This window comes from Pseudophryne corroboree, chromosome 5 (genome assembly GCF_028390025.1).
Source record: "Pseudophryne corroboree isolate aPseCor3 chromosome 5, aPseCor3.hap2, whole genome shotgun sequence".
NCBI classification, from domain to species: domain Eukaryota; kingdom Metazoa; phylum Chordata; class Amphibia; order Anura; family Myobatrachidae; genus Pseudophryne; species Pseudophryne corroboree.
Window position 1 is genome coordinate 459184120 of NC_086448.1, and position 288358 is coordinate 459472477.

A 288358-nucleotide genomic window follows, 5' to 3' on the forward strand; every position below is an offset into this window, starting at 1 on the left:
AAGAGTGTAATTACATATACGGGCACATGAAGGAGTCTAAAGGCATATAAAAATGTGCTTAAGTGAGGGGGGATGAGACATTGCCTCATGACCCACATAACCCCCCCCCCCCCCCCCTTACTCCTATCCACTCCAAAACAACAACTCTGGAAACCAATACAGGATCTCACATGTTATTATTAGCTTCAACTACTTAACTTAAAACTGTGCTCTCCATCTTCTTTACAGTCCTGGTGACAGCTCCCTTCCAGCTCCTCTACACTGACATACCTCACACTCTGGTTCATCCTCTCCTACTGTACATCATCCTGCTCCTTCCCTACTTTATGGGTGCAGTGTGCTCCCCCCCCCCCTTCCCCCCCAGACCTCTGGCACACACTGCACCCATTATAGAAACGCCTGTGATGGGTGAGGCCAATCCAATATAGTGAGAAGAAAATGTGACAAGCAGCAGTGTATGTAAAAGTGGGGCTATTTCTACCTATCACCGACCTTCAACAATAACTATGGCTCTACATTGTATTATTAATATTTGACACACTCACCTTGCTGTTATTACTAATGGGCCCTACACACTTGCCAACTACACTGAAAGATATGAACAATCTCGTGTGTAGGCACCAACGAATGATGCATGGCCCTGCGCTCGTTCATCGTTGGTGCCGACTCATTTAAACATGCAAGTCAATATGGACAATCCCGCCCATATTAGCATGCAGTGCTATGGGGCCGGGTGACGGGGGGAGTGAAGAAACTGACAGAGCAGTGGAGGGGGGGGGGTGCGGTATATTGACTGTAATATCTGGCACTGTGGGACATATGTATAACTGGCACTGTGGGACATACTGTATGTATATCTGCCACTGTGGGGTATATGTACAGTATATCTGGCACTGGGGGCATATGTATTTCTGGCTTTGGGGGAATATGTATATCTGGCACTGTGTGGCATATGTGTATCTGGCACTGGGGGCATATGTGTATCTGGCACTGTGGGGCATATATGCATCTGGCACTGGGGGCATATGTATATCTGGCACTGTGGGGCATATATATATATATATATATATCTGGCACTGGGGCCATATGTATATCTGGCACTGTGGGGCATATGTGTATCTTGCACTATCGGGCATATGTGTATCTGGCACTGGGGCATATGTGTATCTGGCACTGTGGGGAATATGTGTATCTGTATATGTGTATCTGGCACTGGGGGCATATTTGTATGTGGCACTGTGGGGTCATATCTGGCACTGTAGGAGCATAGCTGGCACTGTGGGGGCATATCTGGCACTGTAGGAGCATATTTGGCACTGCGGGGACATATGTGTATCTGGCACTGTGGGCCGTATCTGGCACTGTGAGGGCATATGTGTATCTGGCACTACTGGGGTCAGTTGTGTATCTGGCCCTCCATAAGTGTATCATGTCCCGATTTTCATTGGCCACGCCCCATGTGGCCACACTGATTTTTGTCGGTGTGCACACAGCACCACTAAGAACTTTTTTCTACTTACACCACATCTCCCCCCCCCCCCACCCCCCGCTCAGCACAGCGCGATGTGTGCTTAGCGTGGGGGGGGGGGGACATGATGGGGGGGGCACTCATTTCACCCAGCGGTGAATGAGCGACCTTCTAGATTGTGTCTGCATGCTGGCCAATCTAGCACTGGTGATAGCGATGTGTTCTTAATTTCTAAGCAATCTCGTCAGATTGCTTAGAAATTAATTGACCGTCGCTCTGTGTGTACCCCCCTTAAGGCGCCTAACTGTGCTTTTGGCTCACTAATGCTTGTTACAGGAATTACTGACATTTTGTAACTGCTTCCTTTGCTTTGGATCAACCATGTTTATCTCAGATCGACCCTGGAGGCAGGACCGGATTAAGGGCCACATGGGCCTGGAACTGAAAATATTCAAGGATTTATTGTGATAAACTGGGGAGTTGTGATCATTGCTCTGTGGATGTGGTGAGATCCAGGTGGGCGTGTACATCCCATACACTATCAGCTCCAATGTCTCCCTAAATATGTAAAAATATTTAAAAAAAATAGCATAATTTTGTAAAAACAATAGAAATGCAATCTAAATAGTTATGATTCTTAGTCGACCGTGTAGCCAGCTGTTGGCTAGTGATCAAACTGCCATGATGTTGGGCCTATTTTTATGTGGAGGCCTGGAGCTGTAGCTCCATCCGCCCCATTGTTAATCTGGCCCTGCCTGGAGGGAACTAGAGAAGACAGTCCTGCACCATTTTTCTAATCCCAGGATTCGGTATTGAAAATATCTCAATCCCGGGATTAAAGAGCATGCTCTAAAAAAAGAAGCTGGCCAGCAGAGAGGTCCAAGAAAAAGTGTCAGTTTATCCCTCACACAGCTCCTCCCCCCCCCAACCCCAACACAGTTTATCCCTCATACAGCTCATCCCCAACAGAGCTCCCTCCTCTCACATATTTTATCCCTCACACAGCTGTTCCCCATCACATTTTATCCCTCATACAGCTCATCCACAATGAAGCTTATCCCTCACGCAGCTCTTTCCCGACACAGTTTATATCTCACGTAGCTCTTCCCACTCACATAGCTTATACCTCACGCAGCTCATCACTCACACATTATTTTTATCCCAGACACAGCTCTCCCCCTGACATATCCCCCACACAGCTAATCTCTAATACAGTCCTCCCCCCAACACAATTTTTCCCTGACACAGCTCACCCCCACTGACACATTTTATTCTTGACACAGCTCTCCCCCCTAACACATCCCCCACACAGCTCCCCCCTTTCAGCACATTTGGGGGCATATTCATCATCACTTAATTTCTACAAAAGTAGGTGAAAATTAAAATTTTCACCTACTTTTGTAAAAATTAACTTTTGGAGCCATTCATCATGAAGGTAACGCAGGAGATATCACAGATATCTCCTGCATACCTTTCACTTTCGATCTGGCCCGAGGTCCCCATACTAGTGTACCTCATTCATCCGAAAATACAACATTTTCAGAAGGCGAATGCTCCCTCACCCCTGTTATTTACATATTGGAAGCAGTTTCAGCTTGCGAAGAGGGATCCTTCGGGATTCCTCCGCCCCTGCTCAACTTCTTCTGCTGGACGCTGGGGGCATTGTTCGCCTTGGTTCACGTAGGCGCACTAGTGCAGACCATGACAAATTTTTTCACAGCTATCGTGGAGACAGCTCCCCTTTCTCAGCACATATTATCATACACACAGCTCCTCCCTCTCAGCACATATCCTACACATAGCTCCCCCCTCTCAACACATATTATCCTACACACAGCTCCCCCCTCTCAGCACATATTATCCTACACACAGCTCCTCCCTCTCAGCACATATCCTACACATAGCTCCCTCCTCTCAACACATATTATCCTACACACAGCTTCCCCCTCTCAGCACATATTATCCTACACACAGCTCCTCCCTCTCAGCACATATCCTACACACAGCTCCCCCCTCAGCACATATTATCCTACACACAGCTCCCCCCCTCAGCACGTATTATCCTACACACAGCTCCTCCCTCTAAGCACATATCTTACACACAGCTCCCCCCTCTAAGCACATATTATCCTACACACAGATCCCCCTCAGCACATATTATCCTACACACAGATCCCCCTCAGCACATATTATTCTACACGCAGCTCCTCCCTCTCAGCACATTTTATCCTACACACAGCGCCCCCCCTCAGCACATATTATCCTACACACAGCTCCCCCCCTCAGCACATATTATCCTACACACAGCTCCCCCCTCTCAGCACATATTATCCTACACACAGCTCCTCCCTCTCAGCACATATCCTACACATAGCTCCCCCCTCTCAACACATATTATCCTACACACAGCTTCCCCCTCTCAGCACATATTATCCTACACACAGCTCCTCCCTCTCAGCACATATCCTACACACAGCTCCGCCCCTCAGCACATATTATCCTACACACAGCTCCCCCCCTCAGCACGTATTATCCTACACACAGCTCCTCCCTCTAAGCACATATCTTACGCACAGCTCCCCCCCTCTAAGCACATATTATCCTACACACAGCTCCCCCTCAGCACATATTATCCTACACACAGCTCCCCCTCAGCACATATTATCCTACACGCAGGTCCTCCCTCTCAGCACATATTATCCTACACACAGCTCCCCCTCTCAGCACATATTATCTACACACAGCTCCCCCCTCTCAGCACATATTATCCTACACACAGCTCCTCCCTCACAGCACATATTATCCTACACACAGGTCGCCCTCCAGGACATATTATCCTACACACAGCTCCCCCTCCAGCACATATCCTGCACAGAGCTCCCGCCTCCCATCACATATTATCCTACACACAGCTCCCCACTCTCAGCTCCCCCCTCTCAGCACATATTATCCTACACACAGCTCCCCCCTCAACACATATTATCCTATACACAGCTCCCCCTGCAGCACATATTATCCTACACACAGATCCCCCTCCTAGCACATATTATCCTACACACAGCGCCCCCCGCTCAGCACATATTATCCTACACACAGCTCCTCCTCCAGTACATATCCTGCACACAGCTCCCCCCCCTCAGCACATATTATCCTACACACAGCTCCTCCCTCTCAGCACATATTATCCTACACACAGCTCAGCTCCTCCCTCTCAGCACATATTATCCTACACACAGCTCCCCTCTCTCAGCACATATTATCCTACACACAGCTCCCCCTCCAGCACATATCCTGCACACAGCTCCCGCCTCCCATCACATATTATCCTACACACAGCTCCCCCTCCAGCACATATCCTGCACACAGCTCCCGCCTCCCATCACATATTATCCTACACACAGCTCCCCCTCCAGCACATATCCTGCACACAGCTCCCGCCTCCCATCACATATTATCCTACACACAGCTCCCCCTCCAGCACATATCCTGCACACAGCTCCCGCCTCCCATCACATATTATCCTACACACAGCTCCCCACTCTCAGCACATATAATCCTACACACAGCTCCCCCCTCTCAGCACATATTATCCTACACGCAGCTCCCCCTCAGCACATATTATCCTACACACAGCCCCCCCTCCAGCACTTATTATCCTACAAACAGATCCCCCTCCCAGCACATATTATCCTACACACAGCGCCCCCCTCTCAGTACATATAATCCTACACACAGCTCCCCCCTCTCAGCACATATAATCCTACATACAACTCCCCATTCAGCACATGTAATCCCACACATAGCTCCCCCTCCAGCACATGTAATCCCACACACAGCTCCCCCTCCTGGCACATATAATCCCACACACAGCTCCCCCTCCTGGCACATATAATCCCACACACAGCTCCCCCTCCCACAGCACATACAATCCCATAAACACCTACCCGCCCCCTCTCCCCCCCACCTCAGCATATTTTATCCCACACAAATCAAACAGCTTCCCCCATGCAGCTCCCTCTGTCCTACCTCTTTCTTTTTAACTGTGTCTGCATGGGTGTTGGTGTCTTGTCTCATTGCACCAACAACTCCTTCCCGTTGCTCGGCTAGAGAGGCGGATGTGAGGTGATGGCACTGCGCAGTCTTTTTCCTGCTGCCAGCGCGAGGGGGACAAGCGGAGGCGGGCCGGCAGGCTAAAATAGACAGTGTGCATCGCTGCCTACCCACCTCATCTATTAACGAGGGAGGCACAGCGCACTGTGACGGCAGGTATGATAGCCGAATCAATCAGGAAGCACTGCCTGGCCATGTACAGAGTCCTGTGGCTGGGCAATAGGTGGGCTGGAGGTGGCGGAACTCTTTCCGCCTCCCAATACAACTGATGGAACGCAGTTCCGCCCCACTTTAATCCCTGGTGTGCACCCACCCTAAATCTGGGTCCGCAACCCTTCTCCCGGCCAAGGTCATGGAGATCATACCCAGAAATTTGTCGGTGTGCTAGACTCGGCAATATCCCGGGTCTGATGTCTGAAAGGGGTATAATTAATGTGTGCAACCTGTCCCCTTCTATGCTTAATTAATGTGTAATTTATGTCACATGCCCTCCCCTTACATATTTAATTATATTGTGCCACCTGCCCAAATTTATATATTTTTCTCTGACGTCCTAGTGGATGCTGGGTACTCCGTAAGGGACCATGGGAATAGACGGGCTCCGCAGGAGACTGGGCACTCTTTAAAGAAAGATTAGGTACTACATCTGGTGTGCACTGGCTCCTCCCTCTATGCCCCTCCTCCAGACCTCAGTTAGAATCTGTGCCCGGATAGAGCTGGATGCACTTTGTGGGCTCTCCTGAGTTCACAAAAAAGAAAGTATTTGTTAGGTTTTTTATTTTCAGTGAGATCTGCTGGCAACAGACTCACTGCTACGTGGGACTTAGGGGAGAGAAGCAAACCTACCTGCTTGCACATAGCTTGTGCTTCTAAGGCTACTGGACACCATTAGCTCCAGAGGGATCGAACACAGGGCCCAACCTCGATCGTCCGTTCCCGGAGCCGCGCCGCCGTCCCCCTTGCAGAGCCAGAAGACGGAAGATTCCTGAGAAAATCGGCGGCTGAAGACTCCGGTCTTCAATAAGGTAGCGCACAGCACTGCAGCTGTGCGCCATTGCTCCCATAGCACACCACACGCTCCGGTCACTGGTGGGTGCAGGGCGCTGGGGGGGGGGGGGGGGGGCGCCCTGGGCTGCAATTAGTATACCTTACTTGGCAAACTGCACATAATACAGTACTAAACTGTATATGTGCCTAATCCCCCGCCATATATGTTATTAAAAAAGCGGGAGAAGCCCGCCGCTGAACGGGCGGGGCTATCTTCCTCAGCACAGCCAGCGCCATTTTCTCCTCACAGCTCCGCTGGAAGGAAGCTCCCCAGGCTCTCCCCTGCAGTATACACTACGGAAAGGGTAAAAAAGAGAGGGGGGGCACATAAATTTAGGCGCAAACGTGTGATTATAAGCAGCTATTGGGGGAAATTCACTTTGTAATAGTGTAAATCCCTCTGTTATATAGCGCTCTGGTGTGTGCTGGCATACTCTCTCTCTGTCTCCCCAAAGGACTTTGTGGGGTCCTGTCCTCAGTCAGAGCATTCCCTGTGTGTGTGTGCGGTGTGTCGGTACGGCTGTGTCGACATGTTTGATGAGGACGCTTACGTGGAGGCGGAGCAGGTGCCGATAAGTGTGATGTCGCCCCCTGCGGGGCCGACACCAGAGTGGATGGATATGTGGAAGGTATTAACCGACAGTGTCAACTCCTTACATAAGAGGTTCGATGACGTAACAGCCTTGGGACAGCCGGCATCTCAGCCCGCGCCTGCCCAAGCGTCTCAGAGGCCATCAGGGGCTCAAAAACGCCCGCTACCTCAGATGGCAGACACAGATGTCGACACGGAGTCTGACTTCAGTGTCGACGAGGATGAGACAAATGTACAATCCACAAGGGCCATCCGATGCATGATTACGGCAATGAAAAATGTGTTGCACATTTCTGACATTAACACGGTTACCACAAAAAAGGGTATTATGTTTGGGGAGAAAAAGCAGCCAGTGACTTTTCCCCCATCTGACGAGTTAAATGAATTGTGTGAGGAAGCGTGGTGTTCCCCAGATAAAAAACTAGTGATTTCTAAGCGGTTACTACTGGCGTACCCTTTCCCGCCAACGGATAGGTTACGCTGGGAGACATCCCCTAGGGTGGACAAGGCGCTCACACGCTTATCAAAAAAGGTGGCACTGCCGTCTCAGGATACGGCCGCCTTAAAGGAGCCTGCAGATAGAAAGCAGGAGGCTATCCTGAAGTCTGTGTATACACACTCAGGTACTATACTGCGACCTGCTATTGATTCAGCATGGATGTGTAGTGCTGCAGCAGCATGGTCGGATTCCCTGTCAGATAACATTGATTCCCTTGACAGGGATACTATTTTGCTAACTATAGAGCATATTAAAGACGTAGTCTTATATATGAGGGATGCACAGAGGGACATTTGCCGGCTGGCATCTAGAATTAATGCAATGTCCATTTCTGCCAGGAGAGTATTATGGACTCGGCAGTGGACAGGTGATGCTGATTCTAAAAGGCACATGGAGGTTTTGCCTTATAAGGGTGAGGAATTGTTTGGGGACGGTCTCTCGGACCTCGTGTCAACAGCAACAGCTGGGAAGTCGACCTTTTTACCTCAGGTTCCCTCACAGCCTAAGAAAGCACCATATTATCAAGTGCAGTCCTTTCGGCCCCAGAAAGGCAAGCGGGTCAGAGGCGCGTCCTTTCTGCCCAGAGGCAGGGGTAGAGGGAAAAAGCTGCACCAGACAGCCAGTTCCCAGGAACAAAAATCCTCCCCTGCTTCCACTAAGTCCACCGCATGATGCTGGGGCTCCACAGGCGGAGCCAGGTGCGGTGGGGGCCCGTCTCCGGAACTTCAGCGACCAGTGGGTTCGCTCACAGGTGGATCTCTGGGTTCTACAAGTGGTATCTCAGGGATACAAGCTGGAGTTCGAGGCGACTCCCCCTCACCGTTACCTCAAATCAGCCTTGCCAGCTACTCCCAAGGAAAGGGAGGTAGTACTGGCGGCAATTCACAAGCTGTACCTCTAGCAGGTGATAATCAAATTACCCCTCCTTCAACAGGGACGGGGTTACTATTCCACAATGTTTGTGGTACCAAAACCGGATGGTTCGGTAAGACCCATTCTAAATTTGAAATCCTTGAACACTTATATAAGGAAGTTCAAGTTCAAAATGGAATCGCTCAGGGCGGTTATTGCAAGCCTGGAAGAGGGGGATTTTATGGTATCACTGGACATCAAGGAGGCTTACCTACATGTCCCCATTTACCCACCTCACCAGGAGTACCTCCGATTTGTGGTACAGGACTGCCATTACCAATTCCAGACGTTGCTGTTTGGTCTGTCCACGGCACCAAGGGTATTTACCAAGGTAAGAAACAAATAATTCCAGCGCGTCAAAACCACCTAATTTATACAATATGGATCATATGGATTGAATTTATGCTGCTCTCAACCGGACAGTACTGACCTATCCACATAAAAACGTATTACGGAAGATAACAATTAATTATCAGAGAGCGCATATAGCTATTTAGCTCAAATTTATTATATATATAAAATAACACACATATATACTAATTAATACAAATAAATATAAATATAAACTCATATACACATATAAATAAAAAATCAATAAATAAAAATCAATAAAAATGCCCCCTGCTGCAGCGGATACCTGGACGTTATTCTTATGTCCAGATTTGTAGTTGGTACAATTTTATTAATAGTTAAAGAGTCCTGAACGGTGTACCGTCTAATATAGGAACACTTTGTTGCCTGTTGTTTTTAACAGCTGTAGACGTTTTGTACTTGTTAATAGGTCTCCTTATATATCTAATAGCACCAGCTTCCCACTCCGTTAATTAATGTAGCTGAACGGCCAAGAATTTCAAGTGCTTATACTCCGGTATCTGTGTCAAATAGACCTTTTCATTCATTCCCACTGTGCTGATGGGCCATGATTGCAAATGTCCACTTTATACTCACAGCCAGGAGTATATCCTTTAGGTATCCGTGGACGGCCCCCGTTGCAGATCTCAGTCACAGTTGCAGGGAAACACCTTTGGCGAGGTGTACCGGAGAGTCACCACAGTCGACCAGCATGCAGACGGAAACGGCACCAAGGGATATTGCTTGCTCGTAAGCCGCTGATAACAGGAGGGACACTGATCTGAAGTAAGCCCCGGTCCTTACGCGTTTCTCCGCCAATATAAAAGTGCGGTTTCGTCAGAGGATAACATGGGGCTGTCCAACCTACTATTTAAGTATCAGGGGACCAATCATGATCCAATTCTTTGATTGTCACACCTGAATTACTCTCACATGTGCAAAATCAAAATTCAATCTCATAATGACCCATAAATTATCCTAATCTAATCATACAATAACAAAAGGTGGATTAAGTATATAGCAATATATTCATAACCTAAAAATTACTTTTATTGTATAAACAATAAAATATTTCTATCTAAATGATCAGAGAACAGAGGTGATGGCATACATGCACTATCTACATATATCAGTATCAAATCTACAAAAATTCCGTTCTACTTATATGACATCCACTTTAGCCCAGTGGTTTAATGTCCCGCATTAGCATTCACAGGGTCCCGAGTTCAACTCCAACCCATCCCCACATATAATATTGATTTTAAACATTATGTTTTTTATATATTTTTCATTATTTATATTTTGTATTAATATTTTTAGTTGTCTCCTTCATTATTATTTATGTGTATATATTTATTAGTTACGTGCTCCCATACTTTATGATGAGTGCATAATTCTGATTCTGTGTAATAATAGAAAGTACATTAAATGCATCCTGCAAACTCTTCAAAGGGTTTTATTGCAAACTGTAGTTCCAAATATACTATACTTTTCAAAGTACAAATGGGAACCAACAACTCACAAGATTGGAAATTCCATAATCCATGAAAATATTATTATTATCACTGTTTATCGTGTATATATAAATACATAAAAAACAGGAAAAAACAGAAAAGGAGGGAAAGGATAGTGATGGAGAGGTGGAAAAAACAAGAAAAAGGTCCTATGGGCACTTGAATATCATCTAATATTATTAATCTCCATATTCTCATTCAAACCTTCGGGCACCAAAGTGCCCAAGTTGAAAATCCAAAATGCCTCCCTTGTGCACAATTTATTGAACCTGTCGCCTCCCCTGGAGGTGGGGGCCACAGACTCAATACCTTGCACCTTCAGTGACTCTACATTGCCATCATGTTGATAGGTTACATGTCTTGACACACTGTAGTGTATTATGAAGAAGCATTGAGAGCATTATTCAAGTGCCCATAGGACCTTTTTCTTGTTTTTTCCACCTCTCCATCACTATCCTTTCCCTCCTTTTCTGTTTTTTCCTGTTTTTTATGTATTTATATATACACGATAAACAGTGATAATAATAATATTTTCATGGATTATGGAATTTCCAATCTTGTGAGTTGTTGGTTCCCATTTGTACTTTGAAAAGTATAGTATATTTGGAACTACAGTTTGCAATAAAACCCTTTGAAGAGTTTGCAGGATGCATTTAATGTACTTTCTATTATTACACAGAATCAGAATTATGCACTCATCATAAAGTATGGGAGCACGTAACTAATAAATATATACACATAAATAATAATGAAGGAGACAACTAAAAATATTAATACAAAATATAAATAATGAAAAATATATAAAAAACATAATGTTTAAAATCAATATTATATGTGGGGATGGGTTGGAGTTGAACTCGGGACCCTGTGAATGCTAATGCGGGACATTAAACCACTGGGCTAAAGTGGATGTCATATAAGTAGAACGGAATTTTTGTAGATTTGATACTGATATATGTAGATAGTGCATGTATGCCATCACCTCTGTTCTCTGATCATTTAGATAGAAATATTTTATTGTTTATACAATAAAAGTAATTTTTAGGTTATGAATATATTGCTATATACTTAATCCACCTTTTGTTATTGTATGATTAGATTAGGATAATTTATGGGTCATTATGAGATTGAATTTTGATTTTGCACATGTGAGAGTAATTCAGGTGTGACAATCAAAGAATTGGATCATGATTGGTCCCCTGATACTTAAATAGTAGGTTGGACAGCCCCATGTTATCCTCTGACGAAACCGCACTTTTATATTGGCGGAGAAACGCGTAAGGACCGGGGCTTACTTCAGATCAGTGTCCCTCCTGTTATCAGCGGCTTACGAGCAAGCAATATCCCTTGGTGCCGTTTCCGTCTGCATGCTGGTCGACTGTGGTGACTCTCCGGTACACCTCGCCAAAGGTGTTTCCCTGCAACTGTGACTGAGATCTGCAACGGGGGCCGTCCACGGATACCTAAAGGATATACTCCTGGCTGTGAGTATAAAGTGGACATTTGCAATCATGGCCCATCAGCACAGTGGGAATGAATGAAAAGGTCTATTTGACACAGATACCGGAGTATAAGCACTTGAAATTCTTGGCCGTTCAGCTACATTAATTAACGGAGTGGGAAGCTGGTGCTATTAGATATATAAGGAGACCTATTAACAAGTACAAAACGTCTACAGCTGTTAAAAACAACAGGCAACAAAGTGTTCCTATATTAGACGGTACACCGTTCAGGACTCTTTAACTATTAATAAAATTGTACCAACTACAAATCTGGACATAAGAATAACGTCCAGGTATCCGCTGCAGCAGGGGGCATTTTTATTGATTTTTATTTATTGATTTTTTATTTATATGTGTATATGAGTTTATATTTATATTTATTTGTATTAATTAGTATATATGTGTGTTATTTTATATATATAATAAATTTGAGCTAAATAGCTATATGCGCTCTCTGATAATTAATTGTTATCTTCCGTAATATATTTACCAAGGTAATGGCCAAAATGATGATACTCCTTCGAAAGAAGGGAGTTATAATTATCCCGTACTTGGACGATCTCCTTATCAAGGCGAGGTCCATGGAACAGTTGTTGGTCGGAGTAGCACTATCTCAGAAAGTGCTACAACAGCACGGCTGGATTCTGAATATCCCAAAGTCGCAGCTGGTTCCTACGACACGTCTACTGTTCTTGGGTATGATTCTGGACACAGAACAGAAGAAGGTGTTTCTCCCGGAGGAGAAGGCCAAGGAGTTGTCATCTCTGGTCAGAGACCTCCTAAAACCAAAACAGGTATCGGTGCATCACTGCACGCGAGTCCTGGGAAAGATGGTAGCTTCTTACGAAGCACTTCCCTTCAGCAGGTTCCATGCAAGCTTCTTTCAGTGGGATCTGTTGGACAAATGGTCCGGATCGCATCTTCAGATGCATCGGTTGCTCACCCTGTCCCCGAGGGCCAGGGTGTCTCTGCTGTGGTGGCTGCAGAGTGCTCATCTTCTCAAGGGCCGCAGATTCGGCATTCAGGACTGGGTCCTGGTGACCACGGATGCAAGCCTCCGAGGTTGGGGGGCAGTCACTCAGGGAAGAAACTTCCAAGGACAATGGTCGAGTCAGGAGACTTCCCTACACATAAATATTCTGGAACTAAGGGCCATTTACAATGCCCTAAGTCAAGCAAAACCCCTGCTTCAAAACCAGCCGGTGCTGATTCAGTCAGACAACATCACGGCGGTCGCCCATGTAAACCGACAGGGCGGCACAAGAAGCAGGATGGCAATGGCAGAAGCCACAAGGATTCTCCGATAGGCGGAGAATCACGTGATAGCACTGTCAGCAGTGTTCATTCCGGGAGTGGACAACTGGGAAGCAGACTTCCTCAGCAGGCACGACCTCCACCCGGGAGAGTGGGGACTTCATCCAGAAGTCTTCCAGCTGATTGTAAATCGTTGGGAAAGGCCACAGGTGGACATGATGGTGTCCCGCCTCAACAAAAAGCTAAAAAGATATTGCGCCAGGTCAAGGGACCCTCAGGCGATAGCTGTGGATGCTCTAGTGACACCGTGGGTGTACCAGTCGGTTTATGTGTTCCCTCCTCTTCCTCTCATACCAAAGGTACTGAGGATAATAAGAAAGAGAGGAGTAAGAACTATACTCATCGTTCCGGATTGGCCAAGAAGAACTTGGTACCCGGAACTACAAGAAATGATCTCAGAGGACCCTTGGCCTCTGCCGCTTCGACAGGACCTGCTACAGCAGGGGCCCTGTCTGTTCCAAGACTTACCGCGGCTGCGTTTGACGGCATGGCGGTTGAACGCCGGATCCTGATGGAAAAGGGCATTCTGGTTGAAGTCATTCCTACGCTGATAAAAGCTAGGAAGGATGTGACAGCAAAACATTATCACCGCATATGGCGAAAATATGTTGCTTGAGGAGGAAACAGAGGAATTTCAGCTGGGTCGATTTCTGCACTTCCTACAGTCAGGAGTGACTATGGGCCTAAAATTGGGATCCATAAAAGTCCAGATTTCGGCCCTGTCTATTTTCTTTCAAAAAGAACTGGCTTCACTGCCTGAAGTTCAGACGTTTGTTAATGGAGTCCTGCATATTCAGCCCCCTTTTGTGCCTCCAGTGGCACCTTGGGATCTCAACGTAGTGTTGGATTTCCTAAAATCACATTGGTTTGAGCCACTTCAGACCGTGGAGTTGAAGTATCTCACGTGGAAAGTGGTCATGCTTTTGGCCTTGGCTTCAGCTAGGCGTGTGTCAGAATTGGCGGCTTTGTCATGTAAAAGCCCTTATCTGATCTTCCATATGGACAGGGTAGAATTGAGGACTCGTCCCCAATTTCTCCCTAAGGTGGTATCAGCGTTTCATTTGAACCAACCTATTGTGGTGCCTGCGGCTACTCGGGACTTGGAGGATTCCAAGTTGCTGGACGTAGTCCGGGCCCTGAAAATCTATGTTTCCAGGACGGCTAGAGTCAGAAAAACTGACTCGCTGTTTATCCTGCATGCACCAAACAAGCTGGGTGCTCCTGCTTCTAAGCAGACTATTGCTCGCTGGATCTGTAGCACGATTCAGCTTGCACATTCTGCGGCCGGACTGCCGCATCCTAAATCAGTAAAAGCCCATTCCACGAGGAAGGTGGGCTCTTCTTGGGCGGCTGCCCGAGGGTTCTCAGCTTTACAACTTTGCCGAGCTGCTACTTGGTCGGGTTCAAACACTTTTGCAAAATTCTACAAGTTTGATACCCTGGCTGAGGAGGACCTTGAGTTTGCTCATTCGGTGCTGCAGAGTCATCCGCACTCTCCCGCCCGTTTGGGAGCTTTGGTATAATCCCCATGGTCCTTACGGAGTACCCAGCATCCACTAGGACGTCAGAGAAAATAAGAATTTATTCACCGGTAATTCTATTTCTCGTAGTCCGTAGTGGATGCTGGGAGCCCGTCCCAAGTGCGGACTCTCTGCAATACATGTATATAGTTATGGCTTAACTAAAGGGTTATTGTTATGAGCCATCTGTTGAATGAGGCTCAGTTATTGTTCATACTGTTAACTGGGTATAGTTATCACAAGTTGTACGGTGTGATTGGTGTGGCTGGTATGAGTCTTACCCTGGATTCCAAATCCTTTCCTAGTAATGTCAGCTCTTCCGGGCACAGTTTCCCTAACTGAGGTCTGGAGGAGGGGCATAGAGGGAGGGGCACAGTTTCCCTAACTGAGGTCTGGAGGAGGGGCATAGAGGGAGGAGCCAGTGCACACCAGATGTAGTACCTAATCTTTCTTTAAAGAGTGCCCAGTCTCCTGCGGAGCCCGTCTATTCCCATGGTCCTTACGGAGTACCCAGCATCCACTATGGACTATGAGAAATAGAATTACTGGTGAGTAAATTCTTATTATTTAAATTGTACTCCCTCTCTCCTCTTACATATTTATTACACTTGAGTCGCTTGTCCACTCATATATTTATCTTGTGCTTCCAGTACTCCCTTATATATTTAACTTACGCCTCTATCCCCCTTAGATAATATTGTTCTGCCACCTACACACCCTTAATTTATGCCGCTATATTATCTTAAATAATAATTTAGATTAATATGTTCTTTTATTCATTTACGCCACATGCCTCCTTACATATTTAATTATGTTGCCACCTGCCCCAATTATATACTTTTATTTATGTTGTACCCACATCCCACTTTTATATTTAAGTTGTGACTCTTGAACCCCTTTATATTGAACTTTTGGCCCTTTTCCTCCTTATATGTTTATGTAACGTATGCCAACTAACCCCTCCTTATATTTTTATATAACTTGAGCTTCCTGTCCCCCCCTTTTATAATATAATTATTTAACTTATGCTCCCTGTCCTCTTACATAATACAGTATATGTATTGACGTTATGACACCACCGCACCATCTACCTTGCTCTTCTACTGTACTGTTACATTTATGATGTGCTGCTCCACAGCAGACAGGGTAAATGGTGAAAAGGTTTTTGTGTTGCCAGTGCCACATTGGATGCCTGGGGTGGAGCTTTGGGTTGGGATGGGGGAGAAGCCTTGGGCAGATACAGGCAGGGGCAGCCAGTTTCTGACAGCCCCGGGGTCGTTTGGACTTTGACCAGCCGGTTCGGGTGGAGGTGACTGGGCAGCTGGGAGGTAAGTGAGCTGCTGGGGATGACAGGATTTTTTATCCCTGTCAACACTGGTTGCACTGGAAGGGATACTGTGGGCCTATTTTCAATGCGGGGCCTGGAGCTGCAGCTCCATCCTCCCCATTGTTAATATGACCCTGCTCATCATGCCAGCCTTTTCATGATCACCCTGAAAAAATTGCAACTGAAGCATTTGTATTTCTAGACAAGAAAAAACACAAGGGTTTTTCCCACGCACCCTATGGGCTATTAGTGACAAGACCTGTACACTAAATTGTAATAGAAAATGTGGAGACCTTGGTTACATATATATTGCAAAATATATGCTAAGCCTCCAGGCCACTTCAAGGCATCTCTATTACTGTAGGTCCCTAATACTAAGTATAAGTACAGGGTGCGGACTCCACAAAGCTGGCTCATGCCCAACCACCCCAGGGCAGCACACCATTGATATACTAAAGTATTAACCCACCCACAAGAGCAGTTGAGAAAGACATCGCCTACCTTTTCAAATCAACCTATGACCTCTCCTGTACTGTAAAAGTGCATCCCTGTGTCCAATGGACAAAGGGATTACAGTATCCATTGTATTGCTTTTGGAAGACTTGTATAAATAAAGCCTGCTGCAGGCCGGCCAGACACAAGACTCACAACGTTATCTATTTGATTACGGAGGACTGGACCAGGAAGCGCACTCGAATATTCTCACGTATGTACATTGACTGTAGCCATTATTCTGTTATATATTGTCTTGTAGTGTATAATTTGTATTGTAAACCCCCTTTAAGAAATAATCCACTGTGGTGTCGGAACCCAGCGGTAAAATCACAATTGGTGTCGTGTGCTCATTGCCCTGCTAAGGTTTAAAGTGTATTATTATTATTGCATTGCATTGCATGATCACCCTGAAAAAATTGCAACTGAAGCATTTGTATTTCTAGACAAGAAAAAACACAAGGGTTTTTCCCACGCACCCCCCTTAAGAAATAATCCACTGTGGTGTCGGAACCCAGCGCGGCATTGGTACGCAAAGTCCGTACACTGTACGGGACTCTGTACGCTAATAGCGTAAAAGGTGCGTAGAGTGTGAATTAAGTATAGCGGCCGCAGCGGCTAAAGGTTTAAAGTGTATTTACGGTGTGTTTAAGGTATAGCTTTTATTCCTGTAAAGATAATCAGCATTATCAATTGAGGGCATTGTCCGATTTTCGACATTTTTACTGCTTAACAGGTCAAAAGCAGACATAATCTATCAGCATAAGGGTGGACAGAAGGTATCCTATGTATCCTTTTCTTGGTCGGTGGATACACTGAAAACCCTACTTAATTGCTGATTAGATGGTGTCTGCTCTGTATGGTTTGTAGGGATGCTGGTAAGAACTTGTAAGGTAAGCAGAAAAAAAAAGCTATTTAAAATCTGTGAATTTATTTTTGGCGCCAAATGCGTACACAACAAAAGCGTACACCAATACTCTGTGCATACTCTCCCACATTGTTGCCATAACACTCAGATTACTAGATTCATAATATAAATATTAAGGAAGTAAGTGTAAAACACAAACGCAGTCTGGCCTAGTTATAAAGGTTTATACAGAAAAGAAACTGTGTGGCGTGTTAAGTGAGCAATTATAGTTAATATTGCTCACATTTATAGAAATTGTATGATTTGTGCTATTGCGGACGTACGGTTTTGTACACGTGTCTCGGACAAAGTACGGAACTGCACATGCGGCGTAAGCACGGTCGCGTGTTTACGCAAATTGCATAAGAATACGGTCGCTAAGTACAAATTACACAATAGTTCGTTTAGTTTAAAGGTGAGAAACAATGGAAAGAAAAGGATTGTCTCTTTGTTGGCGCACTATAAGAGGAGAATGAGTATTTAAAATTTAACTTTTAATTCCATATGGATAAAATACCTAACAATGTGAAAAATCATGAGACAAAATTACAAACATTACACAAAAATAATAAAATAATAACAGATCCTACTATGTGTCTTCATTGTGTCCATATAATTTATAATGTTTGACTGTGTGCAACTATAGTCAGAGCCTGGCCACACGTAAATAACTGCTCATGTAAACCCTCATTCATTCAGGTATCTTTATTGATTACAATTTAGAAGGAGGGGTATAATACTGTAATCAGCAGTCCTTGCTCATTAAGGTTTAAGGCTTTATTCCATGTTCATATTTGTGCATGTGTGAAAGGAACCAAGTTATGTCAACTCTACATACAGTGATACTCAGTGGTTATTGCTCAAAATCCCGCAATTATGGCTCATGTATGGCTTTATCGTATAATTATTAAGTTGCTGTCTTATAGCGTTACAGTGAATCGTGATTATTGTGATACAATCCTAGGGCTGCTTCTCTGTTTATTGGTTACACTCAGTGACCTGACCAGAGTATTCATGTATCAAAGATGTATTACCACCATAAAGATAAATATAAGTGTCAGCTATCTGCTGTGTCTATTTATAACACAGAATTCCCACAGTCTAAGTACTATACTGGCTAAATTTCAGGGGGATTCATTTGTATCTCCCACTTGTGGCTGTTCTATTGGTGTCTCAAAAGATAGCACCAGTAGTTAATTTTATAGCCTTGCCACATTCATTACAACAGTTATCACTTAGACTGCAGGTTTCCATACACTTTGTTAAGTCGTCACCAGTAGACCATCATGTCTATTTATTATATATATTATCCTGCTATAATATGATCCTGAAGCTGCTCCTCTGTATATCGGTTACACTCTGTAGCCTGATCAGAGATACGCTTCCTACCTTAAGGATAAGTGTCAGCTGTCCGCTGTATATATATAACACAAAATTTCACACAGCCTGAATATTCTACTAACTCGATTTATCTAGGTGGTTCAATGGTATCTTTCTCTTATGTTTGTACTATTGCTCTCTCATAAAATAGCAGTAATAAATAATTTTCATAGCATCACTCCATTCATTGTAACAGTTGTCACTTGAACTGCAGGTCTCTATTCGATTTATTGAGATGTCCCTGATTATCCTGCTATAATACAATCCTAAAGCTGTCCCTCTGTCTATTGGTTACACTCAGTGACCTGATCAGAGGTGTGCTTCCACCATAAAGATAAATATCAGTTGTCCGCTGTGTATACTTATGGCACAAAATTTCCCACAGTCTGAATGTTCTGCTAACCAAATTTATCGGGTTGGTTAAATTGTATCTTTCCCTTGTGGTTGTTCTATTGCTCTCTCACAGAATAGCAACAGTATCTTTCATATTATTGCTACATACATTGTAACAGTTGCCACTTAAACTGCAGGTCTCTATTCACTTTATTGAGATGTCCCTGGTAAACTGCCGTATTTATTTATTATGTATGGTATCCTGCAAAAAATATACACAGCCGCGTTTGAAGATAATATCCGACAATTGGGCCACACTAGCTCTCACTGTTGAGTAGGTATAAATGATCTGCTATGTGCATTAATTACACACCTTCCCCATAGTATATGACATAATATGCTTGCGTGCTATGCTGGTCTAATTTGACCACATGCGTTCTTGCTAATCAGCTCAGGATTGAGATTCTACCTCTAGGGTAATGTAGCTATTCGGTTAATGACTCAGTATATCTGTGTGTATATTATTTATTTCCCAGTTTTATTGCTCATATAATATACACCTTATAGCTCACCTCACCTCTATCCCAGAGGATCTGACTGCTATTGAGTGAGCGTGAGCTGTTCACTGTATTTGCTGATCATACAGAGTTCCCTCAGTCATTAAAAAACTATATCTGCCTGATGGACTGATTGAATTGGATCAGGTTTGTTCTATCTGATAAGCTTCAGGTCCTGTTCTATCTTATACTGAGCACAGTGGCCCCCCTATTAAACGGACATAAACCTGTAAACACCTATCAGTGATCTTTCATCCCATCCATGAGCTTGATTATATCGTATACACACTGCACCTAATGGCTAAGAATTCTTATGGTAAATTTAGCTCTATGCACACATTTTTTTAAAACATTCATTAAACTATTATTGACACATAGCAAGTGAGCTGGCGTCCTGGCGCCGCTCTGAAACGCCCACGTGCACGTTTCACTTTCGCTTCGTCAGGGCTAACCCGATCGCCCTGCTCGGAGACGTTAAAAAGGCTAAACGGACCAACCGCAATGCAGTTCGGCTGTCATGTGACTTGCTGTTTAGAGACACTGAGACGTTAAGTGAGCAATTATAGTTAATATTGCTCACATTTATAGAAATTGTATGATTTGTGCTATTGCGGACGTACGGTTTTGTACACGTGTCTCGGACAAAGTACGGAACTGCACACGCGGCGTAAGCACGGTCGCGTGTTAACGCAAATTGCATAAGAATACGGTCGCTAAGTACAAATTACACAATAGTTCGTTTAGTTTAAAGGTGAGACAGTAGCCACGCTACAACAACACAAGATTGCCCAGCTTCCAAAGTTTAGTATAAAACCCTTATTTACTGTATTGCCTCTGGGAGTAAAGCTGCTTGTCTGAATGAATGATAATTTTCTGTACAGAAAAACCAAAGTGTAATTGAGTGAGCGAACGCAGGAGTGAGTGGAAATTTGAACCACGGAATTTGGAATCTCGGTGTGTGGTACATCAAGTGAGTGGAGACTTGGTGGCGTGAGGCGGCTGACTCACGTTAATATAAGGTTTAATACGTAAGTCGTGAGGAGACTTACACAGTAGCGCGGTAGGGAATTGTGAAGTGTTGTGACCCATATAGTTTTTTTTTATACGCTCCGGCTGAGGTTTCGCAGCCTGAAAATCGATTCCAGTGGTAGTACGGCAGATAAGTAACAAGTACCTATACGCTGTGCGATTGGACCGCGCGTTTGTGGGTGCGATATATAGCGCAACGTGATATCCTTTTTACGAGCTTTTGCGTAAAATCGCGGTATCATCAGCGCTGTATAGAACATACGCAAGCGTGATTTGTGTATAATAAAGTGCATAGGGAGTTTTCGCTGGTCTCTCTCAGGAAAATCTCCAACGGCCGATACTTTACTGGAAAGGGTAAGTTATTCCTAAAAACTTCCAGTAAATATAGGTCACATAGGGCCCTAAGTTGGGTACATTGCCTTCGCTATCGACAGTGTATGGTAGTACTGGCCAACGTGGGCGGTGAGCGGGTGAAGAGCGCTCGGAGAACTTTCACCGTTACCTTATATTGAGTATTTTGGTGTTTGTGGGAAAAGGCCCACAATTATGGGAGCCAGTTGCTCAAGTAAGGGACGTTTAACCAGGGTTCAGGTTGTAGAGCCGCGGCCCATGGGGTCAGCGGAGTTTAAAGGAAAAAGTATTGAAGACTTTTTGTCTGAATGGGAACGTGTGACTGACATGGATAGGGAACCATTCCCTAAGGTGGGCAGCTTTGAACCAGAGGTACTGCAGAATGTAAGCAGTAAAATATGTCTTCAAAAATCCAGAAAACAAAGGATTACACATAATGATTATTTAAAATTATGGCAACAGGAGGGGGATATGCAAAGAGAACAAATTCGCAAAACAGGTTCAAAACCTAGCGGGAATGAGAACACAAACACACCAGTGTCGACACAGGTCGAAGGGGAAGAGATGGCTATAGTCAATGATATATCCGTAAACGATAGTAGTATGCAAAGACAATGTATTAACCCTACTTTGTGCAAGATGTATCCTGTTTTGAAGTCTTTTCCAGGTTATAGGTCACAGGAAAATGAAGGATCCAGCCAAATCGCAGCTCTCCTCCAAGCAGTCACTTTGCAGGACAATCAGGATGGGGTCTGTCCAACCAGGTAGTGCAGTAACAATATTCCCCAATGAAAGAACTGGTGAGGTCACAGCTACCGGTAAGTGTGAGACAGCTCATTGCACAGAGACAACAACACCTCACAGTAAACAAATCAGGAACGGAATGGTAGAATTACACCCTGTCTTGGGAACAGTAACTCCCAATGGGGGAACCGATAGTCAGGGAGTAGTCCTCACCAGGAATAATGCAATGTATTGCCCGTGGCCCAGAAATGAGCTGCGATCAATCATTTCAGAATTTCCCGACCCTCGGAAGGATTTAGCTAGATGTAAGAAATTTATCAGAGATCTGGGTAATACGTATGAACCGACAAGCAAACACTGGTGGATACTTTTGAAAGCATTGCCTATCCCCTAATATTGACACCCAAAAATGTATCACTGATTGTAGATTAGAGTCGGATAGTCTTATGACTGACAAACACAATCAGGAGAACTTAGAGCAAATTAACAGGCAACTAGAGTTGTATTTCCCCACAACTGTTAAGTGGAGAAGAATTTTCTCCATAAAGCAGAGGGAAAATGAAATGACATCTGAATATTTCCATCGGGCCCTGCAAATAATGGATAGATACATGGGGGTATCGGATACAGGGAACGATACGAATTACAGGGAGATGGCTGTCTCTGTGCTAATGGACGGACTCGATAAGACAGTAAGGGACAGAGTACAAACATCTTTGCCTAATTGGAGAGGAGTCACAGTAGCTTGCCTTAGAGAGTGCGCAATTGTACACCACAAGAATATTGTTAGGCGTAGAAAACAACAGGAGGAGAGGCTGAGGATTGAAAGTATACAGGCTCTTACACCAAAGTCTCATCAGCCTAAACCCCAAACCCCTTCTGTTTGGAAAAGACCGAGAACATGCTACATTTGTAGGAAGGAAGGGCATTTTGCCAGAGATTGTAGGTATAGTAGAACACATAGCCAATATAGACCCCTAGACAGAGAAAACAAACCACGTTATTAAACACATAGACGGGATCAAGGGACATATAGTAAGGAATCATGATACAGTATAGAAAAACACAGATTCGGTTAATGGGAAGAACAGAATAAATGCAACTTTACCCTTTTGACAGAACTTACTGGGGTTAGGAGGAGGCCTCTAAACTTCTGCTTCTCTCTCTAGCAGAAGTGACCTCTAAGTAACTTAACAGGAGTTTTGTTAGAGATGGTATACATATAGAGTGCTCCCACCCAGGAAGCACAAAATATGTTAGATATCCACGAAGACTAATGTTGCATTTCACTGTTTTAGATGCATGTCCATCACAGGTAGAGGAAATTATCTCAAAGATACCGGGTTCCCTATGAACTTAGAATGGACAAGACACTGGATTGATGGCTGGGATAGTCCCAGTAGAGATATAACACACATATAATTTTTTTTAGGGGAACAGACCGATTAGGGAATCATTCCCCGTAGTGCCCAATCCAGATGTCAAACTTTGTAAAATCTTCTTTGCCTCTACAAACTTATCTGTTACTAAACTCTGTGATTTGTCTTCAAAGTTTCCTCTTCATCTCTTAAGTTCACCGACAGGATTACAGTTCAAACGTCACTTGCCTACTCTGTCTTTTCAGAGTTCTGCCCAAACCCAGTATATCTCACCAGCATAGGGACACCAGTATCAGTGTGCCTGGCCATGCACAAAGGGTGTAGAATGGGAATACTGGTGAAGGGAGACTGTGCATAGATACCGATATACATGATGGTGTGACAGCCTGATGGTGAACGCAAATCTGACAAATTTTCTTTTTATTATTTCCCCTCTCTTTTCACTTTCCAAAGATGGTTCACTTCACACAACTGATAATACACAACAGTTAAACACATTGAAATGCAAGACTTATGTTCCCTACAGAAAGGTCGCTGACCCAGAGAGAACCCGTGACAAAGAGCAGAGTATAGAGAACATCGTATCACTGGAGTGTCTGTTCCGGGAAGGTTGAGAGGCAGTACTGTTGAGACGGCACCTGAGTGCGGAGAACAACAAGACCAGAGGCGGTTGTCGCACCAGTTTTTTATTTTCTCCATCCCCCTCTACCCTCCTTCTCTCCTTCTCTTTCTCCCCCTTCTTGTTTCCCTTCTCTTCCCTTAACAAGATGGACTTACCCCAAGAGACTGCGTTCCGGGTTTTCCTGTTAATCCTGTTGTTGACCAGGACAGTCTGTTTCTGTGAGGGTCCCAGAGAGGTCGACAAAGGATCTGGAATGGGTTCTGATGGCGAGGATGGATTTGTAGAATCTCAAGAGCAACACATTACTCGAGCAAAGGCGAGTATCAGAAAGCGCTCTGGTAGTCAGGGAGTTCGGAGGCACTGTGAAGGGTTATTGGCTGAGGAAAATTGCATTTGTAGGAATTGTGAGAACATAGTCGAGGATGGGTGCATCCAGAGATGTCAGTCCAGCCTTAATATCAACATGGACCGTCATCCATTGAGTGATTACCACTCACTAGTGGGTAAGGTCTTAAACCAGACAGAATGCTGGGTGTGCTCACAAGTACCTCAAGGTCAGAGCAAGTCAGGATTAGTACCGTACCCTTTAGCAATAGATGAGGTACTCGAATTACGGGGTGGGAGACCGGTGGACAAGAAATTCAATATTTCTAGGCCCCCTAGTTTGAAGCTCCACCAGTATCATGTAGATAGATCCTTATTATGTTTCAATATTTCCAATTACCGAAAACCGGGAAATTGGGAAGTGATGTGGAATAACCAGACAATGACCTTTTCGCACAGAGCTGATAGGATACCCATAGACTCTGAACTTGTACGCCAAATAGCCAACAGTGGAAGGTATTTTCGGTATAGGTATACTCGAGGAAGCAAGACCATGTGGGTTGGAGAAGTATCACCAGGGTACTGTGCTCATATCATCCAGCCTGATACTTGTACTGAGCAGATGGGAGAACTAGGGATTGGGTTTTTCACTTGGAAAGTTTGTAATATGGTAATGTCATATTCTGTCCCCTATGTTCTCCCCGATGATGCCTATTTCATATGTGGGAGGAAGGCGTATAAGTGGCTTGCCCCGAACTCAGAGGGATTGTGTTATGTTGGAAGAGTGTTGCCAGAGGTCATGACCATAACCCATGATAAGATGAAAGATGTTCACCGCAGTGCTCAGGCTCCTTATACTCATACTCACTATGAACACATCGTCAAGAGACACCTCATAGAGAGGACAGAGTACGTAGCCTCTGATTTGATCCACGAATCCACCGGGATTCAATTCCTTCTTGCATTAGACATCACCCGTACGTCCAGAGGAATTATAAATTATAGGTATATCTATGCGCTAGCGAACTTGATAGATAATATCACTGAGATATATGACAACACCTTCAGGTATACGGGAAGGGAGTTACAAGCTTACAAGACGGAACTGATCCAGTACAGGATGGTCCTTAATTATATCACAGCCGTGACGGGTGGGTACTGTGTCACTTTGGCAACTCAGTATGGTGTGAAGTGCGGTACGTATATTACAAACAGCGCTGACGACCCCACGGAGATCATCGATCAAAAGATGGACGATATCTTGCAGTTGAAGTGGGAGTTCCGGAGGAGACGCAACCTTACCCTAACCGCTGTGGGTAATGAGCTGACCGGCTGGGTCTCATGGTTGAACCCACGAAATTGGTTCTCAGGATTAGGAGAATGGGCTCAAAATGTTATTATGAGTGTAGGAATGTTTCTCCTTTGTATCCTGGGAGTCGTCATAATTATTGGCTTGATATTTAGGTGTGTTCGAATTCTGAAGCGGCGCAAGCACGGCACAAATTTGATGAGTTTAAGGAGCGAGGGCATTGTTATAGCAGCAGATTTAATTTACGACCCATCCATAGAGACAGTGTTATGATAAGGATTGCAAATTAATTCCATGGCCTGTTTCTTTCACCCGTTTTTCCTTTGTCTCCCCCTCTGCCAAAATACACCCATCCGGAAAAGACATCAGCCCTACCCAAGAATGTTTATGAAAATGTTATGTGAATGTATTTTAGATATGTGTCTTATCTTCATCTCTACAACCTTCAGTTAATGACACACATAGTCGACAGGTGATATCCACATATATTAGCACTCACATATGTTCCCCCTCCATGTATCATCAACTAAATGTGCACCCCATTTGTTGGAACAAGAAGCCGAAAAGAGCTCGGTAGTGTTTGTCAGCCCACTTACAGACCCTTAATACGGGATAAGAAGGATTTAATGTATACTTCGCAATACCTCAAAGCTTATCTAAAACATATACGGCACGATGATACATGCCCCTCAGACATGGATTCATATATACATGCTTTTTACTATCCCACTAGGTCATACATTTCCCACCTACAACTCTCCCTCTGACCATCCAATCGTCTGTAGATATTGTATTGATATTTTTCTGTTTAGTGATTAGATAGTGGCAGTTATTGGTGACTGCCAAAGGGTGGACTGTCAAAGTTGAAAAATATTACAGAACACACATCACGTACAAACTGCACACACATGCCCACTGCGCGTGCACTGTTTCTGCAGTGCGTGCACATGTACGCACTTTGCGTATGGTCGCTCCCACGGTCCTGCGCATCGACGCGTGGTATGGGTATTTACGGCAGAGTTTGTGTACGCATGGAGGGCCATCAGAACACATTACATATTTAATCCAAATAGTGCACAATGTACACATAGTCTCCTTGCACCACATCAGAAAGTTATAGCTGTTTAAATGGTTGCAGAACAAAGGGATTCACCTTTACAGGATAAGAGGGGACAGACTAAGGTTATAAGGTGGTATTTGGTATCCAGCTGTAGGGTATTTTAAGGGTAACATTCTTTTGTTGGTCTGCGGAAGATCGCATGTTCCTGCGGATAGTTATGTGCAGAAGCAGAATATAGATATAAACTGTATTTACTGTATATTATGTATGCGGCGGGAATCCAGAGACCACCCACAAGAGCAGTTGAGAAAGACATCGCCTACCTTTTCAAATCAACCTATGACCTCTCCTGTACTGTAAAAGTGCATCCCTGTGTCCAATGGACAAAGGGATTACAGTATCCATTGTATTGCTTTTGGAAGACTTGTATAAATAAAGCCTGCTGCAGGCCGGCCAGACACAAGACTCACAACGTTATCTATTTGATTACGGAGGACTGGACCAGGAAGTGCACGCGAATATTCTCACGTATGTACATTGACTGTAGCCATTATTCTGTTATATATTGTCTTGTATTGTAGTGTATAATTTGTATTGTAAACCCCCTTTAAGAAATAATCCACTGTGGTGTCGGAACCCATCGGTAAAATCACAATTGGTGTCGTGTGCTCATTGCCCTGCTAAGGTTTAAAGTGTATTATTATTATTGCATTGCATTGTTGTAGAAGGTTTAAAGTGTATCTCTGGGTGTGTACGCGCTGTGAGTACTTTGTACCGTCAGCGTGGCGTGGGTACGCAAAGTCCGTACACTGTACGGGACTCTGTATGCTAATAGCGTAAAAGGTGCGTAGAGTGTGAATTAAGTATAGCGGCCGCAGCGGCTAAAGGTTTAAAGTGTATTTACGGTGTGTTTAAGGTATAGCTTTTATTCCTGTAAAGATAATCAGCATTATCAATGGTGTAGTTCAACTTATTTTCCTCTTCTGCTTTTTCTACTTCAAAGTGGGTATGCGGTCAATTTCCCTACAATCAAAATCCTGTCAGTCAAAATGCCGACAACCATTGACCGATGGTCAAAATCCCGACAAGGTAAAAATACCCGTCCTGATCAAAATACCAACATTTAAAATACAGACAAGTTCAAAATTCCGACATTTAAAATGTCGACAGGTCAAAAAGTCAACATGAGTTTTTCATGATTTTTTTTCATTGAAACCGACTTGTTCATACTTTACCATCCCAGTGGACCTGGAGGGGGAATATAATAGTGTGCCGTGCACAGCAAGGCACCATGCCCGAATCATGGCGAATGCAGCGAGCCATGCAAGGGGACGCGGTACACTTATACGGTGTCCATGTCAACCAATGTTGACATACACACACTCAAACAATCAAAAAAACAAAAACGCTTGTCAACTTTTTGACCTGTCTACATTTTAAATGTCAGTATTTTGACCTTGTCGGTATTTTAAATGTCGTATTTTGACCGTCAGTCAATTGCTGTCGGTATTTTGACCGTCGGGATTTTGATTGTAGGTATTTCATACTAAACCCTTCAAAGTGACCTTTTTCCATAGTCTTGCTCTAATACTTTCTTGTTTGCAAGCAGCACATCACTTTCACACTTTTTAATACCTTTTTAATCCCTGTTAATGCATCAGCCTCCTCAAGGCTTTCAGACGTAACTGCCAATTTAAATTCTGTCTCTATAAGAGCCTAAGGGGTCTATTTACTTAGCCTTGGCTGGACATAAAGTCAACGGAGATAAAGTACCAGCCAATCTGCTCCTAACTGACGTGTCACAGGGTGGGACTGAAAAATGGCAGTTAGGAATTGATTGGCTGGTACTTTATCTCCGTTGACTTTATCTCCGTCCAAGGATTAGTAAATAGACCCCTTTGTCATACCTCCCAACATGACCCTCTCCAGGAGGGACAAAATGCTCTGCTCCTGGACTTTTCACTTAATGTATGATTGCCGGCACCTGTGTTGAACAGGTTAATGAATAACAAAGGTGTCGGCATTCATAAACTAAGAGGAAAGTCCAGGAGCAAAGCATTCTGTCCCTCCTGAAAATCGCTCAGAAAGTTAGTGCATATCGCTCTGTGTGTACACAGCCAGCGATAGCGATGTGCGTCCCTGCCAGGTCGCTATCGCTGCTAAAAATAGACCAGGGCTGGCCAAACCGGTCCTCGAGATCTACCAACAGTTCACATTTTCCAGACCACCTAGCTGGTGCACAGGTGTAGTCATTACTAATTAAGATGTGATGCATTCATTCCTAACTGACAATTCTACAGATCTCCAGGAGGCCTGGAAAACATGCACTGTTGGTAGATCTCGAGGACCGGTTTGGCCAGCCCTGAAATAGACTGTGCAGGCAAGTAAATTTTGGCTAGGTCGCTGGAAAAGAAAAAACATCCCCTTGCTTAAATGCGTTAGCCAAAATCACCCACAGCCAAAATCGCTTGCACACACAGCAAAATCGCTGGAAAAGTTAGTCAAAATCTCCTATTGGCAGTTCAAGGAAAAACGTTCAATCAAAATCTCTCATAGTTAAAATCTCTCCGTGTGTATGCACAGGGGCGGATCCAGAAGAAAATTATAGGGGGGGCACCATGGAAGGGGCAAGTACATTTGCGTGCGGCTTCGGTGCATGTGAGGTGGCGCTTCTTATACAATGCCCACAGTTGTAGCGCTCATTATGCAATGTCCACTGTACTGGTAGTGCCCCTTATAGAGACCACATAGTAGTGGTGCCCCTTATGCAATGCCCGTATTGCCCCCAGTAGTAATGTTGCCTGCAGTAATGCCCCCAGTCATTTAGCGCCCTAGTAGTTATGCCCCCAGTGGTAATGCCCCTGCAGTTATGACCCCAGTAGTTTACCACCGCCCCCTTTAGTTTAGCCTCCCAGTGGTAATGCCCCCAATAGTTTGCCTGCTTGTAGTTTAGCCACCAGTAGTAATGCCCCCCTGTAGTTTGCCGCATTGTAGTTTAGCCCCGGTAGTTATGCCCCCCTTGTAGTTTATCCCCCTGTAGTTTAGCCCCAGTAGTTTGGCCCCTGTAGTTATCCCCCAGTAGTTTGGCCCCTGTAGTTATGCCGCCAGTAGTTTGGCCCCCCTGTAGTTTAGCCCCCAAGTAGTAATGCCCCTGTAGTTAAGCCGCCAGTAGTAATGCCCCTGTAGTTACACCGCCAGTAGTAATGCCCTCCTGTAGTATGCCCCCAGTAGTTAGCCCCTTTGTAGTTTGCCCCCAGTAGATGCCCCCCCAGTAATAATGTCCCCCAGTAGTTTGCCCCCAGTAGATGCCCCCCAGTAATAATGTCCTCCACTAGTTTGCCCCTAGTAGTAATGCCCCCTAGGAGTTTGCCCCCAACAGATGACCCCCAGTAATGTCTTCCAGTAGTTTACCCCCAGTATTAATGCCCCCTAAGAGTTTGCCCCCAACAGATGACCCCCAGTAATATCTTCCAGTAATTTACCCTCAGTAGTAATGCCCCCTAGGAGTTTGCACCCAATAGATGACCCCCCAGTAGTAATGCCCCCAGTAGATGCCCCCCAGTAATAATGCCCCCAGTAGATGGCCCAAGTAAAAATGTCCCCTAGTAGTAATGCCCCCAACAGATGACCCCCCAGTAGTAATGTCCCCAGTAGATGCCCCCCAGTAATAATGCCCCCAGTAGTAATGCCCCCTAGGAGTTTGCCCCCAATAGATGACCCCCAGTAGTAATGCCCCCAGTAATAATGCCCCCAGTAGATGGCCCCCAATAAAAATGTCCCCCAGTAGCTGCCCCCAGTAGTAATGCCCCCAATAGATGACCCCCCAGTAGTAATGCCCCCAGTAGATGCTCCCCAGTAATAATGCCCCCAGTAGTTTGCCCCCAGTAGTAATGCCCCCTAGGAGTTTGCCCCCAATAGATGACCCCCCAGTAGTAATGCCCCCAGTAGATGCCCCCCCAGTAATAATGCCCCCAGTAAAAATGTCCCCCAGTAGCTGCCCCCAGTAGTAATGCCCCAATAGATGACCCCCCAGTAGTAATGCCCCCCAGTAATAATGCCCCCAGTAGTAATGCCCCCCCAGTAGTAATGCCCCTTGTTGATGCCCCCCAGTAGTAATGTCCCCCCATAGTTTGCCCCCAGTAGATGCCCCCGCTGCACTAAGGAAGAAAAAACCATCATACTTACCGAGCCCCGTTCCCGCTACCAGACCGCTGCAGTCCTCCTCTTGGCGTCCGCTCCTCAGCACTATGAGAGAGATGTCATGACTGACGTCTCTCCCATAGCGCACGCCGCACAGTGACAGCGCCGGAAGCCGGAGCTCAGTACTGAGCTCCTGCCTCTGGCTGCCGCTGTGCAGGGAGAAGGGCGCCCTCTGGTAACACAATCTCAGCGGGCGCCCGTCATCTCTCTGTGCGGCGCCGGCGCCGGGAGGGGACGAGGGACGGAGGCCACAAATGACAGGGGGGCACGGGCCCGAGTGCCCCCCCCCCCGGATCCGCCACTGTGTATGCACCTTATGTCACTTATTTGTGCATCATAATATGACAGTATTTCATGCATAACTATATTCCTCTTGTCAAATTCTTCCATGCTGACATAGGGCCTAATTCATGTTTGTACGCGATGGCTGATTATCATGCAATGGAGCATTTATTGGCAGACTGCACATTTGCTGCTGTCGCAATGTGCATGTGCAAAGGTGCCACTGTGATCTTGCTCGCAATGAGGATTTCATTGCAAAGTGGTTAACAGGAAGTGATCATTTGGAGGTGTTAATGGAGAGTTTGCAGGGAGTGGTTGGGATATCATGGCCATTTTTGGGGCGTGTATATGGTGATGGCTGAGAGCTCATACATAAAAAACATGGCATCTGAGTGTTCAGTTTGCGTAGTGTGTACATTTGTGTACAAACATAAATTAGGCAAATAATCTTCACAATATTCTCTTGGCAGACCCTGCACCTTACCAAATTGACACACAATTCCAAGTTGATCGCAGCAGGATTTTTTTTAGCAATTGGGCAAAACCATGTGCACTGCAGGGGAGGCAGATATAACATGTGCAGAGAGAGTTAGATTTGGGTGGGGTGTGTTCAATCTGCAATCTAATTTGCAGTGTAAAAATAAAGCAGCCAGTATTTACCCTGCACAGAAAATAAAATAACCCACCCAAATCTAACTCTTTCTGCACATGTTATATCTGCCTGCCCTGCAGTGCACATGGTTTTGCCCAATTGCTATCAAAAATCCTGCGCGATCAACTTGTAATTACCCCCACACTGTTAGTTTTACTGTGGTTTGTCATTTTAAATGTCTCCTTCTTTGTAACATTTATTTGCAATATCTCACTTCATACTTGCCTACCCTCCGAGAATGGCTGGGAGGCCACCAAAAATCGGGTGGCCCTCCCGGCCCCACGAAAAGATGGGCAAGTCTCCCACTTTGCCTGGCAGACCCCCGCACCCCCCCTCTCAGCCACCCACAGCAAAAGTGGGTGTTCTGAGGGGGATACGATGTGATTTGCGCTAAATCGCACCATCATAGCTCCACCTTGCGCTATTCAGTGCCTGTTTTCTCTGCATTGCGGGGCCATGATAATGCGATTGTGATGCCACCCACTGGACTGTTCACTTCCCCCACCAGCCATGCCCCCGGACAGGCCACATTGCCGCCGGCAACACCCCCATTAGCCTACCCCGCTGACACCTCCCAGAGGAGGGTGCAGCAAGGTAGGCACCTATGTGTTACTTTCAAAAGAGTTATCACAGAGGGACAACTTTATATTTTTCATGGGCTTATATAGAAATGACCTCTCCCAAGCCGATCAATTAATGGGGAATTACCTGGAAAGAATTAGCTTACATATGGGAAAATGGGGTGCAAGAGAAGATGTGACCACAGGAATTTTGAATAAACAATAGGATTTTAATACCTACCGGTAAATCCTTTTCTCTTAGTCCGTAGAGGATGCTGGGGACTCCAAAAGGACCATGGGGTATAGACGGGATCCGCAGGAGACATGGGCACTTTAAGACTTTAATGGGCGTGAACTGACTCCTCCCTTTATGCCCCTCCTCCAGACCTCAGTTATAGGAACTGTGCCCAGAGGAGACGGACATTTCGAGGAAAAGGATTTTGTTAAACTAAGGGTGAGATACATACCAGCTCACACCACAACACACCGTACAACATGGCATTTGACTAAAACCAGTTAACAGCGTGAACCAAAGAGATCAGCAACAGGCTGACCCTTACCAAAACACAACCTTCGTATTACAGATCCAGCATGCAATAGTCTGCTTAGAAGTAGGAGCGCCAACCTTGTTGGCCGCATACAGGATAAACAGCGCCTCTGTTTTCCGAACACGAGCCGTTCTGGCTACATAAATTTTCAAAGCTCTGACCACATCCAGAGACTTGGAATCCGCCAAGGCTTCAGTAGCCACAGGCACCACAATAGGTTGGTTCATGTGAAATGACGAAACCACCTTAGGCAGAAATTGTTGACGAGTTCTCAATTCCGCTCTATCCTCATGGAAAATCAGATAGGGGCTTTTGTGAGACAAAGCCGCCAACTCGGACACCCACCTTGCGGACGCCAAGGCCAACAGCATGACCACTTTACAAGTGAGAAATTTCAACTCAACCTTTTGTAAAGGTTCAAACCAATGTGACTTAAGGAAACGCAACACCACGTTAAGGTCCCATGGTGCCACTGGGGGCACAAAGGGAGGTTGGATGTGCAGAACACCCTTCACAAAAGTCTGAACTTCTGGAAGTGAGGCCAATTCCCTTTGAAAGAAAATTGATAAGGCCGAAACCTGCACTTTAATGGAGCCTAACTTCAGGCCAGCATCCACACCTGCTTGCAAAAAGTGGAGAAAACGCCCCAGCAGAAATTCTTCCGTAGGAGCCTTCTTGGATTCACACCAAGATACATATTTTCTACAAATACGGTGATAATGCTTCGCCGTTACCTCCCTTCTAGCTTTAAGTAGAGTGGGGATGACTTCCCCGGAAATACCCTTTCTGGCTAGGATTTGGCGTTCAACCGCCATGCCGTCAAACGCAACCGCGGTAAGTCCTGGAACACGCACGGCCCCTGCTGTAACAGGTCCTCTCTTAGAGGAAGAGGCCAGGGATCTCCTGTGAGCAATTCCTGAAGATCCGGATACCAGGCCCTCCGTGGCCAATCTGGAACAACGAGTATCGCCTGAACCCTTGTTCTTCTTATGATCCTTATCACCTTTGGGATGAGTGGAAGTGGAGGGAATACATAGAACGACTGAAACACCCACGGTGTCACCAGTGCGTCCACTGCTATTGCCTGAGGGTCCCTCGACCTGGAACAATATGTCTGAAGCTTCTTGTTGAGGTGAGACGCCATCATGTCTATTTGAGGAAGTCCCCAATGACTTGTCACCTCTGCAAAGACCTCTTGATGAAGACCCCACTCTCCTGGATGGAGATCGTGTCTGCTGAGGAAGTCTGCTTCCCAGTTGTCCACTCCTGGCATGAAGACCGCTGACAGAGCGCTTGCATGTTTTTCCGCCCAGCGAAGAATCTTGGCGGCCTCCGCCATTGCCGCTCTGCTCCTTGTTCCGCCCTGGCAGTTTACGTGCGCCACGGCTGTAATGTTGTCCGACTGAATCAGGATGGGCAGGTCGCGAAGAAGATGTTCCGCTTGCCGAAGGCCGTTGTAGATGGCCCTTAACTCCAGCATGTTTATGTACAGACAGGCTTCCTGGCTTGACCATCTTCCCTGGAAATTCTGTCCCTGTGTGACCGCTCCCTAACCTCGGAGACTCGCGTCCGGGGTCACCAGAACCCAATCCTGGATCCCGAACCTGCGACCCTCTAGAAGGTGAGAACTCTGGAGCCACCACAGGAGAGAAACCCTGGACCTGGGGGACAGGCTTATCTTCCGGTGCATGTGCAGATGGGACCCGGACCACTTGTCCAGCAGGTCCCACTGAAAAGTTCTTGCATGGAATCTGCCAAACGGAATGGCCTCGTAGGCCGCCACCATTTTCCCCAGCACTCGAGTGCAGTGATGAATCGACACTCTTGGCGGTTTCAGAAGTTCCTTGACCATGTTGTGGAGTTCCTGAGCCTTTTCCAATTGGAGAAAGATCCCCTGCCGTTCCGTGTCCAGAATCATGCCCAAAAATGACAGCCGTGTTGTCGGAATCAACTGTGACTTTGGTAAATTCAGGAGCCAACCATGTTGTTGCAGCACCTTCAGGGAGAGAGCAACGCTTTTTAGTATCTGCTCCCTTGACCTCGCCTTTATCAGGAGATCGTCCAAGTATGGGATAATTGTGACCCCTTGCTTGCGCAGGAGTACCATCATTTCCGCCAAAACTTTGGTGAAAATCCTCGGGGCCGTGGAAAGACCAAACGGCAACGTCTGAAATTGGTAGTGACAATCCTGAACAGCGAACCTCAGGAACGCTTGATGAGGAGGATATATGGGGACATGTAGGTATGCATCCTTTATGTCGACTGACACCATAAAATCCCCCCCTCCAGACTGGAGATCACAGCTCGGAGAGATTCCATCTTGAATTTGAATATTTTTAAATACAAGTTGAGGGATTTTAAGTTCAGAATCGGTCTGACCGAGCCATCCGGCTTCGGGACCACGAACAGGGTTGAATAGAAACCTGTCCCCTGTTGTAACGGAGGAACCGTGACAATGACTTGCTGTTGACACAGCTTTTGTATTGCCGCACACACTACCTCTCTTTCTGGGTGAGAACTGGCAAGGCCGATTTGAAAAATCGGTGTGGAGACACATCTTGGAACTCCAGTTTGTACCCCTGTGTCACAATTTCCAGCACCCAAGGATCCAGGCCCGAGCGAATCCAGACCTGAGCGAAGAGCTGAAGACGTGCCCCCACCGGTGCGGACTCCCGCAAAGGAGCCCCAGCGTCATGCGGTGGATTTGGCAGAAGGCGGGGAGGACTTCTGCTCCTGGGACCTTGCCACAGCCGACGATCTCTTTCCTCTTCCCTTACCTCTGGCTGCGAGGAAGGAAGATCCACGTCCTTTCCTGAATTTATGAGACCGAAAGGACTGCATCTGGTATTGAGGCGTTTTCTTTTGCTGCGGAGGGACAAAAGGCAAAAAGGAAGACTTACCTGCGGTAGCTGTAGAAACCAGGTCCGCGAGGCCTTCACCAAACAACACTTCACCTTTGAAGGGCAGAGCTTCCATAGCCTTTTTAGAGTCAGCATCACCATTCCACTCATGAGTCCACAATGCCCTCCTAGCCAAAACTGCCATGGCACTGGCCCTTGATCCCAAGAGGCCACTATCTCTCGCCGCTTCCCTTAGATATATTGCTGCGTCCCTGATATGACCCAGCGTCAAAAGCACGTTATCCCTATCCAGGGTGTCTATGTCAGATGACAAGTTATCTGCCCACCGTTCAATAGCGCTACTCACCCATGCCGATGCCATGGTCGGCCTGAGCAGCGTACCCGTAGTAACATAAATAGATTTTAAGGTAGTTTCCTGCTTACGATCCGCAGGATCCTTAAGGACCGCCGTGTCAGGGGACGGTAGCGCCACCTTCTTGGACAAACGTGCCAGAGCTTTGTCCACCGTGGGTGAGGATTCCCACCGTAACCTATCCTGCGAGGGAAAAGGATACGCCATAGCAATCCTCCTGGGAATCTGCAGTCTCTTGTCAGGGGATTCCCAAGCTTTTTCAAAAAGAGCGTTCAGTTCATGAGAGGGAGGAAACATTACCTCAGGTTTCTTTCCCTTAAACATACAGACCCTTGTGTCAGGGACAGAGGGGTCTTCTGTGATATGTAACACCTCTTTCATTGCCACAATCATGTACTGAATACTTTTGGCCACCTTAGGATGTAACTTGGCATCATCATAATCGACACTGGAGTCGGAATCCGTGTCGGTATCAGTGTCTGCTATCTGGGTAAATGAACGTTTCTGTGACCCTGAGGGGGCCTGAGATTGTGACAAAACATCACTTATGGATTGTCTCCATGCCAGGTTCTGAGACTCAGATTTGTCTAACCTCTTATGCAATAAAGCCACACTTGCATTTAAAACACTCCACATATCTACCCAATCAGCAGTCGGCGGTGCCGACGGAGTCACTCCCACACTCTGTTCAGCCTCCACACCAGCCTCCTCCTCCTGGGAGAAGCCTTCAACCTCAGACATGCCGACACACGCATACCGACACCCCCAAACACACTGGGCTATAGGGGACAGACCCACAGTAAGGTCCTTCAGAGAGACAGAAAGGGAGTTTGCCAGCTCACACCCAGCGCCTCACCGGTCTGAAGGAATTAAACAACGCCCCAGACCTGTAAGCGCTTATATATCAATAATCAACACCAAAATTTTGTGCCCCCCCTTCTTTTTGTGCACCCTGTTACTTGTGTACAGCAGTGAAGGGCCAGGAGCAGCGCCTCTGCAGCAAGCTGTGGAGAAAATGGCGCTGGTTAGAGCTGAAGGAGGAAGCCCCGCCCCCTATCCGGCACGCTTCGTTCCTGCTTTTATTTATACTGGCGGGGGTCTGTATACATTGCCTATGCAATGTACCCCTTCTTGCCAGTGCCAAAAAGAGGATTTCTTGCTGCCCAGGGCGCCCTCCCTGCGCCCTGCACCCATATAGAGCCGCTTGTGTGTGGGAGCAAAGGCGCGCAGCGAGAGCGCTGCGCGGTACCTCAGGAAGATCTGAAGTCTTCTGCCGCCTTTGACCAGCAGTGCTCCCTGAAAATAATAAACCTAACAAAAGTCTTTTTTAGAGAAACTCTGTAGAGCTCCCCTAAAGTGCACCCAGTCTCCTCTGGGCACAGAATCTAACTGAGTTCTGGAGGAGGGACATAGAGGGAGGAGCCAGTTCACGCCCATTAAAGTGCCCATGTTTCCTGCGGATCCCGTCTATACCCCATGGTCCTTTTGGAGTCCCCAGCATCCTCTAGGACGAAGGAGAAAACAGGCTTCAATACACAACACTGAACTGTTGACATTGTGTTGGCATTGTTGACATTGACCCTTCAGATGCAGATCCAATTGGGACTACTAATTTCCCAGAGACACAGATGTTTCAACAAACATCCAGAATGTACCAGTAATAATGTGTAAAGGTAAGATAAAATTTTGCTAAATATGCAAATTCTATCTGCACTTTAGATGTTTAACCACCTATACCAGTGGTTCCAAAACTTTTTTGAATCATGGCATCCCACAGCATCAGATTTGTTTATACGGCACCCCTAGGCCAAAAGTTTCTTATTGAGAAATTGAAATGAATAATTAACCATATTGTGTTTTTATGTCATCCTTATGGCAGTATCCTATTAGCAGTGGTACTTCACTGCTGCTAATAGCATCGCTGGGGGCTATCCTATTAGCCCCGATTGGCAGCTTCCATTTCTCCCGATACCGGCACTTATCATGGATTATGCTTTGGATGTCTCACTCAGACACCCGAAGCATAATCCGCGATAAGTGGCTGCGGAGTCACGATTACACATGGGATCAGTTCCGAATCCCATGTGTTTCGTGCGATCACGGGTCCAATTTCGGCTGGTCATATCAGCCTCTAATTGGATATTGCGATTATGGCCATCAGTCTTATATCGCAATATTTGCCCATTTTGAATGGTGAAGTGGCATTGGGGTTAATAGGCTATCGCCCTTTGGTTCAATTGCGTGGTAGGAAGCAAGATTTGCTTCAGTTGGTCCACAAAAGTAACAGCCACCAGCACTGGTTTTGTATATTACATTGACCATAACTAATTTAAATTGGTCCTGGACCACCAATCCAAGACACCCCTGCAAGTGCGCTGAGGCACCCCAGGGTGCCTAGGCACACAGGCACACAGTTTGAGAACCACTGGCCTATACAATAAGAACATGATATATATATATATATATATATATATATATATATATATATATATATATTAATATATATATATATGTGGAAGAACGAGGCGGTATATATATATATATACACACTGCTCAAAAAAATAAAGGGAACACTTAAACAACACATCCTAGATCTGAATGAATGAAATATTCTTATTAAATACTTTGTTCTTTACATAGTTGAATGTGCTGACAACAAAATCACACAAAAATTATCAATGGAAATCAAATTTATTAACCCATGGAGGGTCTGGATTTGGAGTCACACGCAAAATTAAAGTGGAAAAACACACTACAGGCTAATCCAACTTTGATGTAATGTCCTTAAAACAAGTCAAAATGAGGCTCAGTAGTGTGTGTGGCCTCCACGTGCCTGTATGACCTCCCTACAATGCCTGGATATGCTCCTGATGAGGTGGCAGATGGTCTCCTGAGGGATCTCCTCCCAAACCTGGACTAAAGCATCCGCCAACTCCTGGACAGTCTGTGGTGCAACGTGGTGTTGGTGGATAGAGCGAGACATGATGTCCCAGATGTGCTCAATTGGATTCATGTCTGGGGAACGGGCGGGCCAGTCCATAGCATCAGTGCCTTTGTCTTGCAGGAACTGCTGACACACTCCAGCCACATGAGGTCTAGCATTGTCACGTCTGTCTGTCACATGTGCTCAGTGAGAACCTGCTTTCATCTGTGAAGAGCACAGGGCTCCAGTGGTGAATTTGCCAATCTTGGTGTTCTCTGTCAAATGCCAAACCTCCTGCACGGTGTTGGGCTGTAAGCACAACCCCCACCTGTGGACGTCGGGCCCTCATACCACCCTCATGGAGTCTGTTTCTGATCGTTTGAGTAGACACATGAACATTTGTGGCTTGCTGGAGGTCATTTTGCAGGGCTCTGGCAGTGCTCCTCCTGTTCCTCCTTGCACAAAGGCGGAGGTAGCGGTCCTGCTGCTGGTTTGTTGCCCTCCTACGGCCTCCTCCACGTCTCCTGATGTACTGACCTGTCTCCTGGTAGCGCCTCCATGCTCTGGACACTACGCTGACAGACACAGCAAACCTTCTTGCCACAGGATGCTTCTCCGAACCCCTGGACGCTCTGTGCTAGCTCCACCCCCATGAATAACTCATCTGCACATGAACGATCGTGACAAGGAAGGCTGCCGTTTGCCAGGGGAGAAAGCTGAATAAAGAGGGAACGTATTTCTGGTGCTGGCAGGAAAGAGGGGGCGTGATGTGTGCATGTGTTTATTGACAAGGGGAGAGTGCTGTGAGATGACTAATATGGGGGTGGGGGGAGGGGAGAGGGCAGAGGAGGGTGCTGTCACAGCACTGTACAATCTATCATACCATCCACAATGGACCCCTACCCGGATCCACTGATCACATGTGCAGCACATATGATCAGTTGATGCGATGTACGACCCGCGGGGCCGCGCATCGCATCGTAGGGTCCATAAAAAGTATACAATATGCACAAGATACGTCATTTGATGCATCAAAACCGTGCATTCGTATACGATAAGTGTATGGCCAGCTTTAGATTTGGGTGGGGTGTGTTCAAACAGAAACCTAAATTGCAGTATAGAAATTAAACAGGCAGTATTTACCCTGCACAGAAACAATACAACCCACCCAAATCTAAATCTGTCTGCAGAGGTTATATCTGCCCCACCTACAACATGGATTTTGCCCAATTGCTAACTATTTTGGTTTGCTAACAAACCTGGATAACCCCGTAGTTTGCTGCTGCCTATTTCTCTGTGATGTAGTTTACATACACAATAACCAGATAACTGTAATAGCCAGCTACAGAGATGCCTGGGCAGACCATACAATCCTTGATGCCCGGGTAGTGATTGGGCATCTCTTGACCAGCAGCGCTGCACCTTCATGGCAGAGGACTGTGCTGCTCCTTATACTGTAATGGAACATGTACCCACATAGGACATAACCAAGGGGTGTTGCAGAACGAAAACCGGCCCCTGCTCCTGTGATTGGCTGTAGAGCAAAATGAAATAAGGGAATGAGCGCGTGATGGGATGGGAAATACTTTAAAACTAGGAAGTTACTGTACTAGTCGCTGCGGCTGCCCTCTGGTACTGCTGCCCTATGGTACTGCTGCCTTCGCACTTACGTGTGTACTGTATTGGAGAGCCGACGGTGTCCTGTACATCAGCATTACACTTGTTATATCCTGACACCGGGCACCGGGCTGTCTGCTAACCACAGCATCTCTGTCTATACGGCAGCAGCGGACAGTCACAGCGGGGCACATGGCGCTGTCAGGCCAAGGGGATAATAACCACAAGGAGGAAATGCCCTATCGCCGCCATCACGTCGTGCCAGGCTCTCCAGCCCAGCCTTCTGCAGCAGGTAATATAATCATCAGCAGGACATCATCTGTAGTATTTCTTACACCTCACACGGGGCACACATTATTATGTCGATACTATGCATGGTTGTTAAAGGTAAACACCCAGATTAATACATCATCCCCTCCCTACCACCCAATTTTATTTACTCATCTGACAGATGATTGTGGTTCTTGCAAGTTACCAGTAACATTACCAGTAACATTACTCAGTAATGTTACTGTTGTTGCAGCACTTTGTGGGTTCTGAATTCAAGACAATATAGTAAAATACACACATAACACAGACAGGGGTGTGGATCATTAGATCGACAGTGTGTAGGTCGACAATATTTATGTCGACCACAATGTCGACAGTCACTAGGTCGACAGGGTCAGAAGGTCGACATGCTCTAGGTCGACAGGTCAAAAGGTCGACATCAGGTTGTTGTTTTTTTGGTGTCGTTTTCTTCGTAGAGTGACCAGGAAGCCGAATTAGTGCACTGTGTCCCCTCGCATTCGGGTAAGGTGACTCGCTCCGCTACCCCTTCGCTCGGCACAGATTACCGTTCCAATCGTAGTCCACATGGATCGTTAAGTATGAAAAAGTTAAAAAAAGATTAAAAAAAAACAAAAAAAAACTCATGTTGACCTTTTGACCTGTTGACCTAGAACATGTCGACCTTCTGATCCTGTCGACCTTCTGACCCTGTCGACCTAGTGAATGTCGACCTATAGTGGTCGACCTAAACATTGTCGACCTAGACACTGTCGATCTTCAGACCGGATCCCCACAGACAGTAATGATTACTGGGTTATGTGTGTATTGAACTGTATTGTCTTGAATTCAGCACCCACAAATGTCAAAATTGTTTAGTCAATATGTAAACATAGAATATACCATAAATAGTATGTATTTTATAGTTAAATACTTCAGTGTAGTATACCCTATACAGAAACCAAGTAGGAGCAACCAGTTATCCAAAATTGTGTCCTTGTGCTTGAGGTCCGTCTAGCAGGTACTACTGAGAGGAATGCATGCACTACGATATAGTAACATCCATCCATATATAGCGGGAGATTTATCTATGCTTGGAGAGAGATACAGTAATGTGGAGAGAGATACAAAGTATGAAATGAATTGGTGCCGGTCATTTTTCAAACAGCCTGTATAATGACAGTTATGCCAGGTACACACTAGGCGATTCATCAGACTATATAATGTCCCGATGCAGATAGGAACAATATACCGGCCACATCGCTTAGTGTGTTCCTGCTATCGTGCGCTGCCACAGGTCGTTCCCTGGTTCGTCCTATTGGGTGTGCTGCATGCCCAATGGAACAACCAAGGGAATGACGGCCAGCATTTTAAATGTATTTCTCTATCGTCCTAAGTGGATGCTGGGGTTCCTGAAAGGACCATGGGGAATAGCGGCTCCGCAGGAGACAGGGCACAAAAAAGTAAAGCTTTTACCAGATCAGGTGGTGTGCACTGGCTCCTCCCCCTATGACCCTCCTCCAGACTCCAGTTAGATTTTGTGCCCGAACGAGAAGGGTGCAATCTAGGTGGCTCTCCTAAAGAGCTGCTTAGAGAAAGTTTAGCTTAGGTTTTTTACTTTACAGTGAGTCCTGCTGGCAACAGGATCACTGCAACGAGGGACTTAGGGGAGAAGTAGTGAACTCACCTGCGTGCAGAGTGGATTTGCTGCTTGGCTACTGGACACTAGCTCCAGAGGGACGATCACAGGTACAGCCTGGATGGTCACCGGAGCCGCGCCGCCGGCCCCCTTGCAGACGCTGAAGAGAGAAGAGGTCCAAAATCGGCGGCTGAAGACTCCTGAGTCTTCATAAAGGTAGCGCACAGCACTGCAGCTGTGCGCCATTTTCCTCTCAGCACACTTCACACAACAGTCACTGAGGGTGCAGAGCGCTGGGGGGGGCGCTCTGAGAGGCAAATAAAAACCTTATTAGAGGCAAAAAATACCTCACATATAGCCCACAGAGGCTATATGGAGATATTTAACCCCTGCCTAACTTCAAAAATAGCGGGAGACGAGCCCGCCGAAAAAGGGGCGGGGCCTATCTCCTCAGCACACAGCGCCATTTTCTCTCACAGAAAAGCTGGAGAGAAGGCTCCCAGGCTCTCCCCTGCACTGCACTACAGAAACAGGGTTAAAACAGAGAGGGGGGGCAATGATTTTGGCGATATTGTATATATATAAAAGATGCTATAAGGGAGAAACACTTATATAAGGTTGTCCCTATATAATTATAGCGTTTTTGGTGTGTGCTGGCAGACTCTCCCTCTGTCTCCCCAAAGGGCTAGTGGGTCCTGTCCTCTGTCAGAGCATTCCCGGTGTGTGTGCTGTGTGTCGGTACGTGTGTGTCGACATGTATGAGGACGATGTTGGTGAGGAGGCGGAGAAATTGCCTGTAATGGTGATGTCACTCTCTAGGGAGTCGACACCGGAATGGATGGCTTATTTAGAGAATTACGTGAGAATGTCAACACGCTGCAAGGTCGGTTGACGACATGAGACGGCCGACAATCTATTAGGACCGGTCCAGGCGTCTCAGAAACACCGTCAGGGGTTTTAAAAACGCCCATTTACCTCAGTCGGTCGACACAGACACAGACACGGACACTGAATACAGTGTCGACGGTGAATAAACAAACGTATTTCTCATTAGGGCCACACGTTAAGGGCAATGAAGGAGGTGTTACGTGTTTCTGATACTACAAGTACCACAAGAAAGGGTATTATGTGGGAGTGAAAAAACTACCTGTAGTTTTTCCTGAATCAGATAAAATAAAATGAAGTGTGTGATGATGCGTAGGGTTACCCCGATAGCAAATATTGGCGTTATACCCTTTCCCGCCAGAAATTAGGGTACGTTGGGAAACACCCCTTAGGGTGATAAGGCGCTCACACGCTTATCAAGTGGCGTTACCGTCTCCAGATACGGCCGCCCTCAAGGAGCCAGCTGATAGGAAGCTGGAAAAATATCCTAAAAAGTATATACACACATACGGTGGTTATACTGCGACCAGCGATCGCCATCAGCCTGGAGATGCAGTGCTGGGTTGGCTTGGTCGGATTCCCTGACTGAAAATATTTTATTCATGTAGAGCATTTAATAGGATGCATTCTATATATATGTATGTGAGATGCACAGAGGGATATTTGCTCTCTGGCATCAAGATAAGTGCGTTGTCCATATCTCCCAGAAGATGTCAGGGACACGACAGTGGTCAGGTGATACAGATCCCATACGGCAGATGGAAGTATTGCTGTATAAAGGGAAGGAGTTATTTGGGGGTCGGTCCATCGGACCTGGGGACCACAGCAACAGCTGGGAAATCCAACCTTTTTTACCCCAAGTTACATCTCAGCTAAAAAAGACACCGTCTTTTCAGCCTCAATCTTTCCTTTCCCATGAGGGCATGCAGGCAAAAGGCCAGTCATATCTGCCCAGACATAGAGGTAAGGGAAGTAGACTGCAGCAGGCAGCCCTTTCCCAGGAAAAGAAGCCCTCCACCGCGTCTGCCAAGTCCTCAGCATGACGCTGGGGCCGTGCAAGCGGACTCAAGGTGGGGGGGTAGTCTCAAGAGTCTCAGGGCGCAGTGGGATCACTCGCAAGTTGACCCCTAGATCGTACGAGTATTATCCCAGGGGTAAAGATTGGAGAGTCGAGACATCTTCTCCTCGCAGGTTCCTGAAGTCTGCCTTACCAACGGCTCCCTCCGACAGGGAGGCAGCATTGGAAACAATTCACAAGCTGTATATCCAGCAGGTGATAATCAAAGTACCCCTCCTACGACAAGGAAAAGGGTATTATTTTTCCACACTATATTGTGGTACTGAAGCCAGACGGCTTGGTGACACATAGTCTAAATCTAAAATGTTTTGAACACTTACATAAAAGGTTCAAATCGAGATAAAGTCACTCAGAGCAGTGATAGCGAACCGGAAAAAAGGGGACTATATGGTGTCCCTGGACATCAAGGATTACCTCCATGTCCAAATTTGGTCCTTCTCATCAAGGGTACCTCTGGTTCGTGGTACAGAACTGTCAATATCAGTTTCAGACGATGCCGTTTGAATTATCCACGGCACCCCGGGCCTTTTTACCAAGGTAATGGCCGAAAAGATGTTTCTTCAAAGAAAAAAGGCATCTAAATTATCCCTTACTTGCACGACCTAAAAAGGGCAAGTTCCAGAGAACAGTTGGAGGTCGGAAGAGCACTATCTAAAGTAGTTCTTCGACGGCACGACTGGATTCTAAATATTCCAAGAATCGCAGCTGTTTTCCGACGATACGTCTGCTGTTCCTAGGGATGATTCTGGACACGGTTCAGAAAAAGGTTTTTCTTCCCGAGGAAAAAGCCAAGGAGTTATCCGACCTGTCAGGAACCTCCTAAAACCAGGAAAGGTGTCTGTACATCAATGCACAAGAGTCCTGGGAAAAATGGTGGCTTTTTACGAAGCAATTCCATTCGGCAGATTCCATGCAAGAATTTTCCAAAGGGATCTGTTGGACAAATGGTCAGGGTCGCATCCTCAGATGCACCTGCGAATAACCCTGTCGCCAAGGACAAGGGTATATCTTCTGTGGTGGTTGCAAAAGGCTCATCTATTGGAGGGCCGCAGATTCGGCATACAGGATTTGATCCTGGTGACCACGGACGCCAGCCTGAGAGGTTGGGGAGCAGTCACACAAGGAAGAAACTTCCAGGGGGTATGGACGAACCTGGAAAAGTCTCTTCACATAAACATTCTGGTACTAAGAGCAATCTAAAATGCTCTAAGCCAGGCGGAACCACTCCTGCAAGGAAAACCGGTGTTGATTCAGTCGGACAACATCACGGCGGTCGCCCATGTAAACAGACAGGGCGGCACAAGAAGCAGGAGTGCAATGGCAGAAGCTGCCAACATTCTTCGCTGGGCGGAGAATCACGTAATAGCACTGTCAGCAGTGTTCTTCCCGGGCGTGGACAACTGGGAAGCAGACTTCCTCAGCAGACACGATATTCACCCGGGAGAGGGGGGTCTTCATCCAGAAGTCTTCCACATGCTAATAAACTGTTGGGAAAGACCAATGGTAGACATGATGGCGTCTCGCCTCAACAAGAAACTGGACAAGTATTGCGCCAGGTCAAGAGATCCACAGGCAATAGCTGTGGACGCACTGGTAACACCTTGGGTGTACAAATCAGTATATGTGTTTCCTCCTCTGCCTCTCATACCAAAGGTATTGAAGATTATACGGTGAGGAGGAGTAAGAACAATACTAGTGGCTCCGGATTGGCCAAGAAGGACTTGGTACCCGGAACTTCAAGAGTTGGTCACGGACGACCCGTGCCCTCTACTTCTGAGAAGGGACCTGCTACAACAGGGTCCCTGTCTCTTTCAAGACTTACCGCGGCTGCGTTTGACGGCATGGCGGTTGAACGCCAGATCCTAAAAGGGAAAGGCATTCCAGAAGAAGTCATTCCTACCTTGATTAAGGCAAGGAAGGAAGTCACCGCGAAACATTATCACCGCATTTGGCGAAAATATGTCGCGTGGTGCGAGGATCGGAGTGTTCCGACGGAGGAATTTCAACTGGGTCGTTTCCTACATTTCCTACAATCAGGATTGTCTATGGGTCTCAAATTGAGATCTATTAAGGTTCAAATTTCGGCCCTGTCAATATTCTTCCAAAAAGAATTGGCCTCAGTTCCTGAGGTACAGACTTTTGTTAAAGGAGTACTGCATATACAGCCTCCTGTGGTGCCTCCGGTGGCACCGTGGGATCTAAATGTAGTTTTAGATTTCCTCAAATCCCATTGGTTTGAACCATTGAAAAAGGTGGATTTTAAATATCTCACATGGAAAGTGACTATGTTACTGGCCCTGGCTTCCGCCAGGAGAGTATCTGAATTGGCGGCTTTATCTTATAAAAGCCCTTATCTAATCTTCCATTCGGATAGGGCAGAACTGAGGACTCGTCCGCATTTTCTCCCTAAGGTGGTATCAGCGTTTCACCTGAACCAACCTATTGTGGTGCCTGCGGCCACTGGCGACTTGGAGGACTCCAAGTTGTTGGACGTTGTCAGAGCCTTAAAAATATACATTTCAAGGACGGCTGAAGTCAGAAAATCTGACTCGCTGTTGATACTATATGCACCCAACAAGTTGGGTGCCCCTGCTTCTAAGCAGACGATTGCTCGTTGGATTTGTAACACAATTCAACTTGCTCATTCTGTGGCAGGCCTGCCACAGCCTAAATCTGTTAAGGCCCATTCCACAAGGAAGGTGGGCTCATCTTGGGCGGCTGCCCGAGGGGTCTCGGCATTACAATTCTGCCGAGCAGCTACGTGGTCGGGGGAAAACACGTTTGTAAAATTCTACAAATTTGATACCCTGGCAAAAGAGGACTTGGAATTCTCTCATTCGGTGCTGCAGAGTCATCCGCACTCTCCCGCCCGTTTGGGAGCTTTGGTATAATCCCCATGGTCCTTTCAGGAACCCCAGCATCCACTTAGGACGATAGAGAAAATAAGAATTTACTTACCGATAATTCTATTTCTCGGAGTCCGTAGTGGATGCTGGGCGCCCATCCCAAGTGCGGATTATCTGCAATACTGTACATAGTTATTGTTAACAAATTCGGGTTATATTGTTAAGGAGCCATCTTTAAGAGGCTCTTTCTGTTATCATACTGTTAACTGGGTTTAGATCACAAGTTGTACGGTGTGATTGGTGTGGCTGGTATGAGTCTTACCCGGGATTCAAATTGCCTCCCTTATTGTGTACGCTCGTCCGGGCACAGTACCTAACTGGAGTCTGGAGGAGGGTCATAGGGGGAGGAGCCAGTGCACACCACCTGATCTGGTAAAAGCTTTACTTTTTTGTGCCCTGTCTCCTGCGGAGCCGCTATTCCCCATGGTCCTTTCAGGAACCCCAGCATCCACTACGGACTCCGAGAAATAGAATTATCGGTAAGTAAATTCTTATTTTTGCCAAATGTATTGTGGCGTCTCATCATGCTGTTGCTGGGTACTTAAGGGGGGTACACACTGAGAGATCCGTGCTTAATTTCTAAGTTAAGCACGGAACACTCCGTGTGTATGCCCATAGCGATAGCGATGCGCTGCCCTGCGCGTTGCTATCGCCAGTTCTAGATTGTGCCTGCATGCACCGCTGTGTGAACTGAGCGCCCTCCCCGTGTCCCCCCACTCGCTCAGCACACATCGCGCTGAGTGCTGAGTGGGGCAGAGATGTGTGCTGAGTGGTCTGTGATAGATCGCTTAGCACACCTCTAGGTGTGTACCCCCCTTTACAGTGTGTACCCAGCAATAGAAGTATATTGGTTTGTACTTTATCTCTTTCCACTTTATAGCTTTCCAAGTTTGCTAAATCTCCTACAAATTATCTTAATCCTGCATATTAATGTAATGTATTAATGTAATTTCTATGCTGAAGAGAGTTGCTGTCCTCTTTGCTCACAGGGCTATGTAGCCAGATAGTGATGACTTATACGTTTATAATTATAGTATTACAATTTCTCACTTACTTTATATGGGCCATACATCAGTTCTACGATTCCCCAATGCAATACATGTCAAAATCCCGATTTGACAATGCGGACCAATTTTGGACGGAAGCAGTGTGTCGTGAAATCCAACATGTTGTATTTCCACCTGATTACCCAAGCCAGCCGTCGACAGAAAGAGGAATTGTGTCAGTCAGTTGCAGATGTATGGGCCCCATACTCTTGGGGCACACCAGCTAAATCTGCATACATTGAATAATCCAAAAGAATACTGTTTAGGACCATTTTCCCCTCAATTCACACTGCATGCACATAACTACTTAGCATTAAAATACAAATGGACTTATATTAAAGAACAATTTCTAGCATTCATTAATACACTGTATACAAAGTTGATATAGTTTCGATAAACTTGGGGGTATATATTGCAGCCTTCATTTTAATCTTATTGGCAAACATTACAGATAACTTTTTACCCAGAAAACTTCTGATATTAGAGAGAAATACAATACAGTCATTTGTAATTCGTTATATAGCAAATCTAGTTTTGAGTATTTCAAGTTCTCTAAAGCAACTGTAAAGTTTACATTTACATTTAATATTAAGATTAGTGATCTAGAGCGTTTTACATTTTACATTATTATTTGACACCAAAGTGAAGTAGCTGGCAAATTTTATAACCTGAACCAATTACTGTAACGGTCACGTGGATCTCCCACTTTTTATTTTATTTAAAAAAGCACAGGAGTCCTAGAACAGTTGTATTAACAGAAGTCGATTGATACTGTACACGTGGGTGTCCCATCTGTAGGAGTTACAGAGTGTGTGCAAACACAAGTGGCAGCAATCACCATGAGTGCAGGCTGGTACTTATTGTAATGCTGCACTCATCTATAAAATGTTGCCTAGCTGCACGCCGTAATCCACAGTGTACACATATGAATGACCCTGTCTTGCCTGGCAAAGCTGCAGCTGTTCCTTTTTAAAATCCAGCTGTATCTTGGCCGACTGTACTCTCTCTGTTCTAGCATAATAAAGTTTTTATTTTCACAATACTGTATTTTCTCTGACGTCCTAGTGGATGCTGGGGCTCCGTAAGGACCATGGGGATATAGCGGCTCCGCAGGAGACAGGGCACAAAATAAAAGCTTAAGGATCAGGTGGTGTGCACTGGCTCCTCCCCCTATGACCCTCCTCCAAGCCTCAGTTAGATTTTTGTGCCCGGCCGAGAAGGGTGCAATCTAGGTGGCTCTCCTGAGCTGCTTAGAATAAAAGTTTAGTTAGTTTTTTTTATTTTCAGTGAGTCCTGCTGGCAACAGGCTCACTGCATCGTGGGACTAAGGGGAGAAGAAACGGACTCACCTGAGTGCAGAGTGGATCGGGTTTCTTAGGCTACTGGACACTAGCTCCAGAGGGACGATCACAGGTTCAGCCTGGATGGGTCACCGGAGCCGCGCCGCCGTCCCCCTTACAGAGCCAGAAGAGACGAAGATGTCCGGTGAAATCGGCGGCAGAAGACATCCTGTCTTCAGACTAAGGTAGCGCACAGCACCGCAGCTGTGCGCCATTGCTCTCAGCACACTTCACACTCCGGTCACTGAGGGTGCAGGGCGCTGGGGGGGGAGCGCCCTGAGACGCAATATAACAGAAAACCTTAGGTGGCAAAACAGAATACATCACATATAGCTCCTGGGCTATATGGATGTATTTTAATCCCCTGCCATTTTACACAAAAAAGCGGGAGATAAGGACGTCGTGAAGGGGCGGAGCCTATCTCCTCAGCACACAAGCGCCATTTTCCCTCACAGCTCCGCTGGAAGGACGGCTCCCTGACTCTCCCCTGCAGTCCTGCTTCAGAATCAGGGTAAAAAAGAGAAGGGGGGGCATTGTTGGCAGCAAATAACAATAATTAACAGCAGCTATAAGGGAATAACACTTATATAAGGTTATCCCTGTATATATATATAGCGCTGGGTGTGTGCTGGCAGACTCTCCCTCTGTCTCTCCAAAGGGCTAAGTGGGGTCCTGTCCTCTATCAGAGCATTCCCGGTGTGTGTGTGCTGTGTGTCGGTACGCGTGTGTCGACATGTATGAGGAGGAAAATTATGTGGAGGCGGAGCAGTTGCCTGCGTTGGTGATGTCACCCCCTAGGGAGTCGACACCTGACTGGATGATTGTATTTAAACAATTAAGTGATAATGTCAGCAATTTGCAAAAAACTGTGGACGACATGAGACAGCCGGCAAATCAGTTAGTGCCTGTCCAGGCGTCTCAGACACCGTCAGGGGCGCTAAAACGCCCGTTACCTCAGTGGGTCGACACAGACCCTGACACAGATACTGAGTCTAGTGTCGACGGTGACGAGACAAACGTAATGTCCAGTAGGGCCACACGTTACATGATCACGGCAATGAAAGAGGCATTGAACCTTTCTGACACTACAAGTACCACAAAGAAGGGTATTATGTGGGGTGAGAAAAAACTACCAATATTTTTTCCTGAGTCAGAGGAAATAAATGAGGTGTGTGAAAAAGCGTGGGTTTCTCCCGATAAAAAACAGCTAATTTCTAAAAAATTATTAGCATTATATCCTTTCCCGCCAGAGGTTAGGGCGCGTTGGGAAACACCCCCTAGGGTAGATAAGGCGCTCACACGTTTATCTAAACAAGTAGCGTTACCGTCTCCTGATACGGCTACCCTCAAAGAACCAGCTGATAGAAGGCTGGAAAATATCCTAAAAAGTATATACACACATACTGGTGTTATACTGCGACCAGCAATCGCCTCAGCCTGGATGTGCAGTGCTGGAGTCGCATGGTCGGATTCCCTGACTGAGAATATTGATACCCTGGATAGGGACAATATTTTGTTAACTATAGAACATTTAAAGGATGCATTATTATATATGCGTGATGCACAGAGGGATATTTGCACCCTGGCATCAAGAGTAAGTGCTATGTCCATCTCTGCCAGAAGAGCGTTGTGGACGCGACAGTGGTCAGGGGATGCGGATTCCAAACGGCACATGGAAGTATTGCCGTATAAAGGGGAGGAGTTATTTGGGGCTGGTCTATCGGACCTGGTGGCCACGGCAACGGCTGGAAAATCCACCTTTTTACCCCAGGTCACTCCACATCAGCAAAAAAAGACACCGTCTTTTCAATCTCAGTCCTTTCGTTCCCATAAGTACAAGCGAGCAAAAGGCCACTCCTTTCTGCCCCGGGGCAGAGGAAGAGGAAAAAGACTGCACCATGCAGCCGCTTCCCAAGAGCAGAAGCCCTCCCCTGCTTCTGCCAAGTCTTCAGCATGACGCTGGGGCTTTACAAGCAGACTCAGATATGGTGGGGGCCCGTCTCAAAAATTTCAACGCGCAGTGGGCTCACTCGCAAGTGGATCCCTGGATTCTACAGGTAGTATCGCAGGGGTACAAACTGGAATTCGAGGCGTTTCCCCCTCATCGTTTCCTGAAGTCTGCTTTACCAAAGTCTCCCTCCGACAGGGAGGCAGTTCTAGAAGCCATTCACAAGCTGTATTCCCAGCAGGTGATAATCAAGGTACCCCTCCTGCAACAAGGAAAGGGGTATTATTCCACGCTGTTTGTGGTACCGAAGCCGGACGGCTCGGTGAGACCAATTTTAAATCTGAAATCCTTGAACACTTACATAAAAAGGTTCAAATTCAAGATGGAGTCACTCAGAGCAGTGATAGCGAACCTGGAAGAAGGGGACTATATGGTGTCTCTGGACATCAAAGATGCTTATCTCCACGTCCCGATATACCCTTCTCACCAAGGGTACCTCAGGTTTGTAGTACTAAACTGTCATTATCAGTTTCAGACGCTGCCGTTTGGATTGTCCACGGCACCTCGGGTCTTTACCAAGGTAATGGCCGAAATGATGATTCTTCTACGAAGAAAAGGCATTTCAATTATCCCTTACTTGGACGATCTCCTGATAAGGGCAAGATCCAGGGAACAGTTAGAAGTCGGAGTAGCACTATCTCAGGTAGTGTTACGTCAGCACGGGTGGATTCTAAATATTCCAAAATCGCAGCTGATTCCAACGACACGTCTACTGTTCCTAGGAATGATTCTGGACACAGTCCAGAAGAAGGTGTTTCTCCCGGAGGAGAAGGCCAGGGAGTTATCCGAGCTAGTCAGGAACCTCCTAAAACCAGGACAGGTCTCAGTGCATCAGTGCACGAGGGTCCTGGGGAAAATGGTGGCTTCTTACGAAGCGATTCCATTCGGAAGATTCCATGCAAGAACATTTCAGTGGGATCTACTGGACAAATGGTCCGGATCGCATCTGCAGATGCATCAGCGGATAACCCTGTCGCCAAGGACAAGGGTGTCTCTCCTGTGGTGGCTGCAGAGTGCTCATCTACTAGAGGGCCGCAGATTTGGCATTCAGGATTGGATCCTGGTAACCACGGATGCCAGCCTGAGAGGCTGGGGAGCAGTCACACAGGGAAGGAATTTCCAGGGCCTGTGGTCAAGCTTGGAAACGTCTCTTCATATAAACATTCTGGAACTAAGGGCCATTTACAATGCCCTAAGTCAAGCAAAACCTCTGCTTCAGGGTCAGGCGGTGTTGATCCAATCGGACAACATCACGTCAGTCGCCCACGTAAACAGACAGGGCGGCACGAGAAGCAGGAGGGCAATGGCAGAAGCTGCAAGGATTCTTCGCTGGGCGGAAAATCATGTGATAGCACTGTCAGCAGTATTCATTCCGGGAGTGGACAACTGGGAAGCAGACTTCCTCAGCAGACACGACCTTCACCCGGGAGAGTGGGGACTTCACCCAGAAGTCTTCCACCTGATTGTAAACCGTTGGGAAAAACCAAAGGTGGACATGATGGCGTCACGTCTAAACAAAAAACTGGACAGATATTGCGCCAGGTCAAGGGACCCTCAGGCAATAGCAGTGGACGCTCTGGTAACGCCGTGGGTGTACCAGTCAGTGTATGTGTTCCCTCCTCTGCCTCTCATACCAAAAGTACTGAGAATCATAAGAAGGAGAGGAGTAAGAACTATACTCGTGGTTCCGGATTGGCCAAGACGGACTTGGTACCCGGAACTTCAAGAGATGCTCACGGACGAACCGTGGCCTCTACCTCTAAGAAAGGACCTGCTACTGCAGGGGCCTTGTCTGTTCCAAGACTTACCACGGCTGCGTTTGACGGCATGGCGGTTGAACGCCGGATCCTGAGGGAAAAAGGCATTCCAGAAGAAGTCATCCCTACTCTGGTCAAAGCCAGGAAGGACGTAACCGCAAAACATTATCACCGCATTTGGCGTAAATATGTTGCGTGGTGTGAGGCCAAGAAGGCCCCTACAGAGGAATTTCAACTGGGTCGTTTCCTTCATTTCCTGCAAACAGGACTGTCTATGGGCCTAAAATTAGGGTCCATTAAGGTTCAAATTTCGGCCCTGTCGATTTTCTTCCAGAAAGAACTGGCTTCAGTACCTGAAGTTCAGACATTTGTAAAAGGGGTGCTGCACATACAGCCTCCTTTTGTGCCTCCAGTGGCACCTTGGGATCTCAATGTGGTGTTGAGTTTTCTAAAGTCACATTGGTTTGAACCACTTTCCACTGTGGACTTAAAATATCTCACATGGAAGGTGTCGATGCTGTTAGCCTTGGCTTCAGCCAGGCGTGTGTCAGAATTGGCGGCTTTATCATATAAAAGCCCTTACTTGATATTTCATTCTGACAGGGCGGAATTGAGGACTCGTCCTCAATTTCTACCTAAGGTGGTTTCTGCATTTCACATGAACCAACCTATTGTGGTACCTGCGGCTACCAGGGACTTAGAGGACTCTAAGTTGCTTGACGTTGTCAGGGCCTTGAAAATATATGTTTCCAGGACGGCTGGAGTCAGAAAATCTGACTCGCTGTTTATCCTGTATGCACCCAACAAGCTGGGTGCTCCTGCTTCTAAGCAGACGATTGCTCGTTGGATTTGTAGTACAATTCAGCTTGCACATTCTGTGGCAGGATTGCCACAGCCAAAATCAGTAAAAGCCCATTCCACAAGGAAGGTGGGCTCATCTTGGGCGGCTGCCCGAGGGGTCTCGGCTTTACAACTTTGCCGAGCAGCTACTTGGTCAGGGGCAAACACGTTTGCTAAATTCTACAAATTTGATACCCTGGCTGAGGAGGACCTGGAGTTCTCTCATTCGGTGCTGCAGAGTCATCCGCACTCTCCCGCCCGTTTGGGAGCTTTGGTATAATCCCCATGGTCCTTACGGAGTCCCAGCATCCACTAGGACGTTAGAGAAAATAAGATTTTACTTACCGATAAATCTATTTCTCGTAGTCCGTAGTGGATGCTGGGCGCCCATCCCTAGTGCGGATTGTCTGCAATACTTGTATATAGTTATTGTTACAAAAATTCGGGTTATTATTGTTGTGAGCCATCTTTTCAGAGGCTCCTTTGCGTTTATCATACTGTTAACTGGGTTCAGATCACAAGTTGTACGGTGTGATTGGTGTGGCTGGTATGAGTCTTACCCGGGATTCAATATCCTTCCTTATTATGTACGCTCGTCCGGGCACAGTATCCTAACTGAGGCTTGTAGGAGGGTCATAGGGGGAGGAGCCAGTGCACACCACCTGATCCTTAAGCTTTTATTTTGTGCCCTGTCTCCTGCGGAGCCGCTATATCCCCATGGTCCTTACGGAGTCCCAGCATCCACTATGGACTACGAGAAATAGATTTATCGGTAAGTAAAATCTTATTTTCTCACTCTATCAGATTGATTAGGTCAGTGCTCAGAGATGGCTGTTACTGGTCAGCAATGCTATTGAAGTTAAAAGTATGCTGCTGCAAATATTTATATTATTGAAGAATGTCAAAATAAATGTATCTTTTTTATCTTGTCATATATGGTCTTGATGTGTAAAAAATAATGGAATCATGGAAAATTATTATTTTAAAATGCAATTATGCCTTACTTTATAACCAAAATTTATATCAGATTGAGATGTGAATATGTCTATGGGATCCAGCTGCTGATAGTCTTCTAGACATGTACAGTATGTACTTCTTCCAAAACATGATTTACAGTACAACATGTGACCTAAAGCAGCAATCTTGGCTGGAATTCAGATGGTAGATTTCATAACTGCAGATATTTATTTTAAAATAAACTTTTTCTTCTTAAAGGATATGAATGAAGCAGGGATTTGTTTTATGCATGTATTAGGATGTGATTAAAAACTACTCGCTGTCCCCCCCACACACACACTGTCCCTGATACATTTGTCCCCTAACACATTTACCATTTACACACATAGGGGTATAGTCACTAAAGTGCGGGTTTTCAGAAGTGGAAATGTTGCCCATGGCAACCAATCAAATTCTAGCTATTATCTTCTAGAAAGTGCCAGATAAATATTGATTGCTATTGGCAACATCTCAACTTCTGAAAACCTCCGCTTTAGTAAATATTACCCTTACTATACTTATTGCATACATAAGTATACCACTAGAAGTCGTGAAATAAATTTAGCGCTTCATTTTAGGGGTGACACTACAGTAGGTGACTGTAATAAATGCCAGAAAAATAGGTGTAATTTAATTTATTTATTTATTACCTATTTCTCTAACGTCCTAAGTGGATGCTGGGGACTCCGTAAGGACCATGGGGATTAGCGGCTCCGCAGGAGACTGGGCACAACTAAAGAAAGCTTTAGGACTACCTGGTGTGCACTGGCTCCTCCCACTAAGACCCTCCTCCAGACCTCAGTTAGATTCTTGTGCCCGGCCGAGCTGGATGCACACTAGGGGCTCTCCTGAGCACCTAGAAAGAAAGTATATTTAGGTTTTTTATTTTCAGTGAGATCTGCTGGCAACAGACTCACTGCAGCGAGGGACTAAGGGGAGAAGAAGCGAACCTACCTAACAGGTGGTAGTTTGGGCTTCTTAGGCTACTGGACACCATTAGCTCCAGAGGGATCGACCGCAGGACCCGACCTTGGTGTTCGTTCCCGGAGCCGCGCCGCCGTCCCCCTTACAGAGCAAGAAGCACGAAGAAGGTCCGGAAAATCGGCGGCAGAAGACTTCTGTCTTTACCAAGGTAGCGCACAGCACTGCAGCTGTGCGCCATTGCTCCTCATGTACACCTCACACTTCGGTCACTGATGGGTGCAGGGCGCTGGGGGGGGGCGCCCTGAGGGCAATAAATAACACCTTGGCTGGCAAAATATACATCATATATAGTCCCAGAGGCTATATAGATGTAAAATTACCCCTGCCAGTATCACAGAAAAAGCGTGAGAAAGTCAGCCGAAAAGGGGGCGGGGCTTCTCCCTCAGCACACTGGCGCCATTTTCTCTTCACAGTGCAGCTGGAAGACAGCTCCCCAGGCTCTCCCCTGTAGTTTTCAGGCTCAAATGGTTAAAAAGAGAGGGGGGGCACTAAATTTAGGCGCAATATATGTATACAAGCAGCTATTTGGGGAAAAATCACTCAGTTATAGTGTTAATCCCTGCATTATATAGCGCTCTGGTGTGTGCTGGCATACTCTCTCTCGGTCTCCCCAAAGGACTTTGTGGGGTCCTGTCCTCAGTCAGAGCATTCCCTGTGTGTGTGCGGTGTGTCCGTACGGCTGTGTCGACATGTTGGATGAGGAAGGTTACGTGGAGGCGGAGCAGAGGCCGATAAATGGGATGTCGCCCCCTGTGGGGCCGACACCAAAGTGGATGGATAGGTGGAAGGTATTAACCGACAGTGTCAACTCCTTACATAAAAGGCTGGATGACGTAACAGCTGTGGGACAGCCGGCTTCTCAGCCCGCGTCTGCCCAGGCGTCTCAAAGGCCATCAGGGGCTCAAACAACGCCCGTTACCTCAGATGGCAGACACAGATGTCGACACGGAGTCTGACTCCAGTGTCGACGAGGTTGAGACATATACACAATCCACTAGGAACATCCGTTACATGATCTCGGCAATGAAAAATGTGTTACGCATTTTCTGACATGAACCCAAGTACCACATAAAAGGGGTTTTATTTTTGGGGAGAAAAAACAGCCACTGTTTTGTGCCCCCATCAGATGAATGAATGCAGTGTGTAAAGAAGCGTGGTTTCCCCCGATAAGAAACTGGTAATTTCTAAAAAGTTACTGATGACGTACCCTTTCCCGCCAGAGGATAGGTCACGTTGGGAGATATCCCTTAGGGTGGATAAGGCGCTCACACGTTTGTCAAAAGGTGGCACTGCCGTCTTAGGATACGGCCACCTTGAGGAACCTGCTGATAAAAAGCAGGAGGCGATCCTGAAGTCTGTATTTACACACTCAGGTTATATACTGAAACCTGCAATTGCCTCAGCATAAATAGTGCTGCTGCAGCGTGGTCTGACACCCTGTCAGATAATATTAATATGCTAAGACAGGGATTATATTTTGCTAACATTGAGCATATTTAAGACGTTGTCTTATATATAAAGGATGCACAGAGGGATATTTGCCGGCTGGCATCCAGAATTAATGCAATGTCCATTCTGCCAGGAGGGTAGTAGAAACCCGGCAGTGGACAGGTGATGCTGCATTTAAAAGGCACATGGAGATTCTGCCTTATAAGGGTGAGGAATTGTATGGGGATGGTCTCTGGGACCTCGCATCCACAGCAACAGCTGGGAAGAAAAATTTTTACCTCAGGTTTCCTCACAAAAGCCTAAAGAAAGCACCGTATTTTCAGGTACAGTCCTTTCGGCTTCAGAAAAGCAAGCGGGTCAAAGGCGCTTCCTTTCTGCACAGAGACAAGGGAAGAAGGAAAAAGCTGCACCAGTCAGCCAGTTCCAGGATCAAATATCTTCCCTCGCTTCCTCTGAGTCCACCGCATGACGCTGGGGCTCCACAGGTGGAGACAGGTGCGGTGGGGGCGCGTCTCGGGAACTGCAGGGATCAGTGGGCTTGCCCACAGGTGGATCCCTAGGTTCTGCAAGTAGTATCACAGGGATACAGGCTGGAGTTCGAGACGACTCCCCCTCGCCGTTGCCTCACATCAGCCTTGCCTGCTGCCCTCGGAGAAAGGTAGTACTGGCGGCAATTCACAAGCTGTACTTCCAGCAGGTGAAATCAAGGTACCCCTCCTTCAACAAGGCCGGGGTTACTATTCCAAAATGTTGTGGTACCAAAACCAGACGGTTCGGTGAGACCCATTCTAAAATTGAAATCCTTGAACACTTATATACGAAGGTTCAAGTTCAAAATGGAATCGCTCAGGGCAATTATTGCAAGCCTGGAAAATTTCAGGGTATCACTGGACATCAAGGATACTTACCTGCATGTCCCTATTTACCCTCGTCACCAGGTGTACCTCAAAATTGTGGTACAGGATTGTCATTACCAATTCCAGAAGTTGCCGTTGGTCTGTCCCCGGCACCGAGGGTATTTACCAAGGTAATGGCCGAAGTACTTATCCCGTACTTGGACGATCTCCTTATAAAGGCGAGGTCCAGGGAGCAGTTGTTCGTCGGAGTAGCACTATCTCGGGAAGTGCTACAACAGCACGGCTGGATTCTGAATATTCCAAAGTCACAGCTGGTTCCTACGACGCGTCTGCTGTTCCTGGGTATGGTTCTGGACACAGAACAGGATAAAAAGGGTTTCTCCCGGAGGAGAAGTCCAAGGAGTTGGCGTCTCTAGACGGAGACCTCCTAATACAAATACAGGTATCGGTGCATCTATGCACGCGAGCCTTGGGAAAGATGGTAGCTTCTTACAAAGAATTTCCATTCGCCAAGTCCCATGCAAGGATCTTCCAGTGGGATCTGTTGGACAAGTGGTCCGGGTCGCATTCTCAGATGCATCGGCGGATAACCCTGTCTCCAAGGGCCAGGGTGTCGCTGTGGTGGTGACTGCAGAGTGCTCATCTTCTAGGGGGCCGCAGATTCGGCATACAGGACTGGGTCCTGGTGACCACGGATGCCAGCCTTCAAGGCTGGGGGGCAGTCACACAGGGAAGAAACTTCCAAGGCCTATGGAAAAGTCAGGAGACTTCCCTACACATAAATGTTCTGGAACTATGGGCCATTTACAATGCCCTAAGTCAGGCTAGACCCCTGCTTCAACACGGGCCGGTGCTGATCCAGTCAGACAACATCACGGCGGTCGCTCATGTAAACCGACAGGGCGGCACAAGAAGCAGGATGGCGATGGCAGAAGCCACAAGGATTCTCCGATGGGCGGAAAATCATGTGTTAGCACTGTCAGCAGTGTTCATTCCCGGAGTGGACAACTGAGAAGCAGACTTTCTCAGCAGATACGACCTCCACCCGAGAGAGTGGGGACTTCATCCAGAAGTCTTCCAAATGATTGTACACCGTGGGGAAAGGCCACAGGTGGACAGGATGGCATCCCGCCTCAACAAAAAGCTACAAAGATATTGCGCCAGGTCAAGGGACCCTCAGGCGATAGCTGTGGACGCTCTGGTAACACCGTGGGTGTACCAGTCGGTGTATGTGTTCCCTTCTCTGCCTCTCATACCCAGGGTAATGAGAATAATAAGAAGGAGAGGAGTAAGAACTATACTCATTGTTCCGGGTGGCCAAGAAGAGCTTGGTACCCAGAACTCCAAGAAATGATCTCAGAGGACCCATGGCCTCTGCCGCTCAGACAGGACCTGCTGCAGCAGGGGGCCTGTCTGTTCCAAGACGTACCGCGGCTGCGTTTGACGGCATGGCGGTTGAACGCCGGATCCTGAAGGAAAAGGGCATTCCGGAGGAAGTTATCCCTACGCTATTTAAAGCTAGGAAAGAAGTGAACGCAAACCATTATCACCGCATATGGCGGAAATATGTTGCGTGCTGTGAGGCCAGTAAGGCCCCAAAGGAGGAATTTCAGCTAGGTCGCTTTCTGCACTTCCTACAAGTCAGAGGTGACTATGGGCCTAAAATTGGGTTCCATTAAGGTCCAGATGTCGTCTCTATCGATTTTCTTCCAAAATAGAACTGGCTTCACTGCCTGAAGTTCAGACTTTTGTTAAGGGAGTGCTGCATAGTCAACCCCCGTTTGTGCCTCCAGTGGCACCGTGGGATCTCAACGTAGTGTTGGATTTCCTGAAGTCGCATTGAGTTGAGCCACTTAAATCCGTGGAGCTACAATACCTCACGTGGAAAGTGGTCATGCTGTGGGCCATGGCTTCGGCCAGGCGTGTATCAGAATTGGCGGCTTTGTCATACAAATGCCCTTATCTGTATTTTATATGGATAAGGCGGAATTGAGGACTCGTTCCCAATTCCTTCCTAAGGTGGTATCAGTTTTTCATGTGAACCAACCTATTGTGGTGCCTGCGGCTACTTGGGACTTGGAGGATTCCAAGTTTTCTGGACGTAGTCAGGGCCCTGAAAAGTATATGTTTCCAGGACGGCTGGAGTCAGGAAAACTGACTCGTTATTTATCCTGTATGCACCCAACAAGCTGGGTGCTCCTGCTTCTAAGCAGACTATTGCTCGCTGGATCTGTAGCACGATTCAACTTGCACATTCTGCGGCGGGAATGCTGCACCCTAAATCTGTGAAATCCCATTCCACGAGGAAAGTGGGCTCTTCTTGGGCGGCTGCCCGAGGGGTCTCGGCTTTACAAATTTGCCGAGCTGTTACTTGGTCGGGTTAAAACACTCTTGCAAGAGTATACAAGTTTGATACCCTGGCTGAGGAGGACCTAGAGTTTGCTCATTCGGTGCTGCAGAGTCATCCGCACTCTCCCGCCCGTTTGGAAGCTTTGGTATAATCCCCATGGTTCTTACGGAGTCCCCAGCATCCACTTAGGACGTTAGAGAAAATAAGATTTTACTCACCGGTAAATCTATTTCTCGTAGTCCGTAGTGGATGTTGGGCGCCCATCCCAAGTGCGGATTGTCTGCAATACTTGTATATAGTTATTGCCTAACTAAAGGGTTATTGTTGAGCCATCTGTTGAGAGGCCCAGTTGTTATCATACTGTTAACTGGGTATAGTATCACGAGTTATACGGTGTGGTTGGTGTGGCTGGTATGAGTCTTACCCGGGATTCAAAATCCTTCCTTATTGTGTCAGCTCTTCCGGGCACAGTATCCTAACTGAGGTCTGGAGGAGGGTCTTAGTGGGAGGAGCCAGTGCACACCAGGTAGTCCTAAAGCTTTCTTTAGTTGTGCCCAGTCTCCTGCGGAGCCGCTAATCCCCATGGTCCTTACGGAGTCCCCAGCATCCACTACGGACTACGAGAAATAGATTTACCGGTGAGTAAAATCTTATTTTTTTCTATATGATGTCCAAACTGAATTCAATCTATTCCAGTGTTGATGGCAAAAAGTTAACAATCCTTCTCGTTAATTGGGCCTGATTCATGTTTGTAAATAAGGCAAAAGAAAGCATGTACAATAACTTTGTGTCTGGAACAGATCATGTTGCCATGCAAGAGGAGCAAAAAACATTTATATATTTTCTGTGCACAGTAAATACTGTCTGCTTTTGCATGTAGCCCACAAATGTTAGACAGCTTTATTTTTACACTGCAATTTAGATTTCATTTTGGACACACCCCACCCAAATCTAATGCTCTCTGCATGTTACATTTGCCCCACCAGCAGTGCAACATGGTTTTGTCCCAATGCTTGCTTTTTTGCTTTACCTACAAACATGAATCAGACCCTTTAACTCTACACATCCTTTAATTTTCTTTCTTTCTTACTTTCTCATAATTTATTTTACAATACACCGATAAGTTGTTTTTACAACAAAGCTGTTCAGCTCAACACGGGATATACTGTATTTATTATTATTTGCAGCCAGCCCCCCAAAATAAAGATTTCTTATTGACGAATTTGTGGCAATAACAAATCTTTAATTGGCCAGATGTAATATTTATGAGTCACCGGGACATGTTCTCCAATAGGAGTCTGTCTCGGCAATCAGTGAGAAATAAAGTGATCGCATTGCCCTCAATTCCCTAACACAAATAAAATAGTGTGTGTAGGAAATCCGGTAGCGCAGCACCACCACCCGTAGAAACCTATCCCTTTTTCTTACATCTGGGGAATACTTAATATTTACATTTATAGCTCCAAAAAGATATTATTTCATAAATATGCCCCCAGGTGTTCTAATGCCATATTATCCAAGTTATGCTTTGTTTTAATACAAAGAAATCACTTAATGGCTAACTGTACAATTCTTATACAGTACTAAAATTAGCCTGTAATTTACCTAATGAAAAGACCAACCTTACTACATTTTTTTACTTTTTTTTTTTTTTAGGTAAACTGGGCCTCATGTATTATTCAATGTACAGCTGGTGTTTTCCGATGTAAAATATGTATTTCCATATTGCAAATGTACACCAATGATCCATATAAAGTTTAAGTTGCATTTACACTAACAGGAAAAAAAGGTCACAGCACATGGCCCTGCATAATAAATCAGTCTCAACTGTCCCATATGATCTTGTCCACACAGATAAGCTGGGTACCCACTGGGCGATATATCATCCGTTTGAGAGAATGGATAATATATATTGCTTGTGGGTCTGTAGGTGTGAACATCCGATACGTCTGTGAACTACATCGTTCAGACATGTATGTCAGCCCTGCAGCACAGTCGATGCCCAATATATCTGCAGATATATCAGTGCATATGGCTGTATGTACGGGTGGTCTGCCCAGCTATGACGTCAGGACCATTTTTTGTGCCAGTCGGTAAGTGTATATGCTTACCTGAATCAGCTGCTCGGTCGGCAGATATCTCAGTTGTGTACCTAGCTTTAGACCAATGCATGAAGACGTGCAGTCCAACAATCTGTGTTGCACAATGTATGTTGCAGAATGTGTATTTGATAATACATATGTATGCTACTATCAGTCATTTTATTTCTCATACGTCTTAGAGGATGCTGGGGTCACATCAAGAACCATGGGGTATAGACGGGATCCGCAGGAGACATGGGCACTTAAAGACTTTGAATGGGTGTGAACTGGCTCCTCCCTCTATGCCCCTCCTCCAGACTCCAGTTTAGAATTGTGCCCAGGGAGACTGGAAGCACTCTGAGTAGCTCTACTGAGTTTTTCTGAAAAGACTATTGTTAGGTTTTTTATTTTCAGGGAGAACTGCTGGCAACAGTCTCCCTGCTTCGTGGGACTTAGGGGAGAGAACTCACGCCTACTTCTGTGAGTTTCAAGGCTCTGCTTCTTTGGCTACAGGACACCATTAGCTCCTGAGGGTTTGATCACTAGGTACGCCTAGGGGCTCATTCCCAGAGCCGGCCGTCACCCCCCTTGCAGAGCCAGAAGTCAGAATACAGGTGAGTAGTAGAAGAAAAAGACTTCAGTGACGGCTCAAGAGGTACCGCACAGCGATCGCACGCTGCACGCCATGCTCCCACACACAACAGCACTTCAGGGTGCAGGGTGCTGGGGGGGCGCCCTGGGCAGCATATAAACCTCAAAAATAAGACTGGCAAGAGGGAACATAGGTGCCTAGGCACTGTCCTAACCCCTGCCAGTATAAAGATTTAATTGAAAAAAGCGGGACTGAAGCGTGCCATTGAGGGGGCGGGGCTTAGTCCTCTCAGCTCACACAGCTCAGCGCCATTTTCTATGCAGACACGCTGGTCCTTCCTCACACTTCTGAATAAATATCAGGGTGCAAAAAAGGGGGGGGGCACAGAAATATTGGTGCAATATATATATATATATATATATATATATATATTTCTCTATCGTCCTAGTGGATGCTGGGGTTCCTGAAAGGACCATGGGGAATAGCGGCTCCGCAGGAGACAGGGCACAAAAGTAAAGCTTTCCGATCAGGTGGTGTGCACTGGCTCCTCCCCCTATGACCCTCCTCCAAGCCAGTTAGATTTTTGTGCCCGGCCGAGAAGGGTGCAATCTAGGTGGCTCTCCTAAAGAGCTGCTTAGAAAAGTTTAGCTTAGGTTTTTTATTTTACAGTGAGTCCTGCTGGCAACAGGATCACTGCAACGAGGGACTTAGGGGAGAAGAAGTGAACTCACCTGCGTGCAGGATGGATTGGCTTCTTGGCTACTGGACATCAGCTCCAGAGGGACGATCACAGGTACAGCCTGGATGGTCACCGGAGCCTTGCCGCCGGCCCCCTTGCAGATGCTGAAGTAAGAAGAGGTCCAGAATCGGCGGCAGAAGACTCCTCAGTCTTCTAAAGGTAGCGCACAGCACTGCAGCTGTGCGCCATTTTCCTCTCAGCACACTTCACACGGCAGTCACTGAGGGTGCAGGGCGCTGGGAGGGGGGCGCCCTGGGAGGCAAATGAATACCTATTTTGGCTAAAAATACCTCACATATAGCCTCCGGAGGCTATATGGAGATATTTAACCCCTGCCAGAATCCGTTAAGAGCGGGAGACGAGGCCGCCGAAAAAGGGGCGGGGCCTATCTCCTCAGCACACAGCGCCATTTTCCCTCACAGAAAGGCTGGAGGGAAGGCTCCCAGGCTCTCCCCTGCACTGCACTACAGAAACAGGGTTAAAACAGAGAGGGGGGGCACTAATTTGGCGTTAGAAATATATAAAAAAGATGCTATAAGGGAAAACACTTATATAAGGTTGTCCCTATATAATTATAGCGTTTTTGGTGTGTGCTGGTAAACTCTCCCTCTGTCTCTCCAAAGGGCTAGTGGGTCCTGTCCTCTATCAGAGCATTCCCTGTGTGTGTGCTGTGTGTCGGTACGTGTGTGTCGACATGTATGAGGACGATGTTGGTGAGGAGGCAGAGCAATTGCCTGTAATGGTGATGTCACTCTCTAGGGAGTCGACACCGGAATGGATGGCTTATTTAGGGAATTACGTGATAATGTCAACACGCTGCAAGGTCGGTTGACGTCATGAGACGGCCGACAAACAATTAGTACCGGTCCAGACGTCTCAAAAACACCGTCAGGGGTTTTAAAACGCCCGTTTACTTTAGTCGGTCGACACAGACACAGACAGGGACACTGAATCCAGTGTCGACGGTGAATAAACAAACGTATTCCTTATTAGGGCCACACGTTAAAGGCAATGAAGGAGGTGTTACATATTTCTGATACTACAAGTACCACAAAAGAGGGTATTATGTGGGATGTGAAAAAACTACCGTAGTTTTTCCTGAATCAGATAAATTAAATAAAGTGTGTGATGATGCGTGGGTTCCCCCCGATAGAAAATTATGGGCGGTATACCCTTTCCCGCCAGAAGTTAGGGCGCGTTGGGAAACACCCCTTAGGGTGGATAAGGCGCTCACACGCTTATCAAAACAAGTGGCGGTACCGTCTATAGATAGGGCCGTCCTCAAGGACCAGCTGACAGGAGGCTGGAAAATATCATAAAAAGTATATACACACATACTGGTGTTATACTGCGACCAGCGATCGCCTCAGCCTGGACGTGCAGAGCTGGGGTGGCTTGGTCGGATTCCCTGACTAAAAATATTGATACCCTTGACAGGGACAGTATTTTATTGACTATAGAGCATTTAAAGGATGCATTTCTATATATGCGAGATGCACAGAGGGATATTTGCACTCTGGCATCAAGAGTAAATGCGATGTCCATATCTGCCAGAAGATGTTATGGACACGACAGTGGTCAGGTGATGCAGATTCCAAACGGCACAAAGGTGTATTGCCGTATAAAGGAAGAGGAGTTATTTGGGGTCGGTCCATCGGACCTGGTGGCCACGGCAACTGCTGGAAAATCCGCCGTTTTTACCCTAAGTCACATCTCTGCAGAAAAAGACACCGTCTTTTCAGCCTCAGTCCTTTCGTCCCTATAAGATCATATCTGCCCAGGGATAGAGGAAAGGGAAGAAGACTGCAGCAGGCAGCCCATTCCCAGGAACAGAAGCGTTCCACCGCTTCTGACAAGTTCTCAGCATGGCGCTGAGACCGTACAGGACCCCTGGATCCTACAAGTAGTATCCCAGGGGTACAGATTGGAATGTCGAGACGTTTCCCCTTCGCAGGCTCCTGAAGTCTGCTTTACCAAGGTCTCCCTCCGACAAGGAGGCAGTATGGGAAAAAATTCACAAGCTGTATTCCCAGCAGGTGATAATTAAATTACCCCTCCTACTACAAGAAAAGGGGTATTATTCCACACTATATTGTGGTACTGAAGCCAGAAGGCTTGGTGAGACTTATTCTAAAAAATTTTTTGAACACTTACAAAGGTTCAAATCAAGATGGAGTCACTCAGAGCAGTGATAACGAACCAGGAAGAAGGGGACTATATAGTGTCCCGGGACATCAGGGATGCTTACCTCTATGTCCCAAATTTGCCCTTCTCACTAAGGGTACCTCAGGTTCGTGGTGCAGAACTGTCACTATCAGTTTCAGACGCTGCCGTTTGGATTGTCCACGGCACCCCGGGTCTTTACCAAGGTAATGGCCGAAATGATGATTCTTCTTCGAAGAAAAGGCGTCTTAATTATCCCTTACTTGGACGATCTCCTGATAAGGGCATAGTCCAGGGAACAGTTGGAGGTCGGAGTAGCACTATCTCGGATACTGCTACAACAGCACGGGTGGATTCTAAATATTCCAAAATCGCAGCTGATCCCGACGACACGTCTGCTGTGCCTAGGGATGATTCTGGACACAGTCCAGAAAAAGGTGTTTCTCCCGGAAGAGAAAGCCAGGGAGTTATCCGAGCTAGTCAGGAACCTCCTAAAAACAGTGCATCATTGCACAAGGGTCCTGGTAAAAATGGTGGCTTCCTACGAAGCAATTCCATTCGGCAGATTTCACGCAAGAACTTTTCAGTGGGATCTGCTGGACAAATGGTCCGGATCGCATCTTCAGATGCATCAGCGGATAACCCTATATCCAAGGACAAGGGTGTCTCTCCTGTGGTGGTTATAGAGTGCTCATCTTCTAGAGGGCCGCAGATTCGGCATTCAGGATTGGATGCTGGTGACCACGGAGCCCAGCCCGAGAGGCTGGGGAGCAGTCACACAAGGAAAAAATTTCCAGGGAGTGTGATCAAGTCTGGAGACTTTTCTCCACATAAATATACTGGAGCTAAGGGTAAATTTATAATGCTCTAAGCTTAGCAAGACCTCTGCTTCAAGGTCAGCCGGTATTGATCCAGTGGGAAAAACATCACGGCAGTCGCCCACGTAAACAGACAGGGCGACACAAGAAGCAGGAGGGCAATGGCAAAAACTGCAAGGACTTTTCGCTGGGCGGAAAATCATGTGATAGCACTGTCAGCAGTGTTTCATCCCGGGAATGGAAACTGGGAAGCAGACTTCCTCAGCAGGCACGACCTCCACCCGGGAGAGTGGAAACTTCATCGGGAAGTTTTTTCCACATGATTGTAAACCGTTGGGAAATACCAAAGGTGGACATGATGGCGTCCCGTCTGAACAAAAAAACGGGACAGGTATTGCGCCAGGTCAAGAGACCCTCAGGCAATAGCTGTGGACGTTCTGGTAACACCGTGGGTGTACCAGTCGGTGTATGTGTTCCCTCCTCTGCTTCTCATACCTAAGGTGCTGAGAATTATAAGACGTAGAGGAGTAAGAACTATACTCATGGCTCCGGATTGGCCAAGAAGGACTTGGTACCCGGAACTTCAAGAGATGCTTACAGAGGTCTTATGGCCTCTGCCGCTAAGAAGGGACTTGCTTCAGCAAGTACCATGTCTGTTCCAAGACTTACCGCAGCTGCGTTTGTCGGCATGGCGGTGGAAAGCCGGATCCTAAGGGAAAAAGGCATTCCGGAAGAGGTCATTCCTACCCTGGTCAAAGCCAGAAAGGAGGTGACCGCACAACATTATCACCACATGTGGCGAAAATATGTTGCGTGGTGTGAGGCCAGGAAGGCCCCACAAAGAAATTTCAACTCGGTCGTTTCCTGCATTTCCTGCAAACAGGAGTGTCTATGGGCCTCAAATTGGGGTCCATTAAGGTTCAAATTTCGGCCCTGTCGATTTTCTTCCAGAAAGAATTGGCTTCAGTTCCTGAAGTCCAGAAGTTTGTCAAGGGAGTATTGCATATACAACCCCCTTTTGTGCCTCCAGTGGCACTGTGGGATCTCAACGTAGTTCTGGGATTCCTCAAATCACATTGGTTTAAAACCAGTCAAATCTGTGGATTTGAAGCATCTCACATGAAAAGTGACCATGCTCTTGGCCCTGGCCTGGACCAGGCGAGTGTCAAATTGGTGGTTTTTTCTCAAAAAAGCCCATATCTGTTTGTCCATTCGGACAGGGCAGAGCTGCGGACTCGTCCCCAGTTCTCTCCCTAAGGTGGTGTCAGTGTTTCACCTGAACCAGCTTATTGTGGTGCCTTGCACCTACTAGGGACTTGGAGGACTCCAAGTTGCTAGATGTTGTCAGGGCCCTGAAAATATGTTCCAGGACGGCTGGAGTCAGGAAAACTGACTTGCTGTTATCCTGTATGCACCCAACAAACTGGGTGCTCTTGCTTCTAAGCAGACTATTGCTAGTTGGATGTGTAATACAATTCAGCTTGCACATTCTGTGGCAGGCCTGCCACAGCCAAAATATGTAAATGCCCATTCCACAAGGAAGGTGGGCTCATCTTGGGCGGCTGCCCGAGGGGTCTCGGCTTTACAACTTTGCCGAGCAGCTACTTGGTCAGGGGCAAACACGTTTTCTAAATTCTACAAATTTGATACCCTGGCTAAGGAGGACCTGGAGTTCTCTCATTCGGTGCTGCAGAGTCATCCGCACTCTCCCGCCCGTTTGGGAGCTTTGGTATAATCCCCATGGTCCTTTCAGGAACCCCAGCATCCACTAGGACGATAGAGAAAATAAGAATTTACTTACCGATAATTCTATTTCTCGGAGTCCGTAGTGGATGCTGGGCGCCCATCCCAAGTGCGGATTATCTGCAATACTTGTACATAGTTACAAAAATCGGGTTATTATTGTTGTGAGCCATCTTTTCAGAGGCTCCGCTGTTATCATACTGTTAACTGGGTTTAGATCACAAGTTGTACGGTGTGATTGGTGTGGCTGGTATGAGTCTTACCCGGGATTCAAAATTCCTCCCTTATTGTGTACGCTCGTCCGGGCACAGTACCTAACTGGCTTGGAGGAGGGTCATAGGGGGAGGAGCCAGTGCACACCACCTGATCGGAAAGCTTTACTTTTGTGCCCTGTCTCCTGCGGAGCCGCTATTCCCCATGGTCCTTTCAGGAACCCCAGCATCCACTACGGACTCCGAGAAATAGAATTATCGGTAAGTAAATTCTTATTTTCTCTAACGTCCTAGTGGATGCTGGGGACTCCGTAAGGACCATGGGGAATAGACGGGCTCCGCAGGAGACTGGGCACTCTAAGAAAGATTTAGTACTACTGGTGTGCACTGGCTCCTCCCTCTATGCCCCTCCTCCAGACCTCAGTTAGAATCTGTGCCCGGAAGGAGCTGGGTGCATTTTAGTGAGCTCTCCTGAGCTTGCTATTAAGAAAGTATTTTAGTTAGGTTTTTTATTTTCAGAGAGCTTCTGCTGGCAACAGACTCTCTGCTACGTGGGACTGAGGGGAGAGAAGCAAACCTACTAACTGCGGCTAGGTTGCGCTTCTTAGGCTACTGGACACCATTAGCTCCAGAGGGATCGAACACAGGAACTTAACCTTGGTCGTCCGTTCCTCCTCGCAGAGCCAGAAGACAGAAGCCGGCGGGTTGAAGCAAGAAGACGTCAAAATCGGCGGCAGAAGACTCCTGTCTTCATATGAGGTAGCGCACAGCACTGCAGCTGTGCGCCATTGCTCCCACACTAACCCACACACTCCGGTCACTGTAGGGTGCAGTGCGTAGGGGGGGCGCCCTGGGCAGCAATTGAGTACCTCCTGGCAAAAAGCAGCATATATACAGCTGGGCACTGTTATATGCATGAGCCCCCGCCATTATTTTTACACAAAATCGCGGGACAGAAGCCCGCCGCTGAGGGGGCGGGGCTTCTTCCTCAGCACTCACCAGCGCCATTTTCTCTCCACAGCTCCGCTGAGAGGAAGCTCCCCAGGCTCTCCCCTGCAGACTCACGGTAGAAAGAGGGTAAAAAGAGAGGGGGGCCACATAAATTTAGCGCATTAATCATATATACAGCAGCTACTGGGTAAACACTAAGTTACTGTGTAATTCCTGGGTAATATAGCGCTGGGGTGTGTGCTGGCATACTCTCTCTCTGTCTCTCCAAAAGGCCTTGTGGAGTCCTGTCCTCATATAGAGCATCCCCTGTGTGTGTGGTGTGTCGGTACGCTTGTGTCGACATGTTTGACGAGGAGGGCTATGTGGAGGCAGAGCAGGTGCAGATGAATGACGTGTCTCCGCCGACGGCGCCGACACCTGATTGGATGGATATGTGGAAGGTGTTAAATGATAATGTAAACTCCTTGCATAAAAGGTTGGATAAAGCTGATGCCTTGGGACAGTCGGGGTCTCAGCCCATGCCTGATCCTACAGCGCAGAGGCCGTCAGGGTCTCAGAAGCGCCCACTATCCCAAATTGTTGACACAGATATCGACACGGATTCTGACTCCAGTGTCGATGGCGATGATGCAAAATTGCAGCCTAAAATGGCTAAAGCCATCCGCTACATGATTATAGCAATGAAGGATGTATTGCACATATCAGAGGTAAACCCTGTCCCTGACAAGAGGGTTTATATGTTTGGGGAGAAAAAGCAAGAGGTGACTTTTCCCCCTTCACATGAGTTAAATGAGTTATGTGAAAAAGCGTGGGATTCCCCTGATAGGAAAGTGCTGATTTCCAAAAGGTTACTTATGGCGTACCCTTTCCCGCCAACGGACAGGATGCGCTGGGAATCCTCCCCTAGGGTAGACAAAGCTCTGACACGCTTATCTAAGAAGGTGGCCCTGCCGTCACAGGATACGGCCTCCCTAAAGGATCCTGCGGATAGGAAGCAGGAAAGTATCCTGAAGTCTGTTTATACACATTCAGGTACTCTACTGAGGCCGGCAATTGCGTCGGCCTGGATGTGTAGTGCTGTAGCAGCATGGACAGATAATCTGTCCGAGGAACTGGATACCTTGGACAAGGATATTATTTTACTGACCCTGGGGCATATAAAAGACGCTGTCCTATATATGAGGGATGCCCAGAGGGACATTTGCCTACTGGGCTCTAGAATAAATGCAATGTCAGTTTCTGCCAGAAGGGTCCTGTGGACTCGGCAATGGACAGTTGATGCCGACTCCAAAAAGCACATGGAGGTTTTACCTTACAAGGGTGAGGAATTGTTTGGGGACGGTCTCTCGGACCTGGTTTCCACAGCTACGGCTGGGAAGTCAAATTTTTGCCATATATTACCTCACAGCCTAAGAAAGCACCGTATTACCAAATGCAGTCCTTTCAATCACAAAAAAGCAAGAAAGTCAGAGGTGCATCCTTTCTTGCCAGAGGCAGGGGTAGAGGAAAGAAGCTGCACCATGCAGCTAGTTCCCAGGAACAGAAGTCCTCCCCGGCTTCCGCTAAATCCACCGCATGACGCTGGGGCTCCACAGGTGGAGCCAGGAGCGGTGGGGGCGCGTCTCCGAAATTTCAGCCGCCAGTGGGTTCGCTCACAGGTGGATCCCTGGGCTATACAGATTGTGTCTCAGGGATACAAGCTGGAATTCGAAGTGATGCCCCCTCACCGTTACCTCAAATCGGCCCTGCCAGCTTCCCCCATGGAAAGGGAGGTAGTGTTAGCGGCAATTCACAAGTTATATCTCCAGCAGGTGGTGGTAAAGGTTCCCCTCCTTCGACAGGGAAGGGGATATTATTCCACAATGTTTGTGGTACCGAAACCGGACGGATCGGTCAGACCCATATTGAATTTAAAGTCCCTGAACATTTATCTGAAAAGATTCAAGTTCAAAATGGAATCGCTCAGAGCGGTCATTGCAAGTCTGGAAGAGGGGGATTTTATGGTGTCTCTGGACATCAAGGATGCTTACTTGCATGTCCCCATTTATCCACCTCATCAGGAGTACCTCAGATTTGTGGTACAGGACTGTCATTACCAATTCCAGACGTTGCCGTTTGGGCTCTCCACGGCACCGAGAATATTTACCAAGGTAATGGCGGAAATGATGGTGCTCCTTCGAAAGCAAGGAGTCACAATTATCCCATACTTGGACGATCTCATAAAGGCGAGGTCCAGAGAGCAGTTGCTGATCAGCGTAGCACACTCTCAGGAAGTGTTGCAACAGCACGGCTGGATTCTGAATATCCCAAAGTCGCAGCTGATTCCTACTTTTCTGGGCATGATTCTGGACACAGACCAGAAGAAGGTGTTTCTCCCGGCGGAGAAGGCTCAGGAGCTCGTGACTCTAGTCAGAGACCTCTTAAAACCGAAACAGGTGTCGGTGCATCACTGCACGCGAGTCCTGGGAAAGATGGTGGCATCATACGAAGCCATTCCCTTCGGCAGGTTCCATGCGAGGATCTTTCAGTGGGATCTGTTGGACAAGTGGTCCGGATCGCATCTTCAGATGCATCGACTGATCACCCTATCCCCCAGGGCCAGGGTGTCTCTTCTGTGGTGGCTGCACAGTGCTCACCTTCTCGAGGGCCGCAGGTTCGGCATACAGGACTGGGTCCTGGTGACCACGGATGCGAGCCTCCGAGGATGGGGGGCAGTCACTCAGGGAAGAAACTTCCAAGGGTTGTGGTCAAGCCAGGAGGCTTGTCTGCACATAAATATCCTGGAACTAAGGGCCATATACAACGCCCTGAGTCAAGCGGAGCCTCTGCTTCGCAACCAACCGGTGCTGATTCAGTCAGACAACATCACCGCAGTGGCTCATGTAAACCGCCAGGGCGGCACAAGAAGCAGGGTGGCGATGGCGGAAGCCACCAGGATTCTTCGTTGGGCGGAGAATTACGTGCAAGCTCTGTATGCAGTGTTCATTCCGGGAGTGGACAACTGGGAAGCAGACTTCCTCAGCAGGCACGACCTCCACCCGGGAGAGTGGGGACTTCATCAAGAAGTCTTCACGCAGATTACAAATCGATGGGAACTGCCACAGGTGGACATGATGGCATCCCGCCTCAACAAAAAGCTAAAAAGGTATTGCGCCAGGTCAAGGGACTCTCAGGCGATAGCTGTGGACGCACTAGTGACACCGTGGGTGTTCCAGTCGGTCTATGTATTTCCTCCTCTCCTCTCATACCCAAGGTGCTGAGAATAGTAAGAAAAAGAGTAGTGAGAACAATACTCATTGTTCCGGATTGGCCAAGAAGGACTTGGTACCCGGAACTGCAAGAAATGCTCACAGAGGACCCATGGCCTCTGCCTCTCAGACAGGACCTGTTGCAACAGGGGCCCTGTCTGTTCCAAGACTTACCGCGGCTGCATTTGACGGCAATGCGGTTGAACGCCGGATCCTAGCAGAAAAAGGCATTCCGGATGAGGTTATTCCTACGCTAATAAAGGCTAGGAAGGACGTGACAGCAAAACACTATCACCGTATATGGTGAAAATATGTTGCTTGGTGTGAGGCCAGGAAGGCCCCTACAGAGGAATTCCAGCTGGGCCGGTTCCTGCACTTCCTGCAGTCTGGAGTAACTATGGGCTTGAAGTTGGGGTCCATAAAGGTCAAGATTTCAGCCCTATCCATTTTCTTTCAAAAAGAACTGGCTTCTCTTCCTGAGGTTCAGACGTTTGTTAAGGGAGTGCTGCATATTCAGCCCCCTTTTGTGCCACCAGTGGCACCTTGGGATCTCAACGTGGTGTTGGGTTTCCTGAAATCCCACTGGTTTGAGCCACTTAAGACCGTGGAGCTAAAGTATACGTGGAAGGTGGTCATGCTATTGGCCTTAGCTTTGGCTAGGCGTGTGTCAGAATTGGCGGCTTTGTCATGTAAAAGCCCCTATCTGGTTTTCCATGTGGACAGGGCAGAATTACGGACTCGCCCACAATTTCTGCCGAAGGTGGTGTCATCTTTTCATTTGAACCAACCTATTGTGGTGCCTACGGCTACTCGTGACTTGGAGGATTCCAAGTTGCTTGATGTAGTCAGGGCTTTGAAGATTTATGTGGCCAGAACGGCTGGAGTCAGGAAAACTGACTCGCTGTTTATCCTGTATGCATCCAACAAGCTGGGTGCTCCTGCTTCAAAGCAAACTATTGCTCGCTGGATCTGTAACACGATTCAGCAGGCTCATTCTGCGGCGGGATTGCCGCATCCAAAATCGATAAAAGCCCATTCCACAAGGAAAGTGTGCTCTTCTTGGGCGGCTGCCTGAGGGGTCTCGGCATTACAGTTTTGCCGAGCAGCTACTTGGTCGGGTTCAAACACCTTTGCAAAATTCTACAAGTTTGATACCCTGGCTGAGGAGGACCTTGTGTTTGCCCATTCGGTGCTGCAGAGTCATCCGCACTCTCCCGCCCGTTTGGGAGCTTTGGTATAATCCCAATGGTCCTTACGGAGTCCTCAGCATCCACTAGGACATTAGAGAAAATAAGATTTTACTCACCGGTAATTCTATTTCTCGTAGTCCGTAGTGGATGCTGGGAGCCCGTCCCTAGTGCGGACTTTCTGCAATACGTGTATATAGTTATTGCTTAATAAAGGGTTATGTTATGTTGGCATCTGTGGTTGATACTTTGTTGTTGTTCATACTGTTAACTGGGTATGTTATCACAAGTTATACAGGGTGATTGATGTGGCTGGTATGAGTCTTACCCTGGATTCCAAAATCCTTTCCTTGTAATGTCAGCTCTTCCGGGCACAGTTTCCTTAACTGAGGTCTGGAGGAGGGCCATAGAGGGAGGAGCCAGTGCAGACCAGTAGTGCTAAATCTTTCTTAGAGTGCCCAGTCTCCTGCGGAGCCCGTCTATTCCCCATGGTCCTTACGGAGTCCCCAGCATCCACTACGGACTACGAGAAATAGATTTACCGGTGAGTAAAATCTTATTGTTAATATAAAAGCGCTGCAGGTCTGGGGCATTCCTTAGTGTTTTAGAACCGGTGATTAGGCGCTGGGTTGTGGGCTGACAATCTTCCTCTGTGTCTCTCTGACAGACTTTACTGTGGGTCTGTCCCCTATATGCCCGGTGTGTCTTTGGGTTTTGGTACACGTGTGTCGGCATGTCTGAAGCTGAGTACTCCTCCCACAAACGGCTGTGGGAGTGACCATGCGGCACCGCCGGCGCCTGGTGGTACTTGGTACATGTGTGTCGACACGTCGGTGGCTGAATGTTTTCCCCAAGAGAAAACGATATTAGGGACACAGACGTGTCTGGGTGGCCATGTAGGCACCACCAATATCTGACTGGGTAAAAATTTGCATATCAGAAAGGGTATATGTATATATATATATATATATATATATATAGTAAGGTCGCATAACTCTGTGTCCCAAACACAGATGTAGAAATATCTATGGAGGATGTCATGTTCATAGCTATATTTCCCTCAGACCGCTCGGGGTCGCAAAAATTTTATTTTACCCAGTTACTACTCCCTGATGTTGACACGGATACTGTTTCCTATGTCGACCATAATGTTTCCTGATTAGATCCGCAAAAAAACAAACAAACCAGCATTCAGTACATGAGTAGTGCACTGAGGACTCTGGCTGTTCCTGACAGAGGGGTCTATGTGTGGATATGTGTATATATATATATATATATATATATATAATTGTGTATCTGTATATATATAGATAAAGTTATAATGAAAGCTGAGGTAACGTTCCTCCTTCTCATGTGCTGAGAGCTCTGTGTGAGAAAGTCTGGGTCAGCCCTGACAAGATGGTTTCAAATCCTCATGAGGATTCTGATTGTTTATTTCTTTTCCAGACGCGGACAGAATAAAGTGTGAGTCGCCCCCTGTTCTGCACGGGGCCCTGTCACAAATCCAGCGGATCGTATGCAGGAAGCTACCTTATATTCTAGTTATGTGTCCACGACTACGTTAGTTAGTCCTGCCATTACATGCGCATGGGGGAGTAATAGTATTCAAATATGGTCGGGTACCTTGTCATCCGATGTAGATACCCTGGGGAATATTCCTTATGTTGGGTCATATCAAGGACACTGCAACATACTTTCATGCGACTGCAAGGGATATAGGACTCTTGGGTTCACGGGCCAATTCCATGGCGGTCTCGGCTAGGAGGGCGTTGTGGATTCACCAATGCAATGCTGATGCTGACTCCGAGAAGAAGGGGAGTCTCTTCCATATGAAAGTGAAGCCTGGTTGGGTGACTGCCTAGTTAATTTGATCTCGGCAGCTGCCGCTGGTAAGTCCGCCTTCTTGCCCTATGTTCCCTCACTAGGGATGATGACACACCATTGTCGATGCAGTCATTTCGGCCCAATAGATACAGATTCCTCTTTCTTTGCAGGTAGAGGAAGGAGACATGGGAAGAGGTCCGCAACCTCTTCAAGATCACAGAGAAGTGATCATCCTCTGTTTTCTGCCACATCCACCGCATGACGCTGGGACTTTCTTGCGGGGGCCCACACTGGTGGGGCCACGTCTAAAACTCTTCAGTCAGTCCTGGAACGGACCTGGACCCAGGGGCTTTTACGAATAGTATCCCAAGGGTTCATACTGGAGTTTCCAGACGTTTCTCCTCACCAGTTTTTCAAATTACCGGGGAGGTAGTATGCGACACAATACAAGGGTTGTATCAGGATCAGGTCATTGGCCTGGTTTCCCCTGTCACAACAGGGATAAGGCTTTTATTCAAGCCTCTTCGTGGTCCCGAAGCCAGATGGCTCGGTCAGATCAATCCTAAATCTGAAATCCCTCAATTTCTACTTAAAGAAATTCAAATCCAAGATGGAATCTCTCAGGGCAGTGATTACCAATTTGGAAAAAGGAGTTTTTTTCATGGTCTCAGTAGACATAACGGAGGCCTAATTACATTTTCCTCCTCATTAGGCTTACCTGAGATTTGCAATTCAAGGTTGTCATTACCAATTTCAGATGTTGCATGTTGGTCTGTCCACGGCTCCGTCGTTAGTAAGGAGTCACAATTATCCCGTACTGGGACAGTCTCCTGATAACGGCGAGGTCAAGGAACCAGTTGGTGCAAAACATTGCACTCTTCCTGACAGTTCTTCAACAACATGGTTGGCTCCTGAACTTGCCGGAATCACTGTTGGTCCCAACAACGCGGTTGTCGGTTTTGGGAATAATACTAGACACAGAACTACAGGGAGTTTTTTCTTCCAGGGGAAAAGGCTCTGGAGATCCAGAGTCTGGTCAAACAAATTCCGAGACCAGCAAGAGTGTCAATTCATCAATACATTCGGTTGCTGGAAAAGATGGTTGCGGCCTACGAGGCCACTTAGTATGGCAGGTTCCATGCCAGGGTGTTCCAGTGGGACCTGTTGGACAAGTGGTCCGGTTCCCACCTACACATACACCGGAGGATAATCCTGTCTTCCAAGACCAGAATCTCACTCCTGTGGTGGCTGCGCAGTTCTCACCTCCTAGAGGGGCGCAGGTTCGAGATCCAGGACTGGATCCTAACAACCTCGGATGCAAGCCTCCGAGGCGGAGGGGCAGTCACACAGGGGGGGATACTTCCAAGGAAGATGGTCAAGTTAGGAAACTTGTCACCACATAAACGGTCTAGAGTTAAGGGCCGTTTACAATGGTGTTCTACAAACGAAGAGCAGAACAGCAATGGCAGAAACCACAAGGATTTTCCGCTGGGCGGAAAAACATACAAGCGCTCCGTCGGCGATGTTCGTTCCAAGAGTGGACAACTGAGAAGAAGACTTCCTCAGCAGGCACGATCTCCATCCAGGAGAGGGGAGACCTCCTCCAAGTAGTCTTCGAAGAGGTGACGTGTCGTTGGGATTTCCTCAAGTAGGAATGATGGCATCTCGTCTCAACAAAAAGCTTCAGAGTTCCAGGTCAAGGGACCCTAAAACAGGAACAGTGAATACACTGGTGACACCGTGGGTGTTTTCAGTCGGTATATGTATTCTCTACGTTTTCTCTCGTTCCAAAAGTTCTGGGATCATAAAAAGGAAATTCGAGTGAGCCTCATGGTCCCAGACTGGCCAAGGAGAGCTTGGTATCCAGATCTCAGGAATTACTCATAGGAGATCCCTGGCTTTTTCATTTGCGAGAGGACCTGTTACGACAGGGGCCGTGCGTATATTAGGACTTACCGCAGCTACGTTTGACGACATGGCGGTTAACCGCCAAATCCTAGTTCGTAAGGGTATTCCCACGGAATTAGTTCTCCACACTTATTCGTGCTAGAAAAGGGGTAACGTATAAACATTACTGCCGTATTTGGAGAAAGTGTGAATCCAAGAAGACTCCTACGGCAGAGTTTTCAGCTAGGACATTTTCTCCATTTTCTGCAAGCAGGTGTGGATGCGGGCCTAAACTTGGGCTCAATTAAAATCGGCCTTAGCGGGTTTCTTTCAGAATAAATTGGACTCCCTTCCAGAAGTTCAGACTGTCGTGAAGGGCGTGTTGCACATCCAACCTCCATTTGTGCCCCAGTGGCACCATGGGATCTTAATGGGGTGTTGCAGTTCCTTCAATCACTTTGGTTTGAACCTTTAAGTAAGGAGGAGTGAATTTTCTCACTTGGAAATTGGTCGTCAGGTTGGCCTTGGCATACGCAAGGCGAGTGTCTGAGTTAGGTCTCACAAGAGACCTTATTTGATCTTCCATGAATATAGAGCAAAGTTGGAAACTCGTCAACAATTTCTACCGAAGGTGGTTTCTTCTTTCCACATGTACCAACCTTTTGTGGTGCCTGTGAATACTGACGCATTCGCTGAGTCAAAGTCTCTGCATGTGGTCAGGTTTTGAAAATTTATGGTACCAGGACGGCTCCGTTTAGGAACACAGGCTCTGTTTGTCCTGTTTGCTCCCAACAAGATTGGGTGTCCTGTTTCCAAGCAGACTGTTGCGTGCTGGATCTGTGGTACGATTCGGCATGCTCATCTCACGGCAAGATTGCCGTTACCGGAATAGGTGAAGGCCCATTCTACTAGAAAGGTGGGCTCGTCCGGGGCGGTTGACCGGGGAGTCTCGGCATTGCAACTTTGCAGAGCAGCTTTTAGCAAACAATTTGGCTACGTAATACAGTTTGATACCTTGGCCGAGGTTGACCTCACGTTTGGTCATTCGGTACTGCAGAGTCGTCCGCACTCTCCCGCCCATTCTAGAGCTTTGATATAACCCCATGGTTCTTGATGTGACCCCAGCATCCTCTAGGACGTATGATATAATAGGATTTTAATACCTACCGGTAAATCCTTTTCTCTTAGTCCGTAGAGGATGCTGGGCGCCCGTCCCAGTGCGTACTATATCTGCAGTGATTATTTGTGGTTACACACATGTTGTGTTACGTTTCTTGTCAGCCAGGTGCTGCAATTGTTCGTGCCGTTGGCTTGTATTCTGTGGAATGCCACGTTCTGCGGCATGCTTGAGGTGTGAGCTGGTAAGATGCTCACCGTGGTTTAACAATAAATCCTTTCCTCGAAATGTCCGTCTCCCTGGGCACAGTTCCTATAACTGGAGTCTGGAGGAGGGGCATAGAGGGAGGAGCCAGTTCACACCCATTTAAAGTCTTAAAGTGCCCATGTCTCCTGCAGATCCCGTCTATACCCCATGGTTCTTGATGTGACCCCAGCATCCTCTACGGACTAAGAGAAAAGGATTTACCGGTAGGTATTAAAATACTATTATTACATTGTGTTTTTCATTGATAAATGTTGAAAGAGCTACACAAATTATACATTTTTAATGTTTATTGAATTGTTCTGTTTAATAAATATGTTTAGTGCTTACCAAAATTATCCATATCACGTTTTCTCATACAGCTACTACAAGATCAGCTGCATGATTGGTGTGGAGATATATCTTTAAAGCCGTGTACACACGACGCAATTCACTGTAAGCCAGACACTGACTATTCGACCGGCCCCGCCTATGTAGTCAATGTTGGGCTGCCTGCGCAGTCTGTTTTTTCTTGCGATGCCGATCCCGCGGGACCGCGCATTGGCATCGCAAGCTGTGTACACACAGTGCAATATTCAGACTTCTCAGGTCACAACGATTACCCGACTTCTTCTGCCACACGGTTATTCAAAGGTTCGCACCTTTTGACTAACCTCTTTAGGGCGGGGTATGTTCATCAAAAGGTTTCTTTAAATATTCTCCTCGTATGCATTTATTTCACAGGATCGAGATACATCACACCCCCGTCCCTCAAAAAGGGCACTCACCTTCCAAACACGCCCTATGTTCCTTGAAACGTTTCTTTGCTGCTGGTGGGACCACAGGTTTCCACTGGTAGACACCAGTATTTATGCAGATATGTGGAAAATAAAAGCAGTGGATATCCAAAAAGTACACAAATTTATTGTATAATATATAGATTATCCATACAGCGTTAAAAAAGATCAAATATAAAACAAAACAGAAAAAATTCTAAAAACAATAAAAAGTCCCCTAGGTCTGCTGGGAGTAACTTACAACTCCAAGTACCTCAAGGTCCCAAACACTACCGCTCTGTGCAAAAAGGTTTTAAATGCATCCAAGTGTTGGTCCTCTTTGGCAGTAGGAGGTAAATGGAGGAGCCCTTGCAACCTGGGATATCCTAGGTTGCAAGGGCTCCTCCATTTACCTCCTACTGCCAAAGAGGACCAACACTTGGATGCATTTAAAACCTTTTTGCACAGAGCGGTAGTGTTTGGGACCTTGAGGTACTTGGAGTTGTAAGTTACTCCCAGCAGACCTAGGGGACTTTTTATTGTTTTTAGAATTTTTTCTGTTTTGTTTTATATTTGATCTTTTTTAACGCTGTATGGATAATCTATATATTATACAATAAATTTGTGTACTTTTTGGATATCCACTGCTTTTATTTTCCACATATCTGCATAAATACTGGTGTCTACCAGTGGAAACCTGTGGTCCCACCAGCAGCAAAGAAACGTTTCAAGGAACATAGGGCGTGTTTGGAAGGTGAGTGCCCTTTTTGAGGGACGGGGGTGTGATGTATCTCGATCCTGTGAAATAAATGCATACGAGGAGAATATTTAAAGAAACCTTTTGATGAACATACCCCGCCCTAAAGAGGTTAGTCAAAAGGTGCGAACCTTTGAATAACCGTGTGGCAGAAGAAGTCGGGTAATCGTTGTGACCTGAGAAGTCTGAATATAACCATTAAGATTGGGAGAAATTAATGGTTATTGATTGGTGACTTGTAGCGCTTGTGAACCACCCCACTTTCTGTGTTGTATATTGTTTCAAGGAGTAGTGCTCTTGGGGGTTGGTACTGAGCTGCAACAAGGGCGCAAGTTATTATTTTCTGTTTGTTGACACAGTGCAATATGCACTATACTTTACCTATATAGTCAAAATCGTAAGGAAAGCTAAGTTCATATCGTACCATGGTGGTCATTCCGAGTTGTTCGCTCGCTGCTATTTTTGGCAGAATTGCTAATAGGCTAAAATCCGGCAGTTCTGCGCATGCGTATGCACAGCAGGGCGCACGCGCTAAGCAATTTTACACAAAACTATGCTATTTCACTCACGGGCGAACTAAGCTTTTCATTCGCACTGCTGATCGGTGTTCAGTATGGTATGCCGGCGGTTGGGCTCCCGGCGACCAGCATACCGGCGCCGGGAGCCCGACCGCCGACAGTGTGGCGAGCGCAAATGAGCCCCTTGCGGGCTCGCTGCACTCGACAAGCTACGGGCGCGGTGGCGCGCTATGCGCGCCACGCTATTTTATTCTCCCTCCAGGGGGGTCGTGGACCCCCACGAGGGAGAATAAGTGTCGGTATGCCGGCTGTCGGGATTCCGGCGCCGGTATACTGTGTGCTGGGATCCCGTCAGTCGGCATACTGAAGACCACCCTGCTGATCGTAGTGTGATTGACATGAAGTGGGTGTTTCTGGGCGGAAACTGGCCGTTTTCAGGGAGTGTGCTAAAAAACGCAGGCGTACCAGGTAAAAACGCAGGAGTGGCTGGAGAAACGGAGGAGTGGCTGGCCGGACACTGGGCGTGTTTGTGACGTCAAACCAGGAACTAAACGGACTGAGGTGATCGCAATCTAGGAGTAGGTCTGGAGCTACTCAGAAACTGCAAGGAAATACTTAATAGCAGAATTGCTAATCTTTCGTTAGCAATTCTGCTATGCTAAGATACACTCCCAGAGGGCGGCGGCTTTGCGTTTGCATTTCTGCTGAAAGTAGCTAGCGAGCGAACAACTCGGAATGAGGGCCCATGTGTACACACCTTTAAACTGGTAATCTTTTTTCTTTTTGTGCTTTTGTCAAGGTAGCCTACATATATCTCTTTAAATTGTACTTATATTGATTTGGTTTATGTCTACTTGTACTTTAACCTCATGTATCATCATATATAGCACCGAGTGGTAAGTTTTTTTTCCGTAGGCTTCTAACACTCACAACTCTTTACATTTAGAGTGGTGGTAAAGGGAGTGAAGTGCAGAAAGCATAAGTCAGATACAACAAGGACTGAGTGAGGTAGACACATGACTACTGATGATGAGTAGCATTAGTTTCCCACTGCTGATTGTGTATTAACTCCTCTCACTTTAATGTATTATTGTAGCAGCTATACTAGATGAAATTATCTTATTGTGTATTTGCATATACTTCTATTTGTGCCATATTAGGAAGGTTAACCACTTACCTGCTTGGTCACATAAGATTTGACCATGCTAGACACGGTTGCATCTGATATGACTATTGGGGATATGCAATTAGCTCAGTTTTATTCACCTAGGCGACAAGCCGGAGCTTTTCACTATTTTTAGGGTGAATGGGGATTCGCCCTATGCAGTAGCAGGCAGGGGTGGAAAACATGTGGACTGGCGAATCCACTTGTTTTCCCGTAGAAAACGTGGGCCATTATAGCCGATTTTGAGGCATTTTTTGCCACTGCCTTTTGACTTAAAAAAAAGTTGAAAAGGCACTGGCGAAAATGCCTTCAAAATGGACAAAAAACGGCCCTAATTGAATACTAAGTGGGGCTAATTCATTAGCTCCGAAATGATTGGAGCTAATTGCATACCCCTGTCAGTCAGAGAAGCTACCGGCACCTGCTGGGAGCTGATCATCCAGCAGTCACCAGGCTCAGTCTACATGTCTGGCCACTCGGTTGCCATGGCCACCTCTCCTCATCCTCCTCCTGCTAGAAGTAGCTTTCTATAGTTAAAAATAAAAAGAACTGTGTTTACCCATTTTAAATATATATATATATATATATATATATATATATCTCTTGCGACCTAGAGGATGCTGGGGACTCCGTAAGGACCATGGGGTATAGGCGGGCTCCGCAGGAGCCATGGGCACTATAAAGAACTTTAGAATGGGTGTGCACTGGCTCCTCCCTCTATGCCCCTCCTCCAGACCTCAGTTAGATCCTGTGCCCAGAGGAGACTGGGTGCATTACAGGGGAGCTCTCCTGAGTTTCTCAGAAAAATAATTTTGTTAGGTTTTTTATTTTCAGGGAGCACTGCTGGCAACAGGTTCCCTGCATCGTGGGGCTGAGGAGAGAGAAGCAGACCTACTTAAATGATAGTCTCTGCTTCTTAGGCTACTGGACACCATTAGCTCCAGAGGGAGTCGGAACGCAGGTCTCACCCTCGCCGTTCGTCCCGGAGCCGCACCTCCGTCCTCCTCGCAGAGCCGGAAGATAGAAGCCGGGTGAGTATAAGAAGAAAGAAGACTTCAAAGGCGGCAGAAGACTTCAGATCTTCTATGAGGTTACGCGCAGCGGTAACGCTGCGCGCCATTGCTCCCACACACTACACACACTGCAGGCACTGATGGGTGCAGGGCGCAGCGGGGGCGCCTTGGGCAGCAATAAACCTCTAGGACTGGCTCATATGAATATATAGGCTGCGGAGGCAGTATATTTTATAATCCCCCGCCAGTATAAATAAATTTGAGCAGGACCGAAGCCCGCCGCTGAGGGGGCGGAGCTTGATCTCACAGCACTAACCAGCGCCATTTTCTCCACAGCACACTGCAGAAGCTGGCTCCCCGGACTCTCCCCTGCTGAACACGGTGACAGAGGGCAAAAAAGAGGGGGGGGGGCACTTGTAAGGCGCAGTGAGTGTATAGATTTATCTAAATGATTATATAAAAGCGCTGTTTATCTGGGAATTTTGTTTCCAGTGTTATTAGCGCTGGGTGTGTGCTGGCATACTCTCTCTCGGTCTCTCCAAAGGGCCTTATTGGGGGAACTGTCTCCATATATATATATATATATATATATATATATATATACACACAATCCCTGTGTGTGTGTGGGGTGTCGGTACGCCTGTGTCGGCATGTCTGAGGCGGAAGGCTCTTCTAGTGAGGAGGTGGAGCAGATGATTGGTGTCTCCGTCGGCAACGCCGACACCTGATTGGTTGGACATGTGGAATGTTTTAAATGCAAATGTGACCTTGTTACATAAGAGATTGGACAAAGCAGAGTCCAGGGATAATACGGGGAGTCAATCAATGGCTTTGGCGGTGTCACAGGGCCCTTCAGGGTCTCAAAAACGTCCCCTATCCCAAATAGCAGACACTGATACCGACACGGATTCTGACTCCAGTGTCGACTACGATGATGCAAGGCTACACCCAAGGGTGGCCAAAAGTATTCATTATATGATTATTGCAATAAAAGATGTTTTGCATATCACAGATGACCCCTCTGTCCCTGACACGAGGGTATACATGTTTAAGGAAAAGAAACCTGAGGTAACATTTCCCCCATCTCATGAGCTGAACGCGTTATTTGAAAAAGCTTGGGAAACTCCAGACAAAAAACTGCAGATTCCCAAAAGAGTTCTTATGACGTATCCTTTCCCGGCACAGGACAGGGTACGGTGGGAATCTTCCCCCAGGGTGGACAAAGCTTTGACGCGCTTATCCAAAAAGGTGGCGCTACCGTCCCCAGACACGGCAGCTCTCAAAGATCCTGCTGATCGCAGACAGGAAACTACTTTAAAATCGATTTATACACATACTGGTGCTTTACTCAGACCGGCTATAGCATCGGCTTGGGTCTGTAGTGCGGTAACAGCTTGGACAGATACCTTGTCAGCTGATATTGATACCCTAGATAGGGATACCAGGGCAGTCATCTCCAGCCTGCTCAGGGCAGTCATCTCCAGCCTGGAAGGGGGGGGATTTTATGGTGTCATTAGACATAAAGGATGCATACCTTCACGTCCCCATATATTCTCCTCATCAGGCATACCTGAGATTCGCTGTACAGGACTGTCATTACCAGTTTCAGACGTTGCCGTTTGGGCTTTCCACGGCCCCGAGGGTGTTCACCAAGGTAATGGCGGAAATGATGGTGCTCCTACGCAGGCAAGGAGTCACAATTATCCCGTACTTGGGCGATCTCCTGATAAAAGCGAGATCAAAGGAACAGTTGCAGAAAAGCGTGTCGCTCTCCCTGGGAGTGCTACAGCAACATGGATGGATTCTAAATCTACCAAAGTCGCAGTTGGTTCCAACGACTCGGCTGTCTTTCTTAGGCATGATTCTGGACACAGAACGAAAGAGGGTTTTTCTCCCGAGGGAAAAAGCCCAGGAACTCCAGAACATGGTAAGAGACCTGTTAAAACCGAAAAGAGTGTCAGTCCATCAATGCACTCGAGTACTGGGGAAAATGGTGGCGACCTACGAGGCCATCCCCTTCAGCAGGTTTCACGCGAGGACGTTTCAGTGGTCCGGGTCCCACCTTCAAATACATCAGAAAATAACTCTGTCCCCCAGGGCCAGGGTGTCTCTTCTGTGGTGGCTCCAGAGTGCTCACCTTCTAGAGGGTCGCAGGTTCGGCATTCAGGACTGGGTTCTGGTGACCACGGACGCGAGCCTCCGAGGATGGGGAGCAGTCACACAAGGAAGGAATTTGTAGGGACTGTGGTCAAGCCAGGAGACTTGTCTACACATCAACATACTGGAATTGAGGGCCATATACAACGGCCTACGACAAGCGGAGAATATTCTTCGCGACCTACCGGTTCTGATTCAATCAGACAACATCACAGCCGTGGCTCATGTAAACCGCCAAGGCAGGACAAGGTGCAGAGTGGCGATGGCGGATGCCACCAGGATTCTGCGCTGGGCAGAAAATCACGTAAGCGCTCTGTCAGTGGTATTCATTCCGGGAGTGGACAACTGGGAAGCAGACTACCTCAGCAGACACGATCTCCATCCAGGAGGGTGGGGACTTTTTTTGCAGAGATAACAAGTCTTTGGGGACTTCCTCAAATAGACATGATGGCGCCACGCCTCAACAAGAAGCTTCGGAGGTATTGTGCCAGGTCAAGGGACCCTCAGGCAGTAGCGGTGGACGCTCTCGTGACACCGTGGGTGTTTCAGTCGGTCTATGTGTTCCCTCCTCTTCCTCTCATCTCAAAGATACTGAGAATCATAAGGCGAAAAAGAGTGCAGACAATACTCATTGTTCCAGATTGGCCTCAAAGGGCCTGGTATTCCGATCTTCAGGAGCTGCTCACAGAAGATCCATGGCCTCTTCCTCTCAGGGAGGACCTGTTACAGCAGGGGCCCTGCGTGTTCCAAGACTTACCGCGGTTACGTTTGACGGCATGGCGGTTGAACACCAAATTCTAGCTGGGAAGGGTATTCCGGAAGAAGTCATCCCTACTCTGATAAAGGCTAGGTAGGAGGTGACGGCGAAACATTATCACCGTATCTGGAGGAAGTATGTTTCTTGGTGTGAAGCCAAGAATGCTCCTACGGAAGACTTCCACTTGGGCCGGTTTCTCCACTTTCTACAGACTGGAGTGGATATGGGCCTAAAGTTAGGCTCCATTAAGGTACAGATTTCGGCCCTTTCTATATTCTTCCAGAGAGAATTGGCTTCTCTCCCAGAAGTCCAGACTTTTGTAAAGGGAGTGCTGCACATCCAGCCTCCTTTTGTGCCCCCAGTGGCACCATGGGACCTTAACGTGGTGTTACGGTTCCTAAAATCTCACTGGTTTGAGCCTCTTCAAACTGTTGAGTTAAAATTTCTCACTTGGAAGGTGGGCATGTTGTTGGCCTTGGCATCTGCAAGGCGGGTGTTCGAATTGGCGGCCTTGTCTCATAAGAGCCCCTATCTCATTTTCCATGTGGATAGAGCAGAGTTGAGGACTCGTCCTCAATTTTTGCCTAAGGTGGTGTCATCGTTTCATATGAACCAACCTATTGTGGTGCCTGTGGCTACGGGAGATTTGGAGGATTCCAAATCCCTTGATGTAGTTAGGGCCTTAAAAATTTACGTAGCCAGGACGGCTCGAATTAGGAAAACAGAAGCTCTGTTTGTCCTGTATGCAGCCAACAAGGTTGGCGCTCCTGCTTCTAAGCAGACTATTGCTCGCTGGATCTGTAACACGATTCAGCAGGCTCATTCTACGGCTGGATTGCCGGTACCAAATTCGGTAAAGGCCCATTCCACTAGGAAGGTGGGCTCTTCTTGGGCGGCTGCCTGAGGCGTCTCGGCATTACAGCTTTGCCGAGCAGCTACTTGGTCGGGTTCAAACACTTTTGCAAAATTCTACAAGTTTGATACCCTGGCTGAGGAGGACCTCATGTTTGCTCAATCGGTGCTGTAGAGTCATCCGCACTCTCCCGCCCGGTTTGGAGCTTTGGTATAATCCCCATGGTCCTTACGGAGTCCCCAGCATCCTCTGGGACGTAAGAGAAAATAAGATTTTAAACCTACAGGTAAATCTTTTTCTCCTAGTCCGTAGAGGATGCTGGGCGCCCGTCCCAGTGCGGACATATTTCTGCATGACTTGTATATAGTTCTTGCTTACATAAGGGTTATGTTACAGTTAAGATCAGTCGTTGATTGATACTGTTTGTTCATACTGTTAACTGGTTGCGTATATTACAGGTGTGGATGGTGTGGCCTGGTATGAATCTTGCCCTTAGATTACCAAAATCCTTTCCTCGTACTGTCCGTCTCCTCTGGGCACAGTTTCTCTAACTGAGGTCTGGAGGAGGGGCATAGAGGGAGGAGCCAGTGCATACCCATTCTAAAGTTCTTTATAGTGCCCATGTCTCCTGCGGAGCCCGTCTATTCCCCATGGTCCTTACGGAGTCCCCAGCATCCACTACGGACTACGAGAAATAGATTTACCGGTAAGTAAAATCTTATTATATATATGAAGTGGTAGAAGTATGGCGCCACAGGTATATGTGGGCAGGCCGAGTGCAGGGTTTAAAAATACCCGGAGGTGTAGACACTCCTTTAGGGGTAAAAGGCGTCAGCTAACCCCAGAAGAAGTGGCAGGGATAAGCTGCCTATTAATTAAAAATGTAAAAGAGGGGTAGGGATAATAGCGACTAACAATGTCTACACATAAGGATATAGATATGAAGAATGAAAGGATACGTGTTTATATAAAAGGGTGGGATATTTATTAAAAAACAGATAATTATAAAAAAAAAATATTTTTAAATATGAATAAATGAGGGGGGTTTGATATAAAAGAATGGGTTTAAACAATTAGGAAAAATAGTATGGCTGACTAGCATATAAAATCACAGCTGGAAACATAAAAACATAAAAGTGCTTGAGATAAGAGAAAGGTGCTTATCTTAAAATGGAAAGTCACTTGAGGTACACCCAACGCGTTTCGTCCATCTGACTTCATCAAGGGGTAAAGGGCTACTGAGCAATGATTCTTTTTATAGCAAAGGTAATTAGCAGACAAACTATGACATCACTTCCTCCTAGGACTGCATGATATTAAAGTTACATAGGAAACTGTAAAATTCAGATAAAGACAAGTGTCAGGGGTGGATGATGCAATAATAGTTTCCCAGGGCTGAGTCTAGTGTAAAAACGAGTATAGGAACCTGTAATATAAGTCCGGGGGCGCCTTAGGCGTCATTTCCGCCCCGCTTCCTGTGTCCGTGCTTTCATACTGCGCATGTGCACGGTGCCCCACTTCCGGAATTAGCGTCTATGTTCGGGCGCGATGTTGCCCCACTTCCGGCTTGTTCTTTCTGTTAGGCATGCCACACTTCCTGTTGCAGCGGGGCGCGGCTTGGAGCTTCCACTGATAGGATGATCTGCATTGTCAATCATCCCGGCGGCCATCTTTCCGAAGCCATGGAATTCTGGACACATTTCCATAGTAGCATATTCAGCTTTCACGGTAATAATATACAAAAATAGATATAAAATGAGGATTAATGCCTTGTAAGGATTAAGTTGGTTTATATGTATACAATTGAAGCAAAGGAATTTATTAAGGGAGAAGAGTTCAGATTACAAGGAGTATAAACAGATACTTATATATGAATATCGTGTCACATGACACTGGCTGCTGTGTTAGAAATAACTATTTATCTGAGGGGCGCAAGCTCAGTATATATAAATTAATTTTGTATCTCATAAAAAATACACAAATCGTGATATACAGTAGCACCATAAAATAAATGGGCTGTATGACATCTTTAGAGTAGTTGGTGGTAACTTCTGGGGAAAATGGTGCCTCTTGAATATTAGTGAAGAATACGTATCAGGTGCTCATATTGTAGTGTTACATTTTAATACCAGTGAGAGATATGGCCTATACATACCGTGTATGCATGCATTACTTGAGAGGTGAGGGATAAGTGTTTATGGGTGATAGACAGCAGTGATAATTATCTGTTTTTTAATAAATATCCCACCCTTTTATATAAACATGTATCCTTTCATTCTTAATATTTATATCCTTATGTGTAGACATTGTTAGTCGCTAATACCCCTACCCCTCTTTTACATATATATATAATATATATATATATATATAAAATATAAAGACGACAGAAAAGCCAGCAACATCCGATGTATAGCTTTTATATAGCTTTCATTATGACAAAGAGATTATTTCCATAAAGTGAATCGTGCAATGGCAAAAACAGGAGAACAGTAATTGACAGACTGTTTGCAAAGGGCATAATGGCATATTGTTACTTATCCATCAGTCAGAGTGTGCATGGGTCCTCCTGTAGAATATGCTTGCATCCGGCTCGACAGCCTTTTTGGTGTGCAACCCACACTTTAATCATGAGCTAGTGACACACTGTGGATGGCCTATATAAATACCCAGAACTAAATTAACAAGCAGACTCACCTGAAGTGCAATCAATAAAGCAGCTGCGGCAGCCACCGCCATGACCGAAGCTCTCCACAGCCGTTGCTTAGAGACGTGGCTGTCGGCCAATCGCTGCACAGGCTCCACACCATGTGACCCGATGTAAACTCCGGCATCCATGGTAACCTGAATAAATAGGAACTGGAATGACATCAGCATATCCCGGACATGACGATTCGTAACCAAGGCAACTGGGCTTAATAATATTAGTGGTTGCTGCTCACACATGGTAGTGACACAGCTTCGCCATGATATCCCGCATAAACATGGATTCAGTAAAAAGCGGGGCATGAAACAATAAACACTATTTCTCTGACGTCCTAGTGGATGCTGGGTACTCCGTAAGGACCATGGGGAATAGACGGGCTCCGCAGGAGACTGGGCACTCTTTAAAGAAAGATTAGGTACTACATCTGGTGTGCACTGGCTCCTCCCTCTATGCCCCTCCTCCAGACCTCAGTTAGAATCTGTGCCCGGCCAGAGCTGGATGCACTTAGTGCGCTCTCCTGAGTTCACTATAAAGAAAGTATTTGTTAGGTTTTTTATTTTCAGTGAGATCTGCTGGCAACAGACTCACTGCTACGTGGGACTTAGGGGAGAGAAGCAAACCTACCTGCTTGCAGCTAGCTTGTGCTTCTAAGGCTACTGGACACCATTAGCTCCAGAGGGATCGAACACAGGGCCCGACCTCGATCGTCCGTTCCCGGAGCCGCGCCGCCGTCCCCCTTGCAGAGCCAGAAGACGGAAGATACCAGAGAAAATCGGCGGCTGAAGACTCCGGTCTTCAATAAGGTAGCGCACAGCACTGCAGCTGTGCGCCATTGCTCCCACAGCACACCACACGCTCCGGTCACTGGTGGGTGCAGGGCGCTGGGGGGGGGGGGGGCGCCCTGGGCTGCAATTAGTATACCTTAATGGCAAACTGCACATAATACAGTTCTATACTGTATATGTGCCTAATCCCCCGCCATAATTTTCATTAAAAAAGCGGGAGAAGCCCGCCGCTGAAGTGGCGGGGCTATCTTCCTCAGCACAGCCAGCGCCATTTTCTCTGACGTCCTAGTGGATGCTGGGACTCCGTAAGGACCATGGGGAATAGCGGCTCCGCAGGAGACAGGGCACAAGAATAAAAGCTTTAGGATCAGGTGGTGTGCACTGGCTCCTCCCCCTATGACCCTCCTCCAAGCCTCAGTTAGATTTTTGTGCCCGAACGAGAAGGGTGCAGGCTAGGTGGCTCTCCTGAGCTGCTTAGAATAAAAGTGTATTTTAGGTGGGCTCACTCGCAAGTGGACCCCTGGATTCTACAGGTAGTATCGCAGGGGTACAAACTGGAATTCGGGGCGTTTCCCCCTCGCCGGTTCCTGAAGTCTGCTCTACCAAAGTCTCCCTCCGACAGGGAGGCAGTTTTGGAAGCCATTCACAAGCTGTATTCCCAGCAGGTGATAATCAAGGTACCCCTCCTACAACAGGGAAAGGGGTATTATTCCACGCTGTTTGTGGTACCGAAGCCGGACGGCTCGGTGAGACCAATTTTAAATCTGAAATCCTTGAACACTTACATAAAGAGGTTCAAATTCAAGATGGAATCACTCAGAGCGGTGATAGCAAACCTGGAAGAAGGGGACCATATGGTGTCTCTGGACATCAAGGATGCTTATCTCCACGTCCCAATCTACCCGTCTCACCAAGGGTACCTCAGGTTTGTAGTACAAAACTGTCATTATCAGTTTCAGACGCTGCCGTTTGGGTTGTCCACGGCACCTCGGGTCTTTACCAAGGTAATGGCCGAAATGATGATTCTTCTTCGAAGAAAAGGCATCTTAATTATCCCTTACTTGGACGATCTCCTGATAAGGGCAAGGTCCAGGGAACAGTTAGAAGTCGGAGTAGCACTATCTCAGGTAGTGTTACGTCAGCACGGGTGGATCCTAAATATTCCAAAATCGCAGCTGATTCCTACGACACGTCTACTGTTCCTAGGAATGATTCTGGACACAGTCCAGAAAAAGGTGTTTCTCCCGGAGGAGAAGGCCAGGGAGTTATCCGAGCTAGTCAGGAACCTCCTAAAACCAGGCCAGGTGTCAGTGCATCAGTGCACGAGGGTCCTGGGAAAAATGGTGGCTTCTTACGAAGCGATTCCATTCGGAAGATTCCATGCAAGAACTTTTCAGTGGGATCTGCTGGACAAATGGTCCGGATCGCATCTTCAGATGCATCAGCGGATAACCCTGTCGCCAAGGACAAGGGTGTCTCTTCTGTGGTGGCTGCAGAGTGCTCATCTACTAGAGGGCCGCAGATTTGGCATTCAGGATTGGATCCTGGTGACCACGGATGCAAGCCTGAGAGGCTGGGGAGCAGTCACACAGGGAAGAAATTTCCAGGGCTTGTGGTCAAGCATGGAAGCATCTCTTCATATAAACATTCTGGAACTAAGGGCCATTTACAATGCCCTAAGTCAAGCGAAACCCCTGCTTCAGGGTCAGGCGGTATTGATCCAATCGGACAATATCACGTCAGTCGCCCACGTAAACAGACAGGGCGGCACGAGAAGCAGGAGGGCAATGGCAGAAGCTGCAAGGATTCTTCGCTGGGCGGAAAATCATGTGATAGCACTGTCAGCAGTGTTCATTCCGGGAGTGGACAACTGGGAAGCAGACTTCCTCAGCAGACACGACCTCCACCCGGGAGAGTGGGGACTTCACCCAGAAGTCTTCCACCTGATAGTAAACCGTTGGGAAGAACCAAAGGTGGACATGATGGCGTCCCGTCTAAACAAAAAACTAGACAGATATTGCGCCAGGTCAAGGGACCCTCAGGCAATAGCGGTGGACGCCCTGGTAACGCCGTGGGTGTACCAGTCAGTGTATGTGTTCCCTCCTCTGCCTCTCATACCAAAGGTATTGAGAATCATAAGAAGGAGAGGAGTAAGAACTATACTCGTGGCTCCGGATTGGCCAAGAAGGACTTGGTACCCGGAACTTCAAGAGATGCTCACGGACGAACCGTGGCCTCTACCTCTGAGAAAGGACCTGCTCCAGCAGGGGCCTTGTCTGTTCCAAGTCTTACCGCGGCTGCATTTGACGGCATGGCAATTGAACGCCGGATCCTGAGGGAAAAAGGCATTCCAGATGAAGTCATCCCTACCCTGGTCAAGGCCAGGAAGGACGTAACCGCAAAACATTATCACCGCATTTGGCGAAAATATGTTGCGTGGTGTGAGGCCAAGAAGGCCCCTACAGAGGAATTTCAACTGGGTCGTTTCCTCCTTTTCCTGCAAACAGGACTATCTATGGGCCTAAAATTAGGGTCCATTAAGGTTCAAATTTCGGCCCTGTCGATTTTCTTCCAGAAAGAACTGGCTTCAATGCCTGAAGTTCAGACATTTGTAAAAGGGGTACTGCATATACAGCCTCCTTTTGTGCCTCCAGTGGCACCTTGGGATCTCAATGTTGTGTTGAGTTTTCTAAAGTCACATTGGTTTGAACCACTCACCACTGTGGACTTCAAATATCTCACATGGAAGGTGACGATGCTGTTAGCCCTGGCTTCAGCCAGGCGTGTGTCAGAATTGGCGGCTTTATCATATAAAAGTCCTTACTTAATTTTTCATTCTGACAGGGCAGAATTGAGGACTCGTCCTCAATTTCTACCTAAGGTGGTTTCTGCATTTCACATGAACCAACCTATTGTGGTACCTGCGGCTACTAGGGACTTGGAGGACTCCAAGTTGCTTGACGTTGTCAGGGCCCTGAAAATATATGTTTCCAGGACGGCTGGAGTCAGAAAATCTGACTCGCTGTTTATCCTGTATGCACCCAACAAGCTGGGTGCTCCTGCTTCTAAGCAGACGATTGCTCGTTGGATTTGTAGTACAATTCAGCTTGCACATTCTGTGGCAGGCCTGCCACAGCCAAAATCGGTAAAAGCCCATTCCACAAGGAAAGTGGGCTCATCTTGGGCGGCTGCCCGAGGGGTCTCGGCTTTACAACTTTGCCGAGCAGCTACTTGGTCAGGGGCAAACACGTTTGCAAAATTCTACAAATTTGATACCCTGGCTGAGGAGGACCTGGAGTTCTCTCATTCGGTGCTGCAGAGTCATCCGCACTCTCCCGCCCGTTTGGGAGCTTTGGTATAATCCCCATGGTCCTTACGGAGTCCCAGCATCCACTAGGACGTCAGAGAAAATAAGATTTTACTTACCGATAAATCTATTTCTCGTAGTCCGTAGTGGATGCTGGGCGCCCATCCCAAGTGCGGATTGTCTGCAATACTTGTATATAGTTATTGTTACAAAAATTCGGGTTATTATTGTTGTGAGCCATCTTTTCAGAGGCTCCTTTTCGTTTTATCATACTGTTAACTGGGTTCAGATCACAAGTTGTACGGTGTGATTGGTGTGGCTGGTATGAGTCTTACCCGGGATTCAATATCCTTCCTTATTATGTACGCTCGTCCGGGCACAGTATCCTAACTGAGGCTTGGAGGAGGGTCATAGGGGGAGGAGCCAGTGCACACCACCTGATCCTAAAGCTTTTATTCTTGTGCCCTGTCTCCTGCGGAGCCGCTATTCCCCATGGTCCTTACGGAGTCCCAGCATCCACTACGGACTACGAGAAATAGATTTATCGGTAAGTAAAATCTTATTTTCTCTTCACAGCTCCGCTGGAAGGACGCTCCCCAGGCTCTCCCCTGCAGTATACACTACAGAAAGGGTAAAAAAGAGAGGGGGGGCACATAAATTTAGGCGCAAATTGTGATATAAGCAGCTATTGGGGGAAAATTCACTTTGTGTATTGTGTATATCCCTCTGTTATATAGCGCTCTGGTGTGTGCTGGCATACTCTCTCTCTGTCTCTCCAAAGGACTTTGTGGGGTCCTGTCCTCAGTCAGAGCATTCCCTGTGTGTGTGTGTCGGTACGGCTGTGTCGACATGTTTGATGAGGACGCTTACGTGGAGGCGGAGCAGGTGCCGATAAGTGTGATGTCGCCCCCTGCGGGGCCGACACCTGAGTGGATGGATATGTGGAAGGTATTAACCGACAGTGTCAACTCCTTGCATAAAAGGTTAGATGACGCAGCTTTGGGACAGCTGGCAGCTCAGCCCGCGCCTGCCCAGGCATCTTAGAGGCCATCAGGGGCTCAAAAACGCCCGCTACTTCAGATGGCAGACACAGATGTCGACACGGAGTCTGACTCCAGTGTCGACGAGGATGAGACAAATGTACAATCCACTAGGGCCATCCGATGCATGATTACGGCAATGAAAAATGTGTTGCACATTTCTGACATTAACCCGGTTACCACAAAAAAGGGTATTATGTTTGGGGAGAAAAAGCAGCCAGTAACTTTTCCCCCATCTGATGAGTTAAATGAATTGTGTGAAGAAGCGTGGGGTTCCCCAGATAAGAAACTAGTAATTTCTAAGCGGTTACTAATGGCGTACCCTTTCCCGCCAACGGATAGGTTACGCTGAAAGACATCCCCTAAGGTGGACAAGGCGCTCACACGCTTATCAAAAAAGGTGGCACTGCCTTCTCAGGATACGGCCGCCTTAAAGGAGCCTGCAGATAGAAAGCAGGAGGCTATCCTGAAGTCTGTGTATACACACTCAGGTACTATACTGAGACCTGCTATTGCTTCAGCATGGATGTGTAGTGCTGCAGCAGCGTGGTCTGATTCCCTGTCTGATAACATTGATTCCCTGGACAGGGACACTATTTTGCTAACCATAGAGCATATTAAAGACGTAGTCTTATATATGAGAGATGCACAGAGGGACATTTGCCGGCTGGCATCTAGAATTAATGCAATGTCCATTTCTGCCAGGAGAGTATTATGGACTCGGCAATGGACAGGTGATGCTGATTCTAAAAGGCACATGGAAGTTTTGCCTTATAAGGGTGAGGAATTGTTTGGGGACGGTCTCTCAGACCTCGTATCCACAGCAACAGCTGGGAAGTCGACTTTTTTACCTCAGGTTCCCTCACAGCCTAAGAAAGCACCGTATTATCAAGTACAGTCCTTTCGGCCTCAGAAAGGAAAGCGGGTTAGAGGCGCGTCCTTTCTGCCCAGAGGCAGGGGTAGAGGGAAAAAGCTGCACCAGACAGCCAGTTCCCAGGAACAAAAATCCTCCCCGCTTCCACTAAGTCCACCGCATGACGCTGGGGCACCACATGTGGAGCCAGGTGCGGTGAGGGGCGCGTCTCCGGAACTTCAGCGACCAGTGGGTTCGCTCACAGGTGGATCTCTGGGTTCTGCAAGTGGTATCTCAGGGATACAAGCTGGAGTTCGAGACGTCTCCCCCTCGCCGTTACCTCAAATCAGCCTTGCCAGCTACTCCCCAGGACAAGGAGGTAGTACTGGCGGCAATTCACAAGCTGTACCTCCAGCAGGTGATAATCGAAGTTCCCCTCCTTCAACAGGGACGGGGTTACTATTCCACAATGTTTGTGGTACCGAAACCAGACTTTTCTGGTGAGACCCATTCTAAATTTAAAATCCTTGAACACTTATATAAGAAAGTTCAAGTTCAAAATGGAATCGCTCAGGGCGGTTATTGCAAGCCTGGAAGAGGGGGATTATATGGTATCACTGGACATCAAGGATGCTTACCTACATGTCCCCATTTACCCACCTCACCAGGAGTACCTCAGGTTTGTGGTACAGGACTGCCATTACCAATTCCAGACGTTGCCGTTTGGTCTGTCCACGGCACCGAGGGTATTTACCAAGGTAATGGCCGAAATGATGATACTCCTTCGAAAGAAGGGAGTTATAATTATCCCGTACTTGGACGATCTCCTTATAAAGGCAAGGTCCAAGGAGCAGTTGTTGGTCGGAGTAGCACTATCTCAGGAAGTGCTACAACAGCACGGCTGGATTCTGAATATCCCAAAGTCGCAGCTGGTTCCTACGACGCGTCTGCTGTTCTTGGGCATGATTCTGGACACAGAACAGAAGAAGGTGTTTCTCCCGGAGGAGAAGGCCAAGGAGTTGTCATCTCTGGTCAGAGACCTCCTGAAACCAAACAGGTGCGCGTGCATCACTGCACGCGAGTCCTGGGAAAGATGGTAGCTTCTTACGAAGCGATTCCCTTTGGCAGGTTCCATGCAAGGATCTTTCAGTGGGATCTGTTAGACAAGTGGTCCGGATCGCATCTTCAGATGCATCGGCTGATCACCCTGTCCCCGAGGGCCAGGGTGTCTCTGCTGTGGTGGCTGCAGAGTGCTCATCTTCTCGAGGGCCGCAGATTCGGCATACAGGACTGGGTCCTGGTGACCACGGATGCAAGCCCTCCGAGGTTGGGGGGCAGTCACTCAGGGAAGAAACTTCCAAGGACAATGGTCGAGTCAGGAGGCTTCCCTACACATAAATATTCTGGAACTAAGGGCCATTTACAATGCCGTAAGTCAAGCAAAACCCCTGCTTCAAAACCAGCCGGTGCTGATTCAGTCAGACAACACCACGGCGGTCGCCCATGTAAACCGACAGGGCGGCACAAGAAGCAGGATGGCGATGGCAGAAGCCACAAGGATTCTCCTATGGGCGGAAAATCATGTGATAGCACTGTCAGCAGTGTTCATTCCGGGAGTGGACAACTGGGAAGCAGACTTCCTCAGCAGGCACGACCTCCACCCGGGAGAGTGGGGACTTCATCCAGAAGTCTTCCAGCTGTTTGTAAATCGTTGGGAAAGGCCACAGGTGGACATGATGGCGTCCCGCCTCAACAAAAAGCTAAAAAGATATTGTGCCAGGTCAAGGGACCCTCAGGCGATAGCTGTGGACGCTCTAGTGACACCGTGGGTGTACCAGTCGGTTTATGTGTTCCCTCCTCTTCCTCTCATACCAAAGGTACTGAGGATAATAAGAAAGAGGAGTAAGAACTATACTCCTCGTTCCGGATTGGCCAAGAAGGACTACAAGAAATTATCTCAGAGGACCCTTGGCCTCTGCCGCTCCGACAGGACCTGCTACAGCAGGGGCCCTGTCTGTTCCAAGACTTACCGCTGCTGCGTTTGACGGCATGGCGGTTGAACGCCGGATCCTGATGGAAAAGGGCATTCCGGTTGAAGTCATTCCTACGCTGATAAAAGCTAGGAAGGATGTGACAGCAAAACATTATCACCGCATATGGCGAATATATGTTGCTTGGTGTGAGGCTATGAAGGCCCCAACAGAAGAATTTCAGCTGGGTCGATTTCTGCACTTCCTACAGTCAGGAGTGACTATGGGCCTAAAATTGGGATCCATTAAATTCCAGATTTCGGCCCTATTTTCTTTAAAAAAGAACTGGCTTCACTGCCTGAAGTTCAGACGTTTGTTATGGGAGTGCTGCATATTCAGCCCCCTTTTGTGCCTCCAGTGGCACCTTGGGATCTCAACGTTGTGTTGGATTTCCTAAAATCACATTGGTTTGAGCCACTTCAGACCGTGGAGTTGAAATATCTCACGTGGAAAGTGGTCATGCTTTTGGCCTTGGCTTCGGCTAGGCGTGTGTCAGAATTGGCGGCTTTGTCATGTAAAAGCCCCTATCTGATCTTCCATATGGACAGGGCAGAATTGAGGACTCGTCCCCAATTTCTCCCTAAGGTGGTGTCAGCGTTTCATTTGAACCAACCTATTGTGGTGCCTGCGGCTACTCGGGACTTGGAGGCTTCCAAGTTGCTGGATGTAGTCCGGGCCCTGAAAATCTATGTTTCCAGGACGGCTAGAGTCAGAAAAACTGACTCGCTGTTTATCCTGCATGCACCCAACAAGCTGGGTGCTCCTGCTTCTAAGCAGACTATTGCTCGCTGGATCTGTAGCACGATTCAACTTGCACATTCTGCGGCTGGACTGCTGCATCCTAAATCAGTCAAAGCCCATTCCACGAGGAAGGTGGGCTCTTCTTGGGCGGCTGCCCGAGGGGTCTCGGCTTTACAACTTTGCCGAGCTGCTACCTGGTCGGGATCAAACACGTTTGCAAAATTCTACAAGTTTGATACCCTGGCTGAGGAGGACCTTAAGTTTGCTCATTCGGTGCTGCAGAGTCATCCGCACTCTCCCGCCCATTTGGGAGCTTTGGTATAATCCCCATGGTCCTTACGGAGTACCCAGCATCCACTAGGACGTCAGAGAATAAGATTTTACTCACCGGTAAATCTATTTCTCGTAGTCCGTAGTGGATGCTGGGAGCCCGTCCCAAGTGCGGACTTCTGCAATACTTGTATATAGTTATTGCTTAACTATAGGGTTTTTTGTTCTGAGCCATCTGTTTGATGAGGCTCAGTTTTTGTTCATACTGTTAACTGGGTATAGTTATCACGAGTTGTACGGCGTGATTGGTGTGGCTGGTATGAGTCTTACCCTGGATTCCAAATCCTTTCCTAGTAATGTCAGCTCTTCCGGGCACAATTTCCCTAACTGAGGTCTGGAGGAGGGGCATATAGGGAGGTGCCAGTGCACACCAGATGTAGTACCTAATCTTTCTTTAAAGAGTGCCCAGTCTCCTGCGGAGCCCGTCTATTCCCCATGGTCCTTACGGAGTACCCAGCATCCACTACGGACTACGAGAAATAGATTTACCGGTGAGTAAAATCTTATTTTATATAAAGAATAGGCATGGTATAAGTGAGTCTGATTGAAATAGTCCTGGCCATTCAATTTGACCACCAAATGTAAACAAACATATATACATACAAACAAAAAATAGAAACATGAGAAAAACGCATAATTACTGGCACAGGTCAAAATTAATGTTTTTAGAAACTGGATCAATGTATAAAGTTATAATTAATATTTATATTAAATACACCACCACTAGGTTAACTAACTCTCCCAAATAAAGCAATTGAGTGACTGTCCTTCATTCAGACCATTAGGGGTCACCGTATTTGAGCTGATAGATCCAGAAGCATTCTCTCTGTAATAACAATTTGTTTCGATCACCACCACGTCTCAGCAGTGGAATATGGTCAACAGGCATGCAACGAAAATCAGAAAGTTTATGATTACACACCGCATGGTGGCTCACCACTTGGGGTGTGTTAGAGTCCAATTTCACCATGGCTTTTTTGATAGAAGAGCAATGCATCACAGTGCGTTCTTTCAATAGTCTAATTGTTTTGCATACGTACAAGGCTTTTTTGATAGAAGAGCAATGCATCACAGTGCGTTCTTTCAATAGTCTAATTGTTTTGCATACGTACAACTTGTTGCAGGGACAAGCAATAATATAAACGACAAAGCGGCTGTCACAATCCAGATGATAACGAGTAGTATGCATTATGCCCTTTACAGGATCTGTAAATAATTCACCCAGAAGGAGAAATTGGCAGTCCACACACCTATGACACTTAAAGTCACCGTTCTTGGTACATAGCCAAGTATTCTTCTTCATCGGTCCTATGTCAGATTTTGCCACTATATCTTTAACATTTTGGCTTCGTTTGTAGCAAAAAAGCGGGATATTCTGACACAACTGACCAATAGTCTCATCAGATTGTAATATATGTCAATGCTTCAAAATAGTGCTACAAATATGGTTTAAAGCAATAGAGTACATAGACGTGAACACCAGTCGGTCTGTCTCAGTATTCTTTTTGTTGCCCATTAGGGACTCCTCGCGAGTCAGGTTCATACATTGAGCGATAGCTTCAGCAATCACCTGTTCTGCATAGCCTTTTGCAATAAACCACTCCCCCATTTCCTTAAGTACAACTGGGAGTTCATCAATTTCTGAGGAAATGCGTACCCCTCTCAAAACTTGTGACAAAGGTAAACCTCGCTTAAAGGGCAGGGGATGGAAACTATCTGCCACAAGTAACGTGTTCTTATCGGAAGGTTTCCGAAAAATAAGTGTAGAGAGAACATCCCCATCCTTGGAGACACTCACATCCAGAAAATTGTCTGTAGTTTCACTAAAAGAGAGAGTGAACTCTATTCCAGGTCACTCTCGTGTCTCTGGGTCATCTGAGCGGGCTGCTTCTTCCTCCCTATCCAATAATCTCTCTGATATTTTATCTTAAGAGAGGGGGGTCATGCTGTCCTGTCAGTCCCTATATTAGGTGTTCCTGACATGGATTTTGCATTGCTAAATGATACCACTTCCCTTGTGGTTACTGGGTAACAAATCCTACAAATCCCTGATAAGAGGATTCCCCTACTGTGGTTAAGCAAACTGATATGTTCACACGTCAGAGGGTAATTAAAACTCTGTTACCACAATCTGACCATAAAGTGTACATCAGACAAGACTCCTGGTCTAATCCAGGGAAGACATTCCCCCTGTCTACAACGGGCATTAGCTCAATATCCTCCCCCTGCAGAGTTATATAACGAGTAGGTAATTCACTGCTAGTGAACTCATGTGTCACCCATCGGGTGTCGTCCACTCTCCCTCTCACCACTGTCCTCTCACTGTAGGAACCGACAGGTAAGCGTGTGGAGGGATGCCTGAAGTCTATTACTCCCTTATGAATATTGTACGTAGACCACGATTACGTCCTCTTGGGGCTTCAAAATAGATTGATAACTGGATCAAGAATTAGAGAAAGAGCTGCCCGAGGATATATCTGACAATGCCAGACATTCCCTGTCTCACAATACCACCGCCACCTTTTTCTTTACCAGGAGGCGTACCCTGAGGCGGGTGTGTTGGCTGCCAAGGCGTCGAATATGTCTGTTCTGGCTCGCCGTATTCTGTGGTTGAGGTCGTGGATGGTGGACCTGGACTCCAAAAGTCCTTGGAGGTATTCCTCTTTTACTGGGGACATCTTATTTGGGGAAGACCTAATTAAAAATGGGGTCTGAATCGGTGGCTACAATGACTGACTTTCTCCCAAATGCTACTCCTTCTGGACAGAAGGCAAAAGGTACCACTTTTCTCTGCTTTCGGTCTTAAGGGAAAGCGAAGGTCAGGCATACCCGAGATTATCTCGTGTTCCCAACATCCACTAAGCCCAAGGCCTAACGTTCCTGGGCTGCTCGTCAGCCTGCTTCTCATGACAAGCCTGCTGCATGACGGGACAGGTCTCCCCCTGGGGGATCCCTGGGTGGGGGGCCGACTTCTACGATTCTTCCAGGTCTGGTTAATGACCACTTCCGACATATGGGTGCGAGAAGTTGTTTCTCACGAGGTCGCAGTCTCTTCCCAGAGACGTCCCTCTCGCTAGTTCTGCACATCGGTTATCCCTTCGGCTCCGTTAAAAGGCGCAAGCTCTGCTGATGGTTGTGCGTTCCCTCCTGGATACAGGAGTGGTAGTACCGGTACCTCTGTCCCAGAGATGCAGAGAATACTACTCAACCCTGTTTCTAGTCCCGAAACTTGATGGGTCTTTCCGGCTTATTCTCAACCTCAAATCAACGAACAAGTTTGTGAGAGTGTCCAATTGTACTGGCCATGGACCCGGAGACTTTATGGTATCCCTGGTTATACAAGATGCTTACCTGCATATGCCTATTGCCATATCACATCAGTATGTCTGCGGTTTGCCATTGGCAGCCTTCACTATCAATTCCAGGCTCTGCCATTTGGACTGGACACGGCCCCTCAGGACTTCACCAAGGTTATGGCCGCGATGACGGCTCATCTCTGTCGCCAGGGAGTCCGGTTCCTGCCATATCTGCACGATTTGCTGATTATGGCAAACTCCCAAGATGTCCTCCTCATCATCTACAACTGACGGTAAACTTCCTGCAAGCCCACAGCTGGCTAATCAACTGGAAGAAGTCCTCGCTGGTCCCTGATCGGAGCATGGTGCACCTGGGGGCACTACCGGACATACACAGTCAACGACTGTTTCTGTCTCTAGAGAAGGTCCTGAAACTTCAGGACAGGATTAGATACTTCCTTTCTCGCCCAAGAGTGTCGGTACACTCGGTAATGCAAGTACTAGGCCTCATGGTGTCAGCTTTCGACATGATAGAGTATGCTCAATTCCATTCCCGCCCTCTACAGAGGTTAATCCTTTCCAAGTGGGATGACCTGCCTCATTGGATCAGGTCTCACATGATCTCCTTGACTCCGGAGGTTCGCCTGTCGCTGACCTGGTGGCTACAGGACCAACAGTTGAACAGGGGCCATCCCTCCTGGACCCCCAACTGGGTCCTACTGTCTACGGATGCCAGTCTGAAGGGTTGGGGGCGCGGTGTTGGGGCAACACTCTTTCCAAGGTCGGTGGACCATGGAGGAATCACTCCTCCCGATAAACATTCTGGAATTGCAGGCAGTGTTCAATACTTTGGCCAATATTTACTAAGAATTCGAGTTTGTCCGATTTGTGTTTTTTTTTCTAAGTCCCAATTCGGGAATTCACTAAGCACCAATCTCGGCAGTGTTTGGACTATTCGTAATGGTTTGATTAGCAAAGTTCCGAAATACGAATGAATAGACCATTGGTCAAACGCGGCTGTTATTTCATACAATACGGGAATTCACTATTCATTCGTATTTGGGTGTTAGTCTCTGAGTGCTCAATTGCGGTCGTATGTTTTTGCGAATCGGTAAAAAAAGCGGCAAAAAAATAGACCTGCTTTTTTCAGCCGTGTTTACATGTGTTGACAGTTACAAATCATTCTAACCTGAATTAGGATGCCTATAAAAGGGACACAAACTTCTCTCATGCCAAATAATTTATTTGCTTATGTTTGCTGGCCAAAAATTGTAGATTTGTAAGGCAATACACATTTAACAACATATATCCATTATTACACACATTTGTGTTCAACTTTCAAATATTTCAAATGTTGTTGTTTCTGCATCATGTTTTTAAATCTGATTACTTATTTTTAACACACACAAACATGGCACAACAATAATGTCAGTAATTTTCGGACTGAATTATCAAAATATTACTCCCAACATATTAGGACACTTTTAGCCAACTCAATTGTGTTTTTCTTGTCAATTCGTCTAGAGAAGAAATGTAAAACAGTTACAATTCACATTGTAAATTGTATTGGTCATGGATGAATCTGCCTGGCTGCCAATTAGTCTGTCTGCTGGCTCAAAGAATGATTAGAATCTAGAAAGAGTAATGATTAGAAAAAAATCAAGTGGTCTGCTTTCTGCCTGCTTAAGACAATCTGCCTGGCTGCCAATTAGTCTGTCTGCTGGCTCAAAGAATGATTAGAATCTAGAAAGAGTAATGATTAGAAAAAAATCAAGTGGTCTGCTTTCTGCATGCTAACATCTATGTGCAGCTCAAACAACAGTTTCCTGCTAACAAAAAATACAAAGATGATAAAGAAGAAATGTGTGCACAAAATTCCTTTTTTTGTTTGTACCAGTTATAATTAATGATGTTGTACAAATTGTCAAGGAGCTAAGTGTTATATATATTCTGTTAATCATACACTTGGTAAGTGTTTTATTTCTCTTCTCTTTAAAGAAATGGGTGTTTTTTTTTATATGTTTATTTGGGTGGTTGCTTGTCCTGGCCTTTGCCTTTACCACTGTCATGTTGGCGTGCTCTGGTGGAGCGCCTTGGTGGTGATGACACTGGCGTTACATTTGGAGTAGTCGTACCAGAACTGCTGCTTGCTTGCTGTTGCTGCAGGGATCTGAGTGTTTCATTGAGGTTACTGAGGGTGGCATTGAGTTCACGTGTTGCAGCATTTTGATTGTCTACAGTTCTGGACATGGATTCATTGATCATTTGATTGCTTTCTAAAATGTTTATATAGCTTTGCTGTTGTCTGTGCTGTTCTTCCATTATGCGCTGTAAGTTGCCCATGACATGTGTAATGTCTGCACGTATGATTTCCATGGTATTTGCAATTCTTGTGTTTGTTTCATTTTGTCTACTCAGATTTCTGCTGATTCGTCTGAGGTGAGATGGTAGGCTTGCAAACATTTGGGTCTGCCTACGCAGGCAATCTTCATTAGTGGCCTGCTGTCTAGCCCAAATGGTCCAGAACACTTGATCAGGGCTTTGTGTTACTGGTGTTGTTGGGCTGTGTTGGGTTGGTGGTGTGCTTTGCTGTGGGGGAGTACTCACAGGTGCTGGGGGGCTGATTCCTTCGCTTACTGGATGCATTTCTAACATGATTGTGTCATCCATGTCACTGTGTTGCTGTTGTTGCGGAGGGATGCTGGTACCAGGACTAGAAGCTGAAATTAAAAACATTTATCCGTTACTTATCCATATGTTTAATACATTGGTACAAAGCACTAAACATGGAACACATGTAATGGACTGGTGCTTTCAGATATCCGGCTTAGCAACATCATCACTCATTACTTAAATACATACATATGCCTGTTTGTGTCAAATGTGTCTGGTTACTTCATTCTGAAAGCAAACACATGAGTTGTATGGTACATCAGACAAACTCCTGCCTAAAAACACATTGTAATCCATAATGTGTTGCCTTATAGTGTCTCCAACCAAAACATAGTAATGTTTTTGTATGCAGTTGGCAATGTTAGGACAAGCACACATGTGTAAATGATTCTAACAACCTTACTATTTGCAAAGCTTACACATGAGTTTCTGTTGCAGCATCTTCCACACAATGTGCTACTGTATGGCTGAAGTGGACATACATATCTTTACTGGATGTTGTGTAGGCCATTTTGTTTGGTTTCCATTTCATGTTTTACTGACTTGGGTAAGTATAGCACATTTTGATGGGTATTGACTTAATGAGTTTAAGTAAATGGTTTTTTAAAGATCTGACATTTTTAATTGTTATCACAGTTTGTTACTCACAATCAAGATGAGGGGAGTGTGGTTGTCGTCTTGGAGGTGTGTCCAAAATTTGTAGTGGGGGCTCCGAACAAACAGTAGATAATCTTCGTGGCGGGGTAGCCTGCTGTGGTTGGCCCTAGACATCATACCTTGCTTTCTTTGCTGGCAGATGTTTTTTGTGGTGTGTTCCAGAAGTGCGCCTTCTGCTGCTTAAGACTTCTTTGGATGGACCTAGTATTGAAAGTGACATTTTGTTATGGCCATTCATTTACAAACCTAACCTATACTACAATGGACACTTTACCTGCTTCCGCAGCGTCATCATCCTCAGATGTGATGGGAGTGACTGTAGGACGACCAGTACTGCTTTTTTTCAACACTGTAAATAAAAAAAATATAAAAAAAAGTATTCATGCTATTGTTAATACATCCACCCATTATGCTTATAAACATTACATCTTTAAAAAATGGATGTTTTATTATGAATCTAAAAATAAGGACATTAAACACAAAAATCACAACAACAAACCCAAAACATTGTCTAATAGCCATATGCACTATGGAAAGTGCAACACAGGGAATCATATACAGGACACAGACATAGGACACAATTCCAAAAACATACACTAACAAGCCAAAACACACACAGCTTCATTTTCAAATAAAATGAAAAAAAAAAAAATACAGATGCGATATAGAAATAGGTCTGTGATGTGGCACTCCAAACACCTTAACACAATATGAGGCCAACAAAAAATAAAAAAAATAAAACAAAACAAAAACAGTAAGGTAACTAAGTCTGCAGTTGTTGTGTCAGTGTACAAATACAGACTAAAAATGAACCAGCAAATAGTGGCCTTGACTTAAACAATATTACATTGAGTACTAATGAAATTACACATGTAACTGCCTTCAAAGACACTTTATTATTATTATTATTATTATTATTATCATTTATTTATATGGCGCCACAAGGGTTCCGCAGCGCCCAATTACAGAGTACATATGCACATAATCAAAACAGTGACTTACAGTTGAAATCAATTTTGGACAAGTACAGGGTAACTATGCATAACACCAGTAAATGACAGAGATAAGTTCCAGGTGGCCCAAAAACTGTGATTTGGGCAGTTGAGAATTATTAAAGAAGAAAAGGGTGAGCACGTGAGGGAAGAGGGCCCTACTCGTGAGAGCTTACATTCTAGGGGTAGGGGTAGACAGACAGGGGTGACACAGATGGGGTACATAGAGAGCATGGAACAGGGGGTTAGGATGAGATTTGGCTGGGTTTGGTAAAGAAATGGGTCTTGAGAGACCGTTTGAAGTTTTGTAGAGAGGTGGAGAGTCTGAGGGGGAGAGGTAAAGAATTCCAAAGGAAGGGAGCAGCACGTGAAAAATCTTGGAGATAGGAGTGGGAGGAAGTAATCAGGAGACAGGAGAGGCGGCGTGCATTAGCAGAGCGAAGAGGACGGGTGGGAGAGTAAAGGGAGATAAGGTCAGAGATGTAAATGGGAGAGGATTGGGTGAGAGCTTTGTAAGTGAGAGTGAGAAGTTTGAATTGGATTCTGAAGGGGAAGGGAAGCCAGTGAAGGGCTAGTAGGCACTACTCCAGCCTCTAACATATCAACCGCTGATTTGGAAACATTGCACATGGATAACAGAATAAAAAAACATAGTCCAACTTTAAAAATGTACAATGTGCAAAAGTAAAACATTATTGCTGGACAATTCAATGACACACCAAGTCCAAACTACACATGGAAAATGTACTGTCCAAAAACCACATGACATACAAGCAAGTAAGACGTTACATTGACTTTTGTATGAAACATGACCCAAAACAATGTATTTGATGACGCACACTTGGAGTTGGGAGTAATATGCAACGTCACATGACACACATTTAAAACATACAGTAAGCCAGAAGTAATGTCATAGAATGTTAAGGCAAATACACATGCTCACCATCCTTCCTGGGGCGATCGGAATCCCGGACATGGGTTGCAGACACTACTTCTGGAGGGATTATAGTCCGCATGGGCTCCTCATAGTCCAGATATGTGGCAATAAAGGGCGGACCACCACCGGTTTTGCGAGCCGACTTCGCCTCCTTGGCCATTTTGGACTTGACACGTCGCTTTATGTCATAGTACCGTTTGCGGCACGTGTCCTCCGTCCGCTTCACCACCCCCTCACTATTTACAGCAGCAACTACTTTCGCCCACAACACCGTCTTCCGTGTTGGCACCTTGGCGGACTCAGGCCCAAATAGCTGCCACTGATACTTCATCAGCTCCCGCACCAATGCCACATTTTCTGCATAACTAAACTTGACATTCCGCCCAGTCTTAGTAGTGGTGCGTGGCTGCGGAGCTGTCTGACTGTCACTATCACTGTCACTTGAGGCTGCTGCAGCAACCTCACCAACCTCCTCCACCTCACCAACCTCACTAACACTCACCTCCTCCACCTGACCGACCTCCTCCCCCTCACTAACACCCTCCACCTCACTCACCTCAGCCACCTCAGAGTCACACATAATTGTGTGACTAAACAATTAACACAGAAAAAAAAAGATAAAACAAAACACTCCTCCGCTACCACTACACTAATCACACACACACACACACACACACACACACACACACACACACACACACACACACACACACACACTGACAAAGGACTATAAATAAAAAAAAACAGGACAAAAATTGAGACAAAACCAAAAAATACAAGACAACAAGAATGACAAAACTACTTTCAAACACAATACAACACTCAGAACTCGCAAAAAATACTCCTCCAAACAAACACTACTCACCAAACTCCACTGCACAACCTCTCTCCTCACCACTAACTAAACCCACGAGGTGCGGACGGTTTGGGGCGTATTTATATGGTTGCGCACAGACACTCCTACCATCTGAAACACAACCAATCACGAACGGGGATGAAAACCGAAACTAAAAGTGAAAATGCGGCCGCGGGAAAAAAAAAAAACCCTGCCGCGTTTAACTTAGAAAAACCCCCAGCAAAAACAACACAAACACGTACGCAAACGACAATGACGGCCGTAAATGTGCCAAAAAAACCCGACTGGCATCGACATCGGAAAACACGAAAACAATAAACTCGAATGCTTAGTAACTTGGCGTATATAGTTTCAAAAAGTTGCATAAAAATGCACCCGATACAAGACGAGTTTAAACACTACACAAACCGACACAAACACGAATATTAGTAAATTTTGGCCTTTGTCTTTCACCCTGCCTCTGATACAGATCAGGCCTGTTCAAGTACGGCCAGACCACGCCATCACGGTGGTGTACATAAACCATCAGGGCGACACTCGAAGCCACATGGCAATGATGGAAGTGTCAAAAATCCTTCATTGGGCGGAATGCCTTCTGCAGGCAATATTGGCAGTGTTCATTCCATGAGTCCTCGACTGGGAAGGTGATTTCCTCAGTCTACGTGCACGCCGGAGTGTGGATTCTTCATCAGGAAGTCTTTCAACTCCTAGTGAACAAGTGGGGCCTACCAGATGAAGACCTGATGGCGTCTCAACACTATCACAAAGTTCCGATCTTCGGATCAAGAACAAGGGATCCTCAAGCAGAGTTCGTGGACGCTATGGCAGTTCCATGGAACTTATGGCTGCCCTACGTGTGCCCTCCAGTGTCACTCCTGCCCAGGGTACTACGGAAGTTCAAACAAGAAGGAGGAATACTACTTCTAGTCGCTCCAGCATGGCCCAGACGGCATTGGTTCTCAGACCTGCAGGATCTATCGATGGAGCATCCTCTTCTACTTCCTCGTTCAGGGCCCTTGTGTCTTTGCAGACCTGGACAGACTGGCTTTAACGGAGTGGCTCTTGAAGCTTTACTCCTGAGGGCCAAAGGATTCTCCGAGGTCGTCATCCAAACAATGCTGAAGACCCGCAAAGCGGCATCTGCTCGGATATATTATAGGATCTAGAATTCTTACTTCACCTGGTGTGCTGTTAAGAATTATGATGCTTACAAATTCAGTACTTCCAGACTTCTGGCTTTTTTGCAACAAGGCCTGGATTTAGGAGCTCGTCTGGCCTCCCTCAAGGTTCACATATCTGCCTTGTCGGTGTGGTTTCAGAGAAAAATTGCGTCTGTACCTGACATTCATACATTCACTCAGGGCGTACTGCGGATTCAACCTCCCTATGTCCCTCCTGTGGCTCCATGAGATTTGTCTGTTATCCTGAATGCCCTGCAAGAGTCTCCATTTGAACCTCTTGAGTCCGTGGACCTTAAATGACTCACAGCCAAGGTCCTGTTTCTGCTGGCTATTGCCTCTGCTAGAAGGGTGTCAGACTTTGGCGCTTTGTCCTGTTGTCCACCCTTTTTGATATTTCATCGTGACCGAGCAGTTCTTAGAACTCGCCCTGGTTATTTACCTAAGGTGGTGTCATCTTTTCACCTTAATCAAGAGATTGTGGTTCCAGCCTTCATTTCTTCTGAATTGTCCTCCAAAGAGCGGTCTTTGGATGTGGTACAGGCTGTCCGTATATATGTGGGGAGGACTGCCTCTATCAGGAGGTCAGATACCCTCTTTGTACAGTTTGGTTTCCACAAACGTGGCTGGCCTGCGAATAAGCATACCTTGGCCAGATGGATTAGAATGGCGATTGCACAAACTTATGCACAGGCTGGACTCCCAGCTCCTGCTGCTACTAAAAAGCCCATTCTACTCGATATGTTGGACCCTCTTGGGCGTCCCGTTGTGGCGTGTCTGCAGAACAATTGTGCAAGGTGGCTACATGGTCCTCAGTGAACACGTTTATTAGGTTCTATGCCTTTGATACTTCCGCCTCCCAGGATGCTTCCTTTAGACGCCGGGTTCTCATACCTGCTAAGGTGCTTCCCCTCCCTTAAGAAACTGCTTTAGGACATCCCCGATGTATTCTAGGTGGAACACAGTGTACCCCGCTGCAGAAAAAGAGATTTATGGTAGACTTACCATGGTTAAATCTCTTTCTGCGAGGTACACTGGGTTCCACAGGGCGCCCACCCTGACGCACTTAGCTTTTTGGGGTTTGTATGGCATTAGCCGCTAGTCCCGTCTCCTGTCGTGAGAACGTGGTTCTATGTGACTAACATCTCCCTTCTCTTTTACTTGCTTCTGCATTGGACTGGTTAACAAAACTGAGCTCGCAGTGCCTGGAGGCGGGGTTATAGAGGAGGTCCCGCAATGCATTCTGGGACAGTCTAAAGCTTTAGCCTGTTGGTGCCTCTGGATCAAGATCCATCTCTACACCCTGATGTATTTCCTGTGGAACCAAGTGTACCTCGCAGAAAGATATTTAACCATGGTAAGTCTACCATAAATCTCCTTATTTGAAAAATAAATTAGTATGGAGATTTATGTTAATAGCTATAAATTCTATGTGCTGATGATCCTATGTGCTACAGTGACTTCCCCTGGGGTATATGATGCTTGTGGACGGAAATCCAACATAAATGTGTGTACTGACAAGTGACTTGTTACACTGTTCAGAGCAGAAATACATACCTCCCAACTGTCCCGATTTTCGCGGGACAGTCCCGTTTTTTGGGGACTATCCCGCTGTCCCACCCGCGGGCCGCAGTGTCCCGCGCGTGGGGGGGGGGGGGGCAGTTGGAAGGCTCTATGTCTCGCTGCCCTGCTTAGCAGCGTCTATTCACTCGAGTCAGAGGGAGAGGGGGCATGCCAGCGGCTCATAGAGCGCTGGGCATGCCCCCTTAGTGACGAAAACGGGGCGTGACTCACGATCGTGGGTCCTCCGTGAAGCCACGCCCCTTTTCTTAGGTCACACCCCTTTTCGGGAGCGCGCGCGGCTTTGAAGCACGTGTGTCTTTCTTTAGAAAACTGAGAAGTTGAGAGGTATGCAAATAACATAATCCCACATATATACTGTACAGTACATGCCAGTAACACTTATTTGTTCTTTTTTAGTGAAGTCTTTTCTTATTTTACAGTATTTACTGAAGCAAATTTTTATTCTAAAAACAAGGCCTAAAACATATTCACAAATTGTGATATTACAGATTATCATGATATACCATATTTTAGTACAGGTGCTAAAACATATAATTGCTATATTTTAGTACAGGTGTCCAAGCTACAGTATCAACTAACATTTTGGTATTTTTGAATGTTGTTTTCCATGAAAGCATTGATCGTGTAAGGAAATACCCAAGATACAGTTTCACTTAATTTGCATGATGCAGAAAAGGAAATACAAGACATGCACATGCTCTTTTTCATTATGGTGTTTAATCTGATGTATGAGATGGACAATATCTGTTAATGAATAGAGTTTAAAATGTTGAAAATAATGTGGGGGGTATTCAATTATCCGCGAATTCGCTGCAATTTTTTGCACGAACATTTCTCTGACGTCCTAGTGGATGCTGGGGACTTCGTAAGGACCATGGGGAATAGCGGCTCCGCAGGAGACTGGGCACAGCTAAGAAAGATTTAGGACTACCTGGTGTGCACTGGCTCCTCCCACTATGACCCTCCTCCAGACTTCAGTAAGGATCCTGTGCCCGGCTGAGCTGGATGCACACTAGGGGCTCTCCTGAGCTCCTAGAGAGAAAGTATATTTTAGGTTTTTTATTTTACAGTGAGATCTGCTGGCAACAGACTCACTGCAGCGAGGGACTAAGGGGAGAAGAAGCGAACCTACCTAACTGGTGGTAGCTTGGGCTTCTTAGGCTACTGGACACCATTTGCTCCAGAGGGATCGACCGCATGGAACCGGCCATTGGTGTTCGGTCCCGGAGCCGCGCAGCCGGCCCCCTTACAGAGCCAGAAGCAAGAAGAATCCGGAAAATCGGCGGCAGAAGACATCAGTCTTCACCAAGGTAGCGCACAGCACTGCAGCTGTGCGCCATTGCTCCTCATACACACTTCACACTCCGGTCACTGAGGGTGCAGGGCGCTGGGGGGGGGGGGGGGCGCCCTGAGAAGCAATGAATACACCTTGGCTGGCAAATATATCACAATATATAGCCCCAGAGGCTATATATGTGATAAATACCCCTGCCAGAATCCATAAAAAAGCGGGAGAAAAGTCCGCAGAAAAAGGGGCGGAGCTATCTCCCTCAGCACACTGGCGCCATTTCTCCCTCACAGCTCCGCTGGAAGGAAGCTCCCTGGCTCTCCCCTGCAGTCTACACTACAGAAAAGGGTAAAAAAGAGAGGGGGGACACTAAATTTAGGCGCAATATACATATAGCAGCTATAAGGGGATATAATTTAGTTAATCCCTGATTTATATAGCGCTCTGGTGTGTGCTGGCATACTCTCTCTCTGTCTCCCCAAAGGGCTTTGTGGGATCCTGTCTTCTGTCAGAGCATTCCCTGTGTGTGCGGTGTGTCGGTACGGCTGTGTCAACATGTTTGATGAGGAGACTTATGTGGAGGAGGAGCAGGTGCCTATAAATGTGTTGTCACCCCCTGCGGGGCAGACACCGGAGTGGATGGACTTGTGGAAGGAATTACGCGAAAGTGTCGACTCCTTACATAAAAAATTTGACGACATGCCAAATGCGGGGCAGCCGGCTTCTCAGCCCGTGCCTGCCCAGACGTCTCAAAAGTCATCAGGGGCTCTAAAACGCCCGCTACCTCAGATGGCAGACACAGATGTCGACACGGATACTGATACCAGTGTCGACGACGAAGAGACTAATGTAATGTCCAATAGGGCCACTCGTTATATGATTGAGGCAATGAAAAATGTTTTACACATTTCTGAGGTGACCCCAGGTACCACAAAAAAGGGTATTATGTTTGGGGAGAAAAAACTACCAGTAGTTTTTCCCCCTTCTGAAGAATTGAATGAAGTGTGTGAACTAGCGTGGGCTTCCCCCGATAAAAAAATTGGTAATTTCAAAAAAATTACTAATGGCGTACCCTTTCCCGCCAGAGGATAGGTCACGTTGGGAAACACCCCCTAGGGTGGATAAAGCACTTACGCGCTTATCAAAAAAGGTGGCACTGCCGTCCCAGGATACGGCCGCCCTAAAGGAACCTGCTGACAGAAAGCAGGAGGCTCTCCAGAAAGCTATATATACACACACTGGTATTATACTGAGACCAGCTATTGCCTCAGCATGGAAGTGCAGTGCTGCAGCTGCATGGTCAGACTCCCTGTCAGAAAACATTGACACCCTAGACAGGGACACTATATTGCTAAACGTAGAGCATATTAAAGACGCTGTCTTTTACATAAGAGATGCACAGAGGGATATTTGCCGGCTGGCATCAAAAATAAGTGCACTGTCCATTTGTGCCAAGAGAGGGTTATGGACCCGGCAGTGGACAGGTGATGCAGATTCTAAAAGGCACATGGAAGTTTTGCCTTATAAGGGTGAGGAGTTGTTCGGGGATGGTCTTTCAGACTTTGTGTCCACAGCAACAGCTGGGAAGTCAGCATTTTTGCCACATGTCCCCTCACAACCAAAGAGAGCACCGTATTATCAGGTGCAGTCCTTTCGCCCCCAAAAGAGCAGACGGGGTAGAGGCACATCCTTTCTGCCCAGAGGCAGAGGTAGGGGAAAAAAGCTGCAGCATACAGCCACTTCCCAGGAACAAAAGTCCTCCCCCGCTTCTTCTGCTAAGTCCGCCGCATGACGCTGGGGCTCAGCAGGCGGAGCCAGGTACGGTGGGGGGCCGTCTCAAAAACTTCAGCAATCAGTGGGCTCGCTCACAGGTAGATCCCTGGATCCTTCAAGTGGTATCTCAGGGGTACAGGCTGGAATTCGAGACATCCACCCCCCCGCCGTTTCCTCAAATCTGCCTTACCAACGACTCCTTCAGAAAGGGAGGCTGTGTTAGAGGCAATTCACAAGCTGTATTCCCAGCAGGTGATAGTCAAGGTGCCCCTACTTCAACAAGGACGGGGTTACTATTCCACAATGTTTGTGGTATCGAAACCGGACGGTTTGGTGAGACCCATTTTAAATTTGAAATCCTTGAACACATATTTAAGAAAATTCAAGTTTAAGATGGAATCGCTCAGGGCGGTTATTGCAAGCCTGGAAGAGGGAGATTACATGGTATCTCTGGACATCAAGGATGCTTACCTGCATGTCCCCATTTACCATCCTCACCAGGAGTACCTCAGATTTGTGGTACAGGATTGTCATTACCAATTCCAGACGTTGCCGTTCGGCCTGTCCACGGCACCGAGGGTATTTACCAAGGTAATGGCCGAAATGATGATACTCCTTCGGAAAAAGGGAGTTTTAATTATCCCATACTTGGACGATCTCCTGATAAGGGCGAGGTCCAGAGAGCAGTTGTTGGTCGGCGTAGCATTATCTCAGGAGGTGCTACACCAGCACGGTTGGATTCTGAATATTCCAAAGTCTCAGCTGGTTCCGGCGACACGTCTACTGTTCCTGGGGATGATTCTTGACACAGTCTAGAAAAAAGTGTTTCTCCCAGAGGAGAAAGCCAAGGAGCTGTCGTCTCTAGTGAGAGGCCTCCTGAAACCAAAACAGGTGTCGGTGCATCATTGCACGCGAGTCCTGGGAAAGATGGTAGCTTCCTACGAAGCGATTCCATTCGGCAGGTTCCATGCCAGAACCTTTCAGTGGGACCTGTTGGACCAATGGTCCGGATCGCATCTTCAAATGCATCGGTTGATAACCCTGTCTCCAAGGACCAGGGTGTCTCTGCTGTGGTGGCTGCAGAGTGCTCATCTCAGAGAGGGCCGCAGATTCGGCATACAGGACTGGGTCCTGGTGACCACGGATGCCAGCCTTCGGGGCTGGGGTGCAGTCACACGGGGAAGAAACTTCCAAGGACTTTGGTCAAGTCAGGAGACTTCCCTACACATAAATGTTCTGGAACTGAGGGCCATTTACAATGCCCTAAGTCAAGCAAAGCCCCTGCTTCAAAACCAGCCGGTTCTGATCCAGTCAGACAACATCACGGCAGTCGCCCATGTAAATCGACAGGGCGGCACAAGAAGCAGGACGGCGATGGCAGAAGCCACAAGGATTCTCCGATGGGCGGAAAATCACGTGTTAGCACTGTTAGCAGTGTTCATTCCGGGAGTGGACAACTGGGAAGCAGACTTCCTCAGCAGGCACGACCTCCACCCGGGAGAGTGGGGACTTCATCCAGAAGTCTTCCAACTGATTGTAAACAGTTGGGAAAAGCCACAGGTGAACATGATGGCGTTCCGCTTAAACAAAAAGCTAGAAAAATATTGCGCCAGGTCAAGAGACCCTCAGGCGATAGCTGTGGACGCTCTAGTGACACCGTGGGTGTACCGATCGGTTTATGTGTTCCCTCCTCTTCCTCTCATACCCAAGGTACTGAGGATAATAAAGAAAAGAGGAGTAAGAACTATTCTCATTGTTCCAGATTGGCCAAGAAGGTCTTGGTACCCGGAACTTCAAGAATTAATCTCAGAGGACCCATGGCCTCTGCCGCTCAGACAGGACCTGCTGCTGCAGGGGCCCTGTCTGTTCCAAGACTTACCGCGGCTGCGTTTGACGGCATGGCGGTTGAACACCGGATCCTAAAAGAAAAGGGTATTCCGGAGGAAGTCATTCCTACGCTTATTAAAGCTAGAAAAGATGTAACCGTACAACATTATCACCGCATATGGCGAAAATATGTTGCGTGGTGTGAGGCCAGGAAGGCCCCAACGGAGGAATTCCAGCTAGGTCGATTTCTGCACTTCCTACAGTCAGGGGTGACTATGGGCCTAAAACTGGGTTCCATTAAGGTCCAGATTTCGGCTCTGTCGATTTTCTTCCAAAAAGAACTGGCTTCACTGCCTGAAGTTCAGACATTTGTCAAGGGAGTGCTGCATATTCAACCTCCTTTTGTGCCTCCAGTGGCACCGTGGGACCTCAACGTGGTGTTGGGTTTCCTAAAGTCACATTGGTTTGAGCCACTCAAAACCGTGGATTTAAAATATCTCACGTGGAAAGTGGTCATGCTTTTGGCCTTGGCTTCGGCAAGGCGTGTGTCAGAATTGGCGGCTTTGTCATGTAAAAGCCCCTATTTGATTTTCCATATGGAAAGGGCAGAATTGAGGACTCGTCCCCAGTTTCTTCCTAAGGTGGTATCAGCTTTTCACTTGAACCAACCTATCGTGGTGCCTGCGGCTACTAGGGACTTGGAGGACTCCAAGTTACTGGACGTAGTCAGGGCCTTGAAAATGTATGTTTCCAAGACGGCTGGAGTCAGGAAGACTGACTCGCTATTTATCCTGTATGCACCATACAAGATGGGTGCTCCTGCTTCAAAGCAGACTATTGCTCGCTGGATTTGTAGCACAATTCAGCTTGCGCATTCTGTGGCTGGCCTGCCGCAGCCTAAATCTGTAAAAGCCCATTCCACGAGGAAAGTGGGCTCTTCTTGGGCGGCTGCCCGAGGGGTCTCGGCTTTACAACTTTGCCGAGCTGCTACTTGGTCAGGGGCAAACACGTTTGCAAAATTCTACAAATTTGATACCCTGGCTGAGGAGGACCTTGAGTTCTCTCATTCGGTGCTGCAGAGTCATCCGCACTCTCCCGCCCGTTTGGGAGCTTTGGTATAATCCCCATGGTCCTTTCGGAGTCCCCAGCATCCACTAGGACGTCAGAGAAAATAAGATTTTACTCACCGGTAAATCTATTTCTCGTAGTCCGTAGTGGATGCTGGGCGCCCATCCCAAGTGCGGACTGTCTGCAATACTTGTATATAGTTATTGTTAACTACAAGGGTTATTGTTGAGCCATCTTTTGAGAGGCTCTGTTGTGTTCATACTGTTAACTGGGTATATTATCACGAGTTATACGGTGTGATTGGTGTGGCTGGTATGAGTCTTACCCGGGATTCAAAATCCTTCCTTATTGTGTCAGCTCTTCCGGGCACAGTATCCTTACTGAAGTCTGGAGGAGGGTCATAGTGGGAGGAGCCAGTGCACACCAGGTAGTCCTAAATCTTTCTTAGCTGTGCCCAGTCTCCTGCGGAGCCGCTATTCCCCATGGTCCTTACGGAGTCCCCAGCATCCACTACGGACTACGAGAAATAGATTTACCGGTGAGTAAAATCTTATTTTTGCGCGGCAATCGGACAAAAATTGCAGCAAAATCTTTTTTTGCGGGTATGCACACTCCCGTTTTTCGACCTATTCAATTCCAAATGGGTTTCACATGAAAATTGTTGCAGTGAAAAGTGTAGTTGAAAATGGGGAAATCAGCCTGTACCCCAAAAAATGCTAAACTAACATAGGAAAACAGAAGCGAAGTGTATTACAGATCACATTAGAGAGTTTTTGGGGACTTAAATTGTGTGAAATGGCTGTTATATGCATTTTTTTTAAAATGGAGAAAAAAATTATAGAAAGCAAGTTTTTTTGTGCAAAATAAATGCTCTCATTAAATTTTGGGTACATGAAAATGGGTATAAGCATATTCTCTGGCTGGGTCCACAGGTTATCAACAGGATAACACTGGGATATGCCGAAGCGACAGCGGAAATGGCACCAAACGGTCACAAGCTTTCTGGCCTCCCTGGATGTATCAGCGCTTCACCATATAATCCCGCTCACTGACTCAGTCAAATCAGGTTTTTGTTTGGTGCGGCAGGAGCCGGACCATGGTCACAGGGCTGCTGTTAAAGCAGCCTGAAGCTTTTATTGTTTTATTTTTATAGTCTTACTATGTTTTTTTTTTCTCTGAGTGACTTTTCTTAACAGCGTCTTAAACCTATATTAGAAAGAGTCACTCCAACAACTCTCCACCGGGTCGCAACAACGCTTAACTTCGTGGTATAGTGCTGTCTCGACGGGCGTCTGTGTCGGATGATTCTAGCAGGTCCAGCAGACGTAACCAGGCTGTGGCCGGAGCATGGGGAGAAGGTAAGGCATCGGTGCCGCTTACTAGGGGTTCCGGACACAGCTACACTGTATTGGAGGAGACTACAAACAGTGTGTTGATGCGCCGACCACTCTTAGGTGCGACAGCGCTATGCTTTAGGGATCATAGGCGCCAGGACTAGGTTGAGGCCGTGATCCTTAGAGTTTAAGTCAACAGGGGGAGTTAGACGCTCTCCTGGCCGCCCCTCCCTCAGGTTCATGACCAGTTTCCGCTCGTCTCCCGTCCATGAACTGAATGACCTCACTTCCGTCTCAGACGCTACCACGAGGGTACTCGGTCGCAGCTTAGACGCTGCGGTTGTGTACACTAGAGATTGCTGCCTAGACCAAGTCGCAGGCCGTAGCGTCTGCATACACGTAGCATTCACTGAACGTCTGTGTCCGTTAGTGAGCGTCCGTGTCTCTCAGTTATCAGAGCGGCAGTGTACACCAGTAGCGTCTGAATCCACTCAGCGTCTTGCGAGCGTATTGATGGATATGGAAGTGTGGTGAGTCTCCCTGTATCCCACTCTATGGAGAAACGGGTTATACAGTACTAAAAAGTCTCTCTACTTGTTAGTTTGAATTGTTAATTTTTGGTACATATTGCATATGAGGCCTGTATATTACTGTTGTTTTCTGCATGATATGTTTGAAAAAAACTGGTTAAAAACAGAAATACAATTTTCCTACTTACTTGCAAGTTATTATGGTGATTGTATTCTCATATGACAATGTTAATGTTTTAACATGTGACTGACTGCTAGTATGTGTGCTGACTTTTATATGTTGTCAGCCTCAATTCAGGTGCACGGTTGTGGTCAGATTGATCTCACTTCTATATATTTATATATAGGTGATTTTCAGTCACAAATTGTGTAGTCATAAACAGAATATTACCATGTCTGTGAGCAGCAAAAGTGATGAGGAGAATTTATCAGGCACTCCTACATCCTTAACATGTTTATCTTGTAAAACAGGGTTAATGGAAATAGGTCAATTGGTCACTTATGAGGGGTTATGTGCAAACTGTTTTTGCTTTTCAGCAAAGTAAAAAACAGGAATTGGTTCAACAACCAGCAGAACCACCATGGAGTATGTTCGCACAGACTTTGTCCTCAATAGCGGACAGATTAACTCCTGCAGTTCCACCCCAGGAGATGGGTTACACTATTAACCCATACATGCAGCTCCCTTCCTATGGTTTGGTTCCAGTAGCTTCTACAAGTAACCAGGCTATTAACCAAGGTACAGGTAAGACTAAGACAGATACGTCTATGTTGCAGACTACACAAGATGATACAACAGATGATGATACAGTATATTGAAATACTCCTTATGATGATCAGTCGCAGAGTTTCAGCTCAGAGGATGTAGCTGAACTTATTGATGCTATGAAGGCTATTCTCTCTTTGGAGGAATCAGCCAAAACAGTAGCAAAATCTAAAGCACCTGTGTTTAAACGAACAAAACCAGTTAAGACTGAATTCCCAGCGTCAGAGGATCTGACAGAAATGATGGAAGAATCTTGGGCGACGCCCAGTAAGAAATATAAGATTCCTAAAATATGGGATTCTTATTATCCATTTCCAGCTGCGGATTGTTCAAAAAGAGATGTTCCTCCTAAAGTAGATGCACATGTACTGCGACTTGTGCATAAATCTGCTTTGCCATTGTCTTCTACCTCATTTAATGATGTTACAGACAGAAGGGTAGATAGCTTCTTGAAAAATATATTTTCTCTCTCAGGAGCAGTGGTAAGGCCTACTATGGCTTCAGCCTGGATGGCAAAGGCAATGAGAGAATGGCTAGAGGAACTAGAGAATGGCCTCTCCCCTCCTAATAGGGAGCAGGAGTATAATTTAGGCCATTTAAGACAAGCTGCCCAATATTTGGAAGAAGCAGCAATTGATATGAGTACGATTGCTTCTAAAGCATCAGCCTTGACAGTAGCCGCTCGTAGAGCAGTTTGGCTACGTACTTGGAAAGCAGATGCAGAATCCAAGAAAGAGTTGGAAGCATTGCCTTTCATTGTTAATATATTGTTTGGGAAACAATTGTCAGATATTCTAGAATCGGAAGCTGAATCCAAAAAAAGTCAGATTTCCGGCTAGTGATAACCCTAAGACTAGGGGTTAAAAGTTTTGGCCATTTCGATGGCAAAGCAAAGGCTAAAGAGGAGTCTAAGCAACCCCAGTTCAATAGATCAGCCAGGGGTAGGAAGCAATGGGCTAGTAGAAAGCCAGCTTCCAAGCCTGAACAGAAACCATCAGCCTGAAGAGACGGGCCTCCGCCTGGAGGATTCCAGGGTTGGGGGCCGACTCCTTCATTTTGCACTCATATGGCAACAGTCAACGACAGATGCTTGGGTGCAGAAGGTGGTATCTCTCGGTTATGGGTTCCCATTCAGGAGGCAGCCTCCTCAAAGGTTTTTTTGCACCAGCCCATCTCGTATAGAGTCGAAGGCCATTGCCCTGCAAGAAGCAGTTCAGAAATTGCTTCAGTCGGGTGTGATTATCCCGGTACCCTTATCACAACGGGGTCAGGGTTTTTACTCCAATCTATTTTTGATTCAGAAACCAAATGGGTCATTCCGACCAATTCTCAATCTCAAAATGTTAAACAAATACATTTGGATTCCAAAGTTCCACATGGCGATGTTACGCTCCATAGTGTTGGCTATGGAACCGGGAGATTACATGGTATCTCTGGATATACAGGAAGCTTACCTACATGTGCCTATAGCAAGGTCTTATCAATGTTACCTCAGGTTTGCCATCCTCCAGCAACATTTTCAGTTCCAAGCCTTGCCCTTCAGGCTAGCAACAGCACCCAGGGTGTTTACCAAAATTATGGTGGTGATTGCAGCTTATCTCCGCAACCAAGGAATAAAAATATTTCCATACCTCGACGACCTTTTAATCCTAGCACATTCGCAGGAATTACTTTTGAGCCATCTTCAACAGACAGTAGTTTGTCTACAAAGACACGGGTGGCTCATAAATTGGGAAAAGTCGTCTCTGAATCCGTCACAGCGGATGGTTCATTTGGGGGCCATATTGGATTTAGGTCTACAGAGAATTTTCTTACCAGAGAAAAAGATAGTCAAGGTGCAGGTCATGACTCAGGAGGCGTTGCACACTCAGACAATGTCAGTCCATGCAGCAATGCGACTGTTGGGTCTGATGGTGTCAACCTTCGACATGGTAGAATATGTGCAATTCCACTCCAGACCGCTACAGCACCTTACTCTGACCAAATGGAACGGAAATCATCAGACAACAAAAAGACAGATGATAAAGTTTCCAGTAAACGTAAGAAGGTCTCTAGCTTGGTGGCTACAGAGGGACCACTTAAACAAGGAGAGACCCTTTTGGATAAAAGAATGGCAAGTCCTGACAACAAATGCCAGTCTTCAAGGCTGAGGAACGGTGCTCGAAAGCCTTTGGTTCCAGGGAAAATGGACCATAAGGGAAAGTCGCCTGCCAATAAATCTGTTAGAAATAAGGGCCATTTATATGGCTCTAGTTCAGGCAAAGGACAGTCTGCAAGGAAGACCAGTCCGATTCGCTCAGACAATGCAACAGCAGTAGCGTACCTCAATCATCAGGGAGGAACTCACAGCAAAAGATTGATGGAGGAAGTAACTCCCATACTAAGGTGGGCCGAACTCCATCTTCCAGCATTGTCAGCAGTGTTTGTTCCAGGTGTACTGAACTGGGAAGCGGATTTTCTCAGTCGACACACCATTCATGAAACCGAATGGGCCTTACACCCAGAAGTGTTTCAGACTATAGTGAACAGATGGGGTCTACCAGAGATAGATCTCATGGCGTCTCGTTTAAACAACAAAGTTCCGAGGTACGGATCAAGAACAAAGGATCCCGGAGCGGTCCTTGTAGACGCACTGTCAGTAAAATGGAAATTTCATCTGGCGTATCTATTCCCTCCAATCTCTCTGTTACCCAGAGTAGTGAGAAAAATAAAGCAAGCAAAGGGAGCCATAATTCTAATAGCTCCAGCTTGGCCAAGAAGGCATTGGTACACAACATCCAGATCTGCTAATGCAGGGTCCTTGTTGTCACAGCCATCTGGATCGTCTGTCTTTGACGGCGTGGCTGTTGAAACCTCTATCCTAGAAGCTAGAGGATTTTCAAAACAAGTAATTCAAACTATGCTTAGAGCAAGGAAGCCTTCTTCAGCTCGTATTTATCATCGAATATGGCAAGCCTATATTCATTGGTGTAGTGAAAAAAGTTTGAATCCAAGATCTTTTAAAGTATCCAGGATTTTGGATTTTCTTCAAGCAGGATTGGATAAGGGGTTGAAGGTAGCTTCCTTGAGAGTTCAAGTATCAGCATTAACTGTATGGTTTCAGAGAAAGATTGCTGACTTACAAGATGTGCATACTTTCAGGGAGTTGTACATATTCAACCTCCATTTGTTCCTCCTGCAGCTCCCTGGGATTTGAATCTAGTTCTTAAATTCCTTCAGGGACCTCCGTTTGAACCACTTAAGAGAGCAGATCTTAAATGGTTAACGGCTAAAGTACTCTTTCTACTGGCAATGGCGTCAGCTAGAAGAGTGTCAGATTTAGGAGCACTGTCGTGTAAGTCTCCTTTCCTAAGTTTTTTTTCCAGATAAAGCAGTTCTCAGAACTAGATCTGGTTATCTTCCGAAGGTGGTTTCCAAGTTTCACCTTAACAAAGAGTTTGTAGTCCCAGCTTTTCAGGTATCGGGACTGTCTGCGGGAGAAGCGTCGCTGGACGTGGTCCGAGCATTAAGAATCTACATAGATCGTACTAGTGCCATCAGAAAAACAGATTCTCTCTTCATCCTCTACGGATTTCATAGAAGAGGATGGCCTGCTAGTAAACAGACACTGGCAAGATGGCTCCGAATGGTAATTTCAGAAGCTTATTCTCGTGCAGATCTCCCTACTCTGGCTAATGTCTCTGCACACTCTACACGTAAGGTAGGTCCTTCATGGGCAGCACAACAGGGTGCTTCAGCAGAACAGATTTGTAAGGCAGCCACATGGTCTTCCATTAACACATTTATCAGACATTATGCCTTGGATACTTTTGCCTCTCATGACGCAGAATTCGGGCGAGAGGTTCTCCTGTGTAATCAGGAGCGTCCCCATCACTAAAACTGGCTTTGGGAATCCCAATGTTATCCTGTGGATAACCTGTGGACCCAGCCAGAGAAATATACGTTATGGTAAGAACTGAACGTTGATAACGTGATTTCTCTTATGTCCACAGGTATCCACAGGGGTCCCACCCTGACGCACCTGATTTGAGGATCTTTACAATCACTAAACCTCTTCCCTTTTGCATGGAAGGGTGTGCATGTGTGTTCTTATCGCCTGAATAGGTTTCTACCTGATGCTCCTGCCTGATTGCTGTGGAAAGAACTGATTTGACTGAGTCAGTGGGCGGGATTATATGGTGAAGCCCCGATGCATCCTGGGAGGCCAGAAAGCTCATGACCGTTTGGTGCCATTTCCGCTGTCGCTCCGGCATGTCCCAATGTTTTCCTGTGGATACCTGTGGACATAAGAGAAATCACGTTATCAACGGTAAGTTCTTACCATAACGTATATATAGGGGTCTTTTTAGGGTACTTTAAAAAAAAAGTGGAAACAGACCGATTACTCCCACTTGCAAGCCTAAAAACACCTGTCCCACTCATAAAGCATCCTGATATACCTGTCCCATAACTTGAACCCCAATTTCCATCACTTTGTACTTTTTCACCCCAAAAATGACATGTTATTATTGGCCAATTAAAAATAATTAAAAACTTCAACGTGCCAAATTAGTCATTAAAGGGGGTGTTCCAGGAGTGCTGTACCATATCCAAACATTTTTACCTTAAAATAGTGAGTTTCCCAACTTTTCACTTACTCAGAGTAGGTGAAGTGAAATTTGTGAAAAAATTATCACCGATAAATTTTCCCAGAAAATTGAATAGGCTGTAATCGCATTTCGCGGTAAAAGTCATTTCTCTATCGTCCTAGTGGATGCTGGGGTTCCTGAAAGGACCATGGGGAATAGCGGCTCCGCAGGAGACAGGGCACAAAAAGTAAAGCTTTTTCCGATCAGGTGGTGTGCACTGGCTCCTCCCCCTATGACCCTCCTCCAGACTCCAGTTAGATTTTTGTGCCCGGCCGAGAAGGGTGCAATCTAGGTGGCTCTCCTAAAGAGCTGCTTAGAGAAAGTTTAGCTAGGTTTTTTATTTTACAGTGATTCCTGCTGGCAACAGGATCACTGCAGCGAGGGACTGAGGGGAGAAGGAGTCAACTCACCTGCGTGCAGGATGGATTGGTTTCTTGGCTACTGGACATCAAGCTCCAGAGGGACGATCACAGGTACAGCCTGGATGGTCACCGGAGCCACGCCGCCGGCCCCCTTGCAGATGCTGAAATCAGAAGAGGTCCAGAATCGGCGGCTGAAGACTCCTGCAGTCTTCTAAAGGTAGCGCACAGCACTGCAGCTGTGCGCCATTTTCCTCTCAGCACACTTCACACGGCAGTCACTGAGGGTGCAGGGCGCTGGGAGGGGGGCGCCCTGGGAGGCAAATAAGTACCTATAAAGGCTAAAAATACCTCACATATAGCCCTAGAGGCTATATGGAGATATTTAACCCCTGCCTAATTTTTCTAAATAGCGGGAGACGAGCCCGCCGGAAAAGGGGCGGGGCCTATCTCCTCAGCACACGGCGCCATTTCCTCTCACAGCTCCGCTGGTCAGGACGGCTCCCAAGTCTCTCCCCTGCACTGCACTACAGAAACAGGGTAAAACAGAGAGGGGGGGGCACATTTATGGCGATATTTTGATATAACAAAGCAGCTATAAGGGAGCACTTATTATAAGGCTATCCCTGATATATATATAGCGCTTTTGGTGTGTGCTGGCAAACTCTCCCTCTGTCTCCCCAAAGGGCTAGTGGGTCCTGTCTTCGTTAGGAGCATTCCCTGTGTGTCTGCTGTGTGTCGGTACGTGTGTGTCGACATGTATGAGGACGATATTGGTGTGGAGGCGGAGCAATTGCCAAATATGAGGATGTCACCCCCTAGGGAGTCGACACCAGAATGGATGCCTTTATTTATGGAACTACGGGATAGTGTCAACACGCTAAAGCAGTCGTTTGACGACATGAGACGGCCGGACAATCAATTAGTGCCTGTCCAGGCGACTCAAACACCGTCAGGGGCTGTGAAACGCCCTTTGCCTCAGTCGGTCGACACAGACCCAGACACAGGCGATGACTCCAGTGGTGACGGTGACGAATCAACCGTATTTTCCAGTAGGGCCACACGTTATATGATTTTGGCAATGAAGGAGGCGTTACATTTAGCTGATACTACAGGTACCACTAAACAGGGTATTATGTGGGGTATGAAAAAACTACCTATAGTTTTTCCTGAATCAGAAGAACTAAATGACGTGTGTAATGAAGCGTGGGTTGCCCCTGATAAAAAGCTGATAATTTCAAAGAAATTATTGGCATTATACCCTTTCCCGCCAGAGGTTAGGGAGCGCTGGGAAACACCTCCTAGGGTGGACAAGGCGCTAACACGCTTATCTAAACAAGTGGCGTTACCCTCTCCTGAGACGGCCGCACTTAAAGATCCATCAGATAGGAGGATGGAAAATATCCAAAAAAGTATATACACACATGCAGGTGTTATACTACGACCAGCTGTAGCGACTGCCTGGATGGGCAGTGCGGGGGTAGTTTGGTCAGAATCCCTGATTGAAAATATTGATACCCTGGACAGGGACAATATTTTACTGTCGTTAGAACAAATAAAGGATGCATTTCTTTATATGCGTGATGCACAGAGGGATATATGCACACTGGCATCACGGGTAAGTGCTATGTCCATTTCGGCCAGAAGAGCTTTATGGACGCGACAGTGGACAGGCGATGCGGATTCAAAACGGCATATGGAAGTTTTGCCGTATAAAGGGGAGGAGTTATTTGGAGTCGGTCTATCAGATTTGGTGGCCACGGCTACAGCCGGGAAATCCACCTTTCTACCTCAAGTCACTCCCCAACAGAAAAAGGCACCGACTTTTCAACCGCAGCCCTTTCGTTCCTTTAAAAATAAGAGAGCAAAGGGCTATTCATATCTGCCACGAGGCAAAGGTCGAGGGAAGAGACAGCAACACGCAGCTCCTTCCCAGGATCAGAAGCCCTCCCCGGCTTCTACAAAAGCCTCAGCATGACGCTGGGGCTTCTCAAGCGGACTCGGGGACGGTGGGGGGTCGTCTCAAAAATTACAGCGCGCAGTGGGCTCACTCGCAAGTAGATCCCTGGATCCTGCAGATAATATCTCAGGGATACAGGTTGGAATTAGAGACAGATACACCTCGCCGTTTCCTGAAGTCTGCTTTACCAACGTCCCCCTCCGAAAGGGAGACGGTTTTGGAAGCCATTCACAAGCTGTACTCTCAGCAGATGATAGTCAAGGTACCTCTTCTGCAACAAGGGAAGGGGTATTATTCCACTCTTTTTGTGGTACCGAAGCCGGATGGCTCGGTAAGGCCTATTCTAAATCTGAAGTCCTTGAACCTGTACATAAAGAAGTTCAAGTTCAAAATGGAGTCACTCAGAGCAGTGATAGCGAACCTGGAAGAGGGGGACTTTATGGTATCCTTGGACATCAAGGATGCGTATCTCCACGTTCCAATTTACCCCTCACACCAGGGGTACCTCAGGTTCGTTGTACAAAACTGTCACTATCAGTTTCAGACGCTGCCGTTCGGATTGTCCACGGCACCTCGGATCTTTACAAAGGTAATGGCCGAGATGATGATTCTTCTTCGAAGAAAAGGCGTATTAATTATCCCATACTTGGACGATCTCCTGATAAGGGCGAGGTCCAGAGAACAGCTAGAGATGGGATTAGCACTGTCTCAAGAAGTGCTAAAACAGCACGGGTGGATTCTGAATATTCCAAAATCCCAGTTAATGCCGACAACTCGTCTGCTGTTCCTAGGGATGATTCTGGACACGGTTCAGAAAAAGGTTTTTCTCCCGGAGGAAAAAGCCAAGGAGTTATCCGAGCTTGTCAGGAACCTCCTAAAACCAGGAAAGGTGTCTGTACATCAATGCACAAGAGTCCTGGGAAAAATGGTGGCTTCTTACGAAGCAATTCCATTCGGCAGATTCCACGCGAGAATTTTCCAAAGGGATCTGTTGAACAAATGGTCAGGGTCGCATCTTCAGATGCACCTGCGGATAACCCTGTCTCCAAGGACAAGGGTGTCTCTTCTGTGGTGGTTGCAGAGTGCTCATCTATTGGAGGGCCGCAGATTCGGCATACAGGATTGGATCCTGGTGACCACGGACGCCAGCCTGAGAGGCTGGGGAGCAGTCACACAAGGAAGAAACTTCCAGGGAGTATGGACGAGCCTGGAAACGTCTCTTCACATAAACATTCTGGAACTAAGAGCAATATACAATGCTCTAAGCCAGGCAGAACCTCTGCTTCAGGGAAAACCGGTGTTGATCCAGTCGGACAACATCACGGCAGTCGCCCATGTGAACAGACAGGGCGGCACAAGAAGCAGGAGTGCAATGGCAGAAGCTGCAAGGATTCTTCGCTGGGCAGAGAATCATGTGATAGCACTGTCAGCAGTGTTCATCCCGGGAGTGGACAACTGGGAAGCAGACTTCCTCAGCAGACACGATCTTCACCCGGGAGAGTGGGGACTTCATCCAGAAGTCTTCCACATGCTGGTAACCCGTTGGGAAAGACCAATGGTGGACATGATGGCGTCTCGCCTCAACAAAAAACTGGACAGGTATTGCGCCAGGTCAAGAGATCCGCAGGCAATAGCTGTGGACGCGCTGGTAACGCCTTGGGTGTACCAGTCGGTGTATGTGTTTCCTCCTCTGCCTCTCATACCAAAAGTATTGAGAATTATACGGCAAAGAGGCGTAAGAACGATACTAGTGGTTCCGGATTGGCCAAGAAGGACTTGGTACCCGGAACTTCAAGAGATGATCACGGAAGATCCGTGGCCTCTACCTCTAAGGAGGGACTTGCTTCAGCAGGGTCCCTGTCTGTTTCAAGACTTACCGCGGCTGCGTTTGACGGCATGGCGGTTGAACGCCGGATCCTAAAGGAAAAAGGCATGCCGGAAGAAGTCATTCCTACTTTGATTAAAGCAAGGAAGGAAGTAACCGTGCAACATTATCACCGAATTTGGCGAAAATATGTTGCGTGGTGCGAAGATCGGAGTGCTCCGACGGAGGAATTTCAATTGGGTCGATTCCTACATTTCCTGCAATCAGGATTGTCAATGGGTCTCAAATTGGGATCTATTAAGGTTCAAATTTCGGCCCTGTCGATTTTCTTTCAAAAAGAATTGGCTTCAGTCCCTGAAGTCCAGACCTTTGTTAAGGGAGTGCTGCATATACAGCCTCCTGTGGTGCCTCCAGTGGCACCGTGGGATCTCAATGTGGTTTTGGATTTCCTAAAATCTCATTGGTTTGAACCACTAAAAAAGGTGGATTTGAAATATCTCACATGGAAAGTGACCATGCTTCTAGCCCTGGCTTCTGCCAGGAGAGTGTCAGAATTGGCAGCTTTATCTTACAAAAGCCCATATCTGATTTTCCATTCGGACAGGGCAGAACTGCGGACTCGTCCGCATTTTCTCCCTAAGGTGGTGTCAGCATTTCATCTGAACCAGCCTATTGTAGTGCCTGCGGCTACAAGTGACTTGGAGGACTCCAAGTTACTGGACGTTGTCAGAGCATTAAAAATATATATTGCAAGGACAGCTGGAGTCAGAAAATCTGACTCGTTGTTTATATTGTATGCACCCAACAAGATGGGTGCTCCGGCGTCTAAGCAGACGATTGCTCGTTGGATCTGTAGCACAATCCAACTTGCACATTCTGTGGCAGGCCTGCCACAGCCTAAATCTGTAAAGGCCCACTCCACAAGGAAGGTGGGCTCATCTTGGGCGGCTGCCCGAGGGGTCTCGGCATTACAACTTTGCCGAGCAGCTACGTGGTCAGGGGAGAACACGTTTGTAAAATTTTACAAATTTGATACTCTGGCTAAGGAGGACCTGGAGTTCTCTCATTCGGTGCTGCAGAGTCATCCGCACTCTCCCGCCCGTTTGGGAGCTTTGGTATAATCCCCATGGTCCTTTCAGGAACCCCAGCATCCACTAGGACGATAGAGAAAATAAGATTTTACTTACCGATAAATCTATTTCTCGGAGTCCGTAGTGGATGCTGGGCGCCCATCCCAAGTGCGGATTATCTGCATAAATTGTACATAGTTATTGTTAACTAATTCGGGTTATTGTTGAAGGAAGCCATCTTTCAGAGGCTCCGCTGTTATCATACTGTTAACTGGGTTTAGATCACAAGTTGTACGGTGTGATTGGTGTGGCTGGTATGAGTCTTACCCGGGATTCAAAATCCTCCCTTATTGTGTACGCTCGTCCGGGCACAGTACCTAACTGGAGTCTGGAGGAGGGTCATAGGGGGAGGAGCCAGTGCACACCACCTGATCGGAAAAAGCTTTACTTTTTGTGCCCTGTCTCCTGCGGAGCCGCTATTCCCCATGGTCCTTTCAGGAACCCCAGCATCCACTACGGACTCCGAGAAATAGATTTATCGGTAAGTAAAATCTTATTTTTTTTGCGCGAAAAAAATGACTTCGTGCGAAAAGTCCGTTATCGCCGCTAATTGAATACCCCCCTGTATGTTATTGCAAATTGGTATTAGACTTTGGCTGTTTGAAAGTACTTTTCTAAATCATTGTTTGCAAAACTGTACTAAATAGCAATTATGGCCCATCTAGCTTCATCCAAAACATCAGGCTTTGAATTTAACATGCTAGTAATTATTAATTTTGCCTTGGAAGACAAGGGCCCAGTCACTTCTGTATTACCTGCGTCTCTTTTTCATTACAAATAATCTTAAAGTATTCAGCACGGATAAATCACTGTATAAACAGTTTATATACATAGCTCTTGCTCTGTAATCATTAATAGATATTTCTCTGCCATTTGCTGAAAAATACTAATCACGTATCATGGATTATCAGTAATGTATACTATATGGAGTTAAATGGAAAAAAAACCTGAATTATTTACACCAATTTAATCTTCGACCCTGGCATTGTTTTACAGATTTGTAAACTAGAAAGTACAGATGAGTCACAGAATGAGAACATATTTTGTTTATAGTAGTTGTAGATTGCATTACTGTATATGTTTCAGGGGGCCTTGGTTCCTACGGGTGAGCTGCATAAATAAGTATAGTATTTTCAATCAATCTGACGTTATCACCCTACATTTCATACAGTACAGTATATAGGTCATGGTAGTCCTTTAGGTTAATAGTTCACCACACCAATTTTTATTTGTATTTTTAGTGGCACAAGCTTTTGCTGCACTGAACTCCGGGTAGGAGATACATGTACAAAAAAAAAAGGTTGGATTGACACAGTCCTGGTCGCTGATAAATATACAACGGAAATTATGTAACATATGCGATACTTTTCTTTTGGTGGAGTCTGATTATGTTCTTTTGATGTCACTCTGATTTTCTTCCAATGTCAATCAGTGCTTCGTTCAAAGTTTTAGTCTTGTGGGAGAAATAAAAAAATAAAAATATACAAATGTGTAGAACAGTTTTGATGTTCAAATATAAATGTTCATAAGTTCTTCCTAATGTAATTATCCAGAAGAAAGGCCGATGTGATGAATAGTGTAATGAGGGCGTACTAGAACTCACACTTCAAAGAGTGATGGTGTGTAAATCAAGGTTTCTTTGAATCTGTAACCCCCAGTGTTATTATTTATTTCTAAACTTCTATGTGAAAAAACTATTTCCGTGATGTTGGATAGGCGTACCCCACTCACTGTAGCTGTAGAATAAATGAAGCATATAAAGGTAACTTTAACCTTTGGAGTAAGGAAGTGAAGCGTACCCAACTCAAGGTAGTATAGATGATATGAAGCATATAAAGGTATCTTTTGTTTATTTTTATCTCTAGATGGTTGATAGTGGCGATCTAGATCAAAAATACCTTTGCGTGTTTTAGAAGATCCATGTCATTGTGAGTGGGGTACACTTTTCCATTTCTCTTAAACGTTAATGATATACCTATCTCTACTGTTTCGTTTTAATGCATCCGATGATTTATAAAATATCCGCATTAAAGAAACCTTGATATGCATAATCTTACATTTGGAATGTGAGTTTTAGTATGTTCATGGTGCCATAAGATATACCTCATATGCTCCACATTGATTTATAGTTCTACACATTGGGATTAATATTTTTTTTCACTTGTTCACAATACCCCCATATTGGAGTCGGACATCAGATAGTCCCTGCAGCGAGAACTTCTAGGCTGTCCTTGCGGATGTCCTAAACTAAAGATATATTTTATAAGCTTCATATCATCTATACTACTGTAAGTTGGGTACGCGTCTCTTCCTCACCACAGGGGTTAAAGATACCTTCCTGCAGCGGGGTACACTGTGTTCCACAGGGAATACATTGAGATGTAGAGATGGATCTTGATCCAGAGGCACCAACAGGCTAAAGCTTTAGACTGTCCCAGGATGCATTGCGGGGCCTCCTTTATATAACCCCGCCTCCAGGCACTGTGAGCTCAGTTTTAGTTAACCAGTCCAATGCAGTAGCAGGTAAAAGAGAAGGCAGATGTTAGTCACATAGAACCACGTTCTCACGACAGGAGAAGGTACTAGCAGCTAATGCCATACAAACCCAAAGAAGCTAAGTGGGTGGGCACCCTGTGGAACCCAGTGTACCTCGCAGAAAGAGATTTAACCATGGTAAGTCTACCATAAATCTCCTTTACTGCAGGGAATACATCGGAGATGACCTAAAGCAGTTCCTCAAGGGAGGGGATGCACCTTAGCGGGTATGAGAACCCGACGTCCAAAGGAAACATCCTGGGAGGCGGTAGTATCAAAGGAATAGAACCTAATGAGGACTATGTAGCTCCTTGCACAATTGTTCCGTGGACGTGCCATGGCGGGCCGCCAAAGAAGGTCCAATAGACCGAGTAGAATGGGCCTTAATAGCAATCACCATTCTAATCCATCTAGCCAAGGTTTGCTTATTCGCAGGCCAGCCACGTTTGTGGAAACTAAAAAGTACAAAAACGGTATCTGACCTCCTGATAGAGGCAGTCCTCTCCACATAAACACGGAGAGCCCTTACCACATCCAAAGACCGCTCTTTGGAGGACAATTCAGAAGAGATGAAGGCTGGGACCACAATCTCTTGGTTAAGGTGAAAAGATAACACCACTTTAGGTAAGTAACCTGGGCGAGTTCTCAGAACTGCCCGGTCACAATGGAATATCAGAAAAGGTGGGCGACAGGACAAAGCACCTAAGTCCGACACCCTCCTAGATGAGGCAATAGCCAGCAGAAACAGGACCTTGTCTGTGAGCCATTTGAGGTCCACTGACTCATGAGGTTCAAATGGAGACTCTTGCAGGGCATTCAGGACAACAGACAGATCCCATGGAGCCACAGGAGGGACATAGGGAGGTTGAATCCGCAGTACGCCCTGAGTGAATGTATGAACGTCATGAATAGACGCAATTTTTCTCTGAAACCACAACGACAAGACAGATATGTGAACCTTGAGGGAAGCAAGACAAAGTTCTAAATCCAGGCCTTTTTGCAAAAAAGCCAGAAATCTGGAAGTACTAAACTTGGAAGCATCGTAATTCTTAGCAGCACCCCAAGTGAAGTAAGAATTCCAGACCCTATAATAAATCCGTGCAGAAGCCGGTTTGCGGGCCTTCAGCATAGTTTGGATAACCACCTTGGACAATCCTTTGGCCCTCAGGAGTGAAGCTTCAAGAGCCACGCCATCAAAGCCAGTTGGTGCCACTCTCTAAAGTTGCATACAAACGGAGCGATTTTTGACTGAGCAATTTACCTTGAACTGGCAGTAGGCGATTTTGACTATCTGTACCAGCGATTTTGTGCAAGCGATTTTGCCTATGGGGGATTTGGCTATGGGTGATTTTGACTACTATATGTCATAATTTTCCAGCGACACAGTCAAAATTGCCTTACCTGCACAGTCTATTTTTCCTAGCGATAGCGACCTGGTGGAGACACGCATCGCTATCGCTCGCTGTGTACACACGGAGCAATATACACTAACTTTCTTAGCGATTTTGACTATACAGTTTAAATCGCTGAGCCATATCGCTCCGTGTGTACACACCTTTAGGCTTGATAAATTAGGGCCTTAGTCTGAGTAGGAGATATCTGTTTGTATGGTGACCCTAAGGAGTGTATTAAATAATCTCTATGAACCTTCTCAATGTCAAGAGGAGTCCTAGGATGGTAAATTACTGCTGGGTCACAGGTGAAGATGCTATAGGCATTCTGTTGCTCAGTGCATATTTGAAGGTACATAGTGTATATGTATTAGAAATCATATACAATTTATCGAAAAATATATATTTTTTCAAAATCTATATTGCCAAATTACAATTTAAGTTGATACCACACATTTCCAACACATGTGTTGCATACAGATATTTTGTCCTTCTCTGCAGTTACAGATCAACATCTTGAAACCACATCATTTTCAAAAAAAAGTGACAGTTCTAGTTTACAGTATATCTACATCCAAATGACTGTTATTGTCAGGAAGGGATGTTGTTAAAAGATTGGCAATAACAATGTTGACAGTTATGATGTCAACATTGTTAAAATGGCGACAGGCAACATACAGACATTATACAGAGAAAATGCTAAAAGCAGACTCTTTGGTTTGGGGGTACTTCTAACATATATTCATCAAAACTTAGCTTTTATTATTTCTAACATGAAAAAACACACAAAATACATAAAATAAGCTTTCTCATGAAGCGAGCAATATTCAATAAGAGTGTATTAAATCAGTGAGTTATAAATATCCCATTGACACACCAGTCTATTGATGCTGCATTGAGTAGCAATATCACATGACAACCAGCACAGCACAGCATAAATTGTATGACCTCTGTTAAAGATTCCTACCTTGAAGTCATTATTTCAGCATTAGCAAGACATGAATATATCAGTCATAAGTTATATGCCACTACCATGTTTTTAACATGGCTAGCAGCTAGGGCTAACCCTCCGGGGGTGTCGGCTACGGCTAATACTTGGGGTGGCAGCTAGGGCTAACCCCCCCCTTCCCTAGTATCTAGGCCTAACTCCCCGCCCCCCAGTGCCTAACCTTCCCCCTGGTCCCTAACCCAGAACCCCGATGTATACACTTTCGCATATCGGCTGTTGGTGATCCGGCGCTGGTCTCCTGAGTGGTGTTGGGATTCCGGCATCGGTCACATGACCACTAGCATCCCGACAACCTGGATGTTGAACGCTTCCTACTGAATATACATTTTAATGAAACTACACTAGGACCTTTTTTGTTTTCTGAGTGTGATTTACATGCTAATGAAACACCTTATCCTGGCTCTACAGGATACAAACAAAATGCATTCACATTACCTGATCTCCATAACCTTAAATTAACAAAAGTAAATTGGATAATAGTTAAATTATTATTAAAGGAAAATATTTTCCTCCCTGCAATACCCTAACATGCCTATAATCTCTACATTGGGGGTCATTCCGACCTGATCGCACGCTGCAGCAATCAGGTCACTACTGCGCATGCGTATGCACAGCAATGCGCAGGTGCATCGTACGGGTACAAAGCGGATCGTTGCTGAGCGTTGGATTGAACAAAGAATCCATTCGCACAGCCGATCGCAAGGAGATTGACAGGAAGAAGGCGTTTATGGGTGTCAACTGTCCGTTTTCTGGGAGTGTTTGGAAAAATGCAGGCGTGTCCAAGCGTTTGCAGGGTGGGTGTCTGACGTCAATTCCGGACATGACCAGGCTGAAGTGATCGCAGCTGCTGAGTAAGTTCTAGGCAACTCAGAAACTGCACAAAACTTTTTTGTACCGCTTGGCTGCAAAAGCGTTCGCACACTTGCAAAGTGAAAATACTCTCCCCTATGGGCGACGACTATCTGATCACAGCGCTGCAAAAAGTAGCTAGCGAGCGATCAACACGGAATGACCCCCCCATTGTCATAAAAAAGTGCATGAATGCCACAAGAGTTGTATATGGTGCCAAAACACCAACACAATCATTGACAGCTGTGTTACATCTGCGGCTAACCAAATGGTTAATACTTATAAATTATTTGAACCTATGGGGGTCATTCCGAGTTGTTCGCTCGTTGCCGATTTTCACAACGGAGCGATTAAGGCAAAAATGCGCATGGTACTTAAGCACAAAACTTAGTAGATTTACTCACGTCCGAACGAAGAATTTTCATTGTTGAAGTGATCGGAGTGTGATTGACAGGAAGTGGGTGTTTCTGGGCGGAAACTGACCGCTTTCTGGGAGTGTGCGGAAAAACGCAGACGTGCCAGGATAAAACGCGGGAGTGTCTGGAGAAATGGAGTGGCTGGCCGAACGCAGGGCGTGTTTGTGACGTCAAACCAGGAACGAAACGGGCTGAGCTGATCGCAGTGTAGGAGTAAGTCTCGAGCTACTCAGAAACTGCTAAGAAATTTCTATTCGCAATTCTGCTAATCTTTCATTCTCAATTCTGCTAAGCTAAGATACACTCCCAGAGGGCGGCGGCCTAGCGTGTGCAATGCTGCTAAAATCTACTAGCGAGCGAACAACTCGGAATGAGGGCCTATATCAAGTACTCAATGTGAGCAAATAATATTAGATTGAGAACTCACCCTGGTGTGTCAAACGATGATGAGTACAGATGAATACATTTTACAATTAAGCTTCAGTTTACATTAATTGCGAAAGTAAATATGAGCAAAACAATGGAAGTGTATTATTTATTTTCTTTGCAAGTTTTCATTGCCAAATGCAGATCAGCTTCCCAAAACTGTGTGCACACAGACACGTGCCAGGCACACACTTCTTATATCTCACATTTAACAATAATAAAACAATTGCACACATTTGTGGTTTATATTAGTTGAAGAGAATTACTTTACACTGAAATTTTGCTTGTTTCCAAAAAGAAAAGTTTCATTTCTTTTGTATAGAATGTTTGTTTCTACAGCTGTTGTTAATATTTTGATATTTGAATATTTCGTTTTTCTGGTTTGCATGTTTCCCTTCCTCCTCCATTACATCAGTGTTAGGACATTAAATTTGCATTGTAAAAGAGGTATACTAAAACATGATGATAAATCATTTACACATCCAGACTGTGTAATGCTTCCTTTTTATCGTTTCGCCATGGAACATGTTATATGGTACACCAGCTCAGAGCTTATTATCCAACATCAGTTCCCAACCTCACCAATGCTCTTGCATACATCCCAACATTTGGATTCTTAAACGCGCAACACACAGCGCAGTGGAGCCAAAAATGGGCATGGCCTATTTGAAAGGGGCGTGGCTTCATGTGGATTATGTGATTGCGAGCCACGCCTCCAATTTTTGTTACAGTGGGGGCATGGCCAGCGCTCTGTGAGCTGCTGGCCATGCCCCCAGCCCCTCTGGCTCACTGGACTAGACACTGTGCGCATGCGCACAGCGTCTATTCACCGCTGCTCTGCTCTGAACTGAGCAGAGTAAAGTGTTAATGAGCCTCCCAACTGCCCCCCCCCCCCCCACCGCGAGACACTGCAGCCCCCAGGAGGGACAGACCCAAAGAAATGGGACTGTCCCGCGAAAATCGGGACAGTTGAGAGGTATGCTCTTGTGGCTGAATGGATGCAGATTACTTTAGCCATGATTGGATGCAGATGCCTGTAGCCATGTTTCAGTATATAGTGGAAAGCCTTCCCAAAAGAGTAGATGTTGTTATAGCAGCAAAGGACTGACCAGCTATTATTAATGCCCATTGTTTTTGGAATGAGATGTTTAGCAACTACAGTCTGTGTGATATTAGCCTATTCTTGTTTACTAGCTTCTAGTTTTTCACTTACATACTCCTTTGCACACCAGTTCATCCTTCATATGCCCGGTGCACACAAGTTGTTTCTCACATGGGCGGAGCTGGGGGTAATGTGGTGGAGCTACATTATCCATTAGAAAACAAAGAATGTGAGCACGCTATAGGCGCGCCCCCAAAAAAGGGTGTGTGTCCTCGCTGTAAGGGGCGTGGCATTGCTACAAGGGGCATGACCTTGCAGGAAAGACTACCTTATACCAAAGCTTTGCAACCTGCACGCCCAGACATTGGCCACCACAGGAAAATAAAAAATCCTGACTCATGCTCCTTACATTATTTGTAATTTTCCCTCTTATGCCTCTTACACATTATGCACCACCGTAATGCCCATTACACATTATGCCACACACCATAATGCCCATTACACATTATGCCACACACTGTAATGCCCATTACACAATATGCCACACAGACAGGCTTTGACGGGCGCGAGTGCGGCTGTCACGCCGCGCACATACAATATACAAGAGGACACTAATTAAATTAATAAATCAGTGTTTAAGGTTAATGGGTGATCCTGTGTACCCCTGGACAACCCCCTAGTTTGGGCTATGCTCCCTGGCCCACAAACTTTTCCCTCGATGCTCTCCAGCTATTTCTTTACTTGGCCCTCTGCCTAGTTGCATCCTAATAAATCACCCTCTTTAGAAAGATTAACTCCCAAATAATGAAACGATCTAAGTTGCCACGCATATTTATGTTTATCTTTCAGGAGCTTAAGCCTACTGTCACAGATATTCAGAGGGTGGGCCTCAGTCTTTGTGGTGTTCAGCATGTAATACGAAATTTCCGCATATGTAGCTAGGACAGACTGTAAGTGTGGAAGAGAAGATTCAGGGTCTAGAAGGCATAACAAAATGTCATCAGCAAAGAGACAGACCTTATGGGGCGTCCCTCCTTTAACGGGTCCAACAATCGAGTCTAAAGGCTCCTGGACCACCCCCTAGTTTCAGCTATGTTCTCCGGCCACAAACTTTTCCCTCAATGCTCTCCAGCTTTTTCTTTACTTGGCCCCCTGCCTACCACATTTTTTTTACACATGTGTCATGCATCTTGCATGTAACCTTTTCCCTCATATACTTCCCAACAGTAACCAGTTGCCCTTTCTACTTACCCGATTCTCCACCAAGACTGCACAGGAACCACAAGTATGTTGTGATTACAGATGCATCAGAGACAGCAAAAGATACTGTGCCTTCATTCAGTGTTAGTGCAGGAGCTGTCCCAAACTGGTGTCATGATCTTGCAGCTGTCGTGTACAAGGAGGTGAGAGGGCATTTAGTGGCACTCCCCAGGTTATATACAGTTAGGGTGACATATAGAGACAGACACATATTAACAGGTAGGGTTACAAATAGAGACACACTTATATATGAGCAGGGTTACATATAGACATACACACATATAGGGCCTGATACAGATGGGGTCACAGTGCCAACGCAGCAGCAGTCTTTCTTTTTTTTATATTTAATTTTTATTGAAGTTTTACACAAACATCAGAATACAAAAGAAGAAGGGGGTGTAGAAGAAAACAAAAAAACAAAAAAAAAATCCCCAATAAGGACACAGGGATGAGAGCGGGACATATCAGGTAAGCAATAGTACATCAACAGAGTTAAGAATATAGTAAGCAATAGCCACATAAAGTCTTCAATGTGTAAGGAGTCGGGGTCGAGTCCGACCTGGGTGATCTTAGCACAGATAAGTCTACAGGAGCGCTGTAAATAAAGGATTGGCCTGACCTCTTTATATAAAGTTCATTTAAACCATTTCATGTGGACGAAGAATAATTACATTCTGCCTTTTCAAAAATGAAATGTTTATGGACCTTGTGTTCAATCATCAATATAGTAGGAATTGCGGCAGACTTCCACATTTGAGCGATAGAGGCCTTAGAGGCTATTAGAATATGACTCAGAAGGTATTTATCACAACTAGACCGGGGTAATAATGAAAAGTGCTGAGAGGGGATCAGCCGAAATAACCACTCCCAATACTTTTTAAAGTAAGAAGGAATACTTCTCACCAAATTGGCAGACTCACCGGACACAACCAAAAGATATGTAAGATATCACCCACCATCCCGCAATTCCTCCAACAGCTAGAAGAAACATCAGGCCAAATCCTATGTAGTCGCTCCAGTGTAAAATACACTCTATGAACTAACTTGTAGTACATTTCGGAATGATTTATACATTTGGAGATTTTAAAACAGGAGCGAAAGATTTCTTTCCAAATAGCTTCTGTAAATACATTAGGATGGTCTTTTTCCCATCTGGTCTGAGAGTGAAACACCCCACTTCGTGATGCCATAATCAGATGCTGGTACCATCTAGAAATATCACCTCTATTGGTTTGGGACGTTAGAAGGGATGTCAATATTTTAGGGAGACCAATTTGGTGGGGACTCTTGGGGAGGCAACCGTGGAGCCAATGTCGCAGTTGGAGGTATTTATAAAAGTCTTGTTTAGGTATTTTAAATTTTGTTTGAAGGAGGAAAAAGGGGACTAAATTACCGTCTAAGAGGGCATCCTGTAGATTTGAGAGACTTAGTTCATGTCATGTAGTCAACTGTAAGTCAGGGATCATAAGAGCTATAGCACGGAGAAACAACTGTGGGGAGGGTAGAGCGACATTGGGGGTAGATGAAAATCATAGTTTGCCAAGCTAATAACGTCGTTTGAACTGCTTTACAGTTAGCAACTCGTAAAAAGACTAAAGGGGTGGGCAACCAAAGCAAGTCCGGGGAGCACAGTTTTCTGCTCTATAGACACCCATGGTTTAAATGTGCCCTGTGAGAACCAGTCCCTGGCCTGACTAAGTATACATGCCGAATGATATTTCTCCAAATCAGGATATGCCACTCCTCCTGTACACTTCGTAGCAGTCAAAGTAGTTCTTGCTATTTTCAGCTTCGCTCCTCCCCAAACATAATTAGTTAATAATCGATTACATTTATTACAAAAAACTTTAGGGAAAGGCCTGGGGATAGTACGAAAGAGGTACATCAATTTTGGTAAAAGAAACATTTTCGCAGCTGCCACCCGACCCACCCATGAGACTTCCTTCATCATCCATTCCTTAGTAAGCATTCTAAACACTCAAAAGAGTGGGTCTTGTAGTTGCATCCTAATAAATCACCCTCTCTAGAGAGATTAACTCCCAAATAATGAAGCGATCTAAGTTGCCACGCATATTTATATTTAGCTTTCTGGAGCTTAAGCCTACTGTCAGAGATATTCAGAGGGAGGGCCTCAGTCTTTGTGGTATTCAGCTTGTAATAAAAAATTTCCGCATATGTATCTAACACAGAGTGTAAGTGTGGAAGAGAAGATTCAGGGTCTAGAAGGCATAACAAAATGTCATCAGCAAAGAGGCAGACCTTATGCGGCATCCCTCCTATAACGGGTCCAACAATCGAGTCTAAAGACCTAATTCACTAAGCCAGAGGCTCAACAGCCAAAGCAAAACTCAGAGGTGATAATGGACAGCCTTGGCGAGTACCATTAGTAATATTAAACTTCTAAGAATTACAGCCATTGGTGAAACTGAAGCCGACGGTGAGTACAAAGCCAGGATAGAGTTAAGTATCCTATCTGCAAATCCAAATCATCGTAAGTTACCCTGTAAATAATCCCAGTGAGGCCTATTGAAGGCTTTTTCTGCATCCAAGGAAAGGACTAATAGATGCTTGCCCTGTAATTGGCAGTGTTCAATTATATTAATAACTCTACGGGTGTCTGACACCTGTCTGCCTAGCACAAAGCCCACTTGATCATGATTGATCAGACTAGGCAAAAGAGGGGACAATCTATTTGCTGTAATTTTAGCAAACAGTTTAATATCCGTGTTCAGCAACACTATTGGGCGATAGTTCTGAACCGCAGTGGGTGATTTTCCTGGTTTAGCGATAGTAACAATTCGGGCCTCTAATATTTCCTTTGTGAAGTAGGTGGCATTGTATGCTTCATTAAAGACCGATAGCAGGACCGTATTAAAGTCTCCGAGAATCAAGAGCGCACCTCTCAAGTGATCTTGAAGAGTTCTACAGAAGGTCCTAAATAAGAAAATTAGTTTGGTATTTGGGGCGTAGCAAGAGACCAAATTAGTCTCAACATTGTCTAAATGGCCAACTAGTATTAAATATCTCCCTTCAGGATCTTCATATTTGGAAGATAAAACAAACGGGCAGTGCTGTGCTATAAGAAGAGCCACACCGCCTTTTTTAGTGGGCCCGTTAGCCGTGTAGCAATGAGGGTAGCTAGAATTAGTAAAAAGGGGGGGTATTTTGACTTTGAAAGTGTGTTTCCTGTACAGCCACCACATGTGCTTTAAGCTTATGGAAACAATTTATAACTAATTTCCATTTTTGGGGGGAGTTGAGCCCCTTAGCATTAATAGAAACTACGTGTACCATATTTCAGAGTGAATAGGGCTTTGACTATATGGCTGAACTCAAGTATACGGACAGATGCACCTGACAAATGGAGGATAGCAAACAAAAAAATCTCCTACCCTCCACCCTATGTATAACCAAAAACAATAGATACGAGAACATACTAGAAATATGAAAACAAATAATCAGACATATTAGAACTTGAACATTGTGAGCAAAAGAAGCGAAACCAAGTATAACAGTATTGTATCACCACATAGTAATCATAACTGCATAGTTCATCCAGTGTCTCTCAACACATCAAAATGCCCAAAAAAGAGAGGAAAAAGGCATCGTCAATATTAGAAAAATCTGTGGGGGCTATGGCAACAAAACATCAATGCCATTGGCTGTATGGATGGTGTAATAGTTAGCATTACTGCCTCACAGCACTTTGGTCATGGGTTCAATTCCCACCATGACCCCAACTGCGTGGAGTTTGTATATTTTCCCCGTACTTGCGTGAGTTTCCTCTGGGTACTCCGGTTTCCTCCCACAATCCAAAAAAATACTGGCAGGTTAATTGGCTCCCAACAAAATTAACCCTAGGTTGAGTGTGTGTGCGTGTACATGTGGTCGGGAATATAGATTGCAAGCTCCACTGGGGCAGGGACTGATGTGAATTGCCAATTCTCTGTAAAGTGCTGCGGAATAAGTGTGCGCTATATAAATAACTGGTAATAAATAAACAAATGAGAGGCACTAGACAAATCTAAGCAGAGACACATGAAAAAAAAGTGAAACAGGAACCATTAATACAGTAAACCACGAGAACAGAGAATCAGAGATATGAAAACCTGAACATTGCGGATAAGAGAGGCAAAACCAGGCAGTACAGTATAGCATCATCATATAGTAGTCAAAACTACAAATTGTAACTAGCATCTCTCAATATGTACCATGTCCCCCAAAAACAAAATGAAAGGAGAAAGGCATGGTCGATAATAGAAAAAGTTGTGGGTACTATGGCAACAAGATAGCCATATCATGAGAGTCACTAGGTTAATCTAAGCAGAGACATATCGAAAAGGGCAAATGAACCATTAATACTGCAAATCCGAGAGATTATATCCTCTACCCCACCGTGGACCAGTCCCGTTGGAGTCGCTGGTGGGGGGAGGCACCTGAAGTAGAACCTGCAGTGTTCCACGATTTAAGTAGTTTTGTTCCCTCATCTCATCTGTATTAGGAATGGAAACAGTGGAACCTTCACAGGAGACCAATAACTTAGTAGGGAAACCCCAGCGATAGGGCATATTCGCAGAAGTAATGGGATGAAATGGGATCGTTGTTTAAGGAGAGTTGCTGCAGACAAGTCCCTGAAGAGTTGAAGCTCCCCAAGGGCTGTAGATGTGACAGACGTCAGCCTGGCCGCTTTCAATAAAGATTCCTTGATGTGAAAATCGTGCATCCTCATCAGGACTTTCCTAGGGGCTTTGTCAGGAGCTGCTCTAGCCTTGGGTAACTGATGAATCCAATCAATAAGCAAATCCGCGGAGGTGACTTGAGGAAAAAGAGTCTTGAATAAGGCCACTGCGTAATCATGCAAACTGCTATTCGACACAGACTCGGGAACCTCACACAATTTCAGGTTATTACGGCGTGATCTGTCTTCCATGTCCCTGATCTTGTCTCATAAGAGCCGCACCTCCGCCGCAAGTGCGTCATGAGAGTCTAATAGGCCATTATGTGACCCAACAACTTCCTACATTTTAGTTTCTAGATGGTTAATGCGTCCACCAAGTTCGTCTATGGATTGTTGACATGCCATTAGGGTTGTTCGGAATTCGGCTGAAATATCATCCTTAAAGCGGGACAAAAGTAGCTTCATAGTACCCACAGTAAGGGCATCATCATCCCCGACTTGATCCAAGGCCAAAGTGGCAGCAGATGCAGAAGGGGCAGCCCCTATGGAGGTAGAAATCTGAAAGAATGGATCAGTAATGGGGGTCCCAGTATTTTTAGGTTGATAAGATTGCTCTGTTTTGAAGGCATAATAAGGCACAGAGATAAACAGCACAGGGTTCCCAATTACTTGAAATAAAAAGACGAAGGCTCCACTGTCAGTAGCACTATCAATACATCTCGTCGATAATGAAAAAGGGTAGGAGAGAATATGCCTATTAGTTTGGCATTGGTGGAGTCAACAAAGCCAGGAGGCTAGTGAGCATCTAATATGTCAGCCAGTAATTCAAAGGGATGCAGGCTCACCTGAGTCAGGTAGCTGAGGGATCTCCAGGGAGGTGGATGCAGGCACCATTTCTCACACACTAGGCCAAGCCCGCAGCTTGGCTCCGTCCGGCGCCGGGCTCTGCAGGACACCACTGACTAAGGGAGCTCCAGGGGCAGATGGCAGGTGATCCCACCTGATCGGGCAGCCAGGGAGGTCTCAGGAGGACAGCTGATGGAGGCAGACCGTGGCCAGGCACCATCAAGCAGCGGGTCTCAGGAGGCCACCGGGGTGCGAGCAGCTGCTGGGGCAACGTATGGACGACTGTGATGGGTCAAGCAGCCGGAGAGACCTCTGGGGGGCAGTAGAGGTGCCTCCGGGCCGCGTCCGCAGCTGGGCGATTCTCTGCGTCCGGTCCCGTAGGAAAGAAAGCGGCCCCGCCCGGCGTGGTAGGCCACAAACCGCTGGAGGCACCGGTCAGCCGGAAAATACAGCAGGGTGCTCTGGGCATCTCGTGGAGGCAGGGCAGAGAATGAGTAAGCCGGTTCAGAGGGCTGAAGGATAAAGCAGCATTTCTGAGAAGGTTTTGTTGTTGTTTTTTTCTTTACTTTAAACTTTGAATAAGATGGCAGTTTGGCTGTAAATCATAGTATAAACTCATCGGATCCAATATGGCCACCGGGTGCTGCCCCTTCAGACAGGGAACACCTCCAGGCAGCCACAGCTCCACACAGCCGCACCTGTTCATAGCTCTCCTGCCAGCCAGTGATCAGAGGCCGAACACCGCAGGTCCCAGTAGGGGTGAGTGCCGCAGTAAAAGCTCCCAGAGGTCCGTTCGGTTTACACAGCCGCGGCTTGTCAGCAAGCAGGGGCCGGGCACTACAGGTCACAGTAGCGGGTGGGTGGCGGTTTTGAGCCGCTGTATCAATGCTGCATCGGCTGCCGGGTCCACACTTACGGTCCACGGCTTCCGGAGGCATGTCCCAGCCACACTCCAAAATCGAGCTCCCGGCTTCAGCGGGGAACAGAAGCCGGGGTCCAGACAAAGTGCAGGGAACAGTCTCAGGTCACCATAGGCCTATCTAGCGTCCTAGAACTGCCAGATATGGCAGGGGCATTACAAGTACACCCCTGTCACACGGCGGGAACTCACCGCCGTGGATCCCGGGATTCGTCCCCTGCCGGCGCGGCTAGTGGTGGTGCTCGGTGGCCGCATGGGGGAGCGGCACGGTCAGTGGCAGGAGTGACGGCTGACTGGAGGGAGGACCTAGTGGCCGCAGCCTCCCTGTGTGTCTGCAGTACAGGGGGCGGCCATGTTGGAGACCAAGTGCAGCACCAATGAACGTCCCCCTTGCCAGTTTTGCTCAACAAACATCCCTTTGGATCAGGTAAAAGCAAAAACTCTCCATTTGGTGGTGCAATCTCTCCTGGATACAGGAGTGATAGTACCGGTGCATCTGGCTCAGAGAGGCAGGGGGCACTATTCCACGCTGTTCCTAGTCCCGAAGCCGAATGGGTACTCTCGGCCTATTCTCAATCTCAAGTCTTTGAACAAATATGTGAAGGTTTCCAAATTCCGTATGGAAACGCTTCGCACTATTGTTCTGGCTTTGGAGCCCAATGACTATATGGTATCCCTGGACATACAGGATGCTTACCTGCATATTCCTATTGCAGTGTCGCATCAGCAATACCTGCGGTTTGCTATTGGCAACCTACATTTTCAATTCCAGGCCTAACCTTTCGGTCTGACTACGGCTCAAAGAATTTTCACCAAGGTCATGGCGGCTATGATGGCTCTAATCCACCATCAGGGTATCAGGATCCTGCCGTATCTGGACGACTTGTTGATCCTGGTGAACTCTCCAGAGGTTCTCTGTCATCTGAAACTGACGGTCCAATTCCTGCAAGCCCACGGGTGGCTCATCAACAGGAAGAAATCTCCCCTGGTCCCTGCTCAGAGCATGGTGCACCTGGGAGCACTATTGGACACCCACAACCAGCGGTTGTTTTTGTCCCCAGAAAAAATCCTTAAACTTCAGGACAAGATATGATGCTTCCTCTCTCGCCCAAGTGTGTCGATACATTCGGCAATGCAAGTACTAGGCCTCATGGTGTCGGCTTTCGACATGGTAGAGTACGCTCAATTTCATTCCCGCCCCCTGCAGAGGTTGATACTCTCCAAGTGGGAGGGACGGCTTACCTTACCGGATCAGGACCCACATGATCCCCTTGACTCCGGAGGTCCGCTTGTCACTGAGCTGGTGGCTATAGGACCAGCAACTGAGCAGGGGTCATCCCTTCTGGATCTGACGAAAGATGACAGTCTGCGGAGCTGGAGCGCGGTGTTGGAGCAACACTCTCTTCAGAGTCGGTGGACAAGGGAGGAATCTCCCCTCCCGATAAACATTCTGGAATTGCAGGCAGTGTTCAATGCGTTGACACTAGCCCTGCCTCTGGTACAGAATCGGCCTGTGCAGGTACATTCAGACAACACCACCATGGTGGCGTACATAAATCAAGGTGACACTCGAAGCTGCATGGCAATGAAGGAAGTGTCAAAAATCCTTTGTTGGGCGGAAAGCCATCTGGGAAGCGAACTTCCTCAGTCGCCAGGATGTACATGCTGGAGAGTGGAGTCTTCATCTGAAAGTCTTTCAACTCCTAGTGGACAAGTGGGGCCTACCAGATGTAGACCTGATGGCGTCTCAACACATTCACAAGGTTACGGTCTTCGGAGCAAGGACAAGGGATCCTCAAGCAGCATTTGTGGACGCACTGGCAATTCCATGGAACTATCGGCTGGCATACGTGTTCCCTCCGGTGTCTCTTCTACCCAGGGTGATAAGGAAGTTCAAGCAAGAAGGAGGAATACTACTTCTAATCGCTCCAGCGTGGCCCAGGCGGCATTGGTTCTCAGACCTGCAGGGTCTCTCGATAGGGCGTCCTCTTCTACTTCCGCGACGCCCAGACCTCCTCGTTCAGGGCCCTTGTGTCTAACAGGATTTGGCCCGGCTGGCTTTGACGGCGTGGCTCTTGAAGCTTCAGTTCTGAGGGCCAAAGTATTATCTGAGGCGGTCATTCAAACTGTGTTGAAGACCCGTACACCGACTTCAGCTCGGATTTATTATAGGGTCTGGAATTCTTACTTCGCCTCGTGTGCGACTAACCATTATGACGCATATAAGTTCAGTACTGCCAAGTTGTTGGCTTTCCTGCAACATGGCCTGGACTTAGGCCTTCGTCTGGCCTCCCTCAAGGTTCATATTTCTGCCTTGTCGATTTGGTTTCAGAGGAAAATTGTGACTCTGCCTGATGTTCATACATTCACTCAGGGTGTTTTATGGATTCAACCTCCCTATGTCCCGCCTGTGGCTCCTTGGGATTTGTCAGTTGTTCTGGACGTCTTACAAGAGTCTCCATTTGAACCTCTTGAGTCTGTGGACCTTATGTGGCTTACTCTTATGGTCCTGTTCTTGCTGGCTATTGCCTCTGCTACACGGGTTTCAGACTTGGGTGCCTTGTTCTGTCCGTCACCCTTTCTGATTTTTCAGCATGACCGGGCGGTTCTTTGAACTCGCCCTGATTATCTGTCTAAGGAGGTGTCATCTTTCCACCTTAACCAAGAGATTGTGGTTCCGGCCTTTACCTCTGCTGGTTTATCCTACAAAGACCGGTCTTTGGATGTGGTACGGGCTCTCCGTATTTCCGTAAAGAGAACAGCCTCTCTTAGGAGATTTGATTCCCTCTTTGTCCCTTTTTGATTTTCACAAACGTGGCTGGCCTGCTAATACGCAGACCTTGACCAGATGGATTAGAATGGTGACTGCACAAGCTTATGTACAGGCTGGTTTTCCATCTCCTGCTACCATCAAAGCCCATTCTACTCGGCCTGTTGAACCTTCATGGGTGGCCCGACGTGGTGTGACCCTTGAACAATTGTGCAAGGCGGCTGCATGGTCCTCAGTGAACACGTTCATAAGGTTCTATGCCTTTGATACTCCTGCCTCCCAGGATGCCTCCTTTGGACGCTGGGTTCTTGTTCCCGCTACAGTGCGTCCCCTCCCATAAAGAACTGCTTTAGGATATCCCCAATGTTATTCCCTGTGGAACTCCAGTGTACCCCCTGCAGAAAAGGAGATTTGGCTACTAACGATTGTCGTCTCTTTTGCCTGCTACTGCATTGGACTGGTTAACAAAACTGAGCTCCTGTGCACGGAGGCAGAGTTATAGAGGAGGCGGCGCTGTGCATCTTGGGAACAGTCAAAGCTTTTAGCCTGTTGGTGTCTCGGATCAAGATCCAACTCTACACCCTGATGTTATTCCCTGTGGAACCCAGTGTAACTAGCAGAAAGAGATTTAACAAAGGTAAGTTCTTACCATAAATCTTCTTTTTATAAATAAACAGCCTGTGGGAGACTCACTGCCCCGTAAAGTTACAGAATACTCCCAGATTCCCCATTGCCCTGTTGCGAATCCAGACAGTGCATGCGCAAGTTCAAATGCATATTTGCCCATGCAATGTGATCCAGACCAAGCAGGTGGAGTGGACACACCCCTGAGTGGCAATACATATGCCCATAGGTAGAACTAAACACATCCTTTGGGTAGAGCATGACACACTTCTTAACTGCCATTCTATATACCAACTATAATCTCCTAGAAAATAGTTTTCAAATATAGACAAGTATGCTGTCGGATGTTTGGGGCTGGGGGGATTCGCCGGCTGTCGGGATACCGAAGCCTACAATGCTGTCAACAGGGATCCCGGCAAAACCGGTCTATTTCCACTTGTGGATGTCCTGTGGTGAGCGAGCCACTGTGCCCACAGCGTGGCGGGCGGGATGCCACTGTCGGGATATGTACAGCTGGCATCCCGCCAGCCTGTAAATCATGCTGAATCCAGGCTGGGATCTTACAGTGTGCGGTGAGAGATGAGGGATAAGCTGCCGTAATTCCATAATAATTTACATTTATCACAGCATCCAGCTGCTTACACCGAAGATCCTGGCCTAACCAGTGGCTCTCCAGCTGTTGTGAAACTACACATTCCAGCATGCCCTGCCACGGTTTTAGCATTCCCTAATAGCAAAACAGTTTCACCAATAGCTTTTATCACTGTAAAATTGTCCCTGCAGCTAGAACAAGTCCCTACAAATGAATGTTATCTGAGAGGTACTTTATCATTATTACGGAAGTAAACAGCAGTACGATATTATTTTGTGGTGACACAATGTTTTAATTTTTTAGTGGAAAAACAACTGACAGGACCTGAGTCAGCATTTTCCATCATGATATGTGAGTCAGACATTGTATGTTTTGGTCTATCAGTTGTAAACTATCTTCATGGTTTTAACTTTTTCTAGATTCTTTGTAGAAACAGTGCAGACATTCGCACAGGTACAGGAAAAGGTTACATCCTGACGTATTACAACATGTTTTACATGTTGAATTTTGGAATTATTGTGTATCATACAGGATATTGATAGTCTAACTACACAGTCTTTCTAAAGAATATAGCTGGGACTTTTTAAGTTAACTTTTGTTTATCTTTAATAGTCCTCCAGCTGCGCTTTATGCCTGCCTGGTAGGGTCTGACACAGAGTGAGTATAGCCAGTGTGTGTAGTGTATCTTGCGTGCTCAGAAAGCAAACTCACATATAGCATACCTCCCAACTTTTTAAAAGCACAAAGCGGGACCTTTGGCGCGCGATGCACGCCAGCGCCCGGGGAGGGGGTGTGGCCTCACAGCAGAGCCGCGATTGAGTGTCACGCCCCCTTTTACCGTCACTGAGGGTGCATTCCCAGCGCTCTCTGAGCTGCTGGCATGCCCCGTCTCCCGCTGTCACCTGTGAATAGACGCTGTTCGAAGCAGAGCAGCAGTGACAGGAGCCTCCCAACTGCAAACACCCCACCCCCCACTGTGGCCCACGGGTTGGATAGCGGGACAGTCACCAAAAAACGGGACTGTCCCACGAAAATCAGGAGAGTTGGGAGGTACGATATAGGGGCACATTCAGCATGGATACTTAGCTATTGAGACTGAAATTGCGATTGTGTCAAAACTGCTACTGCCTAGAACCTTAGTCCTTCATGCATTTTGCATGTATCAAATCATGTTATTGTGGAGATGGAACAGGGGAGGGACATTCTCACAAAGGCAAAGTTCATTTAGGAAGTGTTCACACAATTGCTGGTCATGCCTACTCCCCTTTATTTCCAGGAGACTCACAAATTTGTTGAAAGAAGGCAACTCTCCCGAATCCCACTTACACCTGACAAGTGGGAGAGAAAGTTGGCTTAATGACTTAATTCACTATTAATCAAGTCATCATGACCTATCCCCCACAATACAAGCAGTGATTCGTGGCATTGCATGGGGAGGAGCAGTGTTGGTGAGATATGTAGTGCCACACCACCTGACCCTCCTTGAACAGTGAAAAAGTAGTTAATTACAGTATGGCCCAACAGTGTGAAAGTAGTCAAGTACAGTATGGCCCATCCAGACAAACAATTGGCACTGATATGATGGTTAAGATTTGTATTGTGTGCACCTGCTTCAGAGTAGGTCGACATACAGTACAGTGAAGAAAAAAAAATTAACTGGATGTGATAGTTTGTATGACCTGCAAATTTTTCTTCATTTTTCCAAACTAAACGGGTCATTCTTTGAAATATAGGACACAATACATGAAAATTAAATTTCACATAATCCCTAGCATTTTAGTATATTTTTGCTGCTAAAAGATCGTAGTATATTGTGCGACAATTGAAAATCTATATATTTATTGCATATCAATTTCCTGCGTGTTGATCTTATACGGAAGTTGCTGATGCAGTTGCAAATATTTATAATTTCTACATATTTTATAAACATTCTATATGACCATCATCTCCAGATGAAATATTTTATACATCTTCACATTTAATCACAAAGATAAATAGGCTACACTGATTAATTCACATGGATTCTACAGGTTTGAGTAATTTGTATCAGAGCCCTTTGACTGGGGACAGAACTGTAATGTGGGTCACATTCGTATGTAACATGAGTCACATATCACTATAGTTTGGTTAACATTCAGTTTTATGCTTGTGTGCCAATCATAAGTTTAGGGTCTTATAACTGTTCAGTATAACAATCATATTGTAAAAATAATTAGGAGAAGAAGTCCACTCGGTTCCTTTGTCCATTCTGTTGTAACATGAGTCATGCATATAAACAATAAAATGTAACTACTTAAAGTGTACATTTCTCTAACGTCCTAGAGGATGCTGGGGACTCCGTAAGGACCATGGGAATAGACGGGCTCCGCAGGAGACATAGGCACTCTAAGAAAGACTTTAGGTCTGGGTGTGCACTGGCTCCTCCCTCTATGCCCCTCCTCCAGACCTCAGTTTGATACTGTGCCCAGAGGAGATGGGTGCACTACATGGAGCTCTCCTGAGCTTCCTGATAGAAAGTATATTTGTTAGGTTTTTTATTTTCAGGGAGCACTGCTGGCAACAGACTCCCTGCATCGAGGGACTGAGGAGAGAGAAACAGACCTACTTCTGTGAGTTTCAAGGCTCTGTTTCTTAGGCTACTGGACACCATTAGCTCCAGAGGGATTGGTACGCAGGTCTCACCCTCGCCGTCCGTCCCAGAGCCACGCCGCCGCCCTCCTCGCAGAGCCGGAAGATAGAAGCCGGGTGAGTATGAGAAGAAAAGAAGACTTCAGAGGCGGCAGAAGACTTCATGATCTTCACTGAGGTAACGCACAGCAGTAAAGCTGTGCGCCATTGCTCCCATACACCTCACACACCGCAGTCACTGTAAGGGTGCAGGGCGCAGGGGGGGGGCGCCCTGGGCAGCAATAAAACCTCTCCATTGGCAAAATAAGTATATACATGTACAGATGGGCACTGTACATGTATATAACAGAGCCCCCGCCAGTTTTCAGGAATTTTGAGGGGGCGGGGCTTCTCCCTCAGCACTCACCAGCGCCATTTTTCTCCACAGCACAGCGCTGAGAGGAAGCTCCCCAGACTCTCCCCTGCTTATACACGGTGATAGAGGGGTTTTAAGAGGGGGGGGGGGGGCACAAATTTGGCGGATAAAAAGTATAAACAGCGCTACTGGATAAACATTTAGTGTTTTTTTTTTCAGGGTCATATAGCGCTGGGGTGTGTGCTGGCATACTCTCTCTCTGTCTCTCCAAAGGGCCTGGTGGGGAAACTATCTTCAGATAAGAGGTTCCCTGTGTGTGTGGTGTGTCGGTACGCGCGTGTCGACATGTCTGAGGTGGACGGCTCACCTAGGGAGGAGGGGGAGCGTATGAATGTGAGGTCTCCGTCGGCGGTGCCGACACCTGACTGGATGGATATGTGGAATGTTTTAAGTGCTAATGTGAACTTATTACACAAAAGATTAGACAAAGCTGAAGCTAAGGAACAGTCAGGGAGTGAACCCATGCCTGTCCCTATGTCGCCGGGACCTTCAGGGTCTCAGAAGCGCCCACTATCCCAAATAGCAGACACGGATACCGACACGGATTCGGACTCCAGTGTCGACTACGATGATGCAAAGTTACAGCCAAAGGTGGCTAAATGTATTCGATATATGATTATTGCAATAAAAGAAGTGTTGCATATCACAGAGGAACCCCCTGTCCCTGACACGAGGGTACACATGTATAAGGGAAAGAAGCCTGAGGTAACTTTTCCCTCCTCACATGAGTTGAACGAATTATGTGAAAAAGCTTGGGAATCTCCAGAAAAAAAACTGCAGATTCCCAAAAGGATTCTTATGGCGTATCCTTTCCCGCCAACGGACAGAATACGGTGGGAATCCTCCCCTAAGGTGGACAAAGCGTTGACACGCTTGTCAAAAAAGATAGCGCTGCCATCCCAAGAGACGGCTACCCTCAAGTATCCTGCTGACCGCAAGCAGGAGGTTACCTTGAAATCCATATACACACATTCTGGTACATTACTCAGACCGGCAATTGCGTCGGCCTGGGTTTGTAGCGCAATAGCAGCATGGACAGATTCCTTATCAGCGGAGATGGAGACCTTAGATAAGGATACCATTTTATTGACCCTAGGCCATATAAAGGATGCTGTCTTATATATGAGAGATGCTCAAAGAGACATTAGTTTACTGGGTTCCAGAATAAACGCTATGTCTATCTCTGCTAGACGAGTACTCTGGACCCGACAGTGGACAGGTGATGCCGACTCAAAAAGACATATGGAGGTTTTACCTTACAAGGGTGAGGAATTGTTTGGAGAAGGTCTCTCGGACCTGGTCTCCACAGCTATGGCAGGTAAATCAAATTTTTTGCCTTATGTTCCCTCACTACCTAAGAAAGCGCCACATTATCAAATGCAGTCCTTTCGTTCAAATAAAAGCAAAAGAGTACGTGGATCGTCCTTTCTTGCCAGAGGTAAGGGCAGAGGTAAAAAGCTGCACAGCACAGCTAGTTCCCAGGAACAGAAGTCCTCCCCGGCCTCTGCAAAATCCACCGCATGACGCTGGGGCTCCGCTGAGGGAGTCCGCCCCAGTGGGGGCACGTCTTCGACTTTTCAGCCACATCTGGCTTCACTCACAGGTGGATCCCTGGGCAATAGAAATTGTTTCTCAGGGATACAAGCTGGAATTCGAAGAGGTGCCTCCTCGCCGGTTTTTCAAATCGGCTCTACCGACTTCTCCCCTAGAAAGGGAGATAGTGTTAAATGCTATTCACAAATTGTGTCTTCAACAAGTGGTGGTCGAAGTTCCCCTGCTTCAGAGAGGGAAGGGATACTACTCAACCCTGTTTGTAGTTCCGAAACCGGACGGTTCGGTCAGACCCATATTGAATTTAAAATCCCTGAACCTATACTTAAAACGGTTCAAGTTCAAGATGGAATCGCTCAGAGCGGTCATCGCCAGCCTGGAAGGGGGGGATTTTATGGTATCTCTGGACATAAAGGATGCATACCTTCATGTCCCCATTTATCCACCTCACCAGGCGTACCTGAGATTTGCGGTACAGGATTGTCATTACCAATTTTAGACGTTGCCGTTTGGGCTTTCCACGGCCCTGAGGATTTTCACCAAGGTAATGGCGGAAATGATGGTGCTCCTGCGCAAGCAGGGTGTCACAATTATCCCATACTTGGGACGATCTCCTCATAAAAGCGAGATCACGAGAGAGGTTACTGAACAGCGTGTCACTTTCATTGAAGGTGTTACAGCAACACCGCTGGATTCTCAATATCCCGAAGTCACAGCTGGTTCCTACGACTCATCTGACCTTCTTGGGCATGATTCTGGACACAGACCAGAAAAGGGTTTTTCTCCCGATAGAAAAAGCTCAGGAACTCATGACTCTAGTCAAGAATCTATTGAAGCCAAAACAAGTGTCTGTGCATCATTGCACTCAAGTCCTGGGAAAAATGGTGGCAACATACGAAGCCATTCCCTTCGGCAGGTTCCATGCAAGGACTTTCCAATGGGACCTATTGGACAAGTGGTCCGGGTCACATCTACAAATTCACCAGCTGATCACCCTGTCCCCCAGGGCCAGGGTATCTCTCCTGTGGTGGCTACAGAGTGCTCACCTTTTGGAAGGACGCAGGTTCGGCTTTCAGGATTGGACCCTGGTGACCACGGACGCGAGCCTCAGAGGGTGGGGAGCAGTCACACAGGGAAGAAACTTCCATGGACTTTGGACAAATCAAGAGACTTGTCTTCACATCAACATCCTGGAACTGAGGGCCATATACAACGCCCTACGTCAAGCGGAGAACTTGCTTCGCGACCAACTAGTTCTGATCCAGTCAGACAACATCACCGCAGTGGCTCATGTAAACCGCCAAGGCGGAACAAGGAGCAGAGTGGCAATGGCGGAAGCCACCAAGATTCTTCGCTGGGCGGAAAATCATGTAAGCGCACTATCAGCAGTGTTCATTCCGGGAGTGGACAACTGGGAAGCAGACTTCCTCAGCAGACACGACCTGCATCCAGGGGGGTGGGGACTTCATCGGGAAGTTTTCGCACATATTGCAAGTCAGTGGGGACTGCCCCAGATAGACATGATGGCATCCCGCCTCAACAAAAAGCTACAGAGGTATTGCGCCAGATCAAAAGACCCTCAGGCGGTAGCTGTAGACGCCCTAGTAACACCGTGGGTGTTCCAGTCGGTCTATGTGTTTCCTCCTCTTCCTCTCATACCCAAGGTGTTGAGAATAATAAGAAAAAGAGGAGTGAGAACAATTCTCATTGTTCCAGATTGGCCACGAAGGACCTGGTATCCGGATCTGCTGGAAATGCTCACAGAAGATCCGTGGCCTCTTCCTCTACGACAGGACCTGTTACAACAGGGACCATGTCTGTTTCAAGACTTACCGCGGCTGCGTTTGACGGCATGGCGGTTGAACGCCGGATCCTAGCGGAAAAGGGCATTCCGGATGAGGTCATTCCTACTCTGATAAAGGCTAGGAAGGAAGTGACAGCTAAACATTATCACTGTATATGGCGAAAATATATTTCTTGGTGTGAGGCCAGGAATGCTCCTGCGGAAGAGTTCCATCTGGGCCGTTTCCTTCTCTTCCTACAGACTGGAGTGAATTTGAGCCTAAAATTAGGCTCCATTAAGGTTCAGATTTCGGCCTTATCCATTTTCTTTCAAAAAGAATTGGCTTCTCTCCCAGAAGTACAGACTTTTGTGAAGGGAGTGCTGCATATTCAGCCTCCTTTTATACCTCCGGTGGCGCCTTGGGACCTTAACGTGGTGTTGAGTTTCCTTAAGTCGCACTGGTTTGAACCACTTCAAATGGTGGAGTTAAAATATCTCACTTGGAAGGTGGTCATGTTATTAGCCTTGGCTTCAGCTAGGTGAGTGTCGGAATTGGCGGCTTTGTCTCATAAAAGCCCCTATCTGGTTTTCCATATGGATAGGGCGGAATTGCGGACCCGTCCTCAATTCTTACCTAAGGTGGTGTCATCGTTTCATATGAACCAACCTATTGTGGTGCCTGTGGCTACACGAGATTTGGAGGATTCCGAGTCCCTTGATGTAGTCAGGGCTTTGAAAATGTATGTGGCCAGAACGGCTAGAGTCCGGAAAACAGAAGCACTGTTTGTCCAATATGCAGCCAACAAGGTTGGCGCCCCTGCTTCGAAGCAGACTATTGCTCGCTGGATCTGTAATACGATTCAGCAGGCGCATTCTACGGCTGGATTGCCGTTACCAAAATCGGTCAAGGCCCATTCCACTAGGAAGGTGGGCTCGTCTTGGGCGACTGCCCGAGGGGTCTCGGCACTGCTACTTGCCGAGCTGCTACTTGGTCGGGTTCAAACACCTTTGCAAAGTTCTATAAGTTTGATACCCTGGCTGAGGAGGACCTAAGGTTTGCTCATTCGGTGCTGCAGAGTCATCCGCACTCTCCCGCCCGTTTGAGAGCTTTGGTATAATCCCCATGGTCCTTACGGAGTCCCCAGCATCCTCTAGGACGTTAGAGAAAATAAGATTTTAAACCTACCGGTAAATTCTTTTTCTCGTAGTCCGTAGAGGATGCTGGGCGCCCGTCCCAAGTGCGGACTACTTCTGCGAGACTTGTATATAGTTTTGCTTACATAAGGGTTATGTTATAGTTTCATCAGGTTGGACTGATGCTACGTTGTTTTTTCATACTGTTAACTGTTTAATAGATACACAAGTTATACGGTGTGATTGGTGTGGCTGGTATGAATCTTGCCCTTTGATTAACAAAAATCCTTTCCTCGTACTGTCCATCTCCTCTGGGCACAGTTTCTCTAACTGAGGTCTAGAGGAGGGGCATAGAGGGAGGAGCCAGTGCACACACAGACCTAAAGTCTTTCTTAAAGTGCCCATGTCTCCTGCAGAGCCCGTCTATCCCCATGGTCCTTACGGAGTCCCCAGCATCCTCTACGGACTACGAGAAAAAGATTTACTGGTAGGTTTAAAATCTTATTTTTTTTCTGCTTCTAAGCATTAATTGACTACCCACCCCATATATTATTGTCATATATTTAAAATGTTGATTTTCAGCTTCATTTTTGTGTGTGGTGCATTTAAACTTCTAAAAACTAACATGAAATGTAACGTGAGTCGCATGGAATGACTCAAATGAATATATTAAATGAGCTCCATAAACAATCCATAACAATAAATGATATGTATAGCACAAGCAAAAAGCAAAATTGAGAATTTGTGTGCAGCAGACATTTGACATTATCAGATTTTTAGCTCCACATCATTGTAAAAATTATATTACCATCATCATCTTCTTCATCGTCTTCTTATTACCATGGTGCACTGCAGGTGGGGTAGATGTAATATGTGCAGAGAGATTTAGAATTAGGAAATGTGTGTCCACATAGCCAATATATCTTCATATAGCAATACATGCAATCAAAATGTGCCAAAAATACTGTAACTCAGTGTATCTCCAAATGCCTGCACATAGCAAATAGGTTGGATTTATTGATTGTCATTACAGTATCAGCACATGTCATGTGCACTGATACTGCTTTTCCCCAATGTATAAAGGTGGAGATGTGTGGCAAATGACAGGGGCAATATGCGCCCCAGTCATTATCGGTGCTGCTCTCTTTAGGATAGCGCCGATGTATGGGGCAGTGTATGAATGGTCAGTGGCAGTGGCCGTTACAACTCCTGCAACTATCGATTTCGACAACTGCAGGTGTTGTTGCCCCATTTACAGCCACTGCAGCGGCTGCTGCGGCAGCCCAGCTGCATGGGATATCAAGCAAAAGTAGCAAGGTCTTGCGCATGCCCAGTGGAGCTGGCCGGGAGGAGAGACACAGTGCATCAGCTCTAGGCTGATGCGCTGTGGGCTCTGATGGGGATTGCCGGAGGGGCGAGTTTTCATTCTCCCACTCCAGCAAACAAGATACTTCTCATCACTACTACTTCCTGCATCGCCTTAGTAAAGAGGCAAAGCAGGAAGCGCCAAAGGCGTAGCTACCATAGGTGCAGGCATATGGGGCCCAGAGCTGAGAGGGGCCCACCTTCCCAGTCAAAGTTACATGTATTATATACATTTTTCGCCATTGGGTGGTATGTAGGGATCCTTTCAAACTTTTACCTTGGGGCCTGCAATATATGTAGTTATGCCCCTGGACCTAGTCATTGTAGTGTGGTATAAAATGAACTAGAGGGCATTTTAATGTTATATAATATGAACCGGGGTACTGTAATGAGGCACAATTTGAATGGGGAGCACTATATATCATAATGTGAATTGGGAGTACTGTGCGTCATAATGTATACTGGCAGCTCTGAAATGTGACATAAGGTGAGCTTAAGCACTACTGTGATTCATAAAAGAAACTAGGGCACTAATATAGGGCATAACATTAAATAAGGCTCTACTATGGCTCAGAAAATGAACTAGGGCACTATTATAGGGCATACAATTAACAACTGCTGCAGAGCAGAGGAGTATCTCTCTAGAAACATTGGGATAGAAGCCCCTTCAAAATGTTGCTATAGGGCCCACAACATTCTGGCTACGCCCCTGGGAAGCGCTATAGCAGGATGATATATGACGCTATAATACATCTCATCCACAGGCTGCACATATGCATTATGGCCCATATAGCCTCACATTCCACCAGCTAATCAGTATATCACTATATAGGTAATATGTCTATGCAACATAGTAAATGGAGACATATAATATAGCCTCATGAAATCGTACTTATTCATATACCTCTTCATGTGCCTTACTCTACTCAGCTGTGTCCCAGCATGATCACTTCCTCTGTGCAGGTGGAGTTCTTGGAAGCAGGGGTTTCAGAACTGAGGCTGCCCTTCATATAGTATCTGGTGGTATCCATGCTCCTACAGATTCCGCTCCAACGGAACCTGGAAGGATGTACACCACAGCTCCTGCTTCAAAGGCCTAGAAGCTAGGGAATAGGTTCTCAACCATAGAGGTCCTGGGCCCTAAATGCAGGCAGGGATATTACCATGACTTGGCAGGCTTGTATACCGTATTTCTTGTTTTATATACCATAAATCCTGTATGCATGTGTATATAGTGAATATATCCGTAACCACCCTCCATCACATTAATCCATAGTTCACTGTGATCAGTGATGATGAGCATTTAGTGCTGTAATTGCAGGTATTATGTTTAGCTAGAGAGGTGACATTGGAATTTTTTATTCTAGAGACCCATGATGAGCGGTCAAGGCTGCATGACGTTATGAAGAAGGTGTGGAATCAAGTACACCAATGCCTGGTTCTAGCTGTGGCAGTTCCGTTTGCTATGTGGAAACACTTCAAAGCCCTGATTTCCGTGTGGTATGTTACTCTTTCCTGTATGTGGGCAAATTCCTTATATTCCTCAGCCCTTTCCAGCAATGTATCTGCTTATTTGCAGGTGTAGTATCTCATGCCAAGGACAATCTAGAAATAAAAGTAAGTATTCATTTATCATTTAGATTAATATGTACAAAATGAGTAATGCAGGAAACCTTATTGTTCTTTCTTTACATCTATATTCAGGAAACCTGAGCGTGAATGCGGAAGTCAGTGTGTTGTCTTATTGTTCAACAAAGTGGAAAGGGGAAGCCCTTTGTGTCATGGAAATAAGGAAGGTAAACATTACTTTTTCTCTAACGTCCTAGTGGATGCTGGGGACTCCGTCAGGACCATGGGGAATAGCGGCTCCGCAGGAGACAGGGCACAAAAGCAAGCTTTTAGGATCACATGGTGTGTACTGGCTCCTCCCCCTATGACCCTCCTCCAAGCCTCAGTTAGGTTTTTGTGCCCGGCCGAGAAGGGTGCAATCTAGGTGGCTCTCTTAAAGAGTTGCTTAGAAAAAGTTTTTAGGTTCTTTATTTTCAGTGAGTCCTGCTGGCAACAGGCTCACTGCATCGAGGGACTTAGGGGAGAGATTTTCAACTCACCTGCGTGCAGGATGGATTGGATTCTTAGGCTACTGGACATAGCTCCAGAGGGAGTCGGAACACAGGGCTCGCCCTGGGGTTTGTCCCGGAGCCGCGCCGCCGACCCCCCTTGCAGATGCTGAAGATGAAGAGGTCCGGAACCAGGCGGCAGAAGACTCTCAGTCTTCATCAGGTAGCGCACAGCACTGCAGCTGTGCGCCATTGTTGTCAGCACACTTCACACAGCAGTCACGGAGGGTGCAGGGCGCTGGGGGGGGGCGCCCTGGGCAGCAATGTATAATACCTGTATGGCGAAAAATACATCACATATAGCCCTTGAGGCTATATGGATGTATTTAACCCCTGCCAGATATCTAAAACTCCGGAGAAGAAGCCCGCCGAAAAGGGGGCGGGGCCTATTCTCCTCAGCACACAGCGCCATTTTCCCTCACAGAAAGGCTGGTGGGAAGGCTCCCATGATCTCCCCTGCACTGCACTACAGAAACAGGGTTAAAACAGAGAGGGGGGGCACTGATTTGGCGATATGTATATATATTAAAATGCTATAAAAGGAACACTTATATAAAGGTTGTCCCTGGATAATTATAGCGTTTTGGTGTGTGCTGGCAAACTCTCCCTCTGTCTCCCCAAAGGGCTAGTGGGTCCTGTCCTCTATCAGAGCATTCCCTATGTGTGTGCTGTATGTCGGTACGTGTGTGTCGACATGTATGAGGAAAATATTGGTGAGGAGGCGGAGCAAATTGCCTGTAATGGTGATGTCACTCTCTAGGGAGTCGACACCGGAATGGATGGCTTATTTATGGAAATTACGTGACAATGTCAACACGCTGCAAGCCGGTTGACGACATGAGAGGGCCGGCGAACAAATTAGTATCTGTCCAGGCGTCTCAAACACCGTCAGGGGCTGTAAAATGCCTATTTACCTCAGTCGGTCGACACAGACCCAGACACGGACACTGATTTCAGTGTCGACGGTGAAGAAACAAACGTATTTTCTTTTAGGGCCACACGTTAAGGGCAATGAAGGAGGTGTTACATATTTCTGATACTCCAAGTACCACAAAAAAGGGTATTATGTGTGAGGTGAAAAAACTACCTGTAGTTTTTCCTGAATCAGATAAATTAAATGAAGTGTGTGATGATGCGTGGGTTTCCCCCGATAGAAAATTATTGGAGGTATACCTTTTCCCGCCAGAAGTTAAGGCGCGGTGGGAAACACCCCTCAGGGTGGATAAGGCGCTCACACGCTTATCAGAACAAGTGGCGGTACCATCTACGGATAGGGCCGTACTTAAGGAGCCAGCTGATAGGAGGCTGAAAAATATCCTAAAAAGTATACACACACACATGCTGGTGTTATACTGCGACCAGCGATCGCCTCAGCCTGGATGTGCAGAGCTGAGGTGGCTTGGTCGGATTCCCTGACTAAAAATATTGATACCTTTGACAGGGACAGTATTTTATTGACTATAGAGCATTTAAAGGATGCATTTCTATATATGCGAGATGCGCAGAGGGATATTTGCACTCTGGCATCAAGAGTAAATGCGATGTCCATATCTGCAAGAAGATGTTTATGGACACGACAGTGGTCAGGTGATGCAGATTCCAAACGGCACAAAGATGTATTGCCGTATAAAGGGGAGGAGTTATTTGGGGTCGGTCCATGGGACCTGGTGGCCAGGGCAACTGCTGGAAAATCCACCGTTTTTTACCCTAAGTCATATCTCTGCAGAAAAAGACACCGTCTTTTCAGCCTCAGTCCTTTCGTCCCTACAAGAGTCATATCTGCCCAGGGATAGAGGAAAGGGAAGAAGACTGCAGCAGGCAGCCCATTCCCAGGAACAGAAGCCCTCCACCGCTTCTACCAAGTTCTCAGCATGACGGTGGGACCGTACAGGACCCCTGGATCCTACAAGTAGTATCCAAGGGGTACAGATTGGAATGTCGAGAGGTTTCCCCCCTCGCAGGTTCCTGTAGTCTGCTGTACCAATGTCTCCCTCCGACAGGGAGGCAGTATTGAAAACAATTCACAAGCTGTATTCCCAGCAGGTGATAATAAAATTACCCCTCCGACAACAAGGAAAGGGGTATTACTCCACACTATATGGTGGTACTGAAGGCTAGGTGAGACCTATTCTAAATCTGAAAAATTTGAACACTTGCAAGGGTTCAAATCCAGATGGAGTCACTCAGAGCAGTGATCGCAAAGAACAAGGGGACTATATGGTGTCTCGGGACATCAGGGATGCTTACCTCCATGTCCCAAAATTTGCCTTTTCTCACCAAGGGTACCTCAGGTTCGTGGTACAGAACTGTCACTATCAGTTTCAAGACGATGCCGTTGGATTGTCCAAGGCACCCCGGGTCCTTACCAAGATAATGACCGAAAGGAGGATTCGTCTTCAAAGAAAATGGACGACCTCCTGATAAGAACAAGGTCCAGAGAACAGTTGGAGGTCGGAGTAGCACTATCTCAAGTAGTTCTACGACAGCACGGGTGGATTCTAAATATTCCAAAACCGCAGTTGTTCCGACGACACGTCTGCTGGTCCTAGGGATGATTCTGGACACAGTTCAGGAAAAGGTGTTTCTCCCAGAGGAGAAAGCCAGGGAGTTATCCGAGCTAATCGGGATCCTCCTAAAACCAGGAAAAGGGTCAGTGCATCATTGCACAAGAGTCCTGGTAAAAATGGTGGCTTATTACGAAGCGCTTCCATTCGGCAGATTTCACGCAAGAACTCTTCAGTGGGATCTGCTGGACAAATGGTCCGGATCGCATCTTCAGATGCATCAGCGGATAACCCTATATCCAAGGACAAGGGTGTCTCTCCTGTGGTGATTACAGAGTGCTCATCTTCTAGAGGGCCGCAGATTCGGCATTCAGGATTGGATGCTGGTGACCACGGAGGCCAGCCTGAGAGGCTGGGGAGCAGTCACACAAGGAGTGTGATCAAGTCTGGAGAATTCTCTTCACATAAATATACTGGAGCTAAGAGCAAATTTATAATGCTCTAAGCTTAGCAAGACCTCTGCTTCAAGGTCAGCCGGTATTGATCCAGTGGGATAACATCACGGCAGTCGCCCACGTAAACAGAAAGGGCGGCACAAGAAGCAGGAGGGCAGTGGCAAAACTGCAAGGATTTTTCGCTAGGCGGAAAATCATGTGATAGCACTGTCAGCAGTGTTCATTCCGGGAGTGGACGACTGGGAAGCAGACTTCCTCAGCAGGCACGACCTCCACCCGGGAGAGTGGGAACTTCATCGGGAAGTTTTCCGCATGATTGTGAACCGTTGGGAAAGACCAAAGGTGGACATGATGGCGTTCCGCCCGAACAAAAAATGGGACAGGTATTGCGCCAGGTCACGAGACCTTCAGGCGATAGCTGTGGACGTCCTGGTAACACCGTGGGTGTAACAGTTGGTGTATGTGTTCCCTCCTCTGCTTCTCATAACCAAGGTATTGAGAATTATAAGACATAGAGGAGTAAGAACTATACTCGTGGCTCCGGATTGGCCAAGAGGGACTTGGTAACCGGAACTTCAAGAGATGCTCACAGAGGACTAATGGCCTCGGGAGCTAAGAAGGGATTTGCTTTCAGCAAGTACCATGTCTGTTCCAAGAGGAACCGTGGCATCGGCCTTTAAGAAAGGACCTGCTCCAGCAGGGACCTTGTCTGTTCCAAGACTTACCGCGACTGCGTTTGACGGCATGGCGGTTTGAGCGCCGGATCCTAAGGGAAAAGGCATTCCGGAAGAGGTCATACCTACCCTGGTCGAAGCCAGGAAGGAGGTGACCGCACAACGTTATCACCACATGTGGTAAAAATATGTTGCGTGGGTGAGGCCAGGAAGGCCCCACGAAAAAATTTCAACTAGGTCGATTTCTGCACTTCCTGCAAACAGGAGTGTCTATGAGCCTCAAATTGGGGTCCATTAAGGTTCAAGTTACGGCCCTATAGATTTTCTTCCAGAAAGAATTGGCTTCAGTTCCTGAAGTCCAGACGTTTGTTAAGGGAGTATTGCATATACAGCCCTTGTGTGCCTCCAGTGGCACCGTGGGATCTCAACGTAGTGTTGGGATTCCTCAAATCATATTGGTTTGAACCACTCAAATCTGTGGATTTGAAATATCTCACATGGAAAGTGACCATGCTGTTGGCCCTGGCCTCGGCCAGGCGATTGTAAAAATTGGCGGCTTTGTCTTACAAAAGCCCATATTTGATTTTCCATTCGGACAGGGCAGAACTGCGGACTCGTCCCCAGTTTCTTCCTAAGGTGGTGTCACCGTTTCACCTGAAACAACCTATTGTGGTGCCTGCGGCTACTAGGGACTTGGAGGACTCCAAGTTGCTAGACGTTGTCAGGGCCCTGAAAATATATATATATATATATATATATAATTCCAGGACGGCTGGAGTCAGAAAGTCTGACTTGCTGTTTATATTGTAGGCACCCAAAAAGCTGGGTGCTCCTGCTTCTAAGCAGACTATTGCTCGTTGGATTTGTAGTACAATTCAGCTTGCACATTCTGTGGCAGGCCTGCCACAGCCAAAATCTGTAAATGCCCATTCCACAAGGAAGGTGGGCTCATCTTGGGCGGCTGCCCGAGGGGTCTCGGCTTTACAACTTTGCCGAGCAGCTACTTGGTCAGGGGCAAACACGTTTGCAAAATTCTACAAATTTGATACCCTGGCTGAGGAGGACCTAGAGTTCTCTCATTCGGTGCTGCAGAGTCATCCGCACTCTCCCGCCCGTTTGGGAGCTTTGGTATAATCCCCATGGTCCTGACGGAGTCCCCAGCATCCACTAGGACGTTAGAGAAAATAAGATTTTACTTACCGATAAATCTATTTCTCATAGTCCGTAGTGGATGCTGGGCGCCCATCCCAAGTGCGGATTGTCTGCATTACTTGTACATAGTTATTGTTACAAAAAATCGGGTTATTATTGTTGTGAGCCATCTTTTTTAGAGGCTACTTCATTGTTATCATACTGTTAACTGGGTTCAAATCACAAGTTGTACGGTGTGATTGGTGTGGCTGGTATGAGTCTTACCCGGGATTCAAGATCCTTCCTTATTGTATACGCTCGTCCGGGCACAGTACCTAACTGAGGCTTGGAGGAGGGTCATAGGGGGAGGAGCCAGTACACACCATGTGATCCTAAAAGCTTGCTTTTGTGCCCTGTCTCCTGCGGAGCCGCTATTCCCCATGGTCCTGACGGAGTCCCCAGCATCCACTACGGACTATGAGAAATAGATTTATCGGTAAGTAAAATCTTATTATTGCCCTTTATATTTATATATTTAAGTGATATATTTTACTTTTCTGAAAGGAATAACTTTATTGAGTTAAATTTGAGCAAAATAACAGATCAATGTACAAACAGTACATCCAGGGCTACCTATACATTATTAGTGCTTGGCCCATTCTTCAGTCACATACTTTACACAAGCTATTTTGATAATTTGCCAGGACAGAGTAGATTATAGTTCAATTTCCTACACAGTTCCCTGCCTCTGTTAAACTACTACCAGGTACACAGTACATCGATATCGGCTCGATTTGTTGTTTCCCGGAAAAATCAGAGCTACAAGTCGGGTATGTTGGGCCGTGTGAATGCACTTGCCAATTCAGGGTCATCGCCTGCCAGATTGGCCGGCTACAGACTTTTCTGATGTGTAGCCGACCTTACATCAGTTGCTGTGTCTGTTTCTCTTACTCTTAAAAAAATAAGAGAGACTTATGAATTATATTTTGAAAAATCTCAACCTCATCCGCTTTCGCCAATACAGTATGAACCGACCTAATGTGTCTAATATGACAACATGACTAATACCATGTCATGACTTATAAAGAAGTAGTTCCTACTCTTCTTCTTCAACCTTCTATAGAGTATAAAAGTGGATAATTTACCTATAACAACCAATTTATGAAGTACACAAGTACATTCTATACAATGACACTTACTAGCTGATTGGCTGCTGTAGGCAACATTCCCATGTATTCACTTCTCCACTGTTTAAAAGGTCTGTTAAATGTTCCCCTAAGAGCATTTGCCCCCTTTTGGCCAAACCCTACTTAAAAAAAAACCTTAAAAAAACCCATAAAATACATGGCCATGCTGTGCTGCATAAAGTAACCGTTATCTGCAGCCACAGCAGTACATTACATCCTCCCAGTGGCATGTACTGTACATGAGACTACTCTCAGCTGCAAGTCATTGGAGACTTCCGTCAGGAGGCTGTTCACTGGGAGTTCACTGAATTCAATAGGGATTCTCCAAATAACATCATTTTACAGTGTAAATAAAACTGAGAAGACTGCGTGAACTCAATCACATTTTATATATTTTTTAGTAGAGATAGATATTACTTTTGGTAACAGTACTAATGAATTTGACAAGAATTAAACAGAAACGCAGAAGAAAATGAAAGTCGGGAATTCTTTTACTTTAATACAGATGATGCTGACCCACAAGTATACAACTACAGTAAATGCAGCAGGTGATTTCCAATGTTCATGGATATGCTACATATGTATTCTTTCTATTACAGCCATAGTAAACTATATTTATAAAATGACATTACATCTTCTTTCCATTGTGGGAAACACATTTTTTCATGCAGAGGAGGTAGAGGCCAGGTGTATAAAGAAAACAGTACGAAGCAGATCCTACTGTAGCTTAAACCGGGAAACAGCGAAATCATTTACTTTTGCAAAATGTTCTTGTTTTGAAGCAATAGTGTTCTGTCATACGTGCTAAAGAAAGTCCGTAACAATATCTAGTTTCTCTTTAACGTTTAAAATATGATGAATCTCTTGTGCTATTAAATATAACTATCCCATGTTGCAGCAGTGTGCCTCTGTGGCTTAGTATGGCAGCTACTGTCACATGTAATGTCATAACACTACACAGCAATTTCCAGGGAGCACTGGGAGCAGAAAGATGGCAGTGGACGTGTTCCGTGGCTTTCCATTTTGCAGGGTACCTCTTGGGTCACCACACAAGGTAGAAAAGGGTGGTGGGGTGCCTCTCAGGGTGCTGTCAGTGTAGCAATCACACCAATCCTCAGCATTTGTACTCTGGGTGGCAGCATTGGGCGGACATCCCTTGTTTTAACCTTGTATCCATCACACAGATTACTTGCCTCTTGAACAGCTAGCCGTGGTCAAGGGCTACCAACATTATGGAGCAGATACAGCATTGAATGCAAGTTGGCTGTAATTGTATTTTCATTGTGTGAATTTAACTAAATGTGGATGTTCGCTCACATGCTGAGTACTACACATCTCTTCAACTACACCAAACCTATACATTACTCTTGATTTGATAATTGTCAGCACATCCTTGATGCAAGAGATACAATCTGTAAAAAGATCACAACTCTGCATAGCCTACTAGTGCATTAACATACCGTCATTAAAAATTGGCTAAGTAAAGCACCATTACCACCAAGTTATATTCTGCAACTGCAATTGGAGATGTCAGTTGCGAGCATGTGAGTGCAATACCACACAAGATCCTTCCACAGAACTGACTTGCGTTCAACTCTGCCTGTGTGCGTGTGTGTGCGTGTGTGTGATTTCATATACAGTTTGTTTTATTGTGTCAAGGGCATGTTGCTTTTTATGACATGCAGCTTTTTGTTGTGACTACTTCTTTCATAGATAAGAAAAAATGAATAAGATCTTTTTGAAGGTTTGTGAATTAGGTAGTGCACAAAATAAGGATGAATAAGGGAAGATGGTCTTGGGATAGAACAGATAACAATCAGATCTGTGACTCGGTGGATACTACAGTATTAAGATAAGAGTAATTACATTTCAGGGACATTTGTATGAAGGGGAGACATAAGGAGGACCAAATGCTATTATACCGTGCCTTACCTTTGATGTTATTAGATGAGTTCTAGGTTCTGATTTCAGCGAACTGTCATTTTGACAGTTTTGTAAAGTTTTCGATGTTGTTTAACTACTTTGTTCTACTTAAAAAAATAACACTTTTAATATCAGTAATGCCCCAAACACACTAGTCATATTACAAATGATATCACTCATTTTCACCCTTCTGAGTGATATCGTTTGTAATAACGCCCAGTGTGTATGCTTTCCCGTGGGTCATTAACGATATAACTGTCATCTAATCATGCAGCTCAATTTGGATTGCATCATCTAAACTGCAAGTTCGGCCTGACAGCGGGATGACTTCACTGAACTATATTGTTAGCGTTATCGTTCAGTGTGTACACATTATATCATCTGCCCAGGAGTCAAGGGAAAACACTAGGCGATATCACTCATGGAGCGTATCATGTAGTGTGTACCCAGCATAACTGTGATTGAATCTGGTTTTTAAATATTCCAAGCATAGTATCTTTATCTTTATCAAATATATATAATATAATATTTTTTTCTTTGCATAAAACTTAAAGTAAAAGACCTAAAAAGTAAAATGTATTATTTTTTCACATTTGAAAGCTTGAAGATATATACAGGATGATAGCATATGATAAGTGAAAACACATATAGAAGGACATGGAATGCATTTTCTTGAATAAATCAAAAAACATTTGAAATGCATCAATGATTCTGCAGAGATTCTGGATAATTATATGTGATTCAAGATAAAAAGCTGCAGTTGAGATTTTAGGAAATAACACCTTTCAAGATAAATTAAATACTATTAGACAATGTCTTCTAAAATACATGTCTCATCTTCAGGAAAGATCTTTAAAGCGTGAAATCTGATACTTATGCGCATGATTTATCAGTACAAGGTGAATTTGGCATGATACAAGGTGAGTTTCGCACCTTGACAAAACCATGTTGTGTTGCAGAGGGAGTTCCTTTAAAATGTTGTGACAAAATTGGGAGGGTTGTGTATTCTAGCTCATCTCTACATTGTAGTGTAAACATAAAGCTGCCCTTTAATTATTCACTATATTTTCAGTTAGTTGTATTTTCTCTGCAAGTAAATAAGAATTTGCACCCCTCACCCTGCACATTGTACCCTTTAGCTGGCCTATGTGTTTAAGGAGGGAGGCATTTGATATGCCGGCTGTCGGGATCCCGAGCTCACCATACTGATGTCGGCATACCATCAACTATTCTCCCTCTTGGGGTGTCCACGTCAACCCTGGAGGGAGAATAAATAGCGCAAGCCCAGTGTGGCGAGTGCAGCAAGCCCGCAAGGGGCTCTTTTGCGCTCAGTCCGATGCCTGCATGCCGGCGGTCAGGATCCCGCCGCCGGTATGCTGAGCGTCGGGATCCCAAGCGCCGGCATAACGTACTACACCCGTTTAAGGAGTTAAGGTGAAAGGGTAATTATTTATGTGCCTCCATCCAGCAGCAGTACAGCTGCCAGTTATTTTATGTAAAGTTATAAAATGCACAGGTATGCTGCTTCCATGCCGCCATCCTACTGGTGTGGTGGTGCTTAATATTGTGACCAAAGATAGTTGTAAGAAACAGAAATCATTTATGGGCTTATTTATCTCAGGCATTTTCAGGAAGATTTCCAGAAAATATGCAATATGAAATTATTAGGATCAAAGTCTGGATATTAGTAAATATGCCCCTTTTTCCTATCAGTGGCAAGTTAGGAAGGTTTTGAGTTAATCTATTAATTTATGTACTAGTTAGACTTTATAAACCACGGAGCCTAAGGCAGCGGCTTCAAATGTCATTCCATTCGGCTGGCCTAGTAATGTTAATTATATTTTATTATTTTATTAGACAGGCAACACTACACAAATAGCACATGTAGATAAGACCGAATAAGACAGAGGGGAAGAGAAATCCCTGCAACACAGAACAATTACAGTATATTTGGGAATAGCATAATTATTTCTATACCTACATTGTAGTCTAGGAAAAAAAACACAAAAACATGCTGGAAAAAGAGCACCCAAGCACATATTATTTTATGAGGAGTGTATATTAAAACAAACATATTAAGAACCAAACATTTTTATTACAGCAATATTTCTGGCTTGAATGAACATGATCTTGGTTCAAATATCACCAGCTTTTCTATGATTTTTGTGTTCACATACTGTACATGTAGTTGTTGGGTTTGGAAGGCAGCAGTGAAAAGCACAGTGGGGAACACAGTTTCTTAGCTAGAACTTCTTTATTGACTGTAGAGATTACACAATCTTGCCTTCCAGTTTCCAGTAGTCTTGTGATAATATAGTTGTGTTGAAATGAATATTTGGATTCTGTCCAAATACTAGCTACAATACTAGAGAGCATGTATATGCAGTACAGAAGTACTAGAACTACCTTTTTGACATTAGTAATGTAAGGGGCCAAGGGTGTATCTGTCATGGGTGCAGGGTGTGCAGTGAAGTGTGGGGGTGGGGGGCTTTCAGCACTCCCTGCACCCATATATTATACTAACCTATCCAGAGTAACTTGCACTGCAGAAATCCCTGGGAAAATGGTTGGGCCACCACTTTACTGACTATTTGCACATGTGAAACAATCACCGGGAATATGGTACGGGCACCATGTTATCAGAGACTTGCTAGACACATCGAGAAAGGCACACTTTTCTGTAAATAGAACTTTAATTGTATCACATTAAAATATTGGGCCTAATTCAGACCTGATCGTATATGTACGAAAAAACTATAAAAATCTCTGACATGAGGGGTGATGCCCAGCACAGGGCAAGTCTGCCCCGCATGCCGGCTCCTGCCCTTTCCCCCTGCAGACTTGAAAAAGCATCGCACAGCGGCGATGCTTTCGCACCTGCCAAGTAGCTCTCTACCTATGCAGCCTAGCTGCGTAGGCAGGTGGCTACTCGCCATGTCTGCAAGTGACGTCACGCAGCAACCATGGCCCGCCCCACAAACAGTCCTCTAGTGACCCTAGTGCCCAGTGTCCACAGCGCTGCCGGCTAGAGAGGGGCGGCCCAGACGGAGTCTGCACATGGGCCTTCTCCTCTTGATGCGCCTCTGCACAGATCCCTTCCTGTACTGTCAAATTCAAATGTTCCCTCTTTATGATAACAGTTGGGAATCAGACAATATGCACTTTGTCTCTTAATATAATAATCCTGCAGTTATATCACACTAGAGCAACAATCTGTATACCAAGAAGTTTTGATAAACATCTCACGTGTGCAGGTTCTCCCATTTTCCTGATAGTAATAGGGAATCAAATCTAAATATGCACTTAATAAATGTCTTAGTATAATAATTCTGTACTTATTTCATATCAGAGAAACAATCTGTATTACGTAAGTTTTGATAAACAATTTGAGTGTACTGATCACCAGGGATGCAATCAATTTGCTGGCTGTCGGAATCCCGGCGGTCAGGATACCAACACCGGAATCCCAACAGCCGACAATGCCGACAGCTGGAATCCTGGCGCATAGGGCCTATTCCCACTCGTGAGTGTCCACGACACCCATAGAGTGAGAATAGAACCTGTGGTGAGCACAGCAAGCCACCGAGCCCGCAAGAGGTCTCTTAGCTCTCGCCCCGCTGCCAGCATTCTGGAGAGCGGGATGCTGTTGTCGGGATCTTGACAGCCAGCATCCCGCCCACCAGTAAATAGTATGTATTCCGATCAGCACAATAGTAAACTGTAAAGAGTCAAAGTATTTGGGATAAAACTATATTCGTGAAGTAAGTTATAGACTTATACATGTAGAGTAATAGAACCGACAGCTGTCCTGGGCCCAGGTAATGGTAGGCGTGGCCAATGTAGGGAGGTGCGGCCATGCAGGGCAGACATGAAGACAAATGTCACTCATACCATGTTCACACTGACAATTTCGGGTTGCACCCGGGACTCGTGCACGAGTCCTTCCCGGGTGCAACCCGCTTGAGACCCCATTCAGACTGGCGGCCCGACACGGCATTTTGCTGTGTCGATGACGTCACCGGGTCACATGCGGGGGCGGTGCTTGGAGATCAGATGATCTACAAGCGCCGCCCGCTCCTATAGTGTGAATGGGTCCCGGATCGCATCGATCCGGGAACACCGTTCACACTTGCGCCTGACCCGGTATTGACCCGGGAATAACCCTTCTTTATTCCCGGGTTTAAATACCGGTTCAGACGACCCGGGAACTTGCCAGGACCCCCGTTCACACTGCACATAAATCCGGATTACTGCGCATTCACGTGCAATAACCTGGATTTTTCAAGGCAGTGTGAACGTGGTATCAGGGAGAGAGAAGACACTGCTTCTGCCTCTCCCACACCATCTGCATCCACCCTGATTAGCCGGCCGCCTTTGTATCTTTGGAGTTCAGACACCTGTTGCGCTTGCCACTATGTACATTACAGCAGGCAGCGCTGATCAGGCAGTCTATCCCCTGTGTGCTCCGCCCCCCTTCCTTCTGCTCTGTGATGTAACCAGGGACTTCCGGGTATTGGCGGAGCAGTGCTACCAGCCTGAAGAGTGCCCTGCCTGTCTACTCTACTTGCGACGGCTATCTTTGTTTCCACAGCCTGCACACCGGGAACATAGGAATCGATACACTGCGGAAGCCTGTTCCCTTTCTCCCAGCGTTCTCAGCTGCAGACTCCTGCAGTTACTCTACACTTCAGCAACCACCCACCTGCAGTCCCACGGTCACTGGCTGGACCGTGACTGTACAACAGCTGCAGCTCTTGCATAGGGACCTTGGCACCCTCTGGATCCCCAGGTAGTGAGTTTATATGCCGTGACTCTGCCCCCTCTGACTACAACCCCCTTCCTGCTAGATCTGCTAGCCTACAACGTTTGTACATACAGTAGGATGGAAAAGCAGACAATTGCAGAATATTGTTGTTCAGTGTGTTTGATTAGTTATGCCTCTGTCATGTGAGTCTTTCTCTATTTCTTTTCAAGTCTTCAACCCCTCTTCAGCTCCCTAATTCTGCAATCAAAAGTTCTTTGGTGGTGGAATATGTAGATCCTGAGAAAGATACAGCGGTGCAGGACAAAATACGGTGCAGCACCAAAATGCATATGCGTATTAGGCAAGATGGAAGGAGCAGAAGTACAGTTTGCAAAGGTCAAGAATAGGAGTTGGGCAGATTGAGAACATTGCTATGGAGAAGGTGCAATGGCATGACAATTCGGGTGTGGTATGCAAGGTCGACAGTAACTAGGTCGACCACTATTGGTCGACAGGGTCTCTAGGTCGTCAGGGTCTAGGTCGACAGATCAAAAGGGCGACATGAGTATTTTTATGTTTATTTGGTGTAGTTTTCTCCATACAGTGACCGGCAACCCCAATTAGTGCACCGCTTCGCTCGCCTTGCTTCGGCAAAGGTTACTATTCCCAATCGAAGTAAACGTGAATCGTTAAGTATGAAAAAGGTCAAAAAAATAAAAAAATTGTGAAAAACTCATGTCAACCTTTTGACCTGTCGACCTAGAACAAGTCGACCTAGAGACCCTGTTAATCTAGAGACCCTGGTAACCTTGTTACTGTCGACCAATAGTGGTTGACCTAGTTACTGTCGACCTAGAGACAGGATCCCTGCCAATTCTTATACCAGTGCCGGCTATCAGGGATAATTGAATTACCCCTGGGGATCAATTAACCGCTGTAATTTACAGAGGTTAATTAAATTGCCCCCTTATTGATAATAACATAAGTGTGTAATTGATAATGGTATTACTTCTCAAATACTCAATTTCAGGTTGATAGGTTTAAATATGACCTTAAGCTCTTCATCCAAATTTGAAGAGGCCCCTTTTAATATCTGCTCGATGTCCAGCATCAATAGCCTGTTGTGTTAGATGCTACGTATGTATGCTTTACATGTCGTTTTAGTTCTAGGCCCCTTTTGTATCTGCTCGATGTCCAGTATTGATAGTCTGTTGTTTTATATGCTACGTATGTGTGCTTTACATGTTGTTCTAGTTGACAACAGACAACATAATAGTTTTTAGATTTTTTTGCTCTCATCTCTAACTACAGTCAAAACTGGTTTAAATTAGCTTAAATTAATATTACTGATAAGAAACCTGTTTATGTCATACCTGGGGGTATATTTACTAAAATTCGTATTTTCCCGATTGAGGTTAAAGTTCAATCACGAATGACATCGATAGTGTAAAGTTGCAACTTTTTGAATTTATTACGACTAATTTACTAAGCTGTCGTATTCTGCATTTTCGTATTTACCGATGTCGATGTCATTTGTTTTTTTTTGCAGTGTTTTACGTGAGTGACTTGTAAAACACTGCCGACTTCAGCACAATGAATCTCTGCCGGATCTGTGAGATCTGTACTGGGCTTCATTGTGCACCTTTATAAAAAAATAAATCATTGTTAAAATCTTGAAAAAAAAATGCGTGGGGCCCCCCCTCCTAAGCAAAACCAGCCTCGGGCTCTTTGAGCCGGCCCTGGTTGTAAAAATATGGGGAAAAAAGTGACAGGGGTTCCCCCATATTTAAACAACCAGCACCGGGCTCTGCGCCTGGTCCTGGTTCCAAAAATACGGGGGACAAAAAGCGTAGGGGCCCCCCGTATTTCTGAAACCAGCACCGGGCTCCACTAGCCAGATACATAATGCCACAGCCGGGGGACACTTTTATATTGGTCCCTGCGGCCCTGGCATTACATACCCAACTAGTCACCCCTGGCCGGGGTACCCTGGAGGAGTGGGGACCCCTTCAATCAAGGGGTCCCCCCCCTCCAGCCACCCAAGGGCCAGGGGTGAAGCCCGAGGCTGTCCCCCCCATCCAAGGGCTGCGGATGGGGGGCTGATAGCCTTTTTGACAAAAGTTGAATATTGTTTTTAGTAGCAGTACTACAAGTCCCAGCAAGCCTCCCCCGCAAGCTGGTACTTGGAGGACCACAAGTACCAGCATGTGGTGGAAAACCGGGCCCGCTAGTACCTGTAGTACTACTACTAAAAAAATACCCCAATAAAAACAGAAGACACACACATTGAAAGTAAAAGTTTAATACATACATCCACACCTCCATACACACATACTTACCTATGTTCACACGAGGGTCGGTCCTCTTCTCCATGTAGAATCCATGGGGTACCTGTTGGAAAAATTATACTCACATAATCCAGTGTAGTTCGGTCCTCTTCTTTTCTATTTGTAATCCACGTACTTTGCAAAATAAAAAAACGGACACCCGACCACGCACTGAAAGGGGCCCCATGTTTTCACATGGGACCCCTTTCCCCGACTGCCAGGAACCCCCCCTGACTTCTGTCTAAGAGGGTTCCTTCAGCCAATCAGGGTGCGCCACGTTGTGGCACCCTCCTGATTGGCTGTGTGCTCCTGTAGTGTATGACAGGCAGCACACGGCAGTGATACAATGTAGCGCCTATGCGCTCCATTGTAACCAATGGTGGGAACTTTGTGGTCAGCGGTGAGGTTACTTTCGGTCAACCGCGGTGAGGTTACTTTCAGGGGCCCTGAAAAAGTTGATGTCCCAGACCTATTAAGCTGATTCTACAAATCGATGATGATGTAGATCCCACTACTGCGTCTAAGAAGCCTGATAAATGTAAACATCAGAAGATAACTAAAGTAATCTTACTACATTCTGACCATTTGGTAGACATACGTCAGGAACCCTGGTCTTCTCCAGGAAAGAAATTCTCCCTGTCTAAAAAGATGCTAGCTAGTTATCCTCTCTCTGCTGAATTGTGTACAAGTGGGAAAATCCATCACCGGTGGATTCCCATGTCACCCGCCTTGCGGTGTCATATAATCTGCCCGTCACCACTGTCACCTCACTGAAGGAAACGACAGATAAGTGTGTTGAAGGATGCCTGTGAAGTCTATTTACTCCCTTATAGGTGCTGTACATAGACCCACCATCGCAGCCTCCTGGGCCGCAAAAGGAATCGAAGCATGGGTTCAGGCATTAGAGGAAGAGCTGCCTCAGGATATATCTGACACGGCCAGACAATATCTGTCTCATATTGTCACCGCCTCCCACTACAGTCAGGAAGCGTCCTCTGAGGCAGGTGTAATGGCGGCCAAGCCGTCGACTACGTCCATCCTGGCTCGTCGAATTCTGTGGTTGAGGTCATGGAAGGTGGGCCTGGACTCCAAAAAGACCTTGGAGGTACTCCCGTTTAAGGGGAGGATCTGAATCAGAATGTAACTGACTTAGTGGCTGCTAAGACTGCGTTTCTCCCAAATACCAATCCTTCTGCACAGAAGGCAAAGAGTACCACTTTTCGTTACTTTCGACCTCAAGGGAAAGCGAAAGGTCAGGCATACCCGAGACAAGCTTGTGCTCCCAAAACCACTAAGCCCAATGCAAAACAATCCTGGGCTGCCCATCAGCATGCTTCCAAACAAGACAAACTTGCTGCATGATGGGGCGAGCCTCATGCGCTTGGGTATGAAAAGACATCTCCCACGGGTACGCAGTCTCTTTCAAGAGACGTCCCCCTCACCAGTTCCGAACGACGGTTATCCCTTCGGACCCGTTGAAGGCGCAAGCTCTGCACCTGGTTGTGCTTTCCCTCCCGGATACAGGAGTTGTTGTGCCGGTGCCCCTGTCTCAGAGAGGCGGAGGATACTACTCGACCCTGTTTCTAGTTCCGAAACCCAAAGGGTCTTTCCTGCCTATACTCGACCTCAAATCACTGAACAAATTTGTGAGAGTGTCCAAGTTCCGTATGGAAACGATGCGCTCAATTGTTCTGGCCATGGAACCCGGAGATTATATGGTATCCCTGGATATACAAGATGCTTATCTGCATATACTTATTGCCATATCGCATCAGCAGTATCTGCGGTTTGCTATTGGCAACCTTCACTATCAGACAAACAAAAGGTTTACGTCTCACTTTGCGCTTCCCAATGTCCTCAAATTCTTCATAGTATACAGATGTACTCCTCAGTAAATCATTGTATATAGTAAAAAAATATACAAAAAACAACAATGTGTAAGGCTGTATGAATGAGTCCAATCAAAAAATCCCAAATGTGTAGGAAACAGGAAGGTGATAAGTCCTCTCCCCAGCATGCACCAGAAGGATCCCTCAGCAAGCGTTCCACACCCAAGGTGTCTGGATAATATTAATGGATGCTCACATGTTTGCTTACTTAGTATTGCAGGAACTTGCACATAAAGGTTTATTTCGCGATCCCTTATTGTACTGAAGTGACCATAGGTTCCTCATAAATGTCTCAGAATAAATTAAAAAGAGACATATATGTAGTTTCTGTTTATTGGAAACAATTTTATTGATAAAAAATGAAAATTGGTAATCTCTCCCTTACCCTAACAACATGATTTACCAAATATTAAAAATGTGGAAGCCCCAGGGCTTAATGTGAAAACCACAGGACCTGGTATAAAGATATTAATTATTCCAAAAATCATACAGGTGTAACGTCTATGAGACACTTAGGGGGTAATTCTGAGCTGATCGCAGCAGGAACTTTGTTAGCAGTTGGGCAAAACCATGTGCACTGCAGGGGAGGCAGATATAACATGTGCAGAGAGAGTTAGATTTGGGTGGGTTATTTTGTTTCTGTGCAGGGTAAATACTGGCTGCCTTATATTTTCACTGCAATTTAGATTGCAGATTGAACACACCACACCCAAATCTAACACTCTCTGCACATGTTATATCTGTCTCCCCTGCAGTGCACATTGGGGGTCATTCCGAGTTGTTCGCTCGGTAAATTTCTTCGCATCGCAGCGATTTTCCGCTTAGTGCGCATGCGCAATGTTCGCACTGCGACTGCGCCAAGTAAATTTGCTATGCAGTTAGGAATTTTACTCACGTTTTTTTCATCGTTCTGGTGATCGTAATGTGATTGACAGGAAGTGGGTGTTTCTGGGCGGAAACAGGCCGTTTTATGGGTGTGTGTGAAAAAACGCTACTGTTTCTGAGAAAAACGCGGGAGTGGCTGGAGAAACGGAGGAGTGTCTGGGCGAACGCTGGGTGTGTTTGTGACGTCAAACCAGGAACGACAAGCACTGAACTGATCGCAGATGCCGAGTAAGTTTGAAGCTATTCAGAAACTGCTAAGAGGTGTGTAATCGCAATTTTGAGAATCTTTCGTTCGCAATTTTAAGATGCTAAGATTCACTCCCAGTAGGCGGCGGCTTAGCGTGTGTAAAGCTGCTAAAAACAGCTTGAGAGCGAACAACTCGGAATGACCCCCATGGTTTTGCCCAACTGCTAACAAAGTTCCTGCTGCGATCAACTCAGAATTACCCCCATTACCAATACATGTGGCTATAATACCTCCCAATGGAATAGTGAGAAGCCACTATACAAGCCAAATGCAAAACTTTTTTCCTATATACAACGATTTACTGAGGAGTACATCTGTATACTATGAAGAATTTGAGGACATTGGGAAGCGCAAAGTGAGACGTAAACCTTTTGTTTGTCCATTTGTACTAATTGATTAAGGGTGGTGTCTTAATCAGTTTACTTCTCTGCAGCTCTCCATTGGTAGCGCCATATAGTGTTGTACCATTTGTTTTTTGTGATAAACCTTCACTATTAATTTTAGGCTCTGCCGTTTGGACTGGCCACGGCAACTCGGATCTTCACCAAGGTTATGGCGGTGATGACGGCTTATCTCCGTCATCAGGGAATCAGGATTCTGCCGTGTCTGGACGACTTGCTGATCCTGGCAAGGGTGGTCATTCCGAGTTGATCGCTCGCTAGCAGTTTTTAGCAGCTGTGCAAACGCATTGTCGCCGCCCACCAGGGAGTGTATTTTCGCTTTGCAGAAGTGCAAACGCCTGTGCAGCAGAGTGTCTGTAAAAACATTTTGTGCAGAATAAGACCAGCCCTGTAGTTACTCTTCATGTGTGTTAATTCTAACGTTGGTGAGTTAGCTTTTGATGTCACACACCTGCCCAGCGTTCGGCCAGCCACGCCTGGATTTTCCCTGGCACGCCTGCGTTTTTCTAAGCACTCCCTGAAAACGTTCAGTTGACACCCAGAAATGCCCCTTTCCTGTCAATCTTCTTGTGGCCGCCAGTGCGAATGAAAACGTTACTAGAACCTGTGCAAAACCACAAAGGCCTTTGTACCCGTACATCAAGCGTGCGCATTGCGGTCCATACGCATGCGCAGAAATGCCGATTTTTAGCCTGATCGCTGCGCTGCGAACAGTGGCAGCTAGCGATCAACTCGGAATGACCCCCAACTCTCCAGAGGTCCTCCTCAGTCATCTACAACTGACGGTACACTTCCTACAAGCCCACGTGTGGCTCGTCAACTGGAAGAAGTCCTCGCTGGTCCCTGCTCGGAGCATGGTGCACTTGGGGGCACTGCTGGACGCACCCAGCCAAAGACTGTGTTCGAGCAACACTCTCTCAAGGGTCGGTGGACCAAGGAGGAATCTCTCCTCCCGATAAATATTCTGGAATTGCGGGCAGTGTTCAATGCTTTGACTCTTGTCCCGCCTCTGATACAGAACAGGCCTGTTCAAGTACAATCAGACCATGCCACCACGGTGGCTTACATAAATCATCAAGGCGGCACTCAAAGCCGCATGGCAGTGATGGAAGTGTCAAAAATCCTTCGTTGGGCAGAACGCCATCTGCCAGCAATATGGGCAGTGTTCATTCTGGGAGTCCTCATCTGGGAAACAGACTTTCTCAGTCATCAGGACGTGCACACCGGAGAGTGGAGTCTTCATCCAGAAGTCTTTCAACTCCTAGTGGACAAGTGGGGCCTACCAGATGTCTCGACACAATCACAAAGTTCCGGTCTTCAGATCAAGAACAAGGGATCCTCAAGCAGCGTTCATGGATGCACTGGCAATTCCATGGAACTTTCGGCTGCCCTACGTGTTCCCTCCAGTGTCACTCCTTCCCAGGGTACTACGGAAGTTCAAGCAAGAAGGAGGAATACTACTTCTAGTCGCTCCAGTGTGGCCCAGATGGCATTGGTTCTCAGACCTGCAGGGTCTATTGATAGAGCGTCCTCTTCTACTTCCTCAATGCCCAGACCTCCTCGTTCAGGGCCCTTGTGTCTACCCGCACCTGGCCAGACTGGCTTTGATGGCGTGGCTCTTGAAGCTTCCCTCTTGAGGGCCAAAGGATTCTCCGAGGCGGATATCCAAACTATGCTAAATGCCCGCAAACCGGCAATGCACGGATGTATTATATGGTCTGGAATTCTTACTTTACCTGGTGTGCTGCTAAGAATTACTATGCTTCCAAGTTTATACTTCCAGACTTCTGGCTTTTTTGCAACAAGGTTCACATATCTGCCTTATCGGTGTGGTTTCAGAGAAAAATTGCGTCTATACCTGACGTTCATATACTCAGGGCGTACTGCGGATTCAGCCTCCCTATGTCCCTCCTGTGGCTCAATGGGATTTGTCTGTTGTCCTGAATACCCTGCAAGAGTCTCCATTTGAACCTCTTGAATCAGTGGACCTTAAATGGCTCACAGCCAAGGTCCTATTTCTGTTGGCTATTGCCTCTGCTAGAAGGGTGTCAGACTTAGGCGCTTTGTCCTGTCGTCTACCCTTTCTGATATTTCATCATGACCGCGCAGTTCTCCAAACTCGTCCTGGTTATTTTCCTAAGGTGGTGTCATCTCTTCACCTTAATCAAAAGAGTGTGGTTCCAGCCTTCATCTTTTCTGACTTGTCCTCAAAAGAGCGGTCTTTGGATGTGGTAAGGGCTCTCCGTGTTTATGTGGACAGGACTGCCTCTATCAGAAGGTCAGATACCCTTTTTGTACTTTTTGGTTTCCACAAACGTGGCTGGCCTGCAAATAAGCAAACCTTGGCCAGATGGATTAGAATGGTGATTCCACAAGCTTATGCGCAGGCTGGGCTCCCGGCTACTGCTGCTAATAAGGCCCATTCTACTCGGTCTGCTGGACCTTCTTGGGCGGCCACCGTGGCGCGTCCGCAGAACAATTGTGCAAGGTGGCTACGTGGTCCTCAGTGAACATGTTCATTAGGTTCTATGCCGTCGATACTTCCGCCTCCCAGTATGCTTCCTTGTACACCGGGTTCTCATACCTGCTAATGTGCGTCCCCTCCCTTGAGGAACTGCTTCAGGATATCCCCGATGTATTCCCTGTGGAACACAGTGTACCCTGCTGCAGAAAAGGAGATTTATGTTAGACTTACTGTACCATAGTTAAATCTCTTTCTGCGAGGTACACTAGGTTCCACAGGGCGCCCACCCTGACACTAGTACCTTCTCCTGTCGTGAGAACGTGGTTCTATGTGACTAACATCTGCCTTCTCTTTTACCTGCTTCTGCATTGGACTGGTTAACTAAAACTGAGCTCACAGTGCCTGGAGGCGGGGTTATATAGAGGAGGCCACGCAATGCATCCTGGGACAGTCTAAAGCTTTAGCCTTTTGGTGCCTCTGGATCAAGATCCATCTCTACACCCCGATATATTCCCTGTGGAACCCAGTGTACCTCGCAGAAAGGGATTTAACTATGGTAAGTCTACCATAAATCTCCTTTTAGTAAAAAAAAACCTGTAACCTATCACTTCACAAAGTTCACAATCTACAAATATTTTCATATTTTATAATTGTACTTGTTGTCCTACTCTGATATGGGGATGCATAATGAATACTGTAGAACAAAATAAATGTTATGCATTCATCTCACATTTGTTGTGCATATGTGGTTGATGTCAGCACATATTTAAGTCCTTAAAAGGATTACAGATAGAGCAGCCACAGCTAAACATATGACCAAGACTGCTATCATATACCACAATGGGTTAAATATATATTGTATTTCTCAAACGTCCTAATTGGATGCTGGGGACTCCGTCAGGACCATGGGGTTTAGCGGCTCCGCAGGAGACAGGGCACAATAATAAAAGCTTTAGGATCAGGTGGTGTGCACTGGCTCCTCCCCCTATGACCCTCCTCCAAGCCTCAGTTAGATCTTTGTGCCCGGCCGAGAAGGGTGCAATCTAGGTGGCTCTCCTGAGCTGCTTAGAATAAAAGTTTAAGTTAGGTTTTTTATTTTCAGTGAGTCCTGCTGGCAACAGGCTCACTGCTACGAGGGACTTAGGGGAGAGAAGTAAACTCACCTGCGTGCAGGATGGATTTGCTTCTTAGGCTACTGGACACCATTAGCTCCAGAGGGAGTCGGAACACAGGTCTCACCCTGGGGTTCGTCCCGGAGCCGTGCCGCCGACCCCCCTTGGAGATGCCGAAGTTGAAGAGGTCCAGAGGTCCAGAAACAGGCGGCAGAAGACTTTCAGTCTTCATAAGGTAGCGCACAGCACTGCAGCTGTGCGCCATTGTTGTCAGCACACTTCATACCGGCGGTCACTGAGGGTGCAGGGCGCTGGGGGGGGCGCCCTGGGCAGCAATGTATTATACCTTTTTTATGGCTAAAATACATCACATATAGCCCTTGAGGCTATATGGATGTATTTAACCCCTGCCAGATCTCACAAACTCCGGGAGAAGAGCCCGCCGTTTTAGGGGGCGGGGCCTATTCTCCTCAGCACACGGCGCCATTTTCCTGCTCAGCTCTGCTGTGAGGAAGGCTCCCAGGCTCTCCCCTGCACTGCACTACAGAAACAGGGTTAAAACAGAGAGGGGGGGCACTTATTTGGCGATATGGTTACATATGTGAAAATGCTATAAGGGAAAACACTTGTATAAGGGGTTGTCCCTGTATAATTATAGCGTTTTTGGTGTGTGCTGGCAAACTCTCCCTCTGTCTCCCCAAAGGGCTAGTGGGGTCCTGTCCTCTATCAGAGCATTCCCTGTGTGTGTGCTGTGTGTCGGTACGTGTGTGTCGACATGTAGGAGGACGATGTTGGTGAGGAGGCGGAGCAAATTGCCTGTATTGGTGATGTCACTCTCTAGGGAGTCGACACCGGAATGGATGGCTTATTTAGGAATTACGTGATAATGTCAACACGATGCAAGGTCGGTTGACGACATGAGACGGCCGGCAAACAAATTAGTACCTGTCCAGGCGTCTCAGACACCGTCAGGGGCTTGTAAAAACGCCCATTTACCTCAGTGGGTCGACACAGACACAGACACGGACACTGACTTCAGTGTCGACGGTGAAGAAACAAACGTATTTTCCTTTAGGGCCACACGTTACATGTTAAGGGCAATGAAGGAGGTGTTACATATTTCTGATACTACAAGTACCACAAATAAGGGTATTATGTAGGGTGGGAATAATCTACTTGTAGTTTTTCCTGAATCAGATAAATTAAAGTGTGTGATGATACGTGGGTTTCCTCCGATAGAAAATTATTGGAGGTATACCCTTTCCCGCCAGAAGTGAGGGCGAGTTGGGAAACACACCTTAGGGTGGATAAGGCGCTCACACGCTTATAAAAACAAGTGGCGTTACCGTCTCCAGATACGGCCGCCCTCAAAGAGCCAGCTGATAGGAAGCTGAAAAATATCCTAAAAAGTATATACACACATACTGGTGTTATACTACGACCAGCAATCGCCTCAGCCTGGATGTGCAGCGCTGGGGGGGCTTGGTCGGATTTCCTGACTGAAAATATTGATACCCTTGACAGGAACAATATTTTATTGAATATAGAGCATTTTAAGGATGCATTTCTATATATGCGAGATGCGCAGAGGGATATTTGCATTCTGGCATCAAGAGTAGATGTGATGTCCATATCTGCCAGACGATGTTTATAGACACGACAGTGGTCAGGTGATGCAGATTCCAGACGGCACATGGAAGTATTGCCGTATAAAGGGGCGGTCCATCGGACCTGGTGGCCATGGCAACAGCTGGAAAATCCACTTTTGTTACCCCAAGTCACATCTCAGCAGAAAAGGACACAGTCTTTTCAGTCTCAGTCCTTTCGTACCCATAAAGGCAGTCGGGCAAAAGGCCAGTCATATCTGCCCAGGGTTAGAGGAAAGGGAAGAAGACTGCAGCAGGCAGCCCATTCCCAGGAACAGAAGTCCTCCACAGCTTCTGCCAAGTCCGCAGCATGACGCTGGGGCCATACAAGCGGACTCAGGTGCGGTGGGGGGTCATCTCAAGAGTTTCAGCACGCAGTGGGCTCACTCGCAAGTGGACTCCTGGATCCTACACGTAGTATCCCAGGTGTACATTGGAAATTAGAGACGTCTTCCCCTCACAAGTTCCTGAAGTCTGCTTTACCAACGTCTCCCTCCGACAGGGAGGCAGTATTGGAAAAAAATTCACAGGCTGTATTCCCAGCAGGTGATAATCAAAGTACCCCTCCTACAACAAGGGAAGGGGTATTATTCCACACTATATTGTGGTACTGAAGCCAAACGGCTCGGTGAGATCTAAAAGATTTGAACAATTACATACAAGGGTTCAAATCAAGATGGAGTCCCTCAGAGCAGTGATAGCAAACCAGGACGATATGGTGTCACTGGATATCAGGGACGCTTACCTACATGTCCAAATTTTGCCCTTCTCACCAAGGGTATCTCAGGTTCGTGGTACAGAACTGTCACTATCAGTTCAGACGCTGCCGTTTGGATTGTCCACGGCACCCCGGGTCTTTACCATGGTAATGGCCGAAATGATGATTCTTCCTAAAAGAAATATGGACGCTTTCCTGATAAGGGCAAGGTCCAGAGAACAGTTGGCGGTCGGAGTAGCACTATCTCAAGTAGTTCTACGACAGCACGAGTGGATTCTAAATATTCCAAAATCGCAGCTTTTTCCGACGATACGTCTAATGTTCCTAGGAATGATTCTGGACACAGTCCAGAAAAGGATGTTTTCTCCCGGAGAAGAAGGCCAGGGAGTTATCCGAGCTAGTCAGGAACCTCCTAAAACCAGGAAAAGTATCAGTGCATCATTGCACAAGGGTCCTGTGAAAAATGGTGGTTTCTTACAAAGCGATCCCATTCGGTAGATTTCACGCAAGAACCTTTCAGTGGAATCTGCTGGGAAAATGGTCCGGATCGCATCTTCAGATGCATCAGCGGACAACCCTGTCTCCAAGGACAAGGGTGTTTTCTTCTGCGGTGGCTGCAGAGTGCTCATCTATGAAAGGGCCGCAGATTCGACATTCAGGACTGGGTCCTGGTGACCACGGATGCCAGCCTGAGTGGCTGGGGAGCAGTCACACAAGGAAAAAATTTCCAGGGAGTGTGATCAAGTCTGGAGACTTCTCTCCACATAAATATACTGGAGCTAAGGGCAATTTACAAGGCTCTAAGCTTAGCAAGACCTCTGCTTCAAGGTCAGCCGGTATTGATCCAGTGGGACAACATCACGGCAGTCGCCCACGTAAACAGACAGGGCGGCACATGAAGCAGGAGGGAAATGGCAGAAACTGCAAGGATTCTTCGCTGGGCGAAAAATCATGTGATAACACTGTCAGCAGTGTTAATTCCGGGAGTGGAAAACTGGGAAGCAAACTTCCTCAGCAGGCATAACCTCCACCCGGGAGAGTGGGGACTTCAGCGGGAAGTCTTCCACATGATTGTAAACCGTTGGGAAAAACCAAAGGTGGACATGATGGCGTCCCGCCTGAACAAAAATCTAGACAAATATTGCGCCAGGTCAAGGGACCCTCAGGCAATAGCGGTGGACGCTCTGGTAACACTGTGGGTGTACCAGTCAGGGTATGTGTTCCCTCCTATGTATCTCATACCAAAAGTACTGAGAATCATAAGAAGGAGATGAGTAAGAACGATACTCGTGGTTCCGGATGGGTCAAGAAGGACTTGGTACCCGGAACTTCAAGAGATGCTCACGGAAGAACCGTGGCCTCTACCATTTAAGAAAGGACCTGCTCCAGCAGGGGCCTTGTCTGTTCCAAGACTTACTGCGGCTGCGTTTGAAGGCATGGCAGTTGAACGCCGGATCCTGAAAGGGCATTCCAGATGAAGTCATCCCTACCCTGGTCGAAGCCAGGAAGGATGTAACCGCAAAACATTTTCACCGCATTTGGCGAAAATATGTTGCGTGGTGTGAGGCCAAGAAGGTCCCTACAGAGGAATTCCAACTGGGTCGTTTCCTACATTTCCTGAAAACAGGACTGTCTATGGGCCTAAAATTAGGGTCCATTAAGGTTCAAATTTCGACCCTGTCAAATTTCTTCCAGAAAGAACTGGCTTCAGTGCCTGAAGTTCAGACGTTTGTAAAAGGGGTACTGCATATACAGCCTCCTTTTGTGCCCCCAGTGGCACCTTGGAATCTCAATGTTGTTTTGTGTTTCCTAAAGTCACATTGGTGATCCACTCACCACTGTGGAATTAAAATATTTCACATGGAAGGTGAAGATTCTATTAGCCCTGGCTTCAGCCAGGCGTGTGTCAGAATGGGCGGCTTTATCATATAAAAGCCCTTACTTAATTTTTCATTCTGACAGGGCAGAATTGAGGACTCGTCCTCAATTTCTCCTTAAGGTGTTTTCTGTTTTTCACATGAACCAACCTATTGTGGTACCTGCGGCTACTAGGGACTTGGAGGACTCCAAGTTACTTGACGTTGTCAGGGCCCTGAAAATATATGTTTCCAGGACGACTGGAGTCAGAAAATCTGACTCGCTGTTTAGCCTGTATGCACCCAACAAGATGGGTGTTCCTGCTTCTAAGCAGACGATTGCTCGCTGGATTTGTAGTACAATTCAGTTTGCACATTCTGTGGCAGGCTTGCCACAGCCAAAATCAGTAAAAGCACATTCCACAAGGAAGTGGGCTCATCTTGGGCGGCTGCCCGAGGGGTCTCGGCTTTACAACTTTGCCGAGCTGCTACTTGGTCAGGGGCACACCCTGACTGAGGAGGACCTGGAGTTCTCTCATTCGGTGCTGCAGAGTCATCCGCACTCTCCCGCCCGTTTGGGAGCTTTGGTATAATCCCCATGGTCCTGACGGAGTCCCCAGCATCCACTTAGGACGTTAGAGAAAATAAGAATTTACTTACCGATAATTCTATTTCTCGTAGTCCGTAGTGGATGCTGGGCGCCCATCCCAAGTGCGGATTGTCTGCAATACTTGTACATAGTTATTGTTACAAAAATCGGGTTATTCTTGTTGTGAGCCATCTTTTCAGAGGCTCCTTCGTTGTTATCATACTGTTAACTGGGTTCAGATCACAGGTTGTACGGTGTGATTGGTGTGGCTGGTATGAGTCTTACCCGGGATTCAATATCCTTCCTTATTATGCACGCTCGTCCGGGCACAGTATCCTAACTGAGGCTTGGAGGAGGGTCATAGGGGGAGGAGCCAGTGCACACCATCTGATCCTAAAGCTTTTATTATTGTGCCCTGTCTCCTGCGGAGCCGCTAAACCCCATGGTCCTGACGGAGTCCCCAGCATCCACTACGGACTACGAGAAATAGAATTATCAGTAAGTAAATTCTTATTTATTCCCTTTAAAGTGTAATGTGTGTTATATTTTTAGGCATATGAAGATATTTTCTGGAAACATCATATCAAAACTCTACAGCATGTAAAAGAAGACAATTACTGCGTTCTCAGAGCTGTTCTGTTCCAAGTTTTTAGCCAAGGAATTCCTTTCCCTGGATGGATGAAAGAGAAAGACATCCTAAAGGTCTTTTTATGTCATATAGAGAATAAATAACAGATTATGGGCTTTATTCAGGTTTGTTAGCAAAGCAAAAAAGTTAGCAATTATGTAAAACCATGGTGCACTACAAGTGGGGTAGAAGTAACGTGCAGAGAGAGTTATATTTGGGTGGGGTTTGATCAAACTGAAGTATAAATTGCAGTGTAAAAATAAAGCAGCCAGTATTTATGCACAGAAACAGTATAACTCACCCAAGTCTAAATCTCTCTACACGTGTTACATCTACCCCACCTGCAGTACACATGGGGCCTAATTCAGACCTGATCGCTAGGGTGCGTTTTTTGCATCCCTGCGATCATGTAGTTGCCGCCTACAGGGAGAGGGGGAAATCACTGTGCAGGGGTGTGATCACATGTGCAGGAGAGCTACACAAACAGAAGTTTGTGCAGTCTCTGCACAGACCAGGACTTAGTCTTCCAGTGTGGTGATCGGGGCCATAGCTGACGTCAGAAACCCTCCCTTCAAACGCCTGGTCCCTCCTGCGTTTCTCCAGACACTCCTTAAAAATGGTCAGTTGCCACCCACAAACGGCCTCTTCCTGTCAGTCACCTTGCGTTCGCCTGTGCGATCACTGTTCTCACACCATCCCGTCGCTGCCCGGTACTCCCCGTCGCTGCGGACCGACGCTTCTGTGCATTGCAGTGCATATGCATGCGCAGTTCAGACCTGATCGCAGGCTGCATGAAACGCAGCCTAGTGATCAGGTCTGAATTAGGCCGAAGGTTTTTCCCAATTGATAACTTTATTGCTTTGCTAACAAACCTGAATAACCCTATATGCTTCTTAAAATGTATATGCATTACATTTAATGTTGTAACAAGTAAAAGTGACAGATTTATAGTTTATTACAACTTTGGGTATTATAATGTCTCTGCAAGAGCCATTATAATACACAAATAGGCACTGATTCAGAGTTGCATTAATAGTTTGTGTAGCATGTTATTCGCCCCCTTTTTATGTTCAGAAAATGAGCGCACATAAATATGAGAATGCGAGTCAAATACATACTGATCACATCTATTTTATATCCTCATTCAAGTTAAGCAAGTATGTAAAAACCTTGAAAATACAAAGGTTAACGCTCGAGATCATCTGATGTGTATATACCATACGCCTGGAGGCTTATCTTTCACATTTGGTATTGGGTATTGTAGGTACAAGTACACACTGTGGCCATAGATGATGACTTGTACTAAACCAAGGGCTTATGCTGCCAATGCAAAGGTGTGCGCATCTCGGGATACATGCTTCTCTGTATACTGTGTGGATTTTTCCTTGAGTTTTATTTCACCATTTACGGTTCCATTAGAATTACTTGTGTATCATTAAGAACAATGCTTCATACTATACAGCACCTTCGGCCCTCCAGCTTTTGTTGAACTAAGCATACCAGCATGCCTTGCTACGGTTTTGCTATGTGTCCATGCAAAAACTGTTGCAGAGCATGCTGGGATGTGTAAATCAACAATAGCTGAAGGGCCGAAGGTTCACCACCCCTTCTTTACAGTATTATGGATATTACAAATCGCCTTGGATTTCTGTGAGCGTAAAGCTTATAGCCTTTTGTTTTTAAATAGTCTTCTTTTGGGACTCCTAACACTAATATCATTTGCAGCGGGCACTGCATTATCCCCTATATTCTGTAATTCTCTGAAAGTCCAACAGTTGTAACGATGTTAAGAGAACAGTATTAACAGAGGCGCTTCTAGAGAGGAGAGGACCCATGTGCAGACTCCGTTTGTGGGGCCCCCTCCTCTCCTGTAGCCGTCATCGCCGCTGTTAGCGCTCTCAGCACTGAGACTCTGGCACAGTGCTAGAGTCTACAGTGCATGCGCAGGACTCCAAAAAAATGTCAGCCGCGCCATTTTTCCAGAGTCCTGCGCATGCGCTGTAGACTCTGGCACTGTGCCAAAGTCTCTAGTGCTCGGTGCACTAGCAGTGGCGGTGACGGCTACGGGAGAGGAGGGGGCCTGATTCAGGCCCCAACTCAGTGGCACAAAGTACACAATGTAACAATGCTTGGTACATTGCGCATGCACCGGACCTGTTGTTTGACGCAGTAAGACTGCAGATGTCAGTTAATTGTAGAGATGAGCGGGTTCGGTTCCCTGAGAACCAAACCCTACCGGACTTCACTACCCGAGCTCGGATCCGAGTCAGGCTCGGGTTTTCCCGCCTGACTCGGAAACCAGAACAAGGCAAAACGTTATCATCCTGCTATCGGATTCTCACGGGGTTTGGATTCCATATAAGGAGCCGCGCATCGCCGCCATTTTCACTCCGGCATTGGAGAGTGTAGCGAGAGGACGTATCTCCGTCCTCAGTGTCCTGCATCAATACAGTGGTAGTGTCTTGTGCTGAATCAGTCCAGTCACAGTGGTGGTGTCATCTGCTGCCATATGTCCAGTGCTGCTGTATAAGTCCAGTCCATTGGAGTGGTGCTGTGTTGTCCTGCATCAGTCCAGTGGTAGTGTCTTGTGCTGCATCAGTCCAGTCACAGTGGTAGTGTCCTCTGCTGCCATATGTCCAGTGCTGCTGTATAAGTCCAGTCCATTGCAGTGGTGCTGTGTTGTCCTGCATCAGTCCAGTGGTGGTGTCTTGTGCTGCATCAGTCCAGTCACAGTGGTGGTGTCCTCTGCTGCCATATGTCCAGTGCTGCTGTATAAGTCCAGTCCATTGCAGTGGTGCTGTGCTGTCCTGCATCAGTACAGTGGTAGTGTCTTGTGCTGCATCAGTCCAATCACAGTGGTGGTGTCCTCTGCTGCCATATGTCCAGTGCTGCTGTATAAGTCCGGTCCATTGGAGTGGTGCTGTGTTGTCTTGCATCAGTCCAGTGGTAGTATCTTGTGCTGCATCAATCCAGTCATAGTAGTGGTGTCCTTTGCTGCCATATGTCCAGTGCTGCTGTATAAGTCCAGTCCATTGCAGTGGTGCTGTGTTGTCCTGCATCAGTCCAGTGGTGGTGTCCCTGTGCTGCTGTATATGTCCAGTGGTACTGCCATATATGTCCAGTGATACTGCCGTATATGTCCAGTGATACTGCCGTATATGTCCAGTGGTACTGTCGTATAAATACAGTGATACTACCATATATGTCCAGTGATACTGCCGTATATGTCCAGTGATACTGCCGTAAATGTACAGTGGTACTGCCGTATAAATACAGTGATACTGCCGTATATGTCTAGTGGTGCTGCCATATAATTCCAGTGATACTGTCGTATATGTCTAGTGGTACTGCCGTATAAATCCAGTGGTACTGGCGTATTTATCCAGTCCAGTGATACTGCCGTATATATCCAGTGGTACTGCTGTATAAGTCCAGTGGTACTGCCGTATAATTCCAGTGATACTGCTGTATAATTCCAGTGGTACTGGCGTATAAGTCCAGTGATACTGCCTTATAAATCCAGTCCAGTGGTACTGCCGTATAAGTCCAGTGGTACTGCTGTATAATTCCAGTGATACTGCCGTATATGTCCAGTGGTACTGCCATATAATTCCAGTGATACTGCTGTATATGTCCAGTGGTACTGCCGTATAAATCCAGTGGTACTGGCGTATAAATCCAGTGCAGTGATACTGCCGTATATGTCCATTGATACTGCCGTATATGTCCATTGGTACTGCCGTATAAATCCAGTGATACTGCCGTATATGTCCAGTGGTACTGGCATATAAATCCAGTCCATTGATACTGCCATATATTCCAGTGGTACTGCCATATAAATCCAGTGATACTGCTGTATATATGACCAGTGGTACTGCCATATCATTTCAGTGATACTGCCGTATATATATACCCTGTTGCAAAGTGGATTACTGAGGCCATAACAACTATGCTGGTGTTAGACGTGCATCCGTTATCTGCCATTAATGCAGTACTACTGCAGTGCCACTCCTAGATGGGCCAGGGGTTTGTGCCACACATTTGTTTCGCTTAACTTAGTCATACAGCTACCTCATTGCACCTCTCTTTCTTCTTTGCATGATGTGCTGTTTGGGGCCTATTTTTTAAATCTGCCATCCTGTCTGACACTGCAGTGCCACTCCTAGATGGGCCAGGTGTTTGTGCCGCCCACTTGTGTCGCTTAGTTTAGTCATACAGCCACCTTGGTGCAACCTTTTGGCCTAAAAACAATATTGTGAGATGTTCAGAATAGACTGGAAATGAGTGGAAATGAATGTTATTTAGGTTAATAATACCGTAGGATCGGGGGCGTGGCTTGGCTGGAGAAGAGAGCAGTCGTGCCTTTGCTGCTCTCCTCTCTCCAGCGTTCATTATTTGTTTAATCCGGGGTGCTCACCCCCCTGGCTTTCCTTTCCGGGGGCCCCCTGTCCCCGCCTGTGGGTCCACTCAGCCCTGTGGTGTCTGCTGCGGAGCCGGGGAACGGTTTTAACCGCTCTTGCAGGTTGCGGCCTTCACATGCAGGCGGAAGCCGGGGACTCGCGTACTCCCGGCGCCCGCGTCTTGAGCTCCAAGGCGGGAGCGTGGCGCCGGGGAGCGGCGCGGACCCGGCATACTAGCTCCGGAGTATTCAGGAGCCTCCCCCGGACCTCCAAAACGGACACCCCCCGAGGCAGAGGATCAGAGAGACGCCGGGACGGAGGCGAAACAGACGGCCAGTGAGCTGCGGCGGCCATCTTTAATCCCTCAGGTGGTGCTGAAACTGAGTTGGCAGAGTGATTGTGCGGCTGTGGGGGTCTCTGGATTGGGGCCTATTCAGGTTGGTGGCCCTTTGGAATTGTTCCCTCCCTGCTCTTGCCCTGGGGCCCCTGTGGCAGGATATGTGCATGTATTTCTTAAGTTGGGAAACAGTCTTATACTTGGCACTATTCATTTCTACTGCACCTACCCCATCTAGTGGTCTCTGGATGCAATAGCCCACATTTCTCTCTCAGTGTGCTGGATTTATAATACATATTGCTCTGCAAACTCTACCAGACTGCGGATTTCCCAATTCCAGCCGTGACGATCAGCCGCGATGCTCACATGGGTGAATAATATTATGTTCTGATCGCTCTGAAAAGGCTCCGCCTGCGCCCGAATGCTCTTATGACATGATATGACTGTTCGACAATTCTGCGGATCCTTCCTAGATTGATGCTCCAGACGCCTCTTGCCTCCGGTTCCTCTACCTTTGTCACTCAGCGCTGCTATGCCTCCCAAGAAATATAAGGCTGCTAAATCTGTCTCCCAGGTGGCGTTCTTTAAACCTTCTCCTCAGGCCGCTAAAGCAAAGGACGTACGGGGTGGCACCTCTAAACCTGCTGCTCTTGTGCCCTCACCGCTTAGAGATACGCCCGTCCCGGTCACTGCTCACACAAGCGTCATTGCCGACAGCGAATCGCTTACGGTGGGTGCTATGAAGCAGCTTTTAACGCAATTGGATGAAGTCGCGGCAGAATTTAGAGTAACTATGAAGGATTGCCAGCGTTCTATTGACGAGATCGGAGGCTGCACTGATCACCTCGAAACGAAAATGGGTGAAGTGGCGTCGTCTCACAACGATCTAATCTCCTTGCACGAACTGCTCCAAACTGAGGTCGCGGCGCTCAGAGATAAACCCTCGCACATGGAAGACAGATCGAGACGAGACGTAACAACTTAAAGCTACGAGGGGTTCCGGAAACTGTCGCTAACAGCGCTTTAAACGACTTTGCAGTTGACCTCTTTAGCAAGCTTCTTCCTTCAAACCGCCCCGCGGACTTCTTAATTGATCGTATCCATAGGCTCCCAAAGGCCAGGAATGCCCCCGATGGTGTCCCCCGGGATGTCCTTATGAGGTTACACTATTACCATGTGAAGGAAGCAATCTTGAAAGCTGCCAGACCATCGGATGCTGCGTCAGAGGCTTTGGGCTCACTTCAACTTTTCGGAGACCTGTCCCCTGCCACTTTGGCGAAGCGGCGCTCTCTTTACCCCATCACATCAGTGCTACGGAAAGAGAACATTCTATATAGATGGGGATTTCCTACGAAATTGCTCATTTCTGGAGAGGGGTCCACAGTGGTTATAACGAACTCGAGGAGGGTAAAAAGATCCTAGCAACATGGAACTCTGCAAGTTCTCCTACACACACCTCTCCCGAACAGGGCCTTCAGCGGGACTGGGCCTAATCGGCTGCAGAACTTTAAATATGGTTTGATTTGCTACACTTGCTTGTTTTCATGTTTCCTAATTAGTTTGTTATGTTGTATATTTCTACGTTGCATCAACTCCTTGGCGATTATCTGAGGAGGTTGTTTATGTCTCTAGAATGTTCTTCAGTGTGGCCTCCTCACCGGTTTTTCCTTGTTTACTGTCTGTCTCTGCTGCCCCGACTGCCAACCAAATTCCTTGTTGATGGGAATTCTACTCAAGTTTATTTACTCCCAGTGACAGTCGGGGGCCCAGGGACGGGGTGTCGAGAGCCTACATTTAGTTTATTTTTTCGGTTCGGGTGCGGGCGGATTGCCACTACCCCCCTGTTTAACTTGGAGTCGCCATGGTTAGGCGTCCAAATGTGCCCCCGAGCGGGGTTAATGTTCTGTTTTTTCTTTCTGTTTTTTTCTTTCTGTATTCCTCCTCTCTTTTGCCTTTCCCTTCCTCTTTCCCCTCTCTTTATTGTCCGGATATGAAACATACATTTTTTAATAGCCAGTTGGTTGTGGTTAGAAACGCATTCCCCGACAGTTTTAAGTTATGGTTAACATTGTCTCTATAAATGCAAAAGGGCTTAATTCCCCACACAAGAGGAGATTAGCGCTTAATTATTTTCACAAACTTAAAGCTCAAATTATAGCAGTCCAAAAGACTCATTTTATTACTTCTGCCCCTCCACGGTTTACTAATGGGAGAGACCCCCATTGCTATCTGGCTAACGGGCCGACTAAGAAGGCGGGAGTGGCAATCTTGATATCTCAGCACTGCGCGTTTACCCTCGCTTCGCAATATTGCGACCCTAAGGGGAGAATCCTTATTTTAGTAGGTACTCTTGAAAACAAAGAGGTGACATTAGTTTCCTGCTATGCCCCTAACACCAAGCAACTAGCATTCTGCAGGAAACTCTGCGCTAAGGTGCAACAATTGGCTAAGGATGCTTTACTTTTAATGGGGGATTTTAATTTGACTTTAGACCCTCTCGTCGATAATTCTAGTAAGCGACCCTCACTCTCCAGTCAGCTCCATAGGAATGCAAAGGGCTTTAGCCAGCTACTGGCGGAATATGATCTATTAGAGCTCTGGCGCGTTAAGCATCCAATGGATAGAGATTACACATTTTACTCCGTGGTGCACGCATTCTACTCTAGAATAGACTTAGCATTGGCGGATAAGTGAACCCTACAGTCCATCCGTGCAATCACCATCCTCCCCATGTCCTGGTCGGATCACTCCCCATTATTTATCGAATGGGATATAAATAATAGAAGGGTCACCCCGGCCCCTTGGCGTTTGGGTAAACTCAGCCTTCTTCAGCCGGAGACCACGCAGGCGATCCAATCCACCTTAGATTATTATCTTTCTGAGAACTCTCCCCAGGAGACGTCTATCTTCACATTCTGGTGCGCCCTCAAAGCAGTGACAAGAGGGACGGCAATTCAAACAGCGGCTAAATTTAAACGGGCATATCGTAAAAAATTTGAACAAGCTGAGCTTACAGTCGCCTCCCTGGAGAGTTCTCACAAGGCACATCCGCACGATAAAGCCCTTCTTAAGTCTTTGAAAGAAGCAAGGGAGGCGGTGAATGTATTCTATCTAGCGGAAGTGCAACGCAGCCTACATAGACTGAATCAAAAATTTTATGTTTATGGGAATAGGGCTGGTAGACTGCTGGCGAGGAAGCTGAGGGATAAGAAGGCAAAAGAAAAAATTCACATTGTCCATTCGGATAGGGGTAACAGAGTCTACGATCCAGACGGAATTGCAGATGTCTTTGCGTCCTATTACTCCAAACTATACAACCTGAAGGGGGACTCTTCTACCTTTCAACCTACAGGTGTAGATGTTCAGAATTTTCTGAACAACTTTCCTCTCCCCTCGCTGTCGCCGGAGTCTTGTAGCTCTCTAAGTGCGCCTTGGACTTTAGCTGAAGTCGAAAAGGCTATTGGCTCCCTCCCCGCAGACAAGGCCTGGGTCCCGACGGTTATCCTGCTGGTTTCTATAAATCCTTTAGAGAGAGCTTGGCCCCGGTGCTCTTGTCGGTGTTCAATGAAGCCTCAGAAGCAGGCCACTTCCCTAAGGAGATGCTGGAAGCTCAAATCATTACCATCCCCAAACCGGGAAAAACCCCCACCTCAGTCCAAAATTTTAGACCGATCGCGTTACTAAATATGGATTTAAAAATGTATGCTAAATTAATAGTCAACCGTATCAGCCCTCTGCTCCCCTCTCTTATCAACCCAGACCAAGTGGGTTTCGTACTGAACAGACAGGCCCCGGATAATACCCGCAGGGTGATTAATGTGATTGAGCACGCAGCTGGTAGAAGAGAACCCCTCCTAGTCTTGTCTCTCGACGCCGAAAAGGCTTTTGATAGATTAAATTGGGATTTTATGAGATTAACTCTGGACAATTTTGGCTTCTCTGGAAGGATCTTGGACTCTATCTTGGCTCTTTACTCCTCCCCTAGTGCACGGGTCTTTGTTAACTGATGCCTTTCCTCACCCTTTAATATCTCGAATGGCACGCGTCAAGGATGCCCGCTATCCCCTCTTATTTTTGCGCTGGCAATAGAACCCTTGGCTGCTTGCATTAGATCTCGAGATGCGATTAGCGGCCCTTTTATAGGGGGCATTTCTCACAAAATCAGTTTGTTTGCGGACGATATTCTGCTATGTCTAACTGACCCGGAAGCTTCCTTGCCAGTATTGCATGAGTATTACATTGTGAGCCGACTGGAGACACCCTCGCATAAATATGGGATTATGTGGTGGTATCAATTTCAGCTGTCAAACGGCCCCCTGAAAAAATTAAAAACTCAGACTCTATGGGAAAGAGATTTGAATAGGTCCTTTACTGAGGCAGAGTGGGATGGTATATTTAGGTCTTGTTTTAAAGTCTCCAAATGTGTTAACCACTCAGAAATGTTTTACAAGCTTATACAGAGGGCCTACTTCACCCCTGCCAAGCAGCACAGAATCTGGCCTTCCCAATCTAAATTATGTTGGAGGAAATGTGGTTCCACGGGAGATATCTTTCATGTCTTCTGGGCATATCCTCGTATACAACCTCTTTGGAGAGAAGTTTTAAGTATGGCCGGTATAGTGTTAGGGCTTAGCATCCCAATGGACCCAGCCCTGGCGCTGTTCCACTTGTACGTGGATCGCCTCTCTGCAGGTGACCGTTATGTCTTGGGGCACATTTTGATAGCCGCTAAAGCGGCTATAGCACAGCTATGGAAATCTGAGTGTGTTCCCACCTTAGAGTCCATCCAAAATAAGATCCACAAACATTTTATTTTTGAAACCGCGGAGGCTACATACTCCTCATCGGCTAACTCTATGCACATGAAATGGTTGGGATGGTCTGATTATAGAAGTAGAGAGGGTAGGCTAACAGTGTATAGCTCTCCAATTGACATGTCCGTTCTCGATCTCTCCTAGAATTATTCCTACGAGAATGCCGTGATACTAGATATGTCCTCTTCATGTCTCCTTTTAGCGCTTTCTCCTTTTCTTGTATCTGTATGTTCAATGTAACCAATTGTATACCCCTTAGACTGTGCGTTGTTTAAGTTTGCTTATGGTAACCATTCCGGACTTCCCCTGTGTTTCCCTATTTCTTTATTCTGTTCCCCATTTTTTTATGTGGAAACTCTTCAATAAAAACCTTAATGTTTAAAAAAAATAATAATACCGTAGGATCAAAATTACCCCCAAATTCTATGATTTTAGCTGTTTTTATGTTTTTTTAAAAAAATCATCCAGATCCAAAACCAAAACACAAAAGGGTAGTTTTGGCAAAAACAATCCAGATCCAAAACACGAGCATTTAACCAGAATCAAAACCAAAACACGATAAGTGCCCGCCGCACATCTCTAGTTAATTGACAGTCTGCAGCCATTTGGGAGTGCAGAGGGGGCAGCGATGGCATTAGTCTACCAAAATGGAGGTGTATTGCCTGTGTTTTATGGGAGTGCCGAGATCAGGGTCTTGTCTTCCTGCAGAGATTTTCTGGACTCTGCGACGGAGCTACAGCAGCTTGTCTGTGTATTATCATGGGGTTACTCAGCCGGCCGATGGTGTCGCAGGTGATCCAATGTTGTATCCTTGATGCAGCAGGAGGCAGCTACTTATACTCCTCCTGCTGCGTTAACATATGTTAGTTCGCTAGTAAGCAGCAGAGATGCTGTTTCCAACCACATATGAATTACCTCCAACGTTAGTTGTAATTGTTAAAAGGTTATAATAGGGCTTGATGAGGTTTAAAATTATTTAGTAATAACTTTTATTTTAGGGCTCGGTTTATGTATGTTAACATACATTTTCCACAGCTTCATTCCTTTAAGAATATAAGGTAACAAGCCATGATGTTATACAAATAGAGTTATTTTTCTTCTGCTTGCAGCTCCCTGAAATGCTTCTGTATGCTCAAGGATGTAATTGGATACAGCAATTCAGCTTCGGACCTGAGAAGTATTCTGGTCCAAAAGTCTATGCGAAATTACGCAGCTGTGTAGAATTGTTCAAGAAACAGGTAAGTAACCTTTAGGGACACTTATTTTGCTGCTTAATGGGAGCTTGCAAATTGAAAGTAAGACATATTTTCTGCTTTTCTATTTGGTACATTTAAGGGATACGTAACTGTTAAAGTGCTGTATAGCACTTTAACACTATGAGGTTGGGGTATAATGGCCCTCATTCCGAGTTGTTCGCTCGTTGCCGATTTTCTCTATATTGCGATTAGTCGCTTACTGCGCATGCGCAAGGTTCGCAGAGCGCATGCGCTTAGTTATTTTACTCAAAAGTTAGTATTTTACTCACGGCATAACGAGGATTTTTCATCGTTCTGGTGATCGGAGTGTGATTGACAGGAAGTGGGTGTTTCTGGGCGAAAACTGGCCGTTTTATGGGAGTGTGCGAAAAAACGCTGGCGTTTCTGGGAAAAACGCGGGAGTGTCTGTAGAAACGGGGGAGTGTCTGGGCGAACGCTGGGTGTGTTTGTGACATCAAACCAGGAACGAAACTGACTGAACTGATCGCAGTGGCAGAGTAAGTCTGGAGCTACTCAGAAACTGCTAAGAATTTTCTATCCGCAAATCTGCTAATCTTTCGTTCGCAATTCTGCTAAGCTAAGATACACTCCCAGAGGGCGGCGGCTTAGCGCGTGCAGTGCTGCTAAAAGCAGCTAGCGAGCGAACAACTCGGAATGAGGGCCAATGTGCATTATCTCCCCTCACTTGCAGTCTCCAGTCACAATGAAACTCGCCAATGGTTTATAGGGAGCAAGGAGAGTTGACTTTTCCATCCAGTTTCTGTTCTCCGGGGCCTACTATGTTTGTTTCTGGTACAGTAAGAAGTCTCACCAAAATCCTTGTAACTTCCTGTGGGGATGCAGGGGAAGAGGACACACCCCTGGGAAGATAAGACACACCCCTTCCCAACTATATCTCTGCACAACAAGAAATAAGATTATTATTGTACACCCATTTGTAAATTGGCTAATAAAGTGATTTCAATGCTAAGAATCTAAGTTAAATCTTTTGGAGCTCAAGCCTTTTAGCCAAACTACACCTGCATCTACACACTCTCTGGCACGCTGTCGCCATGGGGCATATCCAATTAGCCATGGGGTTTACTGTGTAGAGAAAGCTCCAAGATTTAACACCCGGATGTATTCAATTATTCTGCATTTTCCCCACGAGGGAAAACCCATTGTTTATCTAGTCAACAGGCATCAGGTCGACATTCATCATGTCTACTTGAATGATATATCGACATGATGAACTGTCGGCAAACCATCCCTTGTAGTCTAATGATAAATTACCTTCTCCTGGCTGCAGCAGCAGCTCCACTATTTTCTTGTGGGTCCTGGCGGAGCTGTGACAGTCACTTCTGGCGCAGACCTGTGATGCTGCAGTGTTTCATGAGTATTTCTACCCCTAAACCTAATCCCCAAACCCCCCCTATAGGCACCTAAGAGTCGGCATCCCCAGAATGTTGACATTTCACATGGCAACATTTCAGATGTCAACATTGTGAACCTGTTTAAGGATATTAACCTAGTGCCTGTCGACAGTTTGAATCATGTCGACATTGTGATGTATTAAACCCCAGAGGGTGCATTTTCCGTGTATTTTTCTTGCAGCTCCTTAGGCTGCCCCTTATTCACATAGTGCCACACAGCAGTGCATAGTGGTGCCTCTTGTTCACATTGTGCCACACAGGAGTGTCCCTTTTTCACATTTTACCACACAGGGGTGCCCCTTATTCGCATAATGCTACACAGTAGTGCTTCTTATTCACATTATGCCGCACAGTAGTGCCCCTTATTCAAATTATGCCTCACAGTGGTGCCCCTTATTCACATTAAGCAACAGTAGTGCTCCTTATCCATGTTATGCCACAGTAGTACACCTTATTCATTTTATGATACACAATAGTGCACCTTATTTATGGTATACTACACAGTTCTGCCCCTTATTCACATTTTTCCGCAGTGGTGCACCGTATTTACATTATGCAACACAGTAGTTCCCCTTATTTACATTATGCTACACAATAGTGCCCCTTATCCACATTATGCATCAGTAATGCCCTTGACTCACTGATTCATCTTCTTTACCCCTGATAAACCACTGCCCCCTTTTTCCACTTTCCCTACCTTTGGGTTCCTGGGAAAGGAAACGTGGCTCTCCATTGCTTGACAGTGGCCATTTTTTAGTAGCAGTGACCCTCTGTTCGTAGCCTGCTATGGGGACAAACATTTTTGATAGCTCATGCTAGTCAGCTAGATTTCTCTTGGCTGGAAAGGGGGCTATTCTTGCTACAGCATAGATCAGCCAGGGTGCAAGCGACCCTGGATCATTAAAATTGTACTGGCCCAGGGGGCAGATGGTATCCACCCTGCTCCCGGTCAGATACCAGCATGGAGTCAATGCCTATATCAATGAACTATGGAACTAAGGAGGTGTAAAGAAGCCAATAATGAATCCTAGAAAACTCTTTGTGGGGAGGAGAGAAAAACTTGACTTCCTTGGAGGTTGGGTTCCGAAATCTCCAAACGTCAATCAGGGGTATTTATTCACATATAAAATTAACATTGACCTTATACCCATGGGGTATATAAGATGCTGGAGATTTTCTATCCAACATATTGGAGGCTACCATATTGAAATCACCACCGAGCATAATATGTGAATCAGCATAGGGATACAGCTTATTAATAATATCCAGGACTTGTAATATGTTTTAGGAGCATAAATAATTCCAATTATATACCTATGGCTCTCAGAGGTGGTGTACAAGATAAGGAAATGTCCAGCTTTACCTGTCGTAGTGTTTTGCACCTCAGCCCTGAAGTGTTGCGAGTAAAACTAGCAACACCTCTGGACTTTGACTTAAAGGAGGGGTATGCCAAACCCTGACAGAGCATATTCAGTTTATCATGCCCAGCATCACTGAGGTGAGTCTCCTCTAAAAGGGAGATATCAGCACGAGATTTGTTTAAATATGTAAGACCTCTGTCATTATACAGTAAGTACTAAACCAATGATGGATCAACATAAAGTTCAGTTATGTTTTTTGAAAATAGACATAAACATCAACATAACAGAAGGGATATTCTTATCTCAGTTAATCAGTAGAAATAAGTCCGCTGGTGTTGTAAAGTCTTTGTATTCTTTTCCATCATAAATACATATGCAAGCTGGGAAAAGTAAAGCAAATTTATGGTGAACCCTTACCAACTTGTTAAAATTGGGAACCATTTCACATCTAACAGAATAATCATCTTATGTTGAAAATGAAGTCATCAGAACATTACAGCTCTAGGTCTGGAATCCAAACCATCTCTCACTGGACCAAACCTGTGTTACGATTCCTGTACTCCAGACTGGAGAAGATCTTATGGCAGAGATCTGAGTACAGGAATGAAATACAGGTTGTGGGAGCTGGAGAGCCTAGTAACCCCTGGCGCCCTAACTCCGTTGTCTCGCCCGTGTTATCAGAAATCCCCTGCGAGACTATGGTTGCTTGAGCCCATGGCAGCCGCGTTCGAAGGGCGGATTATGTCTGCCCAACCCCGATGCCCCCGCAGGTCTTAATGGGAGACAAGGGGAAGTCCGAGACAGGGAGATAACAAGGGGCCCTCTGACTAAGCAACCAAGCCAGGGGTTACAAGCTAACTTAACTAAATCAAAAGGTATGTGCGGACTAGCCGCCAGGGAAAAGGACAACCAAGGATCCACGGATCCGACACTCCTATCCGGCACCGCTGGACACCAGAGTGGATCTTGTGGAAGCGGAATCCTCCGCAAAGCTCCAGAACTCAAAATAAACACAATAATAAATAGTAGCGGACAAGCCGCAACACACGGCTGCGCCGCGACTCACGAACACCACCAGATGTTAAAGGTGCTCGGTCAGACTCCAGGAACAGATGGTAACTTCCGAGTACTGGATCACTGAGAACAGGAACAAACGAACAGACCGGGACTGGGAACTCTCTCTGCAGCAGAATCAGGCAAACAGGAAGCTATCACCGGCGTCTGTGAGGAGTCCTGGGAGTGCTTTTAACAGAGAGTCTTCCAATCAGCTGTTTGGAGGCTGATTGGATTAAATGCCATGCAGCTGACAAGCTGCATGGCCAGGGAAACAGATGAGTGATAATTACAACATGCCGTGCAGCTGCATGCTACACAGCCAGGAAACCAGTGATGATATAAACTTAGACCCAGCAACGGGGAACACGATCCGACAGTGGCGTCCCCGTTGCTAGGCGCCGGCCGCACTGACGAGCGGACCCTCGGCGCCTAACAGTACCCCCCCCCTTGAGGAGGGGTCAAGGAACCCCTAAATCCGGGTTTCTGAGGAAATTCTTGAAAAAATGCCCTTTTGAGCCTTGGGGCATGAAGGTCCTCATCTAGGACCCACGACCTTTCCTCAGGACCATAACCTTTCCAATGCACCAAAAAATAAAGCCGACCCCGGGACAGCTTGGAATCGAGAACCTTCTCAACCACGAACTCCTGCTGACCCTGTACATTAACTGGTGATCTCCCCTGAGGTTTTTTACGAGGAAATCTGCTAGATGAAACATATGGTTTGAGCAAAGAGCAATGGAAGGTATTTCCGATTCGTAACGTTTTTGGTAGCTGTAACCGGAAAGCAACTGGATTGACTTTTTTGATAATGAGAAATGGTCCAATAAATTTAGGACCCAATCTGGCTGAGGTTTGTCGAAGTTTGATATTGCGAGTCGACAGCCACACCCTGTCTCCTACTCTAAAAGTGCACGGCCGCCGGAACCTGTCCGAAAAATCTTTTTCCTTGAAAGCTGCTTTTCTGAGAGCTATGTGCACTTTTTTCCAAATAAGTTTAAGATGAGAGGTCAGGGCCAGAGAGGAGACAGAGGAATGTTGGAAAAATGAATTAGCTCTGGGGTGGAAACCAAAAACTGCAAAAAATGGAGACACATTGGTGGAGGAATGACAGGCATTATTATAAGCAAACTCTGCCAATGGAAGAAACTCAGACCAGTCATTTTGGAGTTTGGCCGAGTACAAACGCAAATATTGTTTTAAGGATTGGTTCACTCGCTCAGTCTGTCCATTTGATTGTGGATGATAACCGGAGGTTAATGATAATTTCATTTTTAACGAAGCACAAAAAGACTTCCAAAACTGTGCAATGAATTGTGGACCCCTGTCAGAAACAATATCAGTGGGTAACCCATGGAGTCTGAAAACATGACGGAGGAACAAGACTGCCAATCCCTGGGCAGATGGCAATCGGGGAAGACCAATAAAATGAGCCATCTTACTAAAACGGTCCACTACCACCCATATGACTGTGCATCCAGCTGACAGAGGGAGATCCACCACAAAATCCATGGAGATATGCGACCATGGTCTAAGAGGAACATTCAATGGCATAAGTTGACCAATAGGCAAAGAACGGGGAACTTTATGCTGTGCACAGACCTGACACGAAAAAACAAACTCTTTAATGTCTTTAGAAAGACCAGGCCACCACACTGAGCGGGATACCAATTCAAAAGTTTTAGCGACTCCCAGATGCCCTGCAACTTTGCTATCATGAAATTCCTCCAAAACAGTTGCTCTCAAAAACTCAGGAACAAAAAGACGACCAGCAGGAGTATTTCCCGGAGCTTGATGTTGAAGCAGCTTCAATTGAGAAAAAACATCCTGTGTGAGACCTGCCTGAATGACTGAAGGCGGAAGTATGAGAGTAACAGGACTGTTGTCTTGAGCGGGAAGAAAACTGCGTGAGAGGGCATCTGCCTTGGTATTCTTGGAACCAGGTCTGAAGGTGATAATGAATTTGAAACGAGTGAAAAATAAAGCCCAACGAGCCTGTCGGGCATTCAGTCGCTTAGCTGATTCAATGTATTGAAGATTTTTGTGATCTGTCAAAACAGAAATGGTATGGGTCGCTCCTTCAAGCCAATGTCTCCACTCCTCAAAAGCCCATTTAATAGCCAGCAACTCCCGATTACCAACATCGTAGTTGGATTCAGCAGATGAGAATTTCCTGGACATAAAGGCACAAGGATGTAACTCAAGGGAATCTGGATCCTTCTGAGAAAGGATAGCCCCTACACCAACCTCCGAGGCATCTACCTCAACGATGAAAGGCAATTCTGGGTTGGGATGTCTAAGGACAGGGGCTGAGACAAAGGCTTGTTTCAAGGCCTGAAAAGATACTTTAGCTTCACATGACCAATTGGTAGGATCTGCTCCCTTCTTAGTGAGTGCCACAATGGGAGCAACTATGTCAGAGAAAGAGTGAATAAACCTTCTGTAGTAGTTCGCAAACCCTAAAAAGCGCTGAATTGCTTTTAAGTTGGTGGGTTGCGCCCAACTCAGGATGGCTTGGAGCTTCTTAGGTTCCATTCGGAATCCCCGAGGGGAAATAATGTACCCTAAAAAGGATACCTCCGTGACGTGAAATTCACACTTCTCCGGTTTGGCATACAAGTGATTTTCACGTAATTTCTTAAGTACCTGACGCACCTGGGTAACATGTTGTTCTATAGAGTCAGAATAAATCAAAATGTCGTCTAAATAGACCACAACGAATCTTCCCAGAAACTCACGGAGCACATCATTTATGAGATCCTGAAAGACTGCCGGAGCGTTAGATAGGCCGAAAGGCATGACCAGATACTCATAGTGACCTGATTGAGTACTGAATGCTGTTTTCCACTCATCCCCCGATCTGATTCTAATGAGATTATATGCTCCTCTCAAGTCAATCTTGGAAAAAATAACAGCCGAACGTAGCTGATCAAAGAGGACAGAGATCAGAGGCAGAGGGTAAGTATTCTTTACTGAGATTTTATTCAGGGCTCGAAAGTCAATGCAGGGTCTGAGGGAACCATCCTTCTTCTCTACGAAGAAAAAACCTGCACTTAAAGGGGATTTAGATGGCCTGATAAACCCTTTCTCAAGACTTTCTTTCACATACTCATTCATGGCCACAGTTTCAGGACCAGACAATGCATATAACCTTCCTTTAGGCAACGTGGCACCAGGAATTAACTCAATGGTACAATCATAAGGCCTATGGGGAGGCAAAATATCCGCATTGCCCTTGGAAAACACATCCAAAAAATCTTGGTACTCTCCAGGAATATGTGCGGACCTGGCAGCAGCTACTCGGATAGGAAGTGTAATACATTCTTTATCACAGATGGTACTCCATTGTAGAATCTCCCCAGACTGCCAATCTATGATGGGATTATGAAAGGCCAGCCAAGGGTGACCCAGAACCACAGGAACTGCTGGACAATGGGTAAGAAAAAACTCAATCTTTTCAGAATGTAGAGCTCCCACCGAGAGCAAAACAGGAGGTGTACATAGAGAAATAACCCCATTGGATAAGGGACTCCCATCTAAACCATGCATGGTGATACACCTACTTAAGGTTAACTGAGGAATACCTAAGGCCTTGGCCCATGTTAAGTCCATAAAGTTTCCTGCAGCTCCACTGTCCACAAAAGCAGAGACTGAGGAACAGAGGCTGTCATAAGAAACTTTAGCAGGAACCAATAGTGAATTATTTGAGGAGATGAGCTGTAGACCAAAGTGAACCCCCTCACTATTCACTTGGTCAGGAAGTTTCCCGACTTGTTTGGGCAACTACGGGCAAAATGTCCCTTACCTCCGCAGTACAAACACAGACCAGAATTTTGCCTCCTGGTTCTTTCTTCCGGAGACAATTTGGAGAGACCAATCTGCATAGGCTCCTCCATGTCTATCGGAACGGAAGAAACACAGGGAAAAGAAACTACAGATGCCCCTTTCTCAGTCCTCCGCTCTCTGAGCCGACGATCTATTTTAATAGAGAGCTCCATGAGTTTATCAAGGTTCTCAGGAGCGGGATACTGAAGGAGGCTGTCTTTTATAGATTCAGATAAGCCGAGGCGAAACTGACTGCGCAGGGCAGGATCATTCCAGCCACAGTCGTTCGACCAACGGCGAAACTCCGTACAATAATTCTCTGCAGGATTCCTACCCTGTCTTAGAGCACGCAACTGACTTTCTGCGGATGCCTCTCTATCAGGGTCGTCATACAATAGCCCTAAAGATTTCAAAAAAGCGTCTACAGACGATAAGGCCGGATCGTCTGTCTTTAAACCAAAAGCCCAGGTCTGAGGATCCCCCTGTAGCAGAGAAATTATAATTCCAACCCGCTGAGCCTCCGTACCTGAGGAAACTGGTCTTAAACGAAAATACAGTTTACAAGACTCTTTAAAATTAAAAAACTGTTTTCTATCCCCAGAAAAACGGTCAGGCAGATGCATTTTTGGTTCAGGGATGACCCTCGGGGAAGTCCGTAACAGATCTTCCTGTGAGCTCACCCGGAGGGACAGATCCTGAACCATCTGGGTAAGTTCCTGAATCTGACTAACCAAAAACTGGCCAGGATTTGGCCCAACACCGGTGGGATTCATGAGGCCGACAAATTTCTCCCTACTGGATAAGTGAAAAAATTAACTCCTGTTGAAATTTTTTCTTTTGTCTGGCCGGTGATAATGTTACGATTCCTGTACTCCAGACTGGAGAAGATCTTATGGCAGAGATCTGAGTACAGGAATGAAATACAGGTTGTGGGAGCTGGAGAGCCTAGTAACCCCTGGCGCCCTAACTCCGTTGTCTCGCCCGTGTTATCAGAAATCCCCTGCGAGACTATGGTTGCTTGAGCCCATGGCAGCCGCGTTCGAAGGGCGGATTATGTCTGCCCAACCCCGATGCCCCCGCAGGTCTTAATGGGAGACAAGGGGAAGTCCGAGACAGGGAGATAACAAGGGGCCCTCTGACTAAGCAACCAAGCCAGGGGTTACAAGCTAACTTAACTAAATCAAAAGGTATGTGCGGACTAGCCGCCAGGGAAAAGGACAACCAAGGATCCACGGATCCGACACTCCTATCCGGCACCGCTGGACACCAGAGTGGATCTTGTGGAAGCGGAATCCTCCGCAAAGCTCCAGAACTCAAAATAAACACAATAATAAATAGTAGCGGACAAGCCGCAACACACGGCTGCGCCGCGACTCACGAACACCACCAGATGTTAAAGGTGCTCGGTCAGGCTCCAGGAACAGATGGTAACTTCCGAGTACTGGATCACTGAGAACAGGAACAAACGAACAGACCGGGACTGGGAACTCTCTCTGCAGCAGAATCAGGCAAACAGGAAGCTATCACCGGCGTCTGTGAGGAGTCCTGGGAGTGCTTTTAACAGAGAGTCTTCCAATCAGCTGTTTGGAGGCTGATTGGATTAAATGCCATGCAGCTGACAAGCTGCATGGCCAGGGAAACAGATGAGTGATAATTACAACATGCCGTGCAGCTGCATGCTACACAGCCAGGAAACCAGTGATGATATAAACTTAGACCCAGCAACGGGGAACACGATCCGACAGTGGCGTCCCCGTTGCTAGGCGCCGGCCGCACTGATGAGCGGACCCTCGGCGCCTAACAACCTGTGTGCCCTAAATATTTGTAAGCTCACTTGCCACTCCAAACACAACAGGAAGGTCTTTTCAAGGGTCAAGTAGAGGAGCGCCTTTAATAAATTCTGGGAGGTCCATAAGATGTAAATTGGTGCGACCACTTTGTTCATCATCTGAATTTGGGATTTGTGCATTTAGTGACCAATTCCTTATGGTCAGAAATTTATTGAATATTTTTTGTAATCTGATTTGCATTGTTGGCCATCTGTTTACATGGTTGAGTAAATTGATCCATCATACAGGCTACAAAGCTTGGGCTTGCATAAGGAGCTCCATGGTCTCCTTTGTGGCAGGAACAGCAGTGGATGAAGTGATAGATGGAGACTGCAGTTCCATAATACTGCCGCAAAAAGTACCCACAGCTGCTACTGTAGAGACTGAATTGGATACCTCCCCATTTATTTCCCAGCCAGAGGAGGACTGTAATACTCAGTGTTTGTTAGCTTTCTAGCACTGAGGTTTCAATTTAGCCAAGGTAGAGGAGAAGGTTTGGGGAGACTTTTTCAGCACAGGTATTGAGTAATAGCACAGTAATAGTTAAACAGAAAACCAAAACAATATGGACAGTCAACATACAGTACTAGCAGAAAGCAAAAAAAAATCCTTGAATCAATAATATCACATGTAGAGATAACAGAGCAGATTACATGGTGAAATCTGGAGTTTTAATCAAATATAGTGTAAAGAGTCACCTGTCTTAGGGTCCAACAAAGGACAGCAGCATTATAAATAGTGGACTCCACAACAGTGGATGAGGGACAGCAGGGCAAGTAGCTTACATAGCAGGAGTTGCTGGAGGATGAGATCTGGCAGACAAGATGGCAGCTATCACAAGCATGCAAGCAAGCTTTGTGGCGACCTTGGTTGAGATGCAGGACTAATGTGCTTTCAGTCAAATGGAGAACTGACCAGCAGTGTCTCCTTGAGGATCCAGAGAGAGACAAACTCACTGTGTGACTGAGCAGTATGAAGGCGTTGTGGTGTGACTCTGAAGGCTGGGATTCTCAAAGGCAGATCAGACATCCAATCCACAAGAAAGGGTGGAATGGAAATGACCAAGCTGGAAAGAAAGGTGTCGAATGGAAGTTTGGAGCTGGCTATGCAGGATCTTTTCTCCAGGCGTCCGACTCAGTCAGCGTGCAAGCCACGCCCCTGGGGATTGGATTTTACAACTGTGCGCTTTTGTTGGCAACCAGAATTTTAGAGGTGGCTTTTATTTATTATAAACATGGGTGGCAAAGCTTTTTATTTCAGAAATCTCGGTGCCCTAAATCCTATCTTTGAGATACACACCATGCTGGTATACGCACCTTCCGTGCTAAAAGTCATTTGATGGAGACGGTTATTCACTTATGTTGAACATTTTAGTTGCCATTAAATGCCATGCATACTGTACAACAGCTGATTTCTAATTGTTTTTTTCCACATCATGGTATGAACTAAGAATTGTTGACCGTGATTCGGTCTTATCCTGCACAGCACTATATACATGGTCTGTCTATTTGTCATGACTGATGTACTGTATGTACTATTTTTGTATTATTTGTATCGTGCATTGTTGACATTGCTCATTCTGTTTTAATATGCTGCAGAACTAATAAAATATGTTTGGGGAGAAAACTGTTTTCATTCAATATAACATATACTTTAATGTTAGAATTAGTAATAGTTTTGTTGCATTATTTTGAGTAAACAATAAAGCTTCTTTTCTAGTGGGCAGCGTTTTACAGTTGTAAGGACCGGGGAGAAAGAAACCGGATGTGCAAGCTGGTGTTTTCTGATGACGCCAAGGAGAATAAACTGTATGAAGCTTTGAAATTCATCATGTTGTACTTGGTAATAGAAGCATATGAGAATAGGAACACTGACCAACATTTTACACGCTTCTTCCACTTTCTGTTTTCACGAGACACATCAGCAGATCCTCTGAGCTACATGATGAACCATTTGAATTCAGTGGGCGATACTGTGGGTGTGGAGCAGGTACTGTACATTTGTAGGGCAGTATTTTCAGTGTCTTTACATTGACTCAGGGCTGTTGCAAGAAAGTATCATACCCATGATGAGTCCAAAATTCTGTTTTACTTATTATGGTTAATTATTATTATTATTTAACTCAGTTTCTTTGTTTTCTTTTCTGGTTAAGTAAGATTGAGGGAAGTGGAAACTAAGAATGGGAAAAAAAAAATCTAAGTACAGCAAACAGTGGGGTCTATTTACTAAGCCTTGGATGGAGGTAAAGTGGACGGAGATAAAGTATAAGCCAGACAGCTTCTACAGATGAGCCATGCTCATCAATGCCGCAATGCGTACAGATAGATCCACGCTAATCATGGCTCCGTCTGAGAGGCGGGCCTGCCGGGAATGAATGGGGCGTGCATGCACCCCATTCACTTTCAATGGGAATGTCTCTGTATGCTCAGCGGAGGGACGAGGCGCAGGCGCACCTAGACACGCTACTTGTGCCAGCCTGCGATGCAGCCATGCTCAATGAGCATGGCTCCATCTGTACGTACATGCGCACACATTACGGCATAGTGTGAATGTGCTGCTCTGCAACTGGCCGCCGCGGGTGTTTGCACCATAGGTTTTAATGGGTGTGTGTGCGTATGTACACAGTAGCGAACACAGTCGTACCATCACTGCACGTATCGCGTCAACAGTGAGCATGGCTACATCTGTAACTGTCATTTCTCTAACGTCCTAGTGGATGCTGGGAACTCCGAAAGGACCATGGGGAATAGCGGGCTCCGAAGGAGGCTGGGCACTCTAGAAAGATTTAGGACTACCTGGTGTGCACTGGCTCCTCCCACTATGACCCTCCTCCAAGCCTCAGTTAGATTTTGTGCCCGGCCGAGGTTGGATGCACACTAGGGGCTCTCCTGAGCCCTTAGAAAGAAAGTATAGATTTAGGTTTATTATTTTCAGTGAGACCTGCTGGCAACAGGCTCACTGCAGCGAGGGACTAAGGGGAGAAGAAGCGAACTCGCCTGCTTGCAGCCGGATTGGGCTTCTTAGGCTACTGGACACCATTAGCTCCAGAGGGATCGACCGCAGGCCCAGCCTTGATGTTCGGTCCCGGAGCCGCGCCGCCGTCCCCCTTACAGAGCCAGAAGCAAGAAGATGGTCCGGAAAATCGGCGGCATGAAGACATCAGTCTTCACCAAGGTAGCGCACAGCACTGCAGCTGTGCGCCATTGCTCCTCTCACACTTCACACTCCGGTCACTGAGGGTGCAGGGCGCTGGGGCGGGGGGGCGCCCTGAGGCAGCAATAAAAACACCTTGGCTGGCAAAAATACCTCAATATATAGCCCCAGGGGCTATATATGAGGTAAATACCCCTGCCAGAATCCAGAAAAAAGCGGGAGAATAGGCCGCGGAAAAGGGGCGGAGCTATCTCCCTCAGCACACTGGGCGCCATTTTTCCCTCACAGTTCCGCTGGAAGGAAGCTCCCTGGCTCTCCCCTGCAGACTACTCTACAGAAAAGGGTAAAAAAGAGAGAGGGGGGGCATTTAATTTGGCGCAGTATATAGTTTATATTAAAAAGCAGCTATAAGGGACATAACTCAGTTAGTCCCTGCCTTATATAGCGCTCTGGTGTGTGCTGGCATACTCTCACTCTGTCCCCCCAAAGGGCTTTTGTGGGTCCTGTCCTCTATATTGAGCATTCCCTGTGTGTGTGGAGTGTGTCGGTACGGCTGTGTCGACATGTTTGATGAGGATAATGAGGTGGAGGCGGAGCAAAACGCCCGCTATCTCAGATGGCACAAGTAGATGTCGACACGGATACTGACACCAGTGTCGACGACGAGGAGTCAAATTTAATGCCCATGAAGGCCATTCACTGCATGATTGAGGCAATGAAAGAGGTGTTAAATATCTCTGATTTACATCCAGGTACCACAAAAAAGGGTATTATGTTTGGGGAGAAAAAACTACCTGTAGTTTTCCCCCCGTCAGATGAATTAAATGAAGTGTGTGAAGAAGCGTGGGCTTCCCCTGATAAGAAATTGGTAATTCCTAAGAAGGTACTAATGGCGTTCCCTTTCCCGCCAGAGGATAGGTTACGTTGGGAAACACCTCCTAGAGTGGATAAAGCGCTCACACGTTTGTCTAAAAAGGTGGCACTACCGTCTCAGGATACGGCCGCCCTTAAGGAACCTGCTGATAGAAAGCAGGAGGCGATCCTGAAGTCTGTATATACACACTCAGGCATTATACTTAGACCAGCTATTGCGTCAGCATGGATGTGCAGTGCTGCCGCTGCGTGGTCGGATAAACTGTCAGAAAATATTGACCAAGTCCGCCGCATGACGGTGGGGCTCCACAGGCGGAGCTAGGTACGGTGGGGGCCCGCCTCATGAAGTTCAGCGATCAGTGGGCTCGCTCACAGGTGGATCCCTGGATCCTTCAAATAGTATCTCAGGGGTACAAGCTGGAATTCGAGGCGGCTCCACCCCACCGGTTCCTAAAATCTGCCTTGCCGATTGCTCCCTCAGACAGGGAGGCGGTGCTAGCAGCGATTCACAAGCTGTATTCCCAGCAGGTGATAATCAAGGTACCCCTACTTCAACAAGGCCGGGGTTACTATTCCACACTATTTGTGGTGCCGAAACCGGACGGTTCGGTGAGACCCATTTTAAAATTGAAATCCTTGAACACATACATAAAAAAATTCAAGTTCAAGATGGAATCGTTCAGGGCGGTTATTGCAAGCCTGGAGGAGGGGGATTACAGGGTATCCCTGGACATCAAGGATGCTTACCTGCATGTCCCCATTTACCATCCTCACCAGGCGTACCTCAGATTTGTGGTACAGGATTGCCATTACCAATTCCAGACGCTGCCGTTTGGACTCTCCACGGCACCGAGGGTATTTACCAAGGTTATGGCGGAAATGATGATACTCCTTCGAAAAAAGGGAGTTTTAATTATCCCATACTTGGACGATCTCCTAATAAAGGCACGATCCAAGGAACAGTTGTTAGTGGGCGTAGCACTATCTCAGGAAGTGCTGCGCCAGCACGGCTGGATTCTGAATATCCCAAAGTCACAGCTGGTCCCGACGACACGTCTAATGTTCCTGGGAATGATTCTGGACACAGTCCAGAAAAAAGTGTTTCTCCCGGAGGAGAAAGCCAGGGAGTTGTCTTCTCTAGTCAGAGACCTCCTAAAACCAAAACAGGTATCGGTGCATCACTGCACGCGGGTCCTGGGAAAGATGGTAGCTTCTTACGAAGCAATTCCATTCGGCAGGTTCCATGCCAGGATTTTTCAGTGGGACCTGTTGGACAAGTGGTCCGGATCGCATCTTCAGATGCATCGCTTGATAACCCTGTCCCCAAGAACCAGGGTGTCTCTTCTGTGGTGGCTGCAGAGTGCTCATCTTTTGGAGGGCCGCAGATTCGGCATACAGGACTGGGTCCTGGTGACCACGGATGCCAGCCTACGAGGCTGGGGGGCAGTCACAAAGGGAAGAAACTTCCAAGGACTATGGTCAAGTCAGGAGACTTCCCTTCACATAAATATTCTGGAACTAAGGGCCATTTACAATGCCCTAAATCAAGCAAAATCCCTGCTCCTACACCAGCCGGTGCTGATCCAGTCAGACAACATCACGGCAGTCGCCCATGTGAATCGACAGGGCGGCACAAGAAGCAGGATGGCAATGGCAGAAGCCACAAGGATTCTCCGATGGGCGGAAAATCATGTACTAGCACTGTCAGCAGTGTTCATCCCGGGAGTGGACAACTGGGAAGCAGACTTTCTCAGCAGGCACGACCTCCACCCGGGAGAGTGGGGACTTCATCCAGAAGTCTCCAAATGATTGTAAATCAGTGGGGTCGTCCACAGGTGGACATGATGGCGTCCCGCCTAAACAAAAAACTAGAGAGGTATTGCGCCAGGTCAAGAGACCCTCAGGCGATAGCTGTGGACACTCCAGTGACACCGTGGGTGTACCAGTCAGTTTATGTGTTCCCTCCTCTACCTCTCATACCAAAGGTATTGAGAATAATAAGAAAGCGAGGTGTAAACACAATTCTCGTGGTTCCGGATTGGCCAAGAAGAGCGTGGTACCCGGAACTTCAAGAGATGATCTCAGAGGACCCGTGGTCTCTGCCGCTCAGACAAGACCTGCTACAGCAGGGGCCCTGTCTGTTCCAAGACTTACCGCGGCTGCGTTTGACGGCATGGCGGTTGAACGCCGGATCCTGAAGGAAAAGGGCATTCCGGAGGAAGTCATTCCTACGCTTATTAAAGCTAGAAAAGAGGTTACAGCAAATCATTATCACCGCATATGGCGGAAGTATGTTGCATGGTGTGAGGCCGAAAAGGCCCCAACAGAGGAATTTCAACTAGGTCGATTTCTGCATTTCCTGCAAGCAGGAGTTAATATGGGCCTAAAACTAGGCTCCATTAAAGTACAGATCTCGGCTCTGTCGATTTTCTTTCAAAAAGAACTAGCTTCAGTACCTGAAGTTCAAACATTTGTGAAAGGAGTGCTGCATATTCAGCCCCCATTTGTGCCTCCTGTGGCATCTTGGGATCTCAACGTGATGTTGAGTTTCTTAAAATCACATTGGTTTGAGCCACTAAAAACCGTGGATCTGAAATATCTCACGTGGAAAGTGGTCATGTTATTGGCTTTGGCTTCAGCCAGGCGTGTGTCAGAATTGGCGGCTTTATCATGTAAAAGCCCTTATCTGATTTTCCATATGGATAGGGCAGAATTGAGGACTCGTCCCCAATTTCTCCCAAAGGTGGTGTCAGCGTTTCACCTGAACCAGCCTATTGTGGTGCCTGCGACTACTAGGGACTTGGAGGACTCCAAGTTGCTAGACGTTGTCAGGGCCCTGAAAATATATGTTTCCAGGACGGCTGGAGTCAGAAAATCTGACTAGCTGTTTATCCTGTATGCACCCAACAAGCTGGGTGCTCCTGCTTCTAAGCAGACTATTGCTCGCTGGATTTGTAGTACAATTCAGCTTGCTCATTCTGTGGCAGGCCTGCCACAGCCAAAATCTGTAAATGGCCATTCCACTAGGAAGGTGGGCTCATCTTGGGCGGCTGCCCGAGGGGTCTCGGCTTTACAACTTTGCCGAGCAGCTACTTGGTCAGGGGCAAACACGTTTGCAAAATTCTACAAAATTGGATACCCTGGCTGAGGAGGACCTGGAGTTCTCTCATTCGGTGCTGCAGAGTCATCCGCACTCTCCCGCCCGTTTGGGAGCTTTGGTATAATCCCCATGGTCCTTTCGGAGTTCCCAGCATCCACTAGGACGTTAGAGAAAATAAGAATTTACTCACCGGTAATTCTATTTCTCGTAGTCCGTAGTGGATGCTGGGCGCCCATCCCAAGTGCGGTTTATCTGCAATACTTGTACATAGTTATTGTTAACTAAATCAGGTTATTGTTGAGCCATCTGTTGAGAGGCTCAGTTGTTTCATACTGTTAACTGGGATTCATATCACGAGTTGTACGGTGTGATTGGTGTGGCTATTATGAGTCTTACCCGGGATTCAAAATCCTTCCTTATTGTGTACGCTCGTCCGGGCACAGTGTCCTAACTGAGGCTTGGAGGAGGGTCATAGTGGGAGGAGCCAGTGCACACCAGGTAGTCCTAAATCTTTCTAGAGTGCCCAGCCTCCTTCGGAGCCCGCTATTCCCCATGGTCCTTTCGGAGTTCCCAGCATCCACTACGGACTACGAGAAATAGAATTACCGGTGAGTAAATTCTTATTTTTTCAAACCCAGCCTCTGTGACATGGCAGGTAGGAGCTGATTGGCTGGTACTTTATCTCCGTCCACTTTTATCTCCATCCAAGGCTTGGTAAATAGACAGGTATAAAATGAAGCACTGCCTGACTCAGGATTTAATTAAAAATTAAATACTGAGTCAGGCAGCGCTTCATTTTATATCTGTCTATTGCTTTTGTACATACTTTGGGGTGGTCAGTAACCTCATAGTGAAGCTGCAGCCTTAAATCAGGATCCACAAATACTGCGGGACTTCTATTGTCAGCTCCCAAGAGATTTTTCTTATTATTTTTTACTTAGTAAATAGGGGTGTAGTATGTGTTGCCGGTGGTCGGGCTCCCGGTGACCAGCATACCGGTGCCAGAATCCCGACCGCCGGCATACCGACAGCTGGGCGTGCGCAAATTAGCCCCTTGTGGGCTCGCTGTGCTCCGCGCCACGCTATCTATTCTCCCGCCAGGGGGGTCGTGGACCCCCAAGAGGGAGAAGAACTGTCGGTATGCCGGTGGTCAGGATTCCGGCGGCGGTATGCTGGTCGCCGGGAGCCCGACCGTCGGCAAAGTGAAGACCATCCAGTAAATAGAACCCTGTCACAGTGTGCTGAACAAGGGGTTCGGTATATTATCTTGACGTTTATAATGTTGACATGAGAATGTGGGCATTGTCATTATGTTGACTTTGAACGTGTTGATATGTTCATAATGTCAACATTCACCATGTCAACACTGATTAAATGTTGACATGGTCAGAATGTCAACACTGTTTTTAAAGTAGCTCTAACCCCGACAAATAACCCTAACCTCTAAACTCAAGCCTAACATTGACATTTTGAAAAAGTCAACATTTTCCTGGTGCTGACATTTATGATTTTGCCAGTGTTAACATACTGACAGCTTACCCTGAGCAAGAAAACCTATGCAGCAGGTGAAAAGCGAATAACAGACTATGCAATCAGAAAACTGACGACAAGCATTACATACAGGGAATATAGGCCCTCATTCCGAGTTGTACGCTAGCTGCCGTTGTTCGCTGCGTAGCGATCATTTAAAAAAACGGCAAAACTACGCATGCGTATGGGCCGCAATGTGCATGCGTGGCGTACGGGTACAAAGAGCATAGTTGTTTAGCACTGCTTCTAGCGACGATTCCATTCGCACAGCCAATCACAAGGAGTTTGACAGGAAGTGGGAGTTTATGGGTGTCAACTGACCGTTTTCTGAGAGTGTTTGGAAAAACGCAGGCGTGTCCAGTTGTTTGCAGGGCGGGTATCTGACGTCAATTCCTGGGACCTTCGTCGCAGCAATCATCGCACAGAATAAGTAACTACAGGGCTGGTCTTGTTTTGCACAAAATGTTTTTGTACCTCTCAGCTGCACAGGCGATCGCACTCTTGCAAAGCGAAAATACACTCCCCCTTGGGCGGCGACTACGCGTTTGCACGACTGCTAAAAGTAGCTAGCGTGTGATCAACTCGGAATGAGGGCCATAGTCTGCGTTTCAATGTGTATTCATCAATCTAAAATCCTAAAATAATGACACCAACAGCCACCACTAAAGAATATTGTGCACAGTTATGAACATGTACACTTTGCATGAGACCCGGTGTTCAGTTTGTGAATTTGGATGCACATGGCTCCTTAGCCATTGTTTGTGATTGAAGGCTATTTGTACACTATTACCCTGGTACCCACTGGTTCAGGTTTCAGCAATCGAGTCTATCCAAACTGTTCACAGACTTCATAAAACCGTAAAAATCTTGTTCTTTTGCAAAACTAAACTTTAGTTAATCTTCCCCAAATTCTTTTTTTTATCTATTACAGTATAAAAAACAAGAAAATGCCTTATTAGTTGGTAAGGGAAAGTTACAGACCATTTTCTTCCTAAAACCTCAATACAGTATCTGAGTGGGACGTATTCTGAAAACCTGCGTTATAATGTATACCTTTCTTCTTCCTGAACAAACCCAACATTTTTTTGTGTCTGAACATTGCTTTTAAAAATTCAAAGGTTATTGCTATTTGTATGCTACCTTGCCATTTATATATGCAAATATATAGGTAATTTAGCTAGTAAATCAATATAATAATAGAGTTTGGTCTGTTCCTCTCCGTCATGCACAGTGAGAGTGAGGGGCAGTACTGAGGTAGATCAGGAGAAGACAGGCGGACCGTTAAGTATAGTGGGGAGGGAACAGATAGGGGACATGGAGGAGCCTGAAGTGACCTGACTTAAGCAGCTGGATTTATTTTATTAGTTTAGAATAATGTAATCTTTCCTTTGGATATATTTATTATTATTATTATTATTTATTAACTACTTTATGACTGTTTTATCTTTATTTTTAGGTTGAAATGTGCTTGGTGGGCTATGCTCTTGAACTTAGGATAAAAGTGTTCCAGTTGAGTAAAATGAATACTGAAGACTTTGAAAGGATTTATCCTGAGGATTACAAACGAGACTGGCATGAAATTATCTTAATGACTGATGACAATCGACACTATAACATACCAATCATATCCAAATAATTCATTTATCACAGAGGGCTAGATGCATCATCGCTTTGAGAGTGATAAAATGGAGAAAGAAAAAGTGCCAACCAATCAGGGCCTAACTGCCATGTCACAGGCTGTGTTTGAAAAATGACAGTTAGGAGGTGATTGGCTGGCACTTTTTCACTGTCCATTTTATCAATTTCCAAGCAATGATGCATCTGGCCCAAAGTCTCCAAAGATTCATTTTTTATTTAATTTTATTTATGTTATAGACTATTGGGAAAAGGTTAACTTATTTTAGTTGACTTGCCTTAGAATGTCCATAATGCAGAATTTACTCAAAAAGTGCACTATGATTTGTTGGAATGCCAAATCAAAGATGGGTCATAAAAAAATTGCAAATCACAGGACTCTGTATCTGGACAGGCATATTTGCAGTACATAAAGTAATGCATGTAAATAGAGCATACAATGTAAATAATATTTTAAGACTTTAGTGGAGTAGGCTTGTGTCAGAGGATTTATACTATTAAGTGTTAAAAAAAAAAACTTGGAAAATAATTTAATAGCCCTAAACTAGAGCATTTGTTTGGTGGAACTGTACTAATGAAAACATTATACAGGTTGAGTATCCCTATCCAAAATTCAAAATCCCACATTTTTGGGTCCCCTACTGAGATAATGACACACAAATATATGATAGATATATATATATATATATATATATATATATATATATATATACACACACAGTGGTGGCCAAAATTGTGGACACTTTTTGAAATTTTAATGTTTTTCAACTTCAAATGCTTCTAAAAACTGTTACACTACATGCAGTGCAATGATTCATATCAAATGTAAGGGAATGCAATGCTGAATTCAACACAATTAACAAAGGTCAAATATTTGCATTACAGGGGAAGTTATGCAGTGAAAACAACACTTAGGGTGAAAATCCCTATGTACTTATGATGTCACTGTCCTACCAGTATTTCAAGACAGCAGCACAGCGATGTGGCATTAAGCCAACCAATGTTTGGAGCTGTTCCTTCTTTATTATGTGGTGCCATGAGACAATTATAGCCTCAATTAATTCTCTTTTATTGGACAGATGCCTCAGATGTACCAGTTTTTTCAAACGGAACCACAAATGTTCTATGGGGTTCAGGTCTGAGCGGTTTCCTGGCCATCCCAGCACCTGTAGGTCATTCTCCGTGAACCACTGTTTGCACATCCATGCAGTGTGACACGGAGCTGAATCCTGCTGGGGAAAAAATGGGGCATTATCTGGAAAAAGATCCCTGATAGAAGGTAGAAGTTTTCATTGTTGGATGGATTCAATGTACTTTCTGCTGTTCAGTGTGCCATCTATGACATAAAGCAGCCTACAGCATCTGCTGTCATAAATGCCCAGATCATATCACTTGTAGGATATTTAGTTGTCGTTTGAATGCAATCTGGATGTACCTCTTCCCCCATGCGACGTCTCACATATTTTCTCCCATCACTACCAAATAGCGATATCTTAGTTTCGTCACTCCATATCACTTGTTTCCACTGACCTTCTGTCCATGCAATGTGTTCTTTTGCCCACTGTATTCGTTTCTGCCGCTGCTTTCTATTCAGGAATTGCCTTTTTCGGGGAATACTACCTCCGTTAGTCTTCTCCGACCCATTCTGGTACTGACAAAAACACCAGTTGCACTCAGTTCACTGCTAATGGCCGCAGATGACATCAATCTGTTCCTGACGCAAATTAGTTTTATTCCATCATCAACAGCTGTTGTGCACTTTTTCCGGGCTTTTCCTTCTTTGTTTTGTATAGATTGTGTTTTCTGATAGCGTATACAAAACTTTCGTACTCCTGATGTTGTCACATTCCCACCAACTTCTCTCGCAATTGCTGCATACAAAAGACCATTTTCACGTGACACCACAATCCTGGATCTCTTCCTGGGTGACCAGTCACCACTTTGCATGAACAACATTGTTGTATTTATTTTTTACACTGTCAATAGCACTAAACAATACACACAAACATCCAACCATAATTGCACTTCAGTAACCAACTTTATTCTGCGAAATGAAACAGCCAAACTGACCTTTCCCGCCTTTGAACATGACCTTGCACCTGCTCATAAACGTATATACAAAAGGGGCAGAAGAAACTCTCTTTTTCTGGGGGCACTCTTACAGTTATAAAATGTAACTTTTATTACTGTACTTTAAAAACAATGGGGGTAATTCCAAGTTGATCGCAGCAGGAAATTTTTTAGCAGTTAGCCAAAACCATGTGCAGTGCAGGGGGGGGCAGATTTAACATGTGCAGAGAGAGTTAGATTTGGGTGTGGTGTGTTCAATCTGCAATCTAAATTGCAGTGTAAAAATAAAGCAGCCAGTATTTACCCTGCACAGAAACAAAATAACCCACCCAAATATAACTCTCTCTGCAAATGTTATATCTGCCCCCCCTGCAGTGCACATGGTTTTGCCCAATTGCTAACAAAATTCCTGCTGCGATCAACTTGGAATTACCCCCTATGAGTATTGTGAAACTGTTGCTGTAGTGTTGCATATTCAGATGCACAATTGCTCACTTTTGAGGCCATACTCTGACAGATTTCGCACATCATGGGGCTGGTGCAAGTTTGGATGTTGCGAATGATGGTCTAAAGATGGACCAAGCAGTATTTCATGGAAATGTACAGTCTTATGGGGGTAATTCTGAGTTGATCGCAGCAGCTAGTTTGTTAGCAGTTGGGCAAAACCATGTGCACTGCAGGGGAGGCAGATATAACATTTGCAGAGAGAGTTAGATTTGGGTGGGGTGAGTTCAATCTGCAATCTAAATTGCAGTGTAAAAATAAAGCAGCCAGTATTTACCCTGCACAGAAACAAAATAACCCACCCAAATCTAACTCTCTCTGCACATGTTATATCTGCCTCCCCTGCAGTGCACATGGTTTTGCCCAACTGCTAACAAAATTCCTGCTGCGATCAACTTGGAATTACCCTCTATGAGTATTGTGAAAGTGTTGCTGTAGTGTTGCATATTCAGATGCACAATTGCTCACTTTTGAGGCCATACTCTGACAGATTTCGCACATCATGGGGCTGGTGCAAGTTTGGATGTTGCGAATGATGGTCTAAAGATGGACCAAGCAGTATTTCAGTGTCTTAGGATGCTCAAAGTGAGCTTCTCAGCCCTTGCAAATTCAAGTGCATTGATGTACACCAGGGAAGGGCTTGTAGTGGTGTGAGCAAAAAGATGCAGACATGACTGCGGCAAAAGACTCACGGATGCCGCTGCATCCAACTCAGAATCAGCCCCATTTGTAACATATTATATGGATCTGCTCAGCATACCGGTGTTGGAGAAGCCAGCAGTCTAAATACTGATGCAGACACTGGAAAACCAGATCCAGACATAGTATACAATACCGGTGCCGAAATCCCGATTGCCAGCATCCTGGGGGTAAGTATTCCAGGGTGGTTCAGGGTCAGGCTGTGGGGGGGTGGGGAGGTTAGGTTTAGGCTGCGGGGGGGGGGGGGGGGTTAGGGTTAGACTGCAGGGAGGGAGGGTTAGGGACTAAGTAGAGGGGGTTATGGATAGGCAGTAAGGGGGGGAAGGTTAGCATAACCCTAGCGTTAGGCTTCAGGTAGGGTTAGGCACTAAGGGAGAAGAGTTAGGGTTAGACTGCAGGGAGCAAGGGTTAGGGTTACGCTCCAGGGGGAGGGGTTAGGGTCAGACTGCGGAAAGGGAGGGGTAGGGAGTTAGGGTGCATTACTTACCTACCAGGTTTCGAGATCCTGTGTGTTGGGATGCTGCTGTTGGTATTCTGACCACCGGTATCCCAAGCGCTGTGATCCCGATACCATCTTCATATTATATTGACTCTACATGGTACAGTAACTCCAAATATATAATATATATTGTATTTCACCTTGCTGTAAATTGTTGCAATTGTGTTGTTCACATTGCTGAAAATATTTCATGAATTTCTTGTTGCATTGCTTTTACATTTTTTGTAAACATTTTGCATAATTTGTACATATTAAACAATTGCACCAAAAGTGTCTTTGTATGATGCTATGGTATTTTGGTATATGTGGAAAACCATAGCAATCTGCTGTAATAAGACAGACTATTAAAGGTTAAGTTCAGCTTTATATGATGATTGTAATAAAGCTAATATTTAAACTAGAAATATATGTTATTATTTTGGTGACTAAAGAAATACCTTCTGGGCAGAGCTGGAGTCTCCTGCATTGGCTTTGTATGTATTCAGAATGCAGTCCGGCTGGTGTCAGGGCAATCTTGCAGCACTATGTATACCATAAACAGGTAGTGTTTGCATCTTGCCTGAACAAAGCTGTTTCAGATTATTTAAGGCTGTATAGTTACTTAAAGTAACCTATCTACACACAATTACGTCACATACTGTAGCACAGGCACTGCTGTAGCTCCCAGCAAAAGAATTGCATCACTTGCAGCTGCTACAAAATGCAGCTGCCAGGCTATTAACTAGCCAGCCCCGTTCCACCCACATAACACCCATTCTCTTCACTGCAGGGACGTGTAGGTAGAGCCTCCTCTGTCATACTCCCTGTCAAACACCTGAGATTTTATATAAAAATTATTAGAATAATACAAAGAAGATAGTTATAACATAAAAATCTTCTTTGTTTATTGTAATTATTTGTATAGCTAACACTCAACAGCTTTGTGAAAATCCCAGGAGCTGCATGGAGACCAGAGATGAGTCTGCAACAGCTCTGCCTCAGTTCTACTGTCAGATATTGCTTTGTACAGATGCTAATAGAGACATGCCTCTGAGTGTGGGGGTGTGCCTTGTGCACTGATGTACAGTTGGATATGTCATGTGACCAGAAAGTGTACTGTAGTCGGAGCTCAGTCAGCAGCAGCAAGAGAAGACACAGGGATGCAGGTAGGAGACTCAATGGACTCTGTAGTGAGGGGAGAGTTACAGTGAGAAGGGGTGAGACAGGTTCCCAGCATTTAGACCTCACCGCACACCTCACTGCACGTCACTGGTTCACGGGCTGCCTGCAACATGGAAAATCTACTATATTTAAAGATTGGCTTACTGACTTTTAAAGCCCTACATAAGTATAAAATCGATATTAAATGGTAGCTGCTCAGTCAATTTAGCAATACTTTTAGGATGCATGAAAAGGGAGAGGTTATTCTAAACAAGAAAAAGTAAAAGGTTTTTCCCCAGCACACCAAAAGGTATCAGCAAAAAGACTTGAACACTACATGATAATAGAATATTCAGACAGCTTAGTTGCATACAAAGTACAGTATTTACAAAGATACAGTTTAGTCACCAGGCCTTGACAAAACTTCTGTGATACTGGTGGCCCGTAACACTACATGACATACTTGCCTACTCTTCCGGAATGGCCTGGAGGCGCCTGAAAATTGTCTGGCACTCCTGGCCACCTGTAAAAATGGGCAAGTCTCCTGTATTTAGATGACCTTCACCCAAACCCTCTGCTCACCAACCATTCAGAGAAAAGTGGCTGTGCAATGCAGCACTAAATCGCATCATCACAGCCCCGCCCCCGCTTTACAATGCAGGCAATGTGGTACGGGGCTGTGATGACACAATCGCGTCTCCGCACCCCCAGACAAGCCCCTTTTTTTGGAACCACACCCCACTCTGGGCTAGATAATTGCTTATTGTTATGCTGCATGACAATAGTACAAAGCCCTACATACTGTAACCAGTGCCAAGGTACCTGAAACAGTTTCTAATTTCTTACTACTCGATTACTGTGATGGGAGGGTCTTATACAGAAAATAGAGGCCATTTGTATGAAAAGTCTGGAAATGGTGATAAAAGCCATATGTAATGAGACAAATATATCATTGCTCAGGTCAGGACCGGTGCTAGGGTGTTTGGCGCCCCCCTGCAAACTATAAATTTGCGCACTCCCATATTTTAAAAAGGGACAGCGTGCTTTGAAAAAAGGGGTGTGGTCTCACAAGAAGGTGCGTGGTCACACAATAGTACCATTTCAAATTACACCACAAAGTAGCACAATCTTATTCACATTACCCTGCACGTAGTAGTGCCGCTTATACACATAATGCACCCAGTAGTAGTACCGCTTATACACATACTGCCCCCAGTAGTGCCGCTTATTCACATATTGCACCCAGTAGTAGTGCCGCTTATACACATTGAACCCAGTAGTAGTACCGCTTATACACATATTGCACTCTGTAGTAGTGCCGCTTATACACATAATGCCTACAGTAGCAGTGCCGCTTATACACATAATGCCCACAGTAGTAGTGCCGCTTATACACATAATGCCCACAGTAGTAGTGCCACTTATACACATAATATCCACAGTCACAGGTGGATTTAAGGGTCAGGCCGCCCCTAGAAACAACATTTTTGTCTGCCCCCTCTAAAAAAAAAACCGAAACAATATATTTTCTCTAACGTCCTAGTGGATGCTGGGGACTCCGAAAGGACCATGGGGAATAGCGGCTCCGCAGGAGACTGGGCACAAAGTAAAAGCTTTAGGACTAGCTGGTGTGCACTGGCTCCTCCCCCTATGACCCTCCTCCAAGCCTCAGTTAAGATTTTGTGCCCGAACGAGAAGGGTGCAATCTAGGTGGCTCTCCTGAGCTGCTTAGAGTAAAAGTTTAAATAGGTTTTTTTATTTTCAGTGAGACCTGCTGGCAACAGGCTCACTGCATCGAGGGACTAAGGGGAGAAGAAGCGAACTCACCTGCGTGCAGAGTGGATTGGGCTTCTTAGGCTACTGGACATTAGCTCCAGAGGGACGATCACAGGCCCAGCCATGGATGGGTCCCGGAGCCGCGCCGCCGGCCCCCTTACAGAGCCAGAAGAGTAAAGAGGTCCAGAAAATCGGCGGCAGAAGACGTCCTGTCTTCAATAAGGTAGTGCACAGCACCGCAGCTGTGCGCCATTGCTCTCAGCACACTTCACACTCCGGTCACTGAGGGTGCAGGGCGCTGGGGGGGGGGGCGCCCTGGGACGCAATGAAAATACCTTAAATGGCTAAAAATACATCACATATAGCTCCTGGGCTATATGGATGTATTTAACCCCTGCCAGTTTTCCACAAAAAAGCGGGAGAAAGGCCGCCGAAAAAGGGGCGGAGCCTATTTCCTCAGCACACAAGCGCCATTTTTTCCTCACAGCTCCGTTGGAGGAAGGCTCCCTGACTCTCCCCTGCAGTCCTGCACTACAGAAACAGGGTAAAACAAGAGAGGGGGGGCACTAAATTGGCATATTAATATATACAGCAGCTATATTAGGGAAAAACACTTATATAAGGTTATCCCTGTATATATATAGCGCTCTGGTGTGTGCTGGCAAACTCTCCCTCTGTCTCCCCAAAGGGCTAGTGGGGTCCTGTCCTCTGTCAGAGCATTCCCTGTGTGTGTGCTGTGTGTCGGTACGCTGTGTCGACATGTATGAGGAGGAAAATGGTGTGGAGGCGGAGCAATTGCCTGTGTTAGTGATGTCACCCCCTAGGGAGTCGACACCTGACTGGATGGTCTTATGGAAAGAATTACGTGATAGTGTCGGCACTTTACAAAAGACTGTTGACGACATGAGACAGCCGGCAAATCAGTTAATACCTGTACAGGCGTCTCAAACACCGTCAGGGGCTATAAAACGCCCGTTACCTCAGGTCGATACAGACACGGACACTGACTCCAGTGTCGACGGTGAGGAAACAAACGTATTTTCCAGTAGGGCCACACGTTACATGATCACGGCAATGAAGGAGGTTTTGAACATTTCTGATACTACAAGTACCACAAAAAAGGGTATTATGTGGGGTGTGAAAAAACTACCCGTAGTTTTTCCTGAATCAGATGAATTAAATGAGGTGTGTGATGAAGCGTGGGTTTCCCCCGATAAAATTCTGCTAATTTCTAAAAAATTATTGGCATTATACCCTTTCCCGCCAGAGGTTAGGGCGCGTTGGGAAACACTCCCTAGCGTAGATAAGGCGCTCACACGCTTATCAAAACAAGTGGCGTTACCGTCTCCTGATACGGCCGCCCTCAAGGAACCAGCTGATAGGAAGCTGGAAAATATCCTTAAAAGTATATACACATATACTGGTATTATACTGCGACCAGCAATCGCCTCAGCCTGGATGTGCAGTGCTGGGGTGGCTTGGTCGGATTCCCTGACTGAAAATATTGATACCCTGGACAGGGACAATATATTATTGACTATAGAGCATTTAAAGGATGCATTTCTATATATGCGAGATGCACAGAGGGATATTTGCACTCTGGCATCAAGAGTAAGTGCGATGTCCATTTCTGCCAGAAGAGGATTATGGACGCGACAATGGTCAGGGGATGCGGATTCCAAACGGCATATGGAAGTATTGCCGTATAAAGGGGAGGAGTTATTTGGGGTCGGTCTATCGGACCTGGTGGCCACGGCAACGGCTGGAAAATCCACCTTTTTACCCCAAGTCACCTCGCAGCAGAAAAAGATACCGTCTTTTCAGGCTCAGTCCTTTCGTCCCCATAAGGGCAAGCGGGCAAAAGGCCACTCATATCTGCCCCGGGGCAGAGGAAGGGGAAAAAGACTGCAGCAAACAGCCTCTTCCCACGAACAGAAGCCCTCCCCCGCTTCTGCCAAGTCCTCAGCATGACGCTGGGGCCTTACAAGCGGACTCAGGCACGGTGGGGGCCGTCTCAAGAATTTCAGCGCGCAGTGGGCTCACTCGCAAGTGGACCCCTGGATCCTGCAGGTAGTATCTCAGGGGTACAAATTGGAATTCGAGACGTCTCCCCCTCGCCGGTTCCTGAAGTCTGCTTTACCAACGTCTCCCCCCGACAGGGAGGCGGTATTGGAAGCCATTCACAAGCTGTATTCCCAGCAGGTGATAATCAAGGTACCCCTCCTACAACAGGGAAAGGGGTATTATTCCACGCTGTTTGTGGTACCGAAGCCGGACGGCTCGGTAAGACCCATTTTAAATCTGAAATCCTTGAACACTTACATAAAAAAGGTTCAAGTTCAAGATGGAGTTACTCAGAGCAGTGATAGCGAACCTGGAAGAAGGGGACTATATGGTGTCTCTGGACATCAAGGATGCTTACCTCCATGTCCCAATTTGCCCTTCTCACCAAGGGTACCTCAGGTTTGTGGTACAGAACTGTCACTATCAGTTTCAGACGCTGCCGTTTGGATTGTCCACGGCACCCCGGGTCTTTACCAAGGTAATGGCCGAAATGATGATTCTTCTTCGAAGAAAAGGCGTCTTAATTATCCCTTACTTGGACGATCTCCTGATAAGGGCAAGGTCCATAGAACAGTTAGAGGTCGGAGTAGCACTATCTCAAGTAGTACTACGACAGCACGGATGGATTCTAAATATTCCAAAATCGCAGCTGATTCCGACGACACGTCTGCTGTTCCTAGGGATGATTCTGGACACAGTACAGAAAAAGGTGTTTCTCCCGGAGGAGAAAGCCAAGGAGTTATCCGACCTAGTCAGGAACCTCCTAAGACCATGCCAAGTGTCAGTACATCAATGCACAAGGGTCCTGGGAAAGATGGTGGCTTCTTACGAAGCGATTCCATTCGGCAGATTCCACGCAAGAACTTTTCAGTGGGATCTGCTGGACAAATGGTCCGGATCGCATCTTCAAATGCATCAGCGGATAACCCTGTCTCCAAGGACAAGGGTGTCTCTCCTGTGGTGGTTACAGAGTGCTCATCTCCTAGAGGGCCGCAGATTCGGCATTCAGGATTGGGTCCTGGTGACCACAGATGCCAGCCTGAGAGGCTGGGGAGCAGTCACACAGGGAAGAAATTTCCAGGGCTTGTGGTCAAGCATGGAAACGTCACTTCACATAAATATCCTGGAACTAAGGGCCATTTACAATGCCCTAAGTCAGGCAAGACCTCTGCTTCAGGGTCAGCCGGTGTTGATCCAGTCGGACAACATCACGGCAGTCGCCCACGTAAACAGACAGGGCGGCACAAGAAGCAGGAGGGCAATGATGGAAGTGGCAAGGATTCTTCGCTGGGCGGAGAATCATGTGATAGCACTGTCAGCAGTGTTCATTCCGGGAGTGGACAACTGGGAAGCAGACTTCCTCAGCAGACACGATCTTCACCCGGGGGAGTGGGGACTTCACCCAGAAGTCTTCCACATGATTGTGAACCGTTGGGAAAAACCAAAGGTGGACACAACAAAAAACTGGACAGGTATTGCGCCAGGTCAAGGGACCCTCAGGCAATAGCTGTGGACGCTCTGGTAACACCGTGGGTGTACCAGTCAGTGTATGTGTTCCCTCCTCTTCCTCTCATACCAAAAGTACTGAGAATCATAAGAAGGAGAGGAGTAAAGACTATACTCGTGGCTCCGGATTGGCCAAGAAGGACTTGGTACCCGGAAATTCAAGAGATGCTCACGGAAGACCCATGGCCTCTACCTCTAAGAAAGGACCTGCTCCAGCAGGGACCATGTCTGTTCCAAGACTTACCGCGGCTGCGTTTGACGGCATGGCGGTTGAACGCCGGATCCTGAAGGAAAAAGGCATTCCGGATGAAGTCATCCCTACCCTGATCAAAGCCAGGAAGGATGTAACCATACAACATTATCACCGTATTTGGCGTAAATATGTTGCGTGGTGCGAGGCCAGGAAGGCCCCTACAGAGGAATTTCAACTGGGTCGTTTCCTGCATTTCCTGCGAACAGGACTGTCTATGGGCCTCAAATTAGGGTCAATTAAGGTTCAAATTTCGGCCCTGTCAATATTCTTCCAAAAAGAACTGGCTTCTGTTCCTGAAGTTCAGACGTTTGTCAAGGGAGTACTGCATATACAGCCTCCTTTTGTGCCTCCAGTGGCACCTTGGGATCTCAATGTAGTTTTGGGATTCCTAAAATCACATTGGTTTGAACCACTCACCACTGTGGACTTAAAATATCTCACATGGAAAGTGGTAATGCTGTTAGCCCTGGCTTCAGCCAGGCGTGTCTCAGAATTGGCGGCTTTATCCTATAAAAGCCCTTACCTAATTTTTCATACGGACAGGGCAGAATTGAGGACTCGTCCTCAATTTCTTCCTAAGGTGGTTTCAGCATTTCACTTAAACCAGCCTATTGTGGTGCCTGCGGCTACTAGGGACTTGGAGGATTCCAAGTTGCTGGACGTAGTCAGGGCCCTGAAAAAATATGTTTCCAGGACGGCTGGAGTCAGGAAATCTGATTCGCTGTTTATCCTGTATGCACCCAACAAGCTGGGTGCTCCTGCTTCTAAGCAGACGATTGCTCGTTGGATTTGTAGTACAATTCAGCTTGCACATTCTGTGGCAGGCCTGCCACAGCCAAAATCTGTAAAAGCCCATTCCACACGGAAAGTGGGCTCATCTTGGGCGGCTGCCCGAGGGGTCTCGGCTTTACAACTTTGCCGAGCAGCTACTTGGTCAAGGACAAACACGTTTGCTAAATTCTACAAATTTGATACCCTGGCTGAGGAGGACCTGGAGTTCTCTCATTCGGTGCTGCAGAGTCATCCGCACTCTCCCGCCCGTTTGGGAGCTTTGGTATAATCCCCATGGTCCTTTCGAAGTCCCCAGCATCCACTAGGACGTTAGAGAAAATAAGAATTTACTTACCGATAATTCTATTTCTCATAGTCCGTAGTGGATGCTGGGCGCCCATCCCAAGTGCGGATTGTCTGCATTACTTGTACATAGTTATTGTTACAAAAATCGGGTTATTGTTGTTGTGAGCCATCTTTTCAGAGGCTCCTTCTGTTATCATGCTGTTAACTGGGTTCAGATCACAAGTTGTACGGTGTGATTGGTGTGGCTGGTATGAGTCTTACCCGGGATTCAAAATCCTTCCTTATTGTGTACGCTCGTCCGGGCACAGTATCCTAACTGAGGCTTGGAGGAGGGTCATAGGGGGAGGAGCCAGTGCACACCAGCTAGTCCTAAAGCTTTTACTTTGTGCCCAGTCTCCTGCGGAGCCGCTATTCCCCATGGTCCTTTCGGAGTCCCCAGCATCCACTACGGACTATGAGAAATAGAATTATCGGTAAGTAAATTCTTATTTTACTCTCACCTCCCTGATTACCATTCCATATTCTTCTTATTACCCCTTTCTTAGCTCTCTCCTTGTCAGTTCCCTTCATATCTCACTTCCCTCCCCACTTCCACAGCTCACAGTGCTCTCCTCACACCTCACTGCCGCCACAGGTCACACTGCCCTGTTCACACCTTACTGGTCCCCCAGCTCACTACCCCATCACAACTCACTGCCCTATCACGTCAGTACTCTCCCCCACACACACACTGCGTCCCTACTGCTCGCACTACACACACACAGAGTCACACACACAGACTGACATCGTGCATTATTGGATACAGTGACATGGGGCCAGTTGAGGCAGTGGAAATCTGGCTCTGGTACTAACCAGTGCTTCCTGAGCCATTTACCTCATCGTACGTCCCTGGTGTATATGTGTGTTAACTGTATCAGGCTGTCCGTGTATATGTGACTGTGCACTGTATATGTGTCTGTATGTGTGCATATGTGGCTGTCTGTGTATATCAGATTGTGTGTGTGGCTGTGTATGAATATGTGGCTATGTGTGTGTGGCTTTGTGCATATGTGGATGTGTGTGAACGGGGATGGGGGTGTAGGGGGCACACCATCATCTATTTCGCCTCTGGCATCTAGTTTGAACTTGCACCACTGTGCCCACATGAACCCTAACCTACCCCCTTAGTGCCTAAACATAACCACCCCCCAGAGTTGCATAATCCTAACTCCCCATCCCTGCTGCCTAAACCTAAATTACCCTTCCCTGCAGCCTGACCCTATCCCTCCTCAGGGGTGCCTAGTCCTAACCCCCCTGCCTGGTGCCTAAACCTAACCCCCCTCTCCCAGCCCTAAGCCTAACCTGCCATGTATACTTACGGTCGGGATGCTGCCTGCCAGGATTCTGAAGGGTGTCGGAATCCCTACAGGTGGCACCTTGACCGCATCACATTGAATGGGGTGACCAGGGACAGGCTGAGGAGGGTTGGTAGTATCACTACAGAGGTAACCAGGGTGGTATAGAACGAGCATAGCCTGGAGGAGGCTACATACAAGTGTCATTCTCCCTGCATCCAACAGCAACTGCTGATTTCTCTGCCCTGAGCAGTGATGGATTTTATCCTTATGCTGGGCACACACCTACAGATATACAGTATCTGCAGATCAATGTATCTGCAGATATATCTAAAGCCGGATCGACAGTGCTGTGCATACACACTGCCCGATCTGTCAGGGACTGACGTCATGAACTGGGCGGGCATTTACACACGCCCGTCCAGTACAGCTGTCAGTCACCGCCGGCTGCTGCAGCTTGTGTAAGGGTGGTCGGCTGACTGCCCGTACACACACACACACCGACGTGCCAATATATCTAAAGATATATTGGCCATTGGCTGTGCAGCAGGGCCAATGTGATATGTCTGTGAACGACGGAGTTCACAGACATATCGCTCGTACACACTGGCCGTTCAAGAGACCAGCCAATATTTCGGCCAGTGTGTACGCACCTTTAGGCCCCAGACAGGGATGTTAATAAGCTGCAGGCTCTCCCCCCCACCCCCCCTCCAATCACCTCCTTTCTCTCTGTCTCTCTCTCTGGTAGGGTTGGGGTGCTGGGTGGCTGGTGGGCAGTAGCAGGAGGAGGGGGGTAAGAATGGCACCTGAGAGAGGGGGAAGGCTCTGTGTCACACTACTCCCACCCCCATATACACACACACACACACACACAATTAGAGTCACACACATACAGCACTAAACACAAACATCTTTTCCCTCCTCTCTTACAGTACCTCATAACTTCACCTTCAAGCAGCAGAATACTTCTGTACTTTCAGTCCCTCTCTGAGTCTGGCAGCCTGTCTGTATAGCTCCGCCCCCTCCAGTCCGTGAAGCTCCGCTGCCTTTCCTGCCAAGCAGGAGCAATGCTGCTGTGTCAAGTGGGGAAGGACTGGAGAGGATTAAAGCTGCGGTGCCGGTTCTTGTCACACAGTGTGACAGGGGCAGCATAGCAGCGGGGATGCAGAGCAGGGAGAGCGTCTCTCCAGCCTGGCGCCTCCCTGCACTGCATCCCTTTGCTGAGCGGGTGGCGCCGGGCCTGGCTCAGGTTTTATAATAAGAGTATTACATAATGGAACATAGGTACTGAAATAGCAATGGTTAGATAGTAGAATGCAGTAGCAATTAGATGACAAAAGAATGTACAGTATAGGTAAGTGTTGAAAAATTGTGCACAGTTCGTAGGATATTAGAGTGAGATGTGCAGACGTTAGAAGTTGACAATTACAGAAAGATTGTGTTACTGGAGAAATGGATTTGACAAAATTAGACTGGTATTGTAAGGTGAAGTTGGCATATAGCAAATGTTTTGCTAATTGGGTGAAGATAAGATGGTAGAAGTTTATAGGGGATCAGTACGTAATCCCGCTGGACGGGATCCCGGCGGTCGAAATACCGACGCCGGAATCCCGACCACACAATCCCGACAGGGGTGGCGAGCGGAACGCAGCCCCTTGCGGGCTCGCTTCGCTCGCCACACTGTGGGCACGGTGCCTCGCCACGCTGCGGGCACGGTGCCTCGCCACGCTCGGCACACTATTATATTCTCTTTCTATGGGTGTCGTGGACACCCACGGAGGAAGAATATGTCGGGATCAGGCTCGGACTGGGCCACCGGTGAGCCGGTGAATTCACCAGTAGGCCTTGCTGAGTACTAGCCACGCCCTCTTTTGTGTGAGGGCGGGGCCAACAAGTGTCAGACTGAGGGGAGGAAAGGTGCGCGGCACACTGCGCTCTCCTCCCCAGCCACAGGAGCAGCAGGTGCTGTGTACGCACCTTCCAGCATTATTCTGGCAGGCAGCGCTGGTGCGGCAGTGAATCTCTGTCGTGCCGCAAGTTCGGCAGGAGCATGTACGGGACTTCCAGGACTGGGACAGATGCCCCTCTTCCCTAATCAGGGGAGCCACGCCTCCATCCTGCCTTCTCCTACTACAAGGCATCAAGGGTGGGCTGTTCCTAGTGCCCCGCTCCACCTCCAGGCAGATCATGTGAAGGAGAGGGGTCGCAGGTAAACAGCCTCCAGGCCGCAGAGACAGTAACCCCAGAAGCGCCAGTTAGCCGCACACCGAGGAGCCGATAGGCCAAAGGCAGTCACCAGGTGGGTGTAATGCTTGCAGCAGTCCCGGGCAATACAGCATGAGCGAGTACCACACAGTGGCCGGAGGGCTGCCACAATGATCCAGGTTCCCTCATAGGAGTTGTGATGCTATGCTCGCGGTAAACCCAGGAGGCAGCCAGGTAGAGGCGCAGCATCGGTAGGGAGCCGGCAGCCAGAGCCACATGCAGCAGACTGTGGAACATAAGCTGGAAGTCCCAGGAGGCAGACGCCTGACAGTATCTAGCAGCCGCCAATGACACCAGGTGCCCCAGGATGACACTGAGGGTTGGAGGGTGGGGACAGAGGTAGTAGGGGATGTAAGGCCACATGGGAAGCAGTGCTCCATGCAGGGGGCAGCTGGAGTCCGGTATACTGTAGGTGACGCTTGGAGCCGGTCACTAGTATGTACACTTGCCGACACTTATCCCTGTACCATGCCAGCACCAGTTGGCAAAGTGCTCGGCAGATACAAGCCGGGATGTGTGTGGGTAGCAGATGCCAGCAGGGAGCTCTAACACACCTACCATAGTAGCCTGCCCACCAGAAGTTCCTGAGTTACTTATTTAATGCTGGCAATGCTGGTACAGTGGTGTGAGTACGGTACTTCTGGGCAGGGCCATAACTACGTGTATGCCAGCAGTGCCTGGCACACAGTGCAGGCGCCCTGTGAGCGCAACTGCCCACATCCCCGTTGTGCCACCACCATGGGCCCAAAGTCTGCGGCATTGTAATGAGTCAGACTGACTTATTACAAGCCGCCTGTGCTGCCGCTGGAGCGAGGAGAGGAGCACCTCCGAGGACAGGAGAGTGGGGGACTCTGGAGCCGCAGCACCACACTGTAATTGGTAGCAGCGCTGCTGCAGCTGTCCGTCTCGCTGCCACTGTGAATGCTGGGAGGCGGGAAGGACAGACGGGAGCTGCCAGCAGCTGCATCGAGGAGCCTGAGCCATCTATCTATCTATCTACTGTATATCTATTTTATCCAGGGCCATATCTAGGTGGCACGTAATGCGTAAAAATGGTACGCTGTCTGCCGTAATGTGTAAAAAGGACTCTGCCTGCCGTAATGTGTAAAAGGGGCTCTACCTGGTGTAGTGGCGCTACTGTGTGGCGTAATTTGAATAATGAAGACTACAGTGTAGCGTAATATGAATTGGTATTATTTTGTGGCCATGCCTCTTACCCATGATGCAACGCACCTGTATTTTTGACGCACACCTACGGCATGCACTGTCCCTATTTTAAAATGGGGAGGGGGGGCCGATACTGTTTCTTGCACACATCGCTAAAATGTCTAGTTATGGCACTGATATAACAGGGAAACATTGAATTAGAGAGTGGTTAGAGTGACTTTTTCAGAATAATGTTTTCATTTTGTCCCACCTTGAGGTAATTACTCACATTATTATTGTTGAGCTTGTGACATTAATAATTTGCTACTGTAGCGACAGACAAAATTTATAACACCAAATATCAGTACAGATAATTAAATTAATCATTTTCAAAATGACTGCAGCATACATACAGAATAGTTACTAGTGCTCTTCTCCCCAGCCCTTACACGGAGCAGCAGGCAGCAGGAGCGACAGCAGAGCCCGGGCGGCGGCGGTGACTGTGTGAGGCAGAGTCAGAGACCTCAGACACAGGAGCAGCAGCGGTAGCAAAGCCCAGGCGGCAGCAATGAGTAGCACTGTGGGGGCAGTACCTGTGTATCTAGCACTGTGGGGGCAGTGTCTGTGTATATGCACTGTGGGCATATTTGTATCTGGCACTGTTGGGGGCATATGTGTACCTGGCACTTCTGGGGGCATATGTGCATCTGGCACTGTGGGGGCATATGTGTATCTGGCACTGCTGGGGGCAGCATATGTGTATCTGGCACTGCACTACTGGGGGTGTATGTGTATCTGGCACTGCACTACTGGGGGTGTATGTGTATCTGGCACTGCTGGGGGCGTATGTGTATCTGGCACTGCTGGGGCATCTGTCTATCTGGCACTGCACTACTGAGGCATATGTGTATCTGGCACTGCACTACTGGGGGCATATGTGTATCTGGCACTATACTGGGTCATTATGTGTATCTGGCACTACTGGGGTCATTATTTGTATCTGGCACTCTACTGGGGTCATTATTTGTGTATACTGTTCTCCCCTGCTGTAACCCAGACGTGTATACTACTGTTTTCTCCCGGTGTACCCAGGCGCATATACTACTGTTCTCTCCCGGTGTACCCAGGTGCATATACTACTGTTCTCTCCTGGTGTAACCCAGGAACCTATACTACTGCTCTCTCCCGGTGTAACCCAGGCACATATACTACTGCTCTCTCCCGGTGTAACTCAGGCACATATACTACTGTTCTCTCCCGGTGTAACCCAGGCACATATACTACTGTTCTCTCCCGGTGTAACCCAGGCACATATACTACTGTTCTCTCCCGGTGTAACCCAGGCACATATACTACTGTTCTCTCCCGGTGTAACCCAGGCACATATACTACTGTTCTCTCCCGGTGTAGCCCAGGCACATATACTACTGTTCTCTCCCGGTGTAACCCAGGCACATATACTACTTTTCTCTCCCGGTGTAACCCAGGCACATATACTACTGTTCTCTCCCGGTGTTCCCCAGGCATATATACTACTGTTCTCTCCCGGTGTAACCCAGGCACATATACTACTGCTCTCTCCCGGTGTAACCCAGGCATATATACTACTGTTCTCTCCCGGTGTAACCCAGGCACATATACTACTGTTCTCTCCCGGTGTAACCCAGGCACATATACTACTGTTCTCTCCCGGTGTAACCCAGGCACATATACTACTGTTCTCTTCTGGTGTAACCCAGGCACATATACTACTGTTCTCTCCTGGTGTAACCCAGGCGCATATACTGCTGTTCTCTCCTAGTGTAATCCAGGCACATACACAACAGCTTGAAGTGGGCAGCGAGGTAGAGCTCTTTTTCTTTATATACTATGCTAGGTGACGCCTATAATGGCTGGCCATTCCTCTCTGGTCATGTGGCCACACCCCTTCCAGCATATGGTAATGCCCCTTAGTGGGCCCCTGTGATTTCATTTCCCTGGTGGGCCCTTTATGCCCCAGTCCGACACTGGTCGGGATTGTGCTGGTCGGGATTCCGGTGTCTGTATTTCGACCGCCTGGATCCCGTCCAGCGGGATGTTGACCGCATCCCGTTTATAGGCCATGAATAGAAAGTGAAAGTGAAGTTAAAAAAAGAAAAAAGAACTGCTATTAAATACAATTGAAATGAAACTGCTAGGAGAACAGCAGTTGTACCAAACATGTTTAGTCACCGGTAGTGGCTTCCACTGTGGCTTTCAAGAATGAGTTTAAACTGGAAAGTGTGGTAGAAGATTTGCTTAAAGTTACAATCTGAGGATGAGGTCATGTATAAGTAGAAGTTGTGAAGGTTTATTTCCTGTGTACTAGAGACATATTAAATGTTATGTTCTTACCACACCTACTAGCAAACCTTGGTAGCAGTTCAATTCATTCCACTATCATAGACATTTCTCAAACACATTCACATAAGTGTGCCCTATAATTATTCTCAAAATATGTTTCAATTCAAATTTAACTATATATTTTTTTTATATCTTTAAAAAACGTATACACCCGATACCAATCATGCTCTTTCCTGCATTACACACGTCCCACCCCTGTCCTATTGTCACACCCTGCTCAGGGAAAGGGGGGGGGGGGGTCGCAAACAAAACGTTCCCCCTGGACACCACAAGGTCCAGAAACAGCCTTTTCACTACCAGTAGGAATAATCCAAGGGCTAGTTTTTACTTTTTATTTTCCACCTATAACTGAATTGTCAGTTTAAAGTGGAATTACACTTAAACTAATTTTTTTTCAAATCATAATGTTTCAAGAAAACATTTCCTATTACAATTGCAATTAATTTACAAGTAATGGTTTACAACACAGAGGGGAAGATTTATCAAAGCTTGGAGAGAGATGAAATGGAGAAAGATAGGTATCTATGTACTAAGAAACCACTTTTCATGGAGTTAATGCATCTCCTGCTTCGCCTGTTATCGGCGTGAAGCAGAAGGTGGCTATTGCAAATTGTACTATGAGTGGCCCTGCTGAAGAGGGTGAACGAATAGTCACCCCCAAGTAGGCTGACCATATTCTCCTTTTAACCTGTGACACTCATGAATTACACAGGTTCTGTGGCTGCTTAAAACCAGGTGAAATGCAGGCTTGTAGTCAGCCAACCACAGAACCTGTGTAATTCATGAGTGTCCCAGGTTAAAGGGATAATATGGTCATCCTACCCCCTCGGTGATGCCTGCACAGACACATTCCGCCTCTGCACTGTGAACTCACCTGTCATTTCCTGAGTCCCATGCAGCTTTTTTATTTAACAAACTTTATTGACATCCAGTCAAAGCAACAGAAAACTTCCTGCTTGTTCATGTGCAGAGAAGCATATAATGACAGGTACAGGTGGTGATACCAGCATTGGAGATGACACCCAATGGTAAGTGATGTCTCCTCTTAATAACAGCTGTGACACTTAGCGCTTCCATAAGTGCCTATGGACAGGCTAAGTGACCCCGGTGCAGCACCAATATGCTAGCCTGCTCTTAGCACTAGCAGGCTGTAGGTAGAGAAAAATCTTTAGTACATATTGACAAGTGATATGTACAGGGGCTTTCTCTGTCTTTGTCTTTCAGCCCCATTAACACTATTTATTACATTGACCTCATAGAGTACTAACCAAACCAGCCCCTAACTGCCATGTTACAGGCTGTCTTTGAAAAATGACAGCGAGGGGCTGACTGATTGGTGCTTTATCCTCTCTCCAGAGCTGTTACTAGACATTTTGGTGCCCAGTGCCAGAAAGAGCATTGCCCCCAACCCATATTTTGAGTAGGGATGGGGCGTGCCCAAAAAAAGGGGTGTTGTCTCGTGGGGAAGGGGCGTGGACACTCGATAGTAGTTTCAAATTACACCATGCAATAGTGCAACCTTATTCACATTACACAACATAGTAGTAGTGCCATTTATACACATTATGCCAGTGTTATGATTCCAGCACTCTGGTCAGAGGAGATCTTATGGCAAGGACCGGAGCACTGGAACGGAATGCTGGGGAAGGGAGCAGGACAGGAAAATAGCCCCTGGCGCCCTAACTCTGTTGTCTCACCCGTGTTGTCAGAAATCCCCTGCGAGACTATGGTTTCTTGAGCCCTTGGCAGCCGCGTTTGAAGGGCGGATTATGTCTGCCCAACTTCGATGCCCCCCGGTCTTAATGAGAGACAAAGGGAAACCCGAGACAGGGTGATAACAAGAGGCCCTCTAACTAAACAACCAGGCCAGGGGCTAAGCAAACTCAAAACTATAATATGTGCGGAGAAACCGTCAGGGAAAAGGACAACCAAAATATCCACTTGTCCAATTCTCCTACCCGGCACCGCCGAGTACCAGACTTGTGGAAGCGGAACCCTCCGCAAATGCTCCAAACACAAAATATAAAAGGTAAAGCGGCTAAGCCGCAACACACGGCAGAGCCGCAACTCACGAACACCACTGGATATAAAACGGTGATCAGTCAGGACTCCAGGGAACCAAACGACCTCTTGGGATGAGATGACAACTCCCAAATACCGGACTTCTGAGGACTGGAATGACCGGATACAGCAGGACTGGAAACAGACTCTCAGCAAACAAAGGCAGCATGCAGGAAGCTATTACCGGCGTCTGTGAGAAGCCCTGGGAGTGTATTTAACAAGGAGTCCTCCAATCAGCTGCTAAAGGCTGATTAGAATAAATGCCGTGCAGCTGCCTTGCTGCACGGCCAGAGAGCAGGTGAATATCTAATTTCCTAAAGCCTAGCAACGGGGAACGCAGTCCGCCAGTGGCGTCCCCGTTGCTAGGGTCCGTGCGGCTCAGCACGCCCGGCGTCTAGCGTTGCTAGGGAGCCGACGGCTGTACGTGCACGGCGTCTCTAGTTGCTAGGCGCCGGGCCGCGCAGACCATCAAGCGGACCCCGGCGCCTAACAGTACCCCCCCCTTGAGGAGGGGTCAAGGAACCCCTAAAGCCAGGTTTCTGAGGAAATTCCCGAAAAAATGCCCTCTTGAGCCTCGGGGCATGAAGATCCTTATCCAGGACCCAAGACCTTTCCTCCGGACCATAGCCTTTCCAGTGCACCAGAAAATACAGCCGATCCCGGGACAATTTGGACTTGAGAACCTTCTCTACCAAGAACTCCTGTTGTCCCTGTACATCCACTGGAGATCTACCCTGAGAGATCTTCCGAGGAAATCTACTGGAAGAAACGTATTGTTTCAACAGGGAACAATGAAACGTATTTCCAATCCTGAGAGATCTTGGTAAACGTAACCGAAAGGCAACTGGGTTGACTCTTTTAATAATAAGAAATGGCCCAATAAATTTGGGTCCCAGTCTAGCCGAGGATTGTCGAAGCCTGATGTTGCGAGTCGACAACCACACCCTATCTCCCACCTTAAAAGTGCAAGGACGTCGGAGCCTGTCAGAAAATTTCTTCTCTCGAAAAGCCGCTTTTCTGAGAGCAAGGTGCACCTTTTTCCAAATGGCTCTGAGATGGGAGGTTAAGGTTAGCGAGGAGACTGAGGAATGATGAAAAAAAGAATTAGCTCTGGGGTGAAAACCAAAAACTGAAAAGAATGGAGACTCTTTAGTGGAGGAATGACAAGAATTATTGTAAGCAAATTCAGCCAACGGAAGAAACTCGGACCAATCATTCTGGAGTTTGGCTGAATACAAGCGCAAATATTGTTTCAATGATTGGTTAACTCGTTCGGTTTGCCCGTTGGATTGTGGGTGGTAACCGGATGTTAACGACAATTTCATCTTCAATGAGGCACAAAAACATTTCCAGAATTGTGCGATGAATTGTGGACCCCGATCAGAAACAATATCAGTAGGCAACCCATGAAGCCTGAATACATGGCGGAGAAACAAAACTGCCAACCCTTGGGCAGAAGGCAATTGGGGAAGAGCAATAAAATGAGCCATTTTACTAAAACGGTCCACTACCACCCATATGACTCGGAATCCGGCTGAAAGGGGAAGGTCAACCACAAAATCCATGGAAATATAAGACCACGACCTGAGAGGAACATTTAAGGGCATAAGTTGCCCGATGGGCAAGGAACGGGGAACCTTATGCTGTGCACAAACCTGACATGAATTAACAAATTCCTTGACGTCTTTAGAAAGACCAGGCCACCATACTGAGCGAGAGACTAACTCCAATGTCTTAGAGACTCCTGGATGCCCTGAAACTTTGTTATCATGGAATTCCGTTAAAACAGTAGCTCTCAAAAACTCAGGGACGTAAAGACGACCAGCAGGAGTAATTCTAGGAGCTTGGTGTTGAAGCTGTTTTAACTGGGTAAATAAATCTTGTGTGAGGCCCGCCCAGATGACCGAAGATGGAAGTATGGGGGTAACAGGATTGTTATTGTGAACCGGAAGAAAGCTACGTGACAGGGCATCAGCCTTAGTATTCTTGGAGCCAGGCCTGAAAGTGATTATAAATTTGAAACGCCTAAAAAATAATGCCCAACGTGCCTGCCGGGCATTAAGCTGCTTCGCCGATTCAATGTATTGCAGGTTCTTATGGTCAGTCAATACCGAAATAGTATGTTTTGCTCCCTCCAGCCAATGCCTCCACTCCTCGAAAGCCCACTTTACCGCCAGTAACTCCCGATTACCAACGTCATAGTTGGATTCAGCGGAAGAGAATTTCTTGGACATAAAGGCACAAGGATGTAACTCCAGAGACTCCGGATCCTTTTGAGAAAGGATAGCCCCCACTCCAACCTCCGAGGCATCAACCTCCACCACAAAGGGCAATTCCGGATTAGGATGTCTGAGGACTGGAGCCAAGACAAAGGCTTGTTTCAAGGCCCGGAAGAACAACTCAGCTTCACGCGACCAGTTGGTAGGATCCGCTCCTTTCTTTGTCAGAGCTACAATGGGAGCAACCAGGTCAGAAAAAGAATGAATGAACATCCTATAATAATTCGCAAACCCTAAAAAGCGCTGAATTGCTTTTAAATTGGTGGGTTGCGCCCAACTAAGGATGGCCTGGAGTTTCTTTGGATACCATGGAAAATCCCTGAGGGGAAATTATGTACCCTAAAAAAGATACTTCCGTGACATGAAACTCACACTTCTCCAGCTTGGCATATAAATGATTCTCACGTAACTTTTGAAGAACCAGACGCACCTGGGTAACATGTTGTTCCATTGATTCAGAAAAAATCAGGATGTCGTCTAAGTAAACGACCATGAATTTCCCTAGGAAGTCACGGAGCACATCATTAATGAGGTCTTGAAAAACTGCCGGAGCATTGGACAGGCCGAACGGCATCACCAGGTATTCGTAGTGACCCGACTGAGTACTGAAGGCCGTTTTCCACTCATCTCCAGATTTAATTCGGATGAGGTTGTACGCTCCTCTAAGGTCAATTTTAGAAAAAATCACAGCAGAACGTAACTGATCAAAGAGTACAGAAATCAACGGCAAAGGATAGGTGTTTTTAACTGAGATCTTATTCAGGGCTCTAAAATCAATGCAAGGTCTAAGCGAGCCATCCTTTTTCTCCACAAAGAAGAAGCCTGCACTTAAAGGAGATTTTGATGGTCTAATAAATCCTTTCTCAAGGCTCTCCTTTACATAATCATTCATAGCCGCAGTTTCTGTCCCGGATAATGCATATAATCTTCCCTTTGGCAATGCAGCACCAGGAATTAACTCAATAGCACAATCATAAGGCCGATGGGGAGGCAGAATGTCCGCATTGCCTTTGGAGAAAACATCAGCAAACTCCTGGTATTCCACCGGAATGAGTTCTGGAATGATAGCTGCTACTCTGACTGGAAACGTGATACATTCCTTATCACAAAAAGTACCCCAATGTGAAATCTCCCCCGACCGCCAATCAATGGTGGGATTATGAAAGGCCAGCCAAGGGTGACCCAGAACAACTGGAACTGCTGGGCAATGTGTAAGAAAGAACTCGATTTTCTCGGAATGTAGAGCTCCTACTGTAAGTAGTACAGGGGGTGTACGGAGAGAAATAATCCCATTAGACAGCGGACTCCCATCTAAGCCATGCATGGTGACACACCTACCCAAAGGTAACTGAGGAATGCCTAAGGCCTTAGCCCAAGTTAAATCCATAAAGTTTCCTGCAGCTCCACTGTCAACAAAAGCCGACACCGAAGAACTGCGGCTGCCAAAGGAAACTTTAACTGGGACTAAAAGGGAGTTATTCGAGGAGATAAGCTGCAGACCTAGGTGAACCCCCTCACAATTCACCTGGTCAAAGCGTTTCCCGACTTGTTCGGACAATTACGAGCAAAATGTCCCTTACCCCCACAGTACAGACAAAGACCAGAATTTTGCCTTCTGGCTCTTTCTTCAGGAGACAGCCGGGAGAGACCCATCTGCATGGCTCCTCTACGTCTTCAGGAATGGAATATACACACGGACTTGACCTTACAGGTGCTCCTTTTTCAGCCCTCCGCTCTCTGAGACGACGATCAATCTTAATAGAAAGCTCCATGAGTTTATCGAGAGTCTCAGGAGCGGGGTACTGAAGGAGACTGTCTTTTATAGACTCTGATAAGCCGAGGCGAAACTGACTGCACAGGGCTGGGTCATTCCAGCCACAGTCGTTCGACCAACGGCGAAACTCCGTACAATAAACCTCCGCAGGATTTCCACCCTGTCTGAGAGCGCGCAACTGACTTTCAGCGGACGCCTCTCTATCAGGGTCATCATACAAGAGCCCTAAAGACTCAAAAAAAGCGTCAACTGACAACAATGCCGGATCCTCTGCTCTTAAACCAAATGCCCAGGTCTGAGGATCCCCCTGGAGCAAAGAAATAATAAACCCGACCCGCTGAGATTCAGTACCCGAGGAAGTCGGTCTTAAACGAAAATAAAGTTTACAGGATTCTTTAAAATTAAAAAACTCTTTTCTATCACCAGAAAAAAACGGTCAGGCAAATGCATCTTTGGTTCAGGGACTACCCTTGGGGAAGCTCGCAAAAGATCTTCCTGCGACTTCACCCGAAGAGAAAGATCCTGAACCATCTGAGTAAGTTCTTGAATCTGGCTGACTAAGAGCTGACCAGGATTTGGCCCTAAACCTGTTGGATTCATGAGGCCGATAAAGTAACTCTCACAAAACTGAATGAGAAAAAATTAAACCCCGTTTAATTTTAAGTTTTGGTATGGCCGGTAATAATGTTATGATTCCAGCACTCTGGTCAGAGGAGATCTTATGGCAAGGACCGGAGCACTGGAACGGAATGCTGGGGAAGGGAGCAGGACAGGAAAATAGCCCCTGGCGCCCTAACTCTGTTGTCTCACCCGTGTTGTCAGAAATCCCCTGCGAGACTATGTGATTGTTCATTAAATCTGTATTTTATGTTGTGAAGTTACAGATTACATTTTACTGGGAATAAGCTAGTTCCCTAAATTCGTGCCCTATATTGCGAAAGGCATTATTTTAATTCATGAACGATACACAGTATGTTTGCTGTTTCTTCTTTTTACATGTTAATCCTAAAATGATGAACATCGGCTGGAAGTTCTTACTTACCAGATAAGTGCCCAAGGCCATATTAATTTTTTAACCCACCTGAGTATTTCCGTTATAATTGTCACTACACTCATTAGCGCTTATTTTCTCCACTACCTTTATTTATTTATGTGTATACCATACACTAATCTTGTATTATGAGCTGCTACTCTTAAAAGGGTTAAAAGAGTGTTTTTTATTACTGTTTCCACCGCACGTCTGTACTATAGCGCCTAGGTCTCTATTTCTTTATAAATATTTTATAATCTACATTTCACCCATAAATTTCATGAGAGGTCCATTGACTATTTGGATCTTGTTTTGGAGGGAAATACAGATGGCACGATTAGAACCACTACACATTTGAAGGAGGTCAACGCAAATAGTTTTATTCCTGCATCCAGCTGTCACCATTTACCTTGGAAGAATAATGTACCGTAATTGTAGTGACATGGAAGATTATGTTAAATAATAAACTATGCTCAAAAATCGGTTCCTTGAGAGAGGATATGATTCTCCATTTATCGATAGAGCAATTGAGAAAGCTTCTATGCAACCAAGAGAAGAGTTGATGAATAAAAGGTCTGCTATAGTTGACAATAAAAAATGGAGCAGTAAACCATTTATTACACAATTCAATAGAGATAACAAAACTATCAGAAAAGTGCTGAATAAGCATTGGAATATCCTCCTGAAGGACCCGATTTTGGGTCCTAATCTTCCTGGAAAACCTCATTTGGTCTTTAGAAGGGCTCCTAACTTGAAACAAATACTAGCTGCAAGTAGATTGAAATCTACCACTAGTAATAAGAAAAGTGTCTCCTTTCTTGCTAAGGTTGCGGGCTGCTTTCCATGTAGGAAATGCATTTGCTGTAAACACAATGGAAAAGAAAACATTCCAATGGCAGCTTGATACGGGTTTTCAATATACTTTGAGGGAGTCGGTTTCCTGTAACACAACTTTTTTCGTGTATAGAATTCAGTGTAGCTGTGGTGTATCCTATGTAGGAAAAACAAATACACCAGTAAAACTTAAAATTCAGTAACATCTATGAAACATTAAGTATAATGTAAAGATACACAGTTTACCACGCCATTTTTCGGATGTTCAAAAATCAGAAGTGAAAGATCTAACATTTACAATCCTTGAACATGTAAGACCTAGTGTAAGGGGAGGCGATTGAGAACTTTTTTTGTCCAAACGTGAATCGTTTTGGATTTATACCCTCAATACCCTCCACCCAGGAGGATTGAATGAGGGGATTGATGTGGTATAATTTCTTTGAATTTTCTGCATGTTTCGATATATTGTATTTTTCAACTGTGTATAAATCTGTAATTGACCCTTTGGTGTATAAAATGATTAAATTACAAAGGAATTATTATGGATGGTATTTTGTGCTTGTAAACAGTGAGGACCATTTTTGGAATCCAAACCACATGTCATTTTCACATTTAGGTTTTCATATTTAGGCTAATATAATTATATTGAATATATTAAACACATTATATTTGTATACTATAATAAGTATGCTATTAAAATATGATATCATACTGTAATATGCATCCTATTTTAGAATATGGGATATGTATTATTAGGTCTATTAGTTTAAAATTGCACATTGAGATAATTAATAGGAAGAGTGGGGTTAGATTCACTATTAAAATTATAAAAAATATATATTTATATCGATGAGTATAGTAAAATATCTATTATTTATATGTAAAGATGGAGACCGCTCAGATAGAACTCATTTGCGTTCCATTTAAGCAATTGAGGAAACTCCTAGAGGAAATGGAGTGGAACGCAGTGTGCGTTCCGCTGAGAAGTATAATCTGGAAGTAAGGAGAGCAGGGTGGTAAGCACGCACTCCATCAGCGCATCCACATTTGGGTGGAACGCAGCGTGCGTTCCATGAGCCACCAGATCCAGAAGTGATGGAAGTGTGGATGCAATCGTGCACTCCACATGCTCTGCATACCTATGAGGAATGGTGGAATGCAGGTGTATGTTCCACCGGTTAATTAGACCGGAAGTATAAGAGCTGGTCCCCATTTTTTCTATAATGGTCCCGCTGATATTAATGTTATAAATGTAAAATTAATAACCAGGTCTTCTTGAGTAAACTTCTAGAAAACTTTTTTTGGTGTATAAGTAGTTCACAGGCATTGTAAAGTTATTAAACAATCCATAACAGTTAAATCACCCACACTTTTTACAGGAAATTATGTCAGCACACATTCACTATAAATACCCAGCAAGGCTAATAAGCCATCACTTTCACTGCTGACATTGGAGAGACAGGATCATCAGGAATTCATACACTTTTATGTGAGTATGTTTGTGATTTATAGATTTTTATTTTTGGAATTCCTAAACTGAGTCCCCATTGGAAAAATACTCTATATTACTTCTTTCAGGTGTCTTTTTTTGTCTTTGTTATTCTGAAAGAAAAAATTGCTTTGTAAAAAGAAAAAATACATATATATTTTCTGAATATGGCTGTATAATTATATCCCTATGATTATGGACGGATCTGATAGAAGTAATTTTGAAATACAGGTGCCTCCTGATCCTCGGTGACATGTTTGACCAGTGACTATTTTATGCGATGAAATATCCTTTCTTTAATTGGGGTATGTACCTAAGATTAAAGGCTAATTTTCCCTTTTTTAACATGGTGACTATAGGATCTCATTATGTTATTATCCTTTATATTTAGATCATACATTCCATATAAAAACCTTTGTGGCCAGTGAAATTATCTAATTTAATCTGGTACGTATTTAGTATCTGGTCATGTATTTGATCTTTCATTATTTCCAATTAGAAGTTTATTTTAAATAATATTGTCTCCTTGATTTAAGCGATATTTACTTTGCCCAAACTGCAGTTGTTCTGGTTGATGGAAAATATAGGCATTTGCCTTTACTAAATTTTTCGGTATCTGGCATTAGGATACCTTTATTTATACCCTCTTCAACCATATAACCATATGGCTCCCCGTTTAATCTTATTTTTAAAGAATATACCCCTGATGAAGTCCTGTTAAGGGATGAAACGCGTAGGATTAAAAGGTGAATAGGATACTCTGTTTACATTCGGGAAAATCCCACCACTGAGCTCACATCCTGAGGTGGTTGGTGGCACATGTTATACATCTGTCCCGGTGTAATAATGGGTTCCTATAAAACACCTCATCTATGATGCAGAAATAGTTTTATTGTATAATTTTAGTGGCTGTTACAATAAACATCAGACATTTTATTAATTGTGGGCTTTTGTGCCATTTTCTGGGTGTCTACGTTCTTGGTGTGAGGGTATTTTCTAGGAGAACAAAAATATCCAATTGGGTACTACCAAGTGGCGATTTGGAACTTCAACATATACCCTGGGTTGGGAATTCAATCAAGTCCTGTAAAGAACATCTGTGAACAATTATCAGGAGAGATACCGTTTGAATTGTTTATGGAAATGTATTATGGACAACCATATCCGTTGATTTAGCGCCCTCTTGTTTCCATTTATTTATATATATATATATATATATATATATATATATAGCTGCCATGGTCCGGCACTCCAATATAGCCCGTCTTTACTGTGTTGTGCCTTTGCAAATAATCGTATATACATATCCACAAGGTGCGGCACTCAGACTCTTCAATTAATTAATACAGAGAAAGTAGTTATCTTTCAACGTTTCAATTTATCTCTCAAATTGTCATCAGGAAAATACATAAAACAAAATGACATACCTTTTTTATATGGTGAATAGTTCACCATTTTCTCAAATGATCAGGATCCATCGGATCAATAATGTGCTTACTACTACAGAGAAAGAAATTGATCAACTTATCAGTAAGTTCATAGTCAGAGTGTATGATAAGACTTTCCTTTTAAGAGATAAACAGAGGGTTTTATCTATGGGCAGAGCTTTGTTGTTGAATAAACCTGAACAATCAAATGATCCCCAATTACGTCTACCATGGGTTAATAAATACCATACGACCTCTGACACTGTTCGACAGGTGGTTAACCACAGAACTGCTATTCGGGCTACGTTAAACACAGGAGTTAGTGAACAGCCTGTGGCACGTCATTTCTTTGAATTACATCATTCTTTATCTAGCATGCGTTATTTTATGATTGATACTGTACTACCTAATGTGCGGGGCGGCAATAGATCTTTACAGTTATTACATACTGTAGCATGGTGGATTCATCGATTAAATGTTATTTCACCATGGGGTCTTAATGAAAATATTTCAAATGCCAGTCTGCGGGGTTAATTTAACATTTTATTATTTATTTATTTATTTATTTATTAGCAGTTTCTTATATAGCGCAGCATATTCCGTTGCGCTTTACAATTAGAACAACAATTATAGAACAAAACTGGGCAAAGACAGACAGACAGACAGACAGACAGAGGTAGGAAGGCCCTGCTCGCAAGCTTACAATCTATAGGGAAATAGGCATTGATACACAAGGATAGATGCTACCTGTCACATAATGGTTCCCCAGGTTGCTAGGTTCTTATATGATATGATCACCCAGCAATGTTGGAAGACAAAATGTGAGTTTATGTGGACTGTACAGAGGGGATTTAACTTGATAGGGAAGCTGTGAAGGTTATGTGTGTGGGTCTGAAATTTGGTAGGCTTGTCTGAAGAGATGAGTTGCAGTTGCAGAATATTGTATTGGAGAGTAACCTATTTGATAGTGGTTACTTGTTACACAATTGTTACCATGGATGCCTTTGAAAGCCGGCCATTTGATTACAATATGATTTGAGGCGACACTTAGTTGAAACATTGTATCTGTTTTCATATAAAATGTGAATAGGAATAGTGTAAGCATTTGTGGATAATGTAAATATTGTTACAAACTCTGATTTTTTAGTAATCACAGTGTGACGGGCATTATAGATGCTTTTTACTCTGATTAAATGTTTGTTATGTTATTGTGTGTAATATTTTTACATTCTTGTATTATTGTGTGTTTAATATATTGGTGGTAGATTATGGTGATGGGTCTCAGCTGTATCTATTCTTGACCTCCTATGGGCGGCCAAGATTGACGTCAGCAGGGATCATGGAACACAGCGTGGGCGTCTTTCCTGCCCGGAATCTTTGTTTTTTCTTTTCAGGTGCATGTTTACAGAAAAGGTATGTCATTTTGTTTTATGTATTTTCCTGATGACAATTTGAGAGATAAATTGAAACGTTGAAAGCTAACTACTTTCTCTGTATTTATCCATTGAAGAGTCTGAGTGCCGCACCTTGTGAAGATGTGTGTGTATATATATATATATATATATATATATGTATATACAGGTCGGGTATCCGTTATCCGGACACCCGTTAACCGAAATATTCCGAAAACCGGAATATTTCAGTCCTGTAGTGACGTCATGACGCGGCCGGCGTCATGACGTCACTGGAGTCTGCGGCCAATCATAGACAGGTGGGGGAGTGGCTTTGCAGCCATTCCCTCACCGCCGCTGACTCCCAGTACCCGCCGCTGACCCCTCGGACTCCCCCACTGATGCGCCAGATCCCCGGGACCCCTCACCGTCGTGCTGGGCTCACGGCGGTCCCCCCTGCCGACTCGCTGGACCCCCGAAACCCATACAGATAACAGGTAATCTGTTATCCGTAAAAATCCCATATCCGGAATGCTCCTGGTCCCGAGCATTCCGGATATGGGATACTCAACCTGTATATACAGTATATAACAAAGTACAGAGGTGTCTATGTCCTGACGAAGGAGATTAAAGGTCTCCGAAAGGTAGACCATGCATTTCTAAACATTTTGAGTTCCCGAGTGCCGTTTCTCCACTTTGCTATATATATATATATATATATATATATATATATATATAGCACTGAAACTTTGCCTTACCTATGCCTGTTTGAGCCTGTGTTACTTAAGACACCAGGAGTGCTGCACCTATCTGTATGTGTGCATGTGTGTGTGTATGTATACTGTATATAAATATATATATATATGTATATATATATACACATACTCATACATACACATATATAAATACACACACACACATATATATATATATATATATATATATATATATATATAGTGATGAGCGGGTTCGGTTCCTCGGAAACCGAACCCCCCCCGAACTTCACCCATTTTACACGGGTCCGAGGCATACTCGGATTCTCCCGTATGGCTCGGTTAACCCGAGCGCACCCGAACGTCATCATCCCGCTGTCAGATTCTCGCGAGATTCGGATTCTATATAAGCAGCCGCGCGTCGCCGCCATTTTCACTCGTGCATTGGAAATGTTAGGGAGAGGAGGTGGCTGGCGTCCTCTCCGTTTATTAATGTTGATGCAAATATTTGTGCTTATTGCTTAATTGGGGGGACTGGGGAGCAGCTGTATTATATAGGAGGAGTACAGTGCAGAGTTTTGCTGACAGTGACCACCAGTATACGTTGTCTGCCTGAAAAACACTCCATATCTGTGCTCAGTGTGCTACATATATCTGTGCTCACACTGCTTAATTGTGGGGACTGGGGAGCAGCAGTATTATATAGGAGGAGTACAGTGCAGAGTTTTGCTGGCAGTGACCACCAGTATACGTTGTCTGCCTGAAAAACACTCCATATCAGTGCTCAGTGTGCTGCATATATCTGTGCTCACACTGCTTTATTGTGGGGACTGGGGATCACCAGTATATTATATAGGAGGAGTACAGTGCAGAGTTTTGCTGACAGTGACCACCAGTATTATACGTTGTCTGCCTGAAAAACACTCCATATCTGTGCTCAGTCTGCTGCATATATCTGTGCTTACACTGCTTTATTGTGGGGACTGGGGACCAGCAGTATTATATAGGAGGAGTACAGTGCAGAGTTTTGCTGACCAGTGACCACCAGTATACGTTGTCTGCCTGAAAAACACTCCATATCTGTGCTCAGTGTGCTGCATTTATCTGTGCTCACACTGCTTTATTGTGGGGACTGGGGACCAGCAGTATTATATAGGAGGAGTACAGTGCAGAGTTTTGTTGACAGTGACCACCAGTATACGTTGTCTGCCTGAAAAACACTCCATATCTGTGCTCAGTGTGCTGCATATATCTGTGCTCACACTGCTTTATTGTGGGGACTGGGGACCACCAGTATATTATATAGGAGGAGTACAGTGCAGAGTTTTGCTGACCAGTGACCACCAGTATACGTTGTCTGCCTGAAAAACACTCCATATCTGTGCTCAGTGTGCTGCATATATCTGTGCTCACACTGCTTTATTGTGGGGACTGGGGACCAGCAGTATTATATAGGAGGAGTACAGTGCAGAGTTTTGCTGACAGTGACCACCAGTATATATAGCAGTACGGTACGGAAGGCCACTGCTCTACCTACCTCTGTGTCATCAAGTATACTATCCATCTAGATTCTATGCCTGTGGTGCATTTTAGTTTTGCAGTTTGCTGACAGTGACCACCATTATATATAGCAGTAGTACGGTACGGAAGGCCACTTCTCTACCTACCTCTGTGTCATCAAGTATACTATCCATCTAGATTCTATACCTGTGGTGCATTTTAGTTTTGCAGTTTGCTGACAGTGACCACCAGTATATATAGCAGTACGGTATGGAAGGCCACTGCTCTACCTACCTCTGTGTCGTCAAGTATACTATCCATCTAGATTCTATACCTGTGGTGCATTTTAGTTTTGCAGTTTGCTGACAGTGACCACCAGTATATATAGCAGTACGGTACGGAAGGCCACTGCTCTACCTACCTCTGTGTCGTCAAGTATACTATCTATCTAGATTCTATACCTGTGGTGCATTTTAGTTTTGCAGTTTGCTGACAGTGACCACCAGTATATATAGCAGTACGGTACGGAAGGCCACTGCTCTACCTACCTCTGTGTCGTCAAGTATACTATCCATCTAGATTCTATACCTGTGGTGCATTTTAGTTTTGCAGTTTGCTGACAGTGACCACCAGTATATATAGCAGTATGGTACGGAAGGCCACTGCTCTACCTACCTCTGTGTCATCAAGTATACTATCCATCTAGATTCTATACCTGTGGTGCATTTTAGTTTTGCAGTTTGCTGACAGTGACCACCATTATATATAGTAGTACAGTACGGAAGGCCACTGCTCTACCTACCTCTGTGTCGTCAAGTATACTATCCATCTAGATTCTATACCTGTGGTGCATTTTAGTTTTGCAGTTTGCTGACAGTGACCACCAGTATATATAGCAGTACGGTACGGAAGGCCACTGCTCTACCTACCTCTGTGTCGTCAAGTATACTATCCATCTAGATTCTATACCTGTGGTGCATTTTAGTTTTGCAGTTTGCTGACAGTGACCACCAGTATATATAGCAGTATGGTACGGAAGGCCACTGCTCTACCTACCTCTGTGTCATCAAGTATACTATCCATCTAGATTCTATACCTGTGGTGCATTTTAGTTTTGCAGTTTGCTGACAGTGACCACCATTATATATAGTAGTACAGTACGGAAGGCCACTGCTCTACCTACCTCTGTGTCGTCAAGTATACTATCCATCTAGATTCTATACCTGTGGTGCATTTTAGTTTTGCAGTTTGCTGACAGTGACCACCAGTATATATAGCAGTACGGTACGGAAGGCCACTGCTCTACCTACCTCTGTGTCATCAAGTATACTATCCATCCATACCTGTGGTGCATTTCAGTTGTGCGCAGTATATATAGTAGTAAGCCATTGCTATTGATACTGGCATATAATTCCACACATTAAAAAATGGAGAACAAAAATGTGGAGGTTAAAATAGGGAAAGATCAAGATCCACTTCCACCTCGTGCTGAAGCTGCTGCCACTAGTCATGGCCGAGACGATGAAATGCCATCAACGTCGTCTGCCAAGGCCGATGCCCAATGTCATAGTAGAGAGCATGTAAAATCCAAAAAACAAAAGTTCAGTAAAATGACCCAAAAATCAAAATTGAAAGCGGCTGAGGAGAAGCGTAAACTTACCAATATGCCATTTACGACACGGAGTGGCAAGGAACGGCTGAGGCCCTGGCCTATGTTCATGGCTAGTGGTTCAGATTCACATGAGGATGGAAGCACTCATCCTCTCACTAGAAAAATGAAAAGACTTAAGCTGGCAAAAGCACAGCAAAGAACTGTGCGTTCTTCTAAATCACAAATCCCCAAGGAGAGTCCAATTGTGTCGGTTGCGATGCCTGACCTTCCCAATACTGGACGGGAAGAGCTTGCGCCTTCCACCATTTGCACGCCACCTGCAAGTGCTGGAAGGAGCACCCGCAATCCAGTTCCTGATAGTCAAATTGAAGATGTCACTGTTGAAGTACACCAGGATGAGGATAAGGGTGTTGCTGGCGCTGGGGAGGAAATTGACAAGGAGGATTCTGATGGTGAGGTGGTTTGTTTAAGTCAGGCACCCGGGGAGACACCTGTTGTCCGTGGGACGAATATGGCCATTGACATGCCTGGTCAAAATACAAAAAAAATCACCTCTTCGGTGTGGAATTATTTCAACACAAATGCGGACAACAGGTGTCAAGCCGTGTGTTGCCTTTGTCAAGCTGTAATAAGTAGGGGTAAGGACGTTAACCAGGAACATCCTCCCTTATACGTCACCTGGTCCGCATTCATCAGAAGTCAGTGACAAGTTCAAAAACTTTGGATGACAGCGGAAGCAGTCCACTGACCACTAAATCCCTTCCTCTTGTAACCAAGCTCCTGCAAACCACACCACCAACTCCCTCAGTGTCAATTTCCACCTTACACAGGAAAGCCAATAGTCCTGCAGGCCATGTCACTGGCAAGTCTGACGAGTCCTCTCCTGCCTGGGATTCCTCCGATGCATCCTTGAGTGTAACGCCTACTGCTGCTGGCGCTGCTGTTGTTGCTGCTGGGAGTCGATCGTCATCCCAGAGGGGAAGTCGGAAGACCACTTGTACTACTTCCAGTAAGCAATTGACTGTCCAACAGTCCTTTGCGAGGAAGATGAAATATCACAGCAGTCATCCTGTTGCAAAGCGGATAACTCAGGTCTTGTCAGCCTGGGTGGTGAGAAACGTGGTTCCGGTATCCACCGTTAATTCACAGGCAACTAGATACTTTTTTGAGGTACTGTGTCCCCGGTACCAAATACCATCTAGGTTCCATTTCTCTAGGCAGGCGATACGGAAAATGTACACAGACTTCAGAAAAAGAGTCACCAGTGTCCTAAAAAATGCAGTTGTACCCAATGTCCACTTAACCACGGACATGTGGACAAGTGGAGCAGGGCAGACTCAGGACTATATGACTGTGACAGCCCACTGGGTAGATGTATTGCCTCCCACAGCAAGAACAGCAGCAGCGGCACCAGTGGCAGCATCTCGCAAATGCCAACTCGTTCCTAGGCAGGCTACGCTTTGTATCATCGCTTTCCATAAGAGGCACACAGCTGACAACCTCTTACGGAAACTGAGGAACATCATCGCAGAATGGCTTACCCCAATTGGACTCTCCTGGGGATTTGTGACATCGGACAACGCCACCAATATTGTGCGTGCATTACATCTGGGCAAATTCCAGCACGTCCCATGTTTTGCACATACATTGAATTTGGTGGTGCAGAATTATTTAAAAAACGACAGGGGCGTGCAAGAGATGCTGTCGGTGGCCCGAAGAATTGCGGGCCACTTTCGGCATTCAGCCACCGCGTGCCAAAGACTGGAGCACCAGCAAACACTCCTGAATCTGCCCTGCCATCATCTGAAGCAAAAGGTGGTAACGAGGTGGAATTCAACCCTCTATATGCTTCAGAGGATGGAGGAGCAGCAAAAGGCCATTCAAGCCTATACATCTGCCCACGATATAGGCAAAGGAGGGGGAATGCACCTGACTCAAGGGCAGTGGAGAATGATTTCAACGTTGTGCAAGGTTCTGCAACCCTTTCAACTTGCCACACGTGAAGTCAGTTCAGACACTGCCAGCCTGAGTCAGGTCATTCCCCTCATCAGGCTTTTGCAGAAGAAGCTGGAGACATTGAAGGAGGAGCTAAAACAGAGCGATTCCGCTAGGCATGTGGGACTTGTGGATGGAGCCCTTAATTCGCTTAACCAGGATTCACGGGTGGTCAATCTGTTGAAATCAGAGCACTACATTTTGGCCACCGTGCTCGATCCTAGATTTAAAACCTACGTTGTATCTCTCTTTCCGGCAGACACAAGTCTGCAGAGGTTCAAAGACCTGCTGGTAAGAAAATTGTCAAGTCAAGCGGAACGTGACCCGTCAACAGCTCCTCCTTTACATTCTCCCGCAACTGGGGGTGCGAGGAAAAGGCTAAGAATTCCGAGCCCACCCGCTGGCGGTGATGCAGGGCAGTCTGGAGCGAGTGCTGACATCTGGTCCGGACTGAAGGACCTGCCAACGATTACTGACATGTCGTCTACTGTCACTGCATATGATTCTGTCACCATTGAAAGAATGGTGTAGGATTATATGAGTGACCGCATCCAAGTAGGCACGTCAGACAGTCTGTACGTATACTGGCAGGAAAAAGAGGCAATTTGGAGGCCCTTGCACAAACTGGCTTTATTCTACCTAAGTTGCCTTCCCTCCAGTGTGTACTCCGAAATAGTGTTTAGTGCAGCCGCTCACCTTGTCAGCAATCGGCGTACGAGGTTACTTCCAGAAAATGTGGAGAAGATGATGTTCATCAAAATTAATTATAATCAATTCCTCCGTGGAGACATTCACCAGCAGCAATTGCCTCCACAAAGTACACGGGGACCTGAGATGGTGGATTCCAGTGGGGACGAATTAATAATCTGTGAGGAGGGGGATGTACACAGTGAAATGGGTGAGGAATCGGAGGATGATGATGAGGTGGACATCTTGCCTCTGTAGAGCCAGTTTGTGCAAGGAGAGATTGATTGCTTCTTTTTTGGTGGAGGCCCAAACCAACCAGTCATTTCAGTCACAGTCGTGTGGCAGACCCTGTCGCTGAAATGATGGGTTCGTTAAAGTGTGCATGTCCTGTTTATATAACATAAGGGTGGGTGGGAGGGCCCAAGGACAATTCCATCTTGCACCTCTTTTTTCTTTCATTTTTCTTTGCATCATGTGCTGTATGGGGACAATTTTTTTGAAGTGCCATCCTGCCTGACACTGCAGTGCCACTACTAGATGGGCCAGGTGTTTGTGTCGGCCACTTGTGTCGCTTAGCTTAGTCACACAGCGACCTTGGTGCGCCTCTTTTTTTCTTTGCATCATGTGTTGTTTGGGGACAATTTTTTTGAAGTGCCATCCTGCCTGACACTGCAGTGCCACTACTAGATGGGCCAGGTGTTTGTGTCGGCCACTTGTGTCGCTTAGCTTAGTCACACAGCGACCTTGGTGCGCCTCTTTTTTTCTTTGCATCATGTGCTGTTTGGGGACTATTTGTTTGAAGTGCCATCCTGTCTGACACTGCAGTGCCACTCCTAGATGGGCCAGGTGTTTGTGTCGGCCACTTGTGTCGCTTAGCTTAGTCACACAGCGACCTTGGTGCGCCTCTTTTTTTCTTTGCATCATGTGTTGTTTGGGGACAATTTTTTTGAAGTGCCATCCTGCCTGACACTGCAGTGCCACTCCTAGATGGGCCAGGTGTTTGTGTCGGCCACTTGTGTCGCTTAGCTTAGCCATCCAGCGACCTCGGTGCAAATTTTAGGACTAAAAATAATATTGTGAGGTGTGAGGTGTTCAGAATAGACTGAAAATTAGTGGAAATTATGGTAATTGAGGTTAATAATACTATGGGATCAAAATGACCCCCAAATTCTATGATTTAAGCTGTTTTTGAGGGTTTTTTGTAAAAAAACACCGAATCCAAAACACACCCGAATCCGACAAAAAATTTTCAGGGAGGTTTTGCTAAAACGCGTCCGAATCCAAAACACGGCCGCGAAACCGAATCCAAAACCAAAACACAAAAACCGAAAAATTTCCGGTGCACATCACTAATATATATATATATATATATATATATATATATATATATATACATATACTGTATCTATATCAATCATACAGTATAAATATATGGTCGTTTACATACCACCAGGGACTGGGAGTGGGAGATCTGTGAGAAGGGAGGGAGCTGCTGTGGTGGAGTTTCCATAGCCAGCAGCTTCTCTCGGACTTTCACTATGCACTGCAGAGAGCTACGAAGTTCCGCAGTCGTGGCTTTTGCTGAAACGGAGACAATGCTGTCTCCTCAGTAATAAAACATTTGGCTCATCAGGTGGGGGTTCCAGATACACAGAACCCCCCCCCCCCCCTCTCCCCGCGTGCACTACTGGCACTGAATACATGCCGTGCACATGCACACAGCATGTATTCAAAGATCACTCGCTGCTTTGCAGAGCAGAGCAGCGGGTGATCAAAGGATCCCTCAACTGCCCCCCTCCACCGCCCATGGAACACTGCTGCCCGTGGGAGGGATAGTGGGACAGTGTCCGAATAGCGGGACTGACCCGCTGTACTCGGGACAGTTGGGAGGTATGCTGTTCTAGTTACGCCTGCTCAGCCCCCTTGCTCTGCTTCCATCACCAGATGCAGTCGTTAGGTCGACATGCATTAGGTCGACATGCATTGGGTTGACCACTAAAGGTCGACATGCACTAGGTTGACAGGGTGTCTAGGTCGACAGGTTCATTAGGTCGACATGTGCAAGGTCGACAGGCTAATAGGTCGACATGAGCTTTTCACAATTTTTTTCATTTTTTGATCTTTTTTATACTTTATGATCGATGTGGACTACAATTGGGAACGGTAATCTGTGCCGAGCGCAGTGGTAGCGGAGCGAGGCACCTTGCCTGAAGCATGGCGAGCAAAGCGAGCCATACGAGGGGACGCGGTGCACTAATTGGGGTTCCCCGTCACTGTACAAAGAAAACGACACCAAAAACAGTCAAAAAACCCATGTCAACCTTTTGACCTGTCAACCTTGAACATGTCGACCTAATGACCCTGTTGACCTACACACCCTGTTGACCTAGTGCATGTCGACCTTTAGTGGTCGACCCAATGCATGTCAACCTAATGTGTGTCGACCCAACAACCCATACCCCATCACCAGACCTTTCTCATTTGAATCAATCTTGTCATCGAGGGCGCACTGACTTGTACTGATCTCGCAGTAAGCAACAAGTTGCAAGATTAGCAGCACAATAATACCCTTATACTTACTTATGCCAAACCCTCCCCTTTCAAAGGATATTACCACTTCTTTGAAAAGTTTAAGGATTTCCAGACATACTGATTTCCTCTGTGTGTATTTTGTTGTAGATTTAAGTTTGTGTTTAACATCAAGTCACATTACCCACATTGTAGCGCAACTGTGCAAGATGACTACTCTGCCATTCTCCATAGAAACAGGCCTGCAAATCCTTTTCCTGGAATTATTTATGACTTCCTTCTACTGGAGTAACTTCTCAATTCTTTAGGAGAAAAAATAAAGTTAAAATTAAATAAGTGGTAGTGGGGTGGTTGCTGACGCATTCTGCCATAGATATAAACATTTTTGCCAGGTCAGTTCCAGAACTTGTAATGAAGCTGTGCTGTAGGTGTACTTCTCATTATGTGCAAAGCAGCCCATGTTACACATTTGCACAGAGAAATATACTACATGGCTACACTTTCTGTACATAAATTATCGTAAAAGCTTGAACTGTCAGGAGATGGTTGAGGAGGCTACTTCACCCATTTAACCTATGTAAGTGAAGATTTCACCTTTTGTAAATTAACATGGCATACTCATTTAAAGTTGACTTTTTTCCCCCTACACTGTAAAAACTGTCTGGTCTATTCTGGAATTGTAATAATGGAATTATTCCACAAGATGGCACCATAGGATTATTTGTAAAAAATAAAAAAAAAATCTTGGAGATGCTAAATATATTGGACTAAAATATACAAAATAAAAAGACCAATTGCTTTCCTAATTAATTTCTCATTATCACTATTTTCTATTTGAGTACTGAATATATAACAATGTATACTGCAAGTAATTTGGATTATTGTCACTACAAAAATATAGGGGTTTATTCATAAAGCAAAGAAAAAACATGTTTTGCGGAAAACAGGGCTTTTCACTGCTTTGGGTTGTTCACAGAGCGGGTTAACATGGAGAAGTTCCTGACTTCTCCAGCGGCACCCTGGCTCCGTGTCTAAAATGCATCACCATACTTTAGTATGGTGAGTGCGAGTCATGAAGGAAAGGAAAGCTCAGCTTTCCACTTCTCCATGGAGTTCAGATTTGCCATTTTACGATGCAGGAACTGCAGAGTAGCTCAATGCATCCCTGCTCTCAGGCCAGCACCCTATGCTAGCTCCGCCCACTGACATCCCAGCAGCCAACGACGCATGCGCAGAGGGAGCCGCCGGCTGACTTCACTCTGCACAGAGGAGACTGCAGCTGAAGATGGCACCGCCAGAGCCCAGGATACCGGATCACATCACTTACTGAAAGGTAAGTACACATGAATTGCTACTTACAGTACCAAAGCTATATATCGCATCGAACTGATGCGATGTATAGTGATAAGTAGCAATTCACTTTTCTATTTCCATACAGTATGAATAGACACCATAGTTAGTGTACTTCATTCTGTTATGTCCTAGAGCATATGAAAACACGTAATTATCCATGGCTTCTCGGTCTGGCCTCTCCATGAGGATAATATTGTTTGAGCTTCCTGTCAGCCTAGCCCTAATGTCACAGCTGTGCTGCCAGTGAACCAAAAGGGGTATGCCAAAATTCAGAACAGTAATGTTTGTCCTCTGTCTTGGGACCTGGAAATCATCAGACTGGACTCACCTAGTCACCTGCACGTTATTGACAAATAGCAAACTTGTGTAGACATCAGGAAATTCAATTAAATGGGTTATTGAATAGCGCCAGGAATGAGTGCCCGGAGCTATTCAATTAGCCGCATCGTGTCTGGCACTTAAGTCAGGAGATGCAGGTTACCAAGCCTAAAGAATGCTGTTTAGTTGCAGTACATGACATTCTCCAGGGACGATTCAAATGTTTTCCCCCTGTGGCTGTCACTAGGGAGCGCAAAACAGATCAATTAAATTGTTGCTCCGTTTGTACTCCCACTAGCCGCAAGAGACACATTCCTTCTCACAGCCAGCTAAGGTGGTAAGAAGAAATTTGTGAAAACTCAGGGTTTGGGAACTCAAACGTGAGTTTAGGCACTCTAAACAGGACTTTAGATGGGATTAGACAATATACATGGCTAAATCCTATCTACAGTATTTGGGGATATTTAAAGTGATGTGCACACGATCGGAGCAACAATCAATTGATCCAACGGGCGCACATTAGTTTGGATATTTGAACTGCTCCCTCTGACTTAAGTGCTGGCGATGCTGTTAGCCCGCAACTCACATCATGGCACGAGTTTTGTCGGATTTCTGCTCGACCTCAAGAGTGTGCCAGTAGAAATACATTGCTAATTGAGTAGCTCCAGGCACTTGTTCCTGACGCTATTCAATAGTGCATTTAATTGAATTCCCTAAAAATTAGATTGCAATGAAGCAACAATTAATATAGAGATTGAGATATCCTTCCACTTCCAAATCATAGCAATACCAAGAACTATACTAATAAATATCAGTATATTTACCATATGCTGTAGCTTATTTGTAACTAAGCTTTTAATGTTACCTGTGTTTGTCATTCACATGTCGTTAGCACTCTCTAGGAGACTGAGAATATTATATAAACAAATAAAACAATTGTTGCATAGTGTTATGGTGCATTACACACTATAATATTGCTCATTTTTACCCTCCCAGTGTGTATGCTGCCAGCGACGGCCGATGCACACTCCCAGCGGTCTTTAATGACTCACGCTGTTGGCTGTACATGCAGCTCAATTTGACAATATCGTCAGAAGCTGCATGTTCGGGATGATCTCGGCATGATGTCACTGTACGATATCGCAAGCTATATCACATAGTATGTATGCACTATGGGGGTATTTCCAAGTTGATAGCTCGCTAGCTACTTTTTGCAGCCATGCGAACGCATATTCGCCGCCAATGGGGAGTGTATTTTAGCTTTGCAAGTGTGCGAACGCCTGTGCAGCCGAGCAGTACAAAAACAGTTTATGCAGTTTCTGAGTAGGTCTTGCAGGAAAGTATGCTGTTTTAACATTGGATTGCTCTCGAAATTGTTAACCTCTACAATGTTTATTCACTGGAAACAATAAAAAGGAGTTGGATCCTGTATTTTTGTGTGGTTATTGTGTCTGAGGGTAAAGGGCCTAATTCAGACCTGATCGCAAGCAAGCGATTTTTGCACTGCTGCGATTAGATAGTCGCCGCCTACAGGGGGAGTGTATTTTAGCTGTGCAAGTGTGCGAACACATGTATAGCAGAGCTGCACAAACTGATTTTGTGTAGTCTCGGTGCAGCCCAGGACTTACTCAGCTGCTGCGATCACTTCAGCCTGTCCAATCCCGGAATTGACGTCAGACACCCGCCCTGCAAACGTTTGGACACGCCTGCATTTTTACAACCACTCCCTGAAAACAGTCAGTTGACACCCATAAACGCCTTCTTCCTGTCAATCTTCTTGCGATCGGCGAATGGATTCTTTGTTAAATCCATCGCTCAGCAATGATCCGCTTTGTACCGGTACGACGCACCTGCGCATTGCGTTGCATACACAGGCGCAGTAGTGACCTGATTGCTGCGCTGCGAAAAATGGCAGTGTGCAATCAGGTCGGAATGACCCCCTATGTCGGCGGCCTGGGAGGGCAAACACTATGCGATATCGCTCATGGAGCATATCGCATAGTGTGTACCCACCATTATTATGATATTTTTTTCTAATGATCTGTATTTTAAAAAACAGTATGTAATGAATAGAGTTGTTTAGTACTTAAAGTAGTGCTTGTTTAGTGCTTAAAGTAGTATTCTGAAGTGAGCATTGCAGTTTTAATAATCACCTGCATGGCATACATTATGCACATTTATTATCACCAAATGCTTAGTTGTGTACTCAACTTTTCCATGGAATTTCCCCTGAGTGTCAGACTTCAAATTTCGCTACGTATTTTCTTTTGCTTCCAGACAATCCCAGCTATACTTTCCAGAACAAGTAAACTATCCCTTCTATATGACAACAGCTTAATTGCACATCTTTAAATATAATTTTTCAAGTATTAAGACAGGTTAGCTATGAGAATAAACTAACAACAAGATACGAGTGTCTGGTTAACCTCCTTTTTTCCACCTACCACCATCTGCACCAATACCTGCAAACAGGTATACCAACAGGACACGGACAAGGGGCGGATCCAGGAAAAAATGACAGGGGTGGCACGCCTTCAGCGTGCGGTCCCATGAACGTGCGCGTGGCCTCACAACAAGGGCAGTAGGAGGAGGGAAGGGGGGATATGGAGGGTAGGGCAGCAGTGAGGGTGTCTCCTCCATATGGAAGGCCAATAGTGGGGGGGGGGATATGTTATTCTACAGAGGGGAGGGAAGCACCAACTGGCTATATATACACACATTAATACAGTTACATACATACATGCACATTGAATTAAGCATCTCCATCTGAACTGAAAGCCCTCTGACATCAGAGCCACTTCTGCTGTGTAGCCAGGTGCCCAGGAGTACAGTCCAGTCGAGTACCCACTGCTCCTGATAGGTACCCACCAGTGCCGTAACTAGGCATTTTGGCGCTATGTGAAAGAAATGGCATTGGCGCCTCCCTCCTCCCCATGCAAGACAGGGGCAGTGCGCGCTGTAGGCGCGCAAAAAATATATAGGGGCATGGCTTCATGGGGAAGGGGTGTGGCCACAAAATAATACCAATTCATACTACGGTGCACAGTAGTCTCCATTATTCAAATTACGCCCGCACAGTAGCGCCACTACACCAGGTAGAGCCCCTTTTACACATTACGGCAGACCGTCCCCCTATTAACACATTACGGCAGACAGCGTCCCCTTTTTACACATTACGGCAGACAGCGTCCCCTTTTTGCACATTACGCCAGACAGCGTCCCCTTTTTGCACATTACGGCAGACAGCATCCCCTTTTTACACATTACGGCAGACAGCGTCCCCTTTTTGCACATTACGGCAGACCGCGTCCCCTTTTTACACATTACGGCAGACCGCATCCCCTTTTTACACATTACGGCAGACAGCACCCCCTTTTTACACATTACGGCAGACCGCGTCCCCTTTTTACACATTACGGCAGACAGCGTCCCCTTTTTGCACATTACGGCAGACCGCGTCCCCTTTTTACACATTACGGCAGACCGCGTCCCCTTTTTACACATTACGGCAGACAGCGCCCCCTTTTTACACATTACGGCAGACAGAGTCCCCCAGTCCTCTTTTTACACATTACGGCAGACAGAGTCCCCCAGTCCCCTTTTTACACATTACGGCAAGGCACTCACCTAGGTCCTGAGCAGGTGGCAGGGCAGGCACAGGGGTGGAAATCCTAGATTCCGTGCAGCGTGCACTCTGCAGCATGGAGCTGAGCTCTGGGGAGAGCTGGTGGGGCTAAAGTACCAGCGTTGGAAGACAATACAGGTGTCTGGTTGCAGGGGAGCGGCGGGACATGTAAAAAGTCCATGCCCCATAGCAGCCACATCCCCTGTCAGGCTCAACTGAAAAGGGCGGGTGGTCGGATCGGGCACTGTTGCCTGTGCCACGGCTCTCCATGTGGGGGAGGAGGAAGGGGGTGATCAGGGCCGGCTGCGCAGCGCTGTGTGACTGGCGGCTGGGTCACGGACGGTGTTGTCCCTCAGTAGCGGCGGCGGCGGCGGGCTGAAGCTGGGACGTCTCTCCTCCTGCTCGGCTCCTCTGCACAGAAACGTGACATGCACTGACTGACTGCATGTCACGTTTCTCAAGGGAGCCAATCCTGGACCATTAGCAGCTGCAGCAGCCTCATCATAACGGAAGTGCGCGCCGTGCCCGCCGTGCGCACTTAAAAAAAATAAAATGCAAAAATCTACTAAAAATGACAGGGGGGGCACGTGCCTTGGTGCCCCCCCCCCTAATTCCGCCACTGACACGGACTGTGTAAGTCCCGGCGCAGCTGGAGCATACATCACACCCGCTGCAGCTGCGGACATCTTCCAGCGTGTCCGGGTCAATCCCACTGGTCCTGCATATCACCCAGCCACATCGGGTGCTCTGCCGCTATTGGGGGCTCATTCCGAGTTGATCGCTAGCTGCCGTTGTTCGCAGCGCAGTGATCAGGCTAAAAATCGTCATTTCTGCGCATGCATATGGGCCGCAGTGCGCATGCGCGATGTACTTTCACACAAAACTATGCAGTTTCACACAAGGTCGAGCGACGGTTTACTGTCGCACTGCTGATCGGTGAGTGATTGACAGGAATAGGGCGTTTCTGGGAGGTAACTGACCGTTTTCCAGGAGTGTGCTAAAAAACGCAGGCGTGTCAGGTAAAAATGCAGGCGTGCCTGGGGAAACGGGGAAGTGGCTGGCCGAACGCAGGGCGTGTTTGTGACGTCAAAGCAGGAACTAAACAGACAGAAGTGATCGCAAGGAAGGAGTAGGTCTGCAGCTACTCTGAAACTGCTTGAAAATATTTTGCCGCCGTTCTGCGATCCTTTCGTTCGCACTTCTGCTAAGCTAAGATACACTCCCAGAGGGCGGCGGCTTAGCGTGTGCACTGATGCTAAAACCAGCTAGTGAGCGATCAACTTGGAATGGGAGCATTTGTCTCCTGCATCAATTCCGGTGCGGGCTCCAGCAGCGCTGGTATACAGATCACGGACCGGATCATCATCAGTGTGGGAACCCTTCCTTTACACAGCTGTGTGTGACTCCTGTCATCTCCGTGGTGTGCGGCTCCAATCAATCTACAGTCTGCATCCCTTACCGGTAAGCCTTGGTATCATTGCCGTGTGCGGATCCCGGTCACTGAACATATTAATCACAGGAAAATATCTACCAACTGGTCGCCTGTCCATGTCCTCACTTATACACCAGAGCCTCCACAGTTCTCACCGATAAGCTGCGGCTGCAGCCAATCGCCGTGTTCGGATCCCGGTGATTGGGACATCACATCACTGTGGGGTTCATTGTTTAGTAGAGATGTGCACTTGAAATTTTTCGGGTTTTGTGTTTTGGTTTTGGGTTCGGTTCCGCGGCCGTGTTTTGGGTTCGACCGCGTTTTGGCAAAACCTCACCGAATTTTTTTTGTCGGATTCGGGTGTGTTTTGGATTCGGGTGTTTTTTTCAAAAAACCCTAAAAAACAGCTTAAATCATAGAATTTGGGGGTCATTTTGATCCCAAAGTATTATTAACCTCAAAAACCATAATTTCCACTCATTTTCAGTCTATTCTGAATACCTCACACCTCACAATATTATTTTTAGTCCTAAAATTTGCACCGAGGTAGCTGTGTGAGTAAGATAAGCGACCCTAGTGGCCGACACAAACACCGGGCCCATCTAGGAGTGGCACTGCAGTGTCACGCAGGATGGCCCTTCCAAGAAACACTCCCCAAACAGCACATGACGCAAAGAAAAAAAGAGGCACAATGAGGTAGCTGTGTGAGTAAGATAAGCGACCCTAGTGGCCGACACAAACACCTGGCCCATCTAGGAGTGGCACTGCAGTGTCACGCAGGATGGCCCTTCCAAAAAACACTCCCCAAACAGCACATGACGCAAAGAAAAAAAGAGGCGCAATGAGGTAGCTGTGTGAGTAAGATAAGCGACCCTAGTGGCCGACACAAACACCGGGCCCATCTAGGAGTGGCACTGCAGTGTCACGCAGGATGGCCCTTCCAAAAAACACTCCCCAAACAGCACATGACGCAAAGAAAAAAAGAGGCGCAATGAGGTAGCTGTGTGAGTAAGATAAGCAACCCTAGTGGCCGACACAAACACCGGGCCCATCTAGGAGTGGCACTGCAGTGTCACGCAGGATGGCCCTTCCAAAAAACACTCCCCAAACAGCACATGACGCAAAGAAAAAAAGAGGCGCAATGAGGTAGCTGTGTGAGTAAGATAAGCGACCCTAGTGGCCGACACAAACACCGGGCCCATCTAGGAGTGGCACTGCAGTGTCACGCAGGATGGCCCTTCCAAAAAACACTCCCCAAACAGCACATGACGCAAAGAAAAAAAGAGGCGCAATGAGGTAGCTGTGTGAGTAAGATAAGCGACCCTAGTGGCCGACACAAACACCGGGCCCATCTAGGAGTGGCACTGCAGTGTCACGCAGGATGGCCCTTCCAAAAAACACTCCCCAAACAGCACATGACGCAAAGAAAAAAAGAGGCGCAATGAGGTAGCTGTGTGAGTAAGATAAGCGACCCTAGTGGCCGACACAAACACCTGGCCCATCTAGGAGTGGCACTGCAGTGTCACGCAGGATGGCCCTTCCAAAAAACACTCCCCAAACAGCACATGACGCAAAGAAAAATTAAAGAAAAAAGAGGTGCAAGATGGAATTGTCCTTGGGCCCTCCCACCCACCCTTATGTTGTATAAACAGGACATGCACACTTTAACCAACCCATCATTTCAGTGACAGGGTCTGCCACACGACTGTGACTGAAATGACGGGTTGGTTTGGACCCCCACCGAAAAAGAAGCAATTAATCTCTCCTTGCACAAACTAGCTCTACAGAGGCAAGATGTCTACCTCATCATCATCCTCCGATATATCACCGTGTACATCCCCCTCCTCACAGATTATCAATTCGTCCCCACTGGAATCCACCATCTCAGCTCCCTGTGTACTTTGTGGAGGCAATTGCTGCTGGTCAATGTCTCCACGGAGGAATTGATTATAATTCATTTTAATGAACATCATCTTCTCCACATTTTCTGGAAGTAACCTCGTACGCCGATTGCTGACAAGGTGAGCGGCGGCACTAAACACTCTTTCGGAGTACACACTTGTGGGAGGGCAACTTAGGTAGAATAAAGCCAGTTTGTGCAAGGGCCTCCAAATTGCCTCTTTTTCCTGCCAGTATAAGTACGGACTGTGTGACGTGCCTACTTGGATGCGGTCACTCATATAATCCTCCACCATTCTTTCAATGGGGAGAGAATCATATGCAGTGACAGTAGACGACATGTCCGTAATCGTTGACAGGTCCTTCAGTCCGGACCAGATGTCAGCATCAGCAGTCGCTCCAGACTGCCCTGCATCACCACCAGCGGGTGGGCTCGGAATTCTGAGCCTTTTCCTCGCACCCCCAGTTGCGGGAGAATGTGAAGGAGGAGATGTTGACAGGTCGCGTTCCGCTTGACTTGACAATTTTCTCACCAGCAGGTCTTTGAACCCCAGCAGACTTGTGTCTGCCGGAAAGAGAGATCCAAGGTAGGTTTTAAATCTAGGATCGAGCACGGTGGCCAAAATGTAGTGCTCTGATTTCAACAGATTGACCACCCGTGAATCCTTGTTAAGCGAATTAAGGGCTCCATCCACAAGTCCCACATGCCTAGCGGAATCGCTCCGTGTTAGCTCCTCCTTCAATGTCTCCAGCTTCTTCTGCAAAAGCCTGATGAGGGGAATGACCTGACTCAGGCTGGCAGTGTCTGAACTGACTTCACGTGTGGCAAGTTCAAAGGGCAGCAGAACCTTGCACAACGTTGAAATCATTCTCCACTGCGCTTGAGACAGGTGCATTCCACCTCCTATATCGTGCTGAATTGTATAGGCTTGAATGGCCTTTTGCTGCTCCTCCAACCTCTGAAGCATATATAGGGTTGAATTCCACCTCGTTACCACTTCTTGCTTCAGATGATGGCAGGGCAGGTTCAGGCGTTTTTGGTGTTGCTCCAGTCTTCTGTACGTGGTGCCTGTACGCCGAAAGTGTCCCGCAATTCTTCTGGCCACCGACAGCATCTCTTGCACGCCCCTGTCGTTTTTTAAAAAATTCTGCACCACCAAATTCAAGGTATGTGCAAAACATGGGACGTGCTGGAATTTGCCCAGATTTAATGCACACACAATATTGCTGGCGTTGTCCGATGCCACAAATCCACAGGAGAGTCCAATTGGGGTAAGCCATTCCGCGATGATCTTCCTCAGTTGCCGTAAGAGGTTTTCAGCTGTGTGCGTATTCTGGAAACCGGTGATACAAAGCGTAGCCTGCCTAGGAAAGAGTTGGCGTTTGCGAGATGCTGCTACTGGTGCCGCCGCTGCTGTTCTTGCGGCGGGAGTCCATACATCTACCCAGTGGGCTGTCACAGTCATATAGTCCTGACCCTGCCCTGCTCCACTTGTCCACATGTCCGTGGTTAAGTGGACATTGGGTACAGCTGCATTTTTTAGGACACTGGTGACTCTTTTTCTGAGGTCTGTGTACATTTTCGGTATCGCCTGCCTAGAGAAATGGAACCTAGATGGTATTTGGTACCGGGGACACAGTACCTCCAACAAGTCTCTAGTTGGCTCTGCAGTAATGAAGGATACCGGAACCACGTTTCTCACCACCCAGGATGCCAAGGCCTCAGTTATCCGCTTTGCAGCAGGATGACTGCTGTGATATTTCATCTTCCTCGCAAAGGACTGTTGGACAGTCAATTGCTTGGTGGAAGTAGTAAAAGTGGTCTTACGATTTCCCCTCTGGGATGACCATCGACTCCCAGCAGCAACAACAGCAGCGCCAGCAGCAGTAGGCGTTACACGCAAGGATGCATCGGAGGAATCCCAGGCAGGAGAGGAATTGTCAGAATTGCCAGTGACATGGCCTGCAGGACTATTGGCATTCCTGGGGAAGGAGGAAATTGACACTGAGGGAGTTGGTGGGGTGGTTTGCGTGAGCTTGGTTACAAGAGGAAGGGATTTACTGGTCAGTGGACTGCTTCCGCTGTCGCCCAAAGTTTTTGAACTTGTCACTGACTTATTATGAATGCGCTGCAGGTGACGTATAAGGGAGGATGTTCCGAGGTGGTTAACATCCTTACCCCTACTTATTACAGCTTGACAAAGGCAACACACGGCTTGACAAATGTTGTCCGCATTTCTGTTGAAATACTTCCACACCGAAGAGCTGATTTTTTTGGTATTTTCACCAGGCATGTCAACGGCCATATTCCTCCCACGGACAACAGGTGTCTCCCCGGGTGCCTGACTTAAACAAACCACCTCACCATCAGAATCCTCCTTGTCAATTTCCTCCCCAGCGCCAGCAACACCCATATCCTCCTCATCCTGGTGTACTTCAACACTGACATCTTCAATCTGACTATCAGGAACTGGACTGCGGGTGCTCCTTCCAGCACTTGCAGGGGGCGTGCAAATGGTGGAAGGCGCATGCTCTTCACGTCCAGTGTTGGGAAGGTCAGGCATCGCAACCGACACAATTGGACTCTCCTTGTGGATTTGGGATTTCGAAGAACGCACAGTTCTTTGCGGTGCTTTTGCCAGCTTGAGTCTTTTCATTTTTCTAGCGAGAGGCTGAGTGCTTCCATCCTCATGTGAAGCTGAACCACTAGCCATGAACATAGGCCAGGGCCTCAGCCGTTCCTTGCCACTCCGTGTGGTAAATGGCATATTGGCAAGTTTACGCTTCTCCTCCGACAATTTTATTTTAGATTTTGGAGTCCTTTTTTTACTGATATTTGGTGTTTTGGATTTTACATGCTCTGTACTATGACATTGGGCATCGGCCTTGGCAGACTACGTTGCTGGCATTTCATCGTCTCGGCCATGACTAGTGGCAGCAGCTTCAGCACGAGGTAGAAGTGGATCTTGATCTTTCCCTAATTTTGGAACCTCAACATTTTTGTTCTCCATATTTTAATAGGCACAACTAAAAGGCACCTCAGGTAAACAATGGAGATGGATGGATACTAGTATACTTATGGATGGACGAGCGACTGCCGACACAGAGGTAGCTACAGCCGTGGACTACCGTACTGTGTCTGCTGCTAATATAGACTGGATGATAATGAGATGAAATCAATATATATTATATCACACTAGTACTGCAGCCGGACAGGTAGATATATTTATTATGTAATGACTGATGACGGACCTGCTGGACACAGTCAGCTCAGCAGCACCGCAGACTGCTACAGTAAGCTACTATAGTAGTATGTATAAAGAAGAAAAAAAAAAAACCACGGGTAGGTGGTATACAATTATGGATGGACGAGCGACTGCCGACACAGAGGTAGCTACAGCCGTGGACTACGGTACTGTGTCTGCTGCTAATATAGACTGGATGATAATGAGATGAAATCAATATATATATATATATAATATCACTAGTACTGCAGCCGGACAGGTATATATATTTATTATGTAATGACTGATGACGGACCTGCTGGACACTGTCAGCTCAGCAGCACCGCAGACTGCTACAGTAAGCTACTATAGTAGTATGTATAAAGAAGAAAGAAAAAAAAAAACCACGGGTAGGTGGTATACAATTATGGATGGACGAGCGACTGCCGACACAGAGGTAGCTACAGCCGTGGACTACCGTACTGTGTCTGCTGCTAATATAGACTGGATGATAATGAGATGAAATCAATATATATATATATAATATCACTAGTACTGCAGCCGGACAGGTATATATATTTATTATGTAATGACTGATGACGGACCTGCTGGACACTGTCAGCTCAGCAGCACCGCAGACTGCTACAGTAAGCTACTATAGTAGTATGTATAAAGAAGAAAGAAAAAAAAAAAAACCACGGGTAGGTGGTATACAATTATGGATGGACGAGCGACTGCCGACACAGAGGTAGCTACAGCCGTGGACTACCGTACTGTGTCTGCTGCTAATATAGACTGGATGATAATGAGATGAAATCAATATATATATATAATATCACTAGTACTGCAGCCGGACAGGTATATATATTTATTATGTAATGACTGATGACGGACCTGCTGGACACTGTCAGCTCAGCAGCACCGCAGACTGCTACAGTAAGCTACTATAGTAGTATGTATAAAGAAGAAAGAAAAAAAAAAACCACGGGTAGGTGGTATACAATTATGGATGGACGAGCGACTGCCGACACAGAGGTAGCTACAGCCGTGGACTACCGTACTGTGTCTGCTGCTAATATAGACTGGATGATAATGAGATGAAATCAATATATATATATATAATATCACTAGTACTGCAGCCGGACAGGTATATATATTTATTATGTAATGACTGATGACGGACCTGCTGGACACAGTCAGCTCAGCAGCACCGCAGACTGCTACAGTAAGCTACTATAGTAGTATGTATAAAGAAGAAAAAAAAAAAAAAAAACCACGGGTAGGTGGTATACAATATTATATATATATTATATACAATTATATATATATATATATATATATTAAACTGGTGGTGACTGGTGGTCAGGTCACTGGTCACACTATCAGCAACTTGCAAGTAGTACTCCTAAGCAGACAATCACAATATATATTATACTGGTGGTCAGTGTGGTCACAATGGCAGTGTGGCACTCTGGCAGCAAAAGTGTGCACTGTACGTTATATGTACTCCTGAGTCCTGCTCTCAGACTCTAACTGCTCCCCACTGTCAGTGTCTCCCCCACAAGTCAGATAATATACAGTCACACTATCTATCACTTCAGCAAGTAACTAGTACTCCTCCTAATGCTCCCCAAAATTACTACTGTGTCTCTCTCTACTGTCTCACTCTCTTCTCTATAAACGGAGAGGACGCCAGCCACGTCCTCTCCCTATGAATCTCAATGCACGTGTGAAAATGGCGGCGACGCGCGGCTCCTTATATAGAATCCGAGTCTCGCGATAGAATCCGAGCCTCGCGAGAATCCGACAGCGGGATGATGACGTTCGGGCGCGCTCGGGTTAACCGAGCAATGCGGGAAGATCCGAGTCGCTCGGACCCGTGTAAAAAAACATGAAGTTCGGGCAGGTTCGGATTCCGAGGAACCGAACCCGCTCATCCGTATAGTTTAGATCAAACAAACGGAGTCTCCATCCATATAAGGCTCCCTATCAGTATCGAGATAGGTTGTATGATTATTGCAGTCTGTATAATTTGGACGAACACTCAGCTGGTAACATATTGTCTATATTTAAATCAATTGCAGATGTTTAATAGTGGATTCTTCTGGCAGCTTATGAAACAACACTAGCTAACTAGCTATACGGTTTACTGATAATTCAGTTCACCGATGTTGTTCTAAACTGTGTACATTATATATATTTTTTAAATTGCATTTATTGCAAATCTGAACCCCCGGGGGGTTAATTCATTTTTTTATGTGAATAAATTGTGTTTTTATTTATCATTTGTTTTATGCATGTATTATTAAGCGCCAACTGGGAATATATCTTTTTCAGGTCAGCTATGAGATACTCATCAGTCACTAATATTAGATTGCTCATCCTGGGGCAGGTTCTAACAGATTTTGCAACTGTAGTGTAAAGATGTGCCCTGTATCACAGGGCGCATCAGAGCAGCAGCAGTGGGTGCCCGGTGCAGGTACCGCATATTGGTTCCCTGAACCGGACCTGAAGTGGCGGCGGGCAGCGCTTCAAACTTGGCGCCATTTTGGCAGCCAATTGGAAGTGGCAGCTGCGAGATTTCAAATCTGGCGCAGCCAATCACGGCTCCCGGGGCGCTGGTCAATCACAGGAGGGAGCAGCGAGCCTATCGGCGCTCGGCGCGTCATAGGCTCCGCTCCAGGCCAGTGACATCAGACGCTGCAGGGAGGATAATAAGACAAGAGGCCCTGCCGAAGAGCGGTGAAGAGCCGGGTGGCGCTGAACAGAAGAGGACGCTGCGGGAAGAGCTCCGGTGGCCGCGGAAGAGGCCAGAAGATGCCTGCATCCTGGAGGAAGATGTCCAGCGTCGGCTGGACACGAGGAAGAGGCAGCGGCGCCGCTGGCCAGGATGGGCCAGGAGCAGAAGAGTGCGGCTGAGGACCCGGAGAGGCCACCAGGGGAGGAATGCAAAAGAGCTAACGAAGCTCCCCCCTGGTGCCTCTCCCAACAGACAGGTAGGCCCTCGGTGAGGGCGCCTGTCACTCCCCCCCCCCCTTCTTTCATCCCTAGTCCATCAGGGTTTGGGCATTAGGCCCGTGGGTACAGTCATGCCACAGGCCTGTGGCGCAGCAGGCGGGCACTAGGCCCGTGGGGTAATATCAGGCATTGGGCCTGTGGCCACATTAGAGGGCATTAGGCCCTAGTTCAGTTGCGGCCTTCAGGTACATAAGGTGACCCTGGGCATTAGGCACAGGTCCCCCAACGGGCCCCAAGTTAGGCAGGCGCTAGGCCCGAGGGTAAAGTCAGGCCTCTGGCCTGTGGTCAGTAAGGGGGCAGTAGGCCCAAGTAAGTGTACGGGAGGTGGGTAGGCTGTACGGCGCCCACTCCCCAAAAAGCAGTTAGAGATTTAAAGGGACAGCACCGTTTGATTTTGTATTGTGATGCCTGTTGTTTCCGTGCAGGGCCAAGGTTGCTTATAGTTTGTTTAGTTTTGTCATACCACACACACAGAGCTAGTTTGAGGGCTCTGCCATTGTAGTTAGTGTAGTGGTGTTACGTCAGGATAGAGTTAGGTCCTGCATGGCTATTGTTTGGTTGCCTCCATACAGGGACCTGTAAGTGAGAGGAAGATCGCAGTGCAAGACTGACAACGGTGAGTAACATCTGTGTCCGTCTGTCCCTTTGTCTGTCCCCGAGCGCCAGATTAGGGGTTTGCTCACAGACGTGAGAAACCCCTTTATCACACTATGCGTGAGAGTGTGAGTTTGTGAAATTTGGGTGGCTGAGGCTTAGTGCTGGTGATGACCTTACAACCAACCGGTGAAGGTCGCTGCCACCCCTGGGGTATCCTCTTTTCCGGTGGAAGAAGAGTTTATACCCCCTTAATTTGATTTACTTTCTCTCCAGTTCGTCCGTTGTCAGCTCCGAGAGGGGATCGCCGTGTCCGGGTCCAACTGAAGATTTCCAGGTCCGTTGAAGGTTCCGTGACCTGAAGGTGAGAGAGTGCGGTGCCTGGTGAGTAGTGAGTCTACACCTGCACGGCAGCAGGCACTACACCGCACCACCACCCTCTTACAGTAACACAAGTCATGTTGAAAAAGATTGATTTTATTTGAGGTTTAGAAACCGTAAGACTTTCAATAGGGCAAACTACACATAAAATAACATGTTTTCAAAGTTACGTTTTTCAATTGGCAGATATACCAACTATGTGATCCATGAATATGTAATTTTAAGCCACTTATCAAACTTCCAGAAATCAGTTCTGACAGGCAAGACAGCTCAAACCATATGCTACTGTATTTAGCTATCTTGCTTGCCTGTAACAAATAAAGTTAAAGATAGTTAAAAAAAACTTTCACCCTCAAAGATTCATTATGACATCTCGGCTGTCAGGATCCTGGCGGTCAGGAGATTGACTCCGGGATCCAGACTACCAGAATACCGGCGGTAAGCACAGCATGCCCCCTCGCGGGCTCACTGCGCTCGCCGCGCTTTTGGCCAGGTGGTGACCATAGGTCACCACAGGGTTATATTCCTCCTCGGGTGGTGGCGTGGATTTAGGATGGTGTCAGAATGCTGGAGTCGGTATCCTGACCGCCGGGATCCCGGCAGCCGGCAACTTGATTACCTCCTCTCAAAAGATCTGTAGTTAGATCTCACACAGGCAGCCATCACTGCATAGACAGCAAAATGCTTTGTATTTTTTAGGGAGCATTTTACATTTGCAGTGGGTCATAAATTGTATCCAACTCTGCCCAAAGTCTACATGCATGGTCACAGTCTCACTGCTGTCTGCCTGAAAAGTTAGATCGTTCTATTGTTTTCTGGAAAATGGGCTTAGCACTAAACTTCTATCCAACCCTCGTGTGGACCATAAACTTAAATATACCCTATTTTTATAAAAGGTGCTGGCGGCAATCACTCTCCAACCCCCTCATCTTACAATATTCCTACTGTACATACTGTATGTTCATAATGCTGTTTATTGTGTATGTATGGTTTACAGCAGGTATGCCACACAAGAAATTGTTATATTGCTGTTACAGTGGTGGGTATTTTATAATATTTTTCTCAAAAACAGAAAATAATGCCTGCGCCCCCTCCCCCAGGCATTTCTGAAACTATTTTCCGGACAAATAGAACTGCACTTACTAGTCTGAGTAGCAGTAAAACATTTTTGCAGCCTCAGAGAATAATGCTCAGTGACAGGGACCAGCTGAGGCCACACGATGGTACTGTTTTATCTAAATGCATCTTCAAATGTCAGCAGTGTTAAGAATAATTGGGATTATTTCCAAGCAGACAGCATACATCTTGCCTAGTTGCATTTGGATTAGCACCTCTTCCAATACATACTGTATGGTGTAATATTCAGGACCTTTATCACAGTGATACACTACAAATTACAGAGCAATTCCATGCCTTCCATACATCTACCCCTTTAGCACATTTTTATAGTTTCCTGTGAAATAAAATCTTCTATTAGCAGTTTTGGAGTAGGCATGCATATCATTGAGACTAGATTATTAGTCATAGGAACGCATAGATTTACCTCCTTGTACTCAAACAATATGCCGTCTTGTCACAGATCTGTGTGCAGCAATATGAGACCATCTCAGCAGGTGCATAACCAGCTACGTTCCTGGCATTGGAAGGGAGCTGCAGCGCATATCCCAGCCAGAACTATTATTTGAGACAAAAAAGGAATGACTTTATTGTTTCAATTGCAGGGACATATTTATTTTTTAGCACAAATGTTATGTAAATGGTTAGTGTACAGTACCTTTAGCAGCTCTTATATGGGGATGTAATCAAAAGGTTCACATTCATAATGTTGACACTAAAATGTTGAAGTTTTTATGCCGGCATTGTTGAAGTGTCTTCAGGCAACGTGTCTGTATTCCCAGAGTGTCGACATTAGGCTAGGCTGTGGATGGGGAGGCTGGGTTTGGGCACTACGGGGAGCCATAGGATTAGGGTTAGGGGAGAAATACAGATGAAGACACAGTCATCTTTGCTGCAATACATATGGGCATTGCAGCAGCGACTGAATATGTCTGTGTGCGAATAGTTGCACCCACAATGGCACAATAAAATGTCTACGGATCGCGAGTGTGACTATTCGCACACTAATTACAGGTGTGATTAGTTGTACCCACGATGAGAATAGCTACAGCACATCTGTACTTAACCTAATGCTGGGGATCGGAGGTCTGACTTGGAAGTGATAGTCACATGACCCACCGGGACCTGGAAGACGTTGCTGAAGCTGCTGCAGCCATCAGGAGCAGGTAAGGCATCACTGGGAAACCAGAGGTGATATGTTGACATACTAAAATTACATCACGTCTACATGACTGTAAACATCATACCACACCCCTTAAATGTGCTAGTGATGTTTTCAACGCTAATTATAAATATTCTAATCCACTGAGTATATTTTTGTAATAAAATAAATAAAAAAAATGTCCAGTTGCCAACCCTGCAGGACTTCAGGGTAATCAAGCCTGCATGCCTGTAAATGACTTAGGAAATTAATTGACTAAGGCTTCATAGAGATGGGAATTATTTTAAGATCTGTAATACACATTCTCAAAGCCAATGAAACATGCAGTGATGCTGAGTCAAAACAATACCATAGATGAATAATCCAGTATACACACACTTTGTGACAAGCATTTGCTTCCCTTGGCTTTATGTCATTGTCGACATGCCGGCAGTGTTCAGAGGCCATTAACTTGTCTATGCTTTGTGTTTTAAAACACTTGAGCTCTAAATGTTTAATGTGTAAATGTTTTAAAATCTCTTATCTATTTGAAAATTGTCACATCATTGGGTTCCTGTGCATTCTGTCCAGTAATTCTGCAGTTTCAGGATAAAAAAGAGCAGATTTTGAAATCCATTTTTCTCTTGTGTTGCTATGGAAACAACCAGTGTTGCTAAGGAAGTGATGCAGTAGGAATTCAATAGGTACAGATGTGTTTTACATCACACAGTAGTATCAGACCATATTGGGTAAGAAGTGGATGATTTACACTAATGCACCCATGCGGCCTAATTTCAGTGATTAGATGTGCAGATAGCTCTGTATACAGAAAAATTCAGCTCTGAAACACTGTACGTGTGTTTAATGCTTCTGTATAAACTCCATTTTCTTGAATGGAGTAAGCTGCACCTGAAGACTCATATATGTATTATAAAGGACATACAGTGAGGCAAATGGCTCAGGAGTCATTGGTTAGTACCAGAGCCTCACCTGCCATGGACTTTTTAATCGATCTCCTTGGTTGTGTTTTTATTCTTCGAAGAAAAATGTTTGTGGTTCTGTATTCAAACTACAATGAAATAAAGACTTCCTTGTGCCTCAGTTTTTGTAACAAAGTATGTTTAGGCAACTGATATATTTCGAGATTAGCAATACAGATACATATACATTACTCAGTGGCGGAACTAGCGAGCGGTGGGCCCAGGTGCGACAAAATGCTTTGGTTTCCCCCCCCCCCCCCTCATCCCATCCAAGTCCACCCCCTCACCCCTGGAGAGGATCTGGTGAGGGGGACCTGCTCAGGGCCAGAGAAATGGATACCTAGCAACAGTGCCGTAACTAGACATTTTAGCGCTGTGTGCAAGAAACGGCATCGGAGCCCCCCCATGCAAAACAGGAGCAGTGCGCGCTGTAGGCGCGCACAAAATATATAAGGGCGTGGCTTCATGGGGAAGGGGTGTGGCCACAAAATAATACCAATTCATATAACGGTGCACAGTAGTCTCCATTATTCAAATTACGCCGCACAGTAACACCACTACACCAGGTAGAGCCCCTTTAATACCTTACGGTGGACAGATTCCCCTTTTTACACATTACGGTAGACAGCGTCCCCTATTTACACATTACGGCATACAGCGTCCCCTTTTTACACATTACGGCAGACAGCGTCCCCTTTTTACACATAACAGCAGACAGCGTCCCATTTTTACACATTACGGCAGACAGTGTCCCCCTTTTTTATACATTACGGCAGACAGTGTCCCCCTTTTTACACATTGCGGCAGACAGCCCCCCCTTTTTACACATAACGGCAGACAGCATCCCCTTTTTTACACATTAAGGCAGACAGCGTCCCCTTTTTACACATTACGGCAGACAGCGTCCCCCTTTTTACACATTACGGCAGACAGCGTCCCCCTTTTTACATATTACGGCAGACAGTGTCCCCCTTTTTAAAGAAAGAAAGAAAGAAAAAGAATTATACTTATTGTCTCCGCTGGCAGTCAGGCTCCTTGGTGCAGCTTCTTCTGACAGAGATCCCGGGCAGGGGAGAAAGAGGAGGAGGAAGGAGGGGGAGGAGGGAGCCGCAGCAGTGCAATGTAATTGGTGGAGGCGCTGCTGCAGCTGTCCCTCTCTTTCACCATAGGCTGTACTCTGCCACTGTGAATGCTGGGATGCGCTTCCCAGCATTCACAGTGGCGGAGGACAGCCTATGGTGAAGGAGAGGGACAGCTGCAGCAGCGCCTCCACCAATTACACAGCGCTGCTGCAGCTCCCTCCTCCACCTCCCTCCTCCTCCTTCTCCCCCGTGGCCGCTGCGCTCCTCTCCTCGGCGGGCGGCTGTATGCTGTTGGCGGCGGTGCCCGCAGCACACAGTGGCATGTAATGAGTCAGTTTGACTCATTACATGCTGCGCTGCTTTGGGCACATTAAAAGTGGCGGGCCCCAGTGCAAGGCACTGCTTGCACTGGCGGTAGTTCCGTCACTGACTTTACTCCTATCCACAAATTGTACCAAATAGCCCCATTTGATGCAACACAGACTCTGTTACTAAGCTGAGCCATGCATTTTGCCAGACTTTTTCACAAAATATTCATCTTAGTCGCATCACTAATACAACAAAACTACAATGCAATGGTATGTTGGATATTGGCGTTGGCAACTCGATGTTAACCTATGTAAAATGGCAAAAGATAGAGGTCCAATACAAGTGAACCACGTCATGTGTTGTGCCACTCATCATTGTGCTTAATCTGCAGCTCTGTACCATAGGGGTCATTCCGAATTGTTCGCTCGTTGCAGATTTTCGCAATGGAGCGATTAAGGCAAAAATGCGCATGCGCATGGTACGCAGTGCGCATGCGCTAAGTATTTTAGCACAAAACTTAGTAGATTTACTCACGGCCGAACGAAGAATTTTCATCGTTGAAGTGATCGGAGTGTGATTGACAGGAAGTGGGTGTTTCTGGGCGGAAACTGACCGTTTTCTGGGAGTGTGCGGAAAAACGCAGGCGTGCCAGGATAAAACGCGGGAGTGTCTGGAGAAACGGGGGAGTGGCTGGCCGAACGCAGGGCGTGTTTGTGACGTCAAACCAGGAACGAAACGGGCTGAGCTGATCGCAGTGTAGGAGTAAGTCTCGAGCTACTCAGAAACTGCTAAGAATTTTCTATTCGCAATTCTGCTAATCTTTCGTTCGCAATTCTGCTATGCTAAGATACACTCCCAGAGGGCGGCAGCCTAGCGTGTGCAATGCTGCTAAAATCTGCTAGCGAGCGAACAACTCAGAATGACCCCCATTGTGCTTAATCTGCAGCTCTGTACCATGGGGGTCATTCCGAGTTGATCGCTCGCTAGCAACTTTTTTCAGCGCTAGGATCAGGTTAAAACTCGGCAAAACTGCGCATAGCGGTGCATACGCTTGCGTAGTTTTGACGAGTTTTAACCTGATCCTAGCGTCGTACGGGTACAAAGAGGATCGGTGCTGGGCAAAGGATTTATTGAAGAATCCATTCGCACAGCCAATCACAAGGTGATTGACAGAAAGAGGGCGTTTATGGGTGTCAACTGACAGTTTTCAGGGAGTGGTTGGAAAAATGAAGGCGTGTCCAAGCGTTTGCAGGGCGGGTGTATGACTTCAATTCCGGGACCGGACAGGCTGAAGTGATCGCAGCGGCTGAGTAAGTCCAGAGCTACTCAGAAACTGCAAAAAAACTTTTCTGTGCCGTCGGCTGCAAAAGCGTTCGCACGCTTGCAAAGCGAAAACACACACCCCTGTGGGCGGCGACTATCTGATCGCAGCGCAGCAAAAAATTGCTAGCAAGCGATCAACTCGGAATGACCCCCCAAGTCCTTTGCAACAAACAAACTAATTGTAAGTGTCTAGCACTCTGTAAGTGACTTTGTAATATGTGGCTACATTGTGAATAAGAAGCATTGACGTGCGGTGAGGTGAGGCAGGTGAGGCACAGCCTTTCCTGTCATACTAACGTATACTCCAGAGTTTTTACTATAAAGTGTATGAAAAATACAAAGAATATATTATAAATATCTTCTTTGTATTATTCTAATAATTTTTATAGTCAAACCTCTGGAGTAAAAAGTCTATGGCAGGGGAGGCAGTGCCTATCTTTTCCACACATCTCTGATCAAAACTCACCAAATTTCCAGCAGTATATACTGCTGCACCTGTGTATAATGCCCACATGGGGGGTCATTCCGAGTTGTTCGCTCGTTATTTTTTTGTCGCAACGGAGCGAATAGTCGCTAATGCGCATGCGCAATGTCCGCAGTGCGACTGCGCCAAGTAAATTTGCTATGCAGTTAGGTATTTTACTCACGGCATTACAAGGTTTTTTCTTCGTTCTGGTGGTCGTAATGTGATTGACAGGAAGTGGGTGTTTCTGGGCGGAAACAGGCCGTTTTATGGGTGTGTGCGAAAAAACGCGGGAGTGGCTGGAGAAACGGAGGAGTGTCTGGCCGAACGCTGAGAGTGTTTGTGACGTCAAACCAGGAACGAAACTGACTGAACTGATCGCAGATGCCGAGTAAGTGTGGAGCTACTCAGAAACTGCTAAGAAGTGTCTATTCGCAATTTTGCTAATCTTTCGTTCGCAATTTTGATAAGCTAAGATTCACTCCCAGTAGGCGGCGGCTTAGCGTGTGCAAAGCTGCTAAAAGCAGCTTGCGAGCGAACAACTCGGAATGACCCCCATGAACTCTTGGGCTCACATATTGCGTGTAAATCTAGCTCTGATACAAGCCAGTGCCTCCTGAGCTATTTATCTTACCGCACGTCCCTGGTGAATTGCTACCCATAGTGGAGTCTAAGCTGCACCATATGGAACAAAATGGGTATGTGTAGCAGGACACATCTGTTTTTTATAACATTTTCTACGGAATATTCGCCTCATTCAGTATTTGGTCTCAAAGTGTTTCATGTTTTGTCAGTCGAGGTTTGGCCTTTTAGTTTTCCTGGTCTTACCCCAGCAACACAACTCAACAAAATGTGTTGGAAGGGTTGGAAGTAAATGGGGCACACTTTGTTCAAAAGAAGTGTGCACGTAAATAAATGTGCATTATTCGCCCACACTGTAGACAGACATGCATGTTTCTTAAGATGCACCCACGGTATGCGGTCAATTTGCAGGCTGTCGGGATCCCAGCAGTCAGGATACCAATGCTGGAGTCCCAACACCTGGTGAAATGTCGGCGGTCGAAATCTCGCCCGCTGCCCAGAATCCCCATTTGGGTGGTGGTCCACGGCACCACTCGAGGGTAATAGATTAGTGTGCCACCGGGCCAATGCGTGTTTAGCACACCGAGCTTGTGAGGGTACACGCTGCTTTCGCTACCAGTAGTCCAACTGTCGGGATACCGGTGTCGGCCTGCTGACCTCCAGGATCTTGACAGCCGGTGTAGCGTACTGATCCCACGCCCACAACTGCGTGTGTAAAATAAGCACCTGGTTTGCTACAAGTCATCATCATCAGAATCCACTTGCACATTCCTGAAACTAGGTGAAAAAGTTAGGCCTCCTACTGTGTATTCCAGCCCTCACCGGACCTTGCCTAAATGAGAATATCCCATTATAACCTAGTTCAGCTTCTTAAAATGTAAGTGTAGATACGTTCAAAATAATTTTGATCCTGCATCATCCGAACCTGGTTGTATCATAATATGAAGTGCAAATTCACACAAGATACACCCTGCAGACAAGTTCATGTTAAACTCTTTCTTAGCCCCACAGTGCGACATGGCTTAAGCCCACACATTGCAGTAGGAACATTATTTCTCTGCAGCAGGTTACATTGGTTTCCACAGGGAAAACATTGGGGTGTAGAGTAGATCTTGATCCAGAGGCACCAATAGGCTAAAGCTTTAGCTGTCCCAGGAAACATAGGGGCCTCCTCTATAACCCCGCCTCCAGGCACTGAGATCTCAGTTTCAAGTTGGTGCCTGCAGCAGCAAGTCACCTAACAGTAGGGCTGCACTGGGCATCCCTGAAAAGCTTTTTCTAAGAAGATTTCTCTGGCTGGGCTTTCAGCACTGTATGTCAGAGTGACATTCAGCGCTGCAGCTCCATCACTTCCCAAGCGGCGTTGCATATTCCCGCTGGCCTGGTTCCCGGATACTTGCGACTGAGACGTCACAGCTTAGGCACAGAGTCTCAGACTGCTCTCCTGGTTTGCATGACTGCTACAGGGAGGAGGTAAGAGGGTCCCCCAGGCGGGACCCGCCATTAAATAGCGTTCCGTCTGCAACCTAGGGAGACAGGTCGTGGCGTTGCCGTGGACACTGTCACTGGGCAGGGACCCCATTAGACCACCAGGGCATTGGAGCGCAGGTCGGGTGTACTATTTAATAAGGCTCACTAGTACCTAAGGTGAAAGTCCAGCATATGGGAGGCAGCACTTGACCTGTAGCCCCTCCCCCGGCCCAGGGCACCATATCCTCACAAACTTCCCATGCTGGAGCTGCCTCACACTCTCCCTCACTCCCTGACTGAGATGCTTGGTGCCATCTTCACGGCATAGCTGCAGCAAGTCTTTGGGATTGCAGGGCAAGGTCTCCCTTGTAAAGCCGCCTGTTTACAGTGCTGAGACTTTACAAACACTTAAGTATCCTACATGTCTTAGAGACAGCATTAGTTGAGAAAGAGTGTACCTTACAGAATATATTGTACGAGTATTCTGATATATCCTCCGGTTACTGACCGTGATGTGATATATACATATATATATACTAGTCTAGTGCAGCTTTATTGCAATAATAATTTCTGCATTGCCTGTGATTGTGTGCCTGTATCTGCTGTGTGGTTTCACTCTCAGTGTTTCACAGATATAACTGTCACTATGGGGGTAATTCTGAGTTGATCGCAGCAAGATTTTTGTTAGCAGTTGGGCAAAACCATGTGCACTGCAGGGGAGGCAGATATAACATGTGCAGAGAGAGTTAGATTTGGGTGTGGTGTGTTCAATCTGCAATCTAAATTGCAGTGTAAAAATAAAGCAGCCAGTATTTACCCTGCAGAAACAAAATAACCCACCCAAATCTAACTCTCTCTGCACATGTTATATCTGCCACACCTGCAGTGCACATGGTTTTGCCCAACTGCTAACAAAAATCCTGCTGCGATCAACTCAGAATTACCCCCTATATTCTGTACCCTGGGCTAGGTGCGTCTGGGTCTTATAATATAGTCTTACACAGTATTTATCTATTAAGTATATTCGACTGTGTTACAGTCACGTAATACCAGGTTTTATCCACAGCTATTGTTTTGTCTGGCTTAATCGTACTATAATAGCCCTGTTGTTGCATATATATCATAGTGTCTAACAGAAAGGGCAGTAAATCTGTGGAAGCTCCTACATTGTGTAGAGCACGCTCCATGGATTTATCAGAGGGGGAAATGTTGTATGATGGTCAGGGCCGATTCTGGGGCTTTGCGCGCCCCGGGAGGCAATGGGGGGCATGGCTTCGTACAGGGGGCATGGTCATTTACGACCCCTGTACAGACTACTGTAGCGCTCTGAAATGTGCCCCCCGCTGCCGCTGCCCGCTGTGAAGCCCTTCGTGGAGAGGTTCTTTAATGTGCGGTGCGCGATGATGTCATCGCGCCCCGCACAGCAAAGGTTATCTCCATGAAGGGAAACTAGACGCGTAGCGTCTAGTTCCCTTTGAGGAGAGGACCTTTGCTCTGCGGTGCGCGATGACGTCATCGCGCACCGCACAGTAAAGGACCTCTCCACGAAGGGAAACTCTAGTTTTCTAGTGTTCACCACCCTGCTGGGTACGTTGGTGGAACGCCTAGCGCCCCCTATTGGACCACAGGTGCCACTACCACCACAAATTGTCCCTATGGTTAAACCGCCTTGGCTGGAAAATTTGTCTAATGAACTGCAGCAACTAAATCAGTCTCTGGTTAGACAGAAATCCACCCCAGGTCACTCCCATGTCCCCGGACCCTCTAAGCGGGCTGCTTCCTCTTCACAATCTACAAACCTCTCTGATGTTTCATCTTAAGAGGAGGGGGAGCATACGATCCTGTCAAACACTGAATCCTGTGTTACTGATGAGGATTCTCCCTTGCAAATTGATGTGCCTGCCTTGGTGGTTGCTCTTAGGCATATCCTGCAAATCACTGATGAGGAGGATTCCACTACCATGGCAAATAAAACTGATAAGTTTAAACAGCAGAAGGTGGTTAAAACTGTTTTACCCCATTCTGATCATCTTTTGGACATCAGGCGGGAACCCTGGTCTAATCCAGGGAAGAAATTATCTCTGGCTAAACGGGCCTTGGCTTGCTATCCTCTCCCTGCAGAGTTGTGTAACAAATGGGAGACTACACCGCCGGTGGATTCTCATGTCACCTGCCTTGTGGTGTCGTCCACTCTGCCTTTCACCACTGTCACCTCGCTGAAGCAGCTGACAGATAAACGTGTGGAGGGATGCCTGAAATCTATATACTCCCTTACAGGGGCTGTTCATAGACCCACTACTGCAGCGTCATGGGCGGCGAAAGGTATTGAGACGTGGGTTCAGGCGTGAGAGGAAGAGCTGCCCGAGGATATTTCTGACAATACCAGACAATACCTCTCTCACATTACCACCGTGTTAGGCGCCGGGGTCCGCTTGTCTGCACGGCCCGGCGCCTAGCAACTAGAGACGCCGTGCGCGTACACCCGCCGGCTCCCTAGCAACGCTAGACGCCGGGCGCGCTGAGCCGCACGGACCCTAGCAACGGGGACGCCACTGGCGGACCGCGTTCCCCGTTGCTAGGCTTTAGGAAATTAAGATATTCACCTGCTCTCTGGCCGTGCAGCAAGGCAGCTGCACGGCATTTATTCTAATCAGCCTTTAGCAGCTGATTGGAGGACTCCTTGTTAAATACACTCCCAGGGCTTCTCACAGACGCCGGTAATAGCTTCCTGCATGCTGCCTTTGTTTGCTGAGAGTCTGTTTCCAGTCCTGCTGTATCCGGTCATTCCAGTCCTCAGAAGTCCGGTATTCGGGAGTTGTCATCTCATCCCAAGAGGTCGTTTGGTTCCCTGGAGTCCTGACTGATCACCGTTTTATATCCAGTGGTGTTCGTGAGTTGCGGCTCTGCCGTGTGTTGCGGCTCAGCCGCTTTACCTTTTATATTTTGTGTTTGGAGCATTTGCGGAGGGTTCCGCTTCCACAAGTCCTCTCTGGTACTCGGCGGTGCCGGGTAGGAGAATTGGACAAGTGGATATTTTGGTTGTCCTTTTCCCTGGCGGTTTCTCCGCACATATTATGGTTTTGAGTTTACTTAGCCCCTGGCCTGGTTGTTTATTTAGAGGGCCTCTTGTTATCACCCTGTCTCGGGTTTCCCTTTGTCTCTCATTAAGACCGGGGGGCATCGAAGTTGGGCAGACATAATCCGCCCTTCAAACGCGGCTGCCAAGGGCTCAAGAAACCATAGTCTCGCAGGGGATTTCTGACAACACGGGTGAGACAACAGAGTTAGGGCGCCAGGGGCTATTTTCCTGTCCTGCTCCCTTCCCCAGCATTCCGTTCCAGTGCTCCGGTCCTTGCCATAAGATCTCCTTTGACCAGAGTGCTGGAATCATAACATTATTACCGGCCTTACCAAAACTTAAAATTAAACGGGGTTTAATTTTTTCTCATTCAGTTTTTGTGAGAGTTTATCGGCCTCATGAATCCAACAGGTTTAGGGCCAAATCCTGGTCAGCTCTTAGTCAGCCAGATTCAAGAACTTACTCAGATGGTTCAGGATCTTTCTCTTCGGGTGAAGTCGCAGGAAGATCTTTTGCGAGCTTCCCCAAGGGTAGTCCCTGAACCAAAGATGCATTTGCCTGACCGTTTTTCTGGTGATAGAAAAGAGTTTTTTAATTTTAAAGAATCCTGTAAACTTTATTTTCGTTTAAGACCGACTTCCTCGGGTACTGAATCTCAGCGGGTCGGGATTATTATTTCTTTGCTCCAGGGGGATCCTCAGACCTGGGCATTTGGTTTAAGAGCAGAGGATCCGGCATTGTTGTCAGTTGACGCTTTTTTTGAGTCTTTAGGGCTCTTGTATGATGACCCTGATAGAGAGGCGTCCGCTGAAAGTCAGTTGCGCGCTCTCAGACAGGGTAGAAATCCTGCGGAGGTTTATTGTACGGAGTTTCGCCGTTGGTCGAACGACTGTGGCTGGAATGACCCAGCCCTGCGCAGTCAGTTTCGCCTCGGCTTATCAGAGTCTATAAAAGACAGTCTCCTTCAGTACCCCGCTCCTGAGACTCTCGATAAACTCATGGAGCTTTCTATTAAGATTGATCGTCGTCTCAGAGAGCGGAGGGCTGAAAAAGGAGCACCTGTAAGGTCAAGTCCGTGTGTATATTCCATTCCTGAAGACGTAGAGGAGCCCATGCAGATGGGTCTCTCCCGGCTGTCTCCTGAAGAAAGAGCCAGAAGGCAAAATTCTGGTCTTTGTCTGTACTGTGGGGGTAAGGGACATTTTGCTCGTAATTGTCCGAACAAGTCGGGAATCGCTTTGACCAGGTGAATTGTGAGGGGGTTCACCTAGGTCTGCAGCTTATCTCCTCGAATAACTCCCTTTTAGTCCCAGTTAAAGTTTCCTTTGGCAGCCTCAGTTCTTCGGTGTCGGCTTTTGTTGACAGTGGAGCTGCAGGAAACTTTATGGATTTAACTTGGGCTAAGGCCTTAGGCATTCCTCAGTTACCTTTGGGTAGGTGTGTCACCATGCATGGCTTAGATGGGAGTCCGCTGTCTAATGGGATTATTTCTCTCCGTACACCCCCTGTACTACTTACAGTAGGAGCTCTACATTCCGAGAAAATCGAGTTCTTTCTTACACATTGCCCAGCAGTTCCAGTTGTTCTGGGTCACCCTTGGCTGGCCTTTCATAATCCCACCATTGATTGGCGGTCGGGGGAGATTTCACAATGGGGTACTTTTTGTGATAAGGAATGTATCACGTTTCCAGTCAGAGTAGCAGCTATCATTCCAGAACTCATTCCGGTGGAATACCAGGAGTTTGCTGATGTTTTCTCCAAAGGCAATGCGGACATTCTGCCTCCCCATCGGCCTTATGATTGTGCTATTGAGTTAATTCCTGGTGCCGCATTGCCAAAGGGAAGATTATATGCATTATCCGGGCCAGAAACTGCGGCTATGAATGATTATGTAAAGGAGAGCCTTGAGAAAGGATTTATTAGACCATCAAAATCTCCTTTAAGTGCAGGCTTCTTCTTTGTGGAGAAAAAGGATGGCTCGCTTAGACCTTGCATTGATTTTAGAGCCCTGAATAAGATCTCAGTTAAAAACACCTACCCTTTGCCGTTGATTTCTGTACTCTTTGATCAGTTACGTTCTGCTGTGATTTTTTCTAAAATTGACCTTAGAGGAGCATACAACCTCATCCGAATTAAATCTGGAGATGAGTGGAAAACGGCCTTCAGTACTCAGTCGGGTCACTACGAATACCTGGTGATGCCGTTCGGCCTGTCCAATGCTCCGGCAGTTTTTCAAGACCTCATTAACGATGTGCTCCGTGACTTCCTAGGGA

At 46.4% G+C, this 288358-nt stretch overlaps 1 protein-coding gene across 1 annotated transcript; it reads left to right on the forward strand.

Annotated features, from left to right (window-relative positions):
- The first annotated feature begins 40626 nt into the window (after window positions 1-40626).
- OTULINL (OTU deubiquitinase with linear linkage specificity like) lies at window positions 40627-221406 on the forward strand. Its single transcript, XM_063922942.1, has 8 exons — window positions 40627-40930; window positions 159953-160085; window positions 160165-160202; window positions 160290-160381; window positions 188007-188156; window positions 198743-198871; window positions 210089-210358; window positions 218482-221406. The coding sequence occupies exons 1-8, from the start codon at window positions 40831-40833 to the stop codon at window positions 218659-218661; spliced, it is 1092 nt and encodes a 363-aa protein (XP_063779012.1). The 5' UTR covers window positions 40627-40830; the 3' UTR covers window positions 218662-221406.
- Window positions 221407-288358: the final 66952 nt, after the last annotated feature.

What these genes read in the sequence shown, in the direction of transcription:
- OTULINL (XM_063922942.1), top strand. Translation starts at nt 40,831, where the DNA reads ATGGCGCTGTCAGGCCAAGGGGATAATAACCACAAGGAGGAAATGCCC. An exon ending in AAAGCCCTGATTTCCGTGTG is followed by an intron (nt 160,086 to 160,164) that starts GTATGTTACTCT and finishes GCTTATTTGCAG; the next exon opens with GTGTAGTATCTCATGCCAAG. An exon ending in GTGTCATGGAAATAAGGAAG is followed by an intron (nt 160,382 to 188,006) that starts GTAAACATTACT and finishes TTATATTTTTAG; the next exon opens with GCATATGAAGATATTTTCTG.